The sequence below is a fragment of the Dendrobates tinctorius genome, unplaced genomic scaffold (genome assembly GCF_039654945.1).
Source record: "Dendrobates tinctorius isolate UK_male_01 unplaced genomic scaffold, ASM3965494v1 ptg000116l, whole genome shotgun sequence".
Taxonomy (NCBI): Eukaryota; Metazoa; Chordata; class Amphibia; order Anura; family Dendrobatidae; genus Dendrobates; species Dendrobates tinctorius.
In genome coordinates, this window is record NW_027361784.1 from 8,821,054 (window position 1) to 9,109,411 (window position 288,358).

At 43.5% G+C, this 288,358-nt stretch overlaps 1 protein-coding gene across 3 annotated transcripts; it reads right to left on the reverse strand.

Moving 5' to 3' along the window:
• Positions 1 to 20,455: 20,455 nt before the first annotated feature.
• RSPO2 (R-spondin 2) lies at positions 20,456 to 204,394 on the reverse strand. Of its 3 annotated transcripts, XR_012234915.1 has the most exons (7): positions 203,922 to 204,394; positions 203,518 to 203,748; positions 74,726 to 74,914; positions 62,555 to 62,698; positions 62,145 to 62,333; positions 20,997 to 21,226; positions 20,456 to 20,827 (listed from the first exon to the last, which is right to left on the reverse strand). XR_012234915.1 is itself a non-coding variant. In XM_073590181.1 (6 exons), exons 2-6 carry the CDS (start codon positions 203,609 to 203,611, stop codon positions 21,114 to 21,116), a joined length of 729 nt encoding a protein of 242 aa, XP_073446282.1. In that variant the 5' UTR covers positions 203,612 to 203,748; positions 203,922 to 204,394; the 3' UTR covers positions 20,456 to 21,113. The 3 variants fall into 3 exon arrangements, 2 of the variants coding, with proteins under 2 accessions (XP_073446282.1, XP_073446283.1); XM_073590181.1 differs by having other exon boundaries at positions 20,456 to 21,226; XM_073590182.1 differs by lacking the exons at positions 203,518 to 203,748; positions 203,922 to 204,394 and adding an exon at positions 203,247 to 203,385 and having other exon boundaries at positions 20,456 to 21,226.
• Positions 204,395 to 288,358: the final 83,964 nt, after the last annotated feature.

Genomic DNA, 288,358 nt, shown 5'->3' on the forward strand with positions numbered 1-288,358 from the left:
TTTTGATGGGTTTCCAGCACCTGACACTGAGATATGCCATTACTATGCAGAGCCCAGGCGTCCAATCGCATTTTTGAGGAGACATGACAACCATTGAAAATTTCTGTGTGCCATACTATGATGCCAACTCTAACGCGATGCCATACCTGTACATTTTTTTAACCTCCACCTACAGTCTCACCTGGTGTGTATTTTGCTTCAGTATTTTTAGATAAATAAGAAAAAATGGGTGAAACTTACAGAAAAAAAGATTTATTGGATAGAACTTCTTTATATTCTAAATGGTCACAGATTACCGACCTGTCCAGTGGAATGGAGAATCACAAATCTATTCTCTTATCTGTAGTGTGAGGCAGTAAGGGGATCATATGCGAGGGTCGATATATATCTACCAGTGTTTTGAGGCCGCTGGAGTGCATTTCAGTCACATGCATAGCTGTGTTTGCAGTGCAAAATAAAAGTAAGTGTGGACCTAGTCAAGTTATTTGGTCAAGGCAATGTTTAGGAAAACCCGATTAGGGCTTTAATTTTTGGAGCGAACTACAAGATGGTAGTGGGGCCGTTCGCTCCCTCCAGCCAGGTCTTACAAGTGACCCACGGCCACATTTAAAAACCCTTCAACAAAAAAAAAAACCCTGTGTCAGTCTGGATTTGCAAACTGCAGAGCATGTGTCTCTGCAACATCCGACTTGTGTGAGGTAACACGGACCAAGGATAGCAAAACGTCTGGCACCTGCCCCCAGCGTGGCACAGCGGTGCAGTCGTCCATGGTAACAGATCTCAGATATAGACTGCTTTGATGCCCTGGCTGCGATCCGGAGAATAGTATTTGTTTTCCAGTTGTGAGTTTCTTTGGACAGTAAAAGACATTTGCTTTGTACTTTTATGTGGTCCCTGCCTATCTGTTGAACTGCATCAACCCCGCTGCACTACACTAGATACCTCCCATAAACAAGTTTGATACCTTGGAAAAAAATAGCCATTTTCTCACAAAATTTAGCAAATCCTTTAAAAAAAAAAATTGTGGGTTTCATACTAAGGGCCCATACTCACATGAAAGAAACTCGGACGGTCTCGCACGTCAATACCCAGCACTGCAGACGGCACCCGGATCGGAGCGTTCAGCTGCATAGAAATACATGCAGCTGAATGCTCTGCTCCCGAGTGCCAGCGGCAGTGCCAGGTATGGAAGTGTGAGACTTGTGTGAGTTTCTCGCATGCGAGTATGAGCCCTAAGGGCCAAACTTCTGGGTACGAAGTCTTCGACACACATACATACAATATGTGATTGTCTATTGTCCTTACTACTTCACCACATAATATATTTATATAATCACATAGTCAGGCTTCAGTAGACAGAATAGCGTGGTTATTGATTAAAAAAAAAAAATACTTAAATCACATTTGTGACTGTTTGTGGAAAATAACATGTGATAATTGTATATTTATGCAGCATTTTCAATTTGCGCTTATCAGTATTTAGCAGGTTTCCATTGTAGATAAATATCAGGATAATCTCTGTAGAGCAGAATATGCCTACAGTATGAAAACACTTTTTTCACCCAGATTTATTAATAGTTTTGTCCAATTGTTTTATTAGCGATGGAAAATTATTGAAATCACCTTTACTCTCGGTTTCCAGTTAGTGCAAATCTCATTACTGCCAACAAATAGAACGGATTATACTTTAATGTTCACGATTATGGAAAGATATCATTAGTGGATAAGTTTTATGTTTCAGGAATGGAAAAATGTGAAAAATATGTGTTATCAGGGAATCTAAAATATTCCAGTAATGTAACATAGCATCTATTTAAAGGTGTTCTCCATGAAAAAAAAGTAATTAACAAGAAAATATGATAAATTCCTGAATAACTTTAATTAGCAAATATTGCTCCTTTTGACTAGCAACGTAATAACTACAGGATTAAAATGGCCACCTTGACTATCCGATGTAATACTGTATATACCAAGGGAGCCGAGGCAAGAAGAGGCTGCAAGCATTGCGGTCCACCTTGATTACATGATCTAATAGTGGAGACACCAGAGATGCTGAGGTAAAGAGAGGCTGCTCACACTGCTGTCCACCATATCCATCCGATATAATACTGGAGATAACTTTGGGGGGGATCCAATAAGAAAAAGATTCTCACACCACTTTCCACACTGTCTATCTGATCTAATACTGAAGATACCAGTCTGCCGGTACAGTTCAAAGCAATGATGGAGGAGAGCGTCAGCTGACACTCCCTCTCCCATCATTCCCCGCTGCCTCTGACACTGCAGGCGCACGATGACGTCATTGCGCACTCACTGTGTGCCGGCAGTGCAGCCGCTGAGACAGGAGCCGGGAGCAGCACGGGCACGAGGAGACGAGTATGTTTTTTTTTTTCTTTTTACTATAACAGTGAGTACTGGGCTGTGGGGCCGTGCTATATACTATTGGGGGGTACATTATATTCTATGGGGGAGGCTGTGTTATATACTATGGGGGGTATATTATATTCCATGGGGGGCTACATTATATTCTATGGGGAGGTGGGCTGTATTATATTCTGGGGGTGCTGTATTCGATTTTATGAGGGAGGATTGCATCATACTCTTATGGGGCTACATTATATTTTATGGGGAGGTGGGCTGTATTCTATTCCATTCGGGGCTACATTATATTCTATGAGTGGTGATTGCATCAAACTCTGAGGGGGGCTGCTTTATATTCTATGGGGGTTACATTATAGTCTGTGGGGTGGCTGCATTATGCTTTATGGTGTGGATGAATTATACTATATGTGGGCTGCATTATACTGTATCAGACTATGGGGAATGCATTATACTATATGATGAACTATGGGGTGCCTTATACTATGGGAAGTGAATTGTACTACATGGATGACTATGGCGGTGCATTATACTATATGGAACACTATGAGAAGTGTATTATACTATGTGGAGAACTGAGCAGTGTATTATACTATGTGGAGGACTGAGCAGTGTATTTTAATATATGGAGGACTATGAGGAGTGTATTTTAATATATGGAGGACTATGAGGAGTGTATTTTAATATATGGAGGACTATGAGGAGTGTATTATACTATATGGAGGACTATGTGAAGTATATAATACTATATGGGGAACTGAGGAGTGTATAATACTATATGGAGGACTGAGGAGTGTATTATACTATATGGAGAACTATGGGGCAAATTATATTATATGGAGGAATATGGGGTGTGCATTTTACAATATAGAGGACTATGAGGAGTATTATACTAAACAACCAAAATGTTGCATATTCATTGAGTGATTGGATTGTTTATGCAATATTGTTCTCAGCAGCACATCACTGGTGTAAACTGTAGCTGTGCTGCTGATAACATGACACTGTATGGTGATTTATTAGTGATCCATTAGTGATTGTTCTGTTCACATCATTCTTTCTCAGAAGGTGGAAAGAGGCCAGGAAACAAGCGATGAACAATTTCAATATTGTCGATCACACTCATTTAGCGTCCTGAACTCCGCACATGTAAATACAACCAAAATGCTTCTGTGTGATGTACAATATGTTAGCATTTGGGGCCCAATTTTAAACTTTGCCTAAAACTGGCCCTGGTACTGAGATAAGAAAATGCTGCTCACACTGCTGCCCATCCTGTCTATCGGATCTTATACTGCAGGTACCAGTAATGCTGATGTAAGAAGAGGCTGCTCACACTACTGTCTACCATGTCAGTCTGATCTGATACTGAAGACAATATGGGGAATGAGGTAAGAAGAGGCTGCTTACACTGCTCTGCACCTCTTTCTGAATGCAGAACAGCTGCAGTAGCTTGGAGATAACCTATACCATGTACTGATAAGTCATCTCCAGATATAAAGAGCAGAGCTTCCTCCTGCATATGGGCACATGAATCTGTCCTAATAACAGGTTTATCACTGTAACAATGTATCTATTTCCATTCTATATTGATTACATCCCTACATCCCTAGACATAAGGAACATGGTTTGCTAACTAAAAAAGGTATTTGAGCATTTATTTAGGATGATATTTCCTTTATTTTTTTTTCTTGAATCTCTTCAACCCCTTAATGACCCCTGACTCCGCTGGGCGGGGCTTATTCAACTGCTCCCCCCCTCCCTGTCTTGCTCTACGCATTTCTTCTTGTGTAGAGCAAGACAGGGAGGAGGGGAGCAGTTGAATAAGCCCCGCCCATCGGACCGGACAGTGGCAGTTTACATACATCTGAACCGATATAAAAAAGGTATTTACGCATGAAAGGTGCGGGGTCAGGGGGAAGCAAAAGTACTAAGAGAATCCTTATGTGACACACAATTGAATGATATCATTATATGACATCTCAAAAAAGGGGTGACAGACTCCCTTTAACAGCGGTCGCTAAGGGGCCTTATTACTCAGCGCCACTTTTTAACGCTGCTGAGGAATAAGAGTATAGTGCCGCCCAGCGGCAGCGATTCCTGCAGGTGTCAGCTGCACATACATGACAGCTGACACCCTGCAATATCTGACCTGGCCAGTTTTGCAACCAGTGCAATTAACCCCTTAATTATCGCTGGCAATGGTGACCGTAGTATTTAAGTTGTTGCAAGGGGGTCACAAGACCTCCTTAGTAACCATCAGACCTAGTGATGAGAATCGCGGGTCCCAATGTTTACCATGGTACCCTGAGGTTATGTCATGACCCCAGTTTATGGTGGTCTGTGGGATCCAGCTGGGTCTCACAGGCTGTGTCAGTGAGACACAGACTGCTATCATGCACTGTTGTATACAAGTACTGCAGTGTATGAGACCAGCAATCAAAACAAAAATTATACATGTCCCACAGTGAAAAAGTGTAAAAAAAAAATGAAAAAGTAAAGTAAAAATAACACCAAAAAATGCACACAAGTGACAAAAAGTTCTTTTGCCACTCAAAACACAGCATTTGTGATAAGGCAAAAAAAAAAAAAAAAAAAAAAAAAAAAGGCACACAATTGGTGTTGCGGCATCCAGGACGATCCACTCTAAAACTGGCGCATTACTTATTCAGTATGGCGAACATTGCAAAAAAAATAAAAAGCATAAAAATGTTGCTTTTTCATCATAGTGACTCACTAAAAAGCAATCAAAAAGTCATATGTAAAAAAAAAAAAAAAAAAAAAAATTATGTATAACTGAAAACCCCAAGTTGTCCCCATAAAAAAAAAACCAATATGGCTCATTCGGCAAAATAATAAAAACGTTACTGCTCATAGCATGGTGCAGAAAATTTCATTTTTGTAAAATGCCATTTGTACAGTAAAACAATAAAGCATAAAAAACAGTATAAATCTGGCATTACTGTAATCGTACTGACCCAATCAACAAATGGGTCTTCTCACATTTACCACATGGTGAACAGCGAAAAAAATAAACAAATGAATTGTTGGCTTTTGTTCATTCTGTGTTTGAAAAATCCGAATAAAAAGATAAAAAATTATTATGTGCCCCAAAATGGTAAACAAGAAATCTGCAACTTGCCCTGCAAAAAAATAAGCCCTCATACAGCTGTTTGCCAAGAAATAAAAAACTTACAGCTCTTAGAATATGACAACAGAAAAAAACAAAAAAAAACTACTTTTCATAAAAAAAAAATTATTTTACTGTGTGATAACAAAACCTAAAAAAAAACCTATAAGTTTGGTAATACTGTAGTAGCACTGACTCGAAAAGTAAATCCGCTTTATCACTTACACCACACCATGAACCGCATAAAAATAAGAACTATTCTTGTACTGCTGTCTGTTTATTTTGACTCCCAAAAATCAGAATAAGGCTTTGCTCACATTTATCCTGCGCCCTCTGCTGAGCGCTAACTTCAGGGTTTCCATGCAACTTCCCCCAAACTACGATTCAGACAAAACCCCTGACAGAACCACTCATTTATGAGGCAGATGGAGTCATTTTGGACTGGTTTGTGTTCCGGTGGTGTCCCATCATTTTAGGCATCTTTTCGTTCACAAGTATGGTTGACCACAAATCTGTGCAAGCCTAAAAAGATGCATACCACCGGAGACAATGTCAAACAGACTCCAAAGTGTCTTCATCTGCTTCATTATGGTGAATGGTTCCGTTGGGAGTTTCATCTGAATCACATTTTTGTGGGACTTACACGAGAACCCCAATGCAAGTGATCAGCGTAGAACACAAGAATGTGATCCAATTTTATACTGAAAATGATCGAAAAAGGTTATGTACCCCAAAATGTTACCAATTAAAGCCCTAATTTATCCCTCACAAACCAACCCCCACTCAGGTCCGTCTTCTGTCACTGGAACTAGGGGTTCCCACGTTACTGCTTGAACAAAGACTCTGGAAAAGTGACATGGCTCCTGCCCCCTCAAATAATATCCAATGAATTCTGGGCTCCCTAATCCATTCTTCTGAGCCTCACTGTGCCTAAACCACAGTAAGCGGCCACATGTTTGGCATTATTTCAGCGGGGAGAGAGCACTTAATTTAAAGGGTGCGTGTCTACAGAAGCACAATTTGGACACAATGTATGGGGGCGTTACACTTTTACACTTTATGGGGACACAATGTATGGGTACTAAACTGGGATATTTGCAATTCTCCAGTATAAAGCATAACATTGATGTTACAAAATAGTCACTGTGGCCATAGAGGAATTCATTAAGAGGTGCAATTTGTACACAGGGGTCACATTTGGGGTTTTTCCGTTATTCTGGCACCTTCGGGGCTCTGCAAATGTCGCCCGTAAACTATTCTAGCAAAAACTGTGCTCCAAAAGCCAAATAGGGCTCCTTCATTCTCAGCCAGTAATTTCTGATATGTGGGACATCCCTGCATTTGGGAGAAATTGTGCAATAAATTATGGGGTTCAGTTTCACCTATTGCGTACCTGACAAATGTGCAGCAAATACAAAAAGTATTAAGTTACGTACCGGTAACGGTATTTTTCGGAGGCCCATGACAGCACCACGAGAGAGGGGATCCGCCCTATAGGAACAGGAAACCTACAGATACAGAAGGGCGGCACCTCTCCCACGCATCAGTTGGATTACAGAGCTTGAGAGGCTACCATGGTTAGTACACAACATATGATATATACAAACCTATCTACCCTATTTAACAGAATTATTTCATACCATCTCCCACATAAGGTGATTCTATGAACAAACTTCTAAGGAGTGCACCCCTATATGTGAACAAGGGAGGGAACTAAGGGTGCTGTCATGGGCCTCCGAAAAATACCGTTACCGGTACTTAACTTAATACTTTATTCGGACTCCCATGACAGCACCACGAGAGAATTACAGAGATGTAAACTAACTTAGGGAGGGACTACAGCCTGCAGCACCCTTAGCCCGAAGGTGAGGTCTGAGGAGGCACCCATGTCTAACCGATAGTGGTTAAAAAAGGTGGAAGGAGATGACCAGGTGGCCTCCTTACATATTTGATCAATTGATACTCCAGATCTCTCCGCCCAGGATGATGCCATGGCCCGAGTGGAATGTGCCCTCAGGTTCTGTGGAGCCGGACCGCCACCTGCTGTGTAGGCAAGAGAGATAGCCTCCCTAATCCACCCTGCTAATGTGCGTTTTGATACTCTGTATCCTTTCCTGGAACCTTGGAAGGATAGGAATAATGCGTTCTCCTTCTTCCAAGGATCCGTGGCTGCTAAATATGTCAGTAAGCATCTTCTAATATCTAACGCCTGGAGTTTCTGCTCTTTAGGGTTGGTTGGGTTAGGGAGGAAGGAAGGCAGAACTATCTCCTGTGTCCTGTGGAATTGTGTTGCTACCTTGGGAAGGTATGCTGGATCTGGCCTTAGGATCACTCTATCCTGTAAGAACTCTGTGTAAGGAGGCAATCTGGAGAGTGCCTGTATGTCGCTCACCCTACGTGCGGATGTTATTGCTACCAGGAATGCTGTTTTAAGAGATATAATCTTTAGTGAGGCGGAATCTAAAGGTTCAAACGGACTTTCTGTCATGGCTGTAAGGACTAAGTTTAAGTCCCACGGTACGCATCTGTCTTTGTGTATAGGTCTCGATCTGGCCGCTGCTCTGATGAACCTTGCTACCCAATAATCTTTTGCAATATCAGCTGCAAACAGGGCCCCTAAGGCTGAAACTTGTACTTTTAGCGTACTTGTGGAGAGACCCAATTCGAAACCTTTCTGGAGAAATTCCAGAATATGTTTCGTGGGAATTCCATCTCTGATGTCAAAGTGAAAGGTGGATAGGAAGCGTTTCCAGGTCCTAGCATAAATATTAGTGGTGGTTAATTTTCTGCTTCTTAGGAGGGTGTCAATTAAGTTCTTGGAGAACCCTCTATTTTTTAATAGTGACCTTTCAAATACCACGCCGTCAAATGAAATCCCGCTACTTGTGGGTGGCTGACTGGCCCCTGGTAGAGGAGATCCGGATGGTTCGGCAGTACCCAGGGATCGCCTACCGACATGGTCCTCAACCACGCGAACCAGGTCCTCCTGGGCCAAAAGGGGGCAATCAGTATGACTCTTGCCTGATCCTCTCTGATCTTCCTGACTACCAGGGGAAGAAGATTCAATGGTGGGAAGGCGTATGCCAGAGAAAAGTCCCATCTTATCAGTAGGGCATCCACCGCCAGGGGATTTTCCCTGGGGTTCAGAGAGCAGAACAATCTTTCTTTTCTGTTTTTTCTGGTGGCAAAGAGGTCTACCTCTGGCTGGCCCCATCTGCGGACAATCTGGCGGTAAATGTCTTTGTTCAAAGCCCATTCTCCTTGTCTTAGAGCCTTGCGGCTTAAAAAGTCTGCTCTTACATTGTCCTTTCCGCTGATGTGGAGCGCGGTCAAAGATAGACAATTTCTCTCTGCTATCTGGAGGAGCCGTTCTGTTATCTGCATCAGAGCGCTGGAGCGGGTTCCACCTTGGTGGTTGACATATGCTACCGCTACCTGGTTGTCCGAGTGTATCCTCACATGATGGCCCTGCAGGTAGATAATGAGTTTCTTGACTGCTTGCTCTATCGCCAATAGTTCTCTCTGGTTGGATGAGATTTCAGAATTAGAATCCCACTGGCCCTGTACCACTATGTCCCCCATATGGGCTCCCCAACGAAAGGAACTTGTGTCTGTGGTTATAATACGGGTTATCTGTGTTATCCAGGGTACCCCTGACGCTAGGTTCTCGCTCTGAAGCCACCATCTCAGTGATGTAACAGTTGAGGGGCTTAGACACATCCGACCTTGTAAGGAGCCTCCAAGGGCCCTGCTATTAATCAAGACGTCGTTTTGAAGGGTTCTGGTATGGAACTGTGCCCACCTTACTGCTGGGATGCATGAAGTTAGAGAACCTAACAGGGACATGGCCTGTCTGAGGGTCATAGATGGATTATCCATTGCCCGAAGAACCTGCTCCTGTATCTTTTGTAATTTATCTAGTGGTAGCAGGCACCGCTGAGTGTCTGAATTTAGTATCAACCCTAAAAATTTCTGTATTTAAGGGCTGGAGTCGGGATTTCTCGTAGTTTAAAATCCATCCCAGGTTTTCTAACCTGGATCTAGCTTTTTCTATCTGGGATTTACAATGACCCACCGATTTTCCTACAATCAAGAAATCGTCTAAATATGGAATGATTAAGACGTCAACCTCTCGTAAGTGAGCCATAACTTCGGCCACTAACTTTGTAAAAACCCTGGGTGCTGCTGAGAGACCAAAGGGAAGGGCTCTATACTGAAAATGACGTACTGTGCCCTCTACTGAAACTGCCACCCTCAGGAACTGCTGGAAGTCTGTATGGATAGGTACATGATAGTACGCGTCTTTCAAATCTATGACTGCCATAAAACAACCTTTAAACAATATTTTTATTGTTGTATTAATGGACTCCATTTTGAATTTATGATTAATCAAAAACTCGTTAAGGGAACGAAGGTTTATAATCGTTCTGAATGTGTTATCAGGTTTCTGGATTAGAAACAGGGGAGAGTAAAACCCTCTTCCTCTTTCAGCCTCTGGAACCTCTACCAGAACATTTTTCTGACATAGGCTCAAGACTTCCGCTTCTAAAGCCGCTTGTTCGAGATGAGATCTTAAGGGGGTCAGTTTAAAGGTGTCCCGCGGGATCTGGGTAAATTCCAACCTAAGCCCGGTGGATATTACCTTGCGCGCCCAGTCACTATTCGTAATCTGTGACCATGCCGGGAAGAAGGAAGGATGACAGTCTACCCCCTACGGGAACCGCTAGTCATTGATTTGGTTTCTTTTGATCTCTCGACGAGCGTGTAAACATATAGCCCGTACCTCGTCTCCTTCTGTCTTCCCATCTGGGTCGATCTCTAACAGGCGAAGAGTTGCGCCTTCTCCCCTGGCCAAATCTCCTACCAAATGGGCGACGGTAGGACGCTGATGAAAGGTTTGGGAACCTTTTCTTGTCGTCCCCCGCCTTTTCAAGCAGCTCGTCTAGGACAGTTCCAAACAAATATTCGCCCTCACATGGAATCGCACAGAGCTTTGCTCTGGACTGGATGTCTCCCTGCCAGCACTTTAGCCACAGGGCTCTGCGAGCTGCGTTAGAGAGACCTGCTGCTCTGGCGGCCATTCTCACTGCATCCGCTGAGGCATCTGCTAGGAAGGCTGCTCCCTCTTGGATGGTCGGTAGGGCCCCAAGAATTGTCTGTCTTGATGTACCCTGTTTTAGTTGTGACTCCAACTGGTCCAACCAGACCATCATGGACCTGGCCGTGCACGTTGAAGCCACTGCTAGTCTTAAGGACCCGGCCGCCATCTCCCAGGTGTTTTTCAGGAAAGTATCAGCTTTCCTGTCTAAGGGATCTTTAAGGGATCCCATGTCCTCAAAGGGGAGCGAGGATTTTTTTGATGCCTTCGCAATGGCAGCGTCTAATTTGGGGGCTCTGTCCCAAGAACTTACTGCCGGATCGTCGAAGGGGTATCTCCTTTTGAGGGCTGGTGGTAGCGACCCTCTTTTGTCCGGTCTTTTCCACTCTCTGTGGATCAGATCCTGTATCTTTTGGTTTAACGGAAAGACTCTCCGCTTCCTCTGTTCCAGCCCACCGAACATGACATCCTGCATGGATAAATGGGGCTTAGGCTCCTCTACTTCCATTGTCCCTCTGACTGCTTTGACCAGCTTGTCTACCCGGTCAAGAGGCAGACAAAATCGCCCCGAGTCCTCTTCTCCTGAGGAGGACGAGGGAGATGAAGCCTGGGAGTCTCTGCTTTTTCTCCACTCTGCCGAGGAATCAGACTCCGCCGGGACCTCGCCCCTTAGACTTTGCGGCTGAGACAAGGACTTTAGGGTTTCCCTCATTTCTACCCTGACAATGTCTCTCAAACTCGCCGCTACTGCAGGCGACTCTTCTGCCACCGTCTGCTGAATACAGGGGGGGCACAATCTTTTGAGGCATGCGTCCGGTAATGGGCATGCACAGAGTGCGCATTCCCTATGCTTATTTTTATTTGTAGCTTTTTTTCCCTAGAAAAAGAAAAACACAGAAGGGGGGTCCCGTCACTGAGTGAACTTTCACGAAGATCACTTACCAGTGCCACAATCAAGTACCGGAGAACGAGGGGGATTTCTTTCAGCCGATGCTCCTGTCTGCCTGGAGGAGCTCTTACGAGTGGACTGGTCACTTCGTCCCGCATTACTGTCACGGGACCCTTTCTTTTTCTGTTTGACCTGCCGAAGGTCATCCAGGGGCGGCAGTGATGTTTGCCGCTGCTGCCCTTGCTTCTGCCGCTGCTGCTCTCGATCGCTTTCCATCACCACTGCTGCTGCTGCTGCACACTGCATGTAGTAATGTGGCCAAGGCAAGGAACCCTGCCCGGGTCCCGCCTAAATACCCCTCCTCTGGTCAGCAGTATCCATGCCTCGCCCCTCCCCCCCCTTAACGGAGCTCCCTACCCCAGCTGGCGCCCGACCCCGCGCCATCGGTGTTTCCGATGGGCGCCCCCATCTTGGGATCGCCGCGCATGCGCAGTAGCGCGCTGACCCGGAAGCGCCTCCTCCGCCCGCCCCCTGACGTCACCGCTACCCCGGAAACGCCGGAAGCCCCGCGGGACGCCCTGGAGCTCCGGAGCAGCGCCCGGTCGCAGCCCCCTGCACAGCGCTGCCAACCTATCTGCGCCGCCGGAGCCGGGAATCCCCAGGGGGGTAATACTTACCGGCGGCGGCTTAATTCCGGAGACGGCCATCCTCCGGACGCCGCTCCCTGCTGTCCACGCCACCGCCGTGACACCCATCCTGGGCCACCGTGGCGCCTTCCAGAAAATCCGAACCAGGCCGAGGTAGGAGACCCCCTCGCTACCAGTGTCGGCTGGCCGGCCTGGGATCCAATTCTTCTGCAGGATCCCGTCCCCTCAGGAACAGGAAACCAACTGATGCGTGGGAGAGGTGCCGCCCTTTTGTATCTGTAGGTTTCCTGTTCCTATAGGGCGGATCCCCTCTCTCGTGGTGCTGTCATGGGAGTCCGAATAAATTACATTTTTACAACAAAAATGTCATATTTCCACATCTCAATGTTGTAAAATTCTGTAAGGCACATAGGTTCAAAATACTCACTACACTTTTAGAAGAATTCCCCAATATGGGGTCACCTGGGGGGTTTCTGCTATTCTGGCACTTCGAGGCTCAGCTAATGGAACCCACAATCTATTCAAATAAATCTGCATTCTAAAAGCCAAGCTGCGCTCCTTCACATCTGACTCCCGTCATGTGCTCAGTACATGTACAACCATATATGGGGTACTGACACTTTCGGGAGAAATTGCTTCAAAAAAAATTGTGGGGTCCAATTCTCTCATTACCCCATTATCAGTGTAAATTATAAATTTGGCGCTAAAATAGTATTTTAACTAAAATGTTTTGTGAATCACCTCTAGGTTAAAATGCTCAGTATGCCCCTAGATGAATTCCTTGAGAGGTCTAGTTTCCAAAATGGGGTCATTTGTGTGAGTTTTTATACTATTTCCGCATGTAAGGGGTTCTCAAAATGCAACATGGCATTCCAGTCTATTCCAGATAAATAGCGCTCTTTCCATTCCTCCCCCTGCCATGTGCCCAAACAAAAGTTTTTGACCACATATGGAATATCACATTTAGGAGAAATTGCATAACAAATTATGGGGTCCGTTTTCACCTATTATCCATTGTAAAAATTACAAATTTGGGGTTAAAACAACATTTTTGTAAAAAAATGAAAATTCTCCATAAGATGACCTACTGTTATAAAATTCTGTGTAGTAACTGTGGGTTAAAATTGGTCACTATACCCCTGTATAAAATCTGCAAGGGGTGTAGTTTCCAAAACGGGGTCACTTTTGGGGGGTTTCCACTGTTAAGGCACATCAGGGGCTCTACAAACGTGACATGACACCCACAGACAATTTCATCAAAGCCTGTGTTCCAAAACCTTACTCCTTCCTTTCAGAGCCTTGCCATGCACCAGAACGCTAGTTTTATCCCAAGAAATTGGACTTTTTTGTTCCATTTTCTCCTGTTATGGGGTATTGTCAAAAGGAAGATGAGACACCAGATCCAACAATGCAGACGAGCTGAAGTTTGCTATCAAAGCAACCTAGGCTTCCATAACACCTCAGCAGTGCCACAGGCTGATTGCCTCCATGCCACGCCGCATTGATGCAGTAATTGATGCAAAAGGAGCCCTGACCAAGTATTGAGTGCATTTACTGAGCATACATTTTTTGTTCAGTAAAAAATTACTGAATTTTTTGTTCAAATAAATGACTTTGCTGTGTGTATGTTTTTAACTTAAACTGACGAGGCTAGTAATGAATGGGGGGGTTTTATAGACACCTCTCCATTACTAACCCCTGGACTTGATATCTCCTGACATTAGAAAGCTGACATCAACCCCAATACCATTACCCCACTTGAAAACGCACCAGGGAAAGTGGGAAGAGCTGAATTGGCCCATCTGATGGAAGTACCCATTCTGTGGCAGCTGAGGGCTGATGTCCTTAGTTTGGGAGGGTGCCAATATCCATGGCCCCTTCAAAGGCTATTAATATCAGCCCACAGCTGTCTGACTAGCCTTTGATGGTTATAAAGTAAAAAGGGGGACTCCACTTAATATCATCCCCCAGCTGGTTAAGAAAAACATGGGGGACTATAAGCAACTTTTTTCTTTTATTCTATGAATCTATTCTGATGGTCCATGCTGTGAATTTACTGTACTTAGCTGATGAAGTGTCTGATGAAGTGTTGAGTTTTCTATGAAATGGGTCTATAAAGCAAAGAATAAAAGCATGGCATGCGCATGGTCCGTGTGCCACGCAATTTTTTTCTCGTGCACATTGATAGTCAATGTCAAGCTTCTGCAATTTTATGTGGCCATAACGCAGCATGCTGCAAATTTTTCCTCACCCCAATTCCAGGTGAGAAAAGGTAGCAGATGATCGATGCCTAAATGACTAACATATGAGGTTTTCTCACATTGTACTCACTGAGTTTAAACACAGATGAAAGTGAACCCTAATAGTTGTCCTGTGGACAGATTCTCCCACCTGAGCTGTGAATATCTGCCGTTCCTCCAGAGTGAGCATGAGCCCCTTGGCTGCTTCTCTATTTAGTGCTCTCTTTGCTTATGCTGTCTGCTTAGGTAGAGAGTCATATTGTGATCGGTTTACAGTTGTGCCAAATTGCTTCCAATTTTGGATGACCGAATGAACAGTGGTTCGTGATATGTTCAGAGCTTTGGCTATATGTTATGTTGTTTTTTTTTTACCTAACCCAGCTTCACTTTTCCCACAACTTTATCCCTGATCTGTATTTTGTGTTCCGTGGCGTCATGATTATGCGTGTTTAAGACCATTTAAGAATCAAATCTCTAAGGCCTTCACAGAACAACCGTAGTCATACTGAGAATAAGTTACACACAGGTGGACTCAATTTACTAATTATTGGACTTCTGGAGGCAATTTGTCACTCAGGATTTTATTTAGGATGATGATTAGACTACAGGAGACTGAATACAAATGTAAATCACAATTTTCAGATTTATTTTTTAATAGATTTTTAAATATTTAGAAAATCATCATTTTCATTACTCTTCACAAATACTTTCTACTTTGTGTTGGAATATCACAAGGGATTTTGTGTGAAATTTGTTTTTTCTCCAGTAAGTATGAGAACTACTTTGTGCCCATAGTGAAACTACTTCAATATTACGGATTTTTTTTTTCACTTGAATGTCATTGTACCCTATTTTTCTACAAATTCTGCTATTGATTTCACTCAGTGTATTGATATTATGCAAATTTAAATTTCACAACATAAGACAACTTCCACATAATGTGGAAGAGATTTGGTAAAGTATTATCCACTTTGCTTACAGTGCTATATGCTGTGAATTTCTTGCCCTCCCACCCCACAAATTCACATGAAAAATCCAGTTTATTTGACAGGTATAAAAACACACTGAGGGTATGTTATCTAGATGGGGAAAAAAAAAAAATCTAAGTGGGCAAATTTATATGTAAGGCTAGTTTCACACTTGTGTTCCTTGGAGCTGCGGAGGGATGCGTACATCCTCCGTGAAGCTCCGCCTACGGCCACATTTCCTCTGGTCAGCTCCTCCTCCATCGGCATGTGGCTGCAGCCGAGGAGGTGCGGCCGTGGGCGGAGCTTCATGGAGGATGTACGCATCCATCCGCAGCTCCAAGGAACGCAAGTGTGAAACTAGCCTAACTTGAAGCTAAAAATCCAACACATTGAGGTGTTTTTATAGAATCATAGAATCATAGAATCGTAGAGTTGGAAGGGACCTCTTGGGCCATCTGGTCCAACCCCCTGCTCAAAGCAGGATTCGCTAAATCATCCCAGTTAGATGTCTGTCCAGCCTCTGTTTGAAGACTTCCATTGAAGGAGAACTCACCACTTCTCGTGGCAGCCTGTTCCACTCATTGATCACTCTAACTGTCAAAAAGTTTTTTCTAATATCTAATCTGTGTCTCCTCCCATTCAGCTTCATCCCATTGCTTCAAGTCTTTCCTTGTGCAAATGAGAATAAAGTTAATCCTTCTATAATGTGACAGCCCTTTAGATATTTGTAGACAGCTAATAAGTCTCCTCTCAGTCTTCTCTTTTGCAAACTAAACATTCCCAAATCCTGCAACCTTTCCTCATAAGACAGGGTTTGCAGACCGGTCACCATTCTGGTCGCTCTTTTCTGAACTTGCTCCAGTTTGTTGATGTCTTTTTTAAAATGTGGCGCCCAAAACTGGACACAATATTCCAGATGAGATCTGACCAAAGAGGAGTAGAGGGAAATAATGACTTCACGTGATCTAGACTGTATGCTTCTGTTAATACATCCTAGAATTGCATTTGCCTTTTTTTTGTGTCTGTCACATCACAGTCCTATTAGGCACATGACCAACCCAATTAATAACAATGCAACTGCAATCATGCCATGCAACGTTGCAGACATAATCTATGTATTTCATGTGCCATCTTAGTTTCCTTCCCAAGTCCTAAAGAGAGAAGCCAAAACAAGCCTTTTAGAAACATTTGTGCCCCAAATCTAGGTCATTCAAGGACAGGTAATGCTGGTGGCTTTCTAAAAAGGTTGAAGACCTTCTACATCCACAAGACAAAACACAGGCAGGTCTTTACCATGTGACATTTTTAACACTGGGGTCTTATGTTGGTGGAGGGGCCTTTGGGCATCTACAAGGCAGAGGTTCAAATGGTAGATCTTCACATTTTTAGGTATGCCTACGATGAAGAATCGCCAGTAAAGCAGCTGGCCAGTGCAATAATCATAAAGATATTTTAATTATTATTATTGTTAGCCCAGTTTTTTTTTTTTTTTTTTTTTTTTAACTACAACCTTAGATCCCTCCATTGACCTCATATGAAGTGTACACTATAAAACTGGGGATGCCTCGGGATTTCGATTTCAGAAGCAAAACTATATATGCATCAGGCTGAAGCAAAAGCAAAAGTGAATCCGGCTATAAGGAATTTAAAGTGTCTGTCTCGAACATTTCACATGTTAATATTTATGCCTTAAGCCATTCAAGTCCGTCTGTTGTTTTGAATGTATTTACCTTAAACGGGGCCGACAAATAATGACTAAATGGAAACCACATCTATATTATTGTGAAATTGCATGAGTCCCATAAAAAAACCTTTGAAAAACTCAAGAAAATTAAGACATCATTGCCGCTGATATAACGGAGGTGGTATTATGAACCATATCAAATGTTAGCCAGAAAGTCATTGATTGACTATAAGAATAATCTAAAAGTGCAGCCTTGTAAAAAGAACAGCTGATAACAATCTACAGCAGTACGGCTGCGGGATTTAAAGAGATTTCTGAAAACAATGCACGCAAGACGCGAAGATAAATATTAGTAACAGATGCAAAAATGTCTCCGTATAATGATCATATATGAACAAGGAATGCTTTCCCTCATCTTCCACTTGCCATATATAATGATTCCCATATTACTTGTCCTCACAAGGCACAACCAAGTCAATGTAAATTAATCCTGAGCAGCAGAATCATATTCCATACCACCAGCCAGCCTTGCTTTATAGATGGGCACCAGAGTTCAAAAAGAACAAAAAATAAAATCTATTAACCAAATTTCGAAGATTTTGCTGCCCATACACTTGGTGGTTTTTATCTTTTATTGATTAGTTTTCAGATTCATAGTGCTTTCTTCATGTAGGTTCAGGCCAAATGAAGGATTGGGTAAAATGACTAATATAAAAGATGGCTTTTCTGGTTTTCACTGTGGTTATAAGTGTGGCAAACCATTCAAACATACCCCATAAGAACGGCCATGCACATTAGATGGCTGTTGGCCGAAAAATCGTCCAGTTGACCGCCAGCTCAGCCAACTCTCCCATACACAGGAACGCTCCTATGTGCTCTATGAGAAAGCCGTTGGCCAACACATTGGTCAGTAACTTTTTTCAGAAAGAGCAATGAGATCGGCAGTCTGATATTTAGACATGTCTGATCAATATCTCTCCCCACTATCATTTGGCCAGTGCCCCCATACACATTAGACCACTGGTTGACATAAGTCTAAAGTGCATGAACAGCTTTATTCGCAACCAGCATAAGGCCCCCTATGTAAGAGTAAGGCTGGGGCTACATGGCAACTTTTGGTTGTGACTCAGGAAATGAAGCCAAAGATCGTTATGTGTAGCTGCTACATTGCAGCGCAATATTATTTAGTGGAGTTGCAGTGAACGCAAGAAGCAAGACATGCAAAAAAAAAAAACACACACAAAAAGGTAGGATTTTGCAGCCTGCCTGTTGGGATTGAGTTAATGTGGGTATCATCCTGTGATGTCGCAGTGACACAATGATCTTTGTCCCAACGACCTGAGTCACAGCCAAAGTCACCTTGTAGTTCCAACCTAAATGTACCTCTTGCACATATGGCATATGTCCATTCGCCTTTGGCCCTCTAATTTTGCTAATCAATTGTGAGAAGCAGAATCTTTTTGACCAGCACTAGAACTACCATGGTGTGAGGTTGGAGAAAGCTTGTACCTTCTGGTCCTAGTGATGAATAAATACCAACAGTTTAGTTGATTTTTCCTTTGTTCACCATACTACCTTCACCTCGGTAAGTGACCAGAGCAGGATCCACTAAACCTTTTTTTTAACACCTGAATACATAGCTACTTTTTGGAGGACATTCTCTCCCCATTCCCTTAGTTCGTCGTTGATGACCCTTAGATAGTATTCTGGAGGACCAACTACATCTGTCCATTATACGACCCATACTTTTTTTTTTCCTTAAGGAATTTAGTTTTTCTTCTTTCAAATTTGTTTTGTGAAGAGACTGTCCAGCAAAATAAATGCAAAGGTTAACAAAGGGAATTAGTCAGCTGACAAATTGTTTCAATTCATGGGCTGTACGAATCATAGACCGGCTCTCTAATTGCAGCTATGCATGTTTCACCCTACATCACTACGACGTTTCAGAGTACACCTACGTTGAAACAGCAGCCAGTAACAATGCGACTCGGATTACTAGTCCAAGAGGCAGAACCTATACTTTCTTCCTGCCCTTCTCCCCTTGACTGACAGGTTTCTTTTTATACACACATGGAGAGACCCGTAGGTATACGAAAATGGAGTTGGGTGAATTTGCCTGGATCTCTTCTTGGATTTGGCATCCAAGTCACATCAGATCCGGCAGCTATTTCACAGTAAATATTCTTTGAAACACTATAGCAATTTATGTTGCCTGTGGTTCCCTTTAACATTACTTTAGTTCTCATCTGGGATACTTTTTAATAAAAATATAAGATAGTCTAAAGTGTATAGTCACTTAAGATCTGGCAATGCAAATTGGATAGGGCATCTTTTTTAAGACCTGCGGATGATGTGATGTCTTTGGGCATTTGCAGGCCTTAATGGTTGTCTATTCTTGAAACAATGGGTTTGATTCTTTTGGACAGAAGTAAAGAGCTTTTCTTTCTACCAAGGCAAATGTCCCACCTGTCCCAACTCTAAATAAGGCCACCTGGTTATTTCTCATGACATTGAAAGTCTGTTTAATTTTAGTATGCCCACAAGTGTGGATGTTATATCTACCATGCACATTCACAGTTTATTGGAGGCATCGTGGAATGTGTTATTTGCAACAGTTATGAGCATGTATGGTATAGCAGTCTTTAAAGAAGTTGACGATTCATTTTTTTATTGAAGGCCTATCCTTACTGGAGTTGTGACACCCCGCACCCCCACCTATCTGCAGTTACCATCGCCAACCGGAAATTCTCAAACGCTGCAGGAACAGAGCAGCTCTGTCAAACTATAGTGGCCACGGCCGGACACTGAAGTCCCCCCCATTCATATGACTAGGTGGTGGATCTGCAGTACTTGACTTCGGCCACTATAGAAATGACAGAGCTGTCATGTGTAGGCAGCATCTGAAAACATATGGCTGCCACCGTAAACAGCTGGTCGGCGGCGGATGCTGGATGTCGCATTTCCACCAATCAGATATTGATGACCTATCCAAAAGATAGGCGATAAATAATAAAAAAAAGTAGTGGTCAACCCCTTTAAGCACATAGTTTACAAATTGATTGTTATGGCTACAATTAGTTTAGACTGAAAAAATTTGTTGAGGCTCCAAACTTCTCAAGATAAAAATTAAATACATCATTCTTATATACTAGCGAAATTACAATCATTGTGTGGCCACATATAGCGGAAACCACCAGAATATCAAAAAAAAAAAATTTTTTCCCCAACCAAAGCTGGTCATCTCACTATATTCCTCTCGGGATAGGTCAAGCCAAGCAAAAGGGTATGGAAGGGTGCATCCTTATGTTACTTTGATAGGAGCTGTTTGTAACTGTGCTACTCCAGGTTCTGTCTGGAATTGCTGCTCAGCCCTATCCAAGTGTTTGCAAGTCTAATCTATAAATGCAAGAGGCCTATAGATACATGGTAAATAAGTTTATTATAAGTGGTGTCTATGCACTATGTACAAGGGATAACTGCTGCGCCATTTGGGACATTAAGCAGTTACTGTATATTAGCATCAACAGTATTAATACAGAACTGTTTGGTTATAATAGGCACCGAGAACCAACAACAGCTAAACAAAAAAAGACTTCAAATACAATTGTTTTAAAATGTACAATATACGAACCGTAAACTTAAGAAAAAAAAATTAATTTAAATTTCTACTTTCAAACAGTTTAGTTTTTTTTCGCATTGTTCCTTAACAGAAATATACACAAGTCTGTTTTTTTTGTATGACGTCCTGTTAACAGTTTCAATCCAAAATACTGTCGGCTTCCATCATAGGCACTGAATTAAAAAAAAAAAAAAAAAATGTGAGAGTCTTTGACATATCTACACCAGGTTACTGATTCAACTCAGCATTTCCAACTGTTGGTGTTCTTTTTAAAAGGGAAAAAAAATGAAAAAACATTAAAAAAAAGTATAAATAACACAAATAAGCTTGTGATATACTCACAAAATATTAGTAACCAATAAAGCAGCCATTCTGCAGTTCATCTGTGTGCAAGAGCATGTAGCAGCCTTTGTGCACTTAGCAAACGAAAAAAAAAAAAAAAAAAAAATATTAGCCTCTTTACTGACTGGTCCTGTCTGTGGCGAGGAAAACACTGTGCTGCTCCTGAGCCCTTTCAAGCAACTTCTTTTTCTTCTTTTTGTTCCTTTTGTCCTTTTTCATTGTTCTTTTTCCTGGAAGAGATGACATCATTAGGATTAATTTTTATATATAAAATACGCAAGGCGCTTCATAGCATCAGCAGGATCCCTCATTTATACCAAATCCTACAATACAGTCTCTAAATTGCTGCTGTACATTAAAGCGAATCACCTTTTACCTTTGCTTAGTCTGTAGTATGAGGCAGTGCATAAGAAATGAACCTAAAACTGCAGCATGGCAAATAACTGACCCATTTTATCAAGACTGTACCACAAATGGCGTAGGTTTAGTGTCCCTAAATTTGAACTCCTGACGAGACCAAGGGTGGGGCTTAATGTGCCGCAGACAGGAGTTTAAATCTTGGAAGGTGTGCATCACAATTGGTAGATCAGACTGGTTTCCATTGCTACAAACGAGCAAAAGACTTGTGGTACCCAGGTCCGATCACCTGTATGGCCCTTTGTTACAAGCGGACTTCACTTCCGTGATCAACATCTCCTGGGCACCTCTGTTCCTTCCTAGACCCTACGACATTACTAGGTCATGGTCTTCGGAAATGGCAGACAGGAGCGATCGGCTCAAGAATGAGGGCACCAGAAAGTCGACCTGCAAAAAAGTCAACTTAAACATTAAAACAAAAAAAAAAGGACCACTAATCTTTGTCTCCAGCAGTAGCTGAGAGACATGAAAACTTGTCCAAAATTAATACAATAGAAAATCAACTAAAATTATATAGATTATAATAAAAAAAAAAAAAATAGAATTTTCCCAAACTTCAAGAGCGAATCAATTACAGGGCTCCTGGGCAGCTCATGACAACTGCTGCTTGGAAGCTGAAGAACCCCATGGACATCCAACCAAAAAGACAAGTGTGGCACAGTTTCTGGAATAAAATAGCCATGGTTTATTCTAATCTTGGTAAAAGGTGTGTGTTTTTGTTTTCTTGGTTTGACCAAGTTTATCATGTTATAATTTCTATCAGAAGGAATTGTGATAAAAGGGCACCTACCAATTACTGAAATTCAGGGGCAGAAGCTCAGATGACCCTTGGAGCTTGAGAAATTTACTGGCTCAGAAACTTTGCATCCATACAAAGCTGTATTTCAAAAAGTGGTTCTGCCATTTGTTTAAGCAACCAACAAAGTCATCATCATGCCAAAAAGTTTTTTTTTTTTTTTTAACTTTATGTACCTTTGTAAAAGTTAAAACTAGGTCATCACTGTCCCATTCAGAAGACATGCAGTGTGACAAAAGCCATGCAATTCCAGGCTTCAATTTTGGCTGCTGTGGTTCATCCAGGTGGATGAATGGAGAGGTGGTCATGACTTTCAAAATTCAGGTCAATAGGATTCGCAGAAACCATCACCTCAAGGGAAAACCCTCTTAATTATTTGCGCATTTTGAAAACTATGAATTACCCGACACTCAACAATAATACGTCTTCTGCCAGCACTGCTGTGCTTAATGGAACTGATGCTGCCGCTGGATAGAATTATTTTGCCACAGAACAGTAGTTTACTAAACCAAATCCTGTAATATTCTGATCGGAGTCATGAAACATGGGCTCTAATCACAGCTGTAACTGAAACATATTACCGATTTTGATCCCAAGCTATTTGTAATGTCAGCCAAAAATCTGGATGCAGTTAATATTTTAATGAAGCCGCTCTTTATAACATAATCCATTAAATCCCGAACAATAGTTTGCAGTCCGAATCAAAAACACATGACTGAGATTTGTTTGTCTAGTACTGTACATAGATAGGCTATGTGTACAGTGATGACCCATATGAGAGATGGTGCCACCAGGCATTTGGGACTTATAATAAGTAGAAAAAAAAGCCAGCTCACCACAGATAAGTCAAGTCCAAATGTACATGGAATAATGTTCTGACTACAAGAAAGTGAAGTGGGCATTCCAGCTTTTGGATAAAAAAAAAATGCCAGTTTTTATTCATTTATTTAAAATTCCATTCCAAAAAGGTACACGGTGGGAAAACAAGGAGCAAAAATGTGACTCGTTTCGAGTGCAGTCTTCTGTACTTTGTCTAAGCTTTTCTTATACTAAGCACATTTCATGGATAACACATCTATAGAAGTACCTATAGCAGACATTCTTCTAAAACTGACAAGACATAACATATGCAGAGATAGTTAGACCCATTCAGTGGATTTTGACCACGAGGGCATAAAAATTCAATTTCTGGAAATGTCAAGAAAGAACCTCTCGGCACCATCTGTGACTCCCTAGTGCCGCTGATTGTGGAGGTCTAAGAAGACAGACGTCACTGATCACTACAAACAAAATTACAATGCAGTCAGCTCACCACTATGTAAAAGAATGTGATGAATTGAAACCCTCACCGGGTCGAACAATTCACAGAAGTGTTGTAATCCACAGCACCAATTTAAAATTATAAATGTTGAAACTATCAATTTTATTCTAGCTAATTAAAAACATTTCATAGATAAGAGGAATACCTGACCTACGCATTTCAAAGCACCAAAGACTATTTATAGTCACTGATCGTAAGGTCACAAAGTTGACAATAGTTGAGCAAAAAAGAAGGATTCACAGAAGCCTGGTCCAGTGGCAGTGTTTCTAGTCCATGGTCCCCGGTTGAGAGCCTGGTGAACCTCCTCCTACCTGCCGCTAGTCTTGGTGACTCTTCCGATTTGTAGCCCCAGTGAGCTGTCATGGGTGTAGACCAACCCAACAATACTAATGAAAAGAGGCACCATGAATGCCAGCAGTTATGAGGTCGGCATGGTTCTTATAAAGGGGGACCATGGACTACCGACTAAGCCACTGCACCAGAGTTCAGAGAATCTTTTTGCTCAATTCCCATGAAAAGCACACAGTTTTTTAAAAATTTTTTTACCAATAGTGACTTTGTACACATTAACTCTTTGCATTTAAAACACGTAAAGTCATTTTTATATTGCTGTACATTTACTTTCATCATTGGTTTTGCTATGCAGTTTTCAGCGAGTTCAAGGCAGAATCCACATGAAAAAAAAAATATGTGCACATACCCCAAAGCTTCTTTAGAGAAGAGTTTTTTTGGGGGCATTTTTTTTTTTTTAAATGCTATAAAGAAGTTTATGGCAAAACTTCAAATCACCATAGCTTGGAACCAGTATCGGGGGAAAAACATCAAACATGGCAACAGCAAGAAATGTGTTTTCAGATTTTTCATTAACTAATGTTAGAGTAGTTTCACATGTAGTAGTTTTAATATTCCAGCAACGAATAATCACCATTGGTGTCAAATCTTTCATTTTCAGAAGTCTTTCAAATTTTTTTTAAATATTTTATATCACATTTTAAGCATTTCCTTTAAATCAGTAACCACTACTGGTTCATATGAACAGCATGGAGCCCTCCACAAGGTGGTGATATTCTGCTGGGAATAAGGGAATGGCACATAGAGACTATCTTTCCTACACAACTTATTTCCTTCAGCAATGTTTTAACCCTTATGCAATAAAGACAGACCTGAGTGTTGGATTATATTGGCCAAATTGGCCTTTATTATCTATAATATAACGCTGTAAGCGTCACTCTGTCCGAAGCCTTTATAGACAGCGCAAGCACAATGCGCCTGCGCAGTCTGGCTCCAGACAGAATGAGGCAGCCAGCGGTGAGGAGTTGTATGGTGCCGGAGATGGCGGTACCGTACACACTGCATAACGCCATCTCCGACGCCATGCTTACATACTTACCTGACCGGGAGGAGCGATGCCGCAGCGCTTCTCTTCGGCTGGAGACCAGGGCAGGAGTGCGGCCGGAATTGCGCATGTGCATAGCGCGAACTGGCACCATTTTACTGAAGACACACTTGCAGTGTGTCTTCAGCAATATGGCGCCGGACAGCGCTATGGGCATGCGCGTACTCCGGTGCCAGACTCCTCCCCCGGCCTCAAGCAGGACGTGGTGACAGCGCTGGAGCACAGGAAAGAAGGGTGAGTATATATATATTTTTTTTTGTATGTGTGTAGTTTTAATAGGAATGAGGGGACCATGCATACCAGGATAGGGGAGGTGACAGGACCATGCATATCAGGATTGGGGGATGAGGGGTACCAGGCATACCAGGATTGGGGGATGAGGGGTACCATGCATACCTGGATTGGGGAATGAAGGGTACCATGCATACCGGGATAGGGGGTGAGTGGGCCATGCATACCAAGATTGGGGGTGAGCGGACCATGCATACCAAGATTGAGGGGTGAGGGGACCATGCATACCAGGATAGGGATGAGGGAGTACCATGCATACCAGGGTTGGGGGGGTGAGGGTACCATGCATACCAGGATAGGACTGAGAGGTGCCATGCATACCAGGATAGGAGGGTGGCAGCACATACCTGGATGGGAGACCATATACCAATTAAAATGCTCACCACCCGGGCGTAGAACGGGTTCATAGCTAGTAACAAATAACAGCCATTACCCTCAGCCGCGACCACCAGCTCGAGGGCACGTTCATCACCGGGAAACCTTTACCATGCCACCAGCAACCCCACCTTGAAGAATAGCTAAAACCTGGACAATTTTCCATCAACTCCAAGAACCCTTTCACACCTCCAAGCCGAAATGACACCATGACCATCCTAACTGTGACAATATTCCGGACGAACAAAAAGGAAAAACATGGGCGGGACCTTTTCCTGTGGTACCGCCATATGGATGAATGCCGTACAACCCTTCCCACCCCATTTATATGTATCTACACATTTTAAATTAACCACACCCTCAATTCCCTTCACAAACTTTTGACCCCACTTCCCCAACTACATGTAGAGCATTTAACACCTTGTCGCTCCTGCAAAACAGAGTTGTGTGTCACTCTACCCATATATTTGCTGGGCTCTGTTTTTGCTATATATACATTATGTAGTTGCTAAATCTGACCATTTTATCTAATGGGGCATAAATGTCTACTTGGCATAGTGATTTTAATGCCTCACAAACTTGATTTTGCATTTGGTAAAAATCTTATAAATTTCATTGAAGTTGGAATCTTTTGAAAAATGCTTTAAAATTGCTACAAAAGTCACATATAGACGAAATGGGATATTTTTTCTGTAGACCTTTATCTGTATTAGATATTGACTGTTGATAAAGGGATTGCAGAAACTCACAATTTCGTGTTATGTTCTTGTAAATAAAAATAAAAAAAAAATGTTCCTCTCTGGACCAAACAGAAAAATAAGCTCACATAGAATCTGGCGCCAAGAAGATTTGATTTCAGAGTATTAAATTAGATTAAGCTCCATTAGGAACGACCATGCATTTAAGAGGCAATAGCTAAGCTTGTTTGTGCTCATCTTGCATTGCAGACTCGTGAAAAATATTGGACAGTGAATTTCTTTTAAAATTTAGCATATGAAAAAAGTCATTTACCAACTTACATCAGGTAATAAAACAACCTGATCCCCTCTTGTGCCCGGGGTTTTCGATGTGCAAGAGATAAATTCAGTGTGCAGGTTATGACTCTTAAAAGGGAACCAGTCTCATTGGAGAATGCTATTCAACGGTAGATATGGGGTCAACCTGCAGGTTAAAAGCATTATGAAGGTGCCCGGCTGTCATACTGAAAGTGCAGCTATTGGGAGAAAATTAATCTTCATTTCTCCCAGCTGCCGCTGGCTTTCAGTCATGGAAGGGTGAATAAAGCGGCTGCAGTCACTCAGCGGAGGCTGTAAATATGCCTCGCTTCTTTGACATCCAGAAGTGTCCCGGACATCAGGGCCATGAGCAGTGACTGTAGCTGTGCTGGCATTGAACATTAGCTAAGGAAATGTATTCCTCCCTGGCTTTATCTCCCTGTAGCTGCACTTTCAGTATGGCAGACAAGCACCTTTTTAACTATATTAACCTGAAGGTTAACCTCATATCTGCGCGTTGATAGCGCTATCCAAAGTGACAGGATCCCTTTAACTCCATCCCCTATTTGAGGAAGGCACAGTATCACACCAGGACACAGGAAATTTCAGCTAGTCTGAAGTTTTAATTTAGTGTGATGCAAACAGCAATGGGAGTTACACATAATATTGAGACACGGAGCATTGAGGTTGCACACCATAATAGGGCACAGGGCTTGGAGGTCACACAAAGTGAAAGCACAGAAGTTGACAACTAATCGCAAGCAAAATTGACAATATACAGGTGCTTCTCACAAAATTAGAATATCATCAAAAAGTTAATTTCAGTTGTTCAATACAAAAAGTGAAACTCATTATATAGAGTCATTACAAACAGTGATCTATTTCAAGTGTTTATTTCGGTTAATGTTGATTATGATTAGCAAATGAAAACACCAGCTTCAAAAATGATTTTAAAATCTGAAATGTCGGCCTACTGAAATGCATGCTCAGTAAATGCACTCAGTACTTGGTAGGGGCTTCTACTGCATCAATTACTGCATCAATGCGGCGTGGCATGGAGGCGATCAGCCTGTGGCATTGCTGAGGGGGTATGGAAGCCCAGGTTGCTTTGATAGCAGCCTTCAGCTCGTCTGCATTGTTGGGTCTGGTGTCTCATCTTCCTCTTGACAATACCTCATAGATTCACTATAGGGTTAAGGTCAGGTGAGTTTGCTGCCAATCAAGCACAGTGATACTGTTGTTTGTAAACCAGGTATTGGAACTTTTGGCAGTGTGGACAGGGGCCACAACCAATCCCATATAAAGTCCATATAGGACAAAGAAGAGCTCCCACCAATACGATAAAACCCATTATTGGGGGTTCAATGGGTAGTTATATTTATATTCTTTTCATGTTGATGTATATTTATCTACAGTGATTTACATAATTAGAAATGGGAGCTGTATAGACTATTAAGCTGACTTATTTATATATACCGTACCTTTTGGATTGTACTAAGTATAATTGGCTCCCTATCAATTAATTGCTTTAGTATTGTTTTTTTATGGTACCCTTATATGTTATATACACCCTTCCCCCTGTAGTATCTGCTCCTTGTAGTGTGCCCTAGCGTCCCCTAACAGCATTTTTGCTTTTTTATTTGGTTTTAATATGGATTCAATAAAAATTTGTTTTTTTTTTTACCATCTTGGTGGGATCTTTGTCCTATATGTACTTTATATGGGATTGGTTGTGGTATTATTGTGAAGTGCCCTAGATATAATTGGACTTTGTCTTAAGTGTGGACAGGTGCCAAGTCCTGCAGGATAATGAAATTTCCATCTCCAAAAAGCTTGTCAGCAGAGGGAAGCATGAAGTGCTCTAAAATTTCCTGGTAGATGGCTGCACTGACTTTGGCCTTGATAAAACACAGTGGACCTACACCAGCAGAAGACATGGCTCCCCAAACCATCACCGATTGTGGAAACCTCACACTAGACCTCAAGCAGCTTGGATTGTGGCCTCTCCACTCTTCCTCCAGACTCTAGGACCTTGATTTCCAAATGAAATGCAAAATTGACTTTCATCTGAAAACACCTTTGACCACCGAGCAACAGTCCAGTTCTTTTCTTCCCTGGCCCAGGTAAGATGCTTCCGGCGTTGTCAATTGGTCATGAGTGGCTTGACCCAAGGAATGCGACACTTGTAGCCCATGTCCTGGATACGTCTGTGTGTGGTGGCTCATGAAGCAATGACTCCAGCAGCAGTCCACTCCTTGTGAATCTCCACCAAATTTCTGAATGGCCTTTTCTTAATAATCCATTCAAGGTTGAGGTTATCACCCGCTTACAGGCCAAGAAATAACTTTTTGTTCACTGGCGGTCTGACATCTTGAAACAACACATCTGAAAAACTGGAAACTTTTATCCCTGTTTGAGTGGATCAGCAATGTAGATGCTAGGTCACTGTTCCATTCATTCCCCATTGAGCTACAAAGCGCTGCACTCCGCTTTTTCCATCCATCCCACAGGGAATGAATGTAGTAGCTTCCAAGTGTCCAACCAGTTAAAGGTTCCTATAGCTGATGAACGGCGAGTGTCCTGGTGGTGAGCCACCCAATGATCAGCAAGTTAACACCTAGGGTCTTCTCTGGTGTAGTTTGGATTGTATCAAGCCATTGTGTTGTTGGTCTTCCTCTTCACCATGTTTCTTCTGTTCTTCCAGCCATGATGCCTTTCTCCAGTGATTGCACTCTTTATAGGAGGTGTCTAAATTAGACAAATCATAACTTGGTGATACTTGCTTAGAGTGACATGTCTGGCTTGATTTGTTCCAAGATTGATTTGTTCTTCTTGCCATCCATAGTACAGACATCCTCCTTGTTATATACACGTCTTTAACGGACATTCTACAGTTCAAGGATATACCTTTTGGAGGAAAAATGTAATCCACTGCTCAGATAATCCTAATTAGATCACACTTTGACATGTGTATTGCTTTTTAGAAACCTGAAGATAGGTTACTATGAAGAAAAGAAAGCATATAGATCTTGGGTTACCAAGCAGTGGTAGGTGGCTTGTCCTAGAAAAGGGCCAAAGTGGAATTGTGCTAGATTCTGACAGCCTAGGATGGTGCTGGTGCATGCATGACTTAGTAAAAGGTTGGCTTAACGGAGGCAAGTAGTTAAAGCTCAGGGAAGAACCAGGAGACTGAATGGGATTGTTAGGATGGTTCAGATCAGGAAAGGCTCTTAGGAGTAATTGCTACTTCCAGACAGATTCCAGTTTGTGCATGGAAAGCAATGAAAAGAAGTTGACCTACTGTTAATTTTAACGTCGTCGAGAGAGCGGTGTGAAACACACCAAATGGAGGACTGCTGTGTTCTGAAATGTTCCAGGAATTGGCCTACCTCGAGCAAGCTGGAATTACCAGGTTCTTGTGCACTATTCAAGATCATAGCCATTTAATTTCTTGCATTGCAGATACGTGAAGAAAGAAAAGTAAGGAATTAAAAGTCTGAAAATCATTTCTTTAAAGAGGATCCACACTCCTACATATGCTTTCTTTCTTTACAGCACCTTATGGTCAGTCAAACCAAGTATTGCTGGCCAACGCGTTTTCAGCACCAATTGTTTTCTCTCTTACAGCATGAACCTACTCAACACTCTTTTTAAACTAGAAGTACAGTATAAAGACAGGTTTGGGACACATTTGTTGCTTGTTGTGTACACGCAGTCTACTTGTATTAATTTGGAAATCAGGTATTCAAAAAGTCTCACAGCAAAAAAAAAAAAAAAAGTCAATCTTTTGACACTAGTTCCCATGGATTACCAACACAAATGTTTTCATAAATGTTCCCGATTAGGCAAAAAACAGACCCAAATTATCTAGGGTGCCGGCTACCAAAACAAAAGCCTAGAGTTACATGGGGCAAAGGCTACGATCTTAACCTCAGAGGATTCAACATAAATTACTATAATAAGTCTAGGAAGTGACTTGGAAACCAAAAACAGGAGCAGAATTTCAATGCAGAAGGAAAAAAAAATAGAACAGGACTGTCGCACACCAATGCCGGAAAGGACGATGACTGGATCCTTACCAACGTACAGTTAGGTCCATATATATTTGGACAGAGACAACATTTTTCTAATTTTGGTTCTAGACACCACAATGAATTTTAAACAAACAATTCAGATGCAGTTGAAGTTCAGACTTTCAGCTTTCATTTGAAGGTGTTCACATTAAAATTGGATGAAGGGTTTAGGAGTTTCAGCTCCTTAACATGTGCCACACTGTTTTTAAAAGGGACCAAAAGTTATTGGACAGATTAAATAATTGTAAATAAAATGTTCATTTCTAGTACTTGGTTGAAAACCCTTTGTTGGCAATGACTGCCTGAAGTCTTGAACTCATGGACATCACCAGACGCTGTGTTTCCTCCTTTTTGATGCTCTGCCAGGCCTTCACTGCGGTGGTTTTCAGTTGCTGTTTGTTTGTGGGCCTTTCTGTCTGAAGTTTAGTCTTTAACAAGTGAAATGCATGCTCACTTGGGTTGAGATCAGGTGACCGACTTGGCCATTCAAGAATATTTCACTTCTTTGCTTTAATAAACTCCTGGATTGCTTTGGCTTTATGTTTTGGGTCACTGTCCATCTGTAGTATGAAACGACGACCGATCAGTTTGGCTGCATTTGGCTGGATCTGAGCACACAGTATGGCTCTGAATACCTCAGAATTCATTCGGCTGCATCTGTCCTGTGTCACATCATCAATAAACACTAGTGACCCAGTGCCACTGGCAGCCATGCATGCCCAAGCCATCACACTGCCTCCGCCATGTTTTACAGATGATGTGGTATGCTTTGGATCATGAGCTGTACAACGCCTTCGCCATACTTTTCTCTTTCCATCATTCTGGTAGAGGTTGATCTTGGTTTCATCTGTCCAAAGAATGTTCTTCCAGAACTGTGCTGGCTTTTTTAGATTTTTTTTTAGCAAAGTCCAGTCTAGCCTTTTGATTCTTGATGCTTATGAGTGGCTTGCACCGTGCAGTGAACCCTCTGTATTTACTTTCATGCAGTCTTCTCTTTATGGCAGATTTGGATATTGATACGCCTACCTCCTGGAGAGTGTTGTTCACTTGGTTGGCTGTTGTGAAGGGGTTTCTCTTCACCACGGAGATTATTCTGCGATCATCCACCACTGTTGTCTTCCGTGGGCGCCCAGGTCTTTTTGCATTGATGAGTTCACCAGTGCTTTCTTTCTCAGGATGTACCAAACTGTAGATTTTGCCACTCCTAATGTTGTAGCAATTTCTTGGATGGGTTTTTTCTGTTTTTGCAGCTTAAGGATGGCTTGTTTCACCTGCATGTAGAGCTCCTTTGTTTCCTTCACAGCAAAACCTTCCAAATGCAAGCACCACACCTCAAATCAACTCCAGGCCTTTTATCTGCTTAATTGAGAATGGCATAACGAAGGGATTGCCCACACCTGTCCATGAAATAGCCTTGGAGTCAATTGTCCAATTACTTTGGGTCCCTTTAAAAACAGGGTGGCACATGTTAAGGAGCTGAAACTCCTAAACCCTTCATCCAATGTTAATGTGGATACCCTCAAATGAAAGCTGAAAGTCTGAACTTCAACTGCATCTGAATTGTTTTGTTTACAATTCATTGTGGTAATGTCTAGAACCAAAATTAGAAAAATATTGTCTCTGTCCAAATATATATGGACCTAACTAACTATTCTCATTGAGTAGAAGCACCTGCCTTGAGGTTGGACAGTGGGGTTGGAGATGCTAGTTGTGACAGTACTTGATAGAAAAAGGAAGTTCTTTAGCAATTCCACTTACTAACTCTCTGATATGTACTAAAATATTAGCTTCCTGCTAAATACTGTGACCTTAAGGGCAGATAGAAGAAAAAAAAAGCACAAAAACCATAGGATAAATACAGATGAAGGGTACATTAACAAATAGTGTTGACCACCTGATCATTCTTGGCTTTTTTTTTTTGCTTTATTAAAAATACCGTTTGGTATGGCAAGTAGGGATGAACGAATCTGCAGAAAATCAAATGTGCAGATTTATGCGCCAATATCTCTCCATATCCCAGAGCATAATAGACAGAGGGATAATAAAAAAAGTTAAAGTTATGCGAAGAATTATTTAGCACATTAACAAATGAAAATTTGTATCCTTAGGAAAAAAAAAAAAAAGCGTACCATTACCAAAAAACTCTGAACATGTGTAGCATGAAGTGATGTATGGATCTTATGCCCAGAACGGAGACTGTTATTCCTCTATTACAACTATAGCTGTGGTTTAGAGCAATTTTTAACTATAAGCCTCAGCACCCACTGGTACAGAAGGTCTCCACCTGTAACAATACTGGCCTATGTGCAAGCTAATGCATTCAGCACTTGCATGAGAGGGTTATGTAACCCCACCGAGAATGAATGGAATCTCACGAGAGGTTCAAAATGTGTCCAATATTATGGATTTTTTTCATGCGAGCCAAATTTCACCTTTGGCCAATATGTAATGATTCAATTTATCTCCTTATTTGAGCCAAGAGTTTACAAGACAGATAGCAGATGATTTAGTAGTTTTACATAATTGCTGTATTAAAAAGAAAAAAGGTAAAAAAACATTTAAGACATTAAGCATTTTTGTAAAAATGTTGCCTTCCAGGCATAAAATCAGTAGATCTTTGTCTCTGCCCATGGAGTTTTAAATGAGTTGTTTTAACACATACAGACCTTTTCACATACAAGTTTCTGCTTTGATCAGCAGTTCATAACCGGTCCCACTTCCAACACCTCTAGCAAATAGCCAATTTTGCTGAGATAATCCATGACCAGTGTATCGACCAGTGTATCAGTATCATTTCCTTGTACTGTACAAATGAATGGCCACCCATACAAGCACAACTCAAATCCCTGAGTAGTATTTGCTTTGTTTTATCTCATAGAAAGGAGTGAACTAGTGATGAGCGCATGTGGTCAGATAAGGTGTTATACGAGCATGCTCGGGTGCTACCCGAGAGTTTTCGGTGTGCTTGAAAAGTAGATTAGAGCTCCGCTGTTCGACAGCCACAACACGTGCAGGGATTGCCTAACAGGCAATCTCTGCATGTGTTGTGGCTGTTGAACATCAACGAGACATGCAGCCGCATGGACGCAAACATATTTTTCGAGCACGCCGAAGACACTCAGCACACGAGCATGCTCAGATAACACCTTATCCAAGCACATTCACTCAGAACTAGAGTGCACCCAAGAAAACATAGGCAACACTGAAGATTGAGATTTATCTGCCTAAAATGTGCATCAGCGGGATCCAATAATTTTGTGCTGGTGTGACCAAGGAGAGACACACTAGAAAGGGGCTGCATTTTGGTTTTGGTATGGGTTTCTTCACACTTCATGGACATTTTGGGTTTTAAAAACTTTGCCGACATACTGTGTAGTACCAGAGAAATAACTTGGAGATTCTTCATTGGGGCCCATGAGCATCAACAAAGTTGCCGAAATACAACAAGGTCTTTATTGGTATATTCATATGGGTCAAAAGGGACCTTTTAGGCTTCCAGGGCTCGATCTAATTGCACCCATTATAGGTACGCCCCCTTGTAGAACCATGTGTGTCTTTTATAATCTATATACAAATGGCCTCTTCACAGAGGAAGAGAGGCAAAGACTATTGCCATTTGTTGGAAGAAGCAAATAGTCAAAGACCTCTCATCACACAACCAACTAGCTGTCTTGATTTGCACTGATGAAAGGCAAAAAACTTGAACCCTGCCTGCAAAGTTTGGCTGTGTATACCAAGCCAAGTGGCAAGGCTCTTACTGTTTGATATTTCTTTTTCAGAATGAAGCTTTCAATAGATGGCACCAGAAATTCTGCTCTCTTCCTCTGTAGAGGCCATTTGCAATCATGGATAGAGCTTGGAACTGCATCCATGGAGTCCATGTTATCACCTTAAATACTACAGTTTTTAGCTGAATGTACATCCTTGAACACAAGTTCAGCTCAAATGTATTGCGGTGCAGAGAGCTGCCGGCTTCCTGCACCACAATCGCTATACATGCCGCCTGCCAATCAGAGTTCGGCAGCTGACGTCAGTGAGCCAGTCACATGACATTGCTGACATGCTCTGCTCTGCCCCCCTATGCTAGCGATGAAGGATTAAGACATTAGAGTGGGGACAGGTAGGAAGAATAATTTTCTTTTTTTCCCCCCCACTTTTTTTTTTTAATGTGTTGGAGTATAGCGTCTGGGCGGGAGCCATTATTACACAACAGGGACCAGGACAGAATCTATTATAGCAGATGGGTTCCAGGTAACAGTTAGCCAGGCCGAAAAAAAAGACATTTGTCCATCCAGTTCAGCCTATATTCCATCCGAATAAATCCTCCAATCTACGTCCTTCTAAAGAACCTAATAACTGTAAGATACAATATTGTTACGCTCCAGGAAGACATCCAGGCCTCTCTCGAACCCCTCGACTGAGTTTGCCATCACCACCTCCTCAGGCAAGGAATTCAGATTCTCACTGCTTTAACTGTAAAGAATCCTCTTCTAGGTTGGTGAAAAAACCTTCTCTCCTCCAGATGCAGAGAATGCCCCCTTGTGACCGTCACCTTCCTTGGTATAAACAGTTCCTCGGAGAGATATTTGTATTGTCCCCTTATATACTTATACATGGTTATTAGATCGCCCCTCAGTCTTCTTTCTAAACTAAATAATCCTAATTTTGCTAATCTCTTTGGGTATTGTAGTTCCCCCATCCCCTTTATTAATTTTGCTGCCCTCATTTGTACTCGCTTTAGTTCCATTATATCCTTCCTGAGCACCGGTGCCCAAGACTGTACACAGTACTCCATGTGCGGTCTAACCAGAGATTTGTACAGAGACAGTATAATGCTCTCATCATGTGTATCCAGACCTCTTTTAATGCACCCCATGATCCTGTTTGCCTTGGCAGCCGCTGCCTGGCACTGGCTGCTCCAGGTAAGTTTATCATTAACTAGGATCCCCAAGTCCTTCTCTATGTTAGATGTACCCAGAGGTTTACCGTTCAGTGTGTAATGGTGATATTGATTCCTTCTTTCCATGTGTATAACCTTACATTTATCACTGTTAAACCACATCTGCCACCTTTTGGCCCAAGTTTCCAACTTATCCAGATACATCTGTAGCAGAATACCATCTTCTCTTGTTTTGACTGCTTTACATAGTTTTGTATCATCTTCAAAAATCTTTATTTTACTGTGTAAACCTTCTGCCAGATCGTCAATAAAAATTTTGAAGAGAATAGATCCCAACACCGACCCCTGCGGTCCCCACTGGTCACAGCGACCCAATTAGAGAATATACCATTTGTAACCACCCTCTGCTTTCTATCACTAAGCCAGTTACTTACCCATTTACACACATGTAAGTAGGTAGGGGGTCAAAGTTTTGCTCCAGGGCCAATAGGGCTCGAGTTAAATATGCAAATAGCCGGTGGCTTAAGTTTTCCAAGGGAGCATTGCATGACCTAAACTTTTTCATAATGAAAAACTTTACACCCTAGACCTCGTTTTGTCATGTAGATACATCTGTTAACTTTTTAGGAGTTTGTGTACTTTTGCAAACTATTAAATACATTGAATACATTAGTACTGCATACAAATCAGTCATCCTTCTATGGTAATTTGAAGCAGGTAGTGAGACGTCATTTTGTTACCTGTCCAAATAACAATAGCAAAAACCCCACAAAAGATGACCAGAAGAGTTAATTATGTTACCAATGTATTTAGTGCCAGTTATTGCTGCACTCAGAGGGATAATTCATTACATTTGTGTATGGAAAGAGAAAAATGCCTCTGGATTTACGACCGTCAGCAGAGTTATCAAAATATGATGTGTGTGCACTGACCATGAGATTCTGATGCAAGATATCAATCACTTCATTAATATTTTACCAAATACCTACAACATGTGACTCTAGATGATCTTTCCATGATGTCAACTTTTCGAGTGAGGTCTTAAAAAGGACACCTAACTAAAATGTTGGTTATTAAAAACTGCCAATATATTAATATACGCAGGCTGATATGCACTTGGGCATGTTCACATGGAGGTTTTTGATGCAGATTTGGAAGTAGATCCACTAAATTTTTGCTTTCTTAGGTGGATATTAGAGTGAACATGCCGCTATTATATATAAACATATATGTCAAACTTTGGCATCATTAGTGCAGCTGAAGTATGCAAGGACACAAACTGCTTGGGCACGGTCCATGGGACCATAATTGTAGGGAAGGTCTTAGCTCTAAAATTTAAAGTCCAAGAATTTGTAAACACAGTGCAATCTGCTCCAATGCTTGCACCCAGGGCCGGCCCGAACGTATAGGTGAACTAGGCGGCCGCCTAGGGCGCCGACCCAAAGGGGGCGCCAGAGAAAAAAAAAAATAGAAAAGTCTTAGTTACTCACTGGTTAACGGTATTTTTCGGAGTCCATGACAGCACCACCTGAGAGAGGGGATCCGCCCTTTAGGAACAGGAAACCTACAGATACAAAAAGGGTGGCACCTCTCCCACGCATCAGTTGGATTACAGAGCACAAGAGGACTTCCAAGGTTAATGCATGATTTATGTACAGTATTCTTTACAATTATAACTTTTATCACCAGTGAGCATATACAAGAAAAAAGACGTGCACACCCCAATTAAACTATAAGGGAGGGAATATACGGGTGCTGTCATGGACTCCGAAAAATACCGTTAACCGGTGAGTAACTAAGACTTTATTCGGTCGTCCATGACAGCACCACCTGAGAGATTTACAGAGAGTAATATCAGCTTTAGGGAGGGACTACAGCCTGCAGCACCCTTATACCAAAAGAGAGGTCTGTGGAAGCACCCAGGTCTAGCCTATAATGACTATAAAAGGTGCTCGGAGAGGACCAAGTGGCCGCCTTACATATCTGGTCGATGGAGACTTCTGATCTTTCGGCCCATGAGGTTGCCATTGCCCTGGTGGAATGCGCCCTCAGCTTTCCGGGTGGCGACCTGCCCTTTGATGTGTATGCTATTGCAATCGCCTCTCTAATCCATCTGGCTAGTGTATTTTTTGATGCTCTACAACCTTTTCTGGGGCCTTGATGAGAGATAAATAGGGCATTATCTTTCTTCCAGGGATCGGTGACTGACAGATATTCTATGAGGCCTCTCCTGAGATCCAGGGTGTGTAGTTTCCTTTCTTTTTCGTTAGTTGGATTAGGGAGGAAGGATGGCAGAACTATCTCCTGTGTCCTATGGAAACTAGAAACTACCTTTGGCAAGTACGCTGGATCAGGTCTAAGTATTACCCTATCCTCTTTAAACTGTAAATAAGGAGGACACCTAGATAAGGCCTGAATATCGCTTATTCTGCGAGCTGATGTTAGAGCTACCAGGAAGGCTACCTTGAGGGACAGGTTTTTTAGGGAAGCCGATGAGATAGGTTCGAATGGAGTCTCTGTCATAGCAGTGAGGACTAGGTTCAAGTCCCACGGCATAAACCTATCCTTCAATATTGGCCTGGATCTACCTGCTGCCTTAATGAATCTGCTTATCCAATAATTACCAGCAATGTTACAGCTAAACAGAGCCCCCAAGGCTGACACTTGTACTTTAAGGGTACTGGTAGAGAGTCCCATGTCTAGACCTTTTTGTAGGAACTCTAATATCTGCATTATAGGTGCTGAATCCCCAGCGATTACTTCTGAGTTTTGAAGGAATTTTTTCCAAATTCTAACGTAAATTTTTGTGGTAATGATTTTCCTACTCTTAAGTAGGGTGTTAATTAGGTCTGCGGAGAAACCCTTCTCTTCTAATAATGACCGTTCAAACTCCACGCCGTCAGATGAAGGCCAGCCACCTGAGGATGGAAGACTGGGCCCTGGGACAGGAGATCCGGGATGTCCGGCAGAACCCAAGGATCGGACACCGACATGGTCCTGAGGCATGAGAACCATGCTCTCCTGGGCCAAAATGGAGCGATGACTATAACCCTCGCTCTGTCTTTCCTGATTTTCCTCATCACCAGGGGTAGAAGAGATAGGGGAGGGAAGGCGTAGGCTAGTTTGAAGTCCCACTTTATCAGGAAGGCATCTACCGCCAGAGGATTTTCTCTGGGATTCAGGGAGCAGAATTGTTTCAATTGCCTGTTGTCTCTGGTGGCGAATAGGTCTACCTCTGGATATCCCCACTTTTGAACAATCAGATTGAATATGGAGGTGTTTAAAGACCATTCCCCTTGCTTTAGCCGATTGCGGCTTAAAAAGTCTGCCGTGATGTTGTCTTTTCCTTTTATATGCAATGCTGTTAAAGATAGGAAGTATTGTTCTGCTAGATGGAACAACCGCTCTGCTACAAACATCAGGGGTCTGGAACGGGTCCCGCCTTGGTGATTGATGTATGCCACGGTGACCCGATTGTCGGAGAACACTCGCACGTGATGGCCCTGTAGGTACACAAGGAGCTTTTTAGCCGCCTGTTCTACCGCTGTCAATTCTTTTAGGTTAGATGACATTCTTAACTGATGATGTTGCCATTGGTCCTGGACTAAAATTTCACCCATATGAGCTCCCCAACCGTAAGGACTAGCATCCGTGGTGACTATGTGGGTTACGTTATACTCCCAGGGCACCCCTTTTGATAAGTTATCTTTGTCTAACCACCACTCTAGGGACTCCCTTGTGTTACGGGATAAGGTTAGCTGACCCTCCAAGTAACCTCCAAGGACTTTTTGATGTAATAAGACCTCGCTCTGTAGTTTCCTTGCATGAAACTGGGCCCACTGGACTGCCGGGATACAGGCTGAAAGAGAGCCTAGAAGGGACATGGCTTTTCTGAGGGACATGGTGGGGTTATTGGAGGCGTTCAGGATCTGATAATGGAGGCGAACAAGCTTGTCCGGAGGCAGACGGCATTCCTGTTTTTCAGAATCCAGGGTTAGGCCCAAAAATTGTTGGACTTTCATTGGCTGCAACCGGGACTTTTTGACGTTCAGCAACCATCCTAACCGTTCTAGGGCAGACATTGCCTTTTGTAGCTGTTGTAAACAATGGTTCGCCGTTTTACCTACAATAAGAAAATCGTCCAGGTAGGGAATCACCAGAATGTTCGATTCACGTAGATGGGCCATGACCTCCGCTATCACCTTAGTAAACACTCGGGGAGCGACTGCCACTCCAAAAGGGAGGGCCGCATATTGGAAATGTCGAATTGACCCATCCAACTGAACTGCCACTCTGAGGAACCGCTGATGGCCTGCATGGATGGGTATATGGTAGTATGCGTCTTTTAGATCTAACACCACCATGAAGCAGTTTTGGAACAGCAATTTTATTGCAGACTTAATCGTTTCCATTTTAAAGGGACGTATGACCAAAAACTTGTTGAGGGCCTTAAGGTTAATTATTGTCCTAAAGGAGCTGTCCGGTTTGCGGACCAGGAACAGAGGGGAGTAGAATCCCTTCCCCCATTCTTCCTCTGGAACCTCTATCAGGACTTTCTTAGCGCACAGGTTATGAACCTCGGCTTCCAGGGCAGCTTGTTCTGCAGCAGACGACCTGAGTGGGGTGATTTTAAATTGATCAAGGGGAACCCTAGAAAACTCTAGTCGTAGTCCCACGGCTATTATCCCCAATATCCAGCTGCTATTGGAGATCAGAGACCAGGATGGGTAGAAGGCAGCTAGTCTCCCTCCTACTGGGGCAACTAGTCATTGGGGCGGCTTTTTCGTATCCCGAGCTGGACCTTCCTGGCGCCCTCCCCCAAACATGAATCCTGTACCTTTCCTTTTTTTGTCATCCCATCTGCCCTGATCTCTGGATGGCCTTCTCCGGAAAAACCCTTTCCTGGCAAAGGGACGTCTGTAAGAGGGGTTCGGAAGACTGGGAAATTTCTTTTTGTCATCTCCAGCTTTCTCCAACAATTCGTCCAAGACGGGGCCGAATAGGTACTCCCCCTCGCAGGGAATGGAACAGAGACGGGACCGGGCTTGAATATCTCCTGGCCAGCATTTTAACCAGAGCGCTCTTCGCGCTGCATTAGACAGACCTGCGGCTTTAGCCGCCATTCTTGCAGAGTCTGCAGAAGCATTGGCTAAAAACGGCGCGGCATTTTGAATGATGGGCAAATTTTTCCGAATAGATGATCTTGAAGCTCCATCTCTTAGTTCGGAATCTAGCTGATCTAGCCAGACCATCATAGATCTGGCTGTACAGGTGGCAGCTACCGCTGGTCTTAACGCGCCTGCTGACATCTCCCATGTCCCTTTAAGGAAAGAATCCGCTTTTTTATCTAACGGATCTTTCAGGGAGGCCATATCGTCAAACGGTATGGCGGATTTTTTAGATGCTTTGGCTACTGCTGCATCTAGTTTCGGGGCTTTATCCCATCTGTTTACTACCGGGTTATCAAAGGGGTATCTCCGCTTAAAGGCTGGTGGCATGGAGCCCCTTTTCTCCGGTCTCTTCCATTCTCTATCAATTAGGCTCTGAACCTTTTCGTTCAATGGAAAAGCTTTACGTTTTTTGGGGTCCAACCCCCCGAACATTATGTCCTGTGCTGAGAGTTCCCGTTTTTTTTCCGCTACCCCCATGGTGGACCGTATAGCTTTCACTAATCTGTCCATCTGGTCTAAGGGGAAGCAGAACCGGCTAGAGTCTTCATCTGAGGAAGACGACGAGGAGTCCGAGGAATTGTCCCCCTTCCCAGGGGCGACTGAGGCCTCCGAGCCTGAACCACTAGCCTCTCTTCTCCTAGAAGGTTCTCTTTGAGGTAAAGCTTTCATTTCTGCCCTGATCATGTCTCTCAGGTTTGAAGTGAAGTCAGGTGTCTCTTCCGCTACCTGCATAAACGGGGGAGAGTGTAAGGGCCTGACAATCTACCCCTGGACTCCCTGTCCTTAATAACTCCTACCGTCTGCCGTATGCATGGCTGGCATAACTTTTTAGGGTGGCCATCTGGTAGGGGGGAACTACAGAGGGCACATTCCCTGTGTTTCTGTTTTCCCGTAACCTTCTTCCCCTGAAAAAGAACATAAGGGAACACTGCATCAGGGTACATTCACGGAGATCTCTTACCCATGCAGATGAGGCAGGTACCGGATCACGGAGGGAGGCAGGGGGGTCCTTTCTGGAGGAACTTTCGCGGCTCTGGTCGCTAGTTCGTCTCTGTTTGTTCTGCTGGCTACTCGTATTGGCCTGTTTCTGCGGCCGCTCCTGCGCCTCGTCCTGCTGGACTAAGGGGGCTTCCGACGTATCCATTGCTGGGGCCTTCAGAAGCACCCCAGCGGCGTCCTCATCTGCCTTATATGGCCTCCTGTCCGGGTCAGCAGGCAACCTGCCATAGCACCACCCACCCGGCTTTGCGTTCCCTCCCCCATGCTCCGGCCCCCCTTGCGCAGGGTCGCCACGCGACCCCCGGACCGGCATGCACCCGCGGCGCGCGCCGGAGGTCGGCCGGCACCCGACTTCCGGTATCGGCGCTATCACTCCGCCCCTTCCGCCGCGTCACTTCCGCCGCTCACAGAGCCCTGCGGGAGCGCGCGCGAAGGAGCCACGCAGCCCTGCCCGGAGTGCCAGCCCCCCCGCGCCCGCCGCCATGAGCCCGGCCAGGGGACAGCACCGACTGGAAGGACCGGGCCTGGGGAAGCGCACCGGGGCATACATACCAGGTGCTGGCTTTGGAGACGGCATCCACCGGACCCCTGCTCCACCTGCTTCGTCCACTGCCATGGTGACCTACCCGGCCCCACCGTGGCGCTTCCAGGGACCCCGCACTGACCGAGGTAGGAGACCCCCTCGCTACCTGGGTCGGTCAGCCGGCCTGGGTATTCAATGAAGATTCCATGACGGACGATCTGTAGAGAGTCCTGTCCTCTAGGAACAGGAAACCAACTGATGCGTGGGAGAGGTGCCACCCTTTTTGTATCTGTAGGTTTCCTGTTCCTAAAGGGCGGATCCCCTCTCTCAGGTGGTGCTGTCATGGACGACCGAATAAAAAATTATAAAAAATCTTTTCAAAAGGCAAAAAGTTTTAGGTTTGGAAAGAAAAGTGTACATATTTAAGGGCAAATATGACGCAAGAGAGGTTGGCAACAATTTCGATAGAATCTGAAGTTGCTAAACAAATTAATCTCGGTGACTTAGTGTCATCCTTTTCAAAAAAAAAAAAAAAAGGCAAGGAAACAAAAATTTTAATTACCTATGGTCGTTTTTGTTTTGGGTTATTGATTACTTTGTATATATTTGTCCTATACAACTTCTCAGAAGATTAAAGAGTTAGGAGAGAGTTAATTAATCATTGTTGTTGTGGTTTATTTTGCTCCTAAATTTATATCCCAACTTTTCATCTACTGCCAAGAATAGTAGGGGCGCAACAAAATAGTTTCGTCTAGGGCGCCGTAATCTCTCGGGCCGGCCCTGCTTGCACCAAGTTGCCAACAGGCAGTCTGATCTGACTATGGAAGTTGTATTATTAGGATATCACTTCTTAGACTATAGGGTCCAGTTGTCATGGTCAGGCCTCAAGGTGGAGTGAATATTCATTAACTTAATGAGCAAGGCCACGTAATCGCTCGGCCGGAAGAGCTGCTGGTGCAGAACGAGATGCAGCGAGGGCGCACAGGGACGGTACCATATTTTTCGGACTATAAGACGCACTTTTTCCCTAAAAATTTTGTGGGGAAACGGGGGTACGTCTTATAGTCGGAATGTACTTACAGTTAGCGTGGTGGCAGCAGGAGTCGGGAGATTCTTCTGGTGGTCAGACGCTGCAGGGTGATGATCTCACTCCCTTCCCAGCCTGGTGTGGCAGTTTCAGAGGTGCTCGGTGCTGCAGGGGGTTCCAGTGAAATTATTTGAAAGCTCGAAGCTCCTGCAGTTCTACTGCCTTGATGCTGTGGCCTCTGGGAAAATGGCTACCGGAGGCGGCGTATGTGCAGATTGAGCTCTCAGCTCCGAGATCTCGTCTCCCGAGATCTCAGGACGAGATCTCAATCTGCGCCTGGGGAATCAATCTGGCCTCCAGGAAAATGGATGCCGGAGGTGGCGCATGCGAAGATTGAGATTTCGGCTCGGAGATCTCTTCTACCAAGATTTTAGCCTGCGCGTGCGCCGCCTCCAGCGGACATTTTCTGGGAGGCCACAGCACCAAGGCAATAGAACTGCAGGGGCTTCGGGCTTTAACATAATGTTACCAGAGCCCCCCGCAGCACCGAGCACCACCAAAACAGCCGCACCAGGCTGGGATGGGAGACAGATCATCGGCCCGCAGCGACAGACAACCTTAGAATTGCCCGCCTCCTGCTGCCACCAGCACTGCCAATCCCCCATGGGTAAGATGAATTCAGGACTGTAAGATGGAACCCCATTTGAAGCATTAATTCCCCCCCCCCCCCCCCCATTTTCCTTCTGAAAATTTGAGGTGTGTCTTATGGTCCGAAAAATATGGTAAGTAGGATGTGTTTTTTGTAGGAACCATGTATACAATGGTAAGGGATAAGGAGCCATGCATACAAAGACAGGGATGAGGGGACAATGCATACCCGGCTTATACTTGAGTCAATAAGTTTTCCTAGTTTTTCATGGCAAAAATAGGTGCCTACTTGGGTTGACTTATACTCGAGTATATATTGTATATGGATGTTTATTTTACTCACTTAAATAGCGTCATTAATTCGACATCGCTTTACAGACATCAGCACTGTCCTCAATGGCAGCTAGGGTCAAGTGCACGACACAAACAGTTCATAACAGGCTCCTAGAGGCAGGGTTAAAGTCATGTAAAGCTAGAAAAAAGCATTTCATTAATGAGAAGCAAAAGGAGAGCCAAGCTGAAGTTTGCCATAGACCATAAAGATTGGACCATAGAGGACTGGAGTAAGGTAATCTTCTCTGATGAGTATCATTTTCAGCTTTGCCCAAACACCTGGTCGTCTCATGGTTAGACGGAGAACTGGAGAGGCGTACAAGCCACAGTGTCATGCACCCACTGTGAAATTTGGTGGAGGATCAGTGAGGATCTTGGGATGCTTCAGCAAGGCTGGAATTGGGCAGATTAATCTTTGTGAAGGACATATGAATCAATCCGCATACAAAGCTATCCTGAAAACCAGTTGATTACTTCCGCTCAGTCAATGTTGCTCAACTCTGAGGCCTGGTTTTTCCAGCAGGACAATGCGCCATGCCACACAGCTAGGTCAATCAATGTGTGGATGAAGGACCACCACATCAAATCCCTGTCATGGCCAGCCCAATCTACAGATCTGAACCCCATTGAAAACATCTTGAATGTAATCAAGAGGAAGATGGGTAATCACAAGCCATCAAACAAAGAACTGCTTACATTTTTTTGTACCAGGAGTGGCATAAGGTCACCCAAAAGCAGCGTGTAAGACTTGTGGAAAGCATACCAAGACGCATGAAGCTGTGATTAAAAATCATAGTTATTCCACAAAATATTGATTTCTGAACTCTTCCAGAGTTAAAACATTAGTATTGTTTCTAAGTGATTATGAACTTGTTTTCTTAACATTATTTGAGGTCTGCAAGCACTGCATTTTTTTTTGTCATTTTGACCATTTCTCATCTTCTGAAAATAAATTCAAAATTTAGTGCTTGGAAATTGGATGACACATTGTCAGTAGGTTATAGAATAAAAGAGCAATTTACATTTTACTCAAAAATATACCTATAAAGAGAAAAATCAGACAAACTGAAAATTTTGTAAAAATGTAACTCCTTATATTTCCTCCCTCCACTATCCTACTTCAAATTGCCATTTCATTGGGTGATTCTGGCATAACTTCTGAGCAGCAATCTTGCAGTCTTTGGGTTATACTTGACTCCCATCTTTCCTTATTTCCTATATTAGATCACTCACTTGCTCAGGACACATGTATCTCAAAAACATCCGTAGAATTCAAACTTTTCCTACCTTTGACTCTGCAAAAACTTACCGTATATACGCGAGTATAAGCCGAGATTTTCAGCCCATTTTTTTAGGCTGGAAGTGCCCCTCTTGGCTTATACTTGAGTCACTGTCCTAGAGGGTAGGTGGGGGAGGGGAAGCACAGGAGCCAGCGGCTGTCAGGTGAATATCGCAGGTTGCCGGGAGCCTGAGCCAGCGGCGACACCAACACCTGACCCCCATAGCACTCCGGTGTCCCAGCCTGCTCAGGACTCCGGCACCTGGCCCCCAGCGATGAGAGGGGAGTGTCTTTTTTTATCACAGCAGCATATGAGGCATATATATCTATGGAACATCTTATAGTGCCATCAACCTTTATACAGCACTATATGGGGCCATCAAACTTTATGGAGCAGCATATGGGGGCATATATATATCTATGGAGCATCTTATGGGGCCATCAACCTTTATGGAGCAGCATATGGGGCATATTATTCTATGAAGCATCTTATGAGGTCATCATTAACCTTTGTGCAGCATTATATGGGGCATATTTTTTGTATGGAGCATCTTATGGGGCCCATCATGAATGGAGCATTATTTGGTGCTCCTGATTCAATATGGATATTCAAAAACATTTAACCTACTGATGTCTCAATTTTACCTTTATTGGCATCTATTTTTATTTTTGAAATTTACCAGTAGATGCTGCATTTCCCACTCTAGGCTTATACTTGAGTCAATAAGTTTTCCAAGTTTTTTGTGGCAAAATTAGGGACCTCGGCTTATACTCGAGTATATACAGTACTATTACTCTTCTTTATTCTTGCCTGGACTACTGCGACTCTACAAATCGGTCCCCCATTTCAAAACTCTCCCCTCTCCAATCTATCCTGAAAGCAGAAGCCAGGATCATGTTTATGTATAACCGCTACACTAATGCCCTCAACCCTGTGCCAGTCATTACATTGGTTGCCGATCCGCTACAGATTTCAATATAAACTTATCACTTTCACGCACAAAGCGCTCAACAGTTCTGCACCACCCTACATCTCCTCTCTCATTTCTATCTGTCTAACACCCTACCCATGTCCTCCCCTCCACTAATGACCCAAGACGAACATCCTTAATAATGCAAACTTCCCACTTACAGTGGGTACGGAAAGTATTCAGACCCCTTTACATTTTTCACTCTTTGTTTCATTGCAGCCATTTGGTAAATTCAAACAAGTTCATTCTCATGAATGTACACGCTGCACCCCATCTTGACTGAAAAAACAAAGGTAGAAATTTTTGCAAATTTATCAAAAAAGAAAAACTGAAATATCACATGGTCATAAGTATTTCGACCCTTTGCTCAAACACTCATATTTAAGTCACATGCTGTCCATTTCTTTGTGATCCTCCTTGAGATGGTTCTACTCCTTCATTGGAGTCCAGCTGTGTTTAATTAAACTGATAGGACTTGATTTGTAAAGGCACACACCTGTTTATATAAGCTCACAGCTCACAGTGCATGTCAGACCAAATGAGAATTATGAGATCAAAGGAATTGGCCAAGGAGCTCAGAGACAGAATTGTGGCAAGGCACAGATCTGGCCAAGGCTACAAAAGAATTTCTGCAGTATGCAAGGTTCCGAAGAGCACAGTGGCCACCATAATCCTTAAATGGAAAGAATTTTGGACACCAGAAGTCTTCCTAAACCTGGCCGTCCAGCCAAACTGAGCAATAGTGGGAAAAGACACTTGGGGAGAGCGGTAAAGAAGAACCCCAAGATCACTGTGGCTGAGCTCCATATATTATTATTATAGTGCCATTTATTCCATGGCGCTTTACATGTGATGAGGGGTATACATAATACATACCAAGTATAGTAATCTTAAACAATGCAAGTCACACCTGGTACAGGATGAGAGAGGACCCTGCCCGCGAGGGCTCAATCTATGAGGGATGGGTGAGGACACAGTAGGCAAGGGTAGAGCTGGTTGCGCAGTGGTTTGGTGGATCGGTGGTTACTGCAGGTTGTAGGCTTGTCGGAAGAGGTAGGCCTTCAGGTTCTTTTTGAAGGTTTCCATGGTAGGCGAGAGTCTGATATGTTGTGGTAGCGAGTTCCAGAGTAGGGGGATACGTGGGAGAAGTCTTGTATGCGATTGTGGGAAGAGGAGATAAGAGGGGAGTGCAGAAGGAGATCTTGTGAGGATCGGAGGTTTTGTGCAGATAAGTACCGGGAGACGAGGTCACAGATGTTTGGAGGACTCAGGTTGTGGATGGCTTTGTATGTCATGGTTAGGGTTTTGAACTGGAGTCTTTGGGTAATGGGGAGCCAGTGCAGGGATTGACAGAGGGAAGAGGCCGGGGAATAGCGGGGGGACAGGTGGATTAGTCGGGCAGCAGAGATTAGAATAGATTGGAGGGGTGTGAGAGTGTTAGAGGGGAGGCCACAGAGCAGGAGGTTGCAGTAGTCAAGGCGACAGATGAGGGCATGGACTAGGATTTTTGCAGATTCTTGGTTGAGGAATGTACGGATCCGTGAAATATTTTTGAGTTGAAGTCGGTAGGAAGTGGAAAGGGCTTGGATATGTGGTTTGAAAGAGAGATCAGTGTCAAGGATACCCCCGAGGCAGCGAGCTTGTGGGACTTGAGAGAGTGGGCAGTCTTTTACTTTAATGGATAGGTCCGTTGGGGGGGGGGGGGGTCATGTGAGATAGGGAAAGATGATTAATTCTGTTTTGTCCATATTAAGTTTTAGAAATCTAGCAGAGAAGGATGCAGTAGGGAGATGGGAGAAAGTTCTACAAAGTCAACTATCACTGCAGCCCTCCACCAGTGGGGCCTTTATGGCATAGTGGCCTGATGGAAGCCTTTCCTCAGTGCAAGACCTATGAAAGCACGCATAGAGTTTGCTTAAAAAAATAAATAAAAAAAAAAAACAAAAAAACAAACACACATGAAAGACTCTCAGACTATGAGAAATAAGATTCTCTGGTCTGATGAGACGAAGATAGAACTTTTTGGTGATAACTCTAAGCTGTATGTGTGGAGAAAACCAGGCACTGCTCATCACCTGCCCAATACAATCCCAACAGTGAAACATGGTGGTGGCAGCATTATACTATGGGGGTGTTTTTCAGCTGCAGGGACAGGACATCTGGTTGCAATTGAAAGAAACATGATTGCGGTCAAGTACAGAGATATTCTGGATGAAAACCTCTTCCAGAGTGCTCTTGATCTCAGACTTGGCTGAAGGTTCACCTTCCAACCTGATGGAACTGGAGAGGATCTGCAAGGAAGAATGGCAAAGAATCCACAAATCCAGGTGTGAAAAACTTGTTGCATAATTCCCAAGACGACCCATGGCTGTAATAGCCCAAAAGGGTGCTTCTACTCAATACTGAACAAAGGGTCTGTCTGAATACTTATGACCATGTGATATGAGTTTTTCATTTTTAATAAATTTGCAAACGTTTCTACATTTGTTTTTTTCAGTCAAGATGGGGTGCACAGTGTACATTAATGAGAAAAAAAAACTTTAGAATGTACCAAATGGCTGCAATGAAACAGAGTGAAACATTTAAAGGGGTCTGAATACTTTCCATACTCACTGTAGGTCTCCCAAGACTTCTCTCGTGCTGGTCCAGTTCTCTAGAACACATGACCGTAGATTTGAGCATGCCCTAAACATGAATTTCATGAGACTAGCCAATCCTTCCCCTCACTAATCTGATCCCTTTTTGCACTTCCTAATTTTTTCCTCAGAATCTGGTCCCTCTTATCATCTGTCTACACACCATCCATGCATTTAATAGCACTTGTACTTGTCCACATACTGGCTGTTGACCGGTTCATGCAGCCTTACTTTGAGTACCCCATTTATTATATTGATGGCTGGACCATACCATAGAAGCACTTTACCATTTACCTTTTTGTGCCTCCCCTACTTCTTCATAGGTTGTAAGCTTGTGAGCAGGACCTTCACTCCTCTTGAGATGTGTTGAATGAGTTACGCTAATGTCTTTATTGTCTATAAATGTGTAAAGTGCTGCAGAATATGTTGGCGCTATATAATTAAAAAATTTTCAGCTGACCGTTCTCCTGTGAATGGACAGCTTCATGCGCCTCCTGTCTGCCAAGTTTCAGATTCCCTCTTTGTTTGACTCAATTGTTTACAACCCATTGTAAATCTCACATGTGATGATGATGAGCAGGAAACACTGGAGCCACCTCAGAGATGCCACCATTGAGCAGTCTGTACTAATTGGAGTGTCTGTATTTGTGTAGAAAATGTAACAGTATCAATTAGAACAAGAGATTATTGCTGCTAATAAGCTTGCAAGGTCAAACATTTCCAATGCTATCGGTTACCATTGAGGGCAGAGCGAATGTTATGACACTGAAAGACCAAGATCATTTTGCCACATGTCTGACATCTCAAAAGCCAAAAGGTCCCACAAGGTTACGACCCTTTCTTGAACTTCTCAATCTGAACCCTTAGTCCATTTGACACACCATAGACCATTGGTCACATTACATTGTAACTTCCACAGACTTTCTACAGGATATATTCCTGTCTAAATGACATCCAACAGAGAGCAGTCTCCGGGGATCCTTGAGAATGACCAGTCTTGTGTTTCTAATAGCACAGAAGCCTGTCAAAGGATCATGTAAGAAAAACATCTGCAATACTACACTGAAAGAACATAATGTTGACAAATTAACCTCTCTGAACCGAGCAGTCAGAACATGTTAAGAACAACAAACAGCAGTACCTAACAATGGGGTTATTTATCCGCGCCGAAAAAAGAAGTATAGTCGAAAAACGAAGAAACAAAATACAAATAAAGTGTTAGTGGTAGTAATGCACAGTGACCAAAATAAAAAGACACGTAAAGAATAGCACCATAAAACACCGGTTTACGAAAAGTCAGAACTAGTACAAGTGTACCAACTTTCTCGTGACAAAATTCAGCACTGTCGATTAGATGTGTAAAAGGATCCGTGTCTTGGATATAAAGGTTTGCTATAAAAACTAGAAGACGTTTCGTTTCCCTTTTGCTAGATTTCAAAATAGTCAAAATAAATATAAAAAAAACAAAAAAAAAACCCACACAATTAGATTATGTTTTTGGTCTCCACTGAAAGCTCCTAATGCCAGGCACTAATCATGTCCATAGAGTTACATTAGAAGTGGCTGTCCAGGACTAGGATATTGATGAACAATCCTTGAGACAAATCATTAAAGAGACCCTCTGCCTTACTCCTAAAAAGGAGTATACATTTTGCATGTATAGTTACTTCCTCTGCTTAGCTCAGTTCTTCTCCCGCTGCCTTCTCTGCTCCTGGCGGTCTGATCCTCTTCAATCCAACATGGCTGGTCCAGTGTTATGGTGAGCACAAGCCTAAACTACATCTAACTGCCTTTCTTATGCTGAGGGGGACACCGTACGTGTCTGTCCCTCAACAAATGAAAGACAGACATGGTTTAGCCTTACAGCCATATAACGGTCATGTTGGATTGAAGAGGACCAAAATGCCAGGAGGAGGAGGAGGCGGCAGAAGAATGGAAGCCAGCAATGAAAGTGACAATGAAAGTCCTGAGCAAAGATATTCCATAATTGGTATATCATGGGTAATACAATTTACTAAAACATGACAGAAGAGCTGACGGGTCCTCTTCAAATCGCAAAGGATTAAACAGTTTTTTAAAAATCTGATATAACTTTCCTCTAATGTATCAAGACCATGACCTAACCTCCTGATTCTTATGACACCGGATGAGTCACATTGCTGGACATTGATGACTGATCACCATTTATAGTAAATCCAGACATCAATAAGAGGTATAAATCTTTCTGATATCAAGACTATAACAAGAGATTGTTTTCCATTTTGATATAGCAGTTATGGATTTAGTCATCACTCCTCATGTAATATTGATAATTTTACACTTTCTGATCCCGCTTCCAGTTGACCTTCAACATGCAGTATTTTTATTGTTCAAGACATTAGCTATACTAAGTGATTGGCCTGCAGTTTAAAGAGGACCTGTCCGCAGGATTTTGGATTTTTAATCTGTAATGGTGCAAAAAGCAAAATTTTCCCATCAAAAAACTGGGTGCACACCACAGAACTTCTATGAGCGCACCCATGTTTTGATTGGCCAGTGTCAGAGTGGAGTAAAAAAATGCAAATTCTCACAGAAGTTCTGTGGCATACACCCAGTTAGTTGAAGGGAAAACATAAGCAAAAAAAAAAAAAAAAAAAACTGTTCCAATAACTGTGGAGCACCACCAATTGGGGTACACGATTTAAAAGGATTTTGGACTAACTGAGGACATGGCTAGAATGGTACTTTGAAGATTAATTAAAATTTTTTTTTTTTTTTTACGAAATCTGTTTCGGAGTTCTTCTCCATTAAGCCACGGAAGCTTTTATACCAATGAGCTATCTGCATGATTTTCACCACCGATCAGCAGCAGCGTTTGCCACGCTGTCATGCACATGACAAATACTGGATGTTCGGGCCCCCCTTCCAAGTGAATTGGGTCCGGGTCAGGTTTAGATCCTGTTCTGGTACCCAAACTTTTTGTAACTGTTCGGCCGAACCCGCCGGACCTGAACATCAGAGGTGTCCACCCATCTCTAGTGGTAAATGGTGGCTACCTGCAGGCCAGTCTGTCTCCACCATCAGGAGCTCCAGTGAACACCAGGTTGTCGCTTAGCTATGCCCTTTCCTAAGTAGGTCCGGCCATGTAGCACAGTGGGTCCACAAATCCACAAGCGCCACTATTGGGTGTAACATTAATATTTAAAAGAAGTGATTGAAATCAAATCTATTTTCCTTTATAGAGACCTTTAAAATACCAGTTTGAATACCATCTCAAATACTTATTACTCCGAACCAGTTTTGTCCATATTACTAAAACTGAAAATTTTCAATTGTTCCATCCCTGTTCCCGAGAGTCAGGTGGTCACCGTTTTAGGGGTGCATATGTATTTAACTTTGGGTCCATAAGCGTACAGCAGTACTATAATTGCTAAATTACAAATCGGGGAGCTGAGCTTAGAATCTTAAAATGAATACATCCAAACTTAAAATCACACCACAAAAAACTTTTACCTGTTTGAAAAAGTATTATCAAGTTGGATATTTTTTTTCCTGGAGGGCAGAAAGGATTGTGTCATCTGAAAACGAGACACAGGCTGACATCTCTATTGTGCAATACTTTTCAGGGATCATTTTCTCTTTTCCTAACCTGGCAGTGACCTTAAGTTTTTCTATAGATATTTCTAAGAATAGCACATCTGTTCTTCTTTACTAATGTAATATGATATTTTATACTCAATATAAATGTGTAGGCCCCCTGCAGATCTGTGGACCTTTGCCAAATTCTTTAAATAAGACTTTTCCAACAATGATGTCGAGCCTTCGGTGGGGACTGGCCCTAGAGTGAGATTTTTCATATAATGAAGGGTATGGATTTTTCACCTTGAAACATAAAGGTTTTATAGAAACAGCTCTACAGAAATTAACAACAAAAAAAATAAAAATAAGGATGAGATAAGACTTCGAGAAACAACTTACAAAATGAGCAGTCAGTTCTTCTTAATACTTAAGTCTCAAACTAAAATCTACTGCACTTTTATAGGGCACCTCCAGACTACAAAAGGTTGCATATGTCAGAAGACAATGGTGGACCTCTTCAGAACCTTGATTGGCCAAGAAAAAAAAAAAAAAAAAAAAAAAAAAAAAAAGAAGGAGGAGTGATTGGTAGGTTACAGTTTTAACAGTTTTAGTGGGGCCAGCTTGCTCACCTGAAACCAATTGAGGGTCACGAATCTTAAAGGGATTGTCTGAGATGTCATTTAAGAGTCAGTCTACAGGCTTCACATTGTATTGCAGCTCAGGCCCAGACACTTGGATGGGGCAGAGATGCAAAACTAGTTGCGGTCTGTGGCCATCAGAAGACACATTTAAGAGTTTTAGATCTTTGGCAATTGCAGAGACCTTTTTAAGTGCTCAAATATGGGGTAAGAGGAACCCAATTGAATTCCTAAAAATATGATCTTGATCCACTCTAAGCTACGAGTGCTTTAATTATAGGCCTATAAGTAAAATTTAGCATGCACTCTGTCTGAATTGTGACGTGCCAGTGCAATGGACCAATTGGTCCCAACAGCAATATAATTTAAATTCACAGCACACTCCTATGGATTTCATGCTGATTAGTGTTGTGAATTCGCTTTCTGGCCTACCTCTGGTTACTACTGAAGGTAGTGGAGCTGGTCAAATTGACAGAGGGGTTGCGAGTTCTCTTTCTGGGCTCCATCTTGTGGTTTCTGGAGGTAATGAAGCTGATCTGATTGGCAGGGGCTTGCCACCTGATGAGGACGACGATTGGAGATCTGGAGTTTCAGACTGGATTTAAGACAGCCGACTCCCTCTATCCCTGCTAGTGATTTTTTCCTGCCTCCTGAGGTCTTAGTTTCCAACTCAGGCCCTGCATGTTCAGCTAAGTGTTCTTTTGCTATTCTGTTCACATTTGATCTGGTTTTGTCTATTTCAGTGTTGTGTGGGTCAGCCAGCTCCAGCTGGGGCTGTGCTGAATCACCATCCATATGTTACTGCTTGTGCCAGTTTGCTTTTGTCCCTTATTATATTGGCCTCTTTTTGCTCTGCTTTCAGAATATACCAGAGTGCTGATATAGTGGGCGAAGTCGTGCGACTTCAGTATTTGTGCATCAGACGTGTTGGACCTTTTTTGCAGGGTTTTTTGTGTGATTGCAGACAGTGTCTTTCCTTTCCTGTCCAGTCTAGTCAGTGTGGGCCCCATCGTTTGCTCAGTTGATTTTCCCATCTGCGTTTGTGTATTCATCTTGTCTCACCGACAATATATGTTTGGGGGGTATCTATTCCTTTGGGGTCTGCTCTGGGGCAGTTTAGATTTCCCCTTTCTTGCTTTAGGCTTAGTTAGCTCTCTGGCTGTGCCGGGGCATCTAGGATCATCATAGGCACGCTCCACGGCTTCTGCTAGTTGTGTGGATAGGATCAGGGGTCTGCAATCCGCTTAGTTACCAACCTCTCTGGTTTTCTGTGGCCTAGCTTGGGCTTGCACTCCTCCTCGGTGTCCCAATCATAACAGATTAGTAAAAATTTTATTATATACAATTTTATGGGAGCAAACAAGAATATATAGTAGAAGCGATATAAATACTCGACGTTTCAGCTCTGCCAGAGCCCTAATCACTTTATCTCTTAATCCAAGGTCAGATCATAGATAAGGTGCAGAAAAAGGAGGAGAGAGGGAAGATTTCCCTGTGGCCACACAAGATCATTGTGACAGGTATGTGGGTCATCCGAAGACCCTCAGCTGTTATGACAACCCATCAACCCATTGACATAAATGTACGTCAAAGGTCATGAATAGTCCATTAAAGATGAAAGCAGCACACCATGGAGACTTCAGTTAGGATGATGTTTATTAGCCCATCCAGCTATGTGCCCATAGAGCAACGTTTCAGTCCAAAAGGGTGCGGACCTTTCTCAAGCAGGTCATGAATAGAGATGAGCGAACCTTTTAAGGCTCGGTTCGATTCGCCGAATGTTTAGACATTCCCCAATCAGTTTCACGAACATACCCGAACCCCATTAAATTCAATGAGAGGCCAAATGAAACGTATACACAAACACCTTAAGGGGTCAAAAAAAGCCTTCTAAACAGCTAAAATTATTGGGAAAGACACCATGAAAAGTGGCATCAATTGACCCACAGTAGAAATTTGCAAATGGCACAACAGCAATCAGCCATGGGCCATGGATGAGCCATCATGGTCTGGCCAAGCATTTACAGTGTGGAATTGAAGTTTCAATGAGGACCTGGTGGTTAAGCTTTCTTAGGTGGGAGACCTCACACCTCATGCAACACCTCCATTTTTTTGTTTGTACCAGCCACACGCAGATGGCACTATCATCAGTTTCATACAGTAATATTACTAGAAAAATGTAAGGAAAGTAAAACCGGTAGTTAAGTGAAAGTGCAGGCCTGCGTGTCTGGGAGCCCTACTTACACGTGCAACCCACCATATGGAAACCTAACTTCAAGTCTCCACATTTCAAAAAAATGTTTGTAACATCAGCAGCTTTAGCCACAGCAGGCACAGAAGCCACAACAAAAGTGTCACAGACTACAAAAATGTGAAATCAATGCAGGACATCATTGCCCTACCCAGTCTGTGAGTGGGGTGCAAAAGTCATCGGAGATCAATGACTTGTTTATTTTGATAAATTTTAGGTGGTCTGCACCTTCAGGGGACAGCCGGAAGTGCTTATCCAACAGGACACTACCAGCAGCAATGAATACACATTCTGAGAGAACGCTGGCTGCCAGGCATGACAACCTCCAAGGCATGACAGGTGAGCTCAGGCCACTCTAATTTTTGAACACCAAAATGCAAAAGGGTCCAAACCCCCCCCCTCCCCCAATTGCGTTGATATTGAGCTCCAGATACTCCAGCATGTGCACATCCCTTTCCAGGGGCAGAAGCATCTGTGTTGTGAGTTCATTTTCCCCTTCATTACTGAGGCCCGAGGAACTCCCTCTTCTGGTAAAGAAAGGTAGTGAGCCTGATTGTCAAACTCCTGAGGCTGATGATTGTGACTGGCTGAGTGGAGTTACGGACTGGATATAATGCTGCCGACGCCCTTCTGCCCTGCGGGTGATTTCTCTGTGGGATCCTTGGAGACCAGTCTGAATTCCTGCTCCTCCAAAGCTAAGTTTGCTGCTTGGCCTTTTGCTTTTGTGCTTTGACTTTGTTTTTGCTGTGTTTTTCTGGATTTCTGCCATTCCCTGCTGGGGTGTGCTGAATTCATTTAGCTCTGTCTTCTGAAAATACCTGAGTGCTGATTCAGTTTTTGAAGCCTAGCTGCTTCAGGGCCTTTTTCATATCAGCTGGTTGGCTTATGTCTTTGATAGGGTTTTGGCAGATTGCAGACAGCAGCCTTCCTGTCCTTTCCTATCTAGGTAGTTTTGGGGCCCCGTCTTTGCTCAGTCTATCTTTCTGTCTGTGTTAGTATTTTCATCTTGCTTCACAGTCATTATATGTTGGGGGCTGCCTATTGCTTTGGGGTCTGCTCTGGGGCAGTTTAGATTTCCCCTTTCTTTCTTTAGGCCTATGTATTTCTCCGGCTGTGATCGAGGGGTCTAGGGCATCGTAGGAACCCCCCACGGCTACTGCTAGTTGTGTTGATAGGTTCAGGGGTCTGCAATCTGATAGTTGCCATCTTCTCTGGTTTTCTGGACTTAGCTTGTATTTCTGCTTTTGCCTCCTACGGTGACTCATTCATAACACATCTGGCTAAATTTACTCTTGTACCATGGATCTTACAGAGTGGAAACCCAGTAGTCAGCACTATTTCTAATGCTAAAGAATACTAGCATCATGTTGAAGATAGTGCAGCAGGAAGGCGCTCAAGTTTCGGGCACTTCCATAATGTCCAAGTCATTGGTGTTTTGGTGGCAGGGTAATGGCCAAGCGTTCTTCCTCCATCCCCTCCCACCACCCACGGACAACAGAGTGTGGATCATTGTATTCTTCATCTCCTGACTGTTGTGCATCCTTCACCTTGTCTTCCATTTGTTCCTCAGCTCCTGCACCTTCACTAACAGTTTGTCTGGTACCATGAGCCCCCCATGATCATTGTAATCCACCCCTCTATGGCACCCACCTGTGCGATGACAGTCCATAAATTTGAGATATTGTTATCCCTTTCACATCCTCTTCTGCTTCTACCTCTTCTTCTGGGACCACCACCTCCTCACTCAGATTATGCAAAGTGAGCTCCAACATGTAGATGGCCAGAATAGTGATGCTGATGACGGCATAGTCAGCGCTAACAATCTTAGTAGCCATTGAAGAAATTATTACACTTCCCAGCTCTTCTGACCTAGATAAACCCCCTCCTCCTCAAACACATCCCCCCACTCATACAGCACCACTATCCTAGCCAAAGTCCTAACAAAAGCATTAGTAGAAATGCGATGATTTACCAAACTGTGACTGAATTTTGTCGACTGAGTAAAAATGCTCATGAAACCAAACACGGATCCGAATGTGCTACATTCATGCCGAATTTGAGATTGGCAAACATTTTCTGAATAAGTTCGTCGTGAAGTGATTAAACTGGGCTAAAGCGATTCATGCAATTTCATACATGTTACAGAAACTGTCCAATCCATAATTATACTATTAGTTGATTTCTTTCGCTCTTTAAAGTGTCTCCAAACTTTGGCACAATTTCAGCACAAAAAGATTGTCATGTGGGTCACTTTTTTTTGGGGGGGGGGGGAAACATGCCTCCTCCTCTGATTGGTCACACACCTTTTTCAGCAAGTTGAAATACGAGGCTAAAACTCACATGGTGAACCTCTAAAACAGTTAATGGCACAAAATAAGCTAGAATTTTGGCTCACATAGCTTTGTAAATAAACTCATTAATCAGGGCATTAAACTCTGAACACATTGGGGCAAAACAAAAAAGTAAATAAATCACAACAGGACAGAATCCTTGAGCTTTTAATCTGAGAACAAAAACTGATTTAACCTCAACTTTGGACAAAATTGGTTAAGATAAGACTCATACAAAAAAATTAGGAGAGGGTTTTCTTTTTTTGCCCCCAATGCCAGAAGGGGGTTCTAAAGGGAGGAAAAACATAATGGAAACAAATCCAATGCACTTTTCTTTTTTAAAGTCCAATTTTGAAAAGTCTTTCAAAAGAACACACTGAACAGGGACTTTATCCTGTTTGCTGAAATCAAGCCTGAACAGTAAATTACACAATGATCATTGTAAATTGATTGGCAAATTATACCACTTAATTGCTGATTAAAATCAGGTTTACTTTCTACTTGTGGAATCTGAAGGCATTAGTCACTCTGGTCATAGCTAAAGTTTTGAGCTTAGAGTGACCGGTTTAACGGCATGGCTTTTAATACAAATGGTAACATTTAGGTTAATATATGTAAGTAGGAGGAAATATTTAGACTTGTTCTCGAAATGTAGCTCCCTAATACACAACATTTCAAGTAAGAAGTCTCTGACTGTTTCATGCTGAAGGCATTACAACGCATTTATAAAATCTGTCAGCGGTAGCCATAATCTCCATATTATGATATTACAAGGAATGTATCTAAATATGCATTTCATTAATAACCTTTCCTATGTCCAAAAGTCACACTGTCTGGCTATGAATAAATAACATCATGAAAGGATGCAATGTGAAGAAGAAGGATTGGCACAATTTGTAAACCGACTGACACAAAATGAAAAATGACCATGATCGAATTAGTGAAGTCTGGTTTTAAACTTTTATTACAAGGTAAGGATTTCACCGTGACGCATTCCGCAATTTTTCAAAATTAAACATTAGGCCGGGATCACACATGCGAGAAACACGGCCGAGTCTCGCATGTGAATACCCGGTACTTGGGAGCGGAGCGTGCAGCTCCATGTATTGCTATGAGGCTGCACGCTCCGATCCGAGTGCCGGCAGCAGTGCCGGGTATTAACATGTGAGACTCGGCCGTGTTTCTTGCATGTGTGATCCTGGCATTGGAGTGGAAAACAAGAATGGTTTTCTGTAGTAATGCACAGTAAACAAAATTTAGAAAAAGGACCTTGCATCATTTTTTTAAAATTTGAATTGGACACAGAATGCAACAGTGGTTGAAAAGCGGAAAAAAAGCATTATTGTGCAAATGTTTTATTTTACATTGTAAAGCACCTCTATCGGCCATAGTCCTCTCGTAGCACCTCACGAATACTTTGCCACTATCTCGGCCATGGAGAGGAAAATTAAAAGAGACATTTTATTTTGCTCTGCATTCTTTATTACATCTTGTTGTGTCCAGTTCAACATAAAAAAAAAATTGGTGAAAAGTTAAACTGTAAAAGAAGTTATTAGTCTTTTAAAACTTAAAGGGATATCCCCATCTCATTCCTTACTGGCATATCCACAAGGCATAATGGACCATTTTCAGAACTCCAAACCGAGTGAAACAAAGACTTCCTCTATTCTATAGAGATGGGTGTTCTGTAGCCATAAAAGTCGGAAATAGAAATACTGCTTTAAAAGTAACTTTTCCCATAACTGTTCAATACCATTATTATAGTGGCATACATGCCAAATTCGGAGTGAGCAAATTAAAAAAAAAAAAAAAAAAAAAAATTATGAGATTGAAACCCCTTCCTACCACATGGCCCACATATAAGTATCCTGCCCCTTTATCGGTACAGAATTTGGGCACAGCATAGGTATTACATGGAAATCGCCATTTCAGTGTAACAGAACAAGAGCTTCTGCACAAAATACAGCAGTGTCGACCGTCCTGATAAATATTTTTTTTTTTTAGCAGAATGCTTTTGTAATGTCTTTGCCAAGCAAACACCCCATCGATGACCTAGCTGTGAGGGCTGCATGGCTTCTTGACGGTACCTGCCGCTGGCAAGTACATTATCTCCTAATCTTATGGGAAGTCCATAGGCTGGCCAGAATGTTTCATTCAATTAATTACATATGTGTCAAGCATAATCTTGTAACAAAAATTAAAAAAAATGAGCAATCTAGACTTTGCAGTAGAAAAAGAGGAATTATCAAAATGTTACTGGACAGAAAACGCATGCTTTTGATCTTGTCATACATGAAAACAAAATCTCTTCAAGTATTTTAATCTAGTGTGAGAATAATTGCTGAGGGCAGGCTTTCAAATCAGGGAAGGAAGGAAGGGTTTTACACCAGTGTAGAAATGATTGCTTATAGTTGACACATGCCACCTGGTTGATGGTGGCATTGTCAAGGTTTTACAACAAGGAAGAACTTGTCCAAATTCTAGGGGTTCTCACCTGGTAAAAATGTGCTACTTTGACCCAGAGGCACCGCTACAGATTCATGGGTTATAATGTGGCAGTGCAGCTTGGGCTTCTGCCCCAAACACCTCACTAAACTCTCTCACCGCACTACAGCCTATGGACATTAGTGTTTTTTGGTCCACTTCTGCGTCACCACTTATGGCAAACCAACAAGTGGACAGTCCACCTGACCGGACGCATAATCTGATGTGGAGATGAGGCTTGATGGCAGGGATAGTGACTTTAAAAAACAAGGACTGTTTGCCCTCTAGGCTTTGGGGATCAGATCACATTTGCCGCTGCTACAACCCCTATAGATACCCATTACTTTAACTATATTTTTATTACACTTTACCAGTATGGAAATTACATATGGGTACAATATCTATACAGCTAACATAATCATGGGTTTGTCAGATAGTGCCCAGGTCTTGCCTTAGTGCGCTCTCCAATACAGTTACTTGATCAGTGACATTTAGTGTTTGACTGTATACAGTGTATTATTTTTATAGTTTATGTGAATCACAAGTTCATTTACACATCATCTACATCGACAAATTGTACGGAACAAAATTAATGTAATTCCTTGATATTAAAGTGCCAACATGCACACATTTCCAAACACTAATCCTACAGAAGGTGAAGGAATTTTATAGCTAGTACAGCTACTTTAGAGGCTATGGTCTCCATGGTAACAGACTACAAACAAATGTTGTGTAGTCTGATCCTACAGTAATACCACACGCCTTGGCCATCTCCTAAATGTATTCTGGCACCTAGGCTCTTTGAAAAACTGAGAGGAGATGAAGAAATGCTGGTTTAATGTCAATGTTTTTCAGACACGATTTGCAGTTGTCCTGAAGGAGAATTCGGAGTGATTCTGAAACGCGTTGACATTAAACCAGCATTTCTTCTCATTGTGGCTTGTCCTTTAATCCGGAATGCAGGATACTTCTATCACCCTTGGCACAACAGAGGATCCTTGACTCTAGTTAACACTAAAAAGGTCCCAGCTTATTAACGCGTACCGAGGAAAATGTTACAGTAAAAATTTAAAATAAAAATTATAAAGCATGCGTCTAAGGGGGGAAAAAAAAAAAAAAAAAAAACACTTTAAACCCCAAACACTTTCTCAGTCATTCCGTTAAGGCATAAAATACATGTACAGCTAGGTTTGGGTTTTTCCAATTTAAAATATACCGTAATTTATCCCCAAAAGTTCCAGCAACAGTGAGATGAGAACAATTGGACATAAAACAGGTGAAAAAGAATAAAAGAAATCTGTAGTGGTTTGGCCAGCAAGCACAGAAAATGGATCTGGTGATAAAGACAAGTCTGCTGATGGGAGACTAAGCCCAGGAACGTGATTGTGCGATTACAAAGTCGACACTGCAACTATATCTGTATGCGAAGATTAGAACAAAGATATGGAGTGAACCTTTTGAGAAAACTTTGAGAGACTTAGTCATTTCTCACTAGAAGCAAAATGATAATATCTTCTTTCATATCTTATTGAGTTATTTGAAACCTGCCTTAAAAAGTAACCCAACAGCTGATACATATGGCTGATCCAAGAATTTGCCATAAAAAGGTCTGTGATGGGAAAACTCATACAAATCACCAAAACTGTTAAAAGGAGTAGAGCAGTGAGATGGGCCAAAATAATAATAAAAAAAACTATAAAATGGGAAATTGCTTTTTGACTACTGAAGTATCTTACCTCCAGGGCAGTGTCGTAATGCCATTTTACATCTTCTAGATTCAGCAATGGTTGGACATGGGATTGTGTCTTTTGCTGGTTTCTTGACAATGTGTCGAGTCCTTGTCTCCAGACCCCATTTATATCCACACGTTCTATTATTCCTACTGCAAGTTCCCCATTCGCTCCATGGTCCCACCTCACATCCATCTGAAGGGAATGGAGATAAAAGAGAAATGTTTAATCACAGCTTATTTAGTTAAGACTACCTAAAATGGCCTGCTTTTCCAAGAAGATACAGTCCAAACCACTGATGACCATTGACATGAATGGACACTACATCAGCACATACAGTAGTTCCCAAAGCTCAGGTTGGAATAAAGACTTTGGCTGCAGACATTAGAAATCCTTAAAGAGAACTCTTCGCTCACCTACACACTCCATAGTGTCATCCAATGCTGCAAATCCCTCAGGACATTCTTCAAAACAATGTCCTTTGTGGGAGTAAAATCCTGGTTTGCACTTGGCGCAAAAATCTCTGCTAAAGCAAGAGTCACAATTTTCGACTCTGCACCCTGAAATAGAAATTTTAATAATTAGCATTTTCTCTTTTTGCATATTACTAGTTGCACTTTTATAAAACTCTTTGCTTAAAACTTCTAAAAAAAAAAAAAAAAAAATATTCAGTATCTTCTACGCATACTGTACTTGACGTTACACATACAACTTTACAGCCTACCCTGGGCTCCCATGATTTGGGGTATCTTGGAGGCTTCTTATTGTAATACCCCAAAAAGTTGGTGATTACATTAATGGTTTTGAAGTATGTTCAGTGACGCAGGATATAGTCACCTTATTCTGTGAGCTGTTGAACTGTCAAAATTCTGTATTGTTTTTAGCATAGAGATATACTCCATTATTGTGAGTGTTCTTTTAAGAAATCAGATTCAGCACTTCACACACAATAGAGTTCACAACTTCAGGAAGTTAATTAAAATTCTAGAATGATGGGAAGAGGAAAAGTCAAAAAAGAGTTAGAGCGAAACGGGTCAGTCAAATTCAAAAGTCGCCTATTTTCGCCGAGCGAAATCCCACCATAGCGTGAGGTCGGCCATGTGATCGCCGACCCGAGTGCCAAAGTCAGATTTCCCAGAAATCTTGCACGTGACTTTTTTCAGCCACTGAGCAAGGACACAGAAAGCGCGAGAGAGAGAAAGCGCGCGAGAGAGAGAAAGCGCGCGAGAGAGAGAAAGCGCGCGAGAGAGAGAAAGCGCGCGAGAGAGAGAAAGCGCGAGAGAGAGAGAAAGCGCGAGAGAGAGAGAAAGCGCGAGAGAGAGAAAGCGCAAGAGAGAGAAAGCGCAAGAGAGAGAAAGCGCAAGAGAGAAAGCGCAAGAGAGAAAGCGCAAGAGAGAAAGCGCAAGAGAGAGAAAGCGCGAGAGCGAGAAAGCGAGAAAGCGAGAAAGCGAGAAAGCGTTTTCGCGCACTTTAAAAAAGCGGTCCGGCATGTAGATGTGTTTACTGTCCTCCACTCCCTGCTGACTTTGCTTCCCCATTGACTTGCATTGGGTTTCGTGTTTCAGTCGGCCTCCGACTTTTCACGATAATCGGCCGATTTCGTTTGACTCGACTTTTGAGAAAGTCGGATTTCATGAAACCCAACTTTGACCCGAAAAAAGGCAAAGTCGCTCATCTCTAGTTACTGCCACTGGCTATTGAGAAGGAAGTGGCTAGTGGGCAATATGGAGTAGCAGCGACAGCAAGGATCTAGGAGACAAGCTTCCCCTGTATCAGTAAGGGTATGTGCACACGCTGCGGTTTTTGCTGCGGTTCCGCTGCGGTTTTGGCCCTGCGGAACCGCAGCAGTTCCGCAGACATGGTACTTAACCATGTAACCCTATGGGTTTTCAAAACCGCAGTGCTCACGCTGCGGTTTTTTCCGCACGGTTTTGCTGCGGTTTTTTTTCCGCAGCATGTCAATTATTTCTGCGGATTCTGCTGCGGTTTCACACCTTTAACATAGTAGAGGTGTGAAACCGCAGGGCAAAACCGCAGGCCTAAACGCAGCAAAACCGCAGGTCACTTTACCTGCGTTTCCGCGCGGAAAAAACCGCAGCGGAATCCGCAGCGTGTGCACATAGCCTAAGCCAACAGTAGAACTATCTGAGATCAAACATAGAACACCTTGGAGAACAACTCTTAAATTAAAAAGGGAAGGTTAATTATCAAATTCCTAGCTGCACCCAGCTGTAGTGGATGGTCAGTTTGAGCTGCATATAAAAAAAAAAAAAAAAAAAAAAAAAAGTACAGTGGGCATGAGAGATCTATAAATCTCATCTACTTTGCTGGAACTGTAAGACTTTTTTTGCGCAGTGAAAATATACAGTGTCAAAAACTCATCATAGGAACTGCTCAAAATCTAATCCAAGTCTAATTCTACACTATTGGCAAAACATCAATGCAGGCAGCAATCACTGACTACTAGGGTCATGGATGGCTCATCAACACTGTACAGAATGCAGAGGGAGACCATCGTAACAAGCGGCATGGGAGTATACTACATTTTATCAAAGTTATATTAGAACTGACTTATACATTTTCTGTTTATTTTCAGTTAAAGCAAAGTGATTTCTATGGACAAAAAAAAAAAAAAAAAAACACCTCACCTAAAACTTAGAACGTAGCCAGAGGACTCATACTTAGTGAGAATAAAGGACCAATGTGGTCAGATTTAAAAAAAAAAAAAAAATCAGATTGTACTTTGCCTAAATCACACTGCATACGTATGTCATGCGGACGCTAGGCGAGAAAAATCGCAATGTACTTGCATGACACTTGCCTCACTTTTCAGGACCAATTTTATTCATGCTGATGGGTGCGAACGAAGAGAGAAAAATACAACATAAACCCACAGTCCGTGCAGAACATATAAAGAACATAAAAAAGTGGTCTAAAAAAAATAAAAAAAATAATCCTCAGCCATCCTAATGTATGAGGGAGGGGGAAGCAGCAATCGCCTGAACAACAGAAGAAAGTTATACCTGGCGGAACAATGGGCACGAACACGTTATAAATCAGGTACATTATGAGGAATACGAGGTTCATTTCTGAAACACTATATCCAGCATCAATGAAAACTATCAGCAGACGTACGGAGTTACAGCGCCGTGCATTTGGAACTCATTTCATATGGCACAATACTTGCTCCTTTGGTCAATTGCATAAATCATTCTGGTTTCATTGTGTCTGAGAAATACAGAACTTCTGAAATAACCATTTGTGAACTCCCCGAGGCTTTTTCCAACTTTATAAATTGAGGGTTTTTTTTTTTTTTTGCAATACATACTGTATATAAAAATACAAAGCAGTCAAGGTCAACGAGGAAACCTATGGGCAACATCTCGTGTAGTAGAAGCTGTAAAGGAGTCTTTGTTCTTAAGTCTTGTACTATACTAGTATTTCACGTCATGCATGATGCCCTCCAGAGGAGAGACCTCTATAGGCATTCTCTCTGACAATACCTCAAGAAGGAATAAACGAATTTGTAAGGAAATAAAGCAGACTACTTGACAATACGACTGACTAGCCAGGAATCTGGCTCAGCAAAACCACATGCAATTTTATTGTCAATTACCCCATCGTTTCACTTGTAAAACATCGCAAAAAAAAAAATCTGTAAAAACTGCGCAACCACAGCCTACGTTGAAAAACTACGGTAATGAATGATAAAACCACCAACTATATTCTTTTTGTTATGTGAAAATTACATGAACTGAATGAAACCTAAGCAAATGTGCTGGGATAAGGTGTTATCCGCCATGCTCATATGCTAATAGGGTGTCTCAAAAATATACATATACACACATAATAAATATATATATATATATATATATTTTCACGAACATTTGAGGCCATCAATCCATTATATGTCCTTTTTGCAAGCCGGGGAGAAAATCTCGCTGTACAGATGCCATACGGATGTCAACCGCATGCTTAGATGCGACAAAAATCACTTCCTCGCATTGCACACGGATGACCTACGGATCACTGTTCAGGGAACATTTCTGCGTTTCTCGTCCATAGAAAATGGACCTTTTTTTATACGTTGTGTGTGACTCTGGCCTAAATCAGAGACTCCGAACAATAAAATCAGATAAATCTCCATGCTTTTGTGTGGTCCACTAATTCTGAGGAAAAAAAAAAAAAAAAGGATAGATTGGATATGTAACTACTTCATAGACTAAGCATGCCTACCATGAAAAACATGGATACCACTCGTATGGTAAAAACGGATGTCTGAATGAGCCCGAGGTGTGAGGACAGCTTGGCTTTCAGTGGTTCCATTCAGTGGAGTCTGATCTTAAGGCCAGGGTCACACTTGCAACAGCAATGCGAGAAACTCGCATCAATACCCAGCATTGCCGCCGACACTCGGGACCGGAGCGCTCGGCTGCATAGAAATACATGCAACTGCACACTCCGGTCCAGAGTGCCGGCAGCAGTGATGGGTATTGATGCGCGTGTTTCTCGCATTGCAGTTGCAAGCGTGACCCCAGCCTAAGGCTTTATTCACATGGAGTTTTTAATATATCAAAAATAAGTTTTTCAATCAAAAACTGTTTCAGGAAGTTTTTTCTTTACTAGGGAGTTTTTGAAGTTTCTTTTTCCTGAAAAGTTTGAGTTTTGCTCCTGAAGCTTTTTTTTTGCAGCCTGTTGTGTGTGTGACAGCATCTAATATGGAGAGTAGTCCATCAAGCTCCGTTTCAAAAGAAGTCACACGTGCTTTTCTTTTTTTTTTCCCCCTACAAGGCATTTTGAAAAAAAAAATCTTCAGGGAAAAGCAAAAGCTTAGATATTCCTAGTATAAACAGAGCAAAGTGGATTTAATCTCCCATAGAAATGAAAAGGAAGAGCGTTTTCTGTACAGTTTTTGCTTTTTTTTTTTTTTAAAACTGTATTTTTGATTGGTTTTGCACAACAAAATAAATAAAACAACTACCTCAAATCCCCCCCCCCCCTCGAAGTAAACCTAGTCCAAGAATACATACTCATGAGGCAATTTCACAGCCCATATGGTTTCCAAAATTGGGGTGGTAAACCCACACGTTTCAACTGTCGCACTATAGAGTCAAAGATGCAATGACATCCACAAGAGAAAGTGGGCATGCTGTGGATTTCAAACTCAACGCTGATAACCTTACACATAGATTCTTCTGAGTATATGTGGCACCCCCAGGAGTATGGTCGCCACAGTGGCATTGCCTTCTTCCAGGGAGGGTGATGTCATGCTTGGAGGCAATGAAGGGTCTCTCTAGCAGTTAACCATGTCATGCAACATAATTCCCACTCCAGGCCAGCAGAGGGAGCTCGGAACCAGGATTGGGGGAGGAGCGCGCTCTGAGGGCCAGGAGGGGAAATAGGCAGTTAGTGTGAGGAGGGCAACGAGTGTAGACGTGTGGAGAGAAGCTGGGGGTTGAGCTGAGGATAGAGAGCTCCCTCCCAGTGAGAGCGCATGATCTGGAGCCTGGTCTCCACGGTTGTATGGATACTGAAGGTCCTGCAACAGAAACCAGAGGAATAGGAAGCTGTAAATGCTCTATTCCCAACAAAGACTCGGAGGCACAACAGCGACGGGTGAGCCAAGAGAGATAGAGGGCTACAGCTGTCTGCCATACGAGGTAGTTCTCAGAGACGATAAGAAGGAGGAACATCAGTGTAACACAGTACTGGATGTACCTCAAGCCAGCGCTAGGAAGGAGACTACACAACCCATCTGATAGAGAGATCTCTGAGTTGCTTCCAGGCTAGCCTGCTCCTGTGCCATCTGTAATCAGGACCCTGGACTGCATTTGCCAAGTAAAGGTAAAGAAACTGCACCCTGTTGTGTCCTTGCCTTCTTCCTGCAACATCCTCAGCACTGCTACATCTCTGTGCCAAACACTGCACCCTCTTCCTAAACATTCCGCCACACTGCCCTGGGACAACAGCTCTACCTGTGGAGGGCTACACCATCGTTGCTGCACTACACCATCAGTCCCAGAGGATCTGTCTGCAGCGTCGGCTTAACACCTCCCTTGCCGAACACCACAGGTGGCGTCACGAATCACTTATAAACTTTATTCCCAACTCAACCCCTTTCGCATGGGCGCCCAGGGCCACAGACCGGGTCACCGCTGCTGTGACATTCCCCTCTGAAGGACCGGCCCGGTACCGAGTACCCCACAGCCGTGGGAGGGCGACCCATATATACATGCAATTTCTTGAAATCTCATGCACAATGCTGGTCATGAAAATGAAGATTTTCCTCTCCAAAAACTTGCAATACTTTACGTTACGTGACAATGTCCCAAAGGGTGAATATGATGCAGAAGTGTTTGCACCTGAATAGGGTGGTTTCAGATGAATGGGAAGGCCCAGAACTTTGTGCCACAAATTTCGCAGCACATAATCAATGTGTGAATATACCCAAACATGCACAGAATACCCTAAAATTAGAAAATCATGGCTTCCTTCCTGGAACCTCCACTCCACCCTCCCCCAAAGGAAAAAAAAAACAAAAACACCCACATACAGCCCTGATAACAAAACTCAGCTAATCTACTAATGCAAGAATCTGTCAGCAAGTTTTTGCTATGTGATCTGAAGGCAGCATGAGGTAGGGGCTGAGAAAATGATTTTAGCTATGTGTCACTTATGAAGTGGCGTGTGGTTTCAATACAATGGATTTTATCAGCAGGTGATTCAGTGCCTGGACTACAGCTCCTGGGCGCACTGGTCTGACCACGCCCCCTTCTCCGATAAGCAGCTCACTGTCACTATACATTGTATACAGAAAGCTGTGGTGTGGGTGGGGGGGGGGGGTCAACTTTCCGAGCTCTGCTATACGCTACATCTAAAAGCTCAGTTTACTGAGTGCAGCATTGGTGACTGTGATAGAGCGGCGGATTCAGGGTCTCTTTTCCTACATTATGCTGCTCTCAGATGAGGAAGAAAAACCTGGTGACAGATTCCATTTGATGAAAAATGGAAGTTTACACGCATTTAATTTACTGGTATTTTTAGTATAGCAACTTTTTTTCTCCATCACAGCGGACTAGTTTGTAACATTTCTTCTAATCCTAAGAACACTTAGGCTTACATGTAACAACTTTGACACAAATAATCAGCAACAATTTGTTCAAAGGTTGAATGACAGTAAAAAAAAATAGACATTTTACAAGCAAATTACATAAATGATGTGTTAACGCACAGGGCTCAGCAACGTCGGGATTAGTAAACTATGCTAAACTTGCAGTCACATCAAAGAGGATCACTAAAGACGATTGAAACAAAGTGACATTAAGAGGTTTCTTTCTGTCTGTCTGGGAAATCTAGGAACACCCAAACCTACTAATACCTTCGGAACCACTAGGAGAATAAAGCAATATTTGGAACATAGGTTGGACATGCAATATAAAGGAAATTCAACTTCTATTGTATGGAAGAGAAAAACATGGTACACCAATATCTCTCTATCTATATATGTGTATCACCAACCAATCATGAAGCATCTTTCATTTTACCAGAGCTGTTCAAAAGAAGCTGAGCTGTGATTGGTTGCTATGAACAACAGTTTTCCTTGCAACCAATCAATAAGCATCTCTCATTTCACCAGAGCTGAGCTGTGATTGGTTGCTATGTGCAAGTTATCCCACTTGACAACACCTCAGCACACACTGACATGGTGGGAGAACTCTAGCATCTTCGGGAACATAACCTCCCAGCCATTGTCTGCCCCACTGAAAGGAGCAGAGAGCACATGACAGAACTGAATCCCCCCCCCTCCCGTGCCCATATCCCCATCACACATCCTCCATCCCATAGGCACATCTTCCCTCTGAAAGGGATCATTGGTATGGAAGTCAGAGCAATTCTATCCAGGGCTTTGGTTTTGACCCCAGACCTCTCTTATAGGGATCCTTGGTATGGAAGTTAGGACCATTCCACTCAGCTCTGTGGTTCTGACCCCATGGTCTCAAAGGGATCATTGGTATGGAAGTGAGGGCAAATCCACTCTGCGCTTTGGTACCGACCCCAGGCCTTTCTTAAAGGGATCTCCAGTATGGAAGACAGGGCAAATCCATCCAACGCTTTGGTTCCGATCCCAGGCCTCTCTTAAAGGGATCACCTGAATGGAAGTTAGGGTAAATCCCTCAGCACTCTGATTCTCACGCCAGGCTTCTATTAAAGGGATTATTGGTATGGAAGTCAGGACAAATCCACTCAGCGCTCTGGTTCTGACCCCAGGCTGATGGGATGATGTGGGATATTAGGGGTAGCAGTCCGGTGGCTCTGGCTGACGGGATGATGTGGGATATTAGTGGTAGTAGTCAGGTGGCTATGGCTGACGGGATGATGTGGGATATTAGGGGTAGTAGTCAGGTGGCTATGGCTGACGGGATGATGTGGGATATTAGGGGTAGTAGTTCGGTGGCTCTGGCTGACGGGATGATGTGGGATATTAGTGGTAGTAGTCAGGTGGCTCTGGCTGACGGGATGATGTGGGATATTAGGGGTAGTAGTTCGGTGGCTCTGGCTGACGGGATGATGTGGGATATTAGTGGTAGTAGTCAGGTGGCTATGGCTGACGGGATGATGTGGGATATTAGGGGTAGTAGTCCGGCGGCTGTGACGGGATGATGTGGGATATTAGTGGTAGTTGTCCGGTGGCTCTGGCTGACGGGATGATGTGGGATATTAGGGGTAGTAGTTCGGTGGCTCTGGCTGACGGGATGATGTGGGATATTAGGGGTAGTAGTCCGGTGGCTCTGGCTGACGGGATGATGTGGGATATTAGTGGTAGTAGTCAGGTGGCTCTGGCTGACGGGATGATGTGGGATATTAGGGGTAGTAGTTCGGTGGCTCTGGCTGACGGGATGATGTGGGATATTAGTGGTAGTAGTCAGGTGGCTATGGCTGACGGGATGATGTGGGATATTAGGGGTAGTAGTCCGGCGGCTGTGATGGGATGATGTGGGATATTAGTGGTAGTTGTCCGGTGGCTCTGGCTGACGGGATGATGTGGGATATTAGGGGTAAAGTTCGGTGGCTCTGGCTGACGGGATGATGTGGGATATTAGGGGTAGTAGTCCGGTGGCTCTGGCTGATGGGATGATGTGGGATATTAGTGGTAGTAGTCAGGTGGCTATGGCTGATGGGATGATGTGGGATATTAGGGGTAGTAGTCCGGTGGCTCTGGCTGACGGGATGATGTGGGATATTAGTGGTAGTAGTCAGGTGGCTATGGCTGATGGGATGATGTGGGATATTAGGGGCAGTAGTTCGGTGGCTCTGGCTGACGGGATGATGTGGGATATTAGGGGGAGAAGTCCGGTAGCTCTGGTTGACGGGATGATGTAGGATGTTATAGTGAATGTGGCTATGCGGAGTGGGCGGGGATTTGTTATAACTAACCGTTTTTAGTTACTATGACCGGGCTCTTCAGCTAGTGTAATATATATATTTTTTTATTATTTATTTATTACACATACACTAGTACGGTCACTGCCAACTCCACAATAATAAAATAGGGAACTATAAGCAATTATCTATACAGTCCAATTGGACACCCGTTACAGGTTGTGTATGGCTTCAGGAGTGTGGCTTTCAGAGCAAGAGGAGCAGAGCTATTCAATTTTATATATTTCACTCAGAAAGGTAGGCAGTGTTTATAAAAAAAAATAAAATAAATAAAAAAAAAAAAAAAAAAAAAAATATATATATATATATATATATATATATATATATATATATATATATATATATATATATATATATATATATATATATATATATATATATATATATATATATATATATATATATACACACCCAAAAGGCGATACAAAATGGGAACAAAACAATGAGGTATATAGAATTATATACTATGAAAGGAATAGTAAATGAGAAAGTACTAAACTTATGTCACAAAAATCACTTAGAGCTTAGCTGTGGGAGGTACTGTAGTTATGTCTGTTTTCTTAAGGAGTAAGTTGTACCTTCCAAGACTGAAATGACCAAAAAAAATAAAACTCTGATTTTTAATTAAATCAAAGTTACGCCCACATACCTTCCCTTGTTGAGCTCATATGGGGGCTGGTTGTTGGATGTGCTAGGCCTGTTAGAATTTTAAGAGATCCCTAAATTTTGTGATATCTTTGCCCCTGGAGGTCCCAAGTGGTAGATATTGTTGTCATGTTTCCCATCGCAACTTTATGTTTCTATAGAGCTGAAACATGGCATGGATAGCATCATCCATCAGAACAATATTAAGTTGGAGGGGTTAGCATGGAATTGCGGTGATTTGTGTGAATGAATCATGCTCATTCTTTTGCTACGATGTCAAAATGCATCTCCCATGAATATCAGATCGATGCAAACCCCAATATTCATAAGTGATCACTGGCTCCAAGTAGTCTGGGGACTTTTGCTTTTTTTAACCAAAATAATGTTAACCAAGTACCCTAATGTTATTTACATGCACTATTACTTGCATACTATAGGGTATCAGCTCATTTTGTTTTTTTCTAGGGTTTTGTCTGTGAAATAGTCGGTGTTCTTACACATTGCATTTATACCAACTTATACTCCAGCTCATTTCTTTGGCTCAAAAATGAAAAGTAGTAGATTCCATTTAAAGCAAAAACTTAATACACATACGCTCAGAACAATGCAAGACATTTGTATGGTATGTATTGGAAATTTAATACTTTTTTTTTTATGGATAGCATTGATTGTGGAAAGTTATTCTTGACCACATCAAACGTCACACAAATATGACAATTATTATGGTTTATGGATTCTTAAGCTTTCTTCATAGACCTCCTTCTAGTCTCATGGGAGCAGCATCAAGTCATAAGTGTTTTGTCTGATAAGCATTAAACCGTAAGAGCAGCACCGTGACGTCTTCAAGATATTGTAATAGAAAGGGAGAGACATGCTCTTTGGAAACTTCTTACACAGTTGGTACTCTGTATGAAGTCTGTAAATCATGTGAAAAACTACTTTCTGGGAAAGATTCCTTGCAACATATTGGTTCTTTACGTTCTAGGATGTATTAAAGGGAAGTTTTAATGGAATGGCCTTAAGGAAGGGAGTGAAAGATCAAAACAATTTACAAAATTTATTATTAACTATTTTAACAATTTGTCTTTATATTTTCTCATTGACCAAGTGTGAGCATGTTGTCCTTATAATTCCTACAGGACATGATGTTCTCATCAATGCACTGTACCAGTTCATAAATAACCTTGCATGTCACATTTTCAGGCTATAACCTGGGACTTTGGTTATTATTCATTAAACTTGCTGGAACTGGTATCAATCCCTCAGATCCCATGGAGTTTAATGGAGCTGCATAATGGAAATGTCACTGTTCAAGAAGAAGCCTAAGATTGGGGCGGTTCTGTCACTTACACCTGACATTAATCGGAAAGGGACAACAAATCCCAGCTATATGTAATCACAACAATGTGAAAGCCCCTGGTAGTGAAGTTCCACCTAATGTTTTTCTATACTAGTCATTATATTCACTATATTGTATAGAGCTATGAGACCTCAGCACAGTTCTCTATGATGACAGTTTTTGGGTATTGCGGCTCAGCTCTAATTCAAATTTATAGATGAGTTGCAGTACCCAAAAATGGCCACTACACTGTGTAGAGAGCAGTGCTGGTCCAATTCTGCTCTATATACAGCTGCTGCAAACATCTGATCAGTGGGGGTTTCAAAATAAGTTATCAGTTTTAGGTGTGTACCCTATATGAATCTTAAGTGTAATCACTTCCTAGAGACTAATCATCTGTCACTTCTCCGTCAATGGATTCCCAGTTACTGCAGATGCCATAAAGTATACACAAACACCCTAAGGTGGCAATATGGCCACCCATATTTTTTAAATAAATTCAAAAGGGATCTTCCAATCTTCATGGATGTTGTCGTATAGTGCTGGTAAAAACAAGCACTTATTCAGTTTACTTCTTATTTAAATTTTCAGCCATTCTGGAGATATTAACACTTTTGTTTACAGATCGTTGCGTAGGAGACGGATCACCACTGCTTTCTAGCCTTACGCACGGAGCTGAAGTTAGGAGGTAACAGCACGCTACAGCAATCCTGAAAAGCCTTAAAACAGTGCTTACGAGCTCAATAGAAAAGAGCTTGTAAACACTGCACAGGTTGTGCGGTCTAGAACCAGAGGTCTGTCTCCAAGGCAACAAGCTGTAAACAAAAGAAAAAAATGCAGCTGAAACTCATAAGCCGTAAACTGCAAAATTACTTCTATTTACAAGCACTATACAACAAATCCTATTTATGAACATAGGAATATCCCTTTACTTCAAACATTCCCATTTATGAGAACGGCAGCGTTTATCTAATGGAAGCACAGGCCACGTGAGACAGATCATATTTTAGTACGACCCCATCAATCTGCAATACAGAAGAAAGAAGACCATCCAGTGGACGTCCAGGTCTCACAGCAATTGCATTGACTCAAGTAGTGCCAAGGGTGTGGTGGGGGGAGGGTCAGATCAAACAAACATGCGCAATAAATCGATACGGCTTACTTGAACATCTGTTCATGTCGGGTGCTCTTAGTCCATAGTATCCAGGAGGACAGGAATGCAAACATTCTCCATACTGCCTCATCCCTTCTCTTCGCAGAAAGAAAAACATTCTTGGTCGGCAGCGGATGCACCCATTGTCTCTTGAGCACGACAAACAATCTTTGCATACTGGATTTGTTCCATAACTGGCTGTAAAATAAAATGTGCACAGTCAAGTTAAGAAGACCTGGAAGGAGGGCAAGCAAGGACATGTGAATGATATGGACTTTTTACGTTACAGACATAATTATACCAGAGTAGAATGTGCGCAGGATTGGGCAAATGTGGGGCACCCACAATAAAAAAAAAAAAAAACCACAGGAAAGTCAATTAATATTAAAAGGGAATCAGTCAGCAGGATTTTGCTATGCAATCTTCAGACAGCAGGAGATAGAGGCAGAAAAAAATTAAAAAAAAACAAAATTCAGGGATGTGTCACTTGTCAACGTGCACGTGGTTTACTAACTGAGGGACTTATCACTAGGGAAGAGTGGACCCGTGGAAGCTCGGGTTCTTGAACCCTACGCAAACTTGAATCCGGACCTTACTGAAAACAATGATGACCCAAACTTGTGTTGGAAAATGTCTTCTGTGATCAGCACCTCACGGGCCTATAGATTTTGTACATAGAGGAGCCTGGTGTGGGCGGGGTTAGCTGTGATGTGGGCAGGGTTTGCTTTATCAGCTCTGCTTCATTCTAAAAGCGTTGAGGCTATGGTAGTGTCAGAACTGCTGCACCCAGTAAAAGTGATACATCGTATGATTCAGCTTCTCTTTGCCTACATCATGCTGCTCTCAGATGAGGTAGCAAAAAATCTACTGACAGATTCCCTACAATGGCCAACCATGAGACTGTTCAGAAAGACTAGTGAGAGTTTAACAGGAAACAAAAGTAGCACATCACTTCCAATTGGGTCTAGCAATTGGTGGGTGTCACAGAAGTTACTTAGTGGCTGGACATTAGTGAATTATTTTAGCAATTGTCACTTGAGCAAGGGAGGCACCTGCGATGTTGGAGGCGACAGGGGCCTTCCAGGTTGTGTGCACTTGTCGCGCTTATTAGAAAGCAGAAATGAATGGCACCGGAGAATCTCATTAATCCTTTCACTGTCAGAAGACATTTTGATGTTATATGTATTCTCGTGCAATTAGTTTAGGAAAAAAAAATAATCACAAAAACTACTGATTAAATATACAGAAGTTCGCTCCCACATGCCCACCTCTCTCACGTACTTTCCGGTGAAAGAGTTTGATCAAAGTCCCGAGAAGCTCCCCCATAGACTGGTTCAAAGATAGACTTTTTAAAGCGTTTGCAAAGTGTCTGACTGACTGTTGGACCGTGCACAGATTCAGAGAACAGGGCCATCTACAGCTGCCCCATAGAGAATTAAATATTGCAGAGTTGAACATGGATTGGTTGGTCGTCCCCAGCAGACCAAAGCATTTGGAAAGGTATCCTGTCTGAGGCAACACCAGATCACTAGAGTGGGTAGACATGGATTCACAAAACCTAGCCCATTGGCCACATCCGTAATCTTTGGGAACAGACTTTTACTTGACAACTGCCATTCTTCTTTAGATTAGCTGACTTGGAGTGAGGTCACATGAGTGACATGCCACAATGACGTCATGCCAGGCTGGTTAATCAAAAGAGGAGCCGCGCATGTAGCCAGGCAAGAGTCTGTTCTGACAGTTCCCATTCAGTGGCCCCAGATTACAGACGTGGCTCACAAGTTGTGCGAATCGCGAATGACCGACCCTGCATATCACCCATTGATTCCGTCAGTCACCGACAACAATGATTTCACAATCTTCAAGTAAGGGTGAGTGCACACAGTGCGGATTGAGCTGCGGATTTTTCCACGTGGATTTGCAGGTAAAGTGACCTGCAGTTTACCTGCGGATTTGCCAGCGGTTTACCCCTGCGGTTTGACACCTGGACAATGGAACAGGTGTCAAACTGCTGCGGAATCCGCAGAAAGAATTGACATGCTGCGGATTTAAAACCGCTGAAAAATCCACAGTATGTGCACTGCGGTTTCTAAAACCCATTGAATTGCATTATACTGTACATTGCTTGCGGATCTGCAGCGGATCCACAGGGCCAAATCCGCAGGGCCAAATCCGCTGTGGATCCGCAGCACAATCAGCAATGTGCTCACATACCCTAAAAGTAAAACTAGTTACGGTAAGTTGTCCACAACAACCAATCAGAGCACGGCTTAAATTTCATAAACTGCTCTGGTGAAATGAAAGGTGCACTGTAATTGGTTGCTAAGGACAACAAGACTAATTTCCCTATAAAACCATTGATAAGGCCCAAGCAGTTTTTGGAATGACCTGTATCCGTGTGTTGAATCCTGTGCGTCACAATATTTTTTTTCTGACTTGCAAAGAAAAATTTCCAAATAACACAAATGGTTGTAAAGTCTCATCATCATCAAAAAAAAGAGAAGATGAAGACTCAGAAGAAAAACGTTCTGTCAGTCAGGGATTGTGCGTCCCGCTGTTTATTTCAACATAGCCTGTAGGGATTACAGGGCGCTGCACAGTGTCAAAAGGCTGCTAAAGGCCTTTGATGTGATGCGCTACTAGTGAGCTCACCCAGCCGATTGATAAATGACAGACAGGCAATAATTATTCTAAACTCCACAGAGGAGTGAAAAATAAATGAAATGGCAATCAATTGTAAAATATAACCGGGAAGCCCTCGTCTCCAATCATCGGTTTATATAATCACCAATCTGCAGTTCCAAAACTCAATGAATAGCGTTCCAAATGTTAATTATCACCCTTACAGTTGTAGACCATGTTAAGAAAAACATGACCGCCTTTTGACAAAAACCACATCATGCTGGTCCACAGGCTGTGTGTAGTGTTGCACTTCAGCCCCATTCACTGCCAATACCAAAAACACAACCTTCAGGCAAAAAGAAAGCAACTACTTTCTAACCCTTCTCGGTTGCTAAATTATTGGTATAAATTTGGAGAATGATCTATAGCCTCAATCATGGTCATCACTACTAGTATAGTTACGGCTATGGGGCCCAACTGGAAACAGGTTACTTGGATGCAACAACACAGATAATGAGGAGACAGTGGGACTTAACCAGTGTAAGCAAGAAGGCGGCAGGGACCCTCATGTACTTTCTGGGTCGCCCTCCCAGGGCTGTGGGGTACTCGGTACCGGGCCCGATGAGCCTCAATGGGAGATGTAACGGCAGCTGGGACCCGGCCCATGGCCCTGGGCGCCCATTGTGCAAGGGGAAATGTTCAGTGTGCTTATGATGATTAGAATGAATGAGTCGTGATGCCACCTGTGGTGTTCGGCAATGAAGATGTTAAGCCGACGCTGCAGACAGATCCTCTGGGACAGATGGTGTGGTGCAGCGATGATGTTATAGCCCTCCACAGGCAGGGCTAAAGTCCCAGGGCAGAGTAGGTGAAGTGACACTTAGATGGTGTAGTGTAGGGCGCAGGGGATGTAACAGTGCCGGGCAGGTTGATGCAGGAATAAGCGAAGGACACCAGGGCATGTAGTTTCAAAGCTTTACTCACAGTCTGTTGTGGCACAAGAGCCCACATACGTGCCATGTCCTCCGGGTAAGGAGCTCTGCCAACTTCCAGGCAAGATGAAGTACTCCTTTCCAACACTCCACCAACATATGTGCCTTTTCTGAACGTCTCCCTCTTAGCGCCTTTAGTGAAGTACTCACAGTACTGAGTTACACTGGAGTTCCTCCTGTCAGATGTTCCTATGAACTCTACTTGTATGGCAGACAGCTGTAGTCTGCTTCGGGGACTCTGTTGTGAGTTCATTTTCCCCTTCACCGTTGATGTCTGATGAACTCCCTCTGCTGGTGAGGAGAGGTAGTGAAATTGATTGGGTTGGGAAGAACCTGTCATCTGAACAGGTGGTGCCTGATTGGACACCCGGAATCACTGAGTGGATATAAGGCAGCCGACACCCTACATGGGTGCTGGTGATCCTTTCTGCTCTGAGCTCTTGCAAACCAGTTCAGTACCTATCTTCTGAAAGCTAAGTTTTTGCTCTCTTATTTTTCCATGAGATTGTGTCTGTTTACTTAGTGTTTGTGCTCTGCCTGCCCTTGTTGGTACAGGCTGAGCTCCATTTTTGTCTCTGGTCAAGTTGATCTTTTGCTCAGTCTTCAGAATATACCTGAGTGCTGATATAGTGATTTTGAAGTCTAGTGACTTCAGGGCCTTTTTTCTATCAGATGTGTTGGACATTATTTTGGCAGAATTTTTGCGGATTGCAGCCAGCATCTTTTCTGTCCTTTCCTATTTAGTTAGTTGGGCCCCATCGTTTGCTCAACCTGTCTTTCTGTCCATGTTTGTGTTTTCATCTGCTTTTCACTGACAATACAAGTTGGGGGCTGTCTATTGCTTTGGGGTCTGCTCTGGGGCAGTTTAGATTTCCCCTTTCTTTCTTTAGGCTTATTTAGTTCTCCGGCTGTGAACGAGGGGTCTAGGGCACCGTAGGAACCCCCCACAGCTACTGTTAGTTGTGTGAATAGGATCAGGGGTCTGCAATCCGCTAGCTACCAACCTCTCCGGTTTTCTGGACTTAGCTTGTATTTTTGTTTTTTCCTCCTTCGGTGACTCAATCATAACAGGACTCCTTACTACCTAGTCCTGGCTCACTATCAATGCTGTTGTGCCCCCCCAAGTCTGGTGTGGGAATAAAGTGGTGACAACTTCTATTCCTCCGGTGTCTGCTGCAGGACCATTAGTATCCGTACAACCTCGGGGACTGGACGCCGGCCTTGCGCTTAGAACTTGGGAAGAGTTCTCCTCTAACCCTAATCCTTAGTTCTCTTCTTCTCCTCATGTTCCATACTAATCCTTTCCTTCTTATGGAGACTCAGGCTATCAAAGTTCCTTTCCTGTGCCAGTGGACCTAGGTCACTGAGGTCGGCTGCAGCACTCCCTTCATCCATCCCACTCCGGGGATCTCCTCTCACAGACTGACCTCGTCAGACTCCTGTGACAAACTGACTGAATCCTAAACTCTTCCCGCTCTTTTGATGCAAAACTAAACTCCACCCGCCTCGTGTTCCAAGCAGGGAGCCACCAAAGGGTGCTTTGCTACACTACTATGTTGTGTGGGATGCAGGTGTTGGAGCGTGGTCAGGTGTCTCCACCTTACCTGGATGGTGGGGTACAACACCTCAGGAGGAGGTGCAGTACCTTTGTGGCGACTGAACCCTCAGGGGCGCCACACTTCGCTCTCCTTGATGCTGTTCAACTGTGTCACATGTGGCACCCTGATGTTTTATTAATGTTTTGCCATTGTGTGCACTGTATTTGTCATGTACTGTATTGTCATGTATTGTGCTTTAGCTTGGGGATAGATTAGTGAGTAGTGCATGACCATAGGGGGATTAGAATAGAGGGGGCACAGTAGAGATAGAGCATATAATAGATGTAAGCAGTAAGGTTTAAGCAGCATAGGGGTTACGTAGAGGGGAGGAGTTAGAGCAGAGTAGCACAGAGCAGGGGGGTATAGGACAGACTTCCTGGTTCTGTCATAGGCCTGGGCACCTTGCCCAAGGGCAGGACGTGTGAGCAGAGTATTACAGGACATGGGGATAAAGCTGTTTCAATAAGGAGCCCCGGGCTGAGAATCATGCAGGTGGTCACCAGCTTATACAGAACCGTTCTAAGGAAGGATCCGAAGCCAGCGACTGGGATTAGGAGGCAGCTAAGTCAGCGAGCCCGTTACCCTATAACTCGCAGGCAGACCAGGGAAACAGCAGGAAGCTGGTGGGCCTGGAGCACGAGTGGGACAGAGATTGTCCAGAAGGACAGGGATTGTCCAAGGAAACAGGTGGGAAACGGATTGTCCAGGGATATAGTTGAGCTTGCCGGGAAATGGAAGCGGATGCAGAAGAAATCTTTCTCTGTCATCTTGTGCTGCCTGTGTGAGGAATGAAGAAAAGAAGATGTCTCTGTGTTTGACTTGTGCTGCCTATGTGATGAATACACTGCTGTCTAGTAAAGTTCAGCTGTTGGAAAAATACTAGTCTCTGAAGTGATTTGCAGAGCTCATGAATGCGGAGCCAACATGGCAGCAGCTGAGGGGAATCTGACAGAGCCTGTGAGTGTGCTGTGGTGCATGCTGCACATGCAGTACAAAGAACTTTATTTTTTCATGTACAAAGTGTCGGGATGCTCACTGACTGTTGCTTAGTGAACTCACCCATGACCATCACCCCGTGCCACCTTGTTACACCAACACAAAGAAAATTCATCCGTCCTCTATATCATGGATAACAGTAGGAAAGTAAATACCATATTTTCAGTCACTATGAGAACACAGCAATGAGACCAAATACAATATCTATGAAACATTCTACTATCTACACTGCTTTTATTATGTCACGCTTAAACTACTAATGTTTTTATGTCTCTGTTTAAACAGCCATGACTCAGTATTAGGACTGTGGTCATGGCTGAGCACTCTGGTGTTTCTGAGCCCTGGCCTCCTCTCACATGAAAACAGCATTCTTTCACCAGCATACCTGGTCTCTCTCTCACTGCGCCATCAGGGATACCAATGTGGTGTTAAAGCCTTTCTGCAATTGGTTTTGCAAGAATTGAGACAGTCCAGTTCCAATGCAACAAGTGAAACTTTACTTGTACAACTTGGCAGCACATTCTTGTCAGTTACAACATCAACAGCAAGTTCCATGCAGTTCTCATTCTGTTCTTTCCCTGTGCTCAGTTCCACATCCTCCAGTACAATACTGGGTAATAGCGCCTTAGGCGGTACCGCAGCACTCTCCCTGTTCAGTTTCGCCCCGATCCTGAGAGCATCGGCCCATGCAGCTATATGCCACATGTTGAACTTCTGTGCCCTGTACTTTCCCAGACTGCTTCATTTCTCCAGCTATGAACTGCTGCAATCCTGCTGCTTGACACCATACTTCTGTCCTATAGACTCCAAATGACTAAGCTTCTCTTCTTTAATGTTACGTGAGTGCTGTGGCCCTCTGGGTCTAGAGCCCATGTGGACTATTCAGGAGACTGGGCCCTTCTGACTACCTAAGGGAACGTTCCTAGCTTACCACACAGCAGCCCCTCCTATGGTTAACCCTTTCCTATACTATTCACTAGCTGAAAGCTCTGTCCACTATAATGCCTCATCTAGTGGCCAATCCAATAACTACACTTACACTATACATAGCAGCATTACAACGGTATAACATTATACATACAGTATATACATTTAGCAAGACAGTAATACACAACAGTGTAGCAGTACAATTATATAGACATCGTAATACACTTAATCGTGTAGCAGTACCATAATGTATTAACAAATATACATACACTGATAATATATGGCACCGGGATGAAAGAGAAAGGCAAGGTCATTATCGTAATATATCATACCCCCTACACCAGTAAGCTCCTCTGGCTCAAGCGTGGGTCACCAGCATTTCCTACTAGGCCGCAAGGCCTAGATATGCTAGTCACTGAGTATACAGTGTGTTGTTGCACCGGCTGCCTCCATTGCCTGAAGAGCGGCCCGGGCCTACACCCTGTACCGCATGTCTATGCTGGAGGTAGCAGTCCACAGGTATGGTCCTTTGCTGCATCCGGATAGTCTCCGTAGCTTGGTTCGGATCTGGTCACGGTCCTCTACTGGAGTGGACCCAGGATCTTCAAAGCTCAGGCCTTCTCCAGCATCTGACTGCTCTCAAACCCTTCTGTGGCGATGGTGGCTGTAAGCCCACCTCACAGACATACAACCCTCCCAGAACAGGTCCTGTGGCCAACTACCCCCTTTCACAGTCCATCCAGGCGATTTATAATTAGTAAATGCAACATGGGTGTCCTGGTGTCATATTCAATCTCCTCCCATGAGCATGCACTTCCACTCTTGGGGTTCTTACGGCTATAGTTCTCTTTACTTTCACTTTTGATCAGTAGATCGTGGTATTTGCTAGCAGACAATCTGCTAAGCATCAACTGTACTCTACTAAAGGGGGCCCTTTTACATTCAGATGCAAGGAGCAGGTAGGGTTGAGAGTCTGGAAGATATAACAAAATGTAATATGACCTAATTTGAATATTATGAAGCACCATGATTAACCCTGCTGTGTGCATGATCTTTACTATGCGGTCATGCACTTGTGCTATGACAGTGGATCGCCATCCAGGGCAGTGGGGTACTCGGTACCGGGCCAGTGTCTCAGAGGGATGTGTCACAGTGGCAGTGACCCGGCCCGTGGCCCTGGGCGTCCATGCAAAAGGGGTGAAACGTAGCTGAATAAAGTTTATAGGTGGATGATATGTGACGCCACCTGTGGTGCTCGGCAAAAAAGGGGTTAAGCCAACGCTGCAGGCAGATCCTCAGGGACAGATGGTATAAGGTATCAAGATGCAAGAGCTCCCCACAGATAGAGCTGTAGTCCCAAGGCAGTAGTAATGCAGTGTTGAGGAAGAGGGTGTAGTGTTAGGCACTGTGATGTCTAATTCACCGCACACTCAGATTTTATGCAAATGGGTGTTCATTTTATTACATGTGGGAGCCAAACAAGAATATATAGCACACAATAGAAGCGATATAAATAAGACGTTTCGGCTCAGCCCGAGCCTTTATCACTTTATTGCTTAATCCAGAGTTGGAAATTTGCATAGGGTGCAGAAGGAGAAGAAAATCTCTCAAGAAGGCAGCCCAAGATAAGTGGCTAGAAGTGTGCTTAAGAGGGAAGCACTCCCGCGCCTGTCAGTCGTGGCTCCCACATGTAATAAAATGAACACCCATTTGCATAAAATCTGTCTGAGTGTGCGGTGAATTAGACTAATTTGAGATTGGGACCTACTGGTCCGTTGCACCTGCACCTCGTTATTTTGACTAGAGTGCATGCTAACTCCCCAATTTAGGCACAGATGTAGCAGTGCTGAAGGGGTTGCAGGAAGAAGGCAATGACACAACAGGGTGCAGTTTCATTTTCCTTTACTGTGCTTTGTGAGTGCAGTCCAGGATCCAGATTACAGATGGAACAGGAGCTGATCAGCCTGAAAGCAACTTAGGAATCTCTCTATGCAGATGGGTTGGCAAGTCTCCTTTCTAGCGCTTATCTGAGGCACTTGCAGTACTGAGTTACACTGAAGTTTCCCTTGCTTGCTCTCTTTAGAACTCCCCTCGTATGGCAGACAGCCATAGCCTCCTTTGTTATGAATGAGTCACCGGAGGAGGAAAAAACAAAAACACAAGCTAAGTCCAGAAAACCGGAGAGGTTGGTAGCTAGCGGATTGCAGACCCCTGATCCTATTCACCACAACTAACAGTAGCCGTGGGGGATTCCTACGGTGCCCTAGACCCCTCGTCACAGCCGGAGAGCTAAATAAGCCTAAAGAAAGAAAGGTGAAATCTAAACTTCCCCAGAGCAGACCCCAAAGCAATAGACAGCCCCCAACATGTATTGTCTGTGAAAAACAGATGAAAACACAAACACAGATAGAAAGACAGGCTGAGCAAACGATGGGGCCCAACTAGATAGGAAAGGACAGAAAAGATGCTGGCTGCAATCACACAAAAAACCCTGCCAAAAATAATGTCCAACACGTCTGATAGAAAAGGCCCTGAAGTCACTAGACTTCAAAGTCACTATATCAGCACTCAGGTATATTCTGAAGACAGAGCAAAGGGATCAACTGATCAGAGACAAAAATGGAGTTCAGCCCGTCCCAACCAGGGCAGGCTGAACACAAACACTAAGTAAACAGACAAAATCTCATGGAAAAATAGCAGAGCAAAAACTTAGCTATTAGTAGACAGGAACTAAACTGGATGCCAGAGCTCAGAGCAGAAAGGATCACCAGCAAACCCTGCAGGGCGTCGGCTGCCTTATATCCACTCAGAAATTCCAGATGTCCAATCACACTCCACCTGTTCAGATGACAGGTTCTTCCCATCCAGATCAACTTCACTACCTCCTTTCACCAGCAGAGGGAGTTCATCAGACATCAGAGGTGAAGCAGAAAATTAACTCATAACACTCCTTTTTTTGGCTCACACAAGTTGCTGCTGTGCCTCCGAGTGTTAGCTGAGAACAGAGCATTTACAGCCTCTTTGTTCCTCCGGTTTCTGCTGCAGGACCATCAGCATCCATACAACCTTGGATACCAGACTCCAGACCATGTGCTACAGCTAGAAGTGAGCATGAATTCTGCTCAATCCTCCAGCTCCTCTTTCATCCACACGAACTGAACTAACTTCCCTTTCCTTGGCCCTAGAGAGCAGCTCTGGCCCCAGTTTGGTTCAGAGCTCCCTCTGTTGGCCTGGAGTGGGAACTGTGCTGTATTTGTCTGATAGAGAGACCCTTCATTGCTTCCAAGCATGACATCACACTCCCTAGGAGGAAGGTAATGCCACTGTGGCGACCATACTCCTGGGAGCGCCACAACAGTGTAAGGAGGTGGCGGGGACCCTCATGTACCTTCTCTCTCCTTAACACTGTTCACTTGTGTCACATGCAGCGCCCTGATGTTTTATTAATGTTTTATTATTGGATGCATTGTAATGGAAATGTATTTGTCATGTGTTGCCCATAAGCTTAGGGATAGATTAGGAAGTAGTGCAGGACCATAAGGGGATTAGAATAGAGGGGGCACATTAGAGATAAAGAATATGATAGATAAGAGTGTTAGTTAGATACAGGCAGCATAGGGGTTAAGCAAATGGGAAGAGTCACAGCAGAGCAGCACAGAGCAGGGAGGTATAAGAAAGGCACTTCCTGATTAGAGGCAGGCACCCGGGCATCTTGCCCAAGGGCAGGGCATGTGAGCAGAGTATTCTAGGCCGTGGGGATAAAGCTGTTACAGTAAGGGGCCCCGGGCTGAGAATCGTGCAGATGGTCACCAGCTTATACAGAGCCATTCCAAGGAAGAATCTGAAGCTAGCAGCTGGGATTAGGAGGCAGCTGAGTCAATGAGCCCGTTACCCTATAACTCGCAGCCAGACCTGAGACTGGAAGGAAGCTGGTGGGCCTGGAGCACGAGTGGGACAGAGATTGTCCAGAAGAGGAAACAGGTGGATTGTCCAAGGAAACAGGTGGAACACGGATTGTCCAGGGATATAGTTGAGCTTGTCGGGAAAGTAAAGATGATGCAGAAGATAGTCTGTCCGGATGACAGGGAAAGATAAGATGTCTCTGTGTTTAACTTGTGCTGCCTATGTGATGAATACACTGCTGTCCAGTAAAGTTAATCTGTTGGAAAAAGACCTAGACTCTGAAGTGATTTATGGGGCTCATGGATGTGGAGCCAGTGTGACAGCAGCCGAGGGAAATTTAACAGTGACTGAGTGTTATGCTTTATGTGCAACTGAAGGATCTTTGCATTTCGTGTGTGGGGCGCCAGGGTTTGGGGACAGATCAGCCAGTTGCCACGACTACCACCCTGGCCACCTTAAAACATCACCTGTAAATTTATATTTCAAAATTACATTTGTTTCTTTTTGTTTCCCAATTCATCGTGAGGTCACAGGAGCGTGCAGCATTTCTGTGCAATAATATTACCATGTATATTAGCCCTATACACAAACATTGCTGTTTTGTTGTATCTTTACTACGAGATCACCAAGCACTTTCGTACAGTCAATTTTCTGGAGGTCTTATACCTGTACGGTGAGATCCCTGGGTTCCTTAGCTCTGTACAATGAGAGTTTGTCTCATGTTCCCCTTTTCAGGAGAGCAGCACTTTTGTCTCATTGCCTTCTGCTGCCGGGCGCTGGTGTGCTCCTGAAGACATTACAGCATGGGATTGCAGCAGATTCTGTGAGGTAAAACAAGTTTTTAAACAGGCAGGGAAAGGTTTTACCTCACAGAAAGTCAGGTGCAGTCTTCGGCTGTCCTGTCTTTAATCCTCTCTTTTGCTTCATCCCGTGCCCAGTAGCTGCGATACGATAAGACCGTGTCCCTGTATGGTCAGACATCAGACATTACACAGTACACAGCAGTGGCATATTTACTGTATAAGATTTTCTCTGAGCAGGAATATTTTTTTTTTAAACTCATCCAATTGTGGAACTTCTTTTCATTACAAGATATATTGATTAAAGTGTACTTTGCTTATGGGTCAACATCCTTAAGCAGTCCATGGCTGTTCTATCCATCATTGGATGATTTGGGGGTGCGTATGTGGACTATGTAGGGGGCGCTTCCACTCCGGAATCAATGTCAACCCCTTCTTGACCCATCTATGTACTCGGCAAATTGTTTGCCGTCCTCTACTTAGGCTTATCACCCAGAGGCGTATCCGGGGGGGGGCAGCCGGGGCATGTGCCCCGGGTGCAGCCGACAGAGGGGCGCCATCAGTCCTCTTGATGCGGCGGTCCAGGGTCGAGGCTCCCAGTCGGCGGCATTCTGCCGCCCCCACACAGATTCTCCCGTTCTCTGAGCCAGCTGTCAAACTGACAGCCGGCTCAGAGAAAGTGCTGCTTGTCGGTCGGTGACTCGGTGTACAAGCGTCTTCAGGTGTCAGACGCTAGTACATGTGACTCACTTGTTGCTGTAATCTCTGACCGCCGCCGGGCGCCGGCACTTCTGCACTTCAGAGGCGAAGACACAGGGCACAGGCAGCATTGTGGTTGGTGGTAAGTGCTCCAGCTCCAGACGGGGTAATGGAGCTGAAGACACTGAAGATCAATGGTGGAAATGTAAGGACATGCTCTGGGGGGGCTAGGAAGGGATGGTTGGGTGTCGGGGACGCTATATGGAGTGCATGGGTGGATGAGTGCAAACAGATGCATGTGGTGTAGAAACATGGGGAGAAGGGGACCGAAATCTGAGGACATTATAGGGGGGATACTTTATGTAAGGGGGGATTTGGAGTGGGGATGAGGGGGTATTTTATGTGTGGAGAGATTTGGAGTGGAGATGAGGGGGTACTTTATATGTGGGGAGACTTGGAGATAAGGGGGTACTTTTTGTGTGGGGAGATTTGGAGTGGAGATGAGGGGATACTTTATGTGGGGGGGATTTAATGTGTGGGGAGATTTGAGGACACAACGAATAGTATGTATGAGGGCATGTATGAGGAAACAGTATGGGGGATGGGTGCAGACAGTATGGGGAGCGAACAGGTAAATGTATGTGGACACAGTGAGTAGCGATGGGAAAAATGTATGGGGAGTGAGGGTGATGGGATATGTGTAGACACAGTATGGGGAGTCAGGGGTATGTGTGAGCAGACAGTATAGAGCAGTGATAGCGAACCTTTCTGAGACCGAGTGCCCAAACTGCAACCTAAAACCCAATTATTTATGACGAAGTGCCAACACATGTCAAATGCCCCATCATTGTCCCCTTCATGTAGAAATATGCCCCATCATGATCCCCTTCATGCAAAAATATGCCCCATCATGATCCCCTTCATATAGAAATATGCCCCATCATGATCCCCTTATTGTAGAAATTGCCCATTCCACCACCTCCATCATTTCCTCCTCACCATCACCCCATCATTGTCCCCCTCCCCATCGGCCATCTCCCCATCACTCCCATCATTGGCCCTCTCCACATCACTGACAAACAAACACAAACACACACACTCCACAGTGGCCACACACACCAGCGGCCTCACTCACCTCTCCGCACACCGTGTGAGAAGCAGGAAGTGCAGCTCCGGATCAGTGAGGCGAGGCCACATGCCAGCTGAGAGGGCTCTGCGTGCCCTCTCTGGCACGTATGCCATAGGTTCGCCATCACTGGTATAGAGAGTGAGGGGGTAAATATATGAGGAGACAGTATGGTGAACAGAGAGATGTTAAAGGAGACAGTATGAGGAGGGAGGGGATAGTGTGGTGAGACAGTGTATTGCAGACATTTTTATTTAGGAGCATTAGGCCTCTTTCACACATCAGGTTTTCGCCGTCAGGCGCGATCCGGCGCTTTTGACAGAAACCGGATCCGGCGAAATGCAATGCCGGATCCGGTTCCCCCCCATTGACTTGCATTTGCGCCGGATGGCCATGCGTTTCATCCGGTTTTCGCCGGATCCGGCAATGTGTCGCGATCCGGCGTCTGGAAAAAACGGCTACTGTAACGTTTTGTCTCCGGCGAAAAAGCCGGACACGCCGGATCCGGCGCGTCCGGCTTTTTCACACAATGAAAGCCTATGAGCGCCGCAATGCGCCTGATCTGGCGAAAGCCGGATCCAGTGGCCGGATCCGTTTTTTTTGGTCTGAGCATGCTCAGTAGCTCTGCCCACAAGACATATATAAAAGCAAGACAGTGGGACCCACAGCCACACCCAACATGCCACCCAAGAAAGCAACCAAGCGCAGCAGGAGAAGGCAGGAGACCACTGCAGCACCATCAGCACCACCACCACCCCAAATGGAGCAGCAAATGGAACATGCTGAGGAGGGGAGGCCAGCAGCAGAAGAGAGACGGTAATTATCAAATCCCCCATTCCTCCAAACTAGGGCTATTGAATATCAAGATATTCATTGGCCCTTTGTTTCTCTTTATTCAACAGCCGCCCAATAGATGCAGCAGCAGCAGCAGCAATGGCAGCAGCTGGAACACCACCCACAGGCATGGAGTGTGGCCACCAGGAAGACAGCACATCATCTTCTGGGAGCCCTCCCTCGCATCGTCAGCGTTTGACGGTAAGTTTTTATTTCCAAAATCCATCATCTCTGTAATATATGTCTATTCATTGCCTTTTATTTCAAAACAGGATTCACAAAATGAAGGAGCTCCCAGAAGAAGAAGGAAGGGGTGGACAGACACCTGGAGTGGGCTCACAATTGGTAAGTTTTTTGCATCAAACGCAGAAACCCAACATCACACTACACACAACACATAGAAAACAATGTTCTGCAGACCACACACAGCAAACAAATGCCTACATCCAAAGACATAACATTTTTTGTTTTCTTCTCTAGTCTTCCCAATCTGGTGCTCGGCCAAGAGGTCCTCGCAGTGCCTCCCAGGGTCGTCGGCGACAGCAATGCAGCGGTCACCAGCGTGTAAGTATAAATATTTTTGCTTTGTTTTTTTGCACTTTTTATTTCATTTCTTTTGTGGAGGCTAATTATGTTATTTTTGTCTTTTTCTTTAACAGCCTTCACAGCGTGCTCCTGACTCTGACGGTGAGGATGGAGGACTCGATGTGGACCACCTCATCGATCTCGTCAGAAAAAGGGAGCCGCTCTGGAATATGGCTGACCGCCGCCACGCTGACCTGATCGTTACCCGACGACTCTGGGAGGAAATCTGTTCGCTCCTTGTGGGCCGCTGGGAGGACCTCGATGTTCGGGCCCAGATTAAAGAGCGTAAGTATATACAGTACCGGTTGCTTGATGTAAACCAGTGTTTCCCGAACTCCAGTCCTCGTGGTCCCCACGGATCATGTGTTCAGGATTTCTATTTACTATGGAAATCCTGAAAACATGACCCTTGGGGGACCATGAGGACTGGAGTTTGTGAAACACTGATGTTGTATACTAACCACTCCTTTCTCGTTTCAGGGAACAGAATTGTGAATCGGTGGCAGTCTGTGAGGGATCGTTTCAAGAAGGAGTTCAATAAAGAGATGCGGGCCCCGAGTGGATCTGGAGGACGCAGGAGCAAGTACAAGTACGCACGAGCCCTGTCGTTCCTCCGGGAGACAATGCTCACCAGAAGGTAAATATTACACACCACATGTGACAAAAAAATGTTTAGATGTAACTTTTTTTTTTTCAGCCAGGGCCATACCATGTCAGTATTTTAATTGTTTTTTTTTCTCTTTATTCCACAGCACGGTGAGCAGCACTCGGGAGCCTGCACGATTGGACCCTTCTGAGGCGATCCCTGAGGAGACCGGCACCGAGGGACACTTCGACCGCCCCGGTACATCTGCACCTTCCCAGCCTTCCCACACATTCGACCCATCTGTCCCATCCACCAGCACAGGAGCATCGTGGCCGCCTACATTACATGAAGCTGCTGGTGAGGAGATCGCTTTCCCTTTACCCCACCCTTCTGCCCCTGCCACCTCTAGTACACCTGCGGGTACTGGGCGGCAGCGGCAGAGGGGTCAGGAAAAGAGTTATGCGCCAGAGTTCTTGCATCTGAATGCATCTTTCCAGAACTGTCTAAAAGTCTTGTCAGACAAATCTCCGCAGGCTTTCAGCAGATCAACTCCAGCATTCTGGAGGTGAAGACACTTCTGCAAACCATGCATTCAGAAGCAAGATCTTCGCCAAACCACACCTTTTTCAGGTCTGTTGTGGAGCGCATGGCAACACTATCTCCTACCCAGCAGATGCATGTAATGCATTCGTGCCACGGTGCTCTACAGCAGGTTACCTCCCAACCTCCACCTCCCACCACTGTAGTTCCTCCACCTGCACCCCCTCCAGCCACTTTCCATCCTCCCCCTCCTATTACATCTGCACCCCCTCCAGCCACTTTCCATCCTCCCCCTCCTATTACATACCAGCAACCTCACCAGTACCAGCAACCTTCCCAGTACCAGCAACCTCCCCACTTCCAGCAACCTGCCCCGCACCAAACTCCTTCCCCATACAACTTTCCATCAACATCATCTGCTCCTACAGTCCCTGCCCAACCTTCCACTCCACCGCCCACCACCTCTTCTGCCTCCCACATGTCCACCCATTCTGTAGCTTTTTCCACACCATCAACTCTAACTGTTCCTTCCCCACCACGATCCCAGTCCTCTCTCCACACTCCCATTGTCGAAGTGTCCCGCAGCCCCTCCAGCAGTATTTCCACCCCACACTACACCGAGTTATAATGTTTTTTTTGTAATAAAAATGCCCATTTGGTTGGTTTCAAACCTTTATTAAAAAAGTTTTTTTAACTTTAAAAACAGTTTACACAAAAAAAAATATTTTAAATAAAAGTTAAATTATTGTTTACACTGGTTGTCTGTCATTTCTTTCTGCGGCGAAATATGTTTAAAAAAAAGGTTAAATACAGGGTATTTAAAAGGTAAAAAGGTATTCAAAACCAGGTATATAACTGTGGGTAAATTTTAGCTTTTTGCCACAGTTGTGTTCCTGGTTGTGTTTGAAGCAAAGTATTTCACCTGAAAAGTTGTGTTTATTGTTGGTGATTTCCTAACAATGTACACAACTTTTGTTAAAAGGTGAAATACTTTGCATAAAACACAACCAGGTACACACCTGTGGCCTAAAGCTAAAAATAGTAAGACCATGACAAGATAGCCAACTTTGGTTGGCAAAGGTATATACTGTTGGTCCAGAAGGTACACAAATTTGGTTAGGGCACAAATCTTTCACACTCTGTCATCCTGCCAGTGTACTCTGCCTTGAGGTGACAAAGTATAGTGCAAAATTGTCCCTCATTACTGAAACCGTCACAGAACTTCTAGTGGTAATATTTCCAATGACAACATCCATCTTCGCCAGTAACTTGCTCTTCTCTCCAACCTGCACTTTCTCCTCTACAACCTGTCAAAGAAGGGATGTAGGAACATGCTATATATAGTTTTCCAGTAGCCAATCCCGTTCGGAAGGCCACGGATCCGGTTTTGTCTGTCAAGAACAAGACGGATCCGGCAGAAAACCGGATCCGGCACATCAGGTTTTACAAAACATTTGCCGGATCCGGCATTCCGGCACGACGCCGGATCGCGCCTGACGCCGAAAACCTGATGTGTGAAAGTAGCCTTATAAAAACACTTCTATCTTTAAGGGGATTGTGTGGAGATTTGCTGCAGAAGACCGGAGAAGATGGAAGCCTGCAGAGACAAGATGTGGATGAGAAAACTCATCATGGGGTCAGGACAAGAAAAAAAAAAAAAAAAAAACGAACGACTCCAGAGACGACATCTATAAGGTACCTGGATGTAAATATTTGTGATTCTGACTAATTCTCATGTTTTTATTTGTTAGGAACATTAAAGAGGTTCTCCAGGTTTCTGCTGAGTCTGCAGTCATTCTATGTGACTGCAGACTTCTGAATTCTCACAGTGCTCACTGAACGCTGTTAGGATTCTCTCGTACCGGTAATTTACATACATGCGGTCACATGCTGACTAGACATGCATGGCTTCACTCAATGAAAATGAACCGAGCGAGGCCGGGCACGTCTAGTCGGAATGTGGCCAGAAGTATATAAAATCACATACATGTGCTGATATGACTCTTGCCACCGGTACAGGAGAATCCTAAAAGTGTGCAGTGCATTCGTTGTGAGAATTCAGAAGCTGCAATGTCAGGATTCAGCTCTGCAGGTTCCAGTAGTCATCATATGGACACTTCACTCATATGAGACTTTCTTACTTATGGTCCTGTGACAACGATCTTCTTTTCCTGCTTCTCTGTTTTTCACTGAACATTAGGAAGAGCAGCTCGTGAGTACAGGACTAAGGCCGGGGTCACACTAACCGACGCAAAATACGGTCAGTATTTTACATGTGTAATACGGATGAATGGCCCCTAAACAGTGCTCCATATGTCATCCGTAATCAAGGTGTGGTCACGTATTTTGCGCATGTCAGCATCCGTATGGCGAGATTTTCTCGCAGGCTTGCAAAATGGACATATAATGGAGCCCTATGACAGGGTTTATAACATAAACCAAAGAATAGATATAGACACATAGAATGCATAATATATATATATATATATATATATATATATATATATATATATATATTTATTGTGTATTCTATGTGTCTATATCTATTCATTCGTTTCTTTATTAAACCTGTCAGTGTGAGTTTACAGTATAGCGCACTGAATTGCCAGCTTTGCTAAAAGACACCTGGTGCGTATTTCTCGCAAGTCACATGTGTGGTCCGTGTGTAATCCGTATTTTTAGCGCACCCATAGACTTGCATTGGCGTACTACGGCCGTAGTATGCTGACAATCGCAGCATGCTGCGATTAGCACGGACCGTAGAATACGGATGAGAAATATACAGCTGGTGCGAGGGACCCCATAGAGAATCATTTGTCTGTGTGTAATGCGTGCTTTTAGCGCCTCTCACTCGGCCGTATTCCTCGCCAGTGTGACCCCGGCCTAAGTGTGCAAATCGCGTGTGCGGGCGCCGGACCGAATTCTTGCCCCGGGTGCCAGAAAGCCTAGATACACCTCTGTTATCACCTCTACGGAAGTTACAGATGTAACTTGTGGAGTGCCCGCCAGGGCAGTGGGGATACTCGGTACTGGGCCACTTTTTAAAGGGTCAGTGTCACGGCAGCAGTGACCTGGTCTGTGGCCATGGGCGTCCAATAAAAGGGAATGATGAAAAAGTGGAAAAATAAATAGTTTGTAATAAAATGTTCGTGATGCCACCTGTGGTTTCTGGTCAGAGGTGACCAGCACTGCATTGCAGATCCTCTGGGACTGACTATAATGCAGCAGAGTTGGTATAGCTCTCCAATGGCAGAGTTTGGTCCCAGGGCAGTTGCAATAGATGAGATGTTGGATGGATGTAGCAGAATTGGATAGGTGACGCAGGAATAATTAGAGGACACAGCTGGGTGCAGTTCCAAAGGTTTACTCACAGTTCTTATGGGGCCAAGTGCCCACTTGGTGCTGCGTCCTCCAGGTGAGGGCTCAGAAAACTCCCAGGTAGATCGGGCTTCAACTTCCCAGGACTCCCTTAAGTGTATGCCTTTCCTGGCCGTCTCACTGTGCTGGTTTCTACTCCTCTTTCTGCCCAACACCTCACAGTCAGTGTCCCAGGCCAGCAGCCGCAGACCTTGCCAGGAGACGTCCTCTCTGCATCCCCATGCTCCCTTATCACTGCCTTTCCAGTGGCTTGTTGCTGAGGTACCTACAGGTGCCTCTGCCTCTGGCTTGCCAGCTGAGTCTAATGATTATTCCACTGGACTAGGGGGCCATACCCCACTGCGACCTGGTTCCTCCACCCAACGTTAGTTGGCGTGGGAGGAGCCCCACAGGCAGTATGGTCGCTGCGCCATGCCTCTAGAATCACTTCTCTCCAGAAGCTTCCTTCTGTCCCTTTCCTTGCTGCAGCTCCTCCTGACAGGGAGCTGCTTCACACACACACACACACACACGTCTTTCCACTTTCACTTCCTCCTCATGTTCTGGCTGAACTGAACTGTCCGCTCCTGCTTTTTTCCTACTAGCTCCACCCACCTCCCAACACCCTTTCCGACCCAGTCAGGGCTGAGATCATCCTCCCCTAGGGTACATCCAGGGTGCCCTGCTACTATAGTGTGTGTTGCGTGCAGGTGTTAGAGTCCTGAGTGGTGCTCCCTCCTTACCCGAGAGTGGGGTAGCAGAACTCTGGATGAGGTGCAGTACCTCTGTGGCGACTGAACCCTCAGGGGCGCCACACTTGTGGCTCACTGTCCCTGTAAATATCTACAGATATTTTTTCTATTCGACTGCTGCTTAGGGGAACCATAGACATTAATGGTCAGACGTAGTACAACTTGTGCTTATGATTGACCTCCTTACATAGAGTATATATTTTTTTAGTAATCTACAATATTGTGCTATGCTGCACTGCTCTATACATATTACTCCAAGTATGCATTTTTTATGATGGTCAAATGCAAGTACAAATTGTACCATGTCTGCCCACAAGAGTCTATAGTTCCTCTGAGCAGTACCTTTGAATACCCCTTATAGTCAAATGAACATCCCTTATATCAAAAAACTGTAGTTGCACAATATATGCCAACATAGTAATGTGAACAGTCCCGTATTATAGATTCATATCCAGATATTCTTGAAATAAGAGGACACGAGTGGTTTGTGAAAGTATTCGCCCCCTGTGCATTTTTTCGAGCTTTACTACCTCACAACCTGGAATTTCACCCTTTTGATGGCTTGCATCACTTCATGTAAAGAACATGTTTTCAACTGTAAACATTCGGTTTTCTTTTTAATAGGAAGCAAACAAATGGGATAACTGAAAACTTCAGCGTGCATACATTTTCAGCCCCCTAAAGTCAGCCTTTGTTGAGACAATTACAGCTGCAAGTCACTTTAGATAAGTCTCTATGAACTTTCTACATCTTGCCACTGGGATTTTTGCCCATTCTTAAAAGGCAAATCTACTCCAGCTCCATCAAGTTAGATGGTTTCCTCTGGTGAACAGCAATCTTCAATTCTGACCATAGATTCTCGATTGGATTAAGTTCTGGGGTATGACTAGACCATTCCAAAACATTTTACACATTTCCTCTTAAACCACTCGAGTGTTGCTTTAGCAGTATGCTTTGGGTCATTGTTTTGTTGGATGGTGATTCTCTGTCCCAGTCTCAAATCACTGACCGACTGAAACCGGTTTTGCTCAAGAATATTCGGGTTTCGCACCATCCAACTTTCCCCTAACTCAAATAATTTTCCCTGTCCCTGCTGCCAAAAACATCCCCACAGCATGATGTTGCCAGCACTATGCTTCACTGAGGATGATGAGCTGTGATGATTTGGTGACAGACCGTGTCTTGGTGGCCAAAAAGGTCAATTTTTGTCTCATCAGACCACAGCACCTTCCTCCATACATTTGGGAAGTCTCCCACATGTCTTTTGGCAAACTCAAAATGGGCCTTACAATTTGTGTGTGTAAAGGCTTTTTTCTGCCCACTCTTCCATAAAGGCCACCTCTATGGAGTGTACAGCTTATTATGGTCATATGGACAGATACTCCAGTCTCAGCAGCTCCTCCACGGCTACCTTTGGGCTTGGTGCTGCCTCTCTGATTAATGCCCTCCTTGCCCGGGCTGAGCATTTTGGTGGCTTCCCTATCTTGGCAGATTTGTTATGATACTATGTTCTTTCCATTTGATGATCATGGATTTGATAATGCTCCAAGGGATCAGAGATTGGATTTTTTCATATAAATCCCAACCCTTGCTTGCATTTCTCAACAACTTTGTCCTTGACTTGTTTGGAGATCTCCTTGGTCTTCATAGTGTTTGGTTAGTGGTGTCTCTTGCAGCCTCTGTGACCTGTCATGTGACACTTCGAATACACACAGGTGAACTTTCACCAAGCATGTGACTTCTAAAGACAATTGCTTGCACCAGAAATTTTTTTTTTTTTTTTTTTTAGGAGCTGCATAGCAAAGAGGGGTGAATATACATATGCACATACCAATTTATAGATATTTGATCCCATACATTTAATGCTTATATTTTCTTACTTTAACAGTTTAGACTATTTAGACATTTAGACTGATGCATCACACACAAATTGATCACAAAAATATTTAAACACAGGATGTCATGTAACAAAATAAAGAGCCAGAAGGTGGAGGTGGTGGGGATGAATACTTTCAAAAGTCACCATCTGAAATGTGCGCTTTTATACTTTTTTTTTTTTGCACCCACAATGAAGACAAATATTTCTTCTGAAAGAAAGCTCATATTTTGCAACGTAACAGCAGGAGGCATAAATTGCACTTAGCATTCAGTTTTTAATAAATATAGCAATGACAGTTTGAATATGGCAGATCTATGAAGACGGCATATAATTTCTATACTAGACTAGCTGAAGAGCACGGTGTTGCCCAGGCGTAGCAACTAACTATGGTTAGTTAAATTATAAGGATTATCCTCCATCCCATAGTCCCGTGCCAATATACCCATTATACACATCCTCCATCCCATAGTCCCGTGCCAATATACCCATCATACATATCTGCCATTCCATAGTCCTGTGCCCAGATACCCATCACACGTCCTCCATCCCATAATCCCGTGCCCATATACCCATCACACGTCCTCCATCCCATAGGTGCATGTGTGAATCAAGCCACACCCACTCCACAGCCTCACCCACTCTGCATAGCGGGGACATCAGTTGATTATGACAATTATTCAATGAGGTCATGATCATTTTATGACATCAAATGATTACGACAAACGATTGTGATATCATATGATTATGACATCGTCATTATAAACACTAATATATATTAATATATATATATATATATATATATATATATATATATATATATATATATATATATATAAAAAAACCACTTTCACAACACTCATTACAGTTACAGTAAAAAAACAGTAGCAATACATTAAGCTTGGGTTGATTACCATATCTACATAGTAAGCCTGGTTTGGTACTGTATCTATGTACCCAGCTTGGTTCCGAAAACATTTTTCAGAATTCCATTGATCAGCTACTGCTCATGGGCCAGTGCTATGCATTTTCACTTCCCCCCGGCTAAAAATTTGCCATCCAGCCCTTTCTAAATGACAAGACCATGTGCGCTTTCAGCAGCAAGTTCTGTGAAGCTTGTGAATATTTTGGAGTGGGGGGCCCATGGTAATGTGTTACACCCATCTGGGATTTAGTAAATTTCACTGCGTCAATATATCATGAATTGTGCTACGACAAACTCTGCTCAATACTACAGTTGCATTTATAAAATCCATTATACCAATGACCCGCAAAGAAAACCTTCTATAAAAAGGAGTAAACAAGCAGCTACTTTACTACCATGAGCCAGCTCCGTCCTGCATGACATGAGTACCCACAATCCCCAGTTGTGCATATACATTTCCCCTTTTCAAATTTTCCAATAGGTATTGGGTAAAAATGTAGAAAGCTCTTGGAATTGAGTTATACGTTCTACATTTCCATAAGTCCATTATGATGACCTCATGTATTTAATCCAAGGCAGAAATCCATTTGAAGGGATACAGTTTCCTCTGAATCTCCATACCAATACAAATATTGATTTTCACTCCTATTTAGAAAGGTAATTTTGCTTTTCTGCCCTTGTGTAATCGCAGCAGAAGAAATTACTTGAAGTAAATCATATATATATTGGGGTGCCCAATTAAACGTATTCTATACATCTCTTCCAATAAATGTGCAATTATGTATAGATTTACTAGAGCATAATTCACTGCCCAATTTCCTAATATGTTTTTTCTGCAGGGCTCTTGCATACAGTAAAGGTTCGCGTATGGTCCTGGTATCATGGCACATGGAATGACTAGAGCCACATTGGAACAACTAAGTTGCCAATTGAATAAGCAATAGAATAGTTTTCATTATACAGTGGGGAAAAAAAAGTATTTAGTCAGTCAGCAATAGTGCAAGTTCCACCACTTAAAAAGATGAGAGGCGTCTGTAATTTACATCATAGGTAGACCTCAACTATGGGAGACAAACTGAGAAAAAAAAATCCAGAAAATCACATTGTCTGTTTTTTTTTTTTCCATTTTATTTGCATATTATGGTGGAAAATAAGTATTTGGTCAGAAACAAAATTTCATCTCAATACTTTGTGATATATCCTTTGTTGGCAATGACAGAGGTCAAACGTTTTCTGTAAGTCTTCACAAGGTTGCCACACACTGTTGTTGGTATGTTGGCCCATTCCTCCATGCAGATCTCCTCTAGAGCAGTGATGTTTTTGGCTTTTCGCTTGGCAACACGGACTTTCAACTCCCTCCAAAGGTTTTCTATAGGGTTGAGATCTGGAGACTGGCTAGGCCACTCCAGGACCTTGAAATGCTTCTTACGAAGCCACTCCTTCGTTGCCCTGGCGGTGTGCTTTGGATCATTGTCATGTTGAAAGACCCAGCCACGTTTCATCTTCAATGCCCTTGCTGATGGAAGGAGGTTTGCACTCAAAATCTCACGATACATGGCCCCATTCATTCTTTCATGTACCCGGATCAGTCGTCCTGGCCCCTTTGCAGAGAAACAGCCCCAAAGCATGATGTTTCCACCACCATGCTTTACAATAGGTATGGTGTTTGATGGATGCAACTCAGTATTCTTTTTCCTCCAAACACGACAAGTTGTGTTTCTACCAAACAGTTCCAGTTTGGTTTCATCAGACCATAGGACATTCTCCCAAAACTCCTCTGGATCATCCAAATGCTCTCTAGCAAACTTCAGACGGGCCCGGACATGTACAGGCTTAAGCAGTGGGACACGTCTGGCACTGCAGGATCTGAGTCCATGGTGGCGTAGTGTGTTACTTATGGTAGGCCTTGTTACATTGGTCCCAGCTCTCTGCAGTTCATTCACTAGGTCCCCCCGCGTGGTTCTGGGATTTTTGCTCACCGTTCTTGTGATCATTCTGACCCCACGGGGTGGGATTTTGCGTGGAGCACCAGATCGAGGGAGATTATCAGTGGTCTTGTATGTCTTCCATTTTCTAATTATTGCTCCCACAGTTGATTTCTTCACTCCAAGCTGGTTGGCTATTGCAGATTCAGTCTTCCCAGCCTGGTGCAGGGCTACAATTTTGTTTCTGGTGTCCTTTGATAGCTCTTTGGTCTTCACCATAGTGGAGTTTGGAGTCAGACTGTTTGAGGGTGTGCACAGGTGTCTTTTTATACTGATAACAAGTTTAAACAGGTGCCATTACTACAGGTAATGAGTGGAGGAAAGAGGAGACTCTTAAAGAAGAAGTTACAGGTCTGTGAGAGCCAGAAATCTTGATTGCTTGTTTCTGACCAAATACTTATTTTCCACCATAATATGCAAATAAAATGAAAAAAAAAACAGACAATGTGATTTTCTGGATTTTTTTTTCTCAGTTTGTCTCCCATAGTTAAGGTCTACCTATGATGTAAATTACAGACGCCTCTCATCTTTTTAAGTGGTGGAACTTGCACTATTGCTGACTGACTAAATACTTTTTTCCCCACTGTATGTATATAGTTAGTTATGAACTGGTTAGTACTACCATAAAATGTACAATATTATGTAAAATATAGGTTGAGCCTAAAACTGTCAAGGTCAAACAAACAAACAATAGGATCTGGCATAAGAGGCATTGCAAAGGTGCTTCGTTGTATTCCCTCATTTATAGTACAGTAAAAAGCCAGAGGCAGGACAGAACAGATGGCAATGTCGATCAATTGCTTCCCCATTTTATTTTTCTTAAAAATCTTGATTTGACCACTTCAAAAACTTCCATCTGCCGCATGGAGGTGGCAAGAAAAATACAATTCTTCAAGAAGGCGAATGGAAGAAAGAAAGCCTGTCAATGGTACAGTATATCAAAGTGGCCTCAGAACACAGTTGGAATCAAAAGGTGGAGGAGACAAGACGCCAGCCATCTGCCTGTGAATAGCCTCGCCACGTTATGTCAAGAAACTTCAATCTCGCTTTTCAGGTCTCCAATCTTACTGAATAGTAAAAGCCGTCCAGGCAACTGTAGGTAAGTGGTTGCCGGAAAAAAAAAAAAAAAGAATGATTTTAAAAATTTAAAAAGATTCCCAGAACCCTGGTCCAAGTGCCATTTCGGTGGTAGTCCATGTCTGCTGGACCAAAGCCCTGCAAATCACTTGCCAGAATCACCAGCATCACATGCATAAAGTCATGCTGGTACTACAAAATCAGAAGATGCGCCAGGGTGCTTAGAGCGATTTGTTATGGCAGCTACAGACTACAGATGTGGCCTTTGTGTAACGTGGTGAGGCAGTAGCTGTGGGGCGAGGAACTCCACACTTGCACATGACATGAAGGTGGTGGTACTTGCTGGGTGTGTTAGACTTGTGCTGTGAGAGCGCTACTCCCATACAGGTCGCAGAAAACCAATGTTACTGGTTTACTAGGATCAGGCGTTTTACAGTTTAATGAGGAAAATCACCATTTGAAAATAAACTTTTTACTGAATGGGAACTTGGTAAGGAATATACTGTATACAACAGATAGCGGGTACACAGTCTTATGAACGTTTCCTTTACAACTCGAAGCATTTTCCACACAGTTTCCTTACTCGTTTCTCTACTGTTCTCCTTTCCTCTTTACTCTCCATTTGTTCTCTGCATCCACTGTTTCTCACTACTTCACCAAACCCAGCTTGACTCAAGAGCTGGTTACTCTACCTGTCTAACTCTCACTAGCCCTACTGTCAAACTAGACACACTATCAACATTACTAACACCTTTTGCACACATCACAACTCACATTGCACAAGCACAAGATTGAACTTGTTTGAGTCCTTGCTCTGTAACATGGCATCATATTGGTGTTGGGCGAACATACTTGGATAAGGTGTTATCCAACCATGCTCAGGTGCAAGCAGTATCTTTGGCGTGCCCGAATACTAGGTTTAGAACCCGAGCATGCTCTGAAAACCCCTTATCCAAGCACGTTCGCTCAACACTACATCCTATGTAACATGCTACTTTTTTTTTAATCTGGATCCATATGGTTCCTAAAAAAAGACAAAAAAACCCACAACAAACAGTGCTTCTCATAAAATTAGAATACCCTCAAAAAGTTAATTTATTTCAGTTCTTCAATACAAAAAGTGAAACTCATTATATACAGTCATTACAGAGTGATCTATTTCACGTGTTCATTTCTGTTAATGTTGATGATTATGGCTTACAGCCAATGAAAACCCAAAAGTCATTATCTCAGTAAATTAGAATACTTTATAACACCAGCTTGAAAAATGATTTTAAAATCCGAAAGGTTGGCCTACTGAAATGTATGTTCAGTAAATGCACTCAGTATTTGGCGGTCAGCCTGTGGCACTGCTGAAGTGTTATGGAAGCCCAGGTTGCTTTGATAGCAGCCTTCATCTCGTCTGCATTGTTGGGTCTGGTGTCTCTAATCTCCTTGACGATACCCCAGAGATTCTCGAAGGAGTTAAGGTCAGGCAAGTTTGCTGGCCAATCAAGCACAATGATGTTGCTATTAAACCAGGTATTGGTACTTTTGGCAGTGTGGTCAGGTGCTGGAGAATGAAATTTCAATCTACAGAAAGCTTGTCGGCAGAGGGAAGCATGAAGTGCTCTAAAATTTCCTAGTAGACAGCTGCACTGACTTTGGTCTTGATAAAACACAGTGGACCTACACCAGCAGATGACATGGCTCCCCAAACCATCACTGATTGTGGAAATTTCACATTTGACCTCCAGCATCCTGGATTGTGGCCTCTCTACTCTTCTTCCAGACTCTGGGACCTTGATTTCCAAATGAAATGCAAAATTTACTTTCATCTGAAAACACCTTGGACCACTGAGCAACAGTCCAGTTCTTTTTCTCCTTGGACCAGGTAAGATGCTTCTGGCATTATCTATTGGTCATGAGTGGCTTGATAAGGAACGCGACACTTGTAGCCCATGTCCTGGATACGTCTGTGTGTGGTGGCTCTTGAAGCAATGACTCCAGCAGCAGTCCACTGCTTCTGAATCTCCCCCAAATTTTTGAATGGCCTTTTCTTAACAATTCTTTTCAAGGCTGCGGTTATCCCAGTTGCTTGTGCACCATTTTCTACCACACCTTTTCATTCCACTCAACCTTCCATTAATATGCTTGGATACAACACTCTGAACAGCCAGCTTCTTTAGCAATGACCTTCTGTGGCTTACCCTCCTTGTGAACTGTGTCATTGACTGCCTTCTGGACATTTGTCAAGTCAGCAGTCTTCTCCATGATTGTGGAGCCTACTGAAACAGACTAAGGGACCTTTTTAAACCTTTTGGAAGCTTTCACAGGTGTTTTTTGGTAATTATTCTGAGATAATGACTTGAGTTTTCTTTGGCTGTAAGCTATAATCAACATTAACAGAAATAAACACTTGAAATAGATCACTGTTTGTAATGACTATGTTTCACTTTGTATTGAAGAACTGAAATAAATTCACTTTTTGATGATATTCTAATTTTGTGAGAAGAAGCTGTATGTTCATCCATGTGAAATTACAGACTGAGATACCAACAGGCTTTGAAGTGTACCTATGGCAGTCACATTCATGTTTGGTAGTCCAATCAAAACACGAAAAAAAAATCCTTTACCCTGAACAAATTCCAAGAAAGCGTTTTATTGGGGTTTTTTTGGTATCACATGTAGGGAAAAACATACTAAAAGTTTACCAAGATAGGGTTACCACAAAGGGTCTAAATGTGACATCAAAGAATATGGCCGCCAAAGCTGTAAAATGTTAAATGCGACTAGCCTTTCAGTGTCTATCATATTTCTTTTACAATTACTACTATTATATTTATTAAACGATTTATTTATCTTTTACAGAGCTGAGAATGATGGAAAGTCAAGAAACTTGCCCCTTATGCAGCCATGAAGTAGAAGATGACAGAGAAAGAGTGGTGATTGGTGCGAAAGGAGCTGACGGGATCAATAAAGCCAGTATTGAGAGGGGCATTAGCACTGTGGTAGCTGCTGGAGCAGTGGTGCACAAGAGATGTCGTATGAACTACATAAACAAGAAGCAAATAGACTTGCATAAGAAAGCTACTTCCGTTCATCGTTCACCTGCCAAGAGAGGTACACGGGTGTCTACTGGATCCTATTATAGCACGATGCAGTGGTGAAGACAAGATCTAGTAGTGATTTCGATGACTATAGCTTTGTTAAAGCGGATGGATTTGTAAGGTCCATCTTGTCACATTGCAAACAGCGTAATGACGACTGGGCAATCACCATTCAAGGGAGAATCGTGTACTTTGGGAAGGACTTACATGCTGCAGACTGTCTGTATCATCGTTCATGTGACATTAACTTTCGGACAAATTACGGAATTCCTATGCGTCATGGTGGTGGATCTACTACAAAGAAACCGCGGAAAGTAGGGAGACCGATGAACATGGACCAAGAGCAAGCGTTCTTGAGAATGTGTGCATTTCTCGAGGACAACTATGAAGAGCAACTGACTGTCACAGATCTTGCAAAGAAAATGACGGAGTATCTTGTAGAAGGAGACAGTGCTGCCTATAGTAATAAATGGCTGAGGTATAGGCTGGAGGAGAGGTATGGCGATTCGCTATTGATAGCAGAGTGTGAAGGGTTGCCTAACATTGTAACGTTCCATGAAAAGACCAGAATAATCCTGAGTGACTATTTCTGTAGTCAGGAAATGGATGAAGAAGCTCAGAAGAGAGCCATCATAGAGACTGCGGCCAAACTAATCAAGAGCGATATCAAGTCTAAGATCACATCTTCAACCGATGAATATCCGAAGACTTCTTCACTTGAATGTCAGTCTGCCTTAGATTATCTCCCCCTGAGTTTGCTTTGCTTGCTTGAAACCCTCTTCGTTGGAAAGGACAGTCACAGGAAGGTCACAAGCATTGGACAATCAGTTGCTCAGGCTGTACATCCCAGGGCTGTAGTAGCTCCATTGCAGCTTGGGTTTCAGGTCTCGATTCCTTGTAGACAGTCTCTCAGCCATGGGATATTGTTCATCATATTCGGAAGTTCAGCGATTCAAGGAAAACGCTGCCGCTTCTGTTGGCCAGGATGTACTCGGTGGTACCATAGACAGACTGGATATGGCACTGCTGTTCGCTGCGGACAACGTCGATCATAATATCACGTTAAATGGGAAGGGGACTTTCCATGGCATGGGGATGGTAGTTACTGTGACTCCAGGAAGGAAGGTCAGTCGCACTGTTCTCAGACGGAAGACTGCGGACTTGGTTGAACAAAGCAGAGTTGATGTAAGGGAATACCGTTTCGCAAAACACACTCGCCGAAACATAAAATTCAAGCCCTTTCCATTTCTCGATGCCATTGACCATCGTGTTGATGTATTGTGGGAGATGTCTTACACTTCAAACAGCCTGCACCGAGCTGGAATGGAATGATGCACATGCTACATAAAGACTGTGATCATCCAGGGTCGTCTTTGGTAATCTTCCTGCCCATCATTGACATATATTCCGGAGACAAGTCATGCATCTTCTCTACTCGAGTATCTGTGCATCCTTGCTGATAAACACCGATCCGCTGCAGTTGTTACATTCGATCAGCCACTCTACTGGAAAGCGTCAGAAATCAAACACGAGGTGCCTGAAGACAGCCCGGTTCGAGATGTTGTCCTGATGCTCGGGAGCTTCCACACATTGATGAATCTTATGAGTGCCATAGGAACGTTGATGGATGGGAGTGGAATCAAAGAGATCTTGGAAACAATTTACGGTGACAATGCTGTGCAACACATCATGACTGGAAAGGCAGTTCAGTGTGCAGTTCGTGGCCATCTCCTCCTTGATCAGTGTCTTACTCAGCAAGTTGCAGACAAAGTACTTTGCGACCATCCCGGTTTGCAGACCTGTTGCAAGAACTTGAGCAGTTGTATGCTCGGACACGGACAGGGGAGAGAGACTTGAATTCGGTCATCACTTCTACCTGCCTACACAGCAGGTAATTTCCCACACAGCAATGGCATAAAGTGAGACTAGGGACTTTTTTTTTTTTTTAAGTGGCGGAGGAATACAGCGCGGAAGGATACCTACCTTCCGTCATTGGATTCCTGCAGCCCGTAGAGAACGGCAGCATCATCTGATGCTGCAGTTCTCTACCCAAGATCGTCGTGGGACACACTCGTGGACTGCTTCGGATCGTGGGTGAGTATTTTTGTGGTTTGTTATGTTAATATTTATTCCGGAAAAGACACTGGCTTCGGGGAACAATGTGACAAGTATTGGTAAGTATGTTACTCTATGTTATATGTACTGTATGTCTATGTATGTATTGTATGAATGTATTGTATGTATGTAGTATATATGTGGTATGTATGTAGTATGTATGTAGTATGTATGTAGCATGCAGTATGTATGTAGCATGCATGTAGTATATATGTAGCATGCATGTAGTATATATGTAGTATGTATGTAGCATGTATGTAGTATGTATGTGGTATGTATGTAGCATGTAGTATGTATGTAGCATGCATGTAGTATATATGTAGTATGTATGTAGCATGTAGTATGTATGTAGTATGTATGTGGTATGTATGTGGTATGTATGTAGCATGCATGTGGTATGTATGTAGCATGCATGTAGTATGTATGTAGCATGCATGTAGTATATATGTAGTATGTATGTAGCATGTATGTAGTATGTATGTGGTATGTATGTAGCATGTAGTATGTATGTAGCATGCATGTAGTATATATGTAGTATGTATGTAGCATGTATGTAGTATGCATGTGGTATGTATGTAGCATGTAGTATGTATGTAGCATGCATGTAGTATATATGTAGTATGTATGTGGTATGTATGTAGCATGCATGTAGTATATATGTAGTATGTATGTAGCATGCATGTAGTATATATGTAGTATGTATGTAGTATGTATGTGGTATGTATGTAGCATGCATGTAGCATGCATGTAGCATGCATGTAGCATGCATGTAGCATGCATGTAGCATGCATGTATGTAGCATGCATGTAGTATGTATGTAGCATGCATGTAGTATGTATGTAGCATGTATGTAGCATGTATGTAGCATGTATGTAGCATGTAGTATGTATGTAGTATTTTTTTTTTTTTTTTTTTTTTAACATTTAACACATTAGCCGGATGATGGGACTACTACTGTCCCATCATTGGCTAATGTGTCAATCACTGTCATGGTAGCAGGCATCGCCCGATGGGACTTGTAGTCCCATCGGACGATGCTTGCACAGACCCCCGGACATCAGCACAGGCCCCCGGCAGGCCGGCACAGCCCCCCGGCAGGCCGGTAGAGACCCCCACAGGGTGCACAGACCACCGGCAGGCCGGCACAGCCCCCCGGCAGGCCGGTACAGACCCCCACAGGGTGCACAGACCACCGGCAGGCCGGCACAGCCCCCCGGCAGGCCGGTACAGACCCCGGGCAGTCCACACAGCCCCCCCGGCAGGCCGGCACAGCCCCCCGGCAGAGACCCCCGGAAGGCCCGAAATGACGGCGCATCATGATGCGCACACACCGCGCATCATGATGACGTCAGTCTGTCAATCAACTTTGAACTTCCGATTCCGATGCCGAATTCCGATATTGAAAAAAATATCGGAAGTCGGTATCGGAATTCCGATACAGCAAGTATCGGCCGATACCCGATACTTGCGGTATCGGAATGCTCAACACTAATTATGGCTCCTTGCAACTCTGAGGTAGAGAGCAGTTACAATATATCAATATTAATTACTTTAATTAGACACTGAGAGCTGGCCTTTTTTTATTACGTGACATTTATTTTTATATAGCGCTAACATATTCCACAGCGCTTTACAGTTTGCACACATTATCATCGCTGTCCCCGATGAGGCTCACAATCTAGATTCCCTATCAGTATGTCTTTGGAATGTGGGAGGAAACCTGGAGAACCCGGAGGAAACCCACATGAACACGGGGAGAACATACAAACTCCTTGCAGATGTTTTTCTTGGTGGGATTTGAACCCAGGGCTCCAACGCTGCAAGGCTGCAGTGCTAACCACTGAGCCACATAGCTAGGTTTCATGGATGGAAGTAGTATGATATATATGTCGAGAGATCAATAGCTTTATACCATACATACACACCAGCCCATACCAGGTAATTTCTGCCCACACAAAAAATTGCACTCCATATAGAATGTCCCATCTTGAGATTCATGATCACAGCCATCTACATGATTTTTGCAAGGTGAGATTCCAATCGTGGGTTATTCACATCCCAGTCTCCAGTAGAGCCATGAAGGCATCAAGTGAACATAGTCTGGGAATGGGATGGGTCATGCCGAAGGCTTTATGTAAAGTAATTTCAGAATGTTGTTCTTCACCAAGAAAAAAAAAAATGTATGAGACTGTTGCCCAACAGACAGCATTAATCTGGACGAATGTCAAAAGAGCATGTGATGGCAAATTAACAGATGCAAGGATGAGTTCCCCCGTATGTGTGGGATTTTACACCATAGTGACAGCTGCAGCAACAGAGGCTCCTTCCATGCCGAGAGCTCTGCTTGAAGACAGTTTTTGCATAAATGTGCATTTACCTCTTAACCTGAGAGCATTATATGTCTTGGAAGACCAAACTGTATATCAAGTAATTCTATAGAGATATGGAACTTAACCGAATTCTTTAACTCTAGTTGTAAAGTTGCTTCATGGTGCTAAATCTTTCTGTGTTACAAACTGTTTTGTTGGGGAATACTACTACATTCCAGAATATTTTCTGCAGTGAATAGCTCATAAAAGAAAACCCAAGTCTCAGCAGTCATCTAATACCCATCCTAAACTACAGCTCATATTATAGCCAAAAACTACATTCACAACGATGCAGGCCCCAGAGCCAAAATCTCCCAGCATTCCCTGCTTCCCGAAGGTCTGCAAATAACTTTTTCTATTGACTTGCCTTTAAACAGGGCACTTCTCATTGCAGTTTATATCCTGTAGATCCCGGTATGGCCTTCACCCTGACAATCCATGGCTCTCAGAAATGAAGCCCTAATGATGGCGGCTCCTATCGGAAGCTGTGAATTCAGCATTCCCTCTGGAGCTTCATAGCCTGAAATGGGTGATGGCATCAGACCTGCCAGTGAGCCCATCGAAAAATGCCAGCCTCAACTGTTTTTTGACAGACATTGTGTACCGACAGATACCCTGGATGCCAGAAATGAGCCTACAGAAAACTCCAGGTATTGGTATTAGTTTCTCTCTGACATCTCTTCACTATGCCAGAGTAAAACTATGCTGAATCAGACAGATATGTGAATCGAGCAAAAGCCAGTGCCTGGAAATTGATCTTTACTGTGATTGCCACCAGACTTAATGAGGCTTTTACCAGCTCTTATTTGTACAAAGAATGAGTAGTTGGGTGAGTGAAGCAGCAATAGTCACTCTTGACTACAAATGGAGGACCATGGTACGATAATGTGTGCAAACATATAAGGGTTGTAATGGCTAAAGAATCCCGTTTTCTTTAACTCAAGATCAGTACAATGTAAACAAAAATTAAGTTACCTGAAAGGGGTTGTCCACTACTAGGACAGCATCCTATCATTCCTCATGTTTGACCAATTTAAAATTAAATACACCTATACTCACCTCTGGTGCCAACGTCGTTCTAGTGGTGTTGATACTCAAAGATAAAATACCAGTCACAGAAGCGCTGGAATAAGACCAGGACAAGGGTGTATAGTGTTTGTCCACAATGCATTTTGACGGCACCCCATCTTCATCAGGTGAGAGGACGGGGTGCCATCGAAACGCATTGTGGACAAGCACTATACACCTTTGTCCTGGTCTCTTTCTGTGACCGGTATTTTATCTTTGAGTATCTTCACTATCCTCCTAGGAGGTTTACGGCTGGAGGAGTGGTGGACCCGGCCCTCCCCACTGAACTCACTGGCTGCTTTCACAGCGCTCAACTGTGACCGCTATTCTCTGGCTTCTGTCCCAGTGGTGTTAGCACTCGCATTCCTGGAGCTCAAGTGTAGATGTCACGTCACAGTTTCCTACTCCACACTGATGAGGGGCAATACCCTGATACAGCTGTCTGTGGATGGATACCATGTTTTGGCATAGGTGGTTTCCTTTATTGGAGACTGCCCTTCCCGTGGTTGTTCCTTCCCGGGGAAAGACCTGGCTAGTCATTGCTTGCGTTGAGAAACATGTGATAGTGTCTCTGCAGCTTGTGCTTTGCATGTTTTTACATATTTCCCATAAGGGATGGGGGCAGTGCTCTAGAGTCACTGCGTTGAGAAACATGTGATGGTGTCTCCGCAGTGTTGGCTGTTGATCTCCATGAGTTCATTCATCCTCATTTTTCCGTCACAGGAGGGGACAGTGGCACCAACGCTGATTGGGGACCAGGTCTCACGCAACATAACCTCATGTGAGCCCAGGGAATACAAGTTCTGACACCACTGGAACAGGTTCGGCACCAGAGGGGAGTATAGGCTTTTTTATTTTAACGGGGCCAAACATGATGAATGGGAAGTGGTAGTGGTGCAGGGCATTTTTAACAATTTTTACTTTTTGGTTGACTTTTGTAAAAAAAAAAAAAAAAAACAAGCAAGTGGTCAAAAGGCTCACAGCAAACCAAAACATACCAGATTGCAGCCAAATAGCCATATGTGGATGACACAGGCAGCATTACTTATGCCCATCACAAATATCTAGTTTTAAAAGGCAGAATGTGCAGATACTGTACCAAGTAAAGACTGTGCAGTAGGTAAAAAAAAAAAACATGCAAACACCCATTCCAAAAATGCTGTATACATTATCAGTAACTTATGGAAATCATAACCCAACCCAGAACAAGAATGACTGCTAGACCGCAACAGGCAGAAACCTACGACAATATCTTGTAAGGAAATACTGTAAAACAAATCAAAAGAGTGAGCTTTACTTTACAATTTCTGCACATAAACACTTCACACACCAGACACATATGAAATGCATTTACAGCAAATAAATGTTTAAAATTGCAAAAGTCATTTAGATATAACATTTTATACAGAAATTTCACTTAAGAAAATAATTTCCTTTCCCTGTCCCGTTTGATCTACGCTCATTTGTAATATTCACTTTACAAAACAAAAACGCAGTCACTGAAGAATTTGAGAAAGCGCAACTATAAAACCACAGCAGCAAATCCTGAGGAAAAAAGAGGTGGTTGCTTTAAAGATAACCCCTAATAAAATATCCTATTAGGGTATTTTATAGTAGTAGATGAGGGTCCTAAAAACAACAGCCATGAATTCTCCTAGACTGCAGACTTTATAGTAGAGAAAATGAGAATTACTTAAATTTCCCTTTTTTGGCAAATTAAAAAATAAAAATAGCAAAAAACCCAGAAACTTGATTTCCACTTACAGAAAATCATAAAAGGTAATTGTAATTAATTATTAATTATTTCACACAGCACTGTGAACAAGTTTCAGGCAGCTGGAGAAAAAAAAAAAAAAAAAAAAAAGGGAAGGACCCTATAAAAAAGGTATAAGTGTTTGTTAATTAATAAAAAAAAGTGAACAAAAGTGCAAATTAAAAGAAAAACCATCAATTCTTCTGGTTACATTTGCACAAAGTTGGGGAATTTGTAGGCTTGTAGTCGGACATGCAGCAAACTCGTCTGCACGAGCCTATACACCCGAGTTTGATCAGATACTTGGATCACACTCAACCAGGCAAGTTGATGAGTCCTTAGAAAACATCGGACTGCACTTGCATGACGTCGAAGTGCTGTGATAACATGTAGAGGGTGGAGATTAATTTTCATCTACATCTGGTCATCGAGAAAATTAGATCACATTTTGTTAAGAGTTTGATCAAATTACGATTAACATAATCGGTCAGATATTTTCGGATGAGAGAAAATACGGTGGTGTGACCCTAGTCCTTGACTTACTAAAACTGGAAATAATTATTTTTTGTGTATCTTGAAACTCTGCAATTAAACAGTTGGGTAGGAGGCTTAAAACAGAGTAAGGAACAGCCAAACTGCTAAAAAGAAGAGTTCGTGGAAGTCGGTTTATGAATGGTGTATAAAAACTACAGCAAGACTGAAAACAGTTCCTATAGAAAAAGGTCTAAACAAACAACAGACACCTTAAATTATCGCGAAAACCTACAGAAAAGTGTACGCCCAATAAGATAAAACATTTATTGAAATACAAAACTAAAAAAATTAAAAAAAAAATGGAGAGTAGAGACCCAATGTGGAACAATAGTGCCATTAAGTTGTCTAAAATCTAGTTTATTAGTTTTTGTTTTTTCTATTGGTATCTATAGGAGTGTATGTATAATATCTATCTATCTTTCTATCTATCTATCTAGACACACAGTTGTGGCCAAAAGTTTTGACACCCCTGCAATTCTGTCAGATAATACTCAGTTTCTTCCTGAAAATGATTGCAAACAAATTCTTTGGTATTATCTTCATTTAATTTGTCTTAAATGAAAAAACACAAAAAGAATTGTCCTAAAGCCAAATTGGATACAATTCCACACCAAACATAAAAAAGAGGGTGGACAAAACTATTGGCACTGTTCAAAAAAATCATGTGATGCTTCTCTAATTTGTGTAATTAACAGCACCTGTAACTTACCTGTGGCACCTAACAGGTGTTGGCAATAACTAAATCACACTTGCAGCCAGTTGACATGGATTTAAGTTGACTCAACCTCTGTCCTGTGTCCTTGTGTGTACCACATTGAGTATGGAGAAAAGAAAGAAGACCAAAGAACTGTCTGAGGACTTGAGAACCCAAATTGTGAGGAAGCATGAGCAATCTCAAGGCTACAAGTCCATCTCCAAAGACCTGAATGTTCCTGTGTCTACCGTGCGCAGTAGGGTGACCGCAAAAAATTGATGTCGGAATTTTGTCCGTCTGGACCCCACAAAACGATTCCCCTTTCCAGATATTGAGATAGCCAAAATTTGAGCTCAATCAAACGACGTTAACCCGTGCCGCTCGTCGCTCAAAGTTTGAAAAAATCCAAATTGAGGTATTTTAAGATTTAGGTATTTTGCATAGTCTGTTAGACTATAAAGAATGTGACAACAACATTGCAGAAATAGCCCTGACCAAATTTTCGAACCATTTGTGGTATTTGAATGCAGAGTTGGTGGGATTATCGTTTTTTGATCCCACCATTACAGACAATGAAAAGTTGTTAACGGCACATAAATTGCTCAGTAGCACAGATGAACCATCAGAGCACGCTAGGGTTGTAAATCCAAAAGTTAGGAAAGAAAAATTAAAAGAGGTAGGAAGTAACCGACTTTAACGACCTTCTGACAAAAGATGAAGAACAAAAGCAATATGTCCTGCAAGTTGTAAGCAAATGCCGAGCATTATATTCTGACGTTTCAAAAACTACTTTAACAAAAGCTCTAGAATAGATTAGATAACTATGTAAAATTATCAACTCATGTAGGTTAGCGTGCTCTGATGGTTCATCTGTGCTACTGAGCAATTTATTAGCCATTAACAACTTTTCATTGTCTGTAATGGTGGGATCAAAAAACGATAATCCCACCAACTCTGCATTCAAATACAACAAATGGTTCGAAAATTTGGTCAGGGCGATTTCTGCAATGTTGTTGTCACATTCTTTATAGTCTAACAGACTATGCAAAATACCTCAACCTTAAAATACCTCAATTTGGATTTTTTCAAACTTTGAGCGACGAGCGGCACGGGTTAACGTCGTTTGATCAAGCTCAAATTTTGGCTCTCTCAATATCTGGAAAGGGGAATCGTTTTTTGGGGTCCAGACGAACAAGATTCGGACATTTTTTCCCCCCGTATGAGATCCGGTCACCCTAGTGCGCAGTGTCATCAAGAAGTTTAAAGCCCATGGAACTGTGGCTAACCTCCCTAGATGTGGACAGAAAAGAAAAATTGACGAGATTTCAACGCAAGATTGTGCGGATGTTGGATAAAGAACCTCGACTAACATCCAAACAAGTTCAAGCTGCCCTGCAGTCCGAGGGTACAACAGTGTCAACCCGTACTATCCGTTGGCGTCTGAATGAAAAGGGACTGTATGGTAGGAGACCCGGGAAGACCCCACTTCTTACCCAGAGACATAAAAAAGCCAGGCTGGAGTTTGCCAAAACTTACCTGAAAAAGCCTAAAATGTTTTGGAAGAATGTTCTCTGGTCAGATGAGACAAAAGTAGAGTTTTTTGGGCAAAGGCATCAACATAGAGTTTACAGGAGAAAAAAAAGAGGCATTCAAAGAAAAGAACACGGTCCCTACAGTCAAACATGGCGGAGGTTCCCTGATGTTTTGGGGTTGCTTTGCTGCCTCTGGCACTGGACTGCTTGACCGTGTGCATGGCATTATGAAGTCTGAAAACTACCAGCAAATTATACAGCATAATGTAGGGCCCAGTGTGAGAAAGCTGGGTCTCCCTCAGAGGTCATGGGTCTTCCAGCAGGACAACGACCCAAAACACACTTCAAAAAGCACTAGAAAATGGTTTGAGAGAAAGCACTGGAGAGAGACTTCTAAGGTGGCCAGCAATGAGTCCAGACCTGAGTCCCATAGAACACCTGTGGAGAGATCTAAAAATGGCAGTTTGGAGAAGGCACCCTTCAAATATCGGGACCTGGAGCAGTTTGCCAAAGAAGAATGGTCTAAAATTCCAGCAGAGCATTGTAAGAAACTCATTGATGGTTACCGGAAGCGGTTGGTCTCAATTATTTTGGCAAAAGGTTGTGCAACCAAGTATTAGGCTGAGGGTGCCAATACTTTTGTCTGGCCCATTTTTGGAGCTTTGTGTGAAATGATCAATGTTTTGCTTTTTGCTTCATTCTTTTTTGTGGTTTTTCATTTAAGACAAATTAAATGAAGATAATAATACCAAAGAATGTGTTTGCAATCATTTTCAGGAAGAAACGGAGTATTATCTGACAGAACTGCAGGGGTGTCAATACTTTTTGGCCACCACTGTAATATATATTCTCTATCTCTCTATCTATATCTATCTCTTGAGCCGCGTCCTCTAATATATACTTACCTTGTAATGTCTTCACATCCTGTGTTCCGTCCAGATGTGTCCAGATCCCAGAATTCCAAGCGGCGGAAGTTCACCAACCGCCATATTGGGACACCGAAGTGATAGGTATCTCGATATGGAAACTGCTGGTGGTACCAGCCTATTGTGCAGTACCACCAGCGGAACACCGTTGCACCACACACACTGTTTATGCCATACGCACCACACACACTCCGCATACAGCCTCTTGCGCAGTGCCACCAGTGGAACACTGTGGCAAATACAGCGCTGCCGGGATCAGACAAATGATTCACTGACCGCCGCCATCGTTGTACAGGAGGAGCGCATGTGCAGTTTTAATGTGACCACTGCTATCTGTCTGCACAAAGTTGGCGGCGGTCTGATTTACTGCGCCTGCGCGAATTCCGCCCAGGCGTAGTGAATCATTCGGCTTATCCGGGCGGCAGATGCGCGACCTTTCTACAGGCAGAGGAAGCCGGTCACAGCTCAAACGAGAGAACACATGAGGGAAGAAGACAGCACAGTGGTGGAGAGAGAGAGAGCAGACAAGGGGGAGAGCACATGGGGTACACAGGTCAAATAAGAGATGACATGAGAGGAGAAGACAGCAGATGGGGGAGAGAAAGCGCACAGGGGAGACAGCTCAAATAGGACAGCACATGAGATGAACAGCACAGGAAGGAGAGAGACAGCAGACAAGGGGGATAGCACATGGGGTAGACAGGTCAAAGAACACAGCACAGACGGGAGAGGTCAGTACATGGGGAAAGCGAGAGTGGATAGGTGGGTGAGCACATGGGGGGGGGGGGGGGGGGGGGGGGAGATTCTCAACGCTGCAAAGCCTACCGCCATCATGATATTACCGCCCTCCCGATGCGATAGCACGGGTCTCCATCTGGTGTGTATTATATATATACACACACATTATATATATATATATATATATATATATATATATATATATATATATATATATATATATATATATATATACACACACACACACATTCATACATATCTATGTACATACATATATTAATTTCATAGGTGCATCTTCTTGACCACAACAGGTTACACTGCCTGTGTTCCCCATAGCAACCAATCACTAAGCATCTTTCATTTCACCAGAGCTGTTTAAAAGATAAAAGCAGAGCTGTGATTGTTGCTCATAGCAACCAGTTTTGCTTGTAGACAGTTGTGGTGTCCTACTGGAAAAAAGCTGGAAAAAACACAAAAGCTGGAAAAAACACAATTACCGTGTCAACACAGACCACCCTCGGACACAGGCTACAGGGGGGGCCCAGAATCAGGAACTTTTGACTGTCATGAAGCATCTCATTAGCTTAAGAATTCAAACACAGATTTAAAAAAAAAAAAAAAAAAAAAAAAAACAACAACAAGACAGATTTCACCAACCCAGATATCATTTTAATCATTGTAACAGCAACAACCTGACACACTTTAACCTTATTTATACAGCTACAACTAAAGCCACTCTATTATTAGTCCTTTACAATTTCTATCTAAATGGTACATTAGGCGTCAAGTTTCTACCACTGCACAGAGGGAGTCTCGAGCCATGTCCTCTGCGGTCTCCCATTCCTCTGCAACCACAGAGGTGCCTGCTCAGCAGAGACGTCGGTCCCAGCATCTTACCCAGGATAATGCTAGGCATCTGGTTGCTCCTCCAGGCTCAGCTATTCTACCATGCATGAGTCAGCGGAAAGCAGACGCTCCTGGGACTTAGCCCTGCTTTTCTCCTACTGAGCATGCCTGTGGGACGACCTCTCATTGGAGGTCGGAGGTCACATGCTGAGGTCCTGTTGCTGCTCCGATTGGACCACCAGGAAAGTCACAGAAACCTGCAACTATACAAGCTTAGCATGGCCGCCCGGCCATGCGCTAATATAGGGAAAGATATATAGACCATGAGGAGTGAGTGATGTATGCATGTATGAATGTCTCTGGTGAATGTTTCATTATGAAACCCCTACCCTTGGTACGCATGTGTGGTGTAGCCTAGCCTGCTAGTGCCCAGGCTGAGGTCCAGGTAGAGGCAGAGTCAGAGACTGGCATCAGCATCCACTGGTGTCTTTGTCTGTACGCCACAGTGCACATAGTCTGCACTCCTCGGTGGTCAGCATTCATTAGAGGCGTCCGCAGGTGTGAGCCTAGACAAAGGAGCACTTCTGAAATGCGCGTCGGGGCGCGTTAGGCCCCTTAACTATCACCATCTCTAACCCATTGTGCAGGTATTTATTGCAACATTAATTTTTTTCTTAATCTGGTCACTTGTAATCCTTTTGGACACTGTGTCCTTTTCTATATAGGGTCCCTGTCTAATGTGATTGACAAAATGGGCCTTTTCTGATACTATACAGCACTTTACAATATACAGGTTCAAATAATTTTTAGCGTCATCATTTTTGTACATAGGGCACCATTATGTTATTCTATATTGGCACATGTGAGTCACATGCACATAGCACTTTAGTCATTTGGATCAAAGAGTCACTTTCTATTTTTTTGTGCCAGTAAGGTACAGCAATTTTCACTTTCTGCACATTTTCTTTGTATTTTTTGGCACAATTGTGATGCACATGCACACAGCACTTTAGCTATCCAGATTAAGTTGGAGGATCATTTGTTTATTTGTAGCATATGTCACTTTATATTTTGTTGATTTATTTTTTATCTGTGCCAGTAGGGTGCAACATTTTGCACCTTTTGCTCTTCTTTGCACTTTAAATAACTTCTGTGATCAGTCTTTTTTATGACAATTACTACACAGCTTTATTGGTATATAAATTAGCACTTTATATATGCACATTCCTTATTTTAATAATTTTTTTTTATTGAATTTTTTGGTGCTCCATGTTAATTTTACAATCTCTTTGATACCATACCTGTGTGCTATACATTATATTGGGGCTAAATGAACTAACCATTCACAATGGGTCTAAGTTGTATCTGGTTATAAATTACTTTGTAATTTTTAAATATATTTTTTTTGGTGTCTTTTTTATAGTGTATACAGTGTTAACCTACTAGACATCAAGGTATTTTAATGAGCATATTTTTGCCTCACGTCCTATTTCTCGCTGTTCTTTGGGCTCAACAAATCTTTAATCTGAGGTCCAGGTAGAGGCAGAGTCAGAGACTGGCATCAGCATCCACCGGTGGCTTTGTCTGTACGCCATGATGCACATAGTCTGCACTCCTCGGTGGTCAGCATTCATTAGGTGCATCCGCAGGTGTGACGCCGCACGCTCAGTAGGTCTAGAGGGACTCCGACCTCGTGTCCTTGGGGCTGAGTTCTGTGACCACATACTGAGTGTTCTCTTGCTGAGTGCTGTGAGTTTTAATAGGCTCCGGCATTTATGTTCCGCGGTATTGCTGCTCTGTGACATAACGGAGTCCGCTCCTGTTCACACCGGGTGACGTTAACCCGCATGTGCCTTTCTGTATACCGCTATATATATCCGCCATTACCAAGCAGCAGTTTACCACCTCTGCACGGTGGACCCCAGGCTGCAAACGCACCTTACTATCATTTTACTATTTGGTGCGTTCCGCCATCCCTAACATGGTATAACACTCCCACAAGGGTGAAATCTGTTTTTGCTAAAAGAAAAGCTGTATTACGCCTCAATGAGCAAGACTTACAGAAAGGAGTACAGAAATGGAAGAAAGGGAGGCAAGAGCTGCTTCCCCAAGGGCCACTGAAACGTCTCAGGAGAGACTGTGCCTCCACCATGCACAGACGGGAGGGAACCTGCGAGACGTACAGGTATACACTATATACAGGGGGAGATGACATACAGGTGTATATACTATATACAAAAGGAGATGACATACAGGTATATACTATATACAGGAGATACTATGCCTGGGCAACGCCGGGCTCCTCAGCTAGTGCTAAATAAAAATATGTTTTATATTTCACCTTCTGGTTCTCTTCATCGGCTAAGGTTATGCAAGTCTGAATGTGTTTATATGCGATGGTATTAAGTGCCAGTTTTTCTATAAACAGACAATATTTGATAAATTAAAATCTAGTGCATTTATAGTCAAATGGAAAATAATGATGGAAGGATCATACAGGTAACAGCATTGAACAATGCAGCATTATCTAATGGCCGGTACCCAACAGGAATGGTAAATGTCAGATTTAGGCCAAGTGGCCATACAAATATTAATATTTTTCACACTTGATAAATTATATCAGTGTTAAGAACTTGGAATAAATATTTAGACAGCAAGACAAGAGCAAAAGACATGCAAATGGAATGCTAACAAAACTAGGCAGAGCTGAAGAAAGAAGCTGAGGTACAATAAAGAGATCGCAATGAGGGTTTCGCTTATAGCTTCTTCCTGGTGGATTCCTAGATTTCAGACATCTTACCGACACTGGTCTTCATTACATATTTAGTCTCTTGAGTGACAGTTTCCATTTGTACTCTCCATTTTTTATACATTTTTTAAGTCCTTGTAATTCAATAAAAGTTTTCTTGTTTATATATTGGGCAAATACTTTTTTTTGTAGTTTTTTTTTTTTTTTTTTTAAGGGCTTGCTCATACTGCCATATAAACAAGGCCGAGTGCCATTGTTATGCTATGGGGTAGGGCAGATTTGCGATTATTTTCTCATATCGATTCACCATGAGAAAAACAATCCAAGCATGCTGCGGGTGCATCCAGGAATTGGATCATACGCACTGTAGTGCGGTGGTAAGACTGTGCAGTGAAGAGGCAGGGACCCGGCAAAGTTCAAAGCAAAACAAGTCTCTTTAATGATTAACTCACAAATAAGGCACAGCACATGATATCCTCCTGATCGCAGCCGGGAACCTTATCCTCGGGGATACAGCCAATATACACGCCAGTCCACCTTCTAGACCAGTTCCTGTGGGTGATCGCACCGCTGTGCAAGCTGTGGGTGCCAGTAGTTCTGTCTGCCGGGCTCTGTTAGGGTACCGTTACACCTAGCGATGCACCAGCGATCCCGACCAGCGATATGACGCGGTCAGGATCGCTGGTGCATCGCTAGGTGGTCGCTAGTGAGCTGCCACACACGCAGATCTCACCAGCGACATCGCTGGGGACGGGGATCGCTACTTACCTGTCAGACGCAGCGATCCTGAGTCTTCCCGCCCGGCTCCACGCGTCGCTCGTCGGCGCCGCAGGAAGTGACCGACAAGGAATGGTCCAGGAGCTTCTCGCGCAATCAGCGATAACCAGCGGGGGAGCCGTCGGAGGCAAGTATCACATGCAGCGATATCGCTAGTAATATCGCTATAACGTCACAAAATCGGTGACTTTACAGCGATATTGCTAGCGATATCGCAGTGTGTAACGGGGGCTTTACTCACACAGGCTGTGCTCTTACAGGGCTCTCAGCTCTACACCATACAAACTCCACTCTGATACTGACACACCCAAACCCTATACTGCAGGGTTTTCAACCAGAATCTGTGGCCTTCAGCCACATGGAAAACCCGGCCAGGATTGAAAGGGACTGCAACTACAGTTTTCGGACTGCAATGTCCTCTCATGACCTTAATATGCCTCCGTGCACATCCCGGGGGGAAACATACAGCAGCCCCTACAAGTAACACCAGTCACTGCCTCACAGCACCCATAAAAGTCTATGGGTGCAAATGAAACAGCGGACAGCACTGTGATGTCACCCGAGCACAGTCTGATTACCGCTGACACCAGCAATGGAGAGATTACGGTACTTTCTCAGTCTCCACCGCACCTGTTCTACGACTCATGCCAGAGGATCAGAGCTCAATGCACTGACACTCTGATCAAACGCTGACAGAGTATCACTTTCATAATCTGCCAGAGGCTCTTGTATGACTAAGCACAGGAAAAAGACAAAGGCAGTTATACCGCATCAGCAAGGTTTCTCCCAACAAGACTGCGATTTCAAGATGTGTTGTTCAAGATCTTCAAGAAACTTGAAGATGGTCAGCAGCGCCATCAGATAGGAATAGGCAGCAACTAGTAGCACCCATTTACTGTTCAAAGTAGTCTAGCCAGAATTGGTCTTCATAGGATTATTACAGCCAAAAAAGCCATACCTTCAATATGGATAAAAAGGCTATGTGATAGCTATGCGTGAAAGCATAGGAACTGGGGTTCAGAAAAATGGCAGCAGGTGCTTTAACATACGTCAGCTTGTTCGCCAAAGGGCTGGAGTGTGGTACAATAAAAAGAGTGACTACAGGCAGCAGTGAAGAACGGGGGGAGGTTGCATTTCAGAATTTGAATCGGAGATTTGGTCAGTATTAATGGTGACCTCAATACAGGCAAAAACATATTCATCCTGAAATACTATCAGGGAGGCATCAGATTAGGCCAAATGTATCCTGCAGCAGAACAGCGACCAGATATATACAGCCAGTGCCCTTAATAGCCATCTCCAGTGTAAAGAAGAACAATGACCGCGTATGGCCAATATGGGTTTTTCTTACCTGATAACCTGCCTTATGCCCCACCCGTACTGGTAGACAACGCCACTCTTTCTTTAAAATAACAACACTACTCAACATATTTTTTGGAAAATTTTGGCCACAGCGGCCAGTTTATTAACAAACAAAAACATAAACCTTGTTTAACAATAAATATTAAATAGGTCATATGTAATGACATGAGGGGAGGGTTCTTGGAGCCCATAAAAAGATATGGCTTAAAATTTGGCAAAATGTCCATCGAGAACTTCAACTATCACGTTACCCTCAGCCGTACAACACCAGCTCGAGGGCACCATAAATCCCGTTCCGGGAAGGCCAACCACCAAACAGCTTCCGGGGTAAAAACCCTGTCCAGAGCCCGTAACCAAAATGCCAGATCACCCACACAATTTAACTGTCCGGAATTTTACCTACAATTTCTTTTTACACTGAATCAGCGTCAACTCCAAGAACCCCCACCCCCTGCCAACTTGCCACTGTGACAAAGTAATCTTCATAACAAAATACCCAGACTACGTTGCCCAGGCACCCCATTGTGACTCAACCTAACTCCCCTGCCCATCCCACAAAATGTGGGGGGAGGGGGTCCGAAAAAATGGGAGGGTGGGTGGGTCTTCTCTCGGTGTCCTCCTGCGCAAAAGTGCGGTTTTCCCTCACTTTTTCCCCCCCAGCATCCTCCGCCCCTCCCAATACTCCTCTCTTATCCTGCCTCCACCAATCCCCTCCAAGTCCACCCTGTCTTCAAAAAACCCTGACCTGCCCAGCGCAGTCATGGGGGGCCACCATCTAGCTGCGCTCATTTCCAACCCCCGTCTGGAGTCCCGGAGGTGATATGACCCCACAGAGCCTGGATCTCAACAGCAAGTCCATGTGGAATTACATGGAGACAGAAGGATCTGCACAAGCAGATGATCTGTGGTTAGTTCACAAAGCTGTTTAGAAGAACCTCCTTGGAGAGTTCCTTCAAAGACTAAGTGACCATGGAAGAAGTGATGCAATTTTGAAGGCAAAGGGCGGTCACACCAAATACTGATTAGACTTGGAATTACTTTAGTTTATTAATTTTGCATATTAATAATTAGCCCTTTTTTAAAAGCATTCTTACTTTGCAGCAATTTTTCCACACCTGGTACTTTTGCACAATAATATGTAACATTTATTGCATAAAGAAAGAAAAAAAAAAAAAAGGTACTTTCAGATCCCATGAGATTTAGTCAGTGTCTACAGTTACAGTGGAAATTTGGGAATCCAATAGGCATTTATGACAATTTCTGGGCCCTGGACCACTAGAAGCTGAACACCGGATCGGCCACTAATACAGACATTTAAGTCATACTTATTCAGTGTAATATACAATTAGAGTCAAATGTGCTTTGAACTTTGGCAGTTTCTGATGTTCAGAGCTGAAAAATAATAAATCATAGCAAATGAATGCTTGCGAGTACAACAGAGAAGACAGCAATAAGGAAGATCACTTAAGTGTGTGAATAGTGCCGAGAGCGGTCATTACCTGAATTCAGGGCTGCTGGGGATGGTTTTTTTTTTCACTTCAAAAACAAAAAATAAAAATTACTGCATTCTGTAAATGACATGTTTAACCCTTATTTTCAGACGTCTTTTTTATTTCCCCCCCCCCCCCCCCAAGTACTGCTCACTTTTGGAAGTGTGACAACTTCTCATGATTGCTTGCACAGTAATAAAATGTTAAACAAGAATGTGAGTAATTGGAGAGTTTAGATCTAAACTACAGCCTTAAGGTTCAATAACTGCAGAACGTTTATAGCGCAGCTTTGATGTATGGCTCTGATCCTAAAGAAAAAAAATAAAAATAAAAGTCAAAAATAATTAAAAGGTAGTATGCAAAACAAAAGAAAAAAAAAAAAAAAAAAAAACACACAACACACACACACAACAGGATGGTGTTCTTTGTGATTGTATATAGCTCCTATGGAGAAAAGAACAGCAGATTTGGCCTTCTGTACAATCTCCACGCTATGGACGCTCAATTAACTCTTCTAGTAACACAGTCACTGGTCTTTCGTGGTATTCAAAAGGTAACGTTTCTCCTTGCGAAAGGTGACATGCCAAGGTGAGGAGGAGACACTTAAGCCTTGCAATGCTCCTCTGGGAAATATGCAAATTGTCTCTTCAGAGAGGAAGGGGACTAGAACTCTAGTGCCACCTATAAGTAGTAGCAATCCTAAAAAAAAAGTCAATATCAACCCTCTAACAAGCCTTGTCACATGACTTAGGATAAAAACCAAAACCTCAATTGAAGGACAACTTTCACCCAGCCAAACCAGATCTCACACTTTAGGTTTCAGGGTATTGCCCCTCGTCAGTGCAAAGTGTGAGATCTGGTTTGGCTGTGAGAGGTGTCTTTAAGTTGAGGTTTTGGCTTTTAGCCCAAGTCATGTAATAAGGCTTGTTAGAGGGTCGAAATTGACTTAGGTTTACTACTAGAGTTTTAGTCCTCTTCCTCTTTGAAGAGACAATTTGGCGTTTAGTGCTAATGCAGAGGCAATGTGTCTGTTGTCTTTGAAAGAGAACCGGTTAGATGCTGCCTGTGGATTGGGCAGCAAGTTTCATCTAACAGGCACTGGCTGTATGATCTCCGCTAGGTTTGTGTGACTCTGCATTGTTTAAGAGAAAAAACATTTTAAAAGCCACCAGGCACTGAGCTACACAGGAGACTAGTAGGAAAGGTGGGTCCCTGGTGGCTTCTACCCACCCGCTGATGATGACTCACAGGTCTTTCCCTAGTTGCATGTATAGGGAGAGATTTATCACTGAAGGAGTGTGCAGGGAGAAGACACCAGGAACCCACCTTTCCAACTAGTCCCCGAGGGCCTTTAAAGTAGGTTTTTTTTCTCTGAAACACCACAACATTTCAAAGTCAAACATCCATCCAGTGCTTGATACATGGTGCCCATGGTTTGGGAAGCATGCATCAGCTGTCCGGTTCCCTTTAATATCAAGCCCTCCCTATACGTAAACCAGAAAAACTTTGCCTCGATTCATCAAGTCCGCCGGTCTTGGGCGTGTTGGAGTCAGACACTTAATATAATAAGAGGCACACATCTCAATGATTAGGAACATTTGACGAGTGGCAGATGCAAAGCATGGAAGAAACTGGCATGAAAATGTCAAAATTCGCACAAAAATTATGCGACTTCTCAATGCAATTCATGCCAGAATTGTGGCAAAAAATTACTACTACAACAAAAAAAAAAAAACAACACCCTCATTATCCAATAATCATAAATGTCTGACACTTCATTCCCTACTCAACCCAAGAGTGCAGGCCCCAACCAAGGATCAAAGAAAAAAAATTGACCTTATCCGACAGGAAATTTTCTCTCAATCCCCTCATACCATGCACTGTCCTCCCTCCCCCCACAGCATCTAGCTCACTCTCTGACTTTGAACCAGTCACAGAAGAAGAAGTGATCAGGCTCCTTGCATCTGCTCGCCCTACTACTTGCACCAGTGAACCCCATTCTGTCACATCTCCTCCAGTCCCTTTCCCCTGCTATCACCACTCAGATAACAAAAATATTCAACCTCTCTCTCTTCTGGTATCTTTGCCTCCTCATTTAAAGCTTACCATCACACATCCATTACTTAAACGTCCCTCGACCAAAACTGTGCCGCTAACTATAGACCTGTCTCTAATCTTCCCTCCATCTCTAAACTCCTGGAACGCTTGGTCCACTCTCGTCTTATCCGCTATCTCTCATATAACTCTTCTCGACCCTCTTTAATCCGGTTTCCACTTTTTACACTCTACTGAAACTGCCCTCACTAAAGTCTCTAATGATCTACTAACAGCTAAATCTAATGGTCATTACTCCATGCTAATTCTCTTGGATCTCTCTGCAGCATTCGACACTGTGGATCATCAGCTCCTCCTCACTATCCTCCGCTCCATCGGTCTCAAGATCACCGTTTTCTCCTGGCTCTCCTCCTACCTCTGACTGCTCCTTCACTATATCTTTTACTGGCTCCTCCGCCTCCTCTCATTTTCCCCTTACTGTTGGGGTTTCTCAAGGATCGGTTTTAGACCCCCTCCTCTTCTCTTTCTTTGTCCAATAGGAGCATTATACAATCAGTAGATTAGGTTTCCAGTACCATCTCTATGCTGATGACACCCAATTATACACCTCCTCTCCTGACATCACACCTGCATTACAAAACACTAGTAATTGTCTTACCGCTGTCTCCAACAACATGTCCTCCTTCCTGAAACTGAACCTCTCAAAAACTGAACCCCTTGTGTTTCCTCCCTTTACTAACCTACCTATGCCCAACATTGCCATTTCTGTGTGTGGTTCCATCATTACTCCCCAGCAACATGCCTGCCATCTTGGGGGGTCATACGTGATTCAGAGCTTTTATTCGCCCCCACATCCGATCACTGGCTCGCTCTTGTAATCTGCACCTCAAAAAAAACGTACAGAATTCGAACTTTTCTTATTTTCGACTCTGCAAAAACTCTTACCTATTCTATTATTCATTCTCATCTGGATTATTGTAACTGTTAATCAGTCTCCCTCTTACTAAACTCTCCACTCTTCAACCTTTCTTAAATGCTGCAGCCAGGATCATATTCCTCACCAATAGAGTTGAGCGACTTTGGTCGGATCGGGTTTCATGAAACAAAATTTGTTTCAGATGAAACTGATCCGACTAGGGCAAAAAAAGTCAGAGTTTCGTCCGAAACCCGACCCCAATGCAAGTCAATGGGATTCACATATTCTGGCTGATAACCATTTCATGCAGCATTACATGAACACCCGATTTCTATTATGGTTGGTCAGAACAATGAGTGTAACTGTTACCACCCACCTTTCGTGTCTCCTCTATTTCCTCAGACAGTAAGCTTGCGAGCAGGGCCCTCATTCCTCTTGGTATCTGTTGATCTATGTGATTATTGTTATGCTGTAATGTCTATTGTCTGTACAAGTCCCCTCTGAAATGTAAAGTGCTGCGGAAAATGTCGGCGCCATAAAAATAAATTATTAATTTCTACTACTACTACTACGCTAGATGTCCTGCAAAGATCCCCAGTTACACAACTGATAATAACTTTCACTGTTACCACATACAGTTGACCTGTGCTGCTTTTCATCAGGTTTGCATGCCCTAGTGCTGCATTGTACAGTACTGGAGGCTGCATTTGGTATATAACAAACTGGCCATTACTACTTAGTTACATGGTTTTTTTTTTTTTTTTAACCAAAGTCCATCAAGTTCAACCTTTCTCCATCAATTATACATTTTTTTCACTAAATTAACTATAACTCACAATGTTCTGTGTACTGAGGGAATCTTCCAGCCATTTTTTAAAAGCTGTTATAGTGTCCGCCATTACTACCTCTTGTGGTCGGCATTCCACTGACTGCTCTATCTGTAAAGAACCCTTTCCTATTTAGCTGTTGAAATTGCCCATCTTCCACATGTAACGAGTGCCCCCTGGTCATTAGTATGGTCTTTGGAAGGCACAAGTCATGCGTTGTCCCTTGTACTGACCACACAAACCAATATAAAACACAAAATTTAGATATAAACATTTCTGACATTAAAAAAAAAAAAAAAAAAAAAAATCAGTGACTAATATAGCCACCTTTCTTTATGATGACACTCGAAAGCCTTCCATCCATACATACATTCTGTCAGTTGCTTGATCTGTTTACGATCAACATTGCGTGCAGCAGCCACCACAGCCTCCCAGACACTGTTCCGAGAGGTGTACTGTTTTCACTCCCTGTAGATCTCACATGTTAAGAGGGACCACAGGTTCTCTGTGAGGTTCAGATCAGGTGAACAAGGGGGCCATGTCATTAATTTTTCTTCTTTTAGACCTTTACTGGCCAGCCACGCTGTGGAGTATTTGGATGCATGTGATGGAGCACTGTCCTGCATGAAAATCATGTTTTTCTTGAACGATACAGACTTCTTCCTGTACCACTGCTTGGAGAAGATGTCTTCCAGAAACTGGCAATAGGTCTGGGAGTTGAGCTTCACTCCATCCTCAACCCGAAAAGGTCCCACAAGGTCATCTTTGATGATACCAGCCCATACCAGTACCCCACCTCCACCTTGCTGGCGTCTGAGTCGGAGTGGAGCTCTCTGGCCTTTACTGATCCAGCCTCGGGCCCATCCATCGGGCCCATCAAGAGTCGCTCTCATTTCATCAGTCCATAAAACCTTAGAAAAATCAGTCTTAAGATATTTCTTGGCCCAGTCTTGACATTTTATCTTATGTTTCTTGTTGAAAGGTGGTCATTTTTCAGCCTTCCTTACCTTGGCCATGTCCCTGAGTATGGCACACCTTATGCTTTTTGATACTCCAGTAACGTTGCAGCTCTGAAATATGGCAAAACTGCTTGCAAATGGCATCTTGGCAGCTTCATGCTTGATTTTCCTCAATTCATGGGCAGTTATTTTGCACCTTTTTTTTTTTTATCAACACGCTTCTTGCGACCCTGTTGCCTATTTCCCAGGAAACGCTTGATTGTTCGGTGATCACGCTTCAAAAGTTTGGCAATTTCAAGACTGCTGCATCCCTCTGCAAGACGTCTCACAATTTTTGACTTTTCAGAGTCCGTCAAATCTCTCTTCTGACCCATTTTGCCAAAGGAAAGGAAGTTGCCTAATAATTAAGCACACCTTATATACGGTGTTGGTCATTAGACCACACCCCTCCTCATTACAGAGCTGCAAATCACCCGATTTACATAATTGGCAGTTGGCTTTCAAGCCTATACAGCTTGGAGTAGGACAACATGTATAAAAAGGATGATGTGATCAAAATACTCATTTGCCTAATAATTCTGCACCCAGTGTATTTATACATGTAAATGAGATCCCCTCTGAGGCGTCTTTTTTTCTAAGCTAAACAAGCCCATCTTTTGCAGCCTCTCATCATACGAGAGGCCTTCCATCCCCAATTTAGTTGCCCGCCTTTGAACTGACTAACTTCTGAATATCCTTCTAAAATGTGGAGCCCAAAACTGGATCCCATATTCTAGATGTGGCCTCACATGATTTATAAAGGGGTATCAATACATTGAGATAACAGGATTTTTCTCTTTTTATACACCCTAAAATATTGCTGGCTTTTGTAACTGCTGCTTGACATTGAGCACTACTGTTCAGTTTAATAGTAACCATAATACCAAATTCCTTCTCCTGTATATGCAGAAATAGAATTAAACCATCCTAGGTGCATTACTTTAATTATCTGTGCTTCTTCTTTCAATTGATTAAATTTCCTAAGTAAACATAGCCCCTACAAGATATCCATTTGTGAGTTTTGAAAGAAATTTAACCCCAGATTCTTTAAGAATGGCGCTCTAAATGCCAGTCTTTATGAATTTGGTGCATCTTTCAGCTGCCGTGGGCCACAGTGTTGAGCTGAAGTACGATTCAGCTGTCATTTATGCCACCTGTGGAATAAAATATGATCAAAATTTGTTGGGTTCACTGAGCCACGTCCTGCCTTTTCGAAGTTCTTACCACTCTTCAAAAAGTTATTGGAGCTGGCCTATACTGGCAAAAAAAAAACCATAAGAGAGTCAACATTTTTTTGAGCAACTTCAAGTGGTGTAAAAATTTTGTGACATTAAGCAATTGGGCAAAATTTGGGTAAAATTTAGGGAAGCCCTTAATTTGAAACACGCTACCTCAACAAATTTACTGCTCCTTTCCAGTATATCAACCTGCACCACCCATGCACGACATATCAGTGAAAAATTTTTTTTTTTTTTTTTTCTTTAAACCCAAGACAGGACACGATATTTTCCGCACACGCTTTGAGAGTTGTTTTTTTAACCCCAGCCAATACGCCTTTTTACTGACCTGAGATAGAAGATATTATCATCCCCATACAGGTGACAATCCAGCAGATGTCAACCTGACAACTTGCTTTATCACAGTGAGTGTTGGCACCGTCCATATCTGGTTAACCCCATAGTTACTGCTGTCAAAAATGACATCAAATAAATGGTTAATAGATTGTAGGGGCTTCTGCTTTAATCTAATTGACACACCAAGATCATGACTGTGGTCCTGTTTGCCATAGCAGTTCATGGCCAAATAGCGGCCTTAGAGTCTCCCGGCTATAGCGGTCAGTTCAGAAGTAAGCGACATTTAGGTGGTAAACACTTTTTCAATCCTGCTATACTACTTTGCATTAATTCCTGAAAATCACCTGAAGGGCTAATAAACTACCTGACAGCAGTTTTCAATATGTCAGGGGGTGCTTTTTTAAAAAAAAAAAATTGTATCACTTTTGGGGTTTTCCAATATACAGCACCCCAAAGTGACTTTAAACCTAGATAGGTCCCTCAAAAAAATAAAGTTTGTAAATTTCCTTGAAAAAATTACTGCTGCTTTTTTAAACCTCCTAAAAGGCTAACAAAATAGATTAGCGTTTTAAAAATCGTGCTGATGTAAAGCTAATGTTTTTATATGGTATGACTATCTGTAAAGCTAATGTTTTTATATGGTATGACTATCTGGATTGAAGGGATAATCATTCAAACTTTGAAAATTGGATTTTTTTAACATTTTTGTCACATTTCTGATATTTTTTTATAATTAAACACAAAACATATCAACCTAAATTTACCATTATCATTAATTATAATGTGCCACGAAAAAAAAAAAAAAAATCTAAAAAAAAAAAAATCACTGGGATAGGTTCAAGCGTTCCAGAGTTATCACCACATAAAGTGGCATTGGTCAGAATTTAAAAAACTGGCCCCGTCACTAACGGGGTTAAAGAGATTCTTAATTTTTATTTGCCTCCCTCCTCCTGTACTTTGCTCTGTCTTAGCCTGGGTTCACATATGCGGGAGAATTTTACCATCCTTGAGAAACGGACAACTAAGTTTTTTCCTCCAGTGCCAACCTCGTTCCATCTGTTTTCATATTTAATCATCATCATCCTTTCGTTCACAGAAGAGGTGCGTTTATGCCCAAGACAAAAAAAAAAAAGATTTTTAATGAAAATTATATTCACATCTATCACTAAAATCCAGATCATCGATTCCCACTGACTTATGGTAGAGTCTGATCTGCAAACATGGATCAGAGTAGGGCATGCTATGAATCTCACACTCATGGTTCTATATAGATCGAGATCCAGGGGTCCAAGAAAAAAAAAAAAAAAAAAAATGAAATATTAGCATACAGCTATACGATTGTAGCCTTAAGTTTAAGGTACAAAAGACATCTCACTTCGATAGCTCCAAGCTCAGTAGGGACAGCGGATTTGATGTGCCAAATAATCAAAGTTACTGATACATGTTCACATTCGAGTAATTTGTTGTCACAAGTGAGTAAAGGCACCATAGGTCATTTTATGCATAATGGAAGTGGCAATTTGTTCCAGTCGGTCATATAAGTAGATCACTTAAAAATTCACTGCAAAAGAAAAGAACAATCCTAGAAAGAGAAGAAAAACAAGTTAGATTACTCTCTCCGGAGGGTGGGTGTGATGGGTGTCGTGGTCCGGTGCCTCCCATCTTCATATGATGGCATCCTCCTCCTTACTTCTGCTGCGGCTCCTGCGCAGGCACTGGGAAAGGTCAGAGAGGTCCGCTGCCTGCGCACTGCAGTACTGTACTCCGCCCTCAAGAGGACAGAGAAAGTATGCCTGCGCAGGAGCCGGGGCAAAAGTAGGACATCTCTAGAAGATGGGAGGCGCCGGACCGGACCACGACACCCATCAGGCTGGATCCCTGGGTGAGTAGAATCTAACTTGTTTTTCTTCTTTCAGGTTAGATCGGGGGCTTATCTACAGCATTACAGAATGCTGTAGATAAGCCCCTGATGGCGGTGGCTGCATTTAATAGGGGATGACAGACTCCCTTTAAACAGGGAATGGTCAGGGAGAAAGAAAATCTAGTCTTGATAGCAACTGGGTGTGGTCCTCAAGAAGACACACAGAAGGGTGGAGGACCATGCCCAATTAGAGAAAGCCTAGATTTTTATGAAAGGGATGATGTTGCCATATCTCATGAATAAAGAAGCAAAAATTACAAGAGAAAAACAAGGTCAGATTCGTTAGTACAGCGGCATTTACACTAGTTCTGACAGTTACAGTTAAAGAGAATCTCATTTGTAATAAAATATACAGTCATATGTTAAAGTTTGGGCACCCCTATTAATGTTAACCTTTTTTCTTTATAACAGTTTTGATTTTTGCAACAGCTATTTCAGTTTCATATATCTAATAACTGATGGACTCAGTTATATTTCTGGATTCAAATGAGGTTTATTGAACTAACAGAAAATGTGCAATCTGCATTTAAACAAAATTTGACCAGTGCAAAAGTATGGGCACCCTTATCATTTTCTTGATTTGAACACTCCTAACTACTTTTTACTGACTTCCTGAAGCACTAAATTGGTTTTGTAACCTCATTGAGCTTTGAACTTCATAGCCAGATATATCAAATCATGAGAAAAGGTATTTAAGGTGGCCACTTGCAAGTAGTTCTCCTATTTGATTCTCCTATGAAGAGTGGCATCATGGGCTCCTCAAAACAACTCTCAAATTATCTGAAAACAAAGATTATTCAGCATAGCATTTCAGGGGAAGGAGTAAAACTCCTTTTTACTATTTGCACAAGACGCTTCTCACTTTCTGATAAATAATGCATGGATGTGCAAAGTTTAATTTCAATTGGGAACTGTGTAATGTTTCATTTCTCCTCCGGAGGCGCTGCAGGGAGAGGAAATCCTCGTTCTAGGGTTTAATCACAGATTGTTGTAGAGCCCAGCAGGAATTAATACATTTTAAGGGAGTCTAGAAAATGGGGAGGTCAAGTTTAGGAATCGACCAATGTATATTACAAGTGCAAAAGTAGCTTAGTTTTTTTTTTTGTTGTTTTGTTTTCCTCTCCCCTACGTCTTTCTTTCCATGTGACCAATAAAGAACCATGACAAAAGTGATAACTGCATTATCCTTTAAGCGCATAGCAATTCTGTAGGCTGGGCAATTACTAAATGAAACACTACTTGAAAATGTCAAAAAAGTTTTATTTACTTGGGAAGGGGACAATCATCTAACGTACTTGTGCTGATTTGACCCCCAGTGCCCCAAAGAAAATTCATACACAAGACTGAAAGGTTTCAATTCTACGCAGCGATTTTCATCATCAGAAAACTATGCTAATGTTGAATTGAATGTGAACCATTAGCTTCATGGTTTAGATTTCCTCCTTTGAATAAAGTGAAATGATTTGTGAAATGTTATGGAGCTTTATTTTTAATAGGATTCCAAAAACCTGAATTTTACGTTTTTTTTTTTTTTTTTTTGGGAAAATTTGCCCAAAGTGAAGCCCAAACATCTGTCAGTCATTAAACTGCTGTTATACATTTCTTTCCATAATGTAAATTAAGATAAAATGTTAAAATGTATATAATACAGTCAGGGGGTTTTGTAACTGGAAGCAATTCAACTTAAAGCAAGACTTAAAAAAAACTATGGTAAGCCATGCAAAAAAAGGGAAAAATATATAATTTTCACTTTTATTGGATATATATACTACGTATACACACACTTTTCATGCACACACAGTGTGAGTGTAATGTACGTTCTCTTCGTCTGTAATATACGTTAGTTTTTTTTTTGCTATGCAATTGTGCCTACATGAGTAAATTGATAAAATTTTGGAGCAATTAGTGATTGTCACAACACATAGACCGCCACTAAGTGACAAAAAATTTTGAATTGCTACTTACAAGCTAAGGCTATGCGCAGCGCTTCTCATTTCTTCATCACTTACCAAGGCAAAAGTGTGATAGGATGCAAACACTAGACTTGCAGACTTAATTTGGAAGCAAGTACGATACCCACTGAATGCCTAGTTATTGCATCGACTGGCATGCAGCAGCATCTGCCAGCATCCAAGAAGAAGAAAAAAAAAAAAAAAAAAGTAGAAATTCAGCACAAACCTATAAATATAAGTGTATGAAATACTGAATTGTAAAATTTTAAAAATTCTGTAGTCCCTTAAATTATTTAAATAAGCACTCACATCAAGGTGTTTATCCTATTGCTGTCATTATATTATATAGCATTGTGTGCTTACAATTGCTCATTTTGCCTTTTTACCCAGCTAATAGTTCTCTGCTCCATGTAGAAAAAGGAAGTCTTTTGTTCCTGCATTTATCATTCCCCTCTTCAACTTCTGACCCTGCAGCTCCGCTCCTCCTCAAGGCATAGGCTTTTGCAAGGACTCATGACTTGTGCAGGGAAAATTGACCTCCTGTTTCTACGTAGAGCTTAGGCTAGTTTCACACTAGCGTTTTGAGGCGCAGGGCACGCTTGCCCTGAAGCTCCGCCCCCTGTCGCGCCTCCTCCAGTCAGCTCCGTCTATGGGCACATGACGCTGCATGCATACCCTATCTTTAGCATTGGGTACGCAGGCTGTGCGCATGTATGCCTTCATCGGTGTATGCGTCCTTTTGACGGTGCACCGTGCGATCCAAAATGCAACACGATGCTTTTGGCGCAGGTCGGCGCACTGTCAAAAGGATGCATGCACCAGCAAAAGCATACCTGCGCACGGCCTGCGTACCCAATGCTAAAGATAGGGTACGCAGGTCGCATGCAGCGTCATGTGCCCATAGGTGGAGCTGACCGGAGGAGGTGCGGCAGGGGGCGGAGTTTCATGGCAAGCGTGCACTGCGCCTCAAAATGCTAGTGTGAAAAAAGCCTTAGAAGGATTCAGCTAGTCAATTTTTAATCACATGATGTCATAGACCCAATTGAAAAGCGAATACTTATCTGGACAGAAAGGCAAAATGAGCAATTGTAAGTACACAGTGCTATATAATATGGTGACTGCAATATGATGAAGGATAAAAACCTTGATGGGCGGAGGAGGAGGAGCGCTTCTTTAATGTACAGGAAATTAATTTCACTTACACCAAAAATCAGTCTCTTCAGCAACAAGTAAGATTACAGAGTGTTAAATGGAGCTTTAAAAAAAAAAAAAAAAAAAGCTAGCCTTTAGGTTGGTCAAAAATCAAATGTGGCTTGAAAAAAAAAAAAGGAATATTAAGATAATGCATAGATCATTGTATTTAGTTCAGGGGGCACAAAACGCCTCAGCAGAGAGGATTTTGGAGTCCAAGTTTTCAATCTGGTCTATTGCCCTCGAGGAATATTTCATTCCTATGACTATCCACGTCCATTATAACTTCAGCACTCTACATAACGCTTCAGAAATATCTGGGCACTGGCTCTCGAATTAGAATTTAAGGGTATGAGCACATGTTGCGGATTGCTGTGCGGAATTTTCCACGTGGGATCTGCTATTTTTGGCAGAATCCACAGGTCAAAATCCGCGCGTTTTTCCTGAAGACTTTGGCATGAGTTTTTACACCTGTGGATTCCTACAATGGAATGGGTGTAAAAACACTGGAATCTGCACAAAGAATTGACATGCTGCGGAAAATAAGCCGCTGCGTTTCCGCGCTGATTTTTCCGCAGCATGTGCATAGCGGTTTTTATTTCCCATAGATTAACATTATACTGTAAATCACTAGGAAATCTGCAGCAGATCCGCAGCAAATCCGCAACATGTGCACATACCCTAAGAATTGAACCTACCACCCATCTTCTATTCCTGGAAATCTGTTCCACTGCTATGATTAGAAAAACCGTATCCCAATTCCATGCAAGGAGAAACTGACTCTAGTGTGTGTGGGGGGGGGGGTCGCGAGGAGGGGAAGTCACCCCACAAAAAATGCTTTATAATCGGATATCAGCATGGTTTTTGGATGGCAGGAGGAAAATCATTGTAGCGAAGCCAAGAGTTCATGTTTATTACGGGACATACACTCGTTAGGTCAGCCAGTGCAACACTTTGGCATCGAATAGAATTTTTCAAAACCATCAAGATCATTTTTGGAGGCAAAACAATATACTAGAATAATGCTGCTAAATTAAATTTATGCTAAGTTATATGATATGCTTCTTTCACATCCATGCTTTGTTTTATGTTGAGAAACTTTGCAGTTCTATAAACTTACAAGACCATTGATGGTAGACATTGTGTTTAAAAAAAAAAAATAAAACCACTGACCAGGATGGGTTAGTAGAAAAAGCAGTGATGAGCCTGACATGTTCTATGGGGAGAAAAAAAAATTAGTCACACTCCTCGTCCTTTAAAACGTTTCTTATTAGAAAATTAAAATATATCGTTTGCAGGGCTGAATGGAATATTTACAGGACAACAGCCGTTTCTCACCAACGGTTGCTTCGACAGGTCCTTGTGTATTCTGTGGGGCCACACATATAGGTTAGGCACATGCTTACAGCAGAGACAGGGTGTTAATGGTCCATGGAGGTTTTTTTTATTTATTTATTTTAAAGGTAAAAACCAAAATGGATGGTTAGTGGCAAGTGTATAAAACCAGGGAAGGGTCCACCTTGAAGTCTCTCTCTCTTCTGGGACAACCTTAGGACAAGACCCTTGTTACATTAATCAAGCCCACCCCTCACTTTTTATATTGGTAGGTGGCATAAAAGTTATTCCTTTTAAATCACAGCTGCCTATTACAATTGGGTTTGTTATCTCACGCTATTTAGTGGCAAATTCCACAATTTTACTAGTTAGGCCGGGATCACACATGCGAGGAATATGGCAGAGTCTGGCGTGTTAATACCCGGCACTCAGGAGCAGAGCGTGCGGCCACTTAGCAATACATGGAGCCGCACGCTCCGTTTCTGAGTGCCGGCGGTAGTGCTGGGTATTAATATGCGAGACTCGGCCATATTCCTCGCATGTGTGATCCCGGTCTTATGGCCATACTATGCTAGTGCATAAAAAATAAGCAATGTAAAGTATGAAAAAGCCATATATTCCCAAAAATGTATTGTTGTTGGTTGTTAACCAAGTTGTGCTTCTAAAGCCAGAAAAAGAGTGGAAGGCATCCTTTTCAGCTCAGTTGAGTGGTGGTATTAATGCCATAGTATTTCTCTACAAGGACAGAATCACGATTTTCAAGTGCTTAGGCAAGTACATGACACAGGCAACTATGCGACAATGTGCTAGATATAGTATTTCTGAACTTCAGCAAAGCATTTGAAAAAGTATCTTATACTATCCTTACTGAAAAAATAAGCAATTATGGGATTGACAAGACTACGGTTACGTGGATTCACAACTGGCTCAGTTATACTCAGAGTGGTGATAAATGGTTGCACATCCAATTGGAACAGAGTTTCAAAGTGAACTGAAGGTAAACAAAAACTAATCAAATTTGCCAATGATGCAAACCAAGAGTGATAGCTAATACTAGAGAAGGCAAAGGATTCAGAAGGATCTAGGTAAGCTTGAACAGTGGGCAGCAACTAATAAAATGGTATTTAACAGGGAGAAATGCAAGATTCTACATTTGGGCAAGAAATATGAAAATTACATCTACAGAATGGGAGGAAAAGCACTAAGCAACAGCACATGTGAAAGACTTTTATACCAATAGATCACAGACTGCACGAGTCACTGTGATGCAGCAGCAAAAAAATGCAAACAGTTCTAGGATGTATTAAGAGAAGCATAGAGTCTAGATCACTTGAAGCAATTATCCCCCTCTACTCTCCCTTGGTCAGACCTCATCTGGAAAACTGTGTCCAGTTCTGGGTATCACATTTAAAAAAAAAAAAACAAAAAAAAAAAAAAAACACAACATTGAAAAACTAGAGCAAGTTCAGAGAAAAGCTACCAGGATGGTGAGCGGACTGCAAAGTATGTCCTACGAGGAACGGTTATAGGATATGGGAATGTTTAGTGTTATGAATGGGTCACCGAGGAGGAACAACAAAAAGCTAAGTCCCAGAAAACCAGAGAGGTTGGTCTCTATGCAGAATGCAGATCCCTGACCTTAACCACACAACTAACAGTAGCAGTGGAGCGTTCCTACGTTGTTCCTAGACGCCTCATCACCGCCGGAGGACTACATAAACCTAAAGCAAGAAAAGGGAAAAGTAACTGCCCCAGAGCAGACCCCAAAGGAAAAGACAGCCCCCACACATGTACTGACGGTGAAGAAAGATGAAAACACATACACAGGCAGGAAAATAGGCTAAGCAAACGATGGGGCCCGACTAACTAGAAAGGACAGGAAAGGAAAGCCACTGTCTGCAATCTGCAAAAAAACCCTACCAAAAATAATGTCCAACACTTCTGATAGCAAAATTAACCCTGAAGTCACTAGACTTCTCCCACTATATCAGCTCTATGAAATATTCTGAAACAGAGCAAAAAGAGGCCAATCTAATAAGGGACAAAAAGGCAAATCCGCAAATACAGATAAGTAGGAGTGGAAGTTCAGCATAGCCCCAGCAGGGGCAAGCTGACCACACAAAAAACTGAATTGACCAACAAGCGCAAGTGTGAACATTAGCAAAAAACAAACTTAACTTAAGAAGACTGGAAGAGAGCTGAAGTCCAAGACCTGAGAAGCAGACTGAATCACCAGCAGCAGGATAGGGCGTCGGCTGTCTTATATCCAGTCTGATACTCCAGAGATCCAATCGTTATCCTTCTCATCAGGTGGCAGATCACTACCACTTAAACCAACCTCATTACCTCCTGTCACCACCAGAGGGAGAACGGAAGGAGAACTCAACAGGAGGAGCTGAAAATGAGCTCATAACAGTTTAGCTTGCAAAAAAGAAGGCACATGGAAACAAGTGAAGCAATGGAATGAAAATGAAGGGAGAAGATACAGATTAGATATTAGAAAAAAAACTGAAGACTGTGAGGGTGATCAATTAGTGGAAGAGGCTGCCACAAGAGGTGGAGAGTTCTCCTTCAATGGAAGTGTTCAAACAGGCTGGACAGACATCTGTCTGAGCTGGTTTAGTGAATCCTGCATTGAGCAGGGGGTTGGACATGATGACCCTGAGGTCCCTTCCAACTCTAACATTCTATGATTCTATGTTTCCTGTCGCCCATGAGAAAGGCGGCTAATGAGCGACTAACCAACTGAGAAACTATACTCACAAATGGTCCCAACATAATTGGAAGCATGAAATTTTCCAAAATGTCTTGTTATGGTGAAGTCTAAAGATTTCCATTAAGGCTATGATCCCACTATGAATAACAGGGGAGTGTCACACAACCGTATAACTGACGAGGATCGCAATGCAATTCTCGGACTGGCTGTCGTCTCTCGACAGAAACTTGACAGAAGTTTCTATATGGCTGTCGTGTTGCGGTCCTCATCCAAGATATATGGCCTTGTGACTCTCCCCTTTGGTGCATCAAAAGCTCAAATAGGTAAATAGAAATATATATATTTAAAGAAAATTATGCCAGCTCACCATGAAAAGTCCTGTCTGCACGGAAACCACGATCCAATCAATCGTGCATGAAGTAGGCAAAGAAAAAAATTTTCCAGCTCCTGGTATGAAAATATTTGTGACAAACTTTATTCTATCAAGATTGAAACCGTATTCAAGGCAGGATATTTAAAAAGCGACGCATTTCGAACATGACCGCATTTGTCAAAGCTTGTTTGAAATGGCTGGATGTCAGCCTTAAATACACAGGTGAACTGATTAAAAATAAAAACACGTGACATGGAATACAAAGAATGTAACATATGTATATGTGAATAAAGGAAAGCACATCTGTAATACGAGTGATTTACTGATACAATTTTACAGGGTCTACACTTTATTGCCGACTTGCTCCGTTCCTTCAATTATACCACTCACAGCCAGAAACTGGATGTTATACACCTGTCGACCCCTCAAAGGAAGGATGCTTTCAATGAGTTAATGAGACCCCCCCCTCCCTTGAATAGTTAACAAGCAGTCATCTACTACAGAGCTGTGGTAAGTAGTCATCAATGATATCTCCAGATCAATGACCCCTAAAATGGAAAGCAACCCTCTTCTCACTTTTGAGGAAATTTTCAAAAATTTATTACAGAGATGTGGATGTTAGTCACACCATTATGCAATGTACAACAAAGCCATAAAACGTTCTCCTGTCACAGATTGGGTAAAACACATCTGTGTTCTACATACACACTCTTGTTATGGAGGCCTTCAAATTCATTAGTCACCATGTTCATTCCTTTCCTTCATGAAACCACTTTTATAAACATTAACTATACCAAACCCACAAAGATCTTGAGATACATATGTAAATACCTGCACTCTACAATATTCCTTTTGACATCTGTTTTAAGTTTGTATGTTATATTGTGTAGCTTGATTCACAGACCCATCAAAACCCTATAACCATCCCAAGACACTGAAAAATGCATGAAAAAAAAAAAAAAAAAAAAGCTATAAAACAAACTGTAGTATTTCAGAGTAAAATGTCTCCTGTCTGGAAGTCAAAGGGTGAGATTTATCAAACACCGGAGAACAAAAAAATCTGTTCTACGTTTTCCTCACAGCTGTCAAATGCCATGTACTAATGTAATTCACCTCGTGTGTCATACACATTACAAGTCATATCTCATGTCTCCAACATATGGATTTTGACACACTTCAGACAGAGAAGAACTTTTTTTGTTAGAGAAAAAGTCTTGATGCATCTATATCTTCCCTCACACCCGGTGAGCTTTTACCCAATCAATCAGTACACTTGACACTAGATCTCCATAAATTTACGAAAATGTGAATACCAAAACCACCACCGCTCCTCATCTCAAGGAAGGACATTGTTAAACCAGGTGGTGTTCTCATAAAGGAGCAGTAATTTTTACTTTCAATTATCATGCACACTTTTTTTAAATTACAAAATAGACATTTGATTATTTTCTGCCAACGCTTACATTTATATATGAATCTGGATGAATCTCGAACCTGTAAGATACAGGAGTAAAGACATGTCCAGCACCGAGAAGGTGGCTTAGGCCGGGGTCACACTAGCAAGAAACTCGCACGAGTCTCGCATCTCAATACCTGGCACTGCCGCCGGCACTTGGGACTGGAGCGCTCAGCTGCATAGAACTACATGCAGCCGCACACTCCGGTCTCGAGTGCCGGCGGCAGTGCTGGGTATTGAGATGCGAGACTCGTGCGAGTTTCCTGCAAGTGTGACCCTGGCCTTACCCCCGAAAACCTGCTTACCTGTAGTTGGTACTACGATGAATCTAGGGGAATTGATCTTAAGGTTCCATAAACAAAAGGGTTCATTTAGGGAAAATGGCAACACCCACCACAACCCCATCAACTAACAGAGGTTAAAAATATAGCAGGAGAAAAATGCATGGGTATACATGGCACCCTCAGGGTTGCCTCATGTAAGGAGCACTCTTGAAAACTTTTAACCCACTTTCTAAACTAGTCGTGGTCATATCCTCAAGATATTACTCACTAGAGCATCTCTGGTGCAAATTTACTAATGCCCCCCCATTACAGATGGGGTGCTCATTTTACCAGGTGGATAAGTAGGAGATTCACGAGACAGTTCTTGACTCTTCCAATACAGGGTAATAGTTTATATTTCTTTACCAAGTTGAAAAGAGAACCTGTCAGCTTGTTTTTACTCCCTCCCCCAAACCCTTCAGAGTAACTCTTAAAAAGAAAAAGTCCAGCCACACCTTTAGTTAGTCAGTCCCTTTCTCTGTTTTCGTGATATCCTGTGGATGGGTGATAAATGATTTTTGGGAAACCCCATTGACTAGGTCTACCTAGTACATGTAATAGAGCTGAATAAGACAAAAAGAACTACATAACTGATGCAATTAATATAAGACTGCATATATGAGACTCTTAAAGCCAGGCAAGATCAGCCATCTGCAGAAAGTGGACCAGCCACTCATCTGGACACAAGACAAACCGTAGACAGAGCTTTGCTCAGGTCAAGCTTTAGCATGCATTAATCCTTTTCAGGTGACGATGTGTCTTTGGTACAGAATACAACTGATCTCCTAAAATATTTTCCTTTCTTCAGTTCTTAAGCCTTCCAGATAGACTTAAGTAGCAGAAACTAATGCATTTCAGTAACTGAACATCAAATTACACTGCTGAGTGTTAATCTTAAGACTGAAAAATGAAGACAAAAATCAGATTAAACTGGAGGTAAGCATGTATATATCAAGATGAAAGCAAAATATAATAGGATATTTCCACCCAAGGGCTCCTTCACAAGTCAGTGACTCTTATTGCACATAAACGGTTTGAGTTTTACAAGTACAGTGGTGTGAAAAAGTGTTTGCCCCCTTCCTGATTTCCAATTGTTTTGCATGTTTGTCACACTTAAATGTTTCAGAGCACTAAATAAATTTAAAATATTAGACAAAGATAACAAAATGCAGTTTTAAAGTGAAGATCTTTATTAAGGGAAAAAAGAAATCCAAATCTACAGTGCCCTGTGTGAAAAAAAAACAATTGCCCCCCCTTAAAACAATTTAACTGTAGTTTATCACAACTTTGGAAAGCAGAAATAAAATTCCCTAGCCACACCCCAGGCATGATTACTGCCACACCTGTTCTCAAACATGAAATCACTTAAATAGGACCTGCCAGACAAAGTGAAATTGACCAAGCTAGACATCTAAAGAAATTCTGGAACAAATGAGAAAGAAAGAAATTGGAGATCTATCAGTCTGGAAAAGGTTATAAAGCAATTTCTCAAGCTTTGGGACTCCAGCAAACCACAGTAAGAGCCATTGTTCACAAATGATAAAAACATGCAAGAGTGGTAAACCTTCTTAGGTGTGGCAGGCCATCCAAAATTACCCCAAGAGCACAACGACCACTCATCCAAGAGGTCATAAATGCCTCATAACATCTAACGAACTGCAGGTCTAACTTCCTTCAGCAGAGGTCAGTTCATGACTCCACTATAAGAGAGGCTGGGCAAAAAAGTTGAATTTTTTTGAAGGTGTATGTCCCATGTCTGGCATACAAGTAACAGCATTTCAGAAAAGGAAGATCATACCAACAGTAAAATATGGTGGTGGTAATGTTATGGCCTGCATCTGTTTTGCTGGAAGACTTGCTGTGCTAAACGGAACAATGAATTCTGTTGTCTATCAAAAAATTCTGAAGGAGAATGTGTGGCCATCTGAAGCTGAAGAGCACTAGGGTTATGCAGCTGTAAGGGGGTTGCGGAGAACTTCATTACTTCCCCTCTCTATGTGCTGGTCCCGTGCACTTTATGCAGTACCTGAATGGTGTACCTGTATGTTAACATATTACTGTTTTGCTGTTGTTCAGTAATGTGTAATGCTATGTACCACTTATGCCTTAATGTTATCCCCTTGTAGTTTACACTGTTAAATGTGCTGTGTCTGCCATGTATGACTGTTGTACTGTGTTTGTTACGCACATGCTAGAGGCAGGGACAGAAGGAGCTAATTTAGGGGACAGAGCCAACAGCCTCTAATGAAGAGGACGCTGAGGCTTCCTGGGCAGAGCCCAGGCAGGACGTGTGTCCCCATATTGGCTGCCAGGACAGACGGGCACCTGGACTGGATGTGTGCCACACCAGAGACTTTTAGCTCCGAAGAGCTTACTGGGAGTTTTGGACTCTGCTCCTGCAGCCGTTGCTGTGACTAGGGACAGAGCAGGAATTACACGTCTCTTGTTTCTTTCTGCATCTTCATTATCAAAATAAAAAGTTGCCACTGTTGGGCCCTATACAGTGTGAAGTGTGGTTCCTCCAGAGGATGCTATTCTGTCATGGAAAGCAGCCGCAGAATTGATGTAACCTACCGTGACTCGGGGATGGGACCAGAACTTTCATTTTATGTGCAAGGAGCCGGGGTGTGGACTGACTCTGCTGCAGTAGATGCACCCGCGACTACCAACCATGCCACCTTATTACACAGCAGTACAATGATCCAAAACACAAAAGCATGTCCACCGCTGAATGGCTTAAGAAAAACAAAATTAAGACTTTGGAGGGGCCTAGTCACAGTCCTGAACTTAATCCGATTGAGATGCTGTGGTATGACCTTAAAAAAGGCAGTTCATGCTTGGAAACCCTCCAATATAGCTGAATTACAACAATTCTGCAAAGATGAGTGGGCCAAAATTCCTCCAGAGCAATGTAAAAGACTCATTGCCAGCTATTGCAAATGCATTATTGCAGTTATTGCTGCCAAGTCTGGCCCAAACAGTTATTAGGTTTAGGGGGCAATCAGTTTTTCCACACAGGGCCCTGTAGGTTTGGATGTCTTTTTGACTCAATAATAAAGACCTTCATTTAATAACTCCATTTTGGGTTTACTAGTGTTATCTTTGTCTAATATTTAAAATTTGTTTGGTGATCTGAAACATTTAAGTGTGACAAACATGCAAAAGAATAAGAAATCAGGAAGGGGGCAAACACTTTCACACAAATGTATTTAATCAGTTTTATTTCCAGATAAAAAACCCACACGATCGAAAGAGTTCTCAAGCTTCTCCTACTAGACAGTCCATGAAAAACAGGCAGCACATGGATGTCAGGTGAATGCCATTTAATTTTTTCACAGATCCAAAGACTTGCATTGATGAATTTGATCCGATCCCTGATCAATATTGGACAAGTCTCCTCACTTTTGTAAGGGCCACTCGGTTTGTGGAAAAAAAACAAACAAAATCATCGACTCCTGTAATGTTTTTCACAACAAGGCAAAGAAGTGCCCCATTTTTGTTTAATGTCCTGGAATTTCTGGTCAGTTGGCAATTCTGAGCCAAAACGTCGAAATATTGGTCTTCAGTTTTTCATAAGAATCTATACAATTAAGATCTATCCTGAATAATTCTAATTATGTGTATTCTATCTACATATACTTAAAGCATGTAATGGTGGCACAACAGTCAGTACCTTAATGCACCCCACAACACCAAATGATCATACACAAGAGTCATCTGAGAAAGCGTATAAAATTACTCTTTAAGAGCACACATTACTCTTCTTGCTGAACATGGCCTTTCTGGGAACAATTAATTGCTTGAAATAACAACCGTGATTGATAGAGATAACTTCTAGATTTTATAGATACTTACAAGTCCTCAATGTACTTAAAACCAAACTGGGAGCCAGGTTAAATAAAGAAATGAAATCATTATCACTTGATCAAGATAAGAGTCATTAACCCCTTACTGCCATTGGACGCAATAGTATGTCCAATGGCAGTACCCCTGCTTTGATGAGGACTCCGGCATTGAGCCCGCATCAAAGCAGTTACATCTCAGCTGTTTTTAACAGCTGACATGTGCCTGCAATAGGCGCAGCTGCCATGTGTCTGCAATAGGTGCAGGTGGAATCACAATCTGCACAAATTAACTAGTTAAATCCTGCTGTCAAATGCTGACAGCGGGATTTAACCAGCGCTTCCGGTGCCGGGCCGGAAATACGCGCATCCCTGACCCCGTCACGTGATCGGGGGTCAGCGATGCATTGCCTTAACAACCTGAGGTCTCCTAGAGATCTCCATGGTTGTTAATGAGACATTGCTATGAGCGCCACCTGGTGGTCGGCGCTCATAGCAATGCTGTAATTCTGCTACATATAGGCGATCTGCTCAACGCCTATATGTAGCAGAGCCGATCACGATCAAGTAATGGATGCTTCCAGCCTCCCATGGAAGCTATTAAAGCATGCCAAAATGTAAAAAAAATTTTTTCACAGATGCACATTAGGTATCGCCCGATCAATAAGGAAAAAAAGAAAAAATTAAATAAATATATATATCTATATCTCCCCTAATCGCTAAACGATGACGTAGCGGGGGGAAATAAAAAAAAATTCGAAACACCAAAATTAAAGTTTTCTTGGTCGCCGCGACATTGCATTAAAATGCAATAACGGGCGATCAAAAGATCATATCTGCACATAAATGTTATCCTTAAAAACGTCAGCTTGGCGCGCAAAATATAAGCACTCACCCAGCCCCAGATCATGAAAATTTGAGACGCTACGGGTATCGGAAAGTGGCGCAAATTGTTTTTTTTTTTTTTTAGCAAACTTTGGAACTTTTTTTCACCACTTAGATGAAAAAGAATCTAGACATGTTTTGGGTCTATGAACTTGTAATGACCTGGAGAATCATAATGGCAGGTTACTTAGCATTTAGTGAACCTAGCAAAAAAGCCAAACAAAAAACAAGTGCGGGATTGCACTTTTTTTGCAATTTCACCGCACTTGGAATTTTTCCCCATTTTCAAGTACACGACATGGGAAAGCCAATGATGTCGTTCAAAAGTACAACTTGTCCCGCAAAAAATAAGCCGTACAATTCCTTCAAAATACGATCTCAAAAGTTCCATTCATAACAGCTTTCACTGTATGAAAAAGTTTTCCGGAACCAAAAAAAATAAAGAACTGCTAGTTAAAAATCATAGTTGGCCATATTAGCAAGTGTGTGAATGCCTTCTCCATCAATTATATTATCATTTTTGGGACACAGTTTTGTGTGTTCATCAGGGGCTTCTGTCTGAACACAAAAAAAAAAAAAAAAAAAAAAAAAAAAAAAAAAGTGGGATTCAGACACGCCCTTTACAGAAAACTTAGATTAAACGTAATGAGGCAGATGGACTCACCTTGTACTTTGTCTGGCATCCATTTCTTTTTTTTTTGGGGGGGGTGGACACCATAGCATGTTAGACTAGGGATGGGCGAATCCTGAAATACTCGGAATCGCTAGACTCTAACGAGTCCGACTCGGAAAATCGCTATTCGTTGCGAGTCTAGCGAGTCCAATGTTAATGAATGGGGATGCGAGTATTGCAGCGATTCCTGTGCTGCCAGTTTTTTTTTACTCTTTACTCTCGCAAGTGGCCCCTAGCTTAGCGATTTAGAATTCATCCCTAAAGCACAGAAAATAGTTTCTACATCACACTAGAAGCTAAACAGGAAGTCGCCTGTGCTAACCGATTTACTGCACAGGCTGATCTGATATTCTGCACACACAGGGCAGATCTGATCTGCACACACAGGGCGATCTGATCTGCACACACAGGGCGATCTGATCACACAGGCCCACCAAAGATGTGTAGCAGACGTGATACAGAGAGGCTGATCGGCCTGGTTGAAGAGTGGCCCCAGCTGTGGCAGCCCACCCACCCTGGCTATGGTGATGAAAGACATCGAAATATGGCTTGGAGGTCCATCGCCAGAAGTATGTTCCCGTCATTTGATCACGCTGGAGAAGATGGGCAGGCAAACATGGGTAAGAGTTATGTGATGTCATTTCTTCTATTTTCTTTTACTGTACCCTTTTTTGGATTAGGAGAGAGTGAGATTTCTTGTGTCACCATTGGCGTCTGTGACGCACTGAAACCGTGGTACCCAGCACCGGGCCGGGGTCTGCTTCACTGGGGGATGTGATGTGACCCGTGCTGTAGTCTCAGGGGATGCACAGTGCAAAGGGGATAACTACAGGGGATGTTTTAATTAAACGTTTTTAGTAGTTATTGTTGGGACGCCACCCAGAATAAATGTGGCTATTTACTGCCACCGTTGCCTATGACTGGCTGGGGATGATGGTGAGGGGCAGCTGAGGTGGAGAAGCCCTTTCTGGGTAGGGCTGGGATCCCCAGGCAGGTGGTAGTAGATGGATCTTGATGTTGGTGATGGGGAGGCTGATGCAGGTCTATGCTTGCACTTAATTGGTCTTGCAACACTTGTCTTCACACTGGATCCTGCTGCAACTACTTTATTAAAAGCGACTCACACACTGGTCAGTGTTTACCGGATGTAACTCAGCTCTGACTTTCTGGGTCTTTTACAATCACAGATGTTACAATTCTTTTCACCTTCCTGTTACAGAGGTTCAATTCTTTACACTTCTCAATTACACCTCTTTACACTTCAACTGGGACACTCTCCTTTCCCTCAGGGACTCTCCTAAACTGCAGACAGGTTCCTTCTCTTGCCAGACCCCTCTCTCTAAATGGTCCTTCCATGTTTCTCCTCTCCCTTCTTTGTACGTGTACGGTATACTTAACTATGGGTACAAAGAGGGCAAGAAGTGCATGTCTATTGTATGTTTGGGCCTATTGTTTGATACCTGACAATGTGTGATCAAATCTGATGTCTGTATTTTATTTATCTGCTTGCAGTTGAAATGATAATCAAGAGATGGAGGAGCTGCCGTGACCAGCATAAGAAGGAGTACGAGCGGCAGTTATGCCGGGGCCCACAAGCTGCACCACCGTTGTGGGTTTATGACCACTATCACAGATTGGCATTCCTTCGTCCATTTGTGCGCCTTAGAAGGTAGGATATGTCAGATTTTTATTTGCCCATAACTTTAACATTTGTAAGATTAGACACTATGTCTGATGTCCCTAATTTAAAAATGTTACTTGGCCCATTACCTTAATCAGGGCTGGCAAAGTTATATTTGTTTATGTTGGACACACAAGGGTAAATGTAAGTGTAGGTTTGCATTAATGTTGGTAATTTTTACCTTGTGTTTTTCCCTATCTCAATCCAGCAAATGTGGGTTGACATTTTTTTTTGTGCTTACAAATAGACCTCGCCGGCAAAATCCCCAAGAGGTGGAGGTTCCCCAAGGCCAAGGTGCAGATGAGGAGGCCGGTGTTGCACCTTTGCAACAACGAGACAGACCAGCCCAGCAACAGCCTGTGGAGGAAGCACGGGAGGGTATGCAGGCGGATGACAACCAACCCGTGGCTGATCAGCTTCCACCACCTTCACCACCACGGGCTGCAGAAGAACATGCTGTGAGTGGTATGGCTCTGGCAGCTCCACCAGTTCATGGGCCATCCGGTTTTCAAGATGCTGTGGTCCCCTCTAGCTCTGGCCATGATCTTGAGAACTCCAACAGTGGTCCTGGTCCAGTTCCCTCCTGCACTGCCCCAGCTAGTTTTCTGGTTAGCTCCACCCCAGCTCCATTAACTTGCTCCTCTGTCCCTGCTCTGGCTCCCTGCCACTATGTTCCTTTGCCGCTTGTGTCCACCTCTGGCCTCACTGCTCCATCCTCGTCATTTGGTCTGGATTCTGTGGCCTCCTCCAGCTTGCCCACAGTTTCCTTCACCCCCAGCTTGGCACCTTTCCCCAGATATGTAGCCCCTGAGGTTGAGGAGAATTTCTTTGCTCCCTGGGAAGGGGGGGGGCTGGCCATCCAATGCAGAGACCAACGCAGTACAGTGGGTTGCTGCCTTTGCACACAGTCTCATTGGTAGTCTCACACATATTCCACGTGAGCGGAGACGGCATGCAAGGGCAGCCTTCCAAATACTACTTGAAGCAAATGTGCCCCCCAACAGCCCCACACGGGTATTAAATATGCTTGAGGATTGGCAGCGTTCACCACACAACCTCATGGCTACTTCAACTCGCCAGCAGCCAGGGCAACCAAGAGCCGTGCAGGGCTACCAGAGTCAGGACGGACACCCTGTGGAACATAACATATGGCGTCCATATCAGCCATTACTTAATGTGCCCAATGTTGGAGGTTTGCCAGAGTATCACAGGCCCTTGGCTGAGGAGATACAACAGGCGCTCAACGTGATCAATGTTCCTGTAGATGAGGGTGACCTGGATGTCAATGTGGAACAGAGTGGTGGGCCAAGTTACCATGTACTCTAATTGCATATGGACATATGGAATTTTCTGCCCAAAACTTTTGTTTTTTTTTTGACAATTAAACGTTTAATTGTCTATGTTTGAGATACTGTAACATTTTTTTTTTTTTTTTTCTTATCCCCTTTCTGTAATTTTTTTTTGTCTTTTACAGTTAAGAAATGTGGCTTTTTGTGGCATTGTGATACATATGTGGAAAGAAGGAAAGAGCAAGACAAAAAATTTAAGTAAAAGAAAGCCAACAGGCATGAAAGTGAACCACAGAAATAAAAAAGGGTTTTGCCAGCCACACAACAGTTGTATGTGTCATGTGTTCAGTACACCACTCAAAACATGTTTTTTTGAACTATCACACACTTTTCATATGAGCACTTAAGCAAGACAGTTTATGTAATACACGGAAGGTGGGATTTCGGCTGCGGTTACATTTGCATTTGGAATTGGCGATCATGATCTATTATTTGGGGCCACACCACGAGGAACTCCAAAAATCAGATCCGGGTAGATTCTCCAAATTATACTTTTTCTCCAATAGGTCAACACACCGGTGTTCTCAAAAAAACATGAACGGCATCTACAATTGTAAACGCAAATGTAACCGTAGCATTAGCCATTTTTGAGACCCAACACGAAGCGCTTTGACAGAGGCACAACGCTTGAGTCAACAAGTAAAGTGTAAGGCTGGCCAGGCCATACGGGTGCATATTCGGGCCAATGACTTAGAGATACAGTGTAAGAAGAATGCTGAGGGCCTAGCTGCATTTGGTGACATGTTGCCAGTCCAACACCACAACATGTCCACATAGCCAAACTGATGCATGTATTTCCCCAGAATATGTACTTCTCCAATGTGCAGATGGTTTGTCAAATTTTGTACGTCAGAGTAAAGTGTTTGGCACCCCTGCCGAAATGCACATGCAAGTTCATGGTGAAAGACATAATTTGGGCGGACATGTGTGTGCCTTTTTTCCAACCAAAATCAAAACAGTTAGTTGTGGTTTGGCAACTGTTGAGCAACTAATTTGATGATGTGTATTGTTTACATTGCCACATGGAGTATTACCCCCCCAAAACCATTGATGATCAGGAGGACCATGTTGTGTGATGTTTGCTAAGGTTAGCAGATATAGTATTTATGGCAACACTGGTTATCCATGAACATTCCATTATGTGGGTTTGCCCAGGGAAATGCCCCCTCTGGGCTATTGAAATAATGTATAAAACAGTCACGGACACGCAGTCCCTAGTGCTCATACAATATACTTGCTTGTACTGGGAGCATAGTACATGCAATACCCACTATGCAGGCATAGGCTTGGTGCCTGAAAAAATTAGCCCAAGGGGCTTTCGAAAAACTGTATTAAAGAATAAAGGGCGCGTGGCCCATACAATATACTGGCTTGCAGTAAGAGAAATGCCCACTGTGTAGGCATAGGCTTGGTGCCTCCAAAAATTGGCTCAAGGGGCTTGAGGAAAATTTTTTAAATAAAGCAGGGCGCGTGGCCCATACTAAATACTGGCTTGCAGTAAGAGAAATGCCCACTGTGTAGGCATAGGCTTGGTGCCTCCAAAAATTGGCTCAAGGGGCTTGAGGAAAATTTTTTAAATAAAGCTGGGCGCGTGGCCCATACTAAATACTGGCTTGCAGTAAGAGAAATGCCCACTGTGTAGGCATAGGCTTGGTGCCTCCAAAAATTGGCTCAAGGGGCTTGAGGAAAATTTTTTAAATAAAGCTGGGCGCGTGGCCCATACTAAATACTGGCTTGCAGTAAGAGAAATGCCCACTGTGTAGGCATAGGCTTGGTGCCTCCAAAAATTGGCTCAAGGGGCTTGAGGAAAATTTTTTAAATAAAGCAGGGCGCGTGGCCCATACTAAATACTGGCTTGCAGGAAGAGAAATGCCCACAGTGTAGGCATAGGCTTGGTGCCTGGAAAAATTAGCCCAAGGGGCTGTATGGAATTGGATGCAAATACACAACTCTGAAAAATCCTCACAAGTGGATGCACTTGTAAAGTAAAATGAATCAAACTGATTGTGTATTTGTGTTATAATGCAGCAAATGTTGCATGAACATTACTAATCAAAGCGACTGAGATGAGGGACATAGAGATATTTCAAGTTAGAAAAGGGCATAATGTTAAAAGCGCAATCTCACAATCCTAATAATCATGATTATGTTACCCTAGGTTTGGGTACTGTCGTCTGGAAGACTTAGGAACTGTGATGATATCCAGTCCTTGTTGAACTTTATGAGAGTCAGCCTGTCGGCATTTTCTGTAGTAAGGCGTGACCTTGTCTCAGTGACTATACCCCCAGCGGCACTGAAAACACGCTCTGATGTCACGCTAGCAGCTGGGCAGGCCAGCACCTCCAAGGCATACAAAGACAGCTCTGTCCAAGTGTGAAGCTTCGAAACCCAGTAATTAAAGGGTACAGACGGGTCGGTAAGGAAGCTGGTACTGTCACTGACATACTCGTTCACCATGTTTGACAATGTTTGTCTCCTACTCAAGGTGACCGCATGCACACTGCGTTGCTGATTGGAAGGTCTGTTGAACATCGCCCAGTTGGTGGACATCTTACCCCCACCTCTTCTTGACATTGTGGGCGTTTGGGTCCCAACCAATTGCTGCTGTTGCAAACTGCTGCTACTTCGGTGTATAGCGGAGTCAGACGGTGATATTGTCATCAAATTCTCTACAACAAGACTCTTGAAATGATCCATAGTTAAGCCCCTTGGTGACTGCAACAGCAGCGACGGAAATTTATCTTTGTAGCGCGGGTCCAGAAATGTTGACAACCAGTAGAGGTTGCTGTTATAGATGTTAATGACGTGTGGATCTTGGGACAGACATTGAGACATGAAGTCAGCCATGTGTGCTAAGCTGTAAAGACTCATCTCTTCGGTTTCACCCGAATGATGGGCACTACGCATCATGGCCTCTAAATCTGTCTCCGCCTTCTCCTCCTCTTCAGCCCACCCATGCTGTACCGACATAAAGCTGGGGTTGGGAGTACCATCAGGGTTCACATCAGTGCCACGGAACAAGAAATCTTCATCCTCATCACCCTCATCGCATTCTTCTTCCGGACCCAATGTTGCCTGCTGATGTTGGCTTGGCTGCCTAGGATCAGCGATGTTCAAATCTGGCTCCATAGCCATCCGCTGGGCCCTCAAAGCTTCTGTTTTCAGATTCATGAGGGATTCTTTGAGCAGACAGAGCATGGGGATGGTGAGACTGATAATCGACTGATCACCGCTGACAAGTTTGGTGCAGTAATCAAAGTTCTCCAGCACCTCACAAATGTCAGCGATCCAGACCCACTCCAGACCACTAAGGTGTCTTGTCTGACTTCCGGTGTGACGGGCATGTTGCAGCTGATATTCCGCTATTGCCCTCTGCTGCTCATTCAACCTTGCTATCATATGGAATGTAGAGTTCCAGCGTGTGGGCATGTCGCAAATTAGCCGGTGTTTGGGCAAATTCAATTGGTTTTGAAGGGCAGAAAGACTTCCAACCGCCGTGGAGGAATGTCGGAAATGGGCGCAAATTCTCCTCACCTTCTCTAGTAGGTCAGATAACTCGGGGTATGTTTTAAGGAATTTCTGAACTACTAGGTTCAGCACGTGAGCCATGCAAGGTACGTGTACAATGTTCCCAAGCTTCAGTGCTGCCACAAGGTTTCGACCGTTATCGCTGACAAGACCTGTTTGGAGTTGCAGTGGGACCAGCCACTCATCAGTCTGTTGCTTAAGACCTTTCCACAGCTCTGTTGCAGTGTGAGGTGTGTGACCTAGACAGATGAGCTTCAGAAGAGCCTGTTGTCGGCTTGCTGAAGCGCTACTGCAAAGCTCCCAACTTGGACGTGATATTGCGGGCAAGTCAGCAGTGGCAGAGGAAGTTGAAGAAGCCGATTGGGTAGTGGACGTATATGATGAGGCGGACACCCGGAATGATGTTGTGCCCACTATTCGTGGAGTTGGTAGGATCTCACATGGTCCACTTTTAGAATTTGGGACACTCTCCACCAGGTTGATCCAGTGAGCCATTAGTGATATGTATCTGCCCTGTCCACAAGTACTTGTCCACGTGTCCGTAGTTAAATGGACTTTGCCGGTTACAGCATTTGTTAGTGCACGCTTTAAGTTGTTTACCACGTGCTGGTGTAACGCGGGGACGGCACAACGTGAGAAAAAGTACCGGCTGGGAACGGAGTATCGTGGTGCTGCCACAGCCAACAACTCCCGAAAAGACTCTGTTCCCACAAGCCTAAACGGCAACATTTCGACAGCTAACAACTTAGCAATTTGAGCCGTCATTTGTTGAGAAAATGGGTGCGTCGATTGGAACTTCCGCTGCCTCTCATACAGCTGTGGCACAGACAACTGCACGTTTGGCGCAGACTGACAAGTGGCTTGACTACTGTCATGTCTGTCTTGTAACGCAGCTTCGGAGGAGTACGTCTGAGCATGACCTGCTGCATGAACACTAGATGGTGAAGGATGGATCTGAGGTGGAGTGGAAGTGTTGGGATCAGAAGCCACTGATTTTGAAACCTGACGGGCCGACCACTGATTTGGGTGCTTAACAGATATGTGCTTACGCATACTGCTGGTGCTCAAGTTTCCTTTTCCCTGGCCTCTGCTTAGCCTTGCATAGCAGATGTTACAGATCACTTCATTTGGTACTGATGGGCTATCCTTAAAAAATTCCCACACAAGGGCTTTTCGTCCTTTATGTTGTATTGGAGGCACAGGAGGATACCTCTGTCCAACACCAACTGTTGATACAGTTTGGGCAACAGTTGACACAATTTGGGCAACTGTTGTCACAGTTTGCCTTCTGGAGAAAGGAGTAAGCCTTGGTGCTTTTGGCGGTGGTACATTGCCACTTTCCTCCTCCGGGCTGCTCTGTTGGCTATGCATTCCAACAGTCCATGTTGGATCTGTGGTCTCATCATCAACCCCTTCCTCTTCAAAGTCTTCAGGATAACGTGACTGTTCAGGCTGGCCAGATGAGATGAGTGTCTCATCATCATCATCATCATCATCATCATCATCATCATCGGCAACCTCCTGAGACGCTGTATGCCTTTGGTGAAAGTGGCTTTCTACAGTAAGAGGTGATTCCAAACTTTGTCCATGAATAGACCTTACGTCTTCTTCAAGTATCTCATCAGGCAGTGACAAAGAAACTCCAGATTCAATCAGGGGCTGGTAAGAAGCAAATAAATCATCAGAGTGACCAAATTCGCGGTCACAATATTCCTCTGTCTGCCGATGGGTTGAGGAACTAGGAAGAGTTTGAGGATTGGATGACCCTGTGTTGTCTGTAGCGACACTAGACCTAGTTGTCAAGGACGATTGTGTGCTGCAAGAACCAGTGGTTGAGGTCTTCTCAGCCATCCAAGATGTAATCTGGTCTTGGTCTTCCGGCCTTAAGAGACGTTTTGGTTGAGTACTGGGAAATTTAGACAGAAGAAAGGTCGATCTATCAATCTTCTTCTGTCTACCTGTACCAGTGCCTTGTTGTGCATGACTGCCAAGACCACGACCTCGTCCCTGTCCCTTTGCAACCTCTTTTTTGGGAACTTGTTTTTTTTGGGACATTGTTGAGAAATGCAGATGTTAGCTGTAATAATCTGAACAATAATTAGCAGTTAATACTTGCTAATAGGAGGACAATCAAGGCTAGTGATGCGTATTGGCACAGCAGGAAGGTAACGTGTGTGCTATTAGCTGGTAGCAGAGAAGGCCTGCACTCTCCCTGAAAAAATTGTTTAGTGCGCAAAGGCAGTCACCTAGGTGGACTGTGGTGCTGTCTGCGTCACCGCTCTGGGGTGGAGTGCGTGCTGTAACTTAGCAGAGAAGCGACGCACTCTCCCTGAAAAAATTGTTTACTGCACACAAGCAGGCAGCGTGTGTGCTATTAGCTGGTGGGATAGATAGCAGCAACGCACTGGTCTGCCACAGAAACAATAACGCTGCAGGGGTAAATATGACCCCAATAATATATGGTGGAAAAAAAAAAAAAAGAAAATTTGCTCAGCTATGTTTCTGATTTCAGCTCTGATGGAAGCTGAGTGAGTAAGCTAAGCTCTGAGGATGGTGCTGTATGCACTGTAAGGCTGCTCCTGCCTTTCTCCCTGCCTACAGTCCTCTACAGTACTCCTCCATCCTGGTAGTTCTGAAAAGAACTTGTGTTATATGTGAGGAATCTTGAGGTCCTACACTGACTAACAGTCCCTAGATCTGCTCTATGTCTCCAACTCGCCCTGCACTAGCTCAGATCGTCACAGGAATGTGCCCAAAATGGCGGGGGCAGGGTTTATATACAGCCTTGCCTGTGATACATGACATAGGCATCACGATGGACAGCAGCCAATCATAGTAGTGCTCTTCACAGTTTTCTCACCTAACAAACTAGGCTGTATCTGAAAATTAACATATTCTGTATTCTGCGAGTCCCGAATACAGTATATAGGAGTCCTAGACTCGCTAAGACTCGCTGCTGACAGCGGGACACAAAATCGCTAAGAAACTAGGATTGCTTGTATTAAACTCTGAAAAAACTAGGATTGCCATTGATTTGCATTGGACTCGTTACTGTGCGAGTAATCGCTTGGAAACTCGCAGAGTACCGACTCCTACGAGTCCCCTACTACTCGCAGAGTAATGAGTCCTAACGAGTAGATTCGCCCATCCCTATGTTAGACTCCTTTTCTGGCCGGTTACAAAAGACATGCAATGCTGGAACCAAGGCCAGACAGAAATGCAAAGTGACTATCTGCTTTTTACTGTGAAGAGCTCTACTTGGGCTTCCTCAGGTTCTCCTCCACATCCTGGTTTATTGGAAGGTCAGATGAATCTTCCAATACAGTAACGAACATGGGCCTTAGATGATCTCCCTCCTCCTTTCACAGGTCTCTCGACAGTTAAGAGGACTGCCTCCTCTTACCATTCTATAGAGAAGCAAACCTATTCAATTCATACTTGTCATCTGTGAAGACATTCCAGCTGCTGAGAAAAGGAGAGACCTACCATATGAGATGGCAAATCTCCCTTACGCCAACAGAAGCTTCAGCACCTTTTTTGTGTGACACGCCAGGGTAGTTTGTCAAACAGAGCCCCAGCCTCCAGCTGCACATTTGAGGGGCAAGAAATGGGTTGTAGTCTCTAAAGGGGGTTTTACACTAAGCGATATCGCTAGCAATATCGCTAAAACGTCACTGGTTTTGTGACGTTATAGCGATATTGCTAGCGATATCGCCATGTGTGATACTTACCAGCGACCGGCTCCCCCGTTGTCCATCGCTGATCGCGCGAGAAGGTCCGGCTCCATTTCTCGTCGGGCGCTTCCTGCTGAGACTTCCTGCTGTGACGACGAGCGAAGCTGGAGGCGGGCGGGAGGACGTCAGGATCGCTGTGTGTGAATGGTAAGTATCGTGCTCTGCGTCGCTGCTGCATCGCTGTGAGGTCTTTCTGTATGAAAGCTCACTAGCGATCATTTAGCGATACACCAGCGATCCTGACCGGGTCGGATCGCTGGTCGGATCGCTGGTGCATCGCTAAATGTAAAAAGGGCCTTAAGAGGGCCTCTTTATGGCCAAAGATTTGCAATAGACTATCAGCACATTTTTCTTTTTTTCAAAGCAGTTCTGCCTTGTTACCAAGTAGATCCTTTCTTTTGTCTGCCTATTTATAAATGGGGGGAGGGATGGAGTGATTGTCACTGTTTTACAGATGTCACAACAGTAATTTTGTTACTTAATAAAAGCTTCTATTTTACATTAAAAACGAGATATGGGAATGGGAGATTTGGCTGAGATGGTGTCACGGGTGTGTCAGATGCTACAGGCAGTCGCTCTGCATCTGGCTGCAGAAGGTCTCTGCGTTTGGCATTGCAAACACCTTCTTAATCCTTCTGACTTTTGAACCCAGTGGCAACCTCCTTCCAGCTCTTGACACACTTGGACCTTGGTGTTTATAGACTCCCAGTCGGCTTCAGGGAGTCGACAGTAATATTCACATTTTCTCCTTGTGAAAGTTTGGAGCCTTGGCAGTCTGCTTGCTTCCTTTCTGGTGCAGTTGGACAACGTTTGGTGTTCTCTCTCGAGTCTGCTCAAGCCAAGTTGCTTCCCTCTTGTTTGTATCCCTTCTTATCTTTACTGTTCAATGGGGACTGACCAGTGCTCATTCCCCTTCCCTTTTCAGGGCCTAGCCCTAGGGATATGCAGGGCTTTAGTTCCTGCTCAGCGATTGGTGTGGAACCAATATTTTGATGGTAGGGAAGGAAGGGCGCCATTAGATCTGCCTAGGGGTCTCCACTCCCCCTTTCCCTAGCATTTGGGCTTCCTTCCCCCTGTTCCCCTCATGTTGCACTTAGTCTTCCCACACTGTGCAAGGCAGATGACTGTCAGTCGAACAATCGGTCAAGAAATTGTTCAGCCGACAGCCATTAAGATTTATGGCCGGCTTAAGTGCCCTTGTCAATTTTCTACCTATAGTCTGTTGATTTATGTAGATCTGAGTCAGAGAGCAAAACGTAGTACCCATATGTGCAGAGAAACCAGTTTTGGTCCCAAGCTCACTTCTGGGTCATCATGAACGAGCAAAAGTTGAGTATTCTACCCACACTAGGACAAACATCCTGGGTTTGTGCCGGTTTTCAGCTCTCTGCCATGGGTTTGGCAGATTTCATGCAGGCTGCAAATGCAGTATTAGTGGTCATCTACATCAAACAGGTCAGGAGTGGATTAAAAACTGAAAAATTATCATGAATGAGCATTTTTAGGTGTCTTGGTCAAACAGTTTCCCCCCCCCAAACAGGCTGCTGATTTTTCAAAATGATCATTCGACTGAAATGATCTTTTACGAAGCGCAGAAGATATTACTTTTGCCAGCGCATTGTCATGTGTAAACATGACTTGCACTATAGAGAACAATGGCAGCCTACATGCACCGAGCGATCAATTACAGATTAGTGCTTTCAAAAGATCCCCTGCCAATAAAGATTTACTGGTCGGTGTTCGTATAGTGCCGCTGGTCAGTCGTTGTAAACAGACCCTCCGCCCTGAAATGCCACAATTGATTGAAAAACGTACAATTGTTTATTTGCACACAGCACAGGAGTAAAGTATTTTTTAAAAGTTGACTAAAACAACCTCAAAGATCTTTTCATGCCAAGCTATCAATTAATTGGTTCAAAGGGACAATTTGGTTGACAGGTTCCTTCTAGTCCCCATTGTAGCCAGGTTCCCTCTTGCGGAGGGCTCCAATGGTCAAAACTTAATTTCACAGGACCCTTCTAAGAACTCTGGATTATCCAGACACTAAAGCAGAGAGCACTTAAAATGCTTCATATTTATCAGTTGTGGTTAATAAAGGGATTCGCCTTAAATATACAACCTCCTTAAAAGAAAGCATCAGCAATTTTGCCCCCTTAGAGTGGATCTACCTACTACAGCAATGGAATAAGTTATCTGATTTACACTAAGATTAGTTACAGCATAGATCATAAGCCTTCTACAAGTCTTATCAATAACCCTACAACCACCATTGCAACAAAAATAAACTTTAGACAGACATTTATTCTTTCTCCCCTTTTCCATGGACACCTAATACCAGACTAAACAACAATCATGGAGCAATAGCCGGGAAAGTCTAAGAGTGATAGCAGCGATCCAGATTCATATCTGTGTCATCTCCGTTATACAACTACCTTACTCATTTCCTGAGACGCACTTGCTCTAAATTGAGTAGTTTAATTGCATTTCCCCTGTAGAAACACACAGACATTTATCATTAAGGACTTTACTATCTGCATACATTCATTGCTCAGCTTAAACATGCATCCCATGGTGTGGTACAGATGTGCAAACATTCTAGATTCTTATAAAAAAAAAAAAAAAAAAAAAAGGAGGTTAAGGATTTATAAATTACAAGTAACCATAGATATGAATTGCCACTTCACATCCTTACAATCACCATTTGTGAATAAAGAAAAACATGGCTGCCTCTTCCAACAACAGGGTGGTCTGTCTGGAATTGCAACTCAACTCCACTGAAGTGAACGGAGGGAGAATAGATCAATCTTCCACTGCTTTTTATCCACAAAAGCCATAAGAGCGAGTAGGTATTATCTAAGGATTAGTTTTCCAGCACATGTATTCTTGTAGAGTAGCCACATTAATCCAGTGGAGGCTAAAAAGTCAGTGATTGGACACCATGAACTCTGGAGATTACAGAGGTTTCCACTCCTGGGGACATATTTTGTCAAGTACATGCAGTTCTGATTCAGCTCCGCTTTCCGATTCCAGTGATCATCACTTGCAGTCACATGCCTACTAGTGTTTCAGGAGTGTCACTCAATTTTTTATTCAAATTTAGCAAGTTGTGTGGCCTTCTGAAAATTTTCTCAAGGGTGGACATCACCTTTGTTTTCATAATTAGGTTTATGGAATTAAAGTGATTGGAAAGAGGTAATTTCCATAAAAGTCATCATGATCACAAGGGCAGTCACCACAATTACTGGACTCCCTTTATTTGCTACCCTGTTAAAAACAGACAGGCAGGCTTTAATATTTGTTTTGGAAGGAGAGAGAAAAGAGAGAGAAAAGAGAGAGAAAAGAGAGAGAAAAGAGAGAGAAAAGAGAGAGAAAAGAGAGAGAAAAGAGAGAGAAAAGAGAGAGAAAAGAGAGAGAAAAGAGAGAGAAAAGAGAGAGAAAAGAGAGAGAAAAGAGAGAGAAAAGAGAGAGAGAAAAGAGAGAGAAAAGAGAGAGAAAAGAGAGAGAAAAGAGAGAGAAAAGAGAGAGAAAAGAGAGAGAAAAGAGAGAGAAAAGAGAGAGAAAAGAGAGAGAAAAGAGAGAGAAAAGAGAGAGAAAAGAGAGAGAAAAGAGAGAGAAAAGAGAGAGAAAAGAGAGAGAAAAGAGAGAGAAAAGAGAGAGAAAAGAGAGAGAAAAGAGAGAGAAAAGAGAGAGAAAAGAGAGAGAAAAGAGAGAGAAAAGAGAGAGAAAAGAGAGAGAAAAGAGAGAGAAAAGGTAGTTTGACACTAAACAGGAACCAGATGTGGTAATCTTACCAATGAACCTAATGACATGGCTGTATAGTTCTTAGAATAAATAGATATTAGTAATCAGAAATGTCAGTGCTTAAGTTGTTCCAACATTTACATTAATGTTTTAGTGCTATTGGTGGTGGACGTTGGTGAAGGGGTGGAGGGGTGGGGGGGGGTGGAATGATGCACAAGCAGTTAGTTATTCTTTGTATAGTGGTATTATTCAGTAGGTAATATTTAATCACTGCATAGTGTCAGTAATATTTTTCAATGGTCGATAATTTAAAAAGGCAGCAACGATCATGTTATCCTCGAATTATGGATTACAAGATGAGGAAGGCCAGCGAGGACACAGACTTTAAGGTTGGACTTCAGAAAGGCAGATTTTAATGGATTCAGAAAGACTGTAGGAAAGGTCCAATGGCTAGATATTCTAAAGGACAGAAACGTCCAAGAAGGATGGGAGATTTTGCTAAAATGAAATTGTCTCTGCACAATCAGTAACAATCCCTAAAAGAAATTAAGCACTTAAAGGAAAAAAAGAAATATATTAAATAGAAAGAGGGGCATATCTAAATAATATAATGCTATCTGAAGGTAATGCAGGGCAAGTGTTAGAGCTAAAGCCAGTAATGAAGTGAAGCTTGCAAGGGACACCAAAAGCAATAAAAAAAGGATTTTGGGGGTATAGCAAAAGAAAATGCAAAAGATGCTATAGGATTTTTACAGGATAAAAAGGGTAAAGTAGTCAAAAATGATGTCGAGAAGGCTGTACTTTTAAATTCCTGTTTTGCATCTGTGTTTTCTGAGAAAGCAAATGTAACAACTGATCTTCACTGTACTATTGAAGGAATAAAGTTATCCACACTATCTATAAAACAAAGATGGTGAGGCATCATCTAATTTAAAATTTGCTGGTCCAGATGAATTACATCTTAGGGTATTAAGAGTTGAAGAAAATTGCAGAACAACTAGCCAGAATCTTTAAAAATTCCAGGAGAGCAGGAGAAGGGCAAATGTTGTTCCCATCTTAAAAAAGGAAAGAAGATTGAGCCAGGAAATTACAGGCTAGAGAGCCTTACTTCTATACCAGGAAAGATCTTTGAACAAATTATTAAACATGTATTTAAGTACCTGGGTAAGAATACAGTGATTAATCAGAGACAGCATGGGTTTGCAGCAAGTGAGTCATGCCAGACTAATCTAATCTCATTCTCTGATGGAATCACTGACTGGGTGGATCACGGAAATGAGGTAGACATGGTACATCTTGGCTTCAGCAAAGCATTTTGTAAAGTATCATGCTATCCTTAGTGAATAAATTACCAAAGTATTGGATTGACAAGGCAGTGTCATGAATGGGTCACTGAGGAGGATGGCAGGAACAGGCTGAGCCACCAGGAAACCAGAGAGGTTGGTAACTCAGCAGATTGCAGACCCCTGATCCTAACACCACAACTAGCAGTAGCCATAGAGCATTCCTACGATGCCCTAGAAGCCTCGGCACAGCCGGAGAACTAACAAAGCCTAAAACCAGAAAGGTGAAATCTAAGCTGCCCCGGAGCAGATCCCCAAAGGAATAGGCAGCCCCCAAACATATATTGTTGGTGAGACAAGATGAAACACAAACACAGGCATAAAATAGACTGAGCAAATGATGGGGCCCAAACTGTCTAGATAGTGTCTTTTCTGTCCTGTCTGCAATCATGCAAAAACCCTAAAAAATCCAACACATCTGATATACAAAAAAACCTGAGGCCACACGTCCTCACCCCCGCTAGACCAGCACTCTTGTTATGATTGAGTCACCGAGGAGGAAAAAACAAAACACAAGCTCAGCCCAGAAAAACAGAGAGGTTGGAAACTAGCAGATTGCAGACCCCTAATCCTATCACACAACTAGCAGTAGCCGTGGAGTGTTCCTATGGTGATCCTAGACACCTCATCACAGCCGGAGAGCAACATAAGCCTAAAGAGAGAAAAGGGAAAAACTGACTACCCCAGAGCAGACCCCAAAGCAGTAGGCAGCCCCCAACATATAATGACGGTGAAGCAAGATGAAAACACTAACACAGATAGAAAGATAGGTTGAGCAAACGATGGGGCCCAAGCTAACTAAAAAGGACAGGATAGAAAAGCTGCTGTCTGCAATCCGAGAAAACCCTGCTAAAAAATATTACCAACACAAGACTTCAAACCCTATATCAGAACTCAGAATATTCTGGAAGCAGAGCAAAAGAGAACACTGTTCAAGGAAAAAGGATCCAGCACACCCCCTGGCCTCCAAGAATCCAGCAGAGAAATCACCAGAAACTCAGAAGGGCGTCGGCTGCCTTATATCCAGTCAGAAGTTCCCGTTACCCAGTCACCGTCCACCTGCTCAGGTGTTTGGTAATCAGCCTCACTACCTTCCTTCACCAGAAGAGGGAGATCCTCGAACACAAAAGATGAATGAACAGATGAGCTCACAACACACTCTGGTGTGAACTGGAAGCAAAGCAAAAGATACTAATATAACAGGGAACTGAACAAACTGGCACAAGCTGTAACATATGGAGCGGGGTCCAGCACTGCCCCCCCAGCAGGGAGTACGCTGAACACTCGCATCAAAGCAGAAAGCAAAAAAAGGCACAACCAGATTAGATGAAAAGGATCAGCAAAATAATCACTTAACTGAACCAAGCAGATCAGGCAGGAGACTGAAGAGTTCAAAAGGCACAAGGAGGAAAATCACCAAGGGAAGCCTGCTCACTTATATGCTCCCAGCCAGCAATCCCAGATTCCCAATCATCGTCAGGTGGGAAACCTCCATCAGACTGGCCAGCTCCACTACTCCCAGTAACCACCAGAGGGAGCTCCAGCTCAGAAGTCTGAGCAAGGGAATTCACAACAGCTATGGTTAGGTTGTGTCAGGATCCTGTCAGCGTCGGCAAGCTGCCACGGCTGAGCAGGGTGACTTACCCACACTGTGGGAGGGCCCGGGGTTCGATACTGCAGGGAAAGTTCAGGCAGACAGGACCTGCGACACTGAAAGTAGTAAAGAGTACAAGGACCTACGATCATGTGACTGCAAGGGGCGGGTCTTAGCGTCCTACTGCTGCAGATTATATAATATACTTACTACTTGGATACTGTAGTAAAGGAGAGGGAAACTCAGGTCAGACAAGTAGAGGTCATACACGGAGAGGGCGGCGCGGTACCAGAGGGACGAGCAGAGAGTTGTCAGGTCACAGGCAGAGTGTCATACACAGAGGGTAACGCAGTACAAGAGGGACAGGCAGAACTCATAACAGGGACGTAACCGGATCAAAACCAAACAAGCAACAAGTTATCAGGCACACGTACGCAAAGGGTCAACTAACTCAGCCGAGGGCAGGAGTATAGCTGACACCGGACCTAGGTCGAGTGGCCACTAAATAGCCACCCTCTGCCAGAGAGAGGGAGAAACAATTAAGCCCTGTCTGACCAGGACGGGCCAAAGACAAAACCCCGCCCTGGATCATGACAGGTGGATCATAACTGGCTCCGTGATCATACTGAAAAGGAAACGTTCACATGTTTAGTATTTAACATCAGTATTTCTAAGCCATCAGTAGTGAAACGATCAGAGGAAAATAGAAACATGCATCACTTCAGCATTTTTACATCCACTCCTGGTTTTGGCTTACAAATATACGGATATGAAATACTGAACATGCAAATGTGACCAAAGAGTGGTAATAAATGGTTGCAGATTCAAGAGTGTCTCAAGTGGGGTACCACAAGGCTCTGTCATGGCCCCAGTGTTCAACATTTTTATAAATGATCTAGATAAGGTAACTGAAGGTAATCAAATTTGCAGATGTTGCAAAGCTAGGAGGGATAGCTAACACTAGAGAAAACAGAAGGGATTCAGAAGGATCTAGATAATTTCTGCCCATTGTTCAAGATTAACAGAATGGTATTTAACAGGGAGAAATGCAAGATTCTACATTTGGGCAATAAAAACAATGGGAGGAATAGAACTAAGCAACAGCACATGTGAAAAAGATTTGGGTATACTAATAGATCACAGACTGCACATGAGTCAACAGTGTGATGCAGCACAGTAAAAAAGGCAAACAGTTATAGGCTGTATTAAGAGAAGCATAGAGTCTAGATCATGTGAAGTAATTATCCCCCTTTACTCCTTAGTCAGGCCTCATCTGGAATACTAGATTCAACAAAATTCCAAGGTCACAAAGTGCATATTAAGGAAGAAATTTTATAAAACCTTATCGGAGCACAAATGGACAATATAGAACAAAAAAGGACAAATCGGATATTGAATCATTACACAACGAGAAAAAACTAAATCAACTTCCAATATTAATTTTAAATATTTATTGAAAAAATTCCTAACAATAGAATAGGTGCAGGGGTGGGAATAAAATACCAAAAGAGAGGGGGCAACACGAGATAGATTGCACAGATAACATGCGGCTTCATAGAGTATTATACAAATGTAAAAAGAATAAATAAGCCACTAATATCTACATAAATATGAAAAGTGCAATTAGGATAGTTCATAAATAGGCTCAGGTAAATACAGGACAATTCATGTACAAAGTGCAATGTGCAACATTAGTAATATGTATATAATTGGCTTAGGCATACAACCACATAAAAAAGTTGCTAGGATGGCAATTATAAATAGTCATATGGACGGAATAGACGTGTGTCACAACAAGTAAAGGTGCACAATGCAAGGTATTAAGAAGTCCAATGATAACTAATCATATATAAAAAAAAAAAAATATATGTGCCAAATAAAGTGTTCTGTGCAATCTCTCATGTTGCCCACTCTCTTTTGGTATTTTATATCCACCCCTGCACCTATTCTATTGTTCGGAATTTTTTCAATAAATATCTAAAATTAATATTGGACGTTGATTTTGGTTTAACTCATCTGGAATAATGTGTTCAGTTCTGGGCACCACATTTTAAAAAAAGAGATTGAAAAACTGGAGCAAGTTCAGAGAAGAGCTACCAGGATGGTGAGTGGACTGCAAAGTATGTCCTATGAGAAACAGGAAAAAAATCTGGGAATGTTTAGCTTGCAAAAAAGAAGGCCAAAAGGAGACTTAATAGCCATCTACAAATGTCTGAAGGGATGTCACATTGTAGAGGGATCATCATTCTCATTTTCACATGGAAAACACAAGAAGCAATGGAATAAAACTGAGCGGGAGAAAATACTGATTAGATACAGTCATATGTAAAAGTTTGGGCACCCCTATTAATGTTAACCTTTTTTCTTTATAACAATTTTGGTTTTTGCAACAGCTATTTCAGTTTCATATATCTAATAACTGATGGACTCAGTTATATTTCTGGATTCAAATGAGGTTTATTGTACTAACAGAAAATGTGCAATCTGCATTTAAACAAAATTTGACCGGTGCAAAAGTATGGGCACCCTTATCATTTTCTTGATTTGAACACTCCTAACTACTTTTTACTGACTTCCTGAAGCACTAAATTGGTTTTGTATCCTCATTAAGCTTTGAACTTCATAGCCAGGTGTATCAAATCATGAGAAAAGGTATTAAAAGTGGCCACTTGCAAGTAGTTCTCCTATTAGATTCTCCTATGAAGAGTGGCATCATGGGCTCCTCAAAACAACTCTCAAATGATCTGAAAACAAAGATTATTCAACATAGCTTTTCAGGGGAAGGATACAAAAAGTTGTCTCAGAGATTTAACCAGTCAGTTTCCACTGTGAGGAACATAATAAGGAAATGGAAGAACACAGGTACAGTTCTTGTTAAGCCCAGAAGTGGCAGGCCAATAAAAATATCAGAAAGGCAGAGAAGAAGAATGGTGAGAACAGTCAAGGACAATCCACAGACCACCTCCAAAGACCTGCAGCATCATCTTGCTGCAGATGGTGTCACTGTGCATCGGTCAACAATACAGCGCACTTTGCACAAGGAGAAGCTGTATGGGAGAGTGATGCGAAAGAAGCCGTTTCTGCAAGTACGCCACAAACAGAGTCGCCTGAGGTATGCAAAAGCACATTTGGAAAAGCCAGTTACATTTTGGAAGAAGGTCCTGTGGACTGATGAAACAAAGATTGAGTTGTTTGGTCATACAAAAAGGCGTTATGCATGCGCTGTATTGTTGACCGATGCACAGTGACACCATCTGCAGCAAGATGATGCTGCAGGTCTTTGGAGGTGGTCTGTGGATTGTCCTTGACTGTTCTCACCATTCTTCTTCTCTGCCTTTCTGATATTTTTCTTGGCCTGCCACTTCTGGGCTTAACAAGAACTGTACCTGTGTTCTTCCATTTCCTAACTATGCTCCTCACAGTGGAAACTGACAGGTTAAATCTCTGAGACAACTTTTTGTATCCTTCCCCTGAAAAGCTATGTTGAATAATCTTTGTTTTCAGATCATTTGAGAGTTGTTTTGAGGAGCCCATGATGCCACTCTTCATAGGAGAATCTAATAGGAGAACTACTTGCAAGTGGCCACTTTAAATACCTTTTCTTATGATTTGATACACCTGGCTATGAAGTTCAAAGCTCAGTGAGGTTACAAAACCAATTTAGTGCTTCAGGAAGTCAGTAAAAAGTAGTTAGGAGTGTTCAAATCAAGAAAATGATAAGGGTGCCCATACTTTTGCACCGGTCAAATTTTGTTTAAATTCAGATTGCACATTTTCTGTTAGTACAATAAACCTCATTTGAATCCAGAAATATAACTGAGTCCATCAGTTATTAGATATATGAAACTGAAATAGCTGTTGCAAAAACCAAAATTGTTATAAAGAAAAAAGGTTAACATTAATAGGGGTGCCCAAACTTTTACATATGACTGTATTAGAAACAGCTTTTTGACAGGAAGGTTGATCAATGAGAGGAACAGGCTGCCACGAAAGGTAGAGAGTTGTCCTTCAATTGAAGTCTTCAGAGGCAGAACTGACATTTGTCTGAGATGGTTTAGTGAATCCTGCATGAGCAAGGCATTGGACACGATGATTCTGGAGGTCTATTCCAACACTAATATTCTATGTATTAAAAATATTGCCTTCAGGCTAACATCCCTTATTGTTTTCAACCCTAGCAATGTTCCTGAATTGCTAGAGATCAGCACTTGGCCATCAATAGCAGATTCAAAAGGCAGTTTGTGGTTCTGTTGATACAATATGTTACCAATTGGGGCCACACAGTCTAAATTCAGCTTTGGTAGCAGAGCCTATATACATGATATAAACTTCCTGAAACACTCAGCCACTGCACAAAAATACAGACATCAGTAAGATATTACACAGCATCAGTAGTGTAGCTACAGTAGGAGGCAGTTACCCCAGGCTCAGCGGTGCCCACCCGAAGCTACCGGTAGACTTAACTAAATCATCGGAGTGGTGAAATCATTGTGCCGCACTTCAGACATCACCTTGGTTCGCCTGCACTATGCAGGTGGACTCAGTTGTGTAATAACCTGCAGGTACAGAGGATGTCGCCATGGATCAGAGACAGACCAAGAGTTAAAGGGTTTATTTACAGGGGATAGATTCTCCACACAGGTAGGAGCAGTGAGGATTAAAAGGGATAGGGTAAATGGTAAAACAGTACACGAAAAGCTAAGTAAAGCTATGAAACAGTCAAGTATAAATGGTTAACAGGAATTCTTGTAACTTTTCTCTGGACTGATGTCTTGGTTGAAGGGTCCTTTTCTCCAACGTTGGCACCGTCAAAAGTGGCACTTGAAGTCTCTGTAGTCTCTCCTCTCTTGGAAACCGGGAACTCTGGGGTTAAATATCTGCAGTCTCTCAGGGTGAAGCTGGGACCTCAGGGGCTTGTCACTGGGGTCCCCAGTACTGCGCACTCGGGTCACTGTCTTTGCACCATCAGGGGGAAGGTCTCCTCAGATCACGGAGGCTACCGAATCCCCGTACTCACATACAACACGCACTGTGTCTTGCACTTCAGTCCCAGAACTCTGACAGGGAGTTCTTTCTTTCTCTCTGGGAGCATGGTGCTGCAGCCGCTCTCTGGCGCGCTCTGCTTTCACACCCTCTGCCTGCACACTTCCCGGTCCACCGCCCCTCACTCTTCCACCCTGCCCCTTGCAGTCACATGGTCCAGTCCGTCCAGGGCAGAAAGTCTTCCCCCGGCAACCCTGCTGTCTGGCTAAGTGGTTCCGGATAAGGAGCAGGGAAGGTAACCTTATTTGGGCTCTTCCTCTTCACCCCCTTAGATTTGGATCCAGGATTAGGTGAGCGTATGATTTTTTTTTTTTAAACAAATTTTTCATCATCGTTAAAACTTGTGATGTGGGGGCATTATAAACAATGATGGCCACCATACAGTGTAGGTGTTATTGTGGTGGACTCTGAAACAGTGTGGGGGGGGAGGTTTCATACATTATAGGGACTACTGTGTGGGGTCATTATACAGCGCGAGGTCTAATGCAGGGGCCATTATATAGTCTGAAGGCTACTGTGTGGGTATTATACTATGTTTTTGGAAAATCATACTATGTTTAGGAGAGCTGTGGTGTGGTACTGTGTACAGGGAAGCTGTACATTGGGCGACATTATTATTAGGTGTTAAGTGGGCACTTATGAAGCATTGTTATAGGAGCACGCAGAGTCCTGTGACCATCAAAGGTCCACAAGGAGCTTTATTACTTTCTAGGTGTAAAATGTGGGCACTTTCTTACGGCATTTATATTTTCTAGGGGGTAATTTTACTATCTAGAGGGCACAAAGGAGGCATTAAGTAAGGTACACAGTGGTGGGCAGTACTACCGGGTATGGGCCCATCCAGATTTTTCACCATTCCCAAGCTGAACAGCTAACAACGCCTCTGCACAGTATACAAGAGCTGTGGTCAATAAGAGGAAAAAGCAGGGGAACTTCAAGGAGTGCATAAATATAATATCATCATCATCGTCATCATCATCTGTTTGGTGAACAGGTGACATATTTTGCTCCAAAAGAGTAAATTTGCCTGACAGCAAGTTGCTTTCTTAAGGGGCCTTTACACATAGCGATATCTCTAAAGCATCACAGATTTTGAGACGCAGCAGCGATATCACTAGTGATATCGCTATGTGTGATACTTACCTCCGACCGGCTCCCCCGCTGTCTGTCGCTGATCGCGTGAGATCATCCAGGTCCATTTCTCGTTGGGCGCTTCCTCCTGGGCTTCCTGCTGGCGCCAACGAGCAACGCGTGGACGCTGGTGGAGGACGTCAGGATTGCCGCGTCTGAAAGATAATGACCGCTGCTGCGTCGCTACATCGCTGTGAGATCTGCCTGTGTGGCAGCTCACTAGCGACCATTTAGCGATGCACCAGCGATCCTGACCGGGTCGTATCGTTGTCGGGATCGCTGGTGCATCACTAAATATAAAGGGGCCCTTGGGGTGTTTTCACACGCTGCAGATTCTGCTGCGGATCCGCAGCGGATTTGGTCCTGCGGATCCGCAGCAGTTTCTGCTGCGTTGTACAGTACCATTATAATCTATGTAAAATAAAAACCGCAGTGCACATGCTGCGGATTTTTCCGTGCAGATTTGCTGCGGTTTCAAATCCGCAGCATGTCAATTCTTTGTGCGGATTCCACTGCGGTTTGTCACCTAACTCAATGGCAGGTGTCAAATCGCAGGGGAAAACCGCAGGGCAAACCGCAGGTCTTTTGACCTGCGGTTTTTCTCAAATCCGCATGGAAAATTCCGCAGAGCAATCCACAGCATGTGCACACAGCCTTAGAAACCAAAGGCAGGTAACATTGAAAAGTCAGACATTACGGAGGTTTCTACAGGGAAGCTTCAATACTTGTGCCTACAAAAAAAACCCGCATTGAATTGATCAGTAATTAACCTTTTCCCTTGTGCACAAGCCAAAATATATGGATTGGAGGAATAACTAGTTTTGTCTTTGGACAGATTTTTAGCTTTATTTATGAACTTTCAGGATGACATAAGCTCTAGCTCAGGGGTGGGGGAACCTCATGCCTGTAGGCAGTCATGTTCTCCGCACCCCAAGCAGACCCCCCCCCCATAAACGACAATGCTTCGCCTCCAGCCCAGTTTTGCAGACCTTTCAATTATTCCCTACACTGTGAGCATGTAGCATTCACGACCGATTGCTGAGACACATACTATAAGGTTAAAGTCTTGAGGCTGGATAGGCTCTTTGTGGGCACTTTTAGTGCACACTGCGCTCCAGACCCTCTGATGAAGCCAGCAGTCAGTGTCTCCTATGTGACTTATGTACAGCAGTCTCAGTGTCTCCTAGGTAATGTATATACTAAAACGTGACACCTAGACACGGATTTCCAAGCTTGCTCCTAGCTAGAAGCAAATGTCTAATAAAAATTCTATATCTCGAAGCAAATAAAACACCGCTTATCTGCAGCAGCAGTAGTGTTCCCCTGTAATTGGTTGTAGGGATCTTCTGCATGGGAAAATCCAGCAATACCACAATAGTCAAGATTAATTGCACACGAGGAGGAAGAGAGAGACACTTTGGTTTTCAGTGTTAATTCTCAACAACATTGTTTGTCCAGCTGCCATTTATTTTGCACAGTAGCAAGCTTAAGCCTCAAGCCATGATCATCATTTGGCCTACTCAAAACATTGCAGGGCCCCTGCTGTCTAGCTCTATAGTGGTCAAAAAGGACTGTGGGAATTTTCACCAGCCAACTAGGCTGAAAGCACATGCCTTAACCCCTTCACGATCTTGGGGTTTTCAGTTTTTTGTGTTTCCATTTTTCTTGCTCCCCATCTTCCCAGAGCTATAAAAAAAAAATTTATTTTTTGGTCAATATGGCCATGTGAGGGCTGGCTTTTTTTCTGGGCAAGTTGTACTTTTGAACAACACCATTGGTTTTGCCATATCGTATATTGGAAAACGGGAGCAAACATTCAAATTGCCGTGAAATTGCAATTCCACAATTGTTACTTGTTGGTTTTTTGTTAGGCTTTGTTTTTTTTACCTTGTTCACAAAGTGATAAAACTGAACTGCCATTATGAGTCACCAGGTCATTAAGAGTTAAAAAATAAATAAATAATTAAATATCATATGTGCAAACATGTATAGGTTAAGTGGTGAAAAAAGAAATCCAAACTTTGCTTCTCCATTTTTCATAATCTGGGACTGTATGAGAATTTATTTTTTTGTGCCCCAACCTGACCACCTAGTTCTGGAACTTTGGAGTATGGTCGCCACACTGGCTTTGCCTTCCTCCAGGGGAGGGTAATGCCAGGCTTGGAAGCAGTGATGGGTCTCTCCAGCAGTTAACCTAATACATGCAACACAGTTCTACTCCAGGCCAGCAGGGGGAACTCTGAACCAGGATTCTGGAGAGGAGTGTCCTCTGAGGGCCAGGAGGAAGAAGGGTCAGATAGTGTGAGGAGGTCCACATGTGCGGACGTGTGGAGCGGGGTGGAGGTTGAGCTCCGGGAGGAGAGCTCCCTCACCGCTAGAGCGCAAAGACTGGAGCCTGGTCTCCATGGTGGTATGGATACTAACGGTCCTGCCACAGATACCAGAGGAGTAGGAGGCTGTAAATGCCCTGCTCTCACCAAAGACTTGGGACACAACAGCAATTGAATAGAGAGCCAGGACTCAGGAGAGGAGTCCCCAAGAGAGGCTACAGCTGTCTGTCAAACAAGTATAGTTCTAGGAACATCTGAAGAGAGGCATTTCAGAGTAACTAAGTACTGGAGTGCTTCACACTACAAAGCACTAGGAAGGAGACTGCACAGCCCTTCTGCTGAGAGAGAATCCTGATCTGCTTCCAGGCTAGCCTGCTCCCATACCATCTGTAATCAGGACTCTGGGCTGCATATACTCAGTAAAGGTACAGAAACTACAACCGCTGTGTCTTGTCTGTTCCCTACGCTTTTGGCACTGCTACATCCCCGTGCCAGCTACATCTACACTGCCCTGGGACTACAGCTCCACCTGTGGGGAGCTTTACCATCTAAGCTGCACATACCATCAGTCCCAGCAGATCTGTATGCAGCATTGGCCTAACACCATACTTGCCAAACACCACGGGTGGCGTCACAAACTATTCTACCAATAACTACATCTCCGCATTACTTGGGCACCCAGGGCCACGGACCGGGTCACCGCTGCTGTGACACATCCCCCTGACACCGGCCCGGTACCGAGTACCCCACAGCCCTGGGAGGGCGACCCATATGTCCGGGATTGGCATCTGCACCGTCGCAGCTACAGCCACAAAATTTTGCACAGTCACACGTCTGGACCCCGAGAGCGTCATAGGCTATGTTGTCAGGCGAAATTTTAACACCACGCATTCCAATTCACCAAACAATTTGGCCTATTATTCTTATCATTTCTATGGTGTTATTGTCCTTCTGTAAAGCTGGAAATAACACAATTTATTACCGTGCCAACACAGACCACCCTCTGACACAGACTGCAGGGGGAGCCCAGTATCACAGGATAGGATTAGATACACAGCTCAGCAGTCAGTATCACACAGGATAGGATTAGATATACGGCTCAGCAGACAGTATCACACAGGATAGGGTTAGATACACAGCTCAGAAACAGGATGTGCCAAAGGAGAGGACATTTTCATTCCAAGAATTCCACTCATTCCATCTGATTTGTTCTTTGATTTTAAACGCCTCCAGTTTCCAGTTCAACTGCTATTTGCAATGTCCATTAACAATGCTCAGGGACAGTCCTTGAAAGTAGTAGGGATCGATTTGCAATCTCCATGCTTTTCTCATGCTCAACTTTACGTGGTCTGTTCAAGAGTTGGAACTGCCAAAAATCTGTCCATCTTTGCACCGAAAGAAAAGACCAAAAATCTTGAATGAGTTGAAAATAAAATACTATCAATATTTGGGTAATCGTTTAGTTAATTTGTGTTGCAAATCTGTAGTGTTGAATATATGATGTGAAATGTTTTTATGTGCATTATAAATCATTACAATTTGTTATAACTAACCACAGTTGGTTACTATGCCCAGGCAACGTTCATACATACGCACACATATATACACACACACACACACACATCATAGAATCTCTATTATCCCCTTCACGATCTAAGTCGATTTTTTTTTTTTTTTTTTTTTTTTTTTTTTTACAGAAACAGTACCTTGCCTATAGGTTGTTATTGAGGTAACCATGTAATACTAATCACTTGAAAAAGGGATAAGCTGCAATATAAGGAAGCAAGGAGAAGGATGTGGCATTTTTTGATAATATAAAAAAAAAAGGCAGGGGGCTTGGGCAAACATACATTTTTTCCAGTTAACAATTCTTTTCAGTCACCCACAGAAATTTACTGAATTCAAATAAATTGCGACACACAAATCACACACAAATCAAGTAATAGTCCCCCATTTGAGGAAAAAAGTATCATACAGATTTAATAGGGAGAGAGTTACTGTTACATACAACACTGCCCTTCACCTCTCCAAACAAACCTATTTCAACACCCTCATCACCTCACTGTCCAATAACCCGAAACGTCTCTTTGACACTTTTCATTCTCTACTCAATCCAAGAGTACAGGCCCCAACCACGGAGCTCCGAGCTGACGATCTGGCCAATTACTTCAAAGAAAAAATTGACCAGATCCGACAGGAAATTATCTCCAAATCCCCTCATACCATGCACTGTCCTCCCTCCCCCACTGCATCTAACTCACTCTCTGATTTTGAACCAGTCACAGAAGAAGTAAGCAGGCTCCTTGCATCTTCTCGCCCAACTACTTGCACCAGTGACCCATTTCTGTCACATCTCCTCCAATCCCTTTCCCCTGCTGTCACCCCTCACCTAACTAAAATATTTAACCTCTCTCTCTCTCTTCTGGTATTTTTCCCTCCTCATTTAAGCATGCCATCATACATCCACTACTTAAAAAACCATCCCTCGACCAAAACTGTGCCGCTAACTATAGACCTGTCTCTAATCTTCCCTTCGTCTCTAAACTCCCGGAACGCCTGGTCCACTCCCGTCTTATCCGCTATCTCTCAGAAAACTCTGTTCTCGACCCTCTCCAATCCGGTTTCCGCTCTTTACACTCCACTGAAACTGCCCTCACTAAAGTCTCTAATGATCTGCTAACAGCTAAATCAAATGGTCATTACTCCATGCTAATTCTCTTGGATCTCTCTGCAGCATTCGACACTGTGGATCATCAGCTCCTCCTCACTATGCTCCATTCCATTGGCCTCAAGGACACCGTTCTCTCCTGGTTCTCCTCCTATCTCTCCGACCGCTCCTTTACCGTTTCTTTTGCCGGTTCCTCCTCCTCTCACCTTCCCCTTACTGTTGGGGTTCCTCAAGGATCGGTTCTAGGCCCCCTCCTCTTCTCCTTGTGCACTGCCCCTATTGGTCAAACAATCAGTAGATTTGGTTTCCAGTACCATCTCTATGCTGATGACACCCAATTATACGCTTCTTCTCCTGACATCACGCCAGCCTTTCTAGAAAACACTGGCGATTGTCTAAACGCTGTGTCTAATATCATGTCCTCACTATATCTGAAACTGAACCTGTCAAAGACTGAACTCCTGGTGTTTCCTCCTGCTACTAATGTACCTATACCCGACATTGCTATTTCTGTGTGTGGTTCCACTATTACTCCCCAGCAACATGCCCGCTGTCTTGGGGTCATACTTGATTCCGAGCTTTCCTTTGCCCCCCACATTCGATCACTGGCTCGCTATTGTCATCTGCACCTCAAAAACATTTCTAGAATTCGACCTTTTCTTACTTTTGACTCTGCAAAAACTCTTACTGTTTCTCTTATTCAGTCTCGTCTCGACTATTGTAACTCTCTTCTAATCGGTCTCCCTCTTACCAAACTCTCCCCTCTCCAATCTGTCTTGAATGCTGCAGCCAGGATCATATTCCTCGCCAATCGTTACACCGATGCCTCTACCTTGTGCCAGTCATTACACTGGCTACCCATCCACTCCAGAATTCAGTATAAACTTATTACCCTCACCCACAAAGCCCTCCATGGCTCAGCACCACCCTACATCTCCTCCCTTGTTTCAGTATACCACCCTACCCGCGCCCTCCGTTCTGCTGATGACCTGAGGTTAGTATCCTCAATAGTCAGAACCTCCCACTCCCGTCTCCAAGACTTTACACGTGCGGCGCCAATTCTTTGGAATGCACTTCCCAGGTCAATACGATTAGTCCCCAATCCCCACAATTTTAAGCGTGTCCTGAAAACGCATTTATTCAGACTGGCCTATCGCCTCAACACATTAACCTAACCTATCCCTGTGTGGCAGAGCCAAAAGTTTTACCATAACCAGGTTCCCAGCATCATGTTCCCACATGCTTTATGCATCCATTAGCCCTCTGTGTCTGTACTGTTACACACTTAACATTATGGCTGGTCCCTACAATCAGAGCAACTGTTACCACCCACCTTTCGTGTCTCCCTCTTTCCTCATAGACTGTAAGCTTGCGAGCAGGGCCCTCACTCCTCTTGTTATTTGTTATAATCTACTGTATGTGATTATTGTTATGCTGTAATGTCTATTGTCTGTACAAATCCCCTCTGAAATGTAAAGTGCTGCGGAATATGTCGGCGCTATAAAAATAAAAAATTTATTACTGTCCATTCATCCACATAGCACTTTGTTTATTTACTTAAATAGCATCATCAGATGCCACAGCGTTTTAGACCTAATCACTGTCCCCATTGGGGCTTATTATCTATATTACCCATCAGTAAGTCTGGAGTGTGGGAAGAAAGTCACAATTTCCTTGCAAATGTTGTCCTTTGTTGTATCCAACCCCATAAAAACCACTTAAAGCAAACACAGAGTTAGTAATGTCAAAGTAACCTCAGAGGCAGCATATTGGCTCAGTAACATTGTTGCTTTGCAGCACTGGGGTTTTTGTATTAAAGATATGGGCATGTTCAACTCAAATACATCCTTGGTAATGTCAAAAATTTTAGATACAGTTCCACGAGACCTCAGATTGTTCAACTGTCCATACACATTTATTTTTATTTATTTTACTAATTTATATAGCACCATAAATTCCACAGGGCTTTACAGGCATTATTGGCACTGTCCCCGATGGGGCTCACAATCTAAATTCCCTATCAGTATGTCTTTGGTATGTGGGAGGAAACTGGAGTACCCGGAGGAAACCCATGCAAATGGGTCGCCCTCCCAGGGCTGTGGGGTACTCGGTACCAGGCCGGTGTCAGGGGGATGTGTCACAGCAGCGATGACCCGGACCGTGGCCCTGGGCGCCCAAGTAATGGGGAGATGTAGTTAATGGTAGAATAGTTCGCGACGCCACCCGTGGTGTTTGGCAAGTATGGTGTTAGGCCAATGCTGCATACAGATCCGCTGGGACTGATGGTATGTGCAGCTTAGCTGGTAAAGCTCCCCACAGGTGGAGCTGTAGTCCGAGGGCAGTGTAGATGTAGCTGGCACGGGCATTTACAGCCTCCTACTCCTCTGGTATCTGCTGTAGGACCTTTAGTATCCGTACAGCCGTGGAGACCAGGCTCCAGTCTTTGCGCTCTAGCGGTGAGGGAGCTCTCCTCCCGGAGCTCAAGCTCCACACGTGGACCTCCTCACACTATCTGACCCTTCTTCCTCCTGGCCCTCAGAGGACACTCCTCTCCAGAATCCTGGTTCAGAGTTCCCCCTGCTGGCCCGGAGTGGAACTGTGTTGAATGCATTAGGTTAACTGCTGGAGAGACCCATCACTGCTTCCAAGCCTGGCATTACCCTCCCCTGGAGGAAGGCAAAGCCAGTGTGGCAACCATACTCCTGGGGGCGCCACACAAACACAGGGAGAACATACAAACTCCTTGCAGATGTTGTCCTTGGTGGGATTTGAACCCAAGATCCCAGCACTGCAAGGCTGCAGTGCTAACCACAGAGCCACCGTGCCGCCCATATTTAATGGTTGTTGGCTGAACGATCATTTGACCAACAGCCATCTCAGCCAACTTTCATACACAGGAGTGTTCATTCCAATTGCCCCTGTGCTCCATCAGAAAGCCATCAGCTGGTGGCTTATTTCCGAGAGACAATCTGAAATCGGACATGCGTAATCAATAGCTCTTCCAACCTTTAGTTCGCAGGCGCCTCCATACACATTAGACAGTTAGCCAAACCCTTTGGCATCGGCAGGTTTGGATGCCATGGTCTAAATCTGTATGGGGGCCTTTATCCATTTCTTTAGGGAAATTGCATGCTTTTCTGAACTTTCAATATGTAGAGAATTTTAATATTTATTAACACTCCTCCCTCCACCAAAGCCACTGTATGCTGCCGATACATACCTCTTCAAATGTCTAACTGACCAAAAATAAAGTTTTGTGTGATTTCATAACGACTGGTGATCAGCTTCCATGGAAGAATGAACACAATTCTGTAAATTTCCTATACTATATCCATATTTTTCAATTTTAGATTGGTCATCCTGGAGGGAAGAGACCATGCATCCTCTCCCATCACACCCCTTTCTCACCTATTCCATGCCCATTGAAAGTGCATTTGGGTGCCGACAAACCATTCTGAACGCCATTTCCTGGGAAAATTCATTGGTTCCTGGGAACTTTGACAACTTTTTAGGGGAGGTCTTCTAGGATGTTCCCGGTAAAAAAAAAAAAAAAAAACAACGCAACAAAAACACATGACGAAAGCTGCCAATTATGATTATATCATAGAAGTCCAATCTGGTGTACTGGCAGATATGAGAGACTGTGCAGTAAATCGTGTCCAATTAATACAATTGTTGAGCGTAAAAATATTAAACTTTAGGTACCAAAATAACACTGTCCAACATAACTGGGGAAGGTAGCTGCATCTTGATGTCCAATGGTGCCAATCATCATGTGTGATCGCACAAAGATGAATGCATTGGGAAGATTTGGATTGTATGCACACCATGCCTGGACACTCACCAACCTTTAGGTGCTGGTAAGATATTTCGAGAAGTATGTAAAGAAGCTGTAGAAATATTCAGAATTCTCTGGTTGAAGTGTGGGAGGAACGGCCCCCCGTCAAGTGTCCGGGCCGGAACCAAGGGAGCAGTCATCTGGGTCCCGGGGGAAACTGTCCCCTTGGGGCAGAATTAAGGGGCGGACCGTTGTGACAGATGGGCTGGGGGAGGGACCAGTACAAAAGAGGCGGGAAATTCCCGAGACGATGAGTCAGCAGACAGACACAGACAGCAGGAGACAGTGGGAGCAGCTGAAAGCGAGAGCGACTCACCAGTGCCAGGGAGGGCGCTCACCGAGGACTCCAGAAGGACTGTACCGAGGCGATTATCTGGGACTTGCTGCCCCGCTCCAACCTGCGGCGACAGTTCAACCCACGGCTGCTGCCGCCTCCCCTCAGCCCGCTGCCATCTCTCCCCAGCCCGCGGCTGCGGCCTTTTCCCCCGCTACCTGCAGCCGCCCTGTTCTCACCAGTGGCCGCGGCAAGTAAAAAACCGCCGGTGGCCACCACTGTCCCACTCTGGTCCACAGCAGGGGCCGGGCCTCGGCTGACCGCGGACTCCCCGTCGCAGCCATTAGCTGCACAGGTGGCCTGTCATTCGCCACCACACATCGCTGCCGCTTGCCCCAGGCCAGGGGCTGTGGCCCAACCGTCCAAGGACTCCGCCGGAGCCTGTGGGGCTCCTGTGTCATCAGCGCCTCAGCAACTGGGCCCAGCAACTACTACACCGAAAGACCACCAACCCGAATGGTGAGGGACGTCTGGACAGCCAAGTTAACTTTATAATTAAGGACCCGTAGTCGGCCATACCGTGGCCCTATAGTGACCGGCTGTTGCCGGAAGTAGTAGTGTTCTACCCATTTGTGTGTGCTTGTATAGAACCCCTGCAAGGGCAACCCGTGTTACCCCTTTTGGTGATCAGGCCGGGACTGAGGAAAGTTCCCTCTAGTCTTATAAAGGTTAATATAGAAAGCACCCAATTGTCTCGCGACTCGTCACTGCATCCTGCGTACCTGCAAACACCACAGAACAACTTTCCTTAAGTCACACAACCATAAGAGCAACTCAAAAACTAGGTTCCTGGTTGACTTCCCGGCCGTTCCCACCACGTTTTATAAAAAAACATCGAATTAACATTGAGAACTGTCACACTGTTTAACGTATTTTGCTTGAAAAAAAAAAAAAAAAAGGTAAGAATTCTTCCCATTTCCATGCCTCCTAAAAATAAACCTATTAACTTGTACCTCTACAAGAGGCCAACTTTCGAAGTGCCATTAAGATGTCTGGCATATAGATTTCTCTGTGTCATATTATACATATCAGACTAAAGGCTCTGAAGCCAAATGGTCTTTTTAGAAACGCTTCAAAAACACAACATGCAATGTAAATGTATTGCAGAAGAGAACAAAAAAAAATATAAATCTATAAAATTGATGTTTGCATGACTATACATAGCAATAACAGGGCTTAGCTTACAGGCACTTGAACCATATATCCCTGGAAAGATCCTGTGCTGCGGCTTCTGAGAGCAAGCAAACATTCCGACTGGCAAACCGTAGCAGTCAGTGTGCAGTAAATCAGTTCAGAGGGGCCCAAGCAAACACACAGCCCTGCGAGTTAGCTGGGCAACACATTTAGTAAGGCTTCCAATGCTCTGTTGGAAATGCTGAAAGCCATCTTTCATAGAACAATCCTACATTATGTGCACTCCTATCAGTGCCAACCATCATAAATAAACTATTTTTAAGTCCCCCCCCCCCCCTTTTATCATTTCAAAATTATTGCAGCAAAAGTTAGCAAAGCTCTGCAGGCTTTAACAAGTTTATCGAGAATATAATCTATCTAGAAAAGAGCAGCACTCTATAGGAGCCAAGATATATGCAAACAGTGAAAATGTTGAATGTAAACTATTATTCAGCAAGATGAACTTACAGAAATGAAGGCATAAATTGGCCAATCCATGTGTGTCCATCAACCGCGGCAAGGTGACCTCCCTCTGTTGGGTCCCTGTTCTACTGTACATACCTCTCGAGCTACAGTTAAATAGACATAACAGGTCTCGTCCGGGCCATGAGCCTACAATTCAAATGGGTAAGTAGAATGGATATGCATCACCTGCTGGTCAATAACGGGAGGAGAACAGATTCATGCTAATTGCTCAAGAGAGGTCTAAAAATTATTATAATATATATACACACACACATACATACACACACACACACACACACCCCAAAAGCTAAAGTCTACAGATCCCTCCAGGTATACAATAGGAGGCATGTAAATATCAACTACAGCAATGTGGTCACATCCGTGTCTGAACATGCTGCTGTAACCCTTGCTCTGTTAAACAGCAGAAAAAAATAAAAGGCAGCACCACTTACCTGCCCAGATCTTGGATCAAATGCACTACAGGGTGCAGCCAACTCCTAGCAGGATGTCAGCAACACAGGTGCAAAGTACTAGATCAACAGCCACTCTCCACCTACCCATTCCTGGAGGGGGTGACTGCCCAGTATACAATTGCACAATAAAGGCCCGCATAGGGCGCTGTTCATATAAGGGTACTGCATAGTGTCTGGTTCACAGCCTATTATAGTCACACCCCTACTATTCAATTAGGTGGGCTGGCCAGCACACTCTCAATGCATCCCAGTGTGAACACCCCTCATACCAGACCAGACGTGTTTGGGCTTGGCTGCACCCCGAAAAATATAGTGCACAAAACACACAAAAATAGTGAGGTATTGGTCGATATTTTGGCCAACCCCTGCTCTGGCAGCTGGATGGCCTCACACCAACAATACAGTTCCTGCTTGGCGCCGGCAGCGTGTGGGCGTTTAGGTTTCAGAATGCTGAGACTAAGGCTACTTTCACAGTAGCGTTTTTTTTTGCGCTGTGCTGTGTGTGCAGTCCAAACGAAGGCAAAAAACGCATCAAGCGTTTTGCATGCGTTTGCTTATTTTATGCGCATGCGTTTTAACCAGTTTGTAGCCATATTGACTCTTGCGATTTTAAACGCAGGTGTGCGCATGTCCACGCGCACGCCTGTGTTCCCATAGACTGTAATGTGGTTTTTTGCGCATTCCGTGCGCATGCGTTTTTTGAGACAGGTCGGACGAAAAATGCAACAGGTTGCGTCCGGCGTGCCTGGGCGCGCACTACAAAAAACTGCATGCGCACGAAAACGCATACGAACGTGTGCAAACTCTAGACCATGCCCCCCCCCCCCCCATGTTAAAGATAGAGGTTCAGGACCCATGCGCATGTAAGTGCACGAAGCGCTACGCTAAAAAACACTAGTGTGAAACCAGCCTAATTCCTCCTTTACTATTCACTGTGTTTTGCTGAATTGAGCTGGTAATTATCTCTGTGTCTCTGTCGGGAGCCATGGGCAGGACTCCCTTCTAGATAAACCACAGCACACTGACTAGCCATCAGTTATTAGTTAGTGTTTAGCTAGTGACATAGGAGCCAAGTTAGAGCCTATGTTCTGCTTTGTACTCCTGATTTTGTCCTAAATGTGACTTCTTGGCTTTGACCCCGCTTTGTGCTCTTCCTACCTCCGGTACGCTCTTTCGGCCACTGGACCCACTTGGAAGACCAGATCCCTATACAAGAGTTAAAGTGTGCCGGAGTTCCTCTGGAATCTTCCAAACGGAGTGCAGAATGGCTTGTGACCTGTCTGTCTAAGGTAGCGTTTGGCCTCTGACAGAGGTGACAAATATAGGAAAAAAAAATAAAAATATGAACAAAAACAACTGAAAACCATGATCAAAAAAAGAAAAAAAAAAAAAAAATTAGCTTAATTCGAAGGGTAGAAATATTTCAAATATAAAATATGTCTACAAAATGATGGCTTATCCTACCATTACTTAATATTAATTTATGTTACTGTATAGCTCCACAGCACAAAACATGTTTCACATTTCCTTCCTCAGGTGTTTGAGGATATGAAGCAAAATTATTGAGAATGCCATCATTTTATAGACTTTTAGATTTTAGCGATAAGAGACTGGTTAGAAGTAGTATTTTGTCATTTTCGCACAATAATGCAATTTTTTTTAGCGACATTTCTTTCAAACTTTGTACTTTTATAAAATCCTGAAAAACTCTTTACAATTTATATGGAAGACTATGTAGTTATTATCTAACACTCTACTGGAAGGATAGCAGCCATCATTTAGGCACTACTGGATTCGCCATAAAAAAAAAAAAAAAAAAAAAAAAAAAAAAAAAAATTGGGTACCCAAATGCTTAGAGCTTCTTTTCAAAATGAAAGCCGCGTTTAGCCGCTTCCTGTGGTCATGAGGATATCTCCAACACACAGAAATACGAGGTCATTACTAAAAAGGTAAGGTTTTAATACTAGATACAGGACCATTCCGATGGGTACACCTTGCGGTGGGATGGTTTATAGGATTTTTTTTAATCAAAATGGCATTAACCAAGTACCCCGTGTTATTTACCATGACCTTTGGCTTGAAGGTTATGCATTAATGAGAATCTAGACAGTTTCTGGACATAGTAGACTGGTATTTGCACCAGAAGTAGTTTAAAAATTTTAAACTAAAGTTTTTCTACCTATCAATTTCATGGATCAGAGTAAGTGCAAGGGTTCTCTTCCACAGAAAACTTTGGAGGGCTTGCCGTAATAGTATAATACAAGGTTTTACTCCAGCTAATTGGTAAGGCCTCTACTCTACAACTTAATAAAAGAGTCTGTGATTGGACTGTTTATTACACGGGCCGCTCTGTACACAGGGGGCATTAACACAGGATCTGAAAGCCATTTAGGCATCTTGTTAAATTGGTTTTAAAGTAAAACATTAAATGAAGTGAAATGATCGATCTGATTTCCATTTCAGCCTGGATGCAATTGATTTCTACTGAGTTAAAGACAGGACCTGAGCCAAGTTTTTTTTATTTCATTAAGAAAATTCTATTATACCGCATCTGAGATCATGTAATAGAGCCGAGAACGCCAGAGACATTTTTTTTTTGTGGCCGATGCCCCACAGTGATTATTTAAACATTAGCAGATGTTGTAGAGCAAGCGGCAGGATTCTAGGAATGTTTTATATTCTCCCTGAACAAAATGTCAGGTTATGTCTCTTCTAGATTATAGTTCCCCATCCCTTATTAGACCTTACTTACAAGACCATTATTATGGAATTTTCTGGTTCATGTTGACAATTGAAACATCCCTTTTCAACACCCTATCTGGTGTCCTCCACTTGCCTCTTCAGCCAAGACCAGTATTCCATGCCTCTAACTTCCCAAGATGGCTGCTTTAGTGGCATGGGGAGTGCAGCAACAAGTCTGAAAAACACCGTCACTGTTTTTCCTATGCTGTGGGATAGATATGGTAGGGAAGATGTGGTTGAAACTTGCCACTAGAGAGGAGTGAACCCAAACTTGCCAGACAGTTACTAAACGCTGAACACGGAGTTTCCCAGGCGAAGTCTGGCACAGCACTAGAAGTTGCGGGCAAAGTCCAGCTCAGTGAGAGGTTCCCCCCAATCTCAAAAGTTTGGGTCTCCACTGTTTTCAATAGGGCTTGGTTTCTAGTTCAACTTAACTTACAGTTCTGGTACTCAAATTGAACTTTGGAATAAATCACTAGAGTTCGGACTTTGGAATAAAGTTTGGGTCGGGTACCAGAACTTCCACAGATCTGCTCATCCCTACTTACCACTCCCCATTCCATCTTGGAAGGAAAAAAAAAAAAAAGCCAATCTGGACACAGGAGGCCAGTAGGGTGACTATAACTGTGAAATGTATTAGCGCTTTTCAGTCTCTTCAAAATTCTAAAAGGATGACCATTCATAAAGTAATTTATATTATGTTCCTCAAAATAGCACACAATCACATTTTTGCATTAAAACTACATATTGCGGTGTACAATTTTACCTCACGATAGTCACTCGCACCTTGATGTGGGAGTGGGGGGGACTCATGTCAAACATTCACAGTATATACCATAAAATACCGAACAGCGCATGACACTCACGAACAGGGTCCCCTGTCCCAGTCTCTCAGCTATGGCGCAGTGACAATGCACGTACGGCTTTCTCCATGGACTTTGATGGGAACTCTGAAAGTAGTCAATATACCAATAATGGGACTGAGGACTCCTGTGCACAAGATGGTGCCACTTCTAGGACTCAATCCCTTCTTTGGAACAAAACTCTGATCTTGTGACTGTCGTTTCATTTACTTTCAGGCCTTCCACAGAAAGTCAAGTCAATGGAAAGGGCGAGAATCCTGTCTTTCATGCACATTGCAATATATTACAGTACAGGTCTACTGGTTGAAATTCATGAATACTGACAGAAAATTATGGCTACAATTCTGCAGTGTTTGACAGAAGTATGATAACAAACTTTGACAAGTTGTACCACATTTGTGCGAATGGAGGTCGTGCAAAAATTGAGAGAGACTTTTTGCATTTTTTTTTCCCAAATCATTTTCACTCAGCTCTACCAAAAGGTGAGGGATGTGGGGGGGTGGGGGTGATGTCACACTTGTCCAATTCTTGATGAGCTGTGCGTTCCGTATACCAAATCTTATTTGTGGCGAGGAGCACGGCCCATTTTAGATGCACCTGATCAATCCTTCATCAATCAGGCGCCTCCGACTCAAGCATGCCCCCTCAAGACTAGTATGAATGTCACCTGTCTTGATGATCTGGAGCCAAAATGTCTTTCGCGGTGATTGACTAGAATGGGCAATAGAGAGATATAAAGTTTTACCTCATTATACCAAAGGCACTGCATCATGGAGGTTTCAGAACACAAAAGGGAACAATTTAAAATTTTACAGGCCAAGTTAAATTAATAATACACTAAACAGAATGCGTGACCTTCACCAGGTCCAGATTCACTACAATTGTGTTACTTAACAGGGTCCTACACCAATATCTCTGACACCATCTCAAAGACATGCTCTCAAGGGCTTGGCATAATTTGGCAAAGACTTTGGATAACCAACATAAGCCAACTGGCAGTGGGGAAATTTATGCTAGAAAGTCTGAAGATGCACCAAATTTCTTAAACAACATGAACCACTCAGAGTAGATCATTTGAAATGATGCAAAATTCTTGTTAGTCAGGTGAAAGAATTTTTTTAGTTTGTGTATAAGGAACAATGGTTCTCGGCAGCACATCTTTCTGTAATAACAGGTCATGTTCTGCTGAGAACAAGGATATTCTAGACACCCAGAAGAATCATTGATAAAAATCATTTTGTGCAGATGGAAGTATGGTTAGCCTGTCTGAAAACAGGCTATTGCAGCAGTTAAACAGTCATAGATCAGCCAGTGTAAATGCACCAAAAAAAAAAGTTAGAAAGCTTTAGTAAAAATTAGCCCTAACATTTGAAAACTTACTCCTGATTTGAACAGATAACCATCGAACTCTACAAATCTTGATCTGGTTTTTCCCCCTGAAATTTTGAAGGAAGGGAAAGACTTTACAGAAAAAGGAAAAAGAAAAATCAATTTTTAGTCGTTATCAATGGATACAATCCCTACAAATTGAATTGTCTTCCGTTGGCCCTCCAGACAAAATGAAAAAAAAAAAAAACTTTTGTTCCCCAAATTCCTTTAAAAAAGGAAAAAAAAAAATAGTTCTTAATAACTCAAAAGAAAGGAAATCAAGTAGGGATTTAGACAAAATGAGAAGAGAAAATGTTGACAGTGTATACCCACCTGTGAATGTGCTTACCATAAATATTGAGGGACTTTTCGCAAAGTATTCAAATGTCCACCATTGAGCAGATTCAACCCATGCTCCTTTGGCTAATCCACTTGTTCAGTTTGGTAGGAGATCAATTAAAATCAGCTTAGGTTATTGTAAATGGGACAATTCACACAAGTTGGGTTAGATCTCTATTCATTTCTCTCACTCACAATACAAAATACTTAAGCCGGGCAGTAAAGCATCTATCACCCTTCACCGTCTAGCCAGCACTTTAAGTAGTTCCACATTTAATTAAAGACACAGTATACCCTTTGTTGGCACAGATTGTCAGGTCACTTTTAAGCATTTGCAATCAAATTCAAGCCGGAGAAGAGAAAAAAAAAAAAAAAAAAAAAAAGTTTAGAATTCTACAAAACATCTGTTGGAACAACTTCAAAATAAAAACCACTTTATAATCTAATGTTTTAGTTACTCAAAAAAAAAAAAATTTACGAGACCTTAAATTGTATAAACCGTTTTGCTGGTGCATTTTACGAGAGGTCGGTACGTGTAAGTAGTGCAAGGTTTATGACGAGTCAGAAAATAAATAAATAAAAAGTTTAAAAGCGCAGGTAAGTAATGATCTGGTTACCAATAACAGTTGGACAATTATATGTTGGTTGAAAGACATTTTGAACATGCGTTCCCAAATCAAAAGATTTCTTACCCAGATATAGAGTAAAAGTTGACGTGTGAAACTATTTAGTAAACCAGACCGTTTGAGAGGGAATCATTTTGAACAGATTACATTTCGGACACTTGTCAGCCAACCTTTTCAAAGAAATAGGCACTTAATCAAAAAGTTGACACCAACGGCTTTAAGTTTTTTTAGTCACCTTGTACCCATGATGGACCATACTGATCATTTTTTAACAGCCATTTTTTTCTGTTAAGAATCTTTTCTTTTTTTTTTATTAAACAGATTCATTCAGAAAATAAGAAATTATAAACGTAAGGCTGGCAATATGTCAAAATAGGGCAATAAAAATCAGAATTTGATAGGAATAAAGTTGACAAATTTATGTCAGTGTTCTATTAAAGAGGACCCGTAAACTCACCATAAGTTCTTTCATACAGACTTGTGTCACCTATGAAGTCACAATTTTGGAACACTTTTTCTTCTGGAAATTTATTAAGTTGATAACTGGGCGTTACCATTCAACTTATCAATAGAATGTTACGACAGAAGCCGTAAGTGCCAAATTAGTGTTAAGATTTTATTGTCTAACAAAAATAAATTTTGTGGGATTAAATTCTTTTTGCCGATTGTTGGCTGAAACTAGATGCTTATGGCTTAAGCTGAATTTAGTTGATCATATGGATAGCTTCCACAAACCTATTGTATTTTATGTGAGTGATACACACCAATAAAGGTTACGCAGCGAATTTATGTGGTGGTCAAAAAATAAATAAGTTTTTGAGCAGAAGACGCTTCAGAAGCCACTCCTTCTGAGATTTGTAAACCTGAGCCTTTAAAAGAGGTTGTGTTGTCACAAACCAAAAGGTACATTTCATACATCATGTCTATACTTACCATAAATACTCGTGTATAAGCCAAGTTTTTCAGCACTTTTTTTGTGCTGAAAACGCCCCCCTCAGCTTATACATGAGTCATTATCCCAGAAAGCCGGCAGGGGAGGGGGAACGACAGGTCACAGAGGCAGGAGCCGGAGGCTGTGGCTAAAGCATGTGCCGCTGCTGTAATAGCGCACAGTGCCAGCCGCAGGCTTCCAGCACAAAGACATCATACTCACCTACCTGCACACCCTGGGTGCTGGCACTGCATCTCATTCCGGCCGCCGACGTCTGCAGCTCTTCCTGACGAGCATTCACGTGGCCCCGCTCATTAAGATAATGAATATGTGCTCCACGCCTATGGGAGTGGAGAGCAGTGCAGGTGCCAGCGGCCGGAACGAGATGCAGTGCCAGCACCCAGGGTGCGCAGGTAGGTGAGTAGGATGTTTGTTTTTTCCTTCAATAGTAAACATGCAAACAGGGATAGGGGATAAGAAGCCATGCATACAGGGACGGACCAGGAGCCATGCACACAGGAACTGGATGGGGGAGCCACGCATACAATGACTGGGATGGGGAGGCATGCATACAACAACAAGGACGAGGGGACAATGCATACCCAGCTTATACTCGAGTCAATAAGCTTACCCAGTTTTCAATGGCAAAAATAGGTGCCTCAGCTTATACTCGAGTATATACGGTAGATTAAATATTCCCCACCATTCTCTTAGGCCGAAGTAACACTACCGCATAACACAGCCAAGGGCTATGAGCGGAAACAATCTCATTGTGTAAGGGAGGGCCAGGACTGTAGTTGTGACCTGTATTACTGTAGCAGCTGTGTCCAGTCCTTGCCTTACATGAAACAATACTCTTCTCATTGGCATACCTGCATCTCCAGATTCAGCTTCACCCGGGCACTTCCCAGGCCATAACAGTCCCTCTTCTAGGCAACCCCCATCAATGGAGACACAGTCCGAGACAACTTTAACACTTTCTTTACTTAGGATTTCGCACGTTACATCCACAGTTGGTACATCATAACGTTTTCTTGCTTCCTCATCTTTCCCTTGCTCATTGTCACTTCTGTGCAGTACACACCCGGACCGTCTTATACTGCTTCCCAGTTCCTTCCTGGCCTGACCTCGCTATAATGACATTTTCTTCAGCCTGTTTCGCCCCAGACACAAAATCATCAGTCACTATGTTTGGTGGCCCCTGGTGAAGCATCCGGCCCATCTGTACCGATCCCGAAGCTCCAACTCCCATCATCTCCTTAGTCCAGCCAACTTCTACCCTAAAAGCATTGGCCCAGGCAATGTCACGCCACATCTTCCTTTTCCTGTTCTGGCCCACTGCTAAGGCACACAGTGGCCGTGGGTAACGTGGGCTACAACTTAATGTTACGTGGCTGCCGAGCTGTCAGGGCCTATAGCCCATGTGGACACGGGTGCCCCGGCCCCGTCTCACTAAACTGCTCTTCAGCACTAACCTTAACTCCCAGCAGCCCCTCCTATAATTAACCCTCTATGAACATCCTATCAGGCCCAATAGTATGCCGCCATCTAGTGGCCCACAACATAATTACATCTACCTGGTCTATGGGGGGGGGGGGGGAAACCATGCCCTCCTCTAATGTCCCAAGAAGGATGCACTAGCTTACCCTAACTTTACATAGAAAGACACATAATATTATACAATACCCAATGGTAACACGTATATGTGGCAATAATATATATTTCTATGTAGCAGTACCGCAGACGTTAATCAGAAACATTATAATACAGCAATATATACATAGTAACATCGGAGGGACAACTCTGAGGAAGGAAACAAGAAAACATCACATTTCACTTCCTTACACCAGCACTCTGCCCAGTGTTACACTATAGGGCAGCTCAGATCTGCTATTATTTTCTCATGCCGATTCGTCAGCATGCTGCGATTGGCAGCAAGACTCGGCTCTCACACCAATGCAAGTCTATGGGTGCATGTGAAACATTAGACTGCACTCTGATATCACCCGAGTGCATTGCGATATATACTTACAGCAGAGGAGATGGCAAAATTACTTCCCCATTTCCTACACAGCTGGGCTCAGATTCTCTCATGGAACATTTGGAAGTGGTCTCTTATCTTAATTTTTGCCAGAGCTGTATGAGGGTTACATTATATTCTATGGGGGGGGGGGGGGCTACATTATATTCTATGAGGGCTACCTCAACTCCTTCTACATAATTAAGACATGTAATACCTTAAGGCCCCGTTACACATAGCGAGATAGTTCGCAAGACCACTGAAACCTCACAGATTTTGTGACGCAACAGCGACCTCGCCACGTGTGACACATAGCGGCAACCGGCCCCCCACTGTGATCTCGCTGATCGTGCTCGAATGTCCCAGGCCATTTTTTGATCGTTGGTGTCCTGCTGGCCAGCATACATCGCTGTGTTTGACCATAACAACGACGAGCGACCTCGTCAGAATAGCTGCTGTGTGACAAGGTCCCAACGACCGCCGAGGTAGTTATAAGGATCACCCCATCGTTGCTGTGTCGTTGAGTAGATCTGCCTGTTTGACAGCTTACTAGTGATCATGTAGCGATGTACCAGGTCGTAATGTTGTCGGGATCGCTGGAGCATTGCTATGTGTAACGGTACCCTTATATTATGCCCGGATATTAGCGCATTTTACCACACAATAAGTGGTCTTGTATTTTTTTTCTATGTAGCTACATAGTGGGCCCCAAGAATGAGTTTCCCTAGTGGGCCCAAGGTGCTCCAGTCCGACGCTGGTCACTGATGCATGCCGACTATGTATTCCTTGCACTATAGTCCTTTGAATGGTTGCCAACATTGCACTCCCGCACCAGCGCTAAAGTAAACAAATTCATTAAATAAATAGTGACAAGAGAGTAGTATTGAAACAAGAGAATGGAGCAAGCTGGTAGAACAGAGACAAGGGACACCCCATTCCTGATGGCACGTTTTAAAGTGGTTGTGTTAATATCAGGATCTGGTCTTATCTTTCCTTGCCACATTAGCTTGTTTCTAATGAGTAGTGACAGTGTGCTCTTTCCAGCTTTTCACTACACATTGGACCTCGTAGATGGCAAATGGCGAATGTTTAGTGAGGTCTTTCAGGGGCTGGGATAGTCACTGATGACTCACCATTTTTTTTTTTTTTTTTTTGGGGGGGGGGGGGGGGGGCAGTGAGCACAGCCCTGGAACCCTGATGACTTGTTTGAGAATTACTAAATATCATCGCAAGTCACAGTAGAGAGGGGACGGTGTGGAATTTCTCATTTAAAGGGAACCTGTCACCTCATTTTTTGCATATGAGCTGTGGCCACCGCCATTAGGGGCTTATCTACAGCATTCTGCAATGTCCGATGGGTGTCACAGGTCTGGGTCCGGCGCCTCCCATCTTCATGCGATGACGTCCTCTTCCTTGCTTCTGTCACAGCTCCTGCGCAGGTGCAATTCTCTGCCCTGTTGAGGGCAAAGTACTGTAGTACGCAGATGCCGGGAAAGATGAGAGGTCCGGCCGAGCCACGCCATGAAGGGGATGTAATGGCATGAAGATGGGAGGCACCGGACCGCCCCTGGGTGAGTAGAATCTAACTTTAAGCAAGTTAGAAAACTAGTTTGATTATTAAAATTAGACAGCCCAAATGAGATTCATCTTTAGCTTCAGACCATCCTATGAATTATGACTTAGGGTGTGCTCACATCTGCCTATATAAAGTAGCTGAGATTCTCTGCCAGAAAAAGTTGGAGTGTGAGGCGCTTTTTTTTACCTCACCTATGACGTACCTATGCAGTGCATGTCATGATCCATTTTTGGATCGATGTCAGATCTGGATCTTCATATATAAAAACTTTTTTCCTTTCAGGCCATCAGGGGTTAACATCAGTCCCCCCCCCCCCCCCCCCCCCACCAGTGGCCGCTGGTGTAATTACATTGCATGGCAAGTTTTGCTTAGGCAGCTGGTAACCACTCCCACCTTCCTTTAAAAGATCACCTTATGCTTCAGCTAACTGTTGGTGATACTCTACAGTAGTTTTCTAACTAATAAAACAATCTTACATACAGATAGTAATTACAGATAAAACAAATTAAAATTTAGCATTAAAATTCTAATAAAGCAGGGACTCATACAATGAAAACAATACAATGTAACTGGAGGAACAGGACCCGTTCCTCCCACGTCGCCAATGTGACGTAACTACACAGGCACAGCTCTCCGGCGCCCCCTTTGTCTCTCAGGTCAGTAAGGGAACTGCACCTAGAGCAAATGGCCGCCGGGGAGGATGTCCTGTTACCCGCTGGGTATTTTTTTTTTTTTTTAAATTCTTTATTTAAATTTTTCAAATAACAAGGAAAATAAAACATTTGATGAGGGTATTCTAAGATTCTTAATCAGAGTAAAAGCATCAGCCCAAGATTAATCTTATGGTTTAATTGCATTAAGGGTGCACTAGATTATTACAGAAATATACAGTAGCTATACAATGGAATTACAGTGGATTTGCAGTCAGCGTAAAATATAACAATAAGGGTATAAGACTTAGAGATATTAAGCTGGATGTCAATTTACCAGGTTGTAGGTTGCATGTGGGTGCCAGGAGCTCTGCAGTCCACAGGTACAAGAATCTTAGTTGCCGGACAGACCCCAAAGCGTGGGTCGCTGCTCCCCTTGGCAGATCTGTCCCCAGTTCCTTCTTAGATCATCATCGTCTGGTTCTTCTGTGAGAGAGTGAGTGTCTCTGCCATGTGCTGCTAGTTCTTAAACATGCCGGGTTCCTCCCCCTGTGTCAGAGGGTGGGCTAATAATCTCCACCCTTTAGCTCCCTGCAGAACTTATTCCCAATATCTAAGAAAGGGGGTAACTTTCAACAGCATGATCGGATCAGGACATGAGAGGTACCAGTAAATGCGGGTTGTTTTGCCTGTCGTGTGGAGAGCAAACATTGCCCCATTGGGTCACTGTGGAGGGCCAATCTCTATATCTCAGGTCCCAGAGCCCTCACCGACTCAGGAGTTGCACTGCCAGATGCGCGATTTCCTCAGGGTCACTCAGATATTTTTCATGAGTCCATAACTCGAAAGATGTGCTCATAATCCATGATCTTAGGATGGAGTCGGGGCGGCTGGGAGAGACAATGGATGTGTATTTCTGTGTCTAGCTGACAGGTATATTCTAATTGAGGCCCCCAGGCACCTTCCAGCCCCATACTGACGTGGCTCCTTCTCAAGCTTTGAAGTTCTATTTTGGGCCTTATCTCATTATCATACTAAAAGGCCTTGCTATTCAACATTGGAGCGCTAAATCCTGTTTTGTTCATCACAGTAACACATTTCAACAATTACAGGAGGAGTCAGGGCCCAGCTTGCAATCTATTAGATACAGAAATAGATAGAGGTCATTGAACATGCATTTAGCTAATTTAAGTAAAAAAAAAAAGCATTGGGTCCCCCTTAATTTTCCTAACCAGCCAAGAGAAAGCAGACAGCTGGGGGGTGGGTGTTTATAGTCTGGGAAGGGGACAATAAACATTAATAGCCTGAGAAACTCCATATCAGCTCACAGCTGTGTATTTAGCCTTTACTGGGTATTAGCAAGGGGTGACCCCTGCTCCCCCCTCCCCCCCAAAAAAAAAAAAAAAAGATCCCTGCTCCCCCCTATTTTTAATAACCAGCAAAGGCTAGGCAGACTGATATTAACAGCCTAGGAAGGGGCCATGGTTATTGATCCCCTCCCAGTCTAAGAGCATCAGCCCTCAGCTGCCCCAGAAATGGCACATCCATTGGATGACACTGCAACAAGGTAAGTGGGAAGAGCCGAGGATGGGTGCAAGCGGGGTAGTAGTATTGGGGTTGATGTCAACTTTGTAGTGTCAGCTGACATCAAGCCCAGGGGTTAGTAATGGAGAGGCATCTACAAAACATCCCCATTACTAACCTTGTCAGTTTAAGTTAAAAACCACACTCAGAGCAAATGCCTTTATTTGAAATAAAGACTCTTCGATCCCATTTTACCCATTAATATCTAAAAAGAAAAGAATTCCTCACCTGTCCACCAATAATCAAGATGTCCCGTGATGAGCTGAACTCTGGGCTGGTCGCAGAACATATGGATTATTGGTGGACAGATGAGGATTTTTGTTTAAAATGTTTCTTTAGGTATTAATAAATGGGTAAAAAGATGTTCTTTTTATTTAAATAAAAGACTGCTGTGTGCGTGTGTATTTTTATTTTAATTTAAACTGACGGGATTAGTAGTCAGAATGTCTTATAGGTGCCTCATTACTAATCCATTGGCCTGATGTCAGCTGACATCAACCAAAATACTATTACCCCAATTGCCACTACACTAGGGCCAGTGGGAAGAGCTGAGGCTAAGGGCCATAATATGGGCATCTAATGGATGCGCCATTTCTGGTGTGGCTGAGAGAGCTAATATTCTTAGTCTGGGAGGGGGCCAATATCTATGGCCTCTTCCTAGGCTGTTAATATCAGTTTTCAGCTGTCTTCCTAGCCTTTTCTGGTTATTAAAAATGGGGGACTCAACATTTGTTTTCATTTTTGGGGGGGTGCAATCACCCCTTGTTAACTGCCAGTAAAGGCCAAACAGACTGCATGTGTTTCTGATGTTAACAGCCTGGGAAGCTCCATGCTTATCACCCCCTTCCTAGACTACAAACATCAGCCCCCATCTGTCAGTTTTCCTTAAGCTGGTTAATAAAAAAAAAAAAATATAATAATAATATATGGCGAACCCCAAGCAATTTTTTTCATCTCTTTTGTTCTGCCTTTACCATTCCATTCTGACAGTTCACGATGTGAATTTACTGTACTTGGCCAATGAAATGTCAGGTTTCCTATGAGATGGGTGCGTAAAAAAAAGAAAAAAAATTCAACCACACAATCCGTGCAATTTTCTTGCACCCATTGACTTTCACTGGTGAGCCTCTGCCGTTTTACGTGGCCATACGCAGCATGCTGCAAATTTTTACTTACCCTGATTCCAGGTGAGGGAAAACTTTCAGACGAGCACTGCCTCATTGATTAACATTGTAGCTAGGGCAACGTGAGGTTCTCACATTGCACTCAAGTTTAAATGCAGATTCTTACAAACTCTAAGGACCAGATGCATAAAGAAATAAATACCATTGTTACCACATATCGGATGATGGCTTTTGTTTTTTTTTTAATCTATGTTGGCCTTGCCGTGCATACAGGATGAGCTGCCAATTTTCTTTTTTCCTTGATATTCCACTAGGCGAGAGATCACCTGTTAACACAATGAATTATATCTACTGTAGATGCCTTGTTATTGTATGAACAATATATTCCAAGACGACTCAATGACATAGGTTAGCAAAGGAAAAATGCAAAACATGCATGGAAGGTGGATTCTCTGAGGCCTCCCTTAAACGCATTTTATTTGTCAGTAATATGGATCCGCAATACGGATGTGTAATGAAGCAGAATGCATCAATTTTTAACAATATTTGCATTGGAACTTCATTCATTGCTATTTTCTTTTTTTTCTAAAGCAAAAACTAAATAGTAGCAAATGCAAATAGACGCTTCTGTATTTTAAACACTTCCAATAGGCTTTGATAGACGTATTGATGGCCGTAAAGTATTACATGCTGCGCTTTTGGTTCACAAGAGTACTGTATTTCAATCCGTATATAATGGATGACTAATAGGTCTGTCTGAAACAGGCCAAGTAGTCATGGGGCCAAAGAAAACACAATGAAATATATACACACACATCGCAAGAGGTACTAGTTAGTAACGCAAGTACTGTAGAGGACACATCCACATGAATATATGCAAAAGCTCAATTAGAGTACCCAGCTGACGTGCATTTCTCAATAGCTTAATTGGGGCATTTTTAACAAGGGTCTCAACTTTCCAGTATATTCTGATACCTTGATGACCAGATCGTTCACATGAATGATCATCAACTGACTGACAAATTGATAAGCCACATTCTTGCAGGTCAGCCTTTGGCTTTTTGACAAAATCTAGATGTTACGGTGCACATAGGATGCAATAGACTAGTCCCACAATCAAAGGTTCTCCTTAGCGAAGGGAGAGCCTCCAGAGGTCTCTGACGGCCTGGAGAGTCAGATACCAGCAAACATATTGCCAGTTAAACTTCTGAATCTGAGAAAAAAAAATAATAATCAAACCAACAATTGCTCCCTAATACTAGTGTCAACAGAACAAAGTTGTTCCTACTAATGGATAAACCAGACTGGACTACAAAAACGGTTCTGTGGTGGGGCCAATCAAGGCTTCGGGCTTACTGGAAACGTTTAAGGAACCTCTTGTGTTGCCTACTTAAGATCAATATTTTGGGCCAAAATAATGACATGTCATTAAAAAGATGTTAATGGGTTGGCAATTTTGTTTCATCATTGTATGGTTGTTGATACACTGTCATGTAATCAGTTTGCCTTTGGAAGTTTGTCCCTTTTTATCCCTATATCCCAGCTCTGATGCAAGTAATCCCTCCCATCTTCCCCAGTTAGTGTCTGTCAGCCACCTTTCTAGGTTCACCTCTGGTTCAGAATGGTCTTTTCATCTACTGCAGCTCTTGCTGTTAATATTGTGCATAATGCAAGAATTCAGCCTGAGAATAAACCTCTTCTGAATCTTCATACGTTCCTCTGCGGCAGAGTTAAGCTATCTGATAGAGTTCTTGGTGCAAGTACTGCTTCAATAAAGACATCCATAGAAACGCTGCCTAAAGAGCCTCACACTCGCAGTCTAGCTATTGAGTCAGAATAGCAGATGACAAAAAATGTGCCCTTTGGCAAATTAATTAAATAATTAAAATCTACTATTCTCCAGATACTTCTTCACTCAGGGCCCTTCACTCTGTGTGGACACAAAGGATCCAAGAATCACACATGCTCTTGTAGGCACAGTAACTCAGTCCATTCACTTTTTTATAGGACAGCTCCCAGGCATGTGCAGAAGTCCTATAACTAGTTGGGTCTAAAGTGACAACAGATAGGTACAGGAACAGTGAGCATGTAGGGTAAGCCAGCGGACCTGTGGAATCACCACAGCACTGCTAGAGATTGACATGGTGAGCCTACTGCACAGTAATCAGAATAAATGGAACTTGGAGCCAAGAATAGAAGCCAGAGGAGACAAATTCTGTCTTGAAAATTTGAGTTTAGCAGACACAATGGTTTCTAGTAATAAGTATGTTGGCTGACCTTAAAGGGGAATAACCTTTTCACCAAGTATGGTACATTTTAGGACCCCTCGAAAGCCAAATCCCCATTTCAAAATAGTCAAACAAAAACAAGTAATACATTTGTCACAAGAACTTCAATTTAGCCAGATATTATGGCACAGTTACCTTTGTAAATATTCCTATTGTGCTGAAGGGATGAAAACATTTCTTAAAGATGCAACCTACCACCTGAGACCACAAGTCAGATCTGCTTCACCTCCCCCCAAAAAGTCTCAGACATTATTTACTGGCACGAGCACAACGCTTTAAAGTCTGCAAACTAATGGTTTTACTTCAACGTCAAACCCCAAAGAGTCTATTGATGCTACATACACATCATAAGACATTACTAAATCTTACACAGCTCCATTATTAATATTGTAAATCATTGTTCCTTCACGACTTGGAGCGAGCAGACCTAATGCATTAGCCTAAAAATCAGGAAAGCTCAAGGTAGAGCCAGAAAGGAGGCTTAAGAGCTGCTTGTACCACTTTAACGAGAGAAGAACAAAGAATTCCCATACACCCGAGATGTTCAGTCATTCTCCATACAGTTCGAGGAAACAAAATGAGAATTGTTGTGATGATATTTTAATTGAGAAAATACCTAGCTTCTTCTAAGACGTAAGAAAGCCAAGTCTCTCCAGGCTTTTCCTAAGACAAAAAGGTTTGTCGTCATTTATGCAAGAACTCGCATAGGACACGTACGTTGCCATGTTCGAAAAAGTCTTTAATTTGTTCGCTTTGGCAACTTCAGAAAGATGCATTTGTGGTTAATGGCTCTGAAATTGGAAGGAACTCCGATACATTAAGTCCTCACATCCAAGAAGTGATTTGAAGTTCCGTACAGTCAGCCGTGACCTATTCTTTGTACTGATCAAATTCAGTTAACTGAGCTGTTAGGGACGGTGGAACGCACTAAATATTAAATAAGAGAAAGTGCATTCGCCGCCCGGGGTCTACCGTGCAGTAGGTGTTAAAACCGATGCTAGACAGTGGCAGACGCGCTATATGGCGGTATAATGCGCACGGGTTCAATGTCACCCGATGTGCGCAGAGCGGACTCTGTTAACTCACACAGGCGCTGTAACATAAACGTAAACACAGAGCCTGTTAGACTCACAGGTCTCAGCGTAATTGCACGCACGGTATCAGGTCGCAGGACAGGGTCCAAGACAGGGGACGGTGTCTGTCTAGACCTACCGTGCGTGCGGCGTCGCTACTGTGGACGCCGGTAAGTGCTGCTGAATGCAGCACGGCGGCAGACACAGTCGCTATGCGATAGTGCCGTGAGAGACGTGACACCACCAGACGCTAGTGTAGAGGTGCGGTGTGCACAGTGGCCTAAGGTTTGCCACTGACTGGCGCTGACTCATTCTATAGTTCCCTATCCACATGCGTAATATCAGAGGGAGGGGAATCTTAATAAGTCAGTCACCAGAATCATACATCTAGCAAGAAGATTCTATACTAGCGCATGGAGGAGCGGTCATGCGGGCCTTTTATAGCTGTGCGCTGCCGGGACCTTCCAGATCTCTGAGATGGACCAATCAGATCTGGAGAAGGACCTGAGCACGTGACTCCTGACCTCCAATGGGAGATCATCTCGTGAGCATGCTCAGTGGAGCAGCAGAGGGACTTAGCCTCAGGAATGGCTTGCTGCAGAGCAGCATGTGATGCTCTGGATTCCTGTTGTGTCGCTGCAGGAATCCGATGCCTAACATGAGCCAAGTCAATCCTAGGAATGAAAAATGGCTTACCAGTATCATTAACGTAGCCCTCTGAAGGTTTACTGCGGGGGGGGGGGGGGAATCAAAACCAGTTGGGTGCCACTTACATATGTGCAATGTCTACTCAGACTAGACCTCAGGACCACCTTTGGCTAATCCAATGACCCTATGAGGTCGGTATATGTAGTAATATATCCAATGTGGAAATTAGATTTCCTACACAAGAGGAGAGCCACATCAACTTGTAATTTAGCAGAAACAATAGAGTTGCACAAATGGTGGTCTCTATTCCGTAGATGGCTCAGAAGAGCTAAGGTTTTCATTTCCTCCACCATTGTTATATCACAGTATCGGACCCGTCCAACTCATTAAACCAACATTTATAATTTGAAGGAGTTCTCTTTAAGTGGGTAAAGAGTAGGAAATGATGGGGGGGGGGGGGGGGGGGGGAGAATAAAAAAAAAAAGAAAGCCTCAAGCTGGATTAGTATGAAGTAAATTAGCTTTGCTAATCTTTGTGTAGGGGGTTTGAACACACATTCACATTACATCAGAGTGTGCCAAAGCGGGAGCGGATGACCATGTGATGCACATTGTAGCCTCCTGACTCTCGGCGCAGAAACAGTTGAGAGGATCGGGTAGGTTGACACTACAACCCCCAATCCTTATATTTTCAAGGCAGCAGCTCTATCCTCTCTGCCCATTGAAAAGCCAAACGATTGGCGAAGCCAATCTTGCCCTATTCAAATGGGAGATCATAATAAAAAGTCTACCATGAGAGGTTAGAGTCTAAATATTGTTTTGGGAAATTAAGACAAATTCCTGATGTAAATTCCATATCAGATCTATTATTTTTCTTTCCTCTCTGGTGTGCCCACCTGTTCAAGAACAGATTATATTGAGTATGTCAGACATGTGATCACCGAATTACCTTCATCACTGCAGGACAAACCGGGACCAGCAGAGTGATGGAAAAGTAAAGCGGTCATGATGCTTATTTCTTCATAACATTCCCTTTATCTACTTAAAGAAAAAAAAATTCTAATATTAGTTTGCTCTGCCATACAATAGTCGCTCATCATGTGTTTCCCCTTATCGAAAACTGAAGGTTGAACATGAGGGAGAGGTTAGCTTTACAGATGGGTGTATGACTACCTCCACAGATCTACCCCCCCCCCCCCCCCCCCCCCAAAAAAAAAAAAAAAAAAAAAAAAATACTATGACCCACGAAGGCATGGCAGTCCCCTTGTCTATTCGTAATAATACATTCGGCATTGTTACTGAAGCCCCATGGAGGCATCACACTGTGGAAACCCTACTGTAAAAGCACAAAATGCAAGGTCAATCTGCAGCCACAAATATTAAGTCCATCTAGATTAATGCTATGCATCATCATAAGAGGTGACATCTTTGCAAACACCATTTCTCATGTTAGTCTTCTACCAGGTCATTACATGCAGATGAATATTCACCAACTATTTCATAACTGCAAAAAGACATTGCACCAATATTGTGCAAAGCTCATGGCATGTAGAGCTCACGTAGAGTGTTCATCTGAACATCAGAGGGAACTGAAGCTGGCAGCAGAGGCTTCGGTCATTGAGATTAATGATCCCCTTGCCTTCAACAGTATTCCCAGCAGTGGACTCGTGTAGAGTTTGTCAGGAACACCACACGAACATGCTGCTTCTCTAAAGGAAGGAACACTTCTCTTGTAGGAGATTAACAATGGCCACCCAAGCAGATAAAATATTTGCCATCTATACTCAAGACACATGCCACCGTCACTTTTCAATGGAGAACATATTCCAAACTTAGATCACCTCTATATCAGATTCAGGAGTTACAGCCATGATACAAAACCCTATTGGCAAGAAGCCAATTCCTTGACATTGTCCTACCTCGCTCACGATTATGGACAGCATTTAGCTATTACTTTGTAGATTTTCACTTTTACTGCCCCTATCCGAACAGCCAGCCAAAGAAACTTAACAGAAGAGCTTGCTTTCATCGAGATCTATCAAATTTAGTAGGTGATTACAGAAACCTTCATGGGGAAAAAGCAATATTTTGCTGGAAAGGGGAACACGATTGTGATCTAAGAGTGACTGCCTAGACCGTAGTCCAATAGAGTCTACAGTTACCAAGTAGCACCGCCACTATCTCAAAAACCACATCAACGCATTACTTGATCATGTTACTTCTATGAATTTCAGGTTTTGGATCTTTTTTTCCCCTCAGATCGAGATGTTCTGTGAGTTTTTATGCTACAGCCAAAAGCTTCATCACAAGTTCTAAGAATGTTTGGCAGATTGGAGGCGGAAAGGTTTCTTAGAATTTTGCAAGCCTTAGTATACAGTTTGAATAAAGAAATGCAAAGAAAAAAAAAAAAAAAAGAAAGAAAAGTTAAATAAAAGTCATACAGAACCTCTACAAGGACAGTGACACATTCCTTACATCTCATTTCATCTAGATAATTGTAGCTGATGCAACCAAGGAGCTTAGATCGATCGGCAAATCAACAGATTTGATAATTTCTCAGCATAATTGCACATATGCATCCTTAGTCAATCACCACCCGTGCTTCACGATGATTAAAAAGGGGTGCTCTACAACCAAAATTTACAGCATGGCATCAGCTATTGGTAGAAGTTACAACCTCATGAAATCCCAATCTTAAATATAAGGATTAGTGATGAGCGAACGTGCTGGGATAAGGCGTTAACCATGTTCGAGGTGCTAACCAAGTACCTTCGGTGTGCTCTAAAGATATGTTTGAGTCCCTGCGGTAGCATGTTGCGTGGTTGTCCGAACATATTTTTCGAGCACGCCAAAGTCACTCGGACAACAACTTATCTGGGCACGTTCACTCATCACTAATAAGGAAGCCTGGTCACTGTTTAAAGCAGAGGCGGTGTCTACCACAGTTTATCATGTCCACTGGATTTCTCCTTTGGATCTTCATGAGCATCACAGAGGAACTACATATTCATTATACATATGTGGGCACCTTCTCCAGAAATGGAGGACAGGGAACCCCACTTCTCAAACTCAACAGGGATCCTAGAGGTCACTCTAGAAATAGGATATTGGAGCCAATTCTTTACAGATACACATCAGTAATACAGCCAATGGTAGGGTAAGTACACCCCACACAAAACCACCTGTAGGTAATAGGTACCAGGACTTTATAGTGACCTTCCCAGAGATCTAGACTGGAGAGGTTTGTAGCCCCTACAAAAGGATATCGTTTCACTATACAAGTGGAGCTACAAAACATCCCTCAAAGACACATGGGTGCATGAAATAAAAACCAGGTGGTCCAGTAAAATTAAGGTGTCATAATTTATGGAGATGAAACCAGATTATCTGTGTTATTATATGGGACTGCAAGAAAGCCTTCTACATACAGTATCACTTGTTGCCCCTTAGAATCTGACAAGTCCAGCACTGCTACATACATATAGTGTAGATATTGGGGTCATCACCTAAAGGCAATGAGCACTTTAAGACCAAGTTCACACTAGGCACTTTTGCTGCGTTTTTTATGCCAATTTTCAGCTGCGTTTTACAGTACGAGCTAGGTTTATGAAGTTTCAGAAATCACCGGCAGACACATTTGTTTTTTTTTTGTCGTCAGTATTTTGTGATTTGCATGGTTTTTTGGACATGGAGTGAAAAACCGCTGAAAGAAGTGACATGCTCTTTCACTTCAATGGGTGGTGGAAAAATAAAAGCAGGCATCAGGTTTTGATGCTTTTTTTTGCTAACACGTTGTTCTATAGAATAGGACTTGTTTTTCCCCAACACTAAACTTTACCAGCATACACAAGAGACAAATCTAGCATGCCAAAACAGTCGTAAAAAAGGCTTCAAAAACCATGCGTTTTTCCTGCCAAGAGATCAGGTTTTGTTACAGGAAAAAAAAAGTGCCTAGTGTGAACTTGCCCTTAGGCTACGTTCCCACCATGAGCTTTTGATGTTGCAGATTTTCTCCACCCATTAAGTAAAATTGGTTACGTACATTTTTTTTTTTTCAAAAAAACACTAAAAAACGCATTATGGGAACATAGCCTTACCCACTTTTCCCTATGGGGAAAAAAACCTGGAGAAGATGGCTAATAGAAAATAAGGGGTTCAAGATGCTATGGATACTCCTCAGTAGGAACATCCAAGAGGTTTTTACAAGGGTAAAAGAAAAAGTATTACCGTACATGCCACCTTACAGGGAATAATCTTGCATAAAATGTTAAAGAAGGTTGTTCACTTTTGTATGAATTTTTAGCTAAAAATCTTTTATTAATCTGCAACATCAAAAACTCACGAAGAGTTAATTGTGGGAACGCATCCCAACTGGATTTCGGTAAAAATATTGCACCATTTGCCTTCCATTAGACTACGCTCCCACAATGAGCTATTGATGTCGCAGATTTTCTGCTCCTATTAAGTAGAACAAGTAACTTGAATTTTTAAAAAAAAAAAAAAACGCAGAGTAAAAAAAAAAAAAAAACCCACTTGCTGAAAACTCATGGCGGGAAGGTAGCGTGCAGTGTATAATACTGGCTGCAGAATGGGTCAAGTCAAGTGAGAATCTGCCAGCAAGTTCACACTGAGAATCCAATGGGATACTTCCTAACACTTTTCTCTGAGCTCCTCACAGCTGATTTATGACCACAAACCACACTGGAGTTGAAAGTACAGGAAAACAACGCTAAATGGTGACAAAAAAATATATATGTATGTGATGGAGCTAAAGTGTAAAAAATATTAGTAACCTTAAATATATGCATTTAAGCAAAAAAGCAAAAAAAATTAAAAAAAAAAATAATGGCTTGTTCCCAGAGGTGGACGAGGTTATTAAGGCTTCTAGCCATCACCTCCTGTAGAAACAACCTGAATAAAGCTCTTGGGTGTAAATGGGGAGATGATAAGAAATGTCAGCAGTGATAAAAGTGCATTCCCACTAGATGCTAGCTTATTCCATGGCAATACTCCACCTATTGTCCCCACAGAGAAATGCACTCGTCTCCCAGGATAGATCCGCCAGCATACAGGCAGCAGCATCTCACACTGAGCCAGATGTGGGCAATTAGCAGCTCAGCTCTGCTACATCAAGCAGCCTGTGCTTTCATGGTCTAAGCAGAACTTCAGCCATGGACTAATCACTACAGGGGCTATATGGCAGGTTCAGCTCTGTATGGGGATCCCATAACCTCCTGTATCCTGGCAGCCAGACCCCCAATCCATAATCGTCACCCCAACACTGACCTCTTTTGCTCCTCTTCCAGCGGTTGGGTTGGCAGTGGCCGTAATCCACACAGTTCAGGATGATGAGAGCAAATGAAAAGAGTCTGAATTGCATTTGTGCGGGTGATCAAAGCAAATAATGGAATAATGGCAATGGACCTGTCCTGAGGGGGCAGAGATTATACACTGAGGAGTGTGAACAGGGTCCAATCACTCAGCCAGACTTCCATCTCTGGGGTAAATCAGTGCAACCTGTAAAGGGAAAAGAAAGAAGCATTGACATTTGCACCACTTGCACTCCCATTATCCCACCATCAGGCAATTAAGCACTTGAAACAAATCTCTTTATAGCACTAATCTGCGCAGTTAGGGAGGGGGGAGTCATTAAAGGGACCCAGGGAAAGTCCTCCACCTGCTGAGCTCACCTGGTAATGTGGGGGACCTGAGGGTCACATCAGGGGGTGGCTGGGCACATGGGGTGCTGTAAGTTTGGAGACCAGCTGAGGTCCAGTGGTTGGGATCCTAGTTAGGGGTGCAATGATTTGGGATCCTGGTAATTTCCATCCAAAGAGGGAGCAGAGTGTCTGGTGTGACCTGTGGTCCTCCTCTGGTGATCTGCAGGCAGCTCTGATGCTCCAGTAATGTATGAAGTCCTCTGGTCCTCCGCAAACAGCATCCAGGAGTCCTAAATAAAGCATTGCCCCGCACAGTGATCCTCCCCCTGCTCCCCTCCCCTGCCTGAGCGCAGCACGGTGTGCATGACAGCCTGCACCAGCAACCGGCAGCCTGCCCCTGGCTCACCACTTAACCCTCGAAATGCCCACATTGGCACCGAGGCTAGGAGGTCGGAAATGGGGCCCCTTCACCTTGTAGGGTCCATGTAGTACTACAAGTTTCAGCACACCCTGCCTTTGACCAGCCCATCTGTCCCAGCATTAAATCACTGCAGGTGTTAACCCTATGAGTCCCTTGCATTGCGCACAGACCTGCCTAGTGTGCAGCCTACTGATTATTCCAGCATTCCCTGCACCAAGCTGTCTGTCCTGACAGTACTGTCCACTGATCCTATGTCACCATTTCTGATAGTACTGTCCGCTCATCATATGTCACCATTTCTCACAGTACTGTCCGCTCATCATATGTCACCATTTCTGACAGTACTGTCCGCTCATCATATGTCACCATTTCTGATAGTACTGTCCGCTCATCATATGTCACCATTTCTCATAGTACTGTCGGCTCATCATATGTCACCATTTCTGATAGTACTGTCGGCTCATCATATGTCACCATTTCTGATAGTACTGTCCGCTCATCATATGTCACCATTTCTGACAGTACTGTCCGCTCATCATATGTCACCATTTCTCATAGTACTGTCGGCTCATCATATGTCACCATTTCTGATAGTACTGTCGGCTCATCATATGTCACCATTTCTGATAGTACTGTCGGCTCATCATATGTCACCATTTCTGATAGTACTGTCCGCTCATCATATGTCACCATTTCTGACAGTACTGTCCGCTCATCATATGTCACCATTTCTCACAGTACTGTCCGCTCATCATATGTCACCATTTCTGATAGTACTGTCGGCTCATCATATGTCACCATTTCTGATAGTACTGTCCGCTCATCATATGTCACCATTTCTCACAGTACTGTCCGCTCATCATATGTCACCATTTCTCACAGTACTGTCCGCTCATCATATGTCACCATTTCTGACAGTACTGTCCGCTCATCATATGTCACCATTTCTCATAGTACTGTCGGCTCATCATATGTCACCATTTCTGATAGTACTGTCCGCTCATCATATGTCACCATTTCTGATAGTACTGTCGGCTCATCATATGTCACCATTTCTGATAGTACTGTCCGCTCATCATATGTCACCATTTCTGATAGTACTGTCCGCTCATCATATGTCACCATTTCTCATAGTACTGTCCGCTCATCATATGTCACCATTTCTGACAGTACTGTCCGCTCATCATATGTCACCATTTCTGATAGTAATGTCCGCTCATCATATGTTACCATTTCTGACAGTACTGTCCGCTCATCATATGTCACCATTTCTGACAGTACTGTCCGCTCATCATATGTTACCATTTCTGACAGTACTGTCCGCTCATCATATGTCACCATTTCTGATAGTACTGTACGCTCATCATATGTCACCATTTCTGATAGTACTGTCCGCTCATCATATGTCACCATTTCTGATAGTACTGTCCGCTCATCATATGTCACCATTTCTGACAGTACTGTCCACTGATCCTATGTCACCATTTCTGATAGTACTGTCCGCTCATCATATGTCACCATTTCTCATAGTACTGTCGGCTCATCATATGTCACCATTTCTGATAGTACTGTCGGCTCATCATATGTCACCATTTCTGATAGTACTGTCCGCTCATCATATGTCACCATTTCTGACAGTACTGTCCGCTCATCATATGTCACCATTTCTCATAGTACTGTCGGCTCATCATATGTCACCATTTCTGATAGTACTGTCCGCTCATCATATGTCACCATTTCTGATAGTACTGTCGGCTCATCATATGTCACCATTTCTGATAGTACTGTCCGCTCATCATATGTCACCATTTCTGACAGTACTGTCCGCTCATCATATGTCACCATTTCTCACAGTACTGTCCGCTCATCATATGTCACCATTTCTGATAGTACTGTCGGCTCATCATATGTCACCATTTCTGATAGTACTGTCCGCTCATCATATGTCACCATTTCTCACAGTACTGTCCGCTCATCATATGTCACCATTTCTCACAGTACTGTCCGCTCATCATATGTCACCATTTCTGACAGTACTGTCCGCTCATCATATGTCACCATTTCTCATAGTACTGTCGGCTCATCATATGTCACCATTTCTCATAGTACTGTCGGCTCATCATATGTCACCATTTCTGATAGTACTGTCGGCTCATCATATGTCACCATTTCTGATAGTACTGTCCGCTCATCATATGTCACCATTTCTGATAGTACTGTCGGCTCACCATATGTCACCATTTCTGATAGTACTGTCGGCTCATCATATGTCACCATTTCTGATAGTACTGTCCGCTCATCATATGTCACCATTTCTGATAGTACTGTCCGCTCATCATATGTCACCATTTCTCATAGTACTGTCCGCTCATCATATGTCACCATTTCTGACAGTACTGTCCGCTCATCATATGTCACCATTTCTGATAGTAATGTCCGCTCATCATATGTTACCATTTCTGACAGTACTGTCTGCTCATCATATGTCACCATTTCTGACAGTACTGTCCGCTCATCATATGTTACCATTTCTGACAGTACTGTCCGCTCATCATATGTCACCATTTCTGATAGTACTGTACGCTCATCATATGTCACCATTTCTGATAGTACTGTCCGCTCATCATATGTCACCATTTCTGATAGTACTGTCCGCTCATCATATGTCACCATTTCTGACAGTACTGTCAGCTCATCATATCTCACCATTTCTGACAGTACTGTCCGCTCATCATATGTCACCATTTCTGATAGTACTGTACGCTCATCATATGTCACCATTTCTCATAGTACTGTCCGCTCATCATATGTCACCATTTCTGACAGTACTGTCCGCTCATCATATGTCACCATTTCTGACAGTACTGTCCGCTCATCATATGTCACCATTTCTCATAGTACTGTCCGCTCATCATATGTCACCATTTCTGACAGTACTGTCCGCTCATCATATGTCACCATTTCTGACAGTACTGTCCGCTCATCATATGTCACCATTTCTGATCGTACTGTCTGCTCATCATATGTCACCATTTCTGATAGTACTGTCCGCTCATCATATGTTACCATTTCTGACAGTACTGTCCGCTCATCATATGTCACCATTTCTGATAGTACTGTACGCTCATCATATGTCACCATTTCTCATAGTACTGTCCGCTCATCATATGTCACCATTTCTGACAGTACTGTCCGCTCATCATATGTCACCATTTCTGATAGTACTGTACGCTCATCATATGTCACCATTTCTCATAGTACTGTCCGCTCATCATATGTCACCATTTCTGACAGTACTGTCCGCTCATCATATGTCACCATTTCTGACAGTACTGTCCGCTCATCATATGTCACCATTTCTGATCGTACTGTCTGCTCATCATATGTCACCATTTCTGATAGTACTGTCCGCTCATAATATGTTACCATTTCTGACAGTACTGTCCGCTCATCATATGTCACCATTTCTGATAGTACTGTCCGCTCATCATATGTTACCATTTCTGACAGTATCTGCTCATCATATGTCACCATTTCTCATAGTACTGTCCGCTCATCATATGTCACCATTTCTGATAGTACTGTCCGCTCATCATATGTTACCATTTCTGACAGTACTGTCCGCTCATCATATGTCACCATTTCTCATAGTACTGTACGCTCATCGTATGTCACCATTTCTCATAGTAATGTCCGCTCATCATATGTCACCATTTCTCATAGTACTGTCCAATGATCCTATGTCACCATTTCTGACAGTACTGTCCGCTCATCATATGTCACCATTTCTGACAGTACTGTCCACTGATCCTATGTCACCATTTCTGATAGTACTGTCCGCTCATCATATGTCACCATTTCTGATAGTACTGTCCGCTCATCATATGTCACCATTTCTCATAGTACTGTCCGCTCATCATATGTCACCATTTCTGATAGTACTGTCCGCTCATCATATGTCACCATTTCTCATAGTACTGTACGCTCATCGTATGTCACCATTTCTCATAGTACTGTCCGCTCATCATATGTCACCATTTCTCATAGTACTGTCCAATGATCCTATGTCACCATTTCTGATAGTACTGTCCGCTCATCATATGTCACCATTTCTGATAGTACTGTACGCTCATCATATGTCACCATTTCTGATAGTACTGTCCTCTCATCATATGTCACCATTTCTGATAGTACTGTCCGCTCATCATATGTCACCATTTCTGATAGTATTGTCCGCTCATCATATGTCACCATTTCTCATAGTACTGTCCGCTCATCATATGTCACCATTTCTGATAGTACTGTCCGCTCATCATATGTTACCATTTCTGACAGTACTGTCCGCTCATCATATGTCACCATTTCTCATAGTACTGTACGCTCATCGTATGTCACCATTTCTCATAGTAATGTCCGCTCATCATATGTCACCATTTCTCATAGTACTGTCCAATGATCCTATGTCACCATTTCTGACAGTACTGTCCGCTCATCATATGTCACCATTTCTGACAGTACTGTCCACTGATCCTATGTCACCATTTCTGATAGTACTGTCCGCTCATCATATGTCACCATTTCTGATAGTACTGTCCGCTCATCATATGTCACCATTTCTCATAGTACTGTCCGCTCATCATATGTCACCATTTCTGATAGTACTGTCCGCTCATCATATGTCACCATTTCTCATAGTACTGTACGCTCATCGTATGTCACCATTTCTCATAGTACTGTCCGCTCATCATATGTCACCATTTCTCATAGTACTGTCCAATGATCCTATGTCACCATTTCTGATAGTACTGTCCGCTCATCATATGTCACCATTTCTGATAGTACTGTACGCTCATCATATGTCACCATTTCTGATAGTACTGTCCTCTCATCATATGTCACCATTTCTGATAGTACTGTCCGCTCATCATATGTCACCATTTCTGATAGTATTGTCCGCTCATCATATGTCACCATTTCTCATAGTACTGTCAGCTCATCGTATGTCACCATTTCTCATAGTACTGTCGGCTCATCATATGTCACCATTTCTCATAGTACTGTCCGCTCATCATATGTCACCATTTCTGATAGTACTGGCCGCTCATCATATGTCACCATTTCTCATAGTACTGTCTGCTCATCGTATGTCACCATTTCTCATAGTACTGTCCGCTCATCATATGTCACCATTTCTCATAGTACTGTCCGCTCATCATATGTCACCATTTCTCACATTACCGTCTGCTCATCATATGTCACCATTTCTGATAGTACTGTCCGCTCATCATATGTCACCATTTCTGATACTACTGTCCGCTCATCATATGTCATCATTTCTGATAGTACTGTCCGCTCATCATATGTCACTATTTCTGAAGGTACTGTACGCTCATCATATGTCACCATTTCTGATAGTACTGTCCGCTCATCATATGTCACCATTTCTGATAGTACTGTAGGCTCATCATATGTCACCATTTCTGATAGTACTGTACGCTCATCACATGTCACCATTTCTGATAGTACTGTACGCTCATAATACATAGTAACATAGTAACATAGTTAGTAAGGCCGAAAAAAGACATTAGTCCATCCAGTTCAGCCTATAAAATTCTGTCAGAATAAATCCCCAGATCTACGTCCTTCTGAAGAACCTAACAATAACTGTAAGATACAATATTGTTACGCTCCAGGAAGACATCCAGGCCTCTCTTGAACCCTTCGACTGAGTTCGCCATCACCAGCTCCTCAGGCAGGGAATTCCAGATTCTCACTGCCCTAACAGTAAAGAATCCTCTTCTATGTTGGCGGAAAAACCTTCTGTCCTCCAGACGCAGAGAATGCCCCCTTGTGACCATCACCTTCCTTGGTATAAACAGATCCTCGGAGAGATATTTGTATTTTCCCCTTATATACTTATACATGGTTATTAGATCACCCCTCAGTCATCTTTTTTCTAGACTAAGTAATCCTAATTTTGCTAATCTCTCTTGGTATTGTAGTTCCCCCATCCCCTTTATTTATTTTGTTGCCCTCCTTTGTACCCGCTCTAGTTCCATTATATCCTTCCTGAGCACCGGTGCCCAAAACTGTACACAGTACTCCATGTACGGTCTAACCAGGGATTTGTACAGAGGCAGTATAATGCTCTCATCATGTGTATACAGACCTCTTTTAATGCACCCCATGATCCTGTTTGCCTTGGCAGCCGCTGCCTGGCACTGGCTGCTCCAGGTAACTTTATCATTAACTAGGATCCCCAAGTCCTTCTCCATGTCAGATTTACCCAGTGGTTTACCGTTCAGTGTGTAATGGTGATCAGTGGCGGATTATAATGAGGTCAATTTGGGCAGTTGCCCCGGGCCCAGTGGGGTTAAGGGGCCCACAGCCCAGGCCAGTAAATTGCCCCATTATAATCCGCAACCGCGCAGGGCCGGATTATAGGCAGGGCAGGCGGGGCTTCAGCCCCGGGGCCCCCACCACAAGAGCTTCTAAGGGGGCCCCCACCACATTCCTGCTGGCTGCTGCAATGGCACTCCATCTTCTCCCCACCTAAAAGTGAGTGACCGTGGGGGCGGCATTATGTGCTCTGCTACCAGCAGCATCTACAAGTAGCGTGAACACTGGTGCTGCTGGTAGCGTGCAAAGGCTTGTGATGAGATCACAGGAGGTAAGGTGTCAGGGCCCCCGATCATGTGACCCCTGTCTCCTCCCCTCCTGTGACCTCATCACAGGTCCTGTGCGCACAGCACAGAGCACTGAGAGCAGCCATGTATGTGGAGTGCGGCTCTGCGGGTGGAGGTCAGTGCTGGAGGCTCCATTATTCTCTATGTGGAGTGCGGCTCTGCGGGTGGAGGTCGGTGCTGGAGGCTCCATTATTCTCTATGTGGAGTGCGGCTCTGCGGGTGGAGGTCGGTGCTGGAGGCCCCATTATTCTCTATGTGGAGTGAGGCTCTGCGGGTGGAGGTCGGTGCTGGAGGCCCCATTATTCTCTATGTGGAGTGTGGCTCTGCGGGTGGAGGTCGGTGCTGGAGGCTCCATTATTCTCTATGTGGAGTGCGGCTCTGCGGGTGGAGGTCGGTGCTGGAGGCCCCATTATTCTCTATGTGGAGTGCGGCTCTGCGGGTGGAGGTCGGTGCTGGAGGCTCCATTATTCTCTATGTGGAGTGCGGCTCTGCGGGTGGAGGTCAGTGCTGGAGGCCCCATTATTCTCTATGTGGAGTGCGGCTCTGCGGGTGGAGGTAGGTGCTGGAGGCTCCATTATTCTCTATGTGGAGTGTGGCTCTGCGGGTGGAGGTCGGTGCTGGAGGCTCCATTATTCTCTATGTGGAGTGTGGCTCTGCGGGTGGAGGTCGGTGCTGGAGGCTCCATTATTCTCTATGTGGAGTGCGGCTCTGCGGGTGGAGGTCGGTGCTGGAGGCCCCATTATTCTCTATGTGGAGTGTGGCTCTACGATTCGTGACCCCCGTCACGTGACGAGGGGGGCCCACAGAGTCTGAACTGCCCCGGGCCCTGGCTACCCTTAATCCACTCCTGATGGTGATATTGATTCCTTCTTCCCATGTGTATAACCTTACATTTATCGTTGTTAAACTGCATCTGCCCCCTTTCGGCCCAAGTTCCCAACTTATCCAGATCCATCTGTAGCAGAATACTATCTTCTCTTGTAGTGACTGCTTTACATAGTTTTGTATCATCTGCAAATATCGATATTTTACTGTGCAAACCTTCTACCAGATCGTTAATAAATATGTTGAAGAGAATAGGTCCCAACACCGACCCCTGCGGTTCCCCACTGGTCACAGCGACCCAGTTAGAGAATATACCATTTATAACCACCCTCTGCTTTCTATCACTAAGCGAGTTACTCACCCATTTACACACATTTTCTCCCAGACCCACCATTCTCATTTTGTGTACCAACCTCTTGTGTGGCACGGTATCAAACGCTTTGGAAAAATCAAGATATACCACATCCAATGACTCACCTTGGTCCAGTCTATAGCTTACCTCTTCATAAAAACTAATTAGATTGGTTTTACAGGAGCGATTCCTCATAAACCCATGCTGATATGGCGTTAAACAGTTATTCTCATTGAGATAATCCAGAATAACATCCCTCAGAAACCCTTCAAATATTTTACCAACAATAGAGGTTAGATCTACTGGCCTATAATTTCCAGGTTCACTTTTAGAGCCCTTTTTGAACATTGGTACCACATTTGCTATGCGCCAGTCCTGTGGAACAGACCCCATCGCTATAGAGTCCCTAAATATAAGAAATAATGGTTTGCATGATACATTACTTAGTTCTCTTAGTACTCGTGGCTGTATGCCATCCGGACCCGGAGATTTATCTATTTTAATCTTATTTAGCCGGTTTTGCACCTCTTCTTGGGTTAGATTGGTGACCCTTACTATAGGGTTTTCTTTGTTTCTCGGCATTTCACCTAGCATTTCATCTTCCACCGTGAATACCGTTGAGAAGAAGGTGTTTAATATATTAGCTTTTTCATCGTCATCTACAACCATAAGTTCCTCACAATTTTTTAGTGGGCCTACACTTTCACTTTTGATTATTTTACTATTGATATAGTTGAAGAACAGCTTGGGATTAGTTTTACTCTCCTTAGCAATGTGCTTCTCTGTTTCCTTTTTGGCAGCTTTAATTATTTTTTTAGATAAAGAATTTTTCTCCTTATAGTTTTTTAGAGCTTCAGCGGTGCCATCCTGCTTTAGTAGTTTAAATGCTTTCTTTTTACTGTTAATTGCCCCTCTTACTTTTTTGTTTAGCCACTGTCATGGTTAGGACATGGTTAATGTCCTGTTCTCACAGGGTTATCTTTTGCTGGCCTCTCTTTGTATCTGGGAGGGGTATTTATACTCACTCCAGACTAGTATTCTCTGTCAGCTATACTGTTATTCTGGCTGTGTGTCTGACCCCCCTGGTGTGCGTGTATTCTGCATTGCTTGTTTGATTCCCGTGTATGACCCGGCCTGTTCCCTCACTCTGTACTCCGTCTCTCATTTTGGTACTGTTATCTTCTCCGGTTCTGACCTCCTGGCTTGGCTATTGTTACTCTGCAGTTTGTCCCTAGTGTACCGTCCATTGCCCGTTCTGGTTTTCTGATCTATTGCTACGTCCTGACTATTCGCTCTGTCTAACCCTTTGGTAGTGTCCTGCTATCTCGTGCTTTGACCTCGGCTTGATTTGGTTTCTGTCTCTGTCTATGCCCCTTGGTAACATTGTCCTGTAGTTACCATTCTAGGAGTTTCCCTGCAGCTCCTAGCTCTGTGGAGCTTAGGCCACGCCCCAGCAGTCATGTGCTTCAGGTCCTGGAGCATGCATCATCACCGCTGCTGCCCGCTCCACAGGTATCTTTGAGCACTGTTTTTGTACTCAGGACAAGCGCACTGGCTCAGTGAGCAAGTGCAGTGCAGTGTTCCTGACAGCCACATTGGGTTTTTCCTATTTCTTGTCCTTTTATTCCCACAAGGTATAAACCGCTTACAGTGCCTATTAAGGATGTTCTTAAACATTTCCCATTTATTTTCAGGATTCTTATTTCTGAGGACATTGTCCCAGTCAACCAGATTAAGGGCACCTCTAAGCTGGTCAAACTCTGCCTTCCTAAAGTTCAATGTTTTTGTGACTCCCTGACATGTCCCCCTAGCGAAAGACAAGTGAAACTGTACAATATTGTGGTCGCTATTTCCTAGATGCCCAACAGCCTGCAGATTTGTTATTCTGTCAGGTCTGTTAGATAGTATTAGGTCTAAAAGTGCTGCTCCTCTGGTTGGATTCTGCACCAATTGTGAAAGATAAAAATTCTTAGCTATTAGCAGAAACCTGTTGCCTTTATGGGTTTCGCAGGTCTCTGTTTCCCTTTTAATATCCGGGTAGTTAAAGTCCCCCATAACAAGGACCTCATTATGGGTTGCAGCTTCATCTATCTGCCTTAGTAGTAAACTTTCCATGATTTCTGTTATATTTGGGGGTCACCCATATGTCACCAGTTCTGATAGTACTGTACGCTCATCACATGTCACCATTTCTGATAGTATTGTACGCTCATCATATATCACCATTTCTGATAGCAATGTACGCTCATCATATGTCACCATTTCTAAAAGTACTGTACGCTCATCATATGTCACCATTTCTAATAGTACTGTACGCTCATCATATGTCACCTGTTATGATTGAGTCACCGTAGGAGGCAAAAACAGAAATGCTAGCTAAGTCCTGAAAACCAGAGAAGTTGGCAACTATCAGATTGCAGACCCCTGAACCTATCAACACAACTAGCAGTAGCCGTGGGGGGTTCCTACGATGACCTAGACCCCTCGATCACAGCCTAAAGAAGGAAAGGGGAAATCTAACTGCCCCAGAGCAGACCCCAAAGCAATAGGCAGCCCCCCACATATAATGACGGTGAAGCAAGATGAAAACACTTACACAGACAGTAAGACAGGCTGAGCAAAGACGGGGCCCAAAAACTACCTAGATAGGAACGGATAGGAAGGCTGCTGTCTGCAATCTGCCAAAACCCTATCAGAGACAAAAGCCAACAAGCTGATATAAAAATGGCCCTGAAGCAACTAAGCTTCAAAAACTAAATCAGCGCTCAGGTACTTTCAGAAGACAGAGCTCAAGGAACACTGCACACTCCAGCAGGGAGTGGCAGAATCCAAAAAGCAAGAAAAACAAAAACAAATCTTAGATGCAAAAGGCAAAAACAGAAAACTTAGCTTTAGGAGAGCAGGAATCAGACTGGTGTCCAAGAGTCCACAGAGAAATCACCCGCAGGGCAGAAAGGGCGTAGGCTGCCTTAAATCCAGTCAGTGACTCCACTCAGCCAATCGTCTTCATTAGTCCCAGGTGTCTGATAATCAGGCTCACTACCTTCCTTCACTAGAATAGGGAGTTCACCAGGCCTCAGTGATGGAGGGGAAAATGAACTCACAACAGTACCCCCCTTGAGGAGGGGTCACCGAACCCTCAACAACGCTACCAGGGCGATCAGGGTGAGCCCGATGAAAGGCACGCACCAATCTTTTGGCATGAATATCAGAGGCAGAGACCAAGGAATTATCCTCCTGACCATAACCCTTCCACTTAGCCAAATACTGGAGTCTCCGTCTAGCCAGACGGGAATCCAGAATTTTCTCTACCTCATATTCCAAGTTACCTTCAACCAATACAGGGTCCGGAGGTGCCACCTCAGGCACAACTGGCTCAACAAACCTCTTCAACAAGGACTTATGGAACACATTATGGATCTTAAATGTGACAGGAAGAGCCAAACGAAAAGAGACCGGATTAATAATCTCCAAAATCTTGTAAGGTCCAATAAATCTAGGCTTAAACTTAGGAGAAGCCACCTTCATAGCAATATTTTTTGATGACAACCACACCATATCACCAATCTTAAACTGGGGACCAATGGTCCTATGTCGATTGGAAAACCGCTGGGCCTTTTCCTGGGAGAGAGATAACTTATCCACCACTTGGTCCCAGATCTGGTGCATTCTCTCCACCACAGTGTCAACACCTGGGCAGGCAGAAGGCTCCACCTGCCCTGAAGAAAATCGAGGGTGAAAACCAAAGTTACAAAAAAAAAGGTGACATCAAAGTGGCAGAACTAGCTCTATTATTTAAAGCAAATTCGGCCAAAAATGAAACCCAATCATCCTGATCAGCGGAAATAAAACATCTCAAATACGACTCCAAGGTCTGGTTTGTTCTCTCTGTCTGCCCATTGGTCTGAGGGTGAAAAGCAGAGGAAAAGGACAACTGAATTCCCAACTTGGAACAGAACGTCCTCCAAAATTTAGACACAAATTGAACTCCTCTGTCAGATACAATGTTCTCAGGAATCCCGTGCAAGCGAACCACCTGTTGCAAAAACAGAGGCACCAACTCAGAGGAAGATGGCAACTTAGGGAGTGGTACAAGATGAACCATCTTAGAGAACCTATCACAAATCACCCAAATAACAGTCATTCTTTGAGAGACCGGCATATCAGAGATGAAATCCATTGAAATATGGGTCCATGGCCTCCTGGGGACTGGCAAAGGCATCAACAACCCACTAGAGCGAGAACAAGATTTAGACCGGGAGCAAGTCCCACAGGACTGCACAAAATTCCTGACATCATGAGACAAGGTGGGCCACCAAAAAGAGCGACTCACCAGATCTCTAGTACCAAAAATACCTGGATGACCAGCCAATGCAGAGCAATGAACTTCAGACATCACTCTCTTCTTCCACTGGTCAGGAACATACAACTTTCCACTGGGGCAACGCTCAGGTTTGTCCTCCTGGAACTCTTGCAGAGCAAGTCTCAAATCGGGCGAGATGGCAGAAAGAACTACCCCTTCGCCTAAGATGGTGGCAGGCTTGGTCACCACAGGAGAATCAGCAAAGAAACTCCTAGAGAGGGCGTCTGCCTTGACATTCTTAGTTCCAGGAAGGAAAGAGACCACAAAATCAAAACGTGTAAAAAACAAGGCCCACCTAGCCTGTCTAGGGTTCAAGCGTTTAGCCGACTCTAGGTAAATCAAATTTTTGTGGTCAGTGAGGACCACAACTTGATGTTTGGCTCCCTCCAACCAATGTCTCCACTCCTCAAATGCCCATATCATGGCCAACAGTTCCCGATTCCCCACATCATAGTTACGTTCAGATGAAGAGAACTTACGGGAAAAGAAAGCACAGGGATTCATTTTAGATGTTACCGGATCCTTTTGGGACAACACCGCTCCTGCACCAATCTCAGAAGCATCCACCTCTACCTGGAACGGGAGTGAGACATCAGGTTGCCGCAGAACCGGGGCGGAGGTAAATCTACGCTTCAGCTCCTGAAAGGAAGCAACCACCTCCGGAGACCAATTCAACACATCCGCACCCTTCCTGGTCAGGTCAGTCAATGGTTTGGCAATACTAGAAAATTTTGCTATAAATTTCCGATAAAAATTAGCAAAACCCAAAAACTTCTGGAGGGCCTTCAAAGAAGTGGGCTGAACCCAATCATAAATGGCCTGTACCTTGGCCGGGTCCATTTCAATAGTTGACGGAGACAAAATAAATCCCAAAAAAGAAATTCTCTGTACTCCAAAGAGGCATTTTGATCCTTTGACATACAGAGAATTCTCTCTCAAGATCCGGAACACAGTCCGAACATGTTCCACATGAGAATCCCAATCCTTGGAGAAGATCAAAATATCATCCAGATAGATAATCAAAAATTTATCGACAAAGTCTCAGAAAATATCGTTCATGAAGCACTGGAAGACAGAAGGGGCATTAGTGAGCCCAAAAGGCATCACCAGGTACTCAAAATGTCCCTCCGGAGTATTAAACGCCGTCTTCCATTCATCCCCCTGCTTAATGCGGAAAAGATTATACGCCCCCCTGAGGTCAAGCTTGGTAAACCAGCAAGCACCTTTGACTCTAGAGAATAGATCCGAAATCAGGGGTAACGGATACTGATATTTAATAGTAATTTTATTGAGGGCACGATAATCAATACAAGGCCTTAAAGAACCATCCTTCTTGGCCACAAAAAAAAACCCGGCACCTAAGGGTGAAGAGGATGGTCTAATATGACCCTTCTCCAACGCCTCCTTAATATAGGACCGCATAGCCTCGTGCTCGGGTACAGATAAATTGAAGAGCCGACCCTTAGGAAATTTACACCCCGGGTTTAGTTCAATTGCACAGTCATAACTCCTATGAGGAGGCAAGGACGCAGACTCATTCTCACTAAATACATCATAGTAGTCCGCCAAATAGTCAGGAACCTCATGCAACTGAGGAGAGGTGGAAAAAACCGGAGCCTCACTAAAGGTACACTGGCAACCCCAACTCACCACAGACACAGACTTCCAATCCAAAACTGGATTATGAATCTGCAACCAGGGAAACCCCAGAACAACGGCATCATGCAGACCATGCAACACCAAAAATCTGCAATTTTCTTGGTGGTCTGGGGCGACCCGCATGACCAACTGGGTCCAAAACTGAGGTTTATTTTTAGCCTGAGGGGTAGCATCAATCCCCCTCAAAGGGATAGGTGTCTGCAGAGTTGTCAACGGAAATCCACAACGTTTAGCAAAATCCAAGTCCATTAGGTTTAGCGCTGCTCCCGAATCCACAAAAGCCTTGGCGGAAAATGTGGACAGGGAACAGATCAGAGTAATCGCCAAAAGAAACTTAGGCTGAACCCCACCAACAGAAAACGTGTGTGCAAAGCGTTTCTCACGTTTAGGACAAACAGAAATAACATGTGAGGCATCGCCACAGAAAAAACACAGCTTATTACGCCTTCTGAATTCCTGACGTTGCGCCTTAGACAAAACTCTATCACATTGCATAGGTTCAGACGTCTGTTCAACCGGTGGCAACACCTCTCGTGTAATCCTTCGTTCACGTAAACGCCGATCAACCTGAATGGCTAAAGACATAGAATCGTCCAGACCAGAGGGAACAGGAAATCCCACCATAGTATCTTTTACGGCTTCTGACAAACCCTTCCGAAAGAGAGCAGCCAAGGAACTATCATTCCAGGTAGTAAGGACCGCCCACTTTCGGAGCTTTTGACAGTACAACTCTGCAGATTCTCGACCCTGGTTCAATGCTAACAGGGTCTTTTCAGCCTGATCAATAGCATTAGGTTCGTCATACAGCAACCCCAAGGCTTGAAAAAATGCGTTCACATTAGTCAGAATAGGGTCATCTGGTTTCAAAGAAAACGCCCAATCCTGGGGATCGCCGCGCAGCAAAGAGATGACAATTTTAACCTGCTGCGCGGGGCTCCCTGATGAGTTAGGCTTCAAAGCAAAAAATAATTTACAATTATTTTTGAAACTCAAAAGTTTAGAACGATCCCCAAAAAATACATCAGGTGTGGGGATCTTTGGTTCAACAGCATGTGAACGAGCAAGATAGGCGGAAATTCCTTGCACTTCAGCAGCGAGCTGCTCCACACGATCAGACACTTGCTTTATCTCCATTGAGAGAAAAAAAATTCCCCCTACGGCCTCAGAGATATAGATTAAAGAATATACACTTTTTTTTTTTTTTTAAACACAATTCTTTCCTGCTATTGAGTACCCCAGGATCTGCGGTTGGGCGGGTGATTCTGTTATGATTGAGTCACCGTAGGAGGCAAAAACAGAAATGCTAGCTAAGTCCTGAAAACCAGAGAAGTTGGCAACTATCAGATTGCAGACCCCTGAACCTATCAACGCAACTAGCAGTAGCCGTGGGGGGTTCCTACGATGACCTAGACCCCTCGATCACAGCCGGAGAGATACATAGGCCTAAAGAAGGAAAGGGGAAATCTAACTGCCCCAGAGCAGACCCCAAAGCAGTAGGCAGCCCCCCACATATAATGACGGTGAAGCAAGATGAAAACACTTACACAGACAGAAAGACAGGCTGAGCAAAGACGGGGCCCAAAAACTACCTAGATAGGAACGGGTAGGAAGGCTGCTGTCTGCAATCTGCCAAAACCCTATCAGAGACAAAAGCCAACAAGCTGATATAAAAATGGCCCTGAAGCAACTAAGCTTCAAAAACTAAATCAGCACTCAGGTACTTTCAGAAGACAGAGCTCAAGGAACACTGCACACTCCAGCAGGGAGTGGCAGAATCCAAAAAGCAAGAAAAACAAAAACAAATCTTAGATGCAAAAGGCAAAAACAGCTTAGCTTTGGGAGAGCAGGAATCAGACTGGTGTCCAAGAGTCCACAGAGAAATCACCCGCAGGGCAGAAAGGGCGTAGGCTGCCTTAAATCCAGTCAGTGACTCCACTCAGCCAATCATCTTCATTAGTCCCAGGTGTCTGATAATCAGGCTCACTACCTTCCTTCACTAGAATAGGGAGTTCACCAGGCCTCAGTGACGGAGGGGAAAATGAACTCACAACAGTCACCATTTCTAATAGTACTGTACGCTCATCATGTGTCACCATTTCTGATAGTACTGTTCGCTCATCATTTGTCACTGTAGTACCAGCAGGTACGCAGGATGCAGTGTCGAGTCACGAGAAAACTACGGTGCTTTTTAAGAATATGTTTATGGGACTTGAGGGGACTTTCCTCAGTCACGGCCTGATCACCAAAACAGGGGTAACACAGGTTGCCCACGCAGGGGCTCTAAACAAGCAAACACAGTAACGCAGCACACGACTACTCCCGGCAACGGCCGGTCACTATAGGGCCGCGGTTTGGCCGACTACGGGTCCTTAAGTCTAGAGTCTACTTAGCTGTCCAGAAGTCCCTCGCTGTTCGGGCTGGTGGTCTATCGGCGAAATAGTTGCTGGGCCCAGTTGCTGAGGTCTTGACACAGTCTTCGCGCTCTCCGGCGCGCTGAGGACACTGGAGCCCCACAGGCCCCGGTGGAGTCCTTGGACGGATGGGCCGCAGCACCCGGACCTGGGCAGGCGGCAGCGATGTACAGTGGCGAGTGACAGGCCACCTGCGCAGCTAACGGCTTCGACTGGGAGTCCGCAATCAAGAGAGGCCCGGCTCCTACTGCGGACCGGAGCGGGACAGTCGTGGCCGCCGACGACGCGGTGCTGGCCGCGGCGACTGGTAAAAGCAGGGTGGCCGTGGGTGTCAGGGAACAGGCTGCGGTCACGAGCTCAGGGGAGGCAGCCGCGGGCGACCGCGGGTAGGCCGCAGCCGCGGGCGGAGGGGAGGCAACAGCGGCCGCGAGCTGTGCTGGGGCCGCAGTGGCCGTGGTCTGGAGAGGGGCAACATGTCTCGGACGGCTCTCTGGATACCGTCCCTCTGGAGTCCTCAGTCGGCGTCCTTCCAGGCGCTGGTGAGTCGCTCTAGCTGGCAGTCGCTCCCACGCTCTCCTGCTGTGTCTGTCCCAGTCTGCTGACTCATCGTCTGGGGAATTCCCCGCCTCCTTTATACTGGTCCCTCACCCAGCTCACCTGTCAGTCTGGTCCGTCCTCGAATCCTGTCCCCCGGGAACAGTTTCCCCCGGAACCCAGAAGATGGCTCCTCTGGTTCCGGCCCGGACACTCGACGGGGGCCGTTCCTCCCACATCACCATTTCTGAGAGTACTGTACGCTCATCATATGTCACCATTTCTGATAGTACTGTACGCTCATCATATGTCACCATTTCTGATAGTAATGTACGTTCATCATATGTCACCATTTCTGATAGTAACGTACGCTCATCATATGTCACCATTTCTAATAGTAATGTACGGTCATCGTATCTCACCATTTCTTATAGTACTGTCTGCTCATCATATGTCACCATTTCTGACAGTACTGTCCACTCATATGTCACCATTTCTGATAGTACTGTCCGCTCATCAAATGTCACCACTTCTGATAGTACTGTCCGCTCATCATGTCACCATTTCTGATAGTACTGTCGCTCTTCGCATGTCTCTATTTCTGATAGTACTGACCACTCATCATATGTCACCATTTCTGATAGCACTGTACGCTCATCATATGTCACCATTTCTGATAGTACTGTCCGCTCATCAAATGTCACCACTTCTGATAGTACTGTCCGCTCATCATGTCACCATTTCTGACAGTACTGTACGCTCATCATATGTCACCATTACTGATAGTACTGTATGCTCATCACGTCACCATTTTTGATAGTACTGTCTGCTAATCGTATGTCACCATTTCTGAGTACTGTATGCCAATCATATGTCACCATTTCTGATAGCACTGTGTGCTCATCATATGTCACCATTTCTGGTAGTACTGTCTGTTCATTGCATGTCACCTTTTCTGATAGTACTGGACGCTCATATACGTCACCCTTTCTCATGGTAAGGTACGCTCATCATATGTCACCATTTCTGACAGTACTGTCCGCTCATCATATGTCACCATTTCTAATAGTACTGTCTGCTCATCATATGTCACCATTTCTGATAGTACTGTAAGCTCATCGTATGTCACCATTTTAGATAGTACTGTCCGCTCAACATATGTCACCATTTCTGATAGTACTGTAAGCTCATCGTATGTCACCATTTTTGATAATACTGACCGCTCATCCTATGTCACCATTTCTGACAGTACTGTACGCTCACCAGATGTCACCATTTCTGATAGTACTGTATGCTCATCATATGTCACCATTAGAGTTGAGCGACTTTTGGTTTTTTAGGGTCGCGTTTCGTTTCGTGAAACCCGACTTTTCCAAAAGTCGGGTCGAGCAAGATCGTCCGATTATAGGGAAAAGTCGGGGTCGTCCTGAAACACGAAACCCAATGTAAGTCAATGGGGAATAAAAGTCGGCAGTGAGAGGAGGACAGGAAACACACCTACAGTGCCCATTTGAATGCCAAAAGCATCAATTCTTCTTTCTTAAGCTTGTCAACCTTAATTAACTTCATAATACAAGTTACGCACTGAAAAATGGGGGTTATTTGGCTAAAGTTGTGGGGGGGGGGAGGGCTGGCTGCAGGTTTTCATGTGCCCTGGGCGAAAGAGCGCCCCTTTAACACATACCACAACTCATCATGCTCCGATACGGCAGAGAAATAGCCGTATAGTACAATGAAAAATACCTCACTTTTTACATCTCATGACAAGGCCCATCTATTTCTCCATACAGAATCATTGGTCCCATATAACGTTTGAAACAGTATATGATGAGCTCCACATAATGCTACAGTATATGTTGGTCCCCATGGATGAAGCTCCACTGTCTTATGGGCCCAAATAATGCTCCAAACATAATGGGCCCCATTTCTAATGCTCTAGTGTATAATGGGCCCTGTAAATGCTGCTCCAGTGTCTGATGTCCACCTTTGGAATGTTCCAGTGTATGGTGGGCCCCATCTATCATTCTCCAGAGTATAGTGCTCCCCAAAAATTGCTGTCCCAACATTGAAAACAATCAAATAAGTCTCCTCGCTAGGGAATCCCTGTACTTGTCTGGACAGGTGCTGTAGCTTGCTTAACAGCTCGCCAGCCGTTCTCACGCCCAGTATGGATTACACGTGATTGCACAAAGGTGAGAAAGGGTACCGTATCCCCAGATAACATGTATGGATAGCGTACACATTCAAAATATATGTCTCAGGAGGCAGGCTCAGACGGTGTTAGGCCCAGTATGGATTGCACGTCATTGCACAAAGGTTAGAAAGGGTACCGTATCCCTGGATAACATGTATGGATAGCGTACACATTTAAAATATATGTCTCAGGAGGCAGGCTCAGACGGTGTTAGGCCCAGTATGGATTGCACGTGATTGCACAAAGGTTAGAAAGGGTACCGTATCCCTGGATAACATGTATGAATAGCGTACACATTCAAAATATATGTCTATACAGCATGAGGCAGGCTCAGACGGTGTTAGGCCCAGTATGGATTGCACGTGATTGCACAAAGGTTAGAAAGGGTACCGTATCCCTGGATAACATGTATGGATAGCGTACACATTCAAAATATATGTCTATACAGCATGAGGCAGGCTCAGACGGTGTTAGGCCCAGTAGGGATTGCACGTGATTGCACAAAGGTTAGAAAGGGTACCGTATCCCTGGATAACATGTATGGATAGCATACACATTCAAAATACATGTCTCAGGAGGCAGGCTCAGACGGTGTTAGGCCCAGTATGGATTGCACGTGATTGCACAAAGGTTAGAAAGGGTACCGTATCCCTGGATAACATGTATGGATAGCGTACACATTCAAAATATATGTCTCAGGAGGCAGGCTCAGACGGTGTTAGGCCCAGTATGGATTGCACGTGATTGCACAAAGGTTAGAAAGGGTACTGTATCCCTGGATAACATGTATGGATAGCGTACACATTCAAAATATATGTCTCAGGAGGCAGGCTCAGACGGTGTTAGACCCAGTATGGATTGCACGTGATTGCACAAAGGTTAGAAAGGGTACCGTATCCCTGGATAACATGTATGGATAGCGTACACATTAAAAAAAAATATATGTCTATACAGCATGAGGCAGGCTCAGACGGTGTTAGGCCCAGTATGGATTGCACGTGATTGCACAAAGGTTAGAAAGGGTACCGTATCCCCGGATAACATGTATGGATAGCGTACACATTCAAAATATATGTCTCAGGAGGCAGGCTCAGACGGTGTTAGGCCCAGTATGGATTGCACGTGATTGCACAAAGGTTAGAAAGGGTACCGTATCCCTGGATAACATGTATGGATAGCGTACACATTCAAAATATATGTCTCAAGAGGCAGGCTCAGACGGTGTTAGGCCCAGTATGGATTGCACGTGATTGCACAAAGGTTAGAAAGGGTACCGTATCCCTGGATAACATGTATGGATAGCGTACACATTCAAAATATATGTCTCAGGAGGCAGGCTCAGACGGTGTTAGGCCCAGTATGGATTGCACGTGATGGCACAAAGGTTAGAAAGGGTACCGTATCCCCGGATAACATGTATGGATAGCGTACATATTCAAAATATATGTCTCAGGAGGCAGGCTCAGACGGTGTTAGGCCCAGTATGGATTGCACGTGATTGCACAAAGGTTAGAAAGGGTACCGTATCCCTGGATAACATGTATGGATAGCGTACACATTCAAAATATATGTCTATACAGCATGAGGCAGGCTCAGACGGTGTTAGGCCCAGTATGGATTGCACGTGATTGCACAAAGGTTAGAAAGGGTACCGTATCCCCGGATAACATGTATGGATAGCGTACACATTCAAAATATATGTCTCAGGAGGCAGGCTCAGACGGTGTTAGGCCCAGTATGGATTGCACGTGATTGCACAAAGGTTAGAAAGGGTACCGTATCCCTGGATAACATGTATGGATAGCGTACACATTCAAAATATATGTCTCAGGAGGCAGGCTCAGACGGTGTTAGGCCCAGTATGGATTGCACGTGATTGCACAAAGGTTAGAAAGGGTACCATATCCCCGGATAACATGTATTGATAGCGTACACATTCAAAATATATGTCTCAGGAGGCAGGCTCAGACGGTGTTAGGCCCAGTATGGATTGCACGTGATTGCACAAAGGTTAGAAAGGGTACCGTATCCCTGGATAACATGTATGGATAGCGTACACATTCAAAATATATGTCTCAGGAGGCAGGCTCAGACGGTGTTAGGCCCAGTATGGATTGCACGTGATTGCACAAAGGTTAGAAAGGGTACTGTATCCCTGGATAACATGTATGGATAGCGTACACATTCAAAATATATGTCTCAGGAGGCAGGCTCAGACGGTGTTAGACCCAGTATGGATTGCACGTGATTGCACAAAGGTTAGAAAGGGTACCGTATCCCTGGATAACATGTATGGATAGCGTACACATTCAAAATATATGTCTATACAGCATGAGGCAGGCTCAGACGGTGTTAGGCCCAGTATGGATTGCACGTGATTGCACAAAGGTTAGAAAGGGTACCGTATCCCCGGATAACATGTATGGATAGCGTACACATTCAAAATATATGTCTCAGGAGGCAGGCTCAGACGGTGTTAGGCCCAGTATGGATTGCACGTGATTGCACAAAGGTTAGAAAGGGTACCGTATCCCTGGATAACATGTATGGATAGCGTACACATTCAAAATATATGTCTCAAGAGGCAGGCTCAGACGGTGTTAGGCCCAGTATGGATTGCACGTGATTGCACAAAGGTTAGAAAGGGTACCGTATCCCTGGATAACATGTATGGATAGCGTACACATTCAAAATATATGTCTCAGGAGGCAGGCTCAGACGGTGTTAGGCCCAGTATGGATTGCACGTGATTGCACAAAGGTTAGAAAGGGTGCCGTATCCCTGGATAACATGTATGGATAGCGTACACATTCAAAATATATGTCTATACAGCATGAGGCAGGCTCAGACGGTGTTAGGCCCAGTATGGATTGCACGTGATTGCACAAAGGTTAGAAATGGTACCGTATCCCCGGATAACATGTATGGATAGCGTACACATTCAAAATATATGTCTCAGGAGGCAGGCTCAGACGGTGTTAGGCCCAGTATGGATTGCACGTGATTGCACAAAGGTTAGAAAGAAAGGGTACCGTATCCCCGGATAACATGTATGGATAGCGTACACATTCAAAATATATGTCCCAGGAGGCAGGCTCAGACGGTGTTAGGCCCAGTATGGATTGCACGTGATTGCACAAAGGTTAGAAAGGGTACCGTATCCCTGGATAACATGTATGGATAGCGTACACATTCAAAATATATGTCTCAGGAGGCAGGCTCAGACGGTGTTAGGCCCAGTATGGATTGCACGTGATTGCACAAAGGTTAGAAAGGGTACCGTATCCCTGGATAACATGTATGGATAGCGTACACATTCAAAATATATGTCTCAGGAGGCAGGCTCAGACGGTGTCAGGCACAGTATGGATTTGACGGCCCAGATTACACAGCGGAGGAGCAGGGAGAGGTAAAGATTGCAAATGCTGGGGCCCTGCCCAAGCAAGGGGGGCCCACTCGTGGGCGTCGGTACTGGCACTGGGCCCCTCATAGTACAGCGGTGTGTCTGACGGCGGGTGTGCACCACCACCGTCAGAGACACTTGATTGCACTATGAGGGACCCTGTGCCAGTGCCCGCGCCCAAGAGTCGGCCTACCCACCTGTCCAGGGCAACGGCACTCGCACGGTGTCGTGCGCTAGGTGGTGACCCCGGCCATGGGGGGGGAGGCAGCACAGTTAGGGAGTTTTAGAAAGTGGCATATGTTGATGTTGGACATTCAGCTGATGCAAAAGGAGAAATAGGTGAAGTACCAGGAAGAGGTGGACCAAAGCAAGCCATTTTTCTGTCACCCTATGTGTCATCAGGGGAAGGTGGGACAAAATCCTTGGAAACCCATGCGTGGTTCATTTTAATGAAGGTTAGATCATCCACATTTTGGGTTGACAGACGGGTCCTTTTTTCTGTCAGGATTGATCCAGCTGCACTGAAGACTCTTTCCGATAGCACACTTGCAGCTGGGCAAGCGAGCTCCTGTAAGGCATATTGTGCCAATTCAGGCCAGGTGTCCAGTTTAGCGGCCCAATAGTCAAAGGGGAATGACCTGTGTGGGAGAACATCTATATGGGAGGAAAAGTAGTTTGTAACCATAGTTGACAACTGCTGTCTCCTGTCACTTTCCATCGATGCAGTATTACCAGTTGTGTGAGCGGTATTTGAAAAATCAGTCCACAACATTGTCATGAAACCCCTGTCTCCAACGCCACTTCTGCTGTGTGCACCACGAACACCTCTGCCAAGCTGCCCCCGGCCCGTACGGCTCGCGTGAGAACCATCACCGCTGCTGTGTGCTGGGAATGCCTCAAGCAACCGATTTACCAGAGTTGCTTGTTTATTAGCCAATATTAGGTCAAGGTTCTCCTGTGGCATGATGTTTTGTAATTTGCCTTTATAGCGTGGATCCAGGATGCTGGCCAACCAGTAGTCGTCATCGTTCATCATTTTGGCAATGCGGGGGTCCCTTTTTAGGATCCGCAAGGCATAATCTGACATGTGGGCCAATGTTCCCGGTGTCAATGATGCACTGCGAGTGCTGGTTGGAGGAGCACTTTCTGGAAAATCCACATCCCTCCAGTCATGCACAAACCCTGTACCAGACCTTGCCACGCCAACATTTTCACTTGCCCCACGAGATGCATCCTCCTCCCCTAAGTAATCATCCCCATCATCCTCCTACTCCTCCTCTTCTTCCTCCACCTCGTCCAGGAGAGGTCCCTGAGCAGACAATGGCTGAATGTCATCAAGGATTCCCTCCTCCTCTTCCTCCTCATCAACATTGGCTGCAGACGCCTGCTCCTTAAGATGCGTCAAAGTTTGCATGAGCAGACGCATAAGTGGGATGCTCATGCTTAGGATGGCGTCGTCTGCGCTTACCAGCCATGTGCATTCCTCAAAACACTGAAGGATTTTACAAAGGTCTTTCAGCTTCGACCACTGCACACCTGTCAACTCCATGTCTGCTCTCAAAGTGCCTGACCGTGTATCCTCCCACAAATGCATTATGGCCTGCCTCTGCTCGCACAGCCGCTCCACCATGTGCAGGGTGGAGTTCCGCCTTGTTGCAATGTCGATAATGAGGCGGTGGTTGGGAAGGTGGAGCAATCGCTGCAGCTTCTGCATACGAACGGAGTGTACAGGCAACCGGCGGATGTGCGCGCACAGTCTTCGCACCTTCTGGAGCAGGGCTGTTAACTCCGGATAATTTTTGAGGAAGCACTGCACCACCAGGTTCAAGGTGTGAGCCAAGCAAGGTATGTGGCTGAGTTTTGAAAGGGCTATGGCTGCCACAAAATTACGGCCGTTATCACTAACTACCTTGCCTGCCTCAAGATGTACACTGCCCAGCCATGACTCAGTTTGTCGCTTCAAGTACTCGGCCAGCACCTCGGCGGTGTGTCTGTCGCCCAAACACATCATCTGCAACACAGCCTGCTGACGCTTTCCACTAGCTGCTCGATAGGGGGACACATCGTGTGCAACAGTGGCAGCTGCAGATGGAGTGCTCGTACGACTGCGCTCTGTGGACAAGCTTTCGCTTCTGGAGGAGGAGGAGGAGGAGGAGGGTCGAACGCCTACAGCCAACTGTTTCCTATACCGTGGGCTAGGCAGCACTGTCCCACCACCGCTGTCCCCTGTGGACCCTGCATCCACCACATTAACCCAGTGCGCAGTGATGGACACGTAACGGCCCTGGCCATGCCGACTGGACCATGCATCAGTTGTGAGGTGCACCTTTCCGCTCACTGACTGCTTGAGTGCATGGACAATGCGGTCTTTCACATGATGGTGGAGGGCTGGGATGGCTTTGCGAGAGAAGAAGTGGCGACTGGGTAGGTCATAGCGTGGTACTGCATAGGCCATGAGTTCGCGGAAAGCTGTGCTTTCCACCAACCGAAAGGGCATCATCTCAAACGAGATTAGTTTGGCAATGTGGGCGTTCAAACCCAGTGTACGCGGATGAGAGACTGAGTACTTTCTTGACCTACTCATAGTGTCTGGGAGGGTGAGCTGGACTTGAGAGCTGCATATGGTGGAAGTAGCGGTGGACAGGGCGGACTGAGAGAGGGTTGATGATGATGATGGAGTTGGTGTTCTTTCTGATGGCCTAGAATCAGTCTTTCATTGATATAACAGTGGGATTCCCTGACTGCTGTGGTCTTGCAACGACACCTCAACATTTGCTGCTGTGCTAACCGGTGGGCTTACAGTGGGGGAAACAATGTAGCGTTGCTGACTACCTTCGTTGTGATCAGTTGCACATGTGGCACTTGAGGTTTGGTGTTGTGTCCACGCTTGCAAGTGCATGCTGGTTAAATGTCTAAGCATGCAACTGGTATTCAAATTTTTCAGATTTTTCCCTCGGCTAAAGGTCTTTGCGCACTTCTTACAGATAATCTTGGCCTGATCATGAGGATTTTGTTCAAAAAAGTGCCACACTGCACTCTTCCTACTTTGGCAGACATTTTGCGGCCTAGCACGCTGTGATCTTTTGACCCTCTGGACAAGCTGTCCAGCAACTCTTTTGATGTTTGGAACCTGTCTTTGGAGTGCTCCGGGCCAGCCAGATAACAGCTGTTGCGATGTCGATGTCTGCTGTGGATGCTCCTCATCTGAGCTATTGGAAGCAGCACCCTCTTCCCCCAATAGATGCCAATCTGGGTCAACAACTGGGTCATCCATCACCTCCTCTTCTATGTCATGTGCACCTTCCTCTGTGTCACCGTGTATGGTGGTATAGTGTGCGGGAAGGGGCACCTGAGTCTCATCAGGGTCAGAATCTGACTCTGTACACTGCGAGGACAATGTAGTGCTCTGAGTGAATGTACCAGCAGAATCATCCATCAGCGGCTGTGCATCAGTGCACTCCATGTCAGATTCATCTTGGCCTGGGTAATTCACCATTTCACTTGATAATCCAGGCATGGTATGTGAAAACAGCTCCATGGAGTAATCAGTAGTATGGCCTGCGTCATCCTTCAATCTTGGTTGTGGTGAAGGACACAAGGAAAGGTGTGGTTCATGAACATGAGCCTCCAATGACGACTCAGTGCTTTTACTTTTTACAACTGAAGAAGAGGAGGCGATAGAGCTGGAGGCTGAGTCAGCAATGTAAGACAAAACTTTTTCCTGATGCTCTGGCTTTAAAAGCGGTTTGCCAACTCCTAGAAAACTAAGCGTTCGAGGCCTTATGTAGCCAGACGATGACGCAGGGTCAGCACCTCCTGCATTCGGTCCTATTTTGCTCTTGCCACTACCATCAGATCCACCACCAACACCATCATTACCAGCTGCCAACCCCCGCCCAATTCCACGGCCTCTTCCACCAGCCTTCCTCATTTTTGGTAGAAATGTAGACAAAATCCAACAAACTATATAGTAATGTAAAACAAGGTACAAGGTGTCTATAGGACAGGGGAGATTTTGAATCTCTGCACACACTTTTGGACACTGGACACTTCTGGATTGTGTGAGGCCCACTGATCTCTGAGCGCTATGTGACAGGCTCGATGGCACAGCTGTGACAAAAGTGACTAGAGGATAAGGGAGATTTTGAATCTCTGCACACACTTTTGGACACTGGACACTTTTGGATTGTGTGAGGCCCACTGATATCTGAGCGCTATGTGACAGGCTCGATGGCACAGCTGTGACAAAAGTGACTAGAGGATAAGGGAGATTTTGAATCTCTGCACACACTTTTGGACAATGGACACTTTTGGATTGTGTGAGGCCCACTGATATCTGAGCGCTATGTGACAGGCTCGATGGCACAGCTGTGACAAAAGTGACTAGAGGATAAGGGAGATTTTGAATCTCTGCACACACTTTTGGACACTGGACACTTTTGGATTGTGTGAGGCCCAATGAATATCTGAGCGCTATGTGACAGGCTCGATGGCACAGCTGTGACAAAAGTGACTAGAGGATAAGGGAGATTTTGAATCTCTGCACACACTTTTGGACAATGGACACTTTTGGATTGTGTGAGGCCCACTGATATCTGAGCGCTATGTGACAGGCTCGATGGCACAGCTGTGACAAAAGTGACTAGAGGATAAGGGAGATTTTGAATTTCTGCACACACTTGTGGACAGTGGACACTTTTGGATTGTGTGAGGCCCACTGATAGCTGAGCGCTATGTGACAGGCTCAATGGCACAGCTGTGACAAAAGTGACTAGAGGATAAGGGAGATTTTGAATCTCTGCACACACTTTTGGACACTGGACACTTTTGGATTGTGTGAGGCCCACTGATATCTCAGCGCTATGTGACAGGCTCGATGGCACAGCTGTGACAAAAGTGACTAGAGGATAAGGGAGATTTTGAATCTCTGCACACACTTTTGGACACTGGACACTTTTGGATTGTGTGAGGCCCAATGAATATCTGAGCGCTATGTGACAGGCTCGATGGCACAGCTGTGACAAAAGTGACTAGAGGATAAGGGAGATTTTGAATCTCTGCACACACTTTTGGACACTGGACACTTTTGGATTGTGTGAGGCCCACTGATATCTGAGCGCTATGTGACAGGCTCGATGGCACAGCTGTGACAAAAGTGACTAGAGGATAAGGGAGATTTTGAATCTCTGCACACACTTTTGGACACTGGACACTTTTGGATTGTGTGAGGCCCAATGAATATCTGAGCGCTATGTGACAGGCTCGATGGCACAGCTGTGACAAAAGTGACTAGAGGATAAGGGAGATTTTGAATCTCTGCACACTCTTTTGGACACTGGACACTTTTGGATTGTGTGAGGCCCACTGATATCTGAGCGCAATGTGACAGGCTCGATGGCACAGCTGTGACAAAAGTGACTAGAGGATAAGGGAGATTTTGAATTTCTGCACACACTTGTGGACAGTGGACACTTTTGGATTGTGTGAGGCCCACTGATAGCTGAGCGCTATGTGACAGGCTCGATGGCACAGCTGTGACAAAAGTGACTAGAGGATAAGGGAGATTTTGAATCTCTGCACACACTTTTGGACACTGGACACTTTTGGATTGTGTGAGGCCCACTGATATCTCAGCGCTATGTGACAGGCTCGATGGCACAGCTGTGACAAAAGTGACTAGAGGATAAGGGAGATTTTGAATTTCTGCACACACTTGTGGACAGTGGACACTTTTGGATTGTGTGAGGCCCACTGATATCTGAGCGCTATGTGACAGGCTCGATGGCACAGCTGTGACAAAAGTGACTAGAGGATAAGGGAGATTTTGAATCTCTGAACACACTTTTGGACACTGGACACTTTTGGATTGTGTGAGGCCCACTGATATCTGAGCGCTATGTGACAGGCTCGATGGCACAGCTGTGACAAAAGTGACTAGAGGATAAGGGAGATTTTGAATCTCTGCACACACTTTTGGACACTGGACACTTTTGGATTGTGTGAGGCCCACTGATATCTGAGCGCTGTGTGACAGGCTCGATGGCACAGCTGTGACAAAAGTGACTAGAGGATAAGGGAGATTTTGAATTTATGCACACACTTGTGGATAGTGGACACTTTTGGATTGTGTGAGGCCCACTGATATCTGAGCGCTATGTGACAGGCTCGATGGCACAGCTGTAACAAAAGTGACTAGAGGATAAGGGAGATTTTGAATCTCTGCACACACTTTTGGACACAGGACACTTTTGGATTGTGTGAGGCCCAATGAATATCTGAGCGCTATGTGACAGGCTCGATGGCACAGCTGTGACAAAAGTGACTAGAGGATAAGGGAGATTTTGAATCTCTGCACACACTTTTGGACACTGGACACTTTTGGATTGTGTGAGGCCCACTGATATCTGAGCGCTATGTGACAGGCTCGATGGCACAGTTGTGACAAAAGTGACTAGAGGATAAGGGAGATTTTGAATCTCTGCACACACTTTTGGACACTGGACACTTTTGGATTGTGTGAGGCCCACTGATATCTGAGCGCTAAGTGACAGGCTCGATGGCACAGCTGTGACAAAAGTGACTAGAGGATAAGGGAGATTTTGAATCTCTGCACACACTTTTGGACACTGGACACTTTTGGATTGTGTGAGGCCCAATGAATATCTGAGCGCTATGTGACAGGCTCGATGGCACAGCTGTGACAAAAGTGACTAGAGGATAAGGGAGATTTTGAATGTCTGCACACACTTTTGGACACTTTTGGAATGTGTGAGGCCCACTGATATCTGAGCGCTATGTGACAGGCTCGATGGCACAGCTGTGACAAAAGTGACTAGAGGATAAGGGAGATTTTGAATTTCTGCACACACTTGTGGACAGTGGACACTTTTGGATTGTGTGAGGCCCACTGATATCTGAGCGCTATGTGACAGGCTCGATGGCACAGCTGTGACAAAAGTGACTAGAGGATAAGGGAGATTTTGAATCTCTGCACACACTTTTGGACACTGGACACTTTTGGATTGTGTGAGGCCCAATGAATATCTGAGCGCTATGTGACAGGCTCGATGGCACAGCTGTGACAAAAGTGACTAGAGGATAAGGGAGATTTTGAATCTCTGCACACACTTTTGGACACTGGACACTTTTGGATTGTGTGAGGCCCACTGATATCTGAGCACTATGTGATAGGCTCGATGGCACAGCTGTGACAAAAGTGACTAGAGGATAAGGGAGATTTTGAATCTCTGCACACACTTTTGGACACTGGACACTTTTGGATTGTGTGAGGCCCAATGAATATCTGAGCGCTATGTGACAGGCTCGATGGCACAGCTGTGACAAAAGTGACTAGAGGATAAGGGAGATTTTGAATCTCTGCACACACTTTTGGACACTGGACACTTTTGGATTGTGTGAGGCCCACTGATATCTGAGCACTATGTGACAGGCTCGTTGGCACAGCTGTGACAAAAGTGACTAGAGGATAAGGGATATTTTGAATTTCTGCACACACTTGTGGACACTGGACACTTTTGGATTGTGTGAGGCCCACTGATATCTGAGCGCTATGTGACAGGCTCGATGGCACAGCTGTGACAAAAGTGACTAGAGGATAAGGGAGATTTTGAATCTCTGCACACACTTTTGGACACTGGACACTTTTGGATTGTGTGAGGCCCAATGAATATCTGAGCGCTATGTGACAGGCTCGATGGCACAGCTGTGACAAAAGTTACTAGAGGATAAGGGAGATTTTGAATCTCTGCACACACTTTTGGACACTGGACACTTTTGGATTGTGTGAGGCCCACTGATATCTGAGCGCTATGTGACAGGCTCGATGGCACAGCTGTGACAAAAGTGACTAGAGGATAAGGGAGATTTTGAATCTCTGCACACACTTTTGGACACTGGACACTTTTGGATTGTGTGAGGCCCACTGATATCTGAGCGCTATGTGACATGCTCGATGGCACAGCTGTGACAAAAGTGACTAGAGGATAAGGGAGATTTTGAATTTCTGCACACACTTGTGGACAGTGGACACTTTTGGATTGTGTGAGGCCCACTGATATCTGAGCGCTATGTGACAGGCTCGATGGCACAGCTGTGACAAAAGTGACTAGAGGATAAGGGAGATTTTGAATCTCTGCACACACTTTTGGACACTGGACACTTTTGGATTGTGTGAGGCACAATGAATATCTGAGCGCTATGTGACAGCCAGGCTCGATGGCACAGCTGTGACAAAAGTGACTAGAGGATAAGGGATATTGGATTGCTTTTAAAAAAGCAGTTTGCGGAGCAGTGGGTAAACAGCAATGCAGGAATGTCAGGAAGCCTTAGAAGGCAGCCCAACAACCAACACCACTGATACACCACTATATAGCCTCCCCTTGCACTGCACACACAGTGACTGGTGTGTTGTGCAGGCCAAATTGCTAGCAGCAGAAGCAGTTTTTTTTTCTTCTCAGCAGGACAAAAAAAAAAAAATTGGGATTGCTTTTAAAAAAGCAGTTTACGGAGCAGTGGGTAAACAGCAATGCAGGAATGTCAGGAAGCCTTAGAAGGCAGCCCAACAACCAACACCACTGATACACCACTATATAGCCTCCCCTTGCACTGCACACACAGTGACTGGTGTGTTGTGCAGGCCAAATCGCTAGCAGCAGAAGCAGTTTTTTTGTCTTCTTCCCTGCCTAACGCTCTCCCTACAGAATCAGCAGCAACCTCTCCCTATACTAAGATCGGCAGAAGTAAGATGGCGGTCGGCGTGCACGCCCTTTTATACCCCCTGTGACGCCCACCAAAGCAAGCCAATCACTTGCATGCCCTTCTGAAAGATGGTGGTGACCCGTGCCTATGTCATCACGTTGCCCACAGTGTCCGTGGATCCTGATTGGCTGAAAAAGAGCGCAAAACAAACTTTTGAAACGCGACTTTGGCGCGTAAGTCGCCGACCTCGTGGCCGACCTCATCCTAGGGTCGGGTTTCGTTTCAGGAAGCCCGACTTTGCCAAAAGTCGGAGACTTTTGAATTTTTTTGACCCGTTTCGCTCAACTCTAGTCACCATTTCTCATAGTAAGGTATGCTCATCATATGTCACCATTTCTGACAGTACCGTACGCTCATCATATGTCACCATTTCTGCTAGTACTGTAAGCTCATCGTATGTCACCATTTTTGATAGTACTGTATGCTCATCATATGTCACCATTTTTGATAGTACTGTATGCTCATCATATGTCACCATTTTTAATAGTGCCATCGGCTCATCATATGTCACCATTTTTGACAGTACTGTACGCTCATCATATGTCACCATTTCTGATAGTACTGATCGCTAATCATATGTCACCATTTCTGATAGTACTGATCGCTAATCATATGTCACCATTTCTGATAGTACTGTCCACTCATCATATGTCATCATTTCTGATAGTACTGTCCGCTCATCAAATGTCACCATAAATGATAGTACCGTCCGCTCATCATGTCCCCATTTCTGTTAGTACTGTCCACTCATTATATGTCACCATTTCTGACAGTAGTGTATGCTCATCGTATGTCACCATTTCTGACAGTATTGTCCACTCATCATGTCCCCATTTCTGATAGTACTGTCCGCTCATTATATGTCACCATTTCTGACAGTACTGTAAGCTCATCATATGTCACTATTTCTGATAATACTGTGCGCTGATCATATGTCACCATTTTTGATAATACTGACCGCTCATCCTATGTCACCATTTCTGATACTACTGTCCACTCATCATATGTCACCATTTCTAATAGTACTGTCTGCTCATCATATGTCACCATTTCTGATAGTACTGTATGCTCATCGTATGTCACCATTTTTGATAGTACTGTCCGCTCAACATATGTCACCATTTCTGATAGTACTGTGGGCTCATCATATGTCACCATTTCTGCTAGTACTGTCAGCTCATCGTATGTCACCATTTTTGATAGTACTGTATGCTCATCATATGTCACCATTTTTGATAATACTGACCGCTCATCCTATGTCACCATTTCTGATACTACTGTCCGTTCATCATATGTCACCATTTCTGACAGTACTGTATGCTCACCAGATGTCACCATTCCTGATAGTACTGTAAGCTCATCGTATGTCACCATTTTTGATAGTACTGTATGCTCATCATATGCCACCATTTTTTATAGTACCGTCGGCTCATCATATGTCACCATTTCTGACAGTACTGTCCACTCATCATATGTCACCATTTCTGATAGTACTGATTGCTAATCATATGTCACCATTTCTGATAGTACTGTCCACTCATCATATGTCATCATTTCTGATAGTACTGTGGGCTCATCATATGTCACCATTTCTGCTAGTACTGTCAGCTCATCGTATGTCACCATTTTTGATAGTACTGTATGCTCATCATATGTCACCATTTTTGACAGTACTGTACGCTCATCATATGTCACCATTTCTAATAATACTGTACGCTCATCATATGTCAACATTTCTGATAGTACTGTAAGCTCATCGTATGTCACCATTTTTGATAGTACTGTATGCTCATCATATGCCACCATTTTTTATAGTACCGCCGGCTCATCATATGTCACCATTTCTGACAGTACTGTCCACTCATCATATGTCACCATTTCTGATAGTACTGTCCGCTCATCAAATGTCACCATAAATGATAGTACCGTTCGCTCATCATGTCCCCATTTCTGATAGTACTGTCCACTCATTATATGTCACCATTTCTGACAGTAGTGTATGCTCATCGTATGTCACCATTTCTGATAGTACTGTCCGCTCATTATATGTCACCATTTCTGATAGTACTGTCCGCTCATCATATGTCACCATTTCTGACAGTACTGTCCACTCATCATGTCCCCATTTCTGATAGTACTGTCCGCTCATTATATGTCACCATTTCTGACAGTACTGTAAGCTCATCATATGTCACTATTTCTGATAATACTGTGCGCTAATCATATGTCACCATTTTTGATAATACTGACCGCTCATCCTATGTCACCATTTCTGATAGTACTGTCCACTCATCATATGTCATCATTTCTGATAGTACTGTCCGCTCAACATATGTCACCATTTCTGATAGTACTGTGGGCTCATCATATGTCACCATTTTTGATAATACTGACCGCTCATCCTATGTCACCATTTCTGATACTACTGTCCGCTCATCATATGTCACCATTTCTGACAGTACTGTACGCTCACCAGATGTCACCATTTCTGATAGTACTGTAAGCTCATCGTATGTCACCATTTTTGATAGTACTGTATGCTCATCATATGCCACCATTTTTTATAGTACCGTCGGCTCATCATATGTCACCATTTCTGACAGTACTGTCCACTCATCATATGTCACCATTTCTGATAGTACTGATCGCTAATCATATGTCACCATTTCTGATAGTACTGTCCACTCATCATATGTCATCATTTCTGATAGTACTGTGGGCTCATCATATGTCACCATTTCTGCTAGTACTGTCAGCTCATCGTATGTCACCATTTTTGATAGTACTGTACGCTCATCATATGTCACCATTTTTGACAGTACTGTACGCTCATCATATGTCACCATTTCTAATAATACTGTACGCTCATCATATGTCAACATTTCTGATAGTACTGTCCACTCATCATATGTCACCATTTCTGATAGTACTGATCGCTAATTATATGTCACCATTTCTGATAGTACTGTCCACTCATCATATGTCATCATTTCTGATAGTACTGTCCGCTCATCAAATGTCACCATAAATGATAGTACCATCCGCTCATCATGTCCCCATTTCTGGTAGTACTGTCCACTCATTATATGTCACCATTTCTGACAGTAGTGTATGCTCATCGTATGTCACCATTTCTGATAGTACTGTCCGCTCATCATATGTCACCATTTCTGACAGTACTGTCCACTCATCATGTCCCCATTTCTGATAGTACTGTCCGCTCATTATATGTCACCATTTCTGACAGTACTGTAAGCTCATCATATGTCACTATTTCTGATAATAATGTGCGCTGATCATATGTCACCATTTCTGATACTACTGTCCGCTCATCATATGTCACCATTTCTGACAGTACTGTACGCTCACCAGATGTCACCATTTCTGATAGTACTGTATGCTCATCATATGTCCCATTTCTCATAGTAAGGTATGCTCATCATATGTCACCATTTCTGACAGTACCGTACGCTCATCATATGTCACCATTTCTGCTAGTACTGTCCACTCATCCTATGTCACCATTTCTGACAGTACTGTCCGCTCATCATATGTCACCATTTCTAATAGTACTGTCTGCTCTTCATATGTCACCATTTCTGATAGTACTGTAAGCTCATCGTATGTCACCATTTTTGATAGTACTGTCCGCTCAACATATGTCACCATTTCTGATAGTACTGTGGGCTCATCATATGTCACCATTTTTGAAAATACTGACCGCTCATCCTATTACACCATTTCTGATACTACTGTCCGCTCATCATATGTCACCATTTCTGATAGTACTGTCCACTCATCATATGTCATCATTTCTGATAGTACTGTCCGCTCATCAAATGTCACCATAAATGATAGTACCGTCCGCTCATAATGTCCCCATTTCTGATAGTACTGTCCACTCATTATATGTCACCATTTCTGACAGTACTGTATGCTCATCGTATGTCACCATTTCTGATAGTACTGTCCGCTCATCATATGTCACCATTTCTGACAGTACTGTACGCTCATCATATGTCACTATTTCTGATAATACTGTGCGCTGATCATTTGTCACCATTTCTGACAGTATTGTATGCTCATCATATGTCGCTATTTTTGAAAGTATTGTACAATCATATGTCACCATTTCCGATAGTACTGTACGCTCATCATATGTCACCATTTCTGATAGTAATGTACGCTCATCATATGTCACCATTTCTGATATTACTGTACGCTCATCATGTCCCCATTTCTGATAGTACTGTCTGCTCATTATATGTCACCATTTCTGACAGTACTGTACGCTCATCATATGTCACCATTTCTGATAGTACTGTCCGCTCATCCTACGTCCCCATTTCTGATAGTACTGTACGCTCATCATATGTCACCATTTCTGACAGTACGTAACACTCATCATATGTCACCATTTCTGATAGTACTGTACTCTCATCATATTTCACCATTTCTGATAGTACTGTCCGCTCATCAAATGCTACCATTTCTGTTCGTACTGTCCGCTCATCATGTCACCATTTCTCACAGTACTGTACGCTCATCATATGTCACCATTTCTGATAGTACTGTATGCTCATCACATATCATCATTTTTGATAGTACTGTCCGCTCATCGTATGTCACCATTTCTGAGTACTGTATGCCCATCATATGTCACCATTTCTGATAATACTGTCCGCTCACCATATGTCACCATTTCTGATAGTACTGTATGCTCATCATATGTCACCATTTCTGTTAGTACTGTACGCTCATCATGTCCCCATTTCTGATAGTACTGTCGGCTCAATATATGTCACCATTTCTGACAGTACTGTATGCTCATCATATGTTACTAATTCTGATAATACTGTAAGCTCATCAAATGTCACCATTTCTGATAGTACTGTCCGCTCATCAAATGTCACCATTTCTGACAGTACTGTCCGCTCATCAAATGTCACCATTTCTGATAGTACTGTCCGCTCATCATATGTCACCATTTTTCACAGTACTGTACGCTCATCATATGTCACCATTTCTAATAGTACTGTACGCTCATCATATGTCACCATTGTTGAAAGTACTGTATGCTCATCACATGTCACCATTTTTATAGTACCGTCGGCTCATCATATGTCACCATTTTAGATAGTACTGTCCACTTATCATATGTCACAATTTCTGATAGTACTGAACGCTCATCATATGTCACCATTTCTGATAGTACCGTCCGCTCATCATGTCCCCATTTCTGATTGCACTGTCCATTCATTATATGTCACCATTTCTGACAGTACTGTACGCTCATCATATGTCACTGTTTCTGATAATACTGTAAGCACATCGAATGTCACCATTTCTTATAGTACTGTACGCTCATCCTACGTCTCCATTTCTGATAGTACTGTCGGCTCATTATATGTCACCATTGTTGATAGTATTGTCTGCTCATTATATGTCACCATTTCTGACAGTACTGTCCGCTCATCAAATGTCACCATTTCTGATAGTACTGTCCGCTCATCATATGTCACCATTTCTGATAGTACTGTACGTCCATTATATGTCACCATTTCTGACAGTACTGTCCGCTCATTATATGTCACCATTTCTGACAGTACTGTACGCTCATTATATGTTCCCATTTTTGATAGTACTGTACGCTCATCAAATGTCACCATTTCTGATAGTACTGTGCCCTCATCAAATGTCACCATTTCTGATAGTACTGTACACCCATTATATGTCACCATTTTTGATAGTACTGTCCGCTCATCGTATGTCACCATTTCTGATAGTACTGTATGCTCATTAAATGTCACCATTTCTGATAGTACTGTATGCTCATCAAATGTCACCATTTCTGATAGTACTGTACGCTCATCATATGTCACCATTTTTGATAATACTGTCCGCTCATCATTTGTCACCATTTCTGATAGTACTGTACGCTTATCATACAGTATGTCACTATTTCTGATAGTACTGTATGCTCATCATATGTCACTATTTCTGATAATGCTATCCGCTCATCATTTGTCACCATTTCTGATAGAACTGTCTGCTTATCATATGCCTTCATTTCTGGTATTGTTATCCGCTCATCATTTGTCACCATTTCTGATAGTGTTATCCGCTCATCATATGTCACCATTTCCGATAGCAATGTACGCTCATCATATGTCACCATTTCTGACAGTACTGTCCGCTCTTCATTTGTCACCATTTCTGATAGCACTGTCCGCTCATCATATGTCACCATTTCTGATATTGTTATCCGCTCATCATATGTCACCATTTCTGATATTGTTATCCGCTCATCATTTGTCACCATTGTTGATAGCACTGTCGGGTCATCATATGTCACCATTTCTGATAGCACTGTCGGCTCATCTTATGTCACCATTTCTGATAGTACTGTCCACTCATCATATGTCACCATTTCTGATAGTACTGTACGCTCATCATACAGTATGTCACTATTTCTGATAATGCTATCCGCTCATCATATGTCACCATTTTTGATAGTACTGTCCGCTCATCATATGTCACCATTTTTTATAGCACTGTCGGCTCATCATTTGTCACTATTTCTGATAGTACTGTACGCTCATCATACAGTATGTCACTATTTCTGATAATGCTATCCGCTCATCATATGTCTCCATTTCTGATATTGTTATCCGCTCATCATATGTCTCCATTTCTGATATTGTTATCCGCTCATCGTTTGTCACCATTTCTGATAGTACTGTCCGCTCATCATTTGTCACCATTGTTGATAGCACTGTCGGCTCATCATATGTCACCATTTCTGATAATACTGTCCGCTCATCATATGTCACCATTTCTGATAGTACTGTACGCTCATCATACAGTATGTCACTATTTCTGATAGTGCTATCCGCTCATCATATGTCACCATTTCTGATAGTACTGTACGCTCATCACACAGTATGTCACTATTTCTGATAGTGCTATCCGCTCATCATATGTCACCATTTCTGATATTGTTATCCGCTCATCATATTTCACCATTTCTGATAGTACTGTCCGCTCATCATATGTCACCATTTCTGATAGTACTGTACGCTCATCATTTGTCCCTATTTCTGATAGTACTGTACGCTCATCATACAGTATGTCACTATTTCTGATAATGCTATCCGCTCATCATATGTCTCCATTTCTGATATTGTTATCCGCTCATCGTTTGTCACCATTTCTGATAGTACTGTCCGCTCATCATATGTCACCATTTTTGATAGTACTGTTGGCTCATCATATATCACTATTTATTTTACCATTCAATGTTTTGTTTTTGTTTTTTTGCCACAAAGGCTACGTTCCCACCATGAGATTTTGCGGAGTTTTGATGTTAGGCCGAGGTCACATTTGCTTGTGTAATGTGAGAAACTCGAGTGAGTCTCTCGCATCAATACCCAGCACTGTCGCCGGCACTCAGGACCGTAGTGTGCGGCTTCATAGAAATACTTGCAGCTGCATACTCCGGTCCCGAGTGACGGTGGCAGTGACGGATATTGATGCGAGTTTCTTGAATTACACACGCAAGTGTGACCCCAGCCTTACAGATTTTCTGTGCAATTTATTCACTCAGTAAGTAAAATAGGTTACTTGTAGTATATAAAACTCACCAAGAATTCATTGTGGGAACACAGCCTAAAAGTTCCAACATGAGTTGTGTCCATGCATGGTTTTAAGGCCAGTATTTGGTCACTTTTTCTCATCCATAATAGTAAGCGAAAACCAGGAGTGGGTGATGAATACAGAAGTGGTGACATGTTTCTATTATACTTTTCCTCTCCTGGTTTTGGCTTACAAATACTGACCAAATACTGAACATCTGAGCGTGGCCTTAGGCCTCTTTCACACGTCCGTGTTTCCAGTACGTGTCATCTGTTTTTTTCACAAACTATATTACATTATCACCTATGCTGCTGTGCACATGTCCATTTTTTTCCAGCAGCACCAATAGAATTCTATGAGTCCGTGAAAAACACATACAGCACACGGATGTCATCATTGTGCCATCCATGTGTCATCAGTGGGTCATTCGTGTTTTGACGGTGTGCCATCCATGTGCCGTTTGCGGGTCGTCAGTGTGTTGTCATTGTGCCATTAGTGGGTCATCACTGTGTCATCCATGTGTCATCTCTGTGTTGTTTGTGGGTCATCCATGTACCAACTGTGTCATCAGTGTGTCATTCATGTGCCGTCAGTGGGTCTTTAGTGTGCCGTCAGTGTATCTTCCATGTGCCATCTGTGTGTTCTCTGTGGGTCATCCATGTGCCAACAGTGTCATCAGTGTGTCATGCGTGTGCTGTCAGTATGCCATCAATGTGTTGTCAGTATTTAACATTGCAAAGTATAGGAGAAGTTTTGTAATTTTTCTTTGACCATACTGATGGTGTATATGGACACACAGAGGACACATTGATGGAAAACACTGATGGCACCGGTACCAGTTTTTCACGTATGGGGTTAAGCATGGATGTGTGAAGGAGATACAGGAAGCTGTTAACGAGTTTTTACATATGTTAGTAGCGGTACGGCTGCATAGACGCTCGTCACCCAGTAACATTTAGGCTACATTGCCACATTGAGTTTTTAGGCTAGTCTCACACTAGTGTTCGGCAGGGCTGGGTACTTCTTTCTTCCTCCGTTAAGCCCTGCCCACTGCCGCACCTCTTTCATTCAGCTCCTCCTACGTCGGCATGCGCCCTGTGTACTTATCTTTAACATTGGGTATGCGGGCAATGCGAATGTATGTGGATGCCTGCGCATGCATCGTTTTGACGCTGCACTGACCGGAACAAAATGCAACATGTTGCGTTCGGCGCAGCTCAGCGCAGCGTCAAAATGACGCATGCACAGGCATCTGCATACATTCGCATGGCCTGCATACCCAATGTTAAAGATAGGTACGCAGGATGCATGCCAACGTAGGCGGAGCTGAATGAAAGAGGTGCGGCAGTGGGTGGGGCTTAACGGAGGAAGTAAGGAGGAAGTACGCAGCCCTGCCAAATGCTAGTGTGAGACTAGCCTTAGTGATTTTTTTTTATATGCTGTGTGCCTGCGTATTTTCGGATAAAATAACGGCAGGTAACCTATTTTACATAATGGGTGCGGAAAATATACAACATCAAAAGCTCATGGTAGGAATGCAGCATAAGGGCTCAAGCAGACATCTGTGAGACACAGACATCGATGCATGGACTGTCCGCAGGTCCCCCGACCGGACCGCATCGCTGTCATATAGGCTTGGGTTGGGAGACCCCCAGACAGTCAATGCATTGTGATCCGTACTTGGACTGAGCTTCACGGACATCTGCATGAGACGTCCTCTTTGGCTGTGACACAGGTTACACCACCAAGGCATATGGACCAGCCCCTGCACACTCCCAGCCTAATTAACATATGGCTACTAAACTAAATTTCTCAGACTAGAACATCGGACCTCTACAAAAAAGGGGATTATTTTTATTGGGGGGGGGAGAAAATTCTACACAGTCAGATCACTATGTTTATATGCTGGGGAATGTGCTGACAGGTTCAATTTAAACACTTTCTTTAGGTTACATTTTTTACAAATTCCCAAGATTTTGTGGTTTCCGCTAATGTGATACTGACTGTCTTGCAGTTGTTCGACTGCCGCAACACATGTTGGGATTGCCTAACAAACAGATAATCTTAGGCTATGTGCACACGGTGCGGATTCTGCTGCGTTTCCGCAGCGGTTTTGGCCCTGTGGAAACGCAGCAGTTCCGCAGACCAAGTACAGTACAATGAAACCCTATGGGTTTTCAAAAACGCTGTGCTGACGGTGCAGATTTTTCTGCGCTGCTTTGCTGCAGTTTACAAACCGCAGCATGTCAATTGTTTGGGTGGTTTCCACAGCGGTTTCACACTTTTAACATAGTAGAGGTGTGAAACCACAGTGCAAAACCGCAGTAAAACAGCAGGTCGCTTTACCTGCGGTTGCGTGCGGAAAAAAACGCAGGTGAATCTGCAGCGTGTGCACATAGCCTTAGCATGCAGCCACTGGAACCCCAACATATTTTTCTAGCATGCCGAAGACACTCGGATAGCACCCAAGCATGCTTGGATTGCGCCTTATTCGAGCACATTTGGTCATAACTACTGGGCGACCATGTGGATGACCATTGACCATGATGAGACCAAAAAACTTTCACATCTGCGCTTATTCTACTGGCAAATAAGCAGTGAAATCCAGAGTGGCAAGGTAATTTTGCTTCAGCTTCTTGGGCAAATTTAGGGCGTCATTCACACATCAGTGATTTCTTTCAGATCCCAAAAATGGCTTGAGTGTCATCAGTGTTTTTTTTTTTATCAGAGTGTCATCAGAGTTCGGTCACTGTTAATTTTTACTATTAGAGTTAGGTCAGAGTTTCATCATTTTTTCTCAGATGAAAAAAAAATGCAAAACTGACGGAGGTTTCCTTAAGTCTCTCCCATCAAATGGTCCATGAAAAGTGGACATCACGCGGATGGCATTTGAGCACTGTCCAGTTTTTTGGCTTTTTTTTGTCATGGATCCATACACAAGATGATCCTTTTGGCATTGGCAAATTCAATCCTACTCTTGGATCAATATCACACAAGTCTCCGAGCTTTAGTGTGGACCACTTGGTCCTAGGAAATATCAGACATGTGAACTAATTCTGTACGAGAGTGCTATCTGTGAAAAACATGAAATCTGGCTAAGCCCGAGCCCAAATTTCAACCCAAGCATGGCAGAAGGTGAAAGTCGTAGTGAAGTTCAAAGCATTTACTGATTTGCATGTGACAAATTAGCTGTTGGGGTAAATTTTGCTGCAGGTTCTACAAAAGCAGATTTTCTGGTCGAAAAAGCTACTGCTCGGGCTGTGTTCACACATTGCTGCACAACATAGTCTAAATGACGACATGCAGAATGCTGCAATAAAACCCAACTGCAACATGGGAATCCAGTCTTCAAAGGAAGAATTGACAAATTACCATTACCAGAGACCCTAAGTCCATCTATTTGGGCTAGTCCTTTAAGTCCAAGCATTACCATGGCATTGAGGATCCTGCACCCCCCCGTCCCCTCAACAGCGGAGGTGGAGGTCCTGTTTACATAAGCAATGCTTTTCAATGGCTATTTTTATGATGTAAATGAGCGTTAGATTGTATGCAGCCATATAATTGTATTAACATGAAAATACAAACATCCCTGCAAGACAAAGCAACGGACACTCCTAGGTAAAGGAAACAATCGCGGCCACATCAACATCTGAGCATTTAAGCAGCATTTGGGGAGAGTTTTAAAGAATGGATGTTAATGAATTAAGTTTATAGAGCATGACAAAGGCTCGGGGTGGTGTAATCAGCCTGCTTCCTCAATCCTGGGCCACTAAGAGGAAATTTAATGGATGCTACACAGGAGAAGTGAGGCTCATTTGGAAGCTGAAGGGATTTGTTCTGGAGTAGTTAAATATATTAGATATATTACAGAACATTAGATTTTGATCGCTCCAGTGATGCAGTCAGCATTTGTACAGAATTGATTAGGTGATATCACTATGTAAAATTGGATCTTACCTCATCCCCTAGGACATGCAAAAAGGACTTTTTAAAGGGGTTGATGGATATAAAGTTTTCCACTTCAATGCCATATTAAAGTGATCCTCACTATTTTTTCCCTATGGCATAAATTGGGAATCCAATTAATGGGATCACATTGAACTCCTTTCAACTTTACTATAAGGGGTGACCATAGACATAACTTGTTAATACCCCCAGAGATGACATGTCGATGACGGTGCTTTCAACTTCGTATAAGACGTAGGAAGAATGGGTTCCCCCTAGGCTATAGGATTGACAGCATACCCTATAACAGGGATTCTAAGGATCCGGACCAGACTTTTATGCAATATCAACTTTTGATGGAAAAGGTAAGGCACCATGAGCTGATAGGAGGGTTTTTGGACCCCTCTGTTAATTACAATAGTAGTCAAGGTCTGCAACTTTTGCCTCCAATAGCAGATTATTATGTCCGCTCTTCTGGGAAGATTTTCTACAAAGGTCTTGGAGGTGTTTCTGGGAATTCTTACCCTTTTATCCAGGAGAACATTTGTGAGGTCAGGCACTGATGTTGGAGGAGAGGACCGGGCTCACAATATCTGTTCTAGTTCAATACCAAAAGCTTTTGATGGGGTTGAGGTTGGGTTTCTACGTGGTGGGTCATGTTCTTCCACGCCAAACTCCTCCAACCATGTCTTTATGAACCTTGCTTTGTGTACTTGTAATGCAGGTGTGTAAGGAGGTGGTGGAGGACCCTCACCTGCCTCCTCTCCCCTGGACACTGTTCACATGTTATGTGTGGCACCTCATTGTTTCCTAATGTTATTATACTTGTGATATACTGTAATCTCATGTATTGTTCATAGGCTTAGGGAAAGAATAGGAGTTTGTATAAGACCATAGGGGAATTAGAGTAGAGGGGGGCATCATAAAGATTAGAATATGAGTATTAGTTAGCATAGGGGTTTAGCAGCTGTGAGGAGCTACAGGGCAGGGCAGTGCAAAGGGATATAGGAGGACTTCCTGGTAGGAGAGCAGAAGCCCGGGCAGTCTTGCCCAGGGCAAAGTGTGAGGAGTAGCGAAGCAGACGGCCGGCCATGGGGATAAAGCCGCTACAGAAGTAAGGGGCCCCAGGTGGAGAGTTGTGCAGTCGGGCACCAGCTCAAAAGGACCATTCCCACGAAGGATCCAAGGTCTACGACGGGTGCAAGCAGCTGAGATAACGTTCCGGCACCTTTCCCTATTGGAACTGGACGATGGGCTGACAGGGAGCTGGTGACCCTGTAGGCACGGATGTGACACGGATTGTCCAGAGATATGTCAGGGATTGCTGGGAGAAGAGAAATAGAGCTGATAGAGAGGATAGAGGCTGCCCAGATGGCAGGGAAAGATAAGAAGATGTCTCTGTGTTCAACCTGTGCTGCCAGTGTGATTAATGCCCTTGTTGTGAGTTCATTTTCCCCTTCGTCACTGAGGTCTGGTGAACTCCCTATTCTGGTAAAGGAAGGTAATGAGCCTGATTATCAGGCACCTGAGTCTAATGAGGATGACTGGCTGAGTGGAGTCACGGACTGGATATAAGGCTGCCGACGCCCTTCTGCCCTGCGGGTGATTACTCTGTGGACTTCTAGGACACCAGTCTGATTCCTGCTCCTCTAAAGCTGAGTTTTCTGTTTTGCCTGTTAGCTTTTTTGTTTTGTTTTTTGTTTTCCTTGCTTTTCTGTATTCTGCCGTTCCCTTCTGGGGTGAGCTGAATTTCCTTTTGCCTGTAGCTCTGTCTTCAGAATATTCCTGAGTACTGACATAGCTTTTTTGAAGCCTAGCGTCTTCAGGGCCTTTTTCACTGTCAGTCTGTTGGCTCTTATTTTCATAGGGCTTTTCACGGATTGCAGACAGCAGCCTTCCTGTCCTTTTCTATCTAGTTAGCTTGGGCCCCGTCTTTGCTCAGTCTATCTTTCTGTCTGTGTTAGTATTTTCATCTTGCTTCACCGTCATTATATGTTGGGGGCTGCCTAATGCTTTGGGGTCTGCTCTGGGGCAGTTTAGATTTCCACTTTCTTTCTTTAGGCCTATTTAATTCTCCGGCTGTGATCGAGGGGTCTAGGGCATCGTAGGAACCCCCCACGGCTACTGCTAGTTGTGTTGATAGGTTCAGGGGTCTGCAATCCGATAGCTGCCAACTTCTCTGGTTTTCTGGACTTAGCTAGCATTTCTGTTTTTGCCTCCTACGGTGACTCAATCATAACAGCCCTATTGATTAGTAAAGTTCAACTGTTGGAAAAGAACCTTGACTCTGAGATGTTTTGTGGAGCTCAGGAGAGCACAGCCGGAGTGACAGAACCTGAGAGGATCCAGACAGTGAATGTAAGTGTATTGCTGCGCATGTGTAATACCGGCGTGTTTGTACCTTGTTTCCCCGCCATTACTCTGCATGTCTGTGGTCTTTCCCTTTGTTCCTTTCCCCCTAATCAGCTGGGATACTGTTGACTGTTACCTGTTTGGATGCTGCTCAGTTCCCTGCTCTGCTGCGTAGCCATACATGTGTTGTAATGTCTTTGCTCTGCTGCACAACCAACTGCATGCCCCTGTGGAAGCTATCCACGGGTTGCGAGGTCCTCTGCAGCTGGTGCATGACTTTCCATGTGTATCCAGGCTTGCAGCTGCTGCCAGGTGCCCTAGGCCTCAGTTCCTGTGCTGGCTATGCTGTACTGGTTCCTGTCTGTGCTTAGGGTGCACGAGGCCTTCCCTGCTTTTATTAAGGGCTGTGTGAGCGCTTAAATTGCTGTCCCCAGCCTATTGCTGAGGAGCAGCTCCTATTTAAAGTTCCTCTTTCCTGTTGGGCGTGGCCAGAGTTTCTCATTAGGTTTCTTAACCTAGTCATGTGTGTTTGGTCCTCCATGTTGCTCCTGGTCTGCCAGGTCATCAGCTACAGTTCTGCCTGCTATCAGTTCTAGGAAAGCTGATGTCTTTGTCTCTGGACCTATGTGTTGGTACCAAAGTCCTTTCCTTGAATGTGGATTCCTGCTGTGTAATATTCTCGAAGTCCTTCTGTGTCTGGAACTATGTACCCAGTGACTTTCCAGTCCGAGCCTGCGGTGAGTGCACCTTACCGCTTGAGTTCCTTTCTAGGTTGTGTCAGAGGTCCAGATCCTGAGGACCGCTGTCTGATGCCTGGAGCCTGACGTCTGCTGATCAATGTCCTGCCTGTGTCTTGACATTCCCTGTCTGCAGCCGTGTCTGTTGTCTGGAGTCCAGATGTCCTACCTTTGTCCTAGATGTCCAGCCTGTGTCCAGATATCCAGTCTGTGGTCCTGGTGGTCCAGCTGGTGTTCCAGAGCTGGTCCCAATCCTGTCCCTGGACGGGCTCCTCCTCCGTGTTCCTGGGGAGTCTCCAGTCTTGTGTCCTGGTTACAGCTTTGCCCTGGCCGTGAGTCCTGGATCTGACCAGCTGATGATGTCCAGAGCTGCCATGCTGATGCTCCTGGACCGGTGCTGTCCATGTCTTGCCTGTGTCCCTATGTTCAGCCGGTGTCTTGATATCCAGTCTGTGGTCCTGGTGGTCCAGCCAGTGTTCCAGAGTTGGTTCCACTCGTGTTCCTGGACGGGCTCCTCCTTCGTCTTTCTGGGGAGTCTCCAGTCTACTCGTGTTCCTGGATGGGCTCCTCCTCCGTGTTCCTGAGGAGTCTCCAATCTTGTTTCCTGGTGACGGCTCTGTCTGTGAGTCCTTGATCTGGCCAGCCGATGTTCTGAGCTGCTATGTCGGTGTTTATGGATCCGTGCTGTCCGTGTTTTGCCTGTGTCTTGATGTCCTGCCTGTTCTCTAGGGTCCATCCTGTGATGGCATCTGTCTGAGGTTGTTGTCTGATGTTCTTCTGCTGTGCCTGCGCTACGCCTGAGGCCTGCAAGAGAGGTTCTCCTGATATGCCTGTGCCAGATGACCCTGGACTGCATCAACGAGAGATGACCTCTTGCCATCATCTGACATCTGGAGACCTGGGATGTTCACCCTTCCTTGATGTGCAGAATCGGGGGCCTAGCATTATGTCTTGTGTTTTGTATTTAATGTAGTTCTTCTTACCTGAAGTTGTGCGGTGTCATAAAGTCCTGCATGTTACCACCTTGCCCACATGCTCAGCTGCCACAGACCCCGTCGCTGCCCTTCCTAGTCTGGGTGGGCCCGGATCCTTCTATGTGGTCCAGTGGGTCCACATTCCATTAACATCTGGGATGCACGCCCCAGTTCGCCGTGGCCTGGCAGCGTGGGAGCGTAAGCTTACTAAGCTAAGCCGCATCATCCATCCATGACAGCATGCTACACATGCAAAAGATGGGACTCTGTATTCTATCTGTGGGGCACCAGGGTGTGAGAACAGTACAGCCATTGCCATGACTACCATCCTGGCCGCCTAACAGATGACCGCCTGCACCCTTCAGAAAACGCGAGGCAGGGACAGTCACTGAACAATATAACATTGCTTTTAAATACAACAGTAATGTTGGACAGTTTGTAATAGTAACAAGGTAAATCGAACAATAAACTAGATACTGCTATGAGCAGATAAGCAACAGAAGTTCTTCACTGTGCAATTCTGAAGTTCTCTGCATGAAGGTGGTATGACCATTCAAGGAATTTACCACGTAGGTGCTCTGGAATTCTGGCCCTAGAGGGGATCACTGGGATTTCCCGCCAGGCCACAAGTCTATTAATGCTCGTTGAGCATCCTGCATCCTAAACAGCCCCCTCCAAACCTGTCATCCTAACCTCAGCCAACCCCGGAACCATATGCCCAGGTTGGAAGTGACTGCCCTGCTCTTGAGCACTGTCTCACTGTAGATGCAGTCGTGCCTCCTGTGACGTCATCTCCTCATGGATCCTCGTGGCTTGATCATCGGCAAATATCTGCTAGACCTGAAGCTAAAAAGACTAGGACTTAGCTTTTGTCTGGGGAAAACTGGTCTCTGGGTCCTCACAAACCTCTCATACATGGTCTAACCCTTAACAGGCGGTGGTCAGCATACTGGTGGCTTAGACTTCCCGCTGAAGTCACTCACACTGACCTCCGCCATTCCGAGTCTGCGCCTTCTCTCTTAATCTTGGAGCCAAATTCTGCTGTGGTTTGGCATGCAAGGTTTTTATACCCCAGGGCTCTGCCCCGTGAGTCACCGGACCAGCACATGAAGCTGCCCCCCCGAAACCCTTCCGGTACAAACTGGTTTAACTTGATTGCGCCCGGCCGGTAGATGGCAGTCCATCCTCACTATGGTCGCATCCTGCAATTATTCCTCAAGGGTGTCACTGCTTCCTCTTACATACTTTGAACAGTCATAGGAAACAGAAAAGAGCCTTCTCCAAATGGTTCCCTCATAGTTGTGAATCTACAATTGACAAAAATGTCTTGTGCTAAAGCATTAACATTTCACTTCACAGGAACTAAGGGGCTGATGCCGACCCCTGAAAAACACCCCCCCCCCATAGCATTATTCCTCCTCCACCAAACTGTACAGTTACAACAATGCAGTCTGGCAGGTAACTTTCTCTTGGCATTCACGAAACATGGACTCATCAGTGACCATGCTTAATAGCGTAACGGGATCTCCACATAGTGGCTGAGTTGCTGCTTTTCCTTCCACTTTACAGTAAAGTCTCTCACAGGTGAGGGAGGAAATATTTAGGATGGAAGACATGACATGAATGGACTTGTTACGCTGGTCGCTCCTATTACAGGGCCTCACTGTTATCAGTAACATCTTTACCACCAGTCATTCTGTCAAGTTTTTGATGGCACGTAGCATGGCTAGGGCCTGGATGTTATACACCGGATTGAAGGGTTGGAGGTTATACACAGGGGGTGAATGGGAATGGATGAAACCTGATTTTAATGATTAAGACATACTCCAATAATGAATCATCCTTGTATGCAAAAGTTGCATTATAGATGCCACATATGGAGGGTAGCATATTGATTTCATACATCATAGTAATGAGTTTAATACTGCACTGTATATCGTTTCCAACACCAGATATTTATGTCAGACATGTCCTAAAAGTCAGAATTTTAGAGCCACTCTATCAATCTCTAATATATGCTGAGCCCTTTTTCTCTGTTAGATGGTCGTACAGTCTCTAAACACCCATTTATTCCAATAGAAGTAACTGCTCAATAATTAGCTTGCCACCATCTCCTGATTAAAAACTAAATAAATGAATGGGACCCCCCACTGAGGTCAACAACTGTCCTAAGGTTTGTACACATCTGATCTGATTGACACCCCATAAAACCATTGGGCCTAATTTCCCTCCATGAGTATTTGGTGCATTTTGGATGCTACAGCATTTCTGCACTTATAGGTTACTTTTATACGTTTTTAGTGTGTATTTTTAGCATTCGCTTTTATTGCGTTTTTTTTACTGTTGCAGTTGTTCTCTTTTTGGTCATGTTTTAAATTAAACAAACTAAACAACTTTATTTAGGATACTTACTGTTACTTAGCTTTTATAAAATTTATTGATAGTCATGTGTGGATTACATGCGCTTCCACCATGGTAATACAGTAACAACGTTTATGCTGTTTTTATTTTCAGATTTTAGGATTATTTTTTTTTATCTCATTCAAGTCTATGGAAAAAATCTGCAAACAAAACGCATATTTACTGCCAGTGAAATTGACTTGTTGCAGATTTGAAAAATGCACTGCAGTTCAATTTCCACAGCACATAAAAAACTCAATGGGCATGGGATTTTTAAAAATCAATTGCACTTTGCTGGAACTGTAAGTCACTTTTTGTTTTTGCTCACAAAAATATATAGCGGAAAAAAACACAGCAAATCGTCATAGTGGAAACTTAGCCTAAGACTTTTCGCACAGCATTATTTCCTTCCTTATAAATGAAAAAAAAAACATAAATTTCATGCCCTTTTTTTTTTTTAGTGTGGTATTTTGGAAAACATATGAAAAAATCTCAAAAAATGCACCAAAAGTATGAAAAAAGCGACAAAAAGTGCACTCTTTATATAGCATTATACTTCTTTCTATTAATATACTGCGAATATTTCCCGGTAGCAATTAATTCTGTAAATAAAAAGCAAAAAGAGACTAAAAAAACACAAGCAAAAAAGCAATGAGAAAAAAAGTAGCTAATAAATGCAGAAAATCTGCAACATCAAAAACTCGCCAACTACTCATGGTGGAAACTTCACCTTAAGTGTCCCTGCACATGTAACCGAGACGTCTGATGTCTATGTGCACTGATAGGGTTGGACATAATGAGACATCCTGATTTGGGGCTTTTTTTCCTGACCTACATTTCATAATTTAACCAGATTACACAAGCAATAATGTGGACAATCATGACAATCCAGACGTCTGAGGTGGCCGGACTTGTATCTGCCAGGTTGGGAAATGTCATTTTGTTTGAAGGAACCTGCTGTTACACAAGGAAGGAGCGGTTGCGATTGTGATGTCTTCATGGTTAATCTCTTGTAGTTGTGAGTAATGTTAGCATGTTAACCACTAGAGGGTCTAGTATCAAGGAGACAGTGTCATAGGCGGCTGATCCTGCCAGCACCCTACGTCATCATTTCCCGGTGTGAGAGGGACAAGTCTGACACATTGCGAGTGTTAATCCTTATCATTGCTATATATCGGGATATTACACAGGATGTCACTGCATGCAGACGAAAAGTCATCCAGAAAATGTCCTCAGCATCTCTCAGTCAATATATTGTACCTTTACAGACAGTTTCCCACAGGGGCCACATACATGGAAAATGTACTATAATATGATGCCGATTCCAATGACCAGGTAATAGATGGTCATTACATGTCCACCAGAGCTGGATGGACCATGTATCTAAGTACCTTGGAAAAGCTGCACAAGGTGGTACATGATTGCTTCTTAGCAGTCTATTAGTTGCAGCCCCTCTATAGATATACACATATACACTCACTGGCCACTTTATTAGGTACACCATGCTAGTAAGGGGTTGGACCCCCTTTTGCCTTCAGAACTGCCTCAATTCTTCGTGGCAGAGATTCAACAAGGTGCTGGAAGCATTCCTCAGAGATTTTGGACCATATTGACATGATGGCATCACACAGTTGGCGCAGATTTGTCGGCTGCACATCCCTGATGCGAATCTCCCATTCCACCACATCCCAAAGATGCTCTATTGGATTGAGATCTGGTGACTGAGGAGGCCATTTGAGTACAGTGAACTCATTGTCATGTTCAAGAAACCAATCTGAGATGATTCGAGCTTTATGACATGGCGCATTATCCTGCTGAAAGTAGCCATCAGATGTTGGGTACATTGTGGTCATAAAGGGATGGACATGGTCAGCAACAATACTCAGGTAGGCTGTGGTGTTGCAACGATGCTCAATTGGTACCAAGGGGCCCAAAGAGTGCCAAGAAAAAATTCCCCACACCATGACACCACCACCACCAGCCTGAACCGTTGATACAAGGCAGGATGGATCCATGCTTTCATGTTGTTTACGCCAAATTCTGACCCTACCATCCGAATGTCGCAGCAGAAATCGAGACTCATCAGACCAGGCAACGTTTTTCCAATCTTCTACTGTCCAATTTCGATGAGCTTGTGCAAATTGTAGCCTCAGTTTCCTGTTCTTAGCTGAGAGGAGTGGTACCCGGTGTGGTCTTCTGCTGCTGTAGCCCATCTGCCTCAAAGTTCGACGCACTGTGTGTTCAGAGATGCTCTTCTGCCTACCTTGGTTGTAACGGGTGGCAATTTGAGTCACTGTTGCCTTTCTATCAGCTCGAACCAGTCTGCCCATTCTCCTCTGACCTCTGGCATCAACAAGGCATTTCCGGCCACAGAACTGCCGCTCACTGGATTTTTTTTCTTTTTCGGACCATTCTCTGTAAACCCTAGAGATGGTTGTGCGTGAAAATCCCAGTAGATCAGCAGTTTCTGAAATACTCAGACCAGCCCTTCTGGCACCAACAATCATGCCACGTTCAAAGGCACTCAAATCACCTTTCTTCCCCATACTGATGCTCGGTTTGAACTGCAGGAGATTGTCTTGACCATGTCTACATGCCTAAATGCACTGAGTTGCCGCCATGTGATTGGCTGATTAGAAATTAAGTCTTAACACACAGTTGGACAGGTGTACCTAATAAAGTGGCCAGTGAGTGTATATATTTATATATATATATATATATATATATATATATATATATATTGTGGTGTAGTTACCACTATGTCAGCTAGGGGGCGCTGTGTGGGTGTCCCAGGATGGGTGTACAGGCACATTCAGTGTGGTAACAGGAGCAGGGTCCTAAATGACCATTATGGGTCTCAAGGTGGGTGGCCTTGGGATGCAGGCTCCAGGGTGTATTGATCAGCAGAGGTACTGCTGATCTTTCTGTTACACTCTGTCAGGGAAGCCTGTGTGTGTCTATACAACCTTTAGTGATGTCATAGTCATGTGATCACCTGTGGGTGTGGTTACAGGGCTATGTAATTGAGGTGTTTGGCACATGTGAGAGAGTGTGGAGGGAGTCTGTCTGAGTGTGGACAGACTTCCATGTGTCCAGGGGGGACACTACAGAGAGTGTATATGGGGAGGACTACAGCTCCCAGCATGTGCTGAGATTCTCAGTCCGAGTCTGAAGCCACGGACATTTCTGTTCCTTTGCCTGAAGTGAAGGTTACATTTCAGTGTTATGCTGTCTATGGTTTATGGAGTAATAAACCTGGTGAAATTTTAAAGGAACGTGCCTCATGTTTGTCTCCCGCTGCACCTAAGCGAGTCGAATCCCTACAATTGGTGACAGACTGCGGGCAGCGATTCCCAGAAGCACGTGTGGCAGCGCTGGCGATTCTGAGCCAGGAGAGCAGACGGTCTGACAACCGTGAGTAATACTGACCGAGGTCAGAGAAAGTGACTGTGTTAATATTTGTGGGATACCTCTGGAGGAGAAGAGGCGTCCAGGAACCTGTGTGGCCGACACAGATAACAGACAGGAGTCTGTGGTGCACTGACCTGGGTCAGTGAGAGACTGTGTTCCTGGAGGGGTCAGTGAGCAAGGTCCTGGAGGGTCAGTGTTGGGAGGTTCTGGGAGAGGAATCGGATCCCTGGAACACGTGCTATGACCTTGGACCTGGTGAGGCGTGTGTTGGGCAGTCTCAGGCGGAGACGGATGTCCTGAAGAGCACCCGCTGAGCCCCTGGACCTGGTGAGGCTGGTGTGTTGGGAGACCCTGGGAGGAGGGTCGGCTCCCTGAATAGCACCCGGTGTGCCCTGTGTGTTGGACGGTCTCAGGTGGAGACGGTAGGTCCTGAGTGGCACACGAACAGGACATGTGAGAGACTGTGCATGTGTTTTTTCTCTTTTTTTTTCTTTTCCTCTGCAAAACCTGAAGGTGCTTGCTGTGGCTCAGTGGGGTCACGAAGGTCTCGCAGCACAAGGACCTGGTGTTTTCTTTAAGGGATCTGCCCTGGGAGCATTGGTAGCAGACGCTGTCTGTCTACACCGTCCTGCTGCAGCTTTATTGCATGTGACTAAGCGGATACAGTTGTGGCTTTACACAACTATTAAGGGTGAGTACCCTGTATTATTGCTGCATAACCCATTATACCTGCACTGGTAAGGCCCTATGGGCGCACTTTTGTGGCTTTTTTATCTTTGAGGGTGACAAGCGGCTTCCAGTAACCCGGCGGGGTTACGAAGGTGACAAGCGGCTTCCGGTGGATTGGCGGGTCCACGAAGATGGCGCAGCAGGAGCTGCAGTGACACCAGCCGCTGTGTATGTGTGTGAACAGCAGCCGGAGGTGCCGGTGATCAGTGACAGCAGGAGCTGTGGTGGTGCCAACAAAGACTTGTGTGGTATCGTTAAAAGACAAACTGTACTGTGTGAACTGTGGCATAAGAAGTTCTGCAGAACGGACATGGGGAAGTCCCAAAAGGGGGCGGTGGCCCAAATCCGGGAGGTAGCCCGTAAAGGGGTGGAGTCCCAAAAGGGGGTGGTGGCCCAAATCGGGGTGGTAGCCCGTAAAGGGGTGGAGTCCCCAAAGGGGGCAGTGGCCCAAATTGGGGTGGTAACCCAAAATGGGGTGGAGTCCCGGGAGGGGGCGGCAACCCAAAGCGGGGTGGTGGTCCAGAAAGGGGCCAAGTTTGAAGAAGTGACAGCACTGGGTACGTCTGGAGTACCGCAGTGTATGTGCAGGTCTTTTTCAGAATGTGGAATATCCTTTCCAGGTAGTAATGACAGGCCACAGATGTGTACAGTGATGCTGCACCGGGAAGGAGCCTTTGGTCGGCTGGAATCAGAGAGTCAGGTGACTCTGACAGGAACGCCTCTCGTTTTCTCTCTGACCGAGAAAAACGTCAGGGTTCGCTGTAAACACGGGGTCACGGTGAACTACGCAGTAGACACAGTAGTGTTTGAGGGGACCAAAGGTGGTGAGTGCCAAGGTAGAGGGATACCATGGGACTTAGTCTATGCCTGGGAGAGGGGCCGGGACTTTCTTTTGTTTGATGACGTTTGGTCGGACGGTGGAGATGCTTCGACTGTGGGGCAAGCAGACACTGAAACAGTGACGGCTCCTGACATGGACAGGTCAGAGGTAGAACTGACCAGAGGAAGAAGTACATCTGCCCAACTGACGGACCTGACGTCTCGTGATAAGACAGATGGTGGGCTGGGAGATGAGACTACTGGACTAGACACATTGGTGCTGGACGGTAACTGGAGGGTTCACTCGACTGGTGTGACTGACCCAGTGGTACCCTTTGATGATATAATTAAAGAGGTAGTGGTGAGACACGTGCTGGCCAAAAGAGAACAAGATCGTGAGATACAGCTTATAAAGGAGACTGTAACAGAACATGTCGAACGGGAAAGAGTCCTAAGGCAAGCAGCTGAGCACAGAGTGGATGAGCTGGAGAAGGAAGTCTCTGAGCTCAGAGGTCACCTGTCAGCGTGTAAAACCATGAACAAGACCCTGTTGGAAGATATGGAGGTGCTCAGAGAGGCCCAAGAGAAGCATCAACAGGAGATTCTCAGGAGAGAGGATCAGCGTCGCTACCTGGCAGAGGAGCGAGATAAAGTTCTGCAAGAACTCAGTGGAGTAGTAAAAGGTCTTCTACAGGAGAAGAAGTGGATGGGCGAAGACATACAGCGGCCTTGCCCGACTGATAGCAAGGCAGAACTGCCAAAGCCCATCTTGGAAAAGGGTCCTGAAGACTGTAAATCTCAGGAAGATGGTGAGCCAAGAGCTGCACAAGACAGTCACCCGGTCTTGGCAGATACCTTGAGGGAAGTGTCCGTGGGGAACCCAGAGCCATCTGTCCAGGATGAGAGCAAGTCCATGACCTTCAAGTGTGTGATGGAGGTACCCGAAGACGTGCGAGAAGTGTGTGCCAGCGAAGGTGTGCATGAGACCTTTAAAAAGGCAGTAAAGGCCTATAGTGTGAGCTGGGCACCAGAAACAGACCAGTTGGTGATACTGGCAGAAACGGAAGACACAGAGAGAAGGGTGGCTGTCCTGAAGGAGATGCACCTACAATGTCTCCGCACGAAACAGATGCTCGTGAAGCGTAATTGGAAAGCCGCTCGACGTCTGGAGCTTGCAAGGGAAGCACAAAGTCGGCTGGGCTTTGTGGAAGACATAATTCCGGTGCCCAGAAATCTGGTGGGGAAAGTCGTTGGCAGACTTGGAAAGGTGATGCAGGAGATGGTGAATCGATCCTGTGTGAAGAGAGTGAGGATCCCACCTGCTGGTGAAATCCAAGTCGTTATTGAAGATGACATTGTTCCTGTCATTGTGGTTGGTTCGGTGGAAAGCATTGGGAAGCTTCGCATGCTCCTGGAATATCGGGTAGCGTACCTGAAGGAGATTGAGCAGCTAAGACAGGATCGGCTGCAGATGAATGAGCAAATAGAGAACGTCAGGTGGCGTCCCCCTCCAACCCAAGGTGTAAGGACCCGAAGGGATCCTCCAAGGAATGAAAGGACAGGTAGTCGAAGGCAAGAACGTCGAGAGTCCGTAAGTGGCCGTTCTAATCTTAGTAACATAGGCACGAGACTCGGTGGTGGACATAGCGACAGAGGGTCAGACTCAAACCAGCCAGTTGGCCCAGCTGGACGTGGGACTCATGACCGTGCGAACTGGGAGAGCCAGCCAGTGAGAGAAAGGTCGCGTGATGAAGCACACTGCAGACAGGTGGAGACTAAAGAGTGTCTGGTCACACTGACGGACGTTGACGGGAAGGCCAAAGCCCAAGGCCGAGATACTGACCGCTGGGGGCAAGGGAGGCCTAACGTAAATATGCAGTATGACTACCGAAACAGACGGAGATGGTCCTCCCGACTGGTAGGGCAAGGTGACATGGGTGCCAGGTCTCAAGATCCCTGGGTGATGTCATGTGTTCAACCCCACAAGTTTGAACAGAGGGGGGAGGTATGTGGTGTAGTTACCACTATGTCAGCTAGGGGGCGCTGTGTGGGTGTCCCAGGACGGGTGTACAGGCACATTCAGTGTGGTAACAGGAGCAGGGTCCTAAATGACCATTATGGGTCTCAAGGTGGGTGGCCTTGGGATGCAGGCTCCAGGGTGTATTGATCAGCAGAGGTACTGCTGATCTTTCTGTTACACTCTGTCAGGGAAGCCTGTGTGTGTCTATACAACCTTTAGTGATGTCATAGTCATGTGATCACCTGTGGGTGTGGTTACAGGGCTATGTAATTGAGGTGTTTGGCACATGTGAGAGAGTGTGGAGGGAGTCTGTCTGAGTGTGGACAGACTTCCATGTGTCCAGGGGGGACACTACAGAGAGTGTATATGGGGAGGACTACAGCTCCCAGCATGTGCTGAGACTCTCAGTCCGAGTCTGAAGCCACGGACATTTCTGTTCCTTTGCCTGAAGTGAAGGTTACATTTCAGTGTTATGCTGTCTATGGTTTATGGAGTAATAAAACTGGTGAAATTTTAAAGGAACGTGCCTCATGTTTGTCTCCCGCTGCACCTAAGCGAGTCGAATCCCTACTATATATATATTCTTTTATCTGTTGAGCGGCTTTCGCTGTGACTACAGTTGCACCACCCATAGTCTGCTGTGGACCCATAATGTACTGCCTTTCTAAGGTACTCAGATAAATTGTGGCATTGTATTGTACTCTGTTGGCAATCACCCCTATAAGAATCTAGGCTTAATGAAGGTACAGTACCAAACAATTCACACGTTGCACTCGCCAGTCTTAATGGAGGTGTGTAGTGTAGCAAGAGGCACATGCCACTTAACGAATCAGGGGAATCTTAGAAGTTTCATGGACCACTGTGCGCCTTGCCAGAAAGCTGTAACGTCTGGTCTTGAATTTGAAGGGTGTGTGTTGGCGCTACCCTGCCTCACTCAAGCTGCCCCAACTTGGTCGGCGCTGGCCGGAACTGCCGTGAAAAGCCTCAATTTTTTATCAACTCTGCGCTGTACGAATGTTTTTAAAACCTAAGCACTTTAATGAATTGAGGCCTATGTGCCTGTCATTATGGACATAACTAGGGTGGTTGCAATCGCATCTGCGCCCTGAAGTCTAAAAGGGCCAAAAGGTTCTTTTGATCTATATTAAAAAACATTACTATTTAAAACATGTAAAGGTTGGGGGTTCTGTTGTAGATTTTGCATTAGGGCCCATAAGCTTCAAGTTACAACGCTACCTGTCAGTCTATAATGGGTATTATAAAATGCTATGGAAAAGTTTTAGAAAGGTGTGGAAAAATGTTGCAAAGTAAGAATACTTTGGAAAATAACAGTGCTAATAGTTCATTTTTAAACAATTAATTAAATACAAAGGTAAAAAAAGAGAAATCTAAATCAAATCACTATTAGTGTGACCACCCTTTGCCTTCGGAAGATCAATTCTAGGTATAGCTGCACAAACGTAGGGATTTTGGAGGATTTAAATCTGTTGTGTGAGTAACCGATTATACCAAACGGGTGACAATGATCATCAATTTCATATGCAAGTTGAAACAGTCATTAATTGAAGCATAAAAAGCTCTATAGAGGGCTTAAAAAAAGTGTTAGGAACAGTGAAAATCTATTACAGGTGAGGTTGTGGAGGACAGTTTAATGTGTCAGGTCACACGTCATGGCAATATTAAGCACAGCAACAAGACACAGAGTAGCGTGATGGGTTTACCACAGCAGAGAGGAGTCAGAAGACCACAGCATTTGATTTCTCATACCCTGCACTGATTAGAAGCATTTCACCTTCACATTGAATGGTGCAGATATTTTTTAGCAGTGCAAGGATTAATCTGCTCAGTTGAGAGCTTCTGGAAGCTTCCCTGCATTAAGGCTCTCAGCTGTTCACTGTTAACCACTCTCATATCCTGTATAATCTGGGCCCTAGCTAGCACTCATTGTCAGAAAGCTTTTGCTGCATGGTGGGAGGTTGGTTGGTGGTTGTTGTTTAAGAAGGCGTTTGGTGGATTTATCTGAGACTGCTGCTAGGTTTTGAGTGTGTGCTAATTTCCCCTCTTTCTCCTACTTTAGTTTTACTGCACCCTCCACTCTCTGATGCATTCCTCTGTTGTTTGTGTGAGAATGTTTGTATGATTTGTATTTTCCTTTATCCCTGTTTGTATTTACCTTGTTAGTTTGGTTGGTGTATTACAGTACATTTTACTACTCCTCTCTTTCCTGGGTGGGGGAAGGTACAGACTGAGGGTGGATTTAGGCGCTAAAGCAAGGTACGTGGCCCCAGCATCTTCACCATCAGAAGTAATCTGGAGAGCAGGAAGAGCTAGGGCGCTCCCTAGCATTAGGGACAGAGAAGGAGCCCCTGGTCCCAGGACACCCGACAACAGAGCCGTGATAATGTGTCTTTGATTTCTATCTACATAGGTGGCATGGGGTACAAACATATCGGTTATGGAAGGTCCATTTAAGACTAGAATGCTGGGAGTAAGAATCATAATCTCTTGTTCGATGTGGAAGCTTCCTATCTATTTTCTACATATCTGCCCTTTAAATCAGTAACAACAGCATCTGAAGGTGAATATGTACTACATAGGATACTCCAAGAAATATAACATCCAATTCCTATAAACCCAATATAGCAAAAATGACCTGAAGTGACTATTCCATACACACATCCTTTAGGTGTGCCCCTGATATTCCTGTAAGGCTACGTTCACACGTTTAGCATTTGGTCAGCATTTTTCATCAGTATTTGTAAGCCAAAACCAATAGTGGGACAATCAGAGGAAAAGTATAAAAGAAACCCGTTACCACTTCTGTATTTATCACCCGCTCCTGGTTTTGGCTTTCAAATACTGATGTAAAATATTGACTGAATTGTGAACGTGGCCTAGCATTGATCAGAGAGTGACTTCAAATCATATATAACACCTACAGTAGGTGATTTAGGGCTGTATTTTTTTTTCTTTATCAGCCAAGTCACAGCTATAAAACAATCATGTAACAGCAAGTTCCAAAAAAATGGAAATGAAAGCCAGGGCTTTGCCAGATGTACAGTCGTTCATTCTAGTTTTAATATTAGACTCAAATGTATCCACATATATGAAGACTATAGCCAGCCTCCAGATGGGTTCACCTTTTAGCACCAGTGTATAGAAATCTACATATGAGTCGGTGTCCTGATGTTTAAGCTCACCTGGTTAGGTGGATCCTCCAAGTCTCAGGTCCAGGTGGGCACACGGACCCTGGTTTTTAGTGTAGCAAACAGGAGAGCAGGTTGAAAGTAAGGAATTTGTACTTATGGGAATCTTGGGAGCAGCAGGATGTATGAAATGAAACCCTGCAAAAAGAAGCACAGAAAGTGAAGAACTCCATGCAGAAGTCTACATTCTCAATTCTAAGACACATATGTGTTTCCTAATGTGCCTTAAAGTGAATCTATCAGCAGGATTTTGCTAAGTAACCTACACACACTGTCAGGTTGCTGCTATTATGTTGAATAAAATGATGCCTGGGTTGAAGAAATCCATCTTGTGGTTCTTGTGTAATCAGTGTTAGAAGTTTTCAGTTAATGAGATGCCCGTGCTCCAAGACGTTATTGTAGGCAGAGTCTTATCATCCTTCTCTAAGCCATAGAAACCAAGGAAAGACCTGCCTACAGGCCCATTCCGGAGCACGAGAAACTCATTACGTGAAAACTTCTAACACTAATTACACAAGAACCACCAGACTGATTTCTTCACCCTGGGTATCATTTAAATCAGTTTAACACTGCCAACCTGACAGTGTCTGTAGTAGGTTACTTAGCAAAATCCTGCTGACAGGTTTGCTTTAAAATTCACCTTACGCTTCTGGGCACTCTGCTCCTGTACAGTACCAGGCCTGACCAAATTTGCCTTAGCCATCAGCATAGCTGTCTGTGTATTTTTACATCGTTTGCTGGTTTCTAACAGAGCTCAACTCATCTGTACTCCTCCACAATGGAGCTTGTTTGTTCCATGTTGCTGACAGATCATTGATGTGAAACTGAAAATGTTGTTCTTCAGTATTGATGTATATATCAGAAATCAATCCTCTGCCATATGCCGCAACAAATTACAGGCTCCATTGGAGTGGAGGAGTACAGATTATTTGAGCTCTGTTAGAAACCCACTAACAATGATGTAGGAACACACAGACATCTATACTGATGTAGATGACTGAAGGTAAAATTGGTCAGGCCTGATACTATACAGGAGCAGAGTGCAAAGAAGGATAAAGTGAATTCTATACTTCAGTTCACCTTTGCACGGCCTAGTTATTACAAGCTCCATTGTGTAGGAGTGCAAGAGAGTTGTAATCTGAGAGATACCAGCTAAGAAAAAGAAAGCAGATTTCTCTGATAAGGTATAATAGACCATATCTTGGTGCATTTTGTCTGGAAGGTGCAAACATCTGCATATCATGTAACCACTGTACTGAAAGTCTGTATGAAGTTTACAACTTTATCTACCTTAGTAGTCATTGACTATTTTTCTGACATGCAAATAAAAAAATGAATTGGTTTCTCACTTTTGACTTTGTTTTTGTGTATTTCTATTACTGTAAGGGACATTACCATTTTCCATATTCATATATGTTTTAGCTCTACCTTCTCCTTTCTAGTATTTTTTTATTTCAGCGTACTGTTTTCTGTGCTCTTACAAAGGAGGTCTAAGGGGTAAAGTTTCTCCTTTTGGAGTGTGTCAAGTTGACATAAGGAGATTTTTAGCCATGCAATGCTTCTCTTGAAATTTAAATATGCAAATAGCTTTTTTAGAGAGGAAGTGGAGAGGAATTCAAGTGCCAACTTTTGGAAGTAGCAATCCTTATAGTCAATAACGACCCTTTAATGAGTCTTGCCACATGACTTAGGATAATAGAGTGCCTGGTTTGGCTATTTGCATGTATGTGTTTCAGGGTGTTTGAACCTCATCAGTGCAAAGCAAAATATCTGATTTGGCTGGATTAGAGGCCTCTGAGACAGGTCTAAAGGTTGATCTCCTTTTGTAGAGTTGTGGGGAAGAGGACTCCCAGACAGTGAAAGGACAGGTACCCAGGGACCGCCATCAGGGTTCCCGAGGGAACGATACTGGGAGGACAGTAAAAGGAAAGACTTGACTGAAGTTGTCAGGGAAACAGGGGGCGGGGCAAGCTTAGAAGGAGCAGGGGGCGCGCTGAAGTGGCAGTTAACAGAGAGCAGGACAACAGACAGGAAGCCGTGTGAGACAGAGAGGACCGAGGGAGCAGACGGTGTGTTGTGGAGAGACCGACAGGGGACTGTGAAAGGAAAGCTGCGGACTCACCGACTAGTGAGACATGAGAGACTTGCACCGGCGGCCGCTCCCCACATACGGTCCCATACAGCGACTCCCGCTGCTTCCCACCCTGTTGTGACAAGGCAGCTACCTCGGGCGACCGCTGCGATGACAGACCATTCCTTTACAGTGGTCAGGACACTGCCCCCCTGCCTTCTCTCACAGCTGCGGCCCTGTCATCACCGGCCCCAGGGGGCGCCACCTCGCTACAGGCGTTAGTAGAGGCCCCCGTCCAGTTTGCTAAGGGACCCTGAGCAGAGGTTGGTGAATGGTTATATTTAGAGACTGCATCATCACCGCGCCCCATTAGCACCGTTTCTTCAGGGCCTGTTGCGCCCCACCAGCATCGCTTCTTCAGGGCCTGTTGCGCCCCACCGACACCGTTTCTTCAGGGCCTGTTGCGCCCCACTGGCATCGCTTCTTCAGGGTCTGTTACGCCCCACCGACACCGTTTCTTCAGGGCCTGTTGTGCCCCACCGGCACAGTTTCTTCAGGGCCTGTTGCGCTCCACCGTCATAGTTTCTTCAGGGCCTGTTGCGCCCCACCATCATCGTTTCTTCAGGGCCTGTTGCGCCCCACCGGCACCGTTTCTTCAGGGCCTGTTGTGCCCCACCGTCATCGTTTCTTCAGGGCCTGTTGCGCCCCACCGTCATCGTTTCTTCAGGGCATGTTGCGCCCAACCGTCATCGTTTCTTCAAGGGCCTGTCGAGCCCAGTTTCATCCCGGAGTATCGAGGCGTCAAGGCAGCCGCATCAGCGACCTCTACGCGGCCATGCCTGTGATCCTGACAGACCCCTGGAAGGATAAGTGTACTATAGGAGATAAGGACCCCCAGTTTGGTCATACGTGGCCTATAGCAACCGGGCCAACCTGGTTAGTCGCATTTACCACAAGAAAGTGTTGTTAGGTTTGTTGAGTCCCTACGTGGACTGGTGTTTTGTTCATACTTTTTGTTTGCTCAATATAGCCCCAGCGGCTACAGTTTATAAAAGTTATTTTCACAAACCACACCCAGTCTCGTGTCTCGTCACTGCATCCTGCGAACCTGCTAGAACCCTACAGAGTGACGTTCCCAACATGTCGATAAGAAGAGTCTTACAGGGGAAGTAATGCTTCTCTGGGAAATGAAATATGCACATTGCCTCATCAGGGAGGAAGAGGATTTGAACTCTAGTGCCACTTATTGGTTGTAACAATCTTACAAGCCAGTGTCAACCCTTTAAAGCAGGGTTTCCTTTTCAGGATTTCCTTTGTATTGCACAGTTGATGCAATTATCACCTGAGCAATACTAAGGAAATCCTGAAAACATGACCTGTTGGTGGGCCTTGAGGACTGGAGTTGGGGAACCCTGCTTTAAAGCACCTTACCAGATGACGTGGGATAAAAAGCAAAACCAGAATCTCAGAAGAATTGAATTGGCTGGGTGATAACTTTCTGATGGGGTATGAGGGGTAAAGTTTCTCCATGTGTTTCTCCTCAAGAGCATTGCCTATAATGCATTAGATGACATTTGCCATGTTGCAAATCAAGAAGGATAGTTTCGGACTTCTTATTGGTAATACAAACTTTTATTAGTAGAAGGTTCACACATTTACGGGTCTGACAGACCCTTTCATCAGGACAATGAGAAACACTGCGTAACTTATAAGTCTCTGCACTCTCCACTAGGGAAAGATTTATCCCATAAAAGGCTTTTCACACATGAGTGAACCTGTAGCCAATCAGCTGATCAATGTAAGTCTAGCTTTTTTTTCGTATGCACATATTTTCCCTGTATTGGGCTTAATGCATTGACTGGATCCGTTCTTTCTCGAGTGGCTCGAGATTCTGCCACATAAAGGGGGTTTCCAACAAAAGATTCCTCCTTATGATGTATAAATGCCTAATAGGATGTATGGACATAGGGTGTGATCCTGAGATAACCTCGTTGAGTGAAAATTGGCTGATTGGTTTGTGGAAACTGTGAATTTTACCCTTTAAGCTGGTGACATCAGTGTGGCAATCCAACATTCATCTCCTGAGCTCACTTCAAGGCAAAAGGTTTGACCATATTAGAAAAAAATGTCAATAAAACATCATCCCTAGGTCATACCACTGGACTATCATTTTGATAGGTCCATCATCATAGCCACTGCACATGAAGTTCTATTCCAATATCTCTCTTCACCTTCATACATTTAGTTTCACAATCAACACTCAAGTTTTAGAAAAAAGAATACTCCTGAAAAGCGGCCGGATTGTTTATCTGTACCCTTCCCTTATAAAATATTAATTTCTTTATCTATCTAAAGCAGATCCCATCCTAGATGGCTTGTTGCCATTCCGGATGCTTGTCTAAGCACAGGATGTTCCAAACTGCCCCCCTTGAATATTAGCGCAAACATCTCTTCACACTACATTGGGTGAAATTCTTCTACTGGCTTTTCAGAGTTCACAATTACAGCATCTGGACCTGAATAGTTGGTTCAAATATATATCGGGTCTGGAGTTTGTGTTTATAAAAACAGTCAATGTCTTCTCCAACTGGAACTTGGCCATTGCTCTCCCATCATTGGTATATGAAGGTATTTATCATAGACACTGCCTCTTTGGGAATGGTAAGCAGATTGGTGGAGATCGTTCTTGCTTAAGATGTTTACAAACTGTGATATTTGGCTACTGCTGAAAACGTTGGACACGATCCATCTAAGCTCCTCTTCCTGGAGTGATCCTGGATTCATAGGGAGAAGCAGGTTACATAGATCAAGCATCGGTTAACTTTGTAGTTTCACATGTTCTTCATCCAAGTTCTTTATTTTGCAAATTAAGCTCTCAATTTCACGATCTGTTTATATTTCTTAATATAAACCTTTTTTCTAAAGAAAATGTTTTGTGGAAAATAATTATTTGAGGATTAAGGTGTTAGAGATTAAATATCCTTTTAATGCTTTAATAACGCGTATCAACTATTTTTTTTATTCATTAAAGGGTTTTTAGGGTTAGTAAAATATGATGATCATGGCATCATGATTAAGGGCGCTACAGAACCGCATTGGTATTTTGCCTATGGAAGCCATTTGGAAGTATTTCCATCCCTGGCAGTGGCATTGATCCTTGATCCAGAAGATTACAGGCTATTATGGTGAGCTAGCTATTTTCTCATTCCTTAGTAAAATATGGACAAGCCTTGAGGCTGGGGAAGCAAAGAGTCTGAGATCAAAAGTTAGGAGGGTAGGTCAAAGACGAAGGGATAAGACAAATGGCTAGTCACATACAAAGTCAAGAGTTAAGTAACTAAGGTCAGAGTGTGTTAAAGGCAAATGGGGTAATAAAAACGAGTAGTCAAAAGGCAAATCCAAGGTCCGACAACAAAGATCAGAAAGTCAGAACACAGAGCACAGAGAAGACACGCCACAGAGTAAGGCAGCAACTGGCAATGTTCTGATTATTGCCAGCCAACTTAATAGCCTTAATCACCCTGAATGGGTGACACCTGGAGGAAATACCACAGGCCTAGCCAGATTGGACAGCTGGGCTGTCACTCACAATACTGACAACCCAGCACACCCTTGATGCTATAGGGTGGCTAAGCTGTCATTCATAGCATCCTTAAGACACCATAAGTTGTGGAATCGTGATACTTTCATTCAAACATAGCACCACACCAGATAATAGGTTTTATTCACTTAAATAGAGCAGAATTGCCATACTGGACATAACACATAGACAGGTGTGGTGCTGTTCCTGAAGGAAAGTAGTCATGTGTTTCTAAGCTGTTACCCAAACTTTTTTTTTATGGTGGATTCTAATTTATTGATTTATTTTGACTATTAAATATTTATGGAAGCAGATTAAGAAATGGAAATAAGAAGGATGAGCAAACAAAAAGTGCTAAATGGAAGAACTACAGTACATTGTTGGCACTGTTGGGTGATAAATATAAAAGTTTTAGATATCACGGTTCAGTCAGCGCCAGCGGACAGCCACTGCTGAACAGGGACTCACCCACACTGCAGAGGGGCTTGGTGTCAGCTACAGCGGGGAAAACTCCGGCAGACAGGACCTGGGATGCCGAAGTTTGCAAGCAGCACAGGACCTACGGTCACGTGACTGAAAGGGGCGGGGCTTAGCATCCTGCTGCAGAGATACTGCAGGACACAGCTATAGGAATCCTCAGGTCAGACAAACGGGGGTCATACACAGAGATAGCAGTACAGTACCAAGGATGAGACAGAACGGATAGTTGGGGCCAGGCAGTGGTCAAAGCCAAACAGACATATAAGGTACAAAAACAGAATCCAACAAGCAGTATCCAGAGAATAGACCGAGTCAAAACCAGAGTATCAGGCAAACAAGAACACAGCACAAACACACTCAGGGGTCAACACACTCTGCCAAGGGCGAAAGTATAACTGACAGGGATTGGCGCTTCCTGGGGCTATAAGAAGCTCTCCCCGAACCAAGGAGAGGCCACAATAATAAGCCCCAGGTGTGCAGGTAAGAGCCTGCACTGGGATCATAACATTAACCCCAGGAGTGCAGGTCCACCAGTACTGGGCACCAGATATTAACCCCAAGCGTGCGGGTCCAGTCAGCACTGGGATCATGACAGTACCCCCCTCTCAACGGGGGTCCTCTGGACCCCCAGGCTTGCCTGGGTATCTAGCATGGAAAGCTCGAACACCGTATTCTTTATGCGGAATCTGCAGCAGTTTCACACTTTCTCCATTGTAGAGGTGTGAAACCGCAGAGCTAAACCACAGGCTAATCGGCAGGTAAACGGCGATTTTTCCAAATCCGAGCGGAAAAATCCACAGCACCTTTCACTACATGTGCACATAGCCTAACTATCCAGACGTTCAATGAAACATAGAATACTCTGGTTGTGCTAAAAGCTACCAAGTTCTTATTAACACTTCAGCACAATTACCTCTCTCAGCTGGTAGATGAACCAACCAGGGGAGGTAATCTGCTGGATCTGGATCTGTCAAACAGACCAGATATAATTTCAGATCTACAGGTCAGGGAGCATTTGAGAAGCAGTGACCATAACATGGTAAGCTTCCATGTAATTTTCAATCAACCATTCAAAAGGGAAATGCAAAAACCTGGATCTTTAGGAAAGCTGATTTCAACAAATTAAGGGAAGAGCTTAATTAAGTAGTCTGGGATGATCTTGTCATGGTAACTGGGGATACCGAAAATAAATGGTGGCATGTTTAAGGAAATACTAATAGAATCCAGTAGAAAACATATACCTTCTGGTAATGAAATGTCAAGGAATAAAAATAAACCATTATGGGTAAATAATAATAATAAGTTAATAAGTACAAAGTTTAATAAGACAAAAACAAAGGACATTCGAAATCCTGAAATCTGAGGAAACAGAAATAGCATTTCAGAAGTATAAAGATCTAAATTAAAAATGTAAAAAAGAAATGTAAAATTAGAAAATTTCCATTACTTACTGTTTTTAATAGGAATTTACAGACGGCGGGCTATCCTGCCTCAAGATAGCTAGCAACCACGGCTCAGTGGTAGACTAGCAGAACTATCATCAGTTGTCGTTGGGTTGGTAGTTGACCCACTTGTCTACTGTTATCAGGAATATCCAAAACTTCTACTTGAAAATCCATTTTACATTTTGAATAGGTTTTCGATTTATTACGAAGTCGAAACTCCTCTGTTTATTTGAAACTCTTGTGGTTGGGTTCATATGCTACACAGATGTTATTAGTTACTTAGATTAAGAAGATAGAATGGTGAAAGCTTTTTTTTTTACTGAGGGTATCCCCAAAGTAATCATCAGACTTATACAAGTCAGGAATAAATCTCATACCATTGTGCTGTAAAATATGACCAAAATGCATAAGAAGTAAAGAAGTACACTCACTGTAGAAAATGTAAGCCAACATGACTTTCGGAGAACCCGATGGTTATTTATTTTTAAAGTGTTTTGTTACGTGTGGATTTTTATATATAGATAATATATTCTTTTCAGTCATGTGGCTAGGGACTATTTTCAGCACATTTTATTAATATTATAGCTTTTTATAGCTTTTTTTTTTTTTTAAAGGATTACAACGAGTAAATATCAGATTTAACACCGCACAATGCCAGGCAGCAGCTGCAAAAGCAAATACAAAATCTATGCCTCTTAACCTGTATATAAAGACTTTGTAAAGGCTCATCCCAAACAAGACAAACAAAAATCTAAAACAAAATATTATGGCTAACAGAACTTAAAATGATCAGACGTATTTCAAATGATATTAAATAAGTCAGGAGTATGGCGTCAATTTCGATCCGTGAGATCGGTTCAACAGATCTTTTGGAGTCAAAAAGGAACTTTTTCTTCTCATGAGTAAAAACTGGCCACAAAAATCTCAATTATTTTGCTTCACCTTTCTATGGATGGTCTGGGAAAAGTTGAACTTGATAGACAGGTGTGCACAGCTTGAACTCCAAGCCTGAAGAACGAAGAACAAGAAGGTTGTGGTCTCTGGTTTTAACAGAGTTGTTTGGTCGCATCATCATTGATCTTGAGGACCAAGAAACTCAAAAAAATATAAAGAATAGGCTATAAAAGTGGAAGTCTTTCCATGGAGCTGGTAAATGTGTAGAGAATAATTACTGTACTACCAGATATGGAAGGTATGTAAAACACCGTCTGGAGAACCAAATTCTATTAAGATGATTTGTCTTCAGATTAGACACACATCTGCTATTACTTCATGAAGAACAGTGTGCGCCTACTTTTCCAAATTAAGATGGAACTTGTTTATATTTTTTTCAATTCAATTTTTGGACTCTTTCTGGGCCAATAAATGACAATTTTGGAATGTATTATGATTTTTCCATACATGCCCAACTTTTGTGGCTTTGATGATCTCCAGTAAATGTACCTTGTGCATTATTTTTTTTCAAGGGGTTATTCCCAATCTCATAATGTTACCGCATTCTTTTCTTCATGCATAAAAATTTGCCCATACAAGGCATTTTTTAAATATGGACCATTTTGTAGATATTAACGCTTTAGTTCCAGCTGTATGTAGCCTTCTGTTGCCTTGGGTAACATTGTTCTGGTTGAGTATTCCCACTTCCATTCTTTTTTAGTCCATAAGTTGCCAGTGTATCATCTGCCCTTCTGCAAGTCTACATGAGTATGCGTGGTGAGCAGATGTTCACAGCCGAACGATCCCAAATTTATTATCTTGACAATACCCTTGACGAGGGTTGCGAGCTTGTGTATTTTAGCTACAACATCAACCAATACCTCATGAATTGTAATAAGAACCGTTCTTGTGGGTTACAAGCATTTTGACCAAAATATTGACTAATACCTCAAGAATTTTTTTCATCCTTTTTCCATGTTTGCATAAGATGCAGCCGAGCCTTTTAGTGTTTACTGGGGAAAGTTGGGGTGCCTGTGGGGTGCACTTACATAGTACTGGACTACCTGCATGATCTAATAGTATGAGTATGACTATTAGAATCTAAGCCAGATGCTGTGCCCTCCATCTTTGTGACCGGCGCCTTATGCAAGCCTTATGTCCATCTTTAATACTAGGTGACCACCCCCTCCAGGAATGGTCTGTGTGAGTAGCTGTTTCATCAGTTTTAAATACTTGTTCTACTTGTGCCTTTTAATAGCGGGTGCTACATGCAGTAGTGCATTAGTATTATGACCTGTTGTTAGTTATGGCTGCCTTTTTTTCGGGGATGTGTTTTGAACTTTAAGTCCTTTTTGGTGAGCTGTTAAAAAGTGTGTGCATCTTATAGACTAGAGGAGCATCCTCTGATTGGGTTGAATGAAGTCACAGCATCCTTCCCGATCACAGCTATCTCTCTCTCCTTCAGCTCGACACTGATCAGTCATATCCATGCAGGGCACCAGAGAAAGCTCCCAGGACCTGCACATCACTAAATCTGCAGATCCTGACTAGCTGAGGAACCTTGGGGGTCTGGTCTATGACCTTTTGGGCATCTGTATTTATTTGAGAAGCTCTTGTTGAGTTTGTATTTAGAGGTTTCGCTTGCATTAGTGTAGGGGTCTGTTCTGGGTTAACTTTATATATTTTGGGGAGTGGTGAAAAGGCTTGGATCTATAAATCCTATCAGTTGGGTGCCATATATCAATGGACAAGGCATAAAGGGAAACATTTTGTGCATCTGAAATCATGTATGACTTTTTATTCTGCTTTTCAGAATCTCCCCCAATGTCCATTCTTGGACAACGTGATCCATCCCTCTTGCTAGAACTGGTATTGAAGTTTTCTCCAATCTCAAGGAGTGAAGGAGGACACCTGTCAATCAGAACTTCCCTTCTACAATGATGGTGTTCGTGACATCTCCTATTGCTTCAGACTACCGCTTCCATTCAGTGGCAATATAGCAGTGTCAGCCTAATACACTCCCGCTGTGCTGAAGCAGAAGGCCAAAATAGGAACCACAAGAAATTGGGTGCTCTCATGGTCGTATAATTAGTGTGTAGTTAGGAGAGTGAAGGGTAAAACATAAAGCAAAAATGTATCCACAAAGAAAAAACTAAAATCAAAAAGAAATAATAATAATCTTTATTTTTATATAGCGCTAATATATTCCGCAGCGCTTTACAGTTTGCACACATTATCATCACTGTCCTCGATGGGGGTCACAATCTAGATTCCCTATCAATATGTCTTTGGCAATATTGTTTTCCTATGGAAAAAGCTTTAATATATTCTATACCAAAATATTTTATTAATCTAATAGTTGCTTCCCCCTAATGAAAGCGCACTGCGCCCACCTTCCCATAAACTAGAATAAAAAATGGCTGCAGGCGTGAGTACAAAAATGCTTTCATACGCAGGTTATCAGTGGCAGGAGATTAGTAGCCCAGGACAAATTTAACAAGCTCTCAAAAGATGAAGGTTGACGTGATAAGACTGTTTATGATTTTACGTGAAGACAGAGAAGATCTGTCACATTTATTTAAAGCATTTATGTAGTAAGGACAAATAGACATCGATCAGACAGACAGACAGAATCCCGACTCTAGAGAACATCTGACACCGGCATGGCAAATTTATGAGGAGCGGTGATATCTGGTGCGGAGTTCAAGAAGATCAGAAAGATTCTTACACTGACCCATCATCTGTTTAGGAAGCTAAATTGAAGAGTTGTTTTCTTGGAGGCCTTTTACATTAGGGTTGTGAAAAAATAATTGAAAAGTGGATGGTCTTCCAAAGGACACCATTGTAAATCAGTGGGGTCAGTTAGAGCGTTATGGCTTCTATTATAAGGAAAAGCTATGGCGTTACTGTGAACAGAATCTTATTCTACATTGGTTGTCCATCTTTTGAAGTTTGGAACTTCTTATGAGACCAATACTCCCATCGACATTCGACCAGTACTTTCCTTTTGGGCCTTAATATTTTAGACTAAACAAGAAATGTTATGTTTTCCCTTAAAAATAAAACTTTAAAGTTAAAGGATAAAACTAAAACGTGCTTGTCCCCATACCTAACCTTTGCATTAAGATAAAAGCACACTTGCCATGCCAAGCCACAATAAAAGAAGTATAGCTCTCAACATGACCTGACTGTTGTTAAAGGGAATCTGTCACCTATTTTTTCGACTATCAGCTGCCGGCATCGCCATCAGTGGCTTATCTACAGCATTCTGTAATGCTTTAGATAAGCTCCCGATGTAACCTTAAAGAGAAGAAAAACGAGTTATATTATACTCACCTGAGGGGGCGGTCCGGGTCAGGTTTTGGTCCAATGAGTGTCGTAGTCCGGTCCAGCGCCTCCCATCTTCTAGCGGTGACGTCCTCTTCTTTGCTTCCCGTTGCAGCTCCGGCGCAGGTGTACTGCTCTGCCTTGTTGAGGGCAGTGCAGAGTACTGCAGTGCGCAGGCGCCGGGAAAGCTCAGAGAGGTCCGGCGCCTGCGCACTGCAGTATTCTGCTCTGCCCTCAACCGGGTGGAGCAGTGCACCTGCGCCGGAGCCACGATGGGAAGCAAAGAAGAGGACGTCACCGCTAGAAAATGGGAGGTGCCGGACCGAACCACGACACCCTCCGCACCCAAACCGGAACCGGACCGCCCCTGGGTGAGTATAATATAACTCATTTTTCTTCTCTTTTAGGTTACATCAGGGGCTTATCTACAGCATTACAGAATGCTGTAGATAAGCCCCTGATGGCGGTGGCCGCAGCTTGAGGTCGAAAAAATAGGTGACAGATTCCCTTTAAGAGCGAACCGGGACGTACCACACACAGTCACAGAAGTAAAAAAAATACAGAATGGGGCATGAAAGACCGCAGACTAGACCCCTCTTCTTCCTGGTTTCTTTTAACTTTCTTGAGTCCTCAGGCGCTGCAGCTATGGAAGCTACAATGGTAGTTAGACCTTTACTAAAAATTAGTCTTCTGTGTTTTTTTTAGTGTAAAATTCTTGGAAACCGAGTTCTATGAATTTCATGCATGTTTCATAGATATACTGTATACCAGATTCAGATTTGAAATCAGATTAATTACTATATTTACTGTCATTATAGCTTCTACAGTGGTTTATTTGCTACATTGACAATTTTTGTGAGCCAGAGACATTGTCCACGGACTATGATGCCGGTGGGAGATATTCCAGCCTCTCCCCAACAAGAACTTCAAGCGATAAGTTACCTCTTTCGTACACCCCTTCCCCCAAATATTGTGTTTTTGAGCAAATTCTGTTTTTGCACTCAGTGTTCCTGTGCCATTTCGTTGTTGATTCCATCTCCCTGTGCGGAGTATACCTTGTACTCAATATCCTATATAAGTAAACTCTGTTAACCCCTTCTCTGCCTCCTGCTCTTCACTGCATCCAACGAACTTCACTTCTAGTACCTTTACAACTATACGTCTTATATATGCAATGAGAGAAATTATATTACGTGTATTACAGCCATGTTGTCATTTGGGTATTATTTCCTGGGGATTTAGACCACTTTTATTCCACCAATGAGTCACCCTATACAAGTAGCTAGCCCACTTGGACCATTGTCTAATTGGTCCACTGACCTGTCAACATGGCCGGTCAGTCATTTACTGGCCAGAATATCTGTCTATTAATCTCTCAGGGCAGTCAAGCTGCTCAGCATCTTTGCATGGGCCACCTATATGACTGAAGTGTTGGAAATTAAAGGAAAGACGTGACCCAGGAATGAAGCAAGATAAGTTTATTAGAAGATCACCTAAACAAAAATATATATATTTTTTATACCGGTAGATAATTTTTCCATGATGTCACTTCTGATAATTCTGATGGGTGCCAAACATTGTGTGGTGAGGAGGCTTACATCATTTCTCTGTTCCTGCCCATAACTTGTTCTGGGGCTTCCTTCTTGAATCCATGAAGTATGTGATTCAGACATGGAGTCATTGTGACTGAACGGTGACCAAACTTTCATATTTAGACCTTGGTTTGTCCCATTAAAGAAGTCCTCCGCCTTCCATCAAAATGTTTATCCTCTTAATATTTTGCAGTCATCATATTATATAGCACTGTGTACTTACAATTGCTCATTTTGCCTTTCTACCCAGTTAATTTTTTTCCAATAGGCCTACAACATCATGTGATTAAACACAGATTAGATGAATCATTATAAACTCTATGCAGAAACAAAAAGTATTTATTTCCCTGTGTGAGGAATGAGTCACTGCAAAGTCCCTGGCAGGGGGAGGATTGGAAAAGCTGGGTCAGGAGTTTAAGAGGGGGATAACTTATACAGGGAAAACTGATCTTCTGTTTCTACACAAAGCTTAGAAAGATTCAATTAGTCAGTTTTTAATTATGTGATGTCATAGACCTCACAGAAAAGAGAAGAATTAGCTGGGTAGAAAAGCAAAATGAGCAAGTGTAAGTATATATGCAAATAGTATGCTATATAATATGATGATTGCAATATATTTAGAGGAAACAATCTTTGATGGGACGTGGAGCTCTTCTTTAAACTCAATGGCTCTATGGGACAAAGTTTGAATACCAATTTACTGAAATTCAGATAGAAACCCTTGACTTTGTCATGAATATGAACCTGGCTTAAGACGTACAGTGCTCCTGTGCATTATTTACTTATTATTTTATTTCTTATATAGCGCCATCATATTCCACAGCGCTCTACAGACATTATCCTCACTGTCCCCATTGGGGTTCACAATCTTAATTCCCTATCAGTATGTCTTTGGAGCATCTCCTTTTTTGATGGTTCATTATCATAAGAGCTAAAACCCTTCCAACCCTCCTTAGTTTAACTAGGGCATCAATAAAAATTACCAACTTTTCAGGGTGTGACAACAATTTGAACCCAAAGCTTGGTTGAATTTGGGGAAACATGATTAAAACAGCTTTACTACTTAATAAATAAATAATACATATATCCAAGTGGAAGTCCATACTGAGTGGAATTACTTTTTATTTTATTTATTTTTTTTATTAATGATCAAAATTTATGTGAAAAGTAACCAGATAGTTGATCATTGAACATATATGAGGATTGGAATTACGGTGGCCGTGTCATGGCAGATAGAAGTCCGCTCTTATTATTCTATGCCCTCATAGCCAATGTTACCCGCTGTCATTGAGACCTGTAATCTGCTGCTCAGTTCCAACTTCTTGACGCTGACATCTAAACGTATGGCTTGCCCTCCACCGTCCACCGCTAGGTTTGTCATACAGGTATTTTTAGGAATGACTCATGTGAATATAATTGACTCCGTCTTGGGATCCATCCTCTTATGCGCCTTGTGCCCAGCTATTGTGTGATTTAATATTTTACTGTAGAGAAAAGCATATACATTTCCTAACTGGAGCCAACAATGACTTCATGTTCCTATGATATCCATAATGAGGAATAACCACGATCAAGTCAAGATCAATGAAGGTTTTCGGCTTTTGCTAATAGAACAGAGAGTTTATACCGTTATTGGTTTATACTGGTTTCATGTGTAATGAATAATGATTTAGCTGCAGGCTGAAGTGCATTCTACTTGTGGTTTATAGGATATTGCTGAAAGTCAATGGCATATTACTTGAGAGAAAAGAGGGCATGACACTAAAGGTCATTTACTAGGAGAAATAGTGGAAGTGGCAGACTTAAAGGCAATGCTGACGTCACAATTTTACAAGTGCAGCCCACTTTCCAGGAAAGCACGTGGTAGTCATTGGTATTTGCTCAACACTACATTTTTATTAACAAGGAGCAGTCAGTTCTCTTGTATGTTGGTTTTAGTGAATACTTGTATTTTTCAAATTTCATATTTTTCTGTTTTTTTTAAGGAGTTCGCATTGTTCCATTCCTCTGTTATTTCTCCCAGAAATGCATGAATAAACTGACAAGTTGATATCCCATTTCCCTTTCTGGAAAAAGAAGATCAAAGTTTTATAATGGCCCAGCCAGAGCCCAGACCTGTGTCCAATTACAAATCTATGGGTGCCCTGAAGAGGGCGCTGTACACAGGAGATGCTCTTGCAATATGACAGATTTGAAGCTCTCCTACAAGGAAGGGGGGTGCAAAGATCACTAATTCTTTTTTTTTATTATTAAAAACTGTTTTTGAGATACAAGCATAACAATATACAAAATTTCAGATCACATGAGAACAGTGATATTTGCAAAAAGTAAAAAACACATTGACATACAGTATATATGTGGTCAAGGGAAAGCATAGGAATAAGCTAGGATACATTTAAATGTTTGGGACCAGCCCACTATGGGAGGAAGGTCAAGCAAAAAAGGGAATAACTTCCTGGTTTAATGATTCTGAGTTAGTGGAAGCTTTGTGAGAAGTTCAGATTCAAGATGCAGTGGGTTGTAGACACTTGGAGTACATATCGTTCTGGGAGCATGAGGTCGTTCCTGTGGAACTTCCTGTGATGTCCAGGCCTACGCCCGAATTAGGCACTGGAATGCCTGTCTTATTCTTTTCCATGCAGAAGAAGTCGGACAGGGAAACACATGAATGAAAAGAAGTGGACCTAGGACATACTGTGGTACCGGATGGAGAGTTTCTAGGGCCAACAGAAGCTGTTGAGATAGGGGCAGTCCGAGTGGAATTGAAGCAAAGGCTTGCAATGTACTGTGTTGATGGAACAACAACCATAGGGTGATGTGCCCATTACAGACTGTTGTATCTGATCTGTCCAGTAAAGTTGAACTTGTTAAAACAAACCAAGTGTCCCCTGGTGTGTGTGGCTGATCCTGGACCCATGATCGTGGATGCAGCAGAGGCTTCTGGCCTATAAGTGATTGCAAAGCAAACTTTACAGCACAAGACACATGGAATAGGACACTGTTTGCTTGTGGGGTACCAGGGTGTGACCGAGCAGCCCTGAGCCCCTCTTTACACACCCCAAGAACACCCTACCCTTGGTGGGAATACAAACCAATAGAAGTACATACAAATAAGGACCAATTTGTCAGTGTTCAAGATTAGAGAAGTTTTCTCTTGAGCGATACAAGGATTATCCGAGGATAAACATATTACAGATCACATCCGTAGCGAGTGCTTCAGATACCACTGTTGGGCATTTAATCCAGTCTCCCCACTGCTTCCGGAAATTGACTATACCCCCCGTTAATGTAAACATTTTTCTCTGTTAGAATAGTAGCATTTAGGCACCGGACTACTTCCTCTATTGTAGGTGGATTTTTGGGCAGCTAATGTGTAAAAATAGACTTTCTTGTATGGTAAAAATTTTTCTATGGCCAGTTCAAATGGAGGAGAAACTCCAATATTTCCAACCCACCCTCAAACACAAGGTTTGGCATTCGGAGGCAGTTGAATGTTATATACCTCTCTGTCCAGCCTACCCACACTGTTCCATAATTCTCCAAGTCTGGGACACAACTAGAACATATGGACGAAACCTGCCCCTTTGTCACTACATGTTGGACACTGGTCATCCAATCTGAGGTTAATTTTTAGCATAATTTATGGAGTTCTATATGTCGTGTAAATAAAAAATAATTAGGATAATCTCTGCACCACATTAATAGACACCATTTCAGATGATTCAAAAATACCTTCCATGGAAGACATAGTGAGATCGGCTACACTTTCCCAGGCCCTTATAATGTGCCGTAACTGTAAATATTTGTAGAAGTCAGAGTTTCATAACTGGAACCTCCATTTTAGGTGATCAAATGTACAGAAGTATCCGTATAAATATTTCAACCCTTGTTTCCTCCATTCTCCAAATCCTTCCAGATGACAGAGTTACAGAAAGCCTGGATTATTCTATAAATTAGTACATGTAGAATAGGCTTCCTTATCCCACAGCTTTTTTCATGTCCAAAACGCCTTATATATAAGGGCAAGGGTCAAGGCATTACTGGATTTAGCTTTGAGTATATTTGACTCTTAGAGTTCCAAAATATTATCCCCTCCCCCAGGTATTTAGGTACCACAGCCCCTGCATCCATAGTCTTCTCCAATGCCCATCTTCTGAAATTTTGGAGCTGAGGGATGAGAAAATACCCCGAAAGCTAAACCGCCCTGATCCTTGGACAACTGTAATTTTTCCAGCTTTAGTCTATGGATGCCCTTTCGCCAGACCAGGTCCCAAAATATACTATGCATTTTTTTTTATACGAGTGCTTTGGAATCCAAACGGGAGAATTATGTAGAGTACAGAGAGTATGAGGCACTTTTTAATGAGATTTGTTCTGCCAATGGCAAATAGGAATAGTTTTCCCCCATGCTCCAACTTTATTTTTTTTACTTAACTTGAGGTTTCAAGATTAAAGGGATGTAGCCATGAACCTCGCTGGTAACATACAATAGGGGAAATAAGTATTTGATCCCGTGCTGATTTTGTAAGTTTGCAAACTAAAAGATATGAACAGTCTATAATTTTAAGGGTATATTAATTTTAACATTGAGAGCTAAAATATCAAAAATAAAATCCAGAAAATCACAATGTATAAATTATATAAATTTATTTGCATTTTCTAGTGAGAAATAAGTATTTGATTCCTCTGGTAAACAAGACTTAATTCTTGGTGGCAAAGCGCCTCTCCATTACTAACCCATGAGCTTGATGTCACCAGATAATAGAAAATTGACATCAACCCCACAAATATGAACCTCACTTGCCACCACCACAGGGCAAGTGGGAAGAATCGGGTAAAAGTGAGAGAATTGGTGCATCTAATAAATGTGCCTTTTCTGAGGTGGCTGTAGGCTGCTATTTTTAGGCTGGGGGATAATATCCATGGACCCTTACCAGCCTGAGAATACCAGCCCCCAGCTGTCTGCATTAGCTTGGCTAGTTGTTAAAAAGCAGAGTGGGGACCCCCCCTATTCTTGATAACCAAGCTTGCTGAAGCTGACTGCTGAGGGTTGCAGCCCACAGCTGTCAGTTTTGCCTGGCTGGTTATCAAAAATACAGGGGAACCCCATGTTATTTTTTTTAATTTATTTATTTATAAAGCAGGTGGCGGCTGATGAATGCTCCCATGAGTCGCCACCTGCTCTCGCTGTTAAAAGTTGACTACAGCTCTCAACATTATCCCCTGCTAAGGCTGATCGCAGCGTTAGGGACAGTGACATGAGCTGTCTTCAGCACCCAGCGCCGAGGAACAGCGCGAACAGTGCTGCTGATTTGAATGCGCCGCTACGTGTCACACTAATGACACGTAGATGTTATCCGTGTGTCATCATTGTGCACATGTGCGGTACGTTTTGCAGTCCATGCTGCTACTGGACACACTGAGGTCTGAAAGAGTTCTTAGTGAACTTGGTTATTTACCGAACTTTGGCCGACTTTTGCTGATTTTTAGGGAAAAACCTGGGGAATCTGAACACAAATCCAAATGGGCAACGTTCGTGTCAAATTTGAGATTAGCAAACGTTTTCCGAACAAATTCGCTCATCTGTAATAATAACATGAAATGAGGTCTCAGTCCTGCAATGGAGAGACATGCTGGAGTTAACAGGTAGCTAGAAAAAGGAATCTCAGCATCAGCATGCATTGGGGCTGTCTTTGGCCCTTCCAGTCTCCTGATGGATTGTTGCTCATAACTGTCCAGTCATATGAGTGCATCTTTTGAGGACTCAAAGAATGTGATAGTGTCAAGGGTGAGCACTCTATGCTGGGCAGGGTAAATCAGCTTGTATTTTCGGCCCAGGATCTTCATGACATGTGAATTCATGAGAAGCAGGACAGTAGGGTATGCAGGATGGAAGACAAACAAGAAGATTAGGTAGCATAGACAAAGTGGAGTCAGATGTGTGGAAGCACACATAAATAATAGCAGTAATGGGAACTGGTACCTTCAAACTGGAAAGCAGTTATTAGCAGAATGCACTCTGGTATCTTTTGGAAGGGCAATGAATAAACACAGGCATAACTGAGACATAAATTATGTCTAGTATTGTCCAGCAGGGCAATGGTTAATAGCAGCAATATAAAAGAAAAGTTATATAGTCTGGTGTCTTCTATCACGGAAGTGGATAATAGCATGAATGTAACAGATTACAAGATATCTTCCAGTAAGGGAGTTTTTAAAGAGGAACTTTAACCAAATATTTCATGGTGAAGTTGACACGCGATGCAATAGTGGCTGCAGAGCAGATAAAAAGTGTCTTAAAAAAAAACAACTTTGCTCATCCGTTGCATAGGTGTAAGCAATCAAAGTATTAAGTGTAATGAGTTAACGCATCCTTGGACTTAAAGCAGGGGTGGGGAATCTTTTCTCTGCCAAGGCCCATTTGGATATTTATACCATCCTTCGGGGGGCCTTACAAACTACACCCACAAGGTACATCCTGACTGTGGCACTAGTGTCAGGACGTAATCTTTCATTGCACGCTCCTCAGTGTTCAGTAGTGAACACTGCGTGTGTGCTCACAGAGCAAGAAGAAATTAATGAGCTGGTGGCAATCAAAATACAAATTCCTACCAAAGCCCTGTGGTCCCTGAGAATCTGCCCGAATAAAAGGTCATTGAGGGTTGTAAATGGCCCAGGGGCCTAAGGTTCCCCACCCCTGACTAAGTATCAGACAGTTTTCACTGGGATGTGTACTTCTTCTCCCTGTATGATGCTAACCAATCAGACAGCAATATACACTTATCGATGCACCAGCGATCCCGACCACTATATGACGCGGTCAGGATCGCTGGTGCATCGCTAAGTGGTCGCTAGTGAGCTGCCAAACAGGCAGATCTCACCAGCGACAGCAGCGGTCGCTACTTACCTGTCAGACGAGGCGATCCTGACGTCCTCCCGCCCGCATCCACACGTCGCTCGTCGCCACAGCATGAAGTGGCCGATGAAAAACGGTCCAGGACATTCTCGCGCGATGAGCGATAATCAGCGGGGGAGCCGGTCGGAGGTAAGTATCACACATAGCGATATCGCTAGCAATATCACTGCTGCATCACATAACTAGTGACGTTATAGCGATATTGCTAGCGATATCGCTTTGTGTAACGGCCGGGCCCTTTATGTCTGCTGTGCTCAAGCAATTTGTAATCATTCTGCAGTAAGATCAGGGCTTTCATTACATCTCACACAGGAGTAAAATGCTTGTTCTAGACTAATCCTGTGTAAGATGTAATAAGACCTTGCTCTGATCTCACTGCAGAATGAATACAAGTTGAGCACAACAGGTATAAGTGTGATACTGACACTGAGCTCTCACCTCTCGACAGAAAGTGTGAGGAAGAGGCAGTAAAGCCGAGAAGACAGCAGGAGTGCTGATAGAAGAGTTTTTAATATGACACTGCTAAACTCAGCTGTGCTGACCCTTCCCACAGAGACCATACCTGAAAGGTGTGAGTAATCTGTGCTCAACTTTCAGCACTTTCTAACCATGCAGGAGGTTAGACCAGGAGAGCATGAACCTATCATTACATTTCACACACAGGAAAACTTAAGCTATGTTGGGGACATGTTCCTTTTCTGCTGTGTTGTTGCTTGCTTATGATTAGGCAATTCATACAGAAAGAAGTACAGGCCCACAGTAAAAACTGCCTGTGACTGATAACATCTGCTTGGTTGTAAATAAAGTTCATTCATTAGTTTACAAATACTTTGATTGGTAATATCTCTGCAACAGAGATGTGAAATTTTAAAAAAAGCAAAAATTATTTATTCTGCTCTGCAGACCTTTCACATTTCCACATGTCCAGTTCAACAAGAAAAATTTTGTGATAGGTCATCTTTAATTGCAGGAAAGCAATGATGTATTGACAAACCTTTATTGCAGTGGCCTGGTGTAAACAGTTGCAAGAAGTTGTCAACTTGCTAACAAGTTTATGTGGAAAACACTTAGGTAAACTCTATTGAGCTTGCAAAAATATATGTGATTGTGGATAAGCTGAAGAAATGACAAACACTTGGTTGCAGCTGAAGCAACTGAAGTACCACCAAACATCTGAACAACTTGAGCCTCAAGGTAACTGAAAAAATTGGCCACTGAACTGGAACTCAACAACCTCATACATGCCTATGATCCTGTTGAATTCTGGTCAGGAAAACCTCAGTTGGCTCATAAATTGTGGTCCATCTATGGACTGTAAAACTTGGATGTGTGAAGCCCAGCTTACTTGGATGCTTATCGTACTTAAGGATTTCTGATTTTCAGCATGTATATTACCTAATCACAGAGCAGACAAAAATGGTGTAGGGTCTTTGCAATGGAAGAGTTGGAGCCCGTTGCTTCCCAATTTTATTAGTGTGGTATTCTACCCATAGATAACCAGTAAGTTGCCGATGGACATCAGGTACAGTTGTGGCCAAAAGTATTGACACCCCTGCAATTCTGTCAGATAATACTGTTTCTTCCTGAAAATGATTGCAAACACAAATTCTTTGGTATTATTATCTTCATTTAATTTGTCTTAAATGAAAAAAACACAAAAAGAATTGTCTTAAAGCCAAATTGGATGTAATTCCACACCAAACATAAAAAAGAGGGTGGACAAAAGTATTGGCACTGTTCGAAAAATCATGTGATGCTTCTCTAATTTGTGTAATTAACAGCACCTGTAACTTACCTGTGACACCTAACTGGTGTTGGCAATAACTAAATCACACTTGCAGTCAGTTGACATGGATTAAAGTTGACTCTGTCCTGTGTCCTTGTGTGTACCACATTGAGCATGGAGAAAAGAAAGAAGACCAAAGAACTGTCTGAGGACTTGAGAAACCAAATTGTGAGGAAGCATGAGCAATCTCAAGGCTACAAGTCCATCTCCAAAGACCTGAATGTTCCTGTGTCTACCGTGCGCAGTGTCATCAAGAAGTTTAAAGCCCATGTCACTGTGGCTAACCTCCCTAGATGTGGACGTAAAAGAAAAATTGACAATAGATTTCAACCCTAGATTGTGCGGATGTTGGATAAAGAACCTCGACTAACATCCAAACAAGTTCAAGCTGCCCTGCAGTCCGAGGGTACAACAGTGTCAACCCGTGCTATCTGTTGGCGTCTGAATGAAAAGGGACTGTATGGTAGGAGACCCAGGAAGACCCCACTTCTTACCCCAAGACATAAAAAAGCCAGGCTGGAGTTTGCCAAAACTTACCTGATAAAGCCTAAAACGTTTTGGAGGAATGTTCTCTGGTCAGATGAGACAAAAGTAGAGCTTTTTGGGCAAAGGCATCAACAGAGTTTACAGGAGAAAAAAAGTGGCATTCAAAGAAAAGAACAATGTCCCTACAGTCAAACATGGCGGAGGTTCCCTGATGTTTTGGGGGTGCTTTGCTGCCTCTGGCACTGGACTGCTTGACCGTGTGCATGGCATTATGAAGTCAGAAGACTACCAACAAATTTTGCAGCATAGTGTAGGGCCCAGTGTGAGAAAGCTGGGTCTCCCTCAGAGGTCATGGGTCTTCCAGCAGGACAATGACCCAAAACACACTTCAAAAAGCACTAGAAAATGGTTTGAGAGAAAGCACTGGAGACTTCTAAGGTGGCCAGCAATGAGTCCAGACCTGAATCCCATAGAACACCTGTGGAGAGATCTAAAAATGACAGTTTGGAGAAGGCACCCTTCTAATATCAGGGACCTGGAGCAGTTTGCCAAAGAAGAATGGTCTAAAATTCCAGCAGAGTATTGTAAGAAACTCATTAATGGTTACCGGAAGCAGTTGGTCGCAGTTATTTTGGCTAAAGGTTGGGCAACCAAGTATTAGGCTGAGGGTGCCAATACTTTTGTCTGGCCCATTTTTAGAGTTTTGTGTGAAATGATCAATGTTTTGCTTTTTGCTTCATTCGCTTTTGTGTTTTTTCATTTAAGACAAATTAAATGAAGATAATAATACCAAAGAATTTGTGTTTGCAATCATTTTCAGGAAGAAACTGAGTATTATCTGACAGAATTGCAGGGGTGTCAATACTTTTGGCCACAACTGTACATAGTCCCTTACAGTCACTATACAATGTAAGTGTATATACACAGATGTCAGATTTGTACCAAAAAGTTCAATGCACATACACTTGGGTTTCTACAAACCCCATTCAGACCCTATTAAGATTTCAGAAGCAAATCTCCTATGTGTAGGGTCACAGTGATAAATGGTATTATTTTTCGAATAAATAAGGTATGGTGGAAATGCCATGGTATAAATCAACATGGGAAAAGGGGAAAAAGGATTTTCACAGTGCTCGTCACCAGAGTACCACAGAACCACGGGTGCCAGGTTCAATGTGGCTGGCGTCCACTTGTAAATGCAGGCAAATAAGGAAAAACCAGCACCAGGTGATTTCCATAAAAATTAAAATTTTGTCTTTTATTTAATCCATTGTTTGTAAAAAGTTAAAAACATACATGTCATAGAATGTCAAGGGGCAAACATCCCCCGCACGCCTGGCGCGTTTCAGACTTTATGTCCTTACTCATAGGCATCTAAAGATGGTTTTTCCTTTTTTGCATGTCATGGTATAGTCACATTTTATTCAGACTGGATATTAAATATTATATGGGTTTGCTCCAGTAGTGGAGATATTCTGATTTGACTAAAAAGGGAAGTCAGAAGAATAGGTGGATGCTTAGTTGGACGATGGGTGATGGACAGGTCTAGTCACATGCTCCTCCATCAACGGGTATATTGAGGACGGAGCTGTATGGCGTCTCTGAAGAAGACAGCACTATCATGTCAGCTAAAGGATGCAGATGAACTTCGAGGCCAAAATAAAGGAGAAATAGGAGGAATTATTTCGCTTGGAGATTACCTTCTCGTGTGAGTCGTGCTTCTTTCCTCCCTCTAATCATATAAAATCCCAGTGTTTGGCTTTGAGTTCGGTCTCAGAGGTTTCCACTAAATGCAGGACACAGTAGAGACAATTATTTGGAAGATTGGCTGAGGAGGATTAGTATATGATCACACAGTTCTGCTACGCGGAATGAAGGAGGACGGAACTGCGGAATGTTGCTGACACAAGACTATCGGTGGTGAAAAATCACCTGCGCGTACAATGTAAAACACGTGTCAGGAAAACGCACAAATCAGACTCAAGGTAATGAACTTG

What these genes read in the sequence shown, in the direction of transcription:
- RSPO2 (XM_073590181.1), bottom strand. Translation starts at nt 203,611, where the DNA reads ATGCAATTCAGACTCTTTTCATTTGCTCTCATCATCCTGAACTGTGTG. An exon ending in CGACATGAACAGATGTTCAA is followed by an intron (nt 62,699 to 74,725) that starts GTAAGCCGTATC and finishes TTTCTATTTCAG; the next exon opens with GGTGCAGAGTCGAAAATTGT. An exon ending in TGACACTATGGAGTGTGTAG is followed by an intron (nt 62,334 to 62,554) that starts GTGAGCGAAGAG and finishes CATTCCCTTCAG; the next exon opens with ATGGATGTGAGGTGGGACCA.